Below are 288,358 nucleotides of genomic sequence, written 5' to 3' on the forward strand. Positions count from 1 at the left end.
TTGAGTATTAGGAATATTTTACAGCAATTTTATAAAGCTCTGGGGAGATTGCTCCTGGAACGTTGTGTACAGAACTACCAAAGGAAGTGTGATGGTGTGAAACAGCAAATGTTTTCCAGACTCATTACTGGGTTGCCTGGTTTGTGATTTACAGAGATATTATGTAAACTTGGCATACTCTCCCTGAAAATGCCAGATGACCTGATTTATAAACTCATGGCCACTTTATTTGGTACCTTCCCTACCTAATAAAGTGGCCACTAAGTGTGTGTTTGTGGTCATCTGCTGCTGTAGCACATCCACTTCAAGGTTCAATACGTTGTGCATTCAGAGAGGTACTTCTGCAAACCATTGTTGGAACGCGTGGTTATTTGACTTAACTCTAACCTAATCACAGGACAATTTACAATGATCAACGAACCTACCCGGTATGTCTTTGGACTGTGGGAGGAAATTGGAGTGCCTGGGGAGAAACCCACAGGGAGGGTGTATAGAGACTTCTTACAGAGTTGTCACAGAGTAGATACAGTGAAAAGCTTGCCTTACACACTGCTCACACAGATCAAAACATTCCACAGCGTATTGATAAAACAATAACAGAATGCAGAATGAGGTGTAGCAGTTGCAAAGTGCAGTGCAGGGAGACAATAGTCATAGTCTTAGTTATAGTCATACTTTATTAATCCCGGGGGAAATTGGTTTTCCTTACAGTTGCTCCATAAATAATAAATAGCAATAGAACCATAAATAGTTAAATAGTAATATGTAAATTATGCCAGAAAATAAGTCCAGGACCAGCCTATTAGCTCAGGATGTCTGACCCTCCAAGGGAGGAGTTGTAAAGTTTGATGGCCACAGGCAGGAATGACTTCTTATGACGCTCAGTGCTGCATCTCGGTGGAATGAGTCTCTGGCTGAATGTTCTCCTGTGCCCAGCCAGTACATTATGTAGTGGATGGGCGATATTGACCAAGATGGCATGCAACTTAGACAGCATCCTCTTTTCAGACACCACCGTGAGAGAATCCAGTTCCATCCCCACCACATCACTGGCCCTACGAATGAGTTTGTTGATTCTGTTGGTGTCTGCCACCCTCAGCCTGCTGCCCCAGCACACAACAGCAAACATGATAGCACGGGCCAGCACAGACTCGTAGAACATCCTCAGCATCGTCCGACAGATGTTAAAGGACCTCAGTCTCCTCAGGAAATAGAGACGGCTCTGACCCTTCTTGTAGACAGCCTCAGTGTTCTTCGACCAGTCCAGTTTATTGTCAATTCATATCCCCAGGTATTTGTAATCCTCCACCATGTCCACACTGACCCCCTGGATGGAAACAGGGGTCACCGGTGCCTTAGCTCTCCTCAGGTCTACCACCAGCTCCTTAGTCTTTTTCACATTAAGCTGCTGATAATTCTGCTCACACCATGTGACGAAGTTTCCTACCGTAGCCCTGTATGCAGCCTCATCTCCCTTGCTGATGCATCCAACTATGGCAGAGTCATCAGAAAACTTCTGAAGATGACAAGACCCTGTGCAGTAGTTGAAGTCCGAGGTGTAAATGGTGAAGAGAAAGGGAGACAAGACAGTCCCCTGTGGAGCCCCAGTGCTGCTGATCACTCTGTCGCACACACAGTGTTGCAAGCACGCGTACTGTGGTCTGCCAGTCAGGTAATCAAGAATCCATGACACCAGGAAAGCATCCACCTGCATCGCTGTCAGCTTCTCCTCCAGCAGAGCAGGGCGGATGGTGTTGAACGCACTGGAGAAGTCAAAAAACATGATCCTCACAGTGCTCGCTGGCTTGTCCAGGTGGGCGTAGACACGGTTCAGCAGGTAGACGATGGCATCCTCAACTCCTAGTCAGGGCTGGTATGCAAACTGGAGCCAACTTGCAATGCAATCAAAGCAAAAAGTACCAAATACTGGACTTAAGGTGTTAAACTTAAATGCACGCAGCATAAGGAATAAGGTGGAAGATTTGTCGTACAGCTACAGATTGGCAGGTATGATATTGTGGCCATCACTGAGACGTGGCTAAAGGATGCATGTCTCTGGGAGCTGAACATCCAAGGATACACGGTGTACCGGAAGGATAGGCAGTTAGGCAGAGGGGTTGGTGTGGCTTTATTGGTAAGAAATGATATTAAAGCATTAGCAAGAGGTGACATAGGATCAGAAGGTGCAGAATCTTTATGGGTTGAGCTAAGAAATCACAGGGATAAAAGGACCCTGATGGCAGTTATTTATAGGCCTCCAAACAGCTGCAGTGATGTGGACTACAAATTACAGCAGGGAATAGAAAAGGCAGTGTTATGATAATTGTGGGGGATTTTAACATGAGAGTGGATCGGGAAAATCAGGTCGGCACTGGATCTCAAGAGAGAGAATTTGTAGAAGTCTGCTAGATGGCTTTTTACAACAGCTTGTTGTTGAGCCCACTAGGGGATCGGCTGTACTGGATTGAGTATTGTGTAATGAACCAGAGGTGATTAGAGAGATTGAGGTGAAGGAACCCTTCGGAGGCAGTGATCATAACATGATTGAGTTTACTGCGAAATTTGAAAAAGAGAAGCCGAAATCCGATGTGTCGGTATTTCAGTGGAGTAAAGGAAATTATAGTGGCATGAGAGAGGAACTGGCAAAAGTTGACTGGAAAGGGACACTAGTGGGAAGAACGGCAGAGCAGCAGTGGCTGGAGTTTATGTGAGAAGTGAGGAAGGTGCAAGACAGATATTCCAAAAAAGAAGAAATTTTCAAATGGAAAAAGGATGCAACCGTGGCTGACAAGAGAAGTCAAAGTCAAAGTTAAAGCAAAGGAGAGGGCATACAGGGAAGCAAAAATTCGTGGGAAGACAGAGGATTGGGAAGTTTTTAAAGGCTTACAAAAGGAAACTAAGAAGGTCATTAAGAGGGAAAAGATGAACTATGAAAGGAAGCTAGCAAATAATATCAAAGAGGATACTAAAAGCTTTTTAAAGTATATAAAGAGTAAAAGACAGGTGAGAGTAGATATAGGACCGACAGAAAATGATGCTGGAGAAATTGTAATGGGAGATAAGGAGATGGTGGAGGAAATGAACGAGTATTTTGCATCAGTCTTCACTGAGGATGACATCAGCAGCATACCGGACACTCAAGGGTGTCGGGGAAGAGAAGTGTGTGCAGCCACAATTATGACAGAGAAAGTACTCAGGAAGCTGAATAGTCTAAAGGTAGATAAATCTCCTGGACCAGATGGAATGCACCCTCGTGTTCTGAAGGAAGTAGCTGTGGAGATTGCGGAGGCATCACCAATGATCTTTCAAAAGTCGATAGATTCTGGCATGGTTCCAGAGGACTGGAAGATTGCAAATGTCACTCCGCTATTTAAGAAGGGGGCAAGGAAGCAAAAAGGATATTATAGACCTCTTAGCTTGACATGGGTGGTTGGGAATTTGTTGGAGTCGATTGTCAAGGATGAGGTCGCAGAGTACCTGGAGGCATATGACAACGTAGGCAGAACTCGGCATGGATTCCTTAAAGGAAAATCCTGCCTGACAAACTTTTTGTAATTTTTTGAGGAAATTACAAGTAGGCTAGACAAGGGAGATGCAGTGGATGTTGTGTATTTGGGTTTTCAGAAGGCCTTTGACAAGGTGCCACACATGAGGCTGCTTAACAAGATAAGAGCCCATGGAACTACGGGAAAGTTACATATGTGGATAGAGTGTTGGCTGATTGGCAGGAAACAGAGAGTGGGAATTAAGGGATCCTATTCTGGTTGGCTGCCGGTTACCATTGGTGTTCCACAGGGGTCCATATTGGGGCTGCTTCTTTTTACATTGTACATCAATGATTTGGATTATGGAATAGATGGCTTGTGGATAAGTTTGCTGACAATACGAAGATAGGTGGAGGGGCCGGTAGTCCTGAGGAAACAGAGAGTCTGCGGAGGGACTTGGATGGATTGGCAGAATGGGCAAAGAAGCAGCAAATGAAATACAATGTTGGAAAGTGTATGGTTATGCACTTTGGTTGAAGAAATAAATGGGCAGACTATTATTTAAATGGGGAGAGAATTCAAAGTTCTGAGATGCAACAGGACTTGGGAGTCCTTGTGCAGGATACCCTTAAGGTTAACCCCCAGGTTGAGTCGGTGTTGAAGAAGGCGAATGCAATGTTGGCATTCATTTCTAGAGGAATAGAGTATAGGAGCAGGGATGTGATGTTGAGGCTCTATAAAGCACTGGTAAGACCTCAATTGGAGTACTGTGTGCAGTTTCGGGCTCCTTATTTAAGAAAGGATGTGCTGATGTTGGAGAAGGTTCAGAAAAGATTCACTAGAATGATTCCGGGAATGAGAGGGTTAACATATGAGGAACGTTTGACCACTCTTGGACTGACTTGATCCACTCTTGATCCACACTTGGAGTTTAGAAAAATGAGGGGGGACTTCATAGAAACATTTTGAATGTTGAAAGGCATGGACAGAGTGGATGTGGCAAACTTGTTTTCCATGGTGGGGGAGTCTAGTACGAGAGGGCATGACTTAAGGATTGAAGGGCACCCATTCAGAACAGAGATGCGAAGAAATTTGTTTTTGGCCAGAGGGTGGTGAATCTATGGAATTTGCTGCCACGGGCGGTAGTGGAGGCCAAGTCATTGGATGGATTTAAGGCAGAGATTGATAGGTATCTGAGTAGCCAGGGCATCAAAGGTTATGGTGAGAAGGCGGGGGAGTGGGACTAAATGGGAGAATGGATCAGCTCATGATAAAATGGCCGAGCAGGCTCGATGGACCGAATGGCTGACTTCTGCTCCTTTGTGTTATGGTCTTATGGATATGCCAGAAGCTCTCTTTATGACCCTAACTACTTGTGACACCACTTTTTGGGATTATGGGCCTGTATTCCCAGATCCTTCTGTTCCACTGCAATAAACTTTAAACTCTAATTGCTATAAGCTTTCTTCCCTTCAGATTAATTGTGAGCCTTTTGTGAATTTTACATTAATGTAACTGCTTTCCAGCTAGAGACTAATAGATCTCTGCATGAATTTATGAAGATACAGTATTTGATATTGTTAATGCAGCAAGGAAAATTAACTTGAAACAATACATCTTAGTGGGTTGAGAAAGCAGGAGTGAAGCCATGTGTCCATAGTGCATGAGAAAGTTAGCAGGAATATGGCTCTGCACGGGAGATAACCATAGAACCATAGAACCATAGAAACTACAGCACAGAAACAGGCCTTTTTGCCCTTCTTGGCTGCGCCGAACCATTTTCTGCCTAGTCCCGCTGACCTGCACACGGACCATATCCCTCCATACACCTCCCATCCATGTATCTGTCCAATTTATTCTTAAATGTTAAAAAAGAACCTGCATTTACTACCTCTTCTTGCAGCTCATTCCATACTCCCACCACTCTCTGTGTGAAGAAGCCCCCCCTAATGTTCCCTTTAAACTTTTCCCCCCTCACCCTTAACCCATGTCCTCTGGTTTTTTTCTCCCCTTGCCTCAGTGGAAAAAGCCTGCTTGCATTCACTCTATCTATACCCATCATAATTTTATATACCTCTATGAGATCTCCCCTCATTCTTCTACGCTCCAGGGAATAAAGTCCTAACCTATTCAACCTTTCTCTGTAACTGAGTTTCTCAAGTCCCGGCAACATCCTTGTAAACCTTCTCTGCACTCTTTCAACCTTATTTATATCCTTCCTGTAATTTGGTGACCAAAACTGAACACAATACTCCAGATTCGGCCTCACCAATGCCTTATACAACCTCATCATAACATTCCAGCTCTTATACTCAATACTTTGATTAATAAAGGCCAATGTACCAAAAGCTCTCTTTACGACCCTATCTACCTATGACGACACTTTTAGGGAATTTTGTATCTGTACTCCCAGATCCCCCTGTTCCACTGCACTCCTCAGTGCCTTACCATTAACCCTGTATGTTCTACGTTGGTTTGTCCTTCCAACGTGCAATACCTCACACTTGTCAGTATTAAACTCCATCTGCCATTTTTCAGCCCATTTTTCCAGCTGGTCCAAGTCCCTCTGCAGGCTCTGAAAACCTTCCTCACTGTCTACTACACCTCCAAACTTTGTATCATCAGCAAACTTGCTGATCCAGTTTACCACATTATCATCCAGATCATTGATATAGATGACAAATAACAATGGACCCAGCACTGATCCCTGTGGCACACCACTAGTCACAGGCCTCCACTCAGAGAAGCAATTCTCTACCACCACTCTCTGGCTTCTTCCATCGAGCCAATGTCTAATCCAATTTACCACCTCTCCATGTATACCTAGCGACTGAATTTTCCTAACTGACCTCCCATGCGGGACCTTGTCAAAGGCCTTACTGAAGTCCATGTAGACAATATCCACTGCCTTCCCTTCATCCACTTTCCTGGTAACCTCCTCGAAAAATTCCAATAGATTGGTCAAACATGACCTACCACGCACAAAGCCATGTTGACTCTCCCTAATAAGTCCCTGTCTATCCAAATGCTTGTAGATTCTGTCTCTTAGTACTCCCTCCGGTAACTTACTTACTACCGACGTTAAACTCACCGGCCTGTAATTTGCCGGATTACTTTTCGATTTCTTTTTTAAACAACAGAACAACATGAGCCACTCTCCAATCCTCCGGCACTTCACCCATAGACAGCGACATTTTAAATATTTCTGCCAGGGCCCCTGCAATTTCAACACTAGTCTCCTCTAAGGTCCGAGGGAACACTCTGTCAGGTCCCGGGGATTTATCCACTTTAATTTTCCTCAAGACCGCAAGTACCTTCTCCTTTTCAATCTGTACAGTTTCCATGGTCTCACTACTTGATTCCCTCAATTCCATAGATTTCATGCCAGCTTCCTTAGTAAATACAGATGCAAAAAACTTATTTAAGATCTCCCCCATTTCCTTTGGTTCCGCACAAAGCCGACCACTCTGATCTTCAAGAGGACCAATTTTATCCCTTACAATCCTTTTGCTCTTAATATACTTGTAAAAGCTCTTTGGATCATCCTTCACTTTGACTGCCAAGGCAATCTCATGTCTTCTTTTTGCCCTCCTGATTTCTTTCTTAAGTATTTTCTTACACTTCTTATACTCCTCAAGCACCTGATTTACCCCCTGTTTCCTATACATTTCATACAACTCCCTCTTCTTCTTTATCAGAGTTGCAATATCCCTTGAGAACCAGGGTTCCTTATTCCTATTCAATTTGCCTTTAATCCTGACAGGAACATACAAACTCTGCACTCTCAAAATTTCCCCTTTGAAGGCTTCCCACCTACCGATCACATCTTTGCCAGAGAACAACCTGTCCCAATCCACGCTTTTTAGATCCTTTCTCATTTCTTCAAATTTGGCCTTCTTCCAGTTCAGAACCTCAACCCTAGGACCAGATCTATCCTTGTCCATGATCAAATTGAAACTAATGGTGTTATGATCACTGGAGATTAACAGCTGCGAATGGTTTGCAGATCAAGTTGCTAACACACACACACACACACACACACACACACACACACACACACACACACACACGTGTTCAAGAAACACCCAAGAATTGTATAGGAGATGGTTCTCTCTGGAGCCTCAGAGAATGAAGGGTGACTTCACACAAACCTACAAAATTATGAGAGGCTTAAATCGGGTAGACTGCCACAATTTAGGACTCCACAACTCATGTTCTCATTATTATTTATTACTACTGTATCTTAATTCCAATCTGTGTTTGTTTGTTTTCAATTGTATTGACTTCATTACCTACATCCTTCGTATACATGGGCAGCCGCTCCGGTGAAATGATATCGTATTTGTTAAATAGGGGACCGTGCACAGTTCTGATTTGATGGAGACAGACATGAGAAGCACGGAGGAACATCTGGAGAAATTTCTGAAATGCCCGGTTCGCTGCCGCTGCTACTGTGCGATTGAGAATCTCCGGAGGGAAGGCCCCAAAGTCCCCGGCTTTGCCTGCTGCTGGCGGCCGGGGCTGGGGTCGAAGCGTTCGGCAGAGATGGAGCTCGGTGCTCGGTGTCGGAGGGCTGGTCAGAGGCTCAAAGTTTTTGGACGACTCAGAGTCAGACTGTGGTCAGGCATGGCAGGGAGAGTTTTCTTCCTTCTCCCGTCTGGTGAGATGTGGGACTTTCGAGAGACTTTGAACTTTTTTTTTACCATGCTCATGGCCTGTTCTTCATCAAGTTACGGTATTGCTTTGCACTGTTGTAACTATATGTCATAATTATGTGTTTTTTGTTAGTTTTTTCGGTCTTGGTCTGTCCTGTGTTTTGTGATATCACACCGGAGGAATATTGTATCATTTCTTAATGCATGCATTACTAAATGACAATAAAAGAGGACTGAGTGTCCTCACAATCTAATCTAATTTATTAATCATATTATTATTTGTATTTTTTGAATTTGGACTGTTTGTCTTCTTATGCACGTTGGTTATTTTTCTGTCTTTGTCGGTGTATATTTTATAGTCACACTGCCCAAAAAGCCCCAAACAACGACCAATTAACTAACCAACTGGTATGTCTTTGGACTGTGGGAAGAAACCAGATCACCCGGAGGAAACCCAAACATCCCACAGGGAAAACGTACAAACCCCATACAGGCAGCAGCTGGAATTGAACCCTGGTCACCTGTACTGTAAACCATTGTGCTAACCACTACGCTACTGTGTCACCCTGATTTTTCATTGATTCCGCAGGGCTTCTTTGTATCCACTGTGAATGCCCACAAGAAAATGAAACTTAGGGTAGCGTATGGTGACATATATGTAGTTTCATAATGAATTTACTTTGATCGTTGGATCTTTTTATCAGGGTAGAAATGCCAAGTACTAGTGATTATTTTATTCATTTCATTATGTATTTGCAGGGCAAGGGATAGGCAGTCAGAATCTTTGACTACAATATAAGATCTTGTATATTGTTTGTACAGGGATGTTGCCGAAACTTGAGGACTTGAGTTATCGGGATAAGTTGAATAGGTTAGGATTTTATTCCCCGGAGCATAGAAGAATGAGGGGAGATTTAATGGCAGTATACACAGTTATGAGAACTATAGATAGGGTAAGTACAAGCTGGAGTTTTCCACCAGGGTTGTGTGAGACTAGAACAAGTAGTCATTTTGATTTGAGGGCTCGGAGGAAGTTAATACAAAATAAAACATTCTTGGCATTGAAATTGATTTGTTGTTGGGAATTGACTGAACTGAGGTCATAGAGCTTGAGCAACAACTTCTTGGATAATTATTTGATATATTTGATGTTCCTAGATGTATGAGGATGAGAGGTGAGTTGATAGAGGAGTACAAGATGATAAGAGGCAAAGATTAAGTGGGCAGCCAGAGACATTTCCCCAGGGTGGAAATGGCTAGTACAAGGGGGCATAATTTTAAGGTGATTGGAGGGAAGTATAAGGGGAAGATAGTAGAAGAAGGTTTTTTTACGTAGAGGATGGTAGGCGAATGGAATGCATTGCCTAGACTGGTGGTACAGACAGATACCCCATCATACAGGCCACGCTCTCTTCTCTCTGCTTGCAGGAGCCTCAGGTCACATACCACCAGTTTCAGGAAAGGTTATAACCTTTCAGGCCTCTGAACCAGCACAGATAACTTTACTCACCTCAAGGTAACACACACAAAATGCTGAAGGAACTCAGCAGGCCAGGCAGCATCTATGGAAAAAAGTAAACAGTCAACACTTCGGGCCGAGACCCTTCACTCTTCTCAACACTGATAGTTGAACAGAGCCAGTGGACTCACTTTCAAGGACTCTACAACTCATTTCTCGGTATCATTTATTTATTATTATTTGTTTCATTTTTTATTTGCACAGTTTGTCATATTTTGCATATTGGTTGCTTGTCAGTCTTTGTGTGTCGCTTTTCATTGATTTGATTGTACTTCTTTGACTTACTCTGAATGCCTGCAAGAAAATAAATCTCAGGGTTGTATTTATTGACCTTACGTACTTTATAATACATTTGTTATGAACTTGGAACTTTGAGATACACTTAGGACATTTAAGAATATCTCAGATTGGGACATAGATGGTAGAAAGAATGGTTATGGAGGAGGGAAGGTTTAGATCTTAGAGTAGGTCAAAAAGTGGGCATAATATTGTGGCCTGAAGGGCCTGTGTTGTGCTGTAATGTTGTATGCTTCTTGTATTAGAAATACAGTGCTGTGCAAAAGTCTTAGGCACCCTAGAATTTTTTATATATAGTTTCAGATGGTATGGCCTCCACAGAGCTCTGATCATCAAGGCTGTCTGGGATTACCTGGAGAGACAGAAGCAAGCGAGACAGCCGAAGTCTCCAAGATGCTTGGAACAACCTACCAGCAGATTTCCTTATAAAACTACCACCACAGTGTACCTAAGGGAATTGATGCAGTTATAATTGCAAAGGGTGGTCACATCAATTATTGAATTGATTTAGTTTTTCACTGTTTACTGCTCTTTGAAGTACTTTTTTAATATTTAGAAAATTTGATTTCATTTTTTTGAAAGCACCTTCACTTTGCAGAATTTTACATGTGCCTAAGACTTCTGCACAGTGTTGTATTAGATATAGATTAATATAAGGCATCCATTAATCTTGCGAGACCATGGATCTGCACCTGGAAAGTCTTCACTCTCCAGGGCGCAGGACTGGACAAGGTTGTATGGAAGACCAGCAGTTGCCCATGCTGCACGTCTCCCCTCTCCACGACACCAATGTTGTCCAGTCTGCATTAGGACCCATACAGCTTGGCACCAGTGTCGTCGCAGAGCAATGTGTGATTAAGTGCCTCGCTCAAGGACACAACACGCTGCCTCGGCTGGGGATCGAACTCACAACCTTCAGATCGCTAGTTCAAAGCCTATATAGATTAATATCTATATTAAATTGTCAGAATCAGCTCGTAATTCCTTCTGTCAATTCTGATCACTAAATGAGATTTCCATTCTGCTGAGTGTCAGAGGTTAAGAATTGATATCATTGACATCTTCTAAATGATTGAAGGGTTGGATGAGTGAAAGAGGGTAGTTTTTCTAGATTTGAGATGGGAAGCGACTAAACGTCGTTTGAACTGATTCTAATTCAGACTTATTGATCACACATGCATCAAAACACACAGTGAACTGCGTCGTTTGTGTTAACAACCAACACAACCTAGTGATGTGCAGGGGGCAGCCTGCAAGTGCCACCACATGTTCCAGAGCCGACATAATATACCCCCAATGCTCAGCAGGACAATATAGGACACAATAAGCAACAAAACAACATCAGCTAAACAAGCTCCCATTCCTCCCTCCAACACCAGGCAGTTCCGCAACTCCGTGACAGGTCCCAGCCTCCAGGTTTCAGCCATCAGTTTTCGACGATCGTACTTCCGGTTTCGGTACCGACCCCTAGACTGTTAGATGATGGGACTGGCTGGTCCATTGGTGACAGGAAGAGCATCAATGTCAGAAAATTCTAGAAGCACTCAGCAGGTCTGAGGAGATAGAACTTGTATTTTGGGTCTGCAACTCATCAACAGAGCCAGGAAAGAGAGACATGAAAGTTTGAAAGTTTGGAGGGGGGGGGGGAATAGTGAAAAAGAGGGAATTATTGTGATAGGAGAAGTTGAAATTCTCATCAGAACAACACAGAATACAGCAAGCAACAAAATAACAACAGATAAACAAATGTAACGCTCAGGGCTATCGACTCATGTTTGTCAAGGGGAAAACCTGTCCACCCGCCAAACTGTGTCTCACGTTTGCGTAGATGCTGTGTAACGCACCCCAGTACAAGCTTACACGTAAAATATCAGACAGCACACAATGTACGATTAACTGATTACACTTTATAAATCTTATTGTGACTATGTGGTTAACAGAGATACAAATACAGAAGGAAAAGAAAAGGTGCCAAACTTATCAGAGTTCAACCAATTCGTGCACAACCGTTGGAGCTCAATTCACGGAGTCTTCTCTCCACCATTCGATCTCCTCCGAACTCCTCGACCCTCCAACTGGGACCAACCACGGAGGTCTACCAGAACGCGTCCAGCACGTCCTTCCTCTTCGTTCTTCCTTGCTGAAAAAAAACCCCAAGCCCACGCAAACTAACAGCTTTCACACTGACAGAAAGAATAACATGACTTCCATTGGTTAGCAAATGAATACAAGTCCGGTTATCACTAATTATAACCTAAACATGCTGCTACAGAGAATCTTACCTCATCAGTTAACATTACAGAGAAGCCATTTCAGTATTAGCAGTTAGCAGTTAACATTACTGAGAACCCTACACAAACCCTGTTCCTCCATCCCATCAACCCATGCACATACACAGACCTCTAACTCCAGACAGGCCATTTTGGCCTCCAGCCTCCAGTGGACTTGTAAATTCACAGACTTTGGACCTTCGACAGCAGACATGCAGAGATTTGCATCCCCTCCCCCACCCCTTTATCTTTCCCCTTACTGGTTTTTCACCTGGAACCTACCAGTCTTCTCCTTCCCACCCTCCCCCCACCTTCTTTATAGGTCCTCTGCCCCTTCCCTCTTCAGTCCTGACGAAGCGTTCCGGCCCGAAACATTGACTAATCGTTTCCACGGATGCTACCCGACCTGCTGAGTTCCTTCAGCGTGTTATGAGTGTTGATGTGCTAAGTGATAGTATCAGTCTGGTCTGCAAGCTTCCTTGAACTTGTAGCACTAACTTAGCCAATTGCTGCCTGGTTTGATGCAGGCCAATTAACATAAAACATTTGGCTGATGAATGAGAGCATTTCATTCTCACTTCATTTTGCAAACTGTATCTATTACCAGCCACGAGGAAATCTGCAGATGCTGGAATTTCAAGCAACACACATAAAAGTTGCTAGTGAACGCAGCAGGCCAGGCAGTATCTATAGGAAGAGGTCCAGTCGACGTTCCATCATAATATGGTGGAATTCTTTATTAAGATGGAGAGTGATATAGTTAATTCAGAAACAAAGGTTCTGAACTTAAAGAAGGGTAACTTTGAAGGTATGAGACATGAATTAGCCAAGATAGACTGGCAAATGACACTTAAAGGGTTGACGGTGGATATGTAATGGCAAGCATTTAAAGATCACATGGATGAACTACAACAATTGTTCATCCCAGTTTGGCAAAAGAATAAATCAAGGAAGGTAGTGCACCCATGGCTGACAAGGGAAATTAGGGATAGTATCAATTCCAAAGAAGAAACATACAAATTAGCCAAAAAAAGTGGCACACCTGAGGACTGGGAGAAATTCAGAGTCCAGCAGAGGAGGACAAAGGGCTTAATTAGGAAGGGGAAAAAAGATTATGAGAGAAAACTGGCAGGGAACATAAAAACTGACCATAAAAGCTTTTGTAGATATGTGAAAAGAAAAAGATTGGTTAAGACAAATGTAGGTCCCCTACAGACAGAAACAGATGAATTGGTTATGGGGAGCAAGGACATGGCAGACCAATTGAATAACTACTTTGGTTCTGTCTTCACTAAGGAGGACATAAATAATCTTCCAGAAATAGTAGGGTACAGAGGGTCCAGTGAGATGGAGGAACTGAGGGAAATACATGTTAGTAGGGAAGTGGTGTTAGGTAAATTGAAGGGATTAAACGTAGATAAATCCCCAGGGCCAGATGGTCTGCATCCCAGAGTGCTTAAGGAAGTAGCCCAAGAAATAGTGGATGCATTAGTGATAATTTTTCAAAACTCTTTAGATTCTGGACTAGTTCCTGAGGATTGGAGGGTGGCTAATGTAACCCCACTTTTTAAAAAAGGAGGGAGAGAGAAACTGGGGATTTACAGACCAGTAAGCCTAACATCGGTAGTGGGGAAACTGCTAGAGTCAGTTACCATAGAACCATAGAACCATAGAAACTACAGCACAGAAACAGGCATTTTGGCCCTTCTTGGCTGCGCCGAACCATTTTCTGCTTAGTCCCACTGACCTGCACACGGACCATATCCCTCCATACACCTCCCATCCATGTATCTGTCCAATTTATTCTTAAATGTTAAAAAAGAACCCGCATTTACCACCTCTTCTGGCAGCTCATTCCATACTCCCACCACTCTCTGTGTGAAGAAGCCCCCCCTAATGTTCCCTTTAAACTTTTTCCCCCTCACCCTTAACCCATGTCCTCTGGTTTTTTTCTCCCCTTGCCTCAGTAGAAAAAGCCTGCTTGCATTCACTCTATCTATACCCATCATAATTTTATATATCTCTATGAGATCTCCCCTCATTCTTCTACGCTCCAGGGAATAAAGTTCTAACCTATTCAACCTTTCTCTGTAACTGAGTTTCTCATGTCCCGGCAACATCCTTGTAAACCTTCTCTGCACCCTTTCAATCTTATTTATATCCTTCCTGTAATTTGGTGACCAAAACTGAACACAATACTCCAGATTCGGCCTCACCAATGCCTTATACAACCTCATCATAACATTCCAGCTCTTATACTCAATACTTTGATTAATAAAGGCCAATGTACCAAAAGCTCTCTTTACGACCCTATCTACCTGTGATGACACTTTTAGGGAATTTTATATCTGTACTCCCAGATCCCCCTGTTCCACTGCACTCCTCAGTGCCTTACCATTAACCCTGTATGTTCTACGTTGGTTTGTCCGTCCAACGTGCAATACCTCACACTTGTCAGTATTAAACTCCATCTGCCATTTTCAGCCCATTTTTCCAGCTGGTCCAAGTCCCTCTGCAGGCTCTGAAAACCTTCCTCACTGTCTACTACACCTCCAATCTTTGTATCATCAGCAAACTTGCTGATCCAATTTACCACATTATCATCCAGATCATTGATATAGATGACAAATAACAATGGACCCAGCACTGATCCCTGTGGCACACCACTAGTCACAGACCTCCACTCAGAGAAGCAATTCTCTACTACCACTCTTTGGCTTCTTCCATCGAGCCAATGTCTAATCCTATTTACCACCTCTCCACGTATACCTAGCGACTGAATTTTCCTAACTAATCTCCCATGCGGGACCTTGTCAAAGGCCTTACTGAAGTCCATGTAGACAATATCCACTGCCTTCCCTTCATCCACTTTCCTGGTAACCTCCTCGAAAAATTCCAATAGATTGGTCAAACATGACCTACCACGCACAAAGCCATGTTGACTCTCCCTAATAAGTCCCTGTCTATCCAAATGCTTGTAGATTCTGTCTCTTAGTACTCCCTCCAATAACTTACCTACTACCGACGTTAAACTCACCGGCCTATAATTTCCCGGATTACTTTTCGATCCTTTTTTAAACAACGGAACAACATGAGCCACTCTCCAATCCTCCGGCACTTCACCCGTAGACAGCGACATTTTAAATATTTCTGCCAGGGCCCCTGCAATTTCAACACTAGTCTCCTTCAAGGTCCGAGAGAACACCCTGTCAGGTCCCGGGGATTTATCCACTTTAATTTTCCTCAAGACAGCAAGCACCTCCTCCTTTTCAATCTGTACAGTATCAAAGATGTAATAACAGCACATTTGAAAAGCAGTGAAATCATCGGACAAAGTCAGCATGGATTTGTGAAAGGAAAATCATGTCTGATGGATCTCATAGAATTTTTTGAGGATGTAACTAGTAGAGTGGATAGATGATGAGAGGCATTGACCATGTGGATAGTCAGAGGCTTTTTCCCAGGGCTGAAATGGCTAACATGAGAGGGCACAGTTTTAAGGTGCTTGGAAGTAGGAACAGAGGGGATGTCAGGGGTAAGTTTTTTACGCAGAGAGTGCTGAGTGCGTGGAATGGGCTGCCGGCGATGGTGGTGGATGTGGATACAATAGGGTCTTTTAAGAGACTCTTGGACAGGTACATGGAGCTTAGAAAAATAGAGGGTTATGGGTAACCCAAGGTAATTTCTAAAGTAAGTACTGTTTGTACATGTTCAGCACAGCTTTGTGGGCCGAAGGTTTTCTATGTTTCTATGTTTCCAATTCTGAACAATGAGGAGTGCAGAAGTTTGAGTGGGAACTTTTTTAACATAGAAGGTCATATCAATGTGGAACAAAATGCTAAAGGAAGGAAGTTATTGAGGCAGGTACAGTAACAAGACAGTTGGGTAGGCTCATGGATTGGAAAGATTTACAAGGTTATAGGTCAAACGCAGGCAAATGGGACCTGTTGGATGGCATCTTGGTTGGGATGGGCCAATTGGGTAGAAGGGGCAGGCTGCCATGTTGTAAAACTCCACGACTACGGCTCCCAACTTCAGCCTTAACTCCAAAGTCATAGCTTCTGGGCTGGAAAGAACTTGTCAGTGAGAGGGAATCTGAGCTAGCGGACTCCCAGGGGATAGGATTGCTCCAGTATTGTATCCAAATTGGAAATCCAACAATGGCCATCACAAAAATTACCAAACCTTGCAGGGAATTTCAGCAGCAGGAATCGAATGCTAGTGCGAAATGAGCATCATTGGTAAATAAAGCAAGTGCCCTTTCACCCATTGGTCACCGTAATTACAGGGTTCACACATGAGCAAAGCATGCCAGAGGGAGATAGGTATATCGGTTAATGCTGATGGCTCGGTGATGGGAGGTGGGCAGACACATAGATCATGTGAGGAGAGAGCTCAGCCCCAGACAGAAAGATGCCCCTTTGGAACAGAGGTGAGGAGAAGATTCTGTGGAATTCATTGCCACACATAGCTGTGGAGGCCAAATCATTGTGTATATTCAAAACAGAGATTGATAGGTTCTTGATTAATAAGGGCATCAAAAGCTTCAGGGAGTAGGCAAGATAATGGGGTTGAGAAGGTTGAAAGTGCAGCACATCACAGAAACCAGTCTTCCATCCTTGGACTCACTTTACACCCCATGCTGTCGGAGCAGTGCTGCCAGGATAATCAAGGACACGACCCACTCAGCCAACACACTTTTCGTCTCTTTTCCCTCCAGGAGAAGGTTCAGGAGTTTGAAGACTCGTACGGCCAGATTTGGGAACAGCTTCTTTCCAACTGTGATAAGACTGCTGAATGGATCCTGACCTGGATCTGGGCCGTACCTCCGAATATCCGGACCTGCCTCTCGGATTTTTTTTGCACTATCTTACTTTCCACTTCTCTATTTTCTATTTATGATTTATAATTTAAATTTTTAATATTTACTAATTTTTACTATTTTTAATACTTAATATTTGTATTCCAGGGAGCAGGAAGCACAGAATCAAATATCGCTGTGAAGATTTACGTTCTAGTATGAATTGTTTGGCAACAATAAAGTATAAAGTAAAGTAATAAATCAGTTATGATCAAATGTGAGATCATGAAGAGAAAGAGGGAGGAGAGAGGGAGGTGGAGAGGAAAGGAGAGAGGAAGGGAGAGAGGGAGGAAGGATAGAGAAAGTGCAGAGAGATAGAGAGAGAGCGAGAGAGAGAAGGAGACACACACACATACATGCATGCAGTCATGCATATCCACAAACACACACACACACACACACACACACACACACAGATGCGCAGACCCACACTCACATCAATTCATAAATGCACGCATGCACGCACTTGCGTGGAGGAGCAAAAAGAAGAGTGAAGAATGATGTAAAGTGGAGGGTCGCACGGCTCCGCAAAGACCCCGTCTGATTTCCCCTCTTCAGCTCCCGTCACAGTGGCGTAGCAAGTAGAGCCGCTGCCTCACAGGTCAATGCTGACCACCAGCACTGCCTGCGTGGAGACTGCACACTCTCCCCGTGGCTGCTTGGCTCTCCCCCAGCCACTCGGGTTTCCTGCCGCGTCCCAAAGGAACGTGCGGGTTGTTGGTTTAGCTGTACCCATCATATTACCCCTTGTACACGGGTGAGCGTTAGAATCAGGGGTGGGGGGGGGGAGGTGATGTAAGCAGAGTGAAATAGAATTGGAGGATTTGTGTGAGTAGGTGATTCATGGTCCAGAAGACCCATTTCTGTGCTGTATGATGTTAGCACTCCATATGACCCTCTGACAGAGGGGCCTTGGTGAATAACTACAATATTTCTTCCTAATTTATTTTATAGCTGTGGGGACCAACCACTGCTCCGAGCAGGAAAGTTTGACACGGCCTGAACACTGCAGATGCGCTTTAATATTGACATTATATAAAGGAAAATCCTTGCTGCTGGCCACAAATGCTACTTGTGTGGGAGCATTTCCATTACCCCACGGCCACGCAGCTTCGGGGGAACAGTAACACACACAGAACGCTGGAGGAGCTCAGCAGGCCAGGCAGCATCTATGGAAAAGAGTACAGTTCAGTCCTGCCGAAGGGTTTCAGCCCAAAACGTCTACTGCTCTCTTCTCCATTGATGCTGCCTGGCCTGCAGGGTCACTCCACCATTTTGTGTGTGTTGCTTGGATTTCCAGCATCTGCAGATTTCCTCATGTTTTGGAGGGAACAGTGATTGGTATTGGTATTAGTACTGTCACATGTACAGAGGAACCTTTCTTGCATACTTTTCATGCAGACCAAATCACTACACAGTGTGTTGAGGTAGAACAAGGCAAGACGATAACAATGCAGAATAAAGTGTAACAGCTACAGAGAAAGTGCAGTGCAGGCAGACAATAAGGTGCAAGATTATAACGAGGTAGATTGTGAGGTCGGGAGTCCATCTTATTGTTCGTGAGATCTATTTAGGAGTCTGGCAGCAGTGGGATAGAGGATGTCCTTCAGCTTGGTGGTATGGGTACCCATAAAGGACAAGAAGGCGCTATAATGGCAGGTCAAAACTGCTCAATGCATCACCAGCACCAGCCTACCCACTGGAAAAGGGCCAGTAACGTCATGAAGGGTCCCACTCGCCCTGCTCATAAATGTTTGGCCCACTCCTGTCAGGAAGGAGGCTACATAACATCCACGCCAGGACCACCAGACTCAAAAACAGTTACTTTCCCCAAGCAGTAAAGCTGATCAACACCTCCACCCACTAATCCAATGCTACTTTATAATTATCTTTATTACTTATTAATTTATCTTTGTTGCTTATCACTATTATTATTGTTATTTTTTTTATTATCCTCCTGTCAGTCATCTTATGTACAGCCTAGTATCACTTTATGGACACAAAGCCAATCTATGTATATAAGTTATCTTATGTATTTATATTGATTGTTTTTTTTATTATTAATGTGTTCTTTATCTTTCATTTTTCTATGCTGTGTCAGAACTGGATTAACGATTATTTCATTCTCATTTACACTTGTGTACTGGAAATGACTTAAACAATCTTGAATACAGTACACTATTAGGTTGTTCAACCCAACTGATCCGTGTTGATCAAGATGCCACTCCCAAGCTGGTCCTACTTGTCTGCTTCTGGCCTATAACCATTCCAAGCCACGTACCCGTCCAACTGTCTTAAATGTTGTTAATGTACCTGCATCAAACTACTTTCTCTGTGGGTTCATGCCACACACATACCACCCTCCATGTAAAATATTTCCCCTTAGGCTCTCATCTCAAACCTCTGCCCTCTGGGTTTTGATTCCACAACCCTGTGGAAAAGTCTAAGTTCATTCAACCTATATTGACTGTCTGGTTCCTATGAAATCTCTTCCAACACACATTAAGTCCACACCCTCTCATTCTTGATTCAATCTGCCTATGTCCCCTGTGACTTTACACGTTTCTATAAGGTCACCTCTCAGCCTCCTATTCCTCAAGGAAAAATTCCTCGCTTGTCCTCCCACCTCCTTTAACTCAGACATCTCTCCTTGACAGCACCCCACCAAACCACCCATCTCTACCACCAAGAAAAGCAACCACCTGTCATCTGCAGGTTCTCTTCCACATTACCATCATCCTGATTTGTAAATCTGTCACAGAATTCCAAGCCCAGGAACCCCTTCCCCAACGGTAGCACATGGGACTGCTTTGTCGAACACTTCCATTCTGTCTGTCACGAAAGGCAGGATATTCCAGTGGCCACTCATTTCAATTTGACTTCCCATTCCCATCTTGATATGTCTATCTATGGCCTTCTCAACCACCACAATGAGGCCAAACTCGGGTTGGAGGAGAAGCACCTCATATTCCATCTGGGTAGCCTCCAATCTGATGGCATGAACATCGATCTCCCCCTCCTCCCCCATTCTCTACCCATTCTCTTTCCATTCCGGTTCCACTTTCACCCCTTCTCTTCTCCTCACCTGCCTATCACTTCCCGCTGGTGACCCTCCTCCTCCTCTTTTTCCCATGGTCTTCTCTCCTCTCCTATCAAATTCCTTCTTCTTCAGCCCTTTACCCTTTCCAACTATCACCTCCCAGTTCCTTACTTCATCCACGCTCCTCCACTCATCCACCCCCCCCTCACCTGGTATCAGCATCACCTGTTCATTTGTGTGCCTCCCCCTCTCCCCCAGCTTCCTTACTCTGGCTGCTGCCCCCTTCCTTTTTGGTCCTGATGAGCCGTCTCAGCCCGAAACATCAACTCTTCACTCTGTTCCATAGATGCTGCCTGGCCTGCTGAGTTCCTCCAGCATTTTGTGTGCGTTGCTCTGGATTTCCAGCATCTGCAGGTTGTCTCTTGTTTGTATTCACAGGAATATGATTGCTGACCCTTTTCAGCTGCCCGGCTGTGATGGTGCCCAGACTCGGTGCTTATGACAAAGTCGGTTTAAATGCATAGATTGATCGTATGTGCGTACGAGCCAGTAAGTACAGGTACTTATGCTCTCCCAACTCCCCCACCATCAGTACCTGCTCCCACACTAAGCACCCAATCAGACACATCACATTTGCACATCCAAAGCTTGTGTTTATTTGCACTTTTACAATGACAAATGGGATCTGCACAAAGGCAAATGCTTTCACTGAATCTGAAATACATCAGAAGGGAAACCACAACTAGCCGACGGAAGACACAGAAGACTGCAATAAATAAATATTTACAGGAGTAACCAGATTACCATCAGCAGATAGGAGGCAAGGGTGTGGAGGAAAGACGTAACGTGGGAAAAACACAACATCATATAAAAAAAATATAAATGCACTGTACTACACAGTAGTAATGTCTAAACTTAACAAAACATTCAGCTAACACAATGATTGTCAAATTAATATCTGCAACAAGACTAGTTTGCGAAATCAAAAATTTTTGGGCTGCTAAGTTCATGTATTTCCAACATAATTATTTTCTAAATAAATATGTTAGAGAATAGGGTCGAGAGGGATAATAAATCAGCCATGATGAAATGGCAGAGCAGCCTCAATGGGCCGAATGGCCTCATTCTGCTCCTGTGTCTTATGGTCTAAAAACAATCAAATTCACAGCACATATAAGAGAAAAATGTGTTTTTGTAGCATTAGAATGGAAAAGGGGGTAAAGTGAGGTATTGTAATTGCTTCTGCAAAGTACACTTGGCGCCTGTGACCGGGAACGGCAGTGGGTCTGCCTTGCCCCGTTCTTACAGAGGAGGTGCATTTAAGTGTCACATGTGCACTTGTAGGCATGTCAAAGCAAGTTTTATCAGTGAGCTGACATGAAGGAACAGGCTGGGAGATTTGTATTTGATATGCCATGTCACAGAAATCACCCCAGGGTGTTCCACTAGATGTCAGCTTTCGCAAATATGTCTCAATCAGCAGTCTTTCAGGCATGAACGGAAGGCAACACAGAAAGCCAGCGTTAACCGCGCTGTAATCTCGTGTCCAACCACGTCGGACAATGCTGCATCCCAATTTACTTCAAGTTCATTGTTATTACCCACGTAGTTTTGACTGACAATTATTTTGTGTTTTGACTCATAATGGTGTCTGACACACGTACCAGAGTGAGAACTAATACATTGGCCGTCTTTCTGTGCCAGACTGGAAGCTCAGCATTCCTGATCTCCTGGGTGTAACCTTCAGGTGGTATTCAGAGAGGACCTGCAATACCATCCTGCCTCCAAGAGGTGGCAGTAGTGAGTGTATGGCGAGTGGGGTGAGGAGGCACACCACCAGCTCCCAGTTCACCACTGGGTGGATGATGGCATTGCAGGTCAAAGAGAGCGGGTAACTCGGAACAAATGTGTTCGCAAGTTTTAGTCACAGTTTCAAGGTATTTTCTCTTTTTTAAACTGATGAGAGGGGTAATCACAGGAAAAGGGGTGACTGTAGCAACATGGGCCCACTGAGACAAAGGACTGCCTGTAGCATTCCGAAGTGCTTCACAGCCAAGGCACTGACTTTGTTGTCTAATTGTTTTATTTGGGTACAGTGGGCTCCAAGAAACAGTTAGTTACTAACAACCAGCTGCTCTCAATTTAATAATTGTTTATGAGCGGGGCTGTGGATCAATGTGCAAGCAGGCTTTTTCCACTGGTCTTGGGTGAGACGAGATCTAGAGGTCATGGGTTAAGGGTGAATGGTGAAATATTTAAGGGCAACTTCTCCATTCAGAGGGCGGTGAGAGTGTGGAATGAGCTGCCAGCAGACGTGGGGGTAAGAGTCTGATTTCAACACTTAACAAAAATTCGGATAGGTACATGAATGGGAGGGGTACAGAGGGCTACGGTCTGGGTGCAGGTCCAGATTAGTAGGCTAGTACAGACTAGATGGGCTGAAAGGTCTGATTCTGTGCTGTAGTGTTCTATGACTTTATGTGTAGTCTGAAAACGCTGAGAATGGCATGCTTTATAGTGACAGTGACTTGTGTTCAGTTTTCACAGGACATTGTATGTCCTTCCCTGTGACCACGTGAGCAGCTTCCTCCCACATTCCAAAGACCTACAGGTTATGTTAGTACTCTGGATGTGTGAGGCAGCAGGTCCACTCGTTACACTACTGAGCCCCCCCATGCTGTGTCACTCTTCCCAAGCAGCCACCTCTCCGCCGTCACGCACTAATCTTGTGAAAAGCCCTCGGCTTCTGCCTGTGGCTCCAGCACTTAACTGCCAGTGACTGGGGTTCGATTCTGTTGCGGCCAGCCAAAACAATCCATGCCTAGTGGTCTGCTGAAACCAGTCCCAGGCTGTCACTGATTGGTCGTCGTCGCAATCAAGGACACAATTCTCCTGCGGTAAGATAGTCGTACTGGGGAGTGTGAATCTGAGTTGAGTTCTGAGTCTGAACAAAGGGTTATTTTGAAAAAAAAAGTGCCATAAGCAACACTTGCGGACTGCTCCCAGCACATCTCAGACTGTGCTGTTTGTTGAAGAGATGACGCATTTCACTGCACGTTTCACAGTTTCAGTGCACAAGGGACAAATAGAGCTAATTATCATCTCCATAAAGAGCTGAAGATGGAGGAATCTGATAGGAGAGGAAGACTTATGTGAGGGACTATGTTGCAGCTTTACAAGGACCTAGCTAGGCCACATCTGGAGTATTGCGTTCAGTTCTGGTTGCCCCTCTATACAAAGGATGTTGGGGGTAAAGAGAGGTTGCAGAGGAGGTTTATCATGATGCTGCCTGGTTGAGAGGGCACGTGCTATCACAAGAGGCTGGGTAAATTTGGAATTTCATGGTAGGAAATTTGGATCGTTTTCTTTGGAACAGCAGAGACTGAGGGGAGATCTGATAGAGGTTTATAAGATTATGAGATGCAGAGATAGAGTAACCTGGGAGAACCTGTTTCCCAGGGTTGAAATGAGGGCACGCATTGAAGGTGAGAGAGGGTCGATTCAAGGGGGATGTGAGGGGTAAATTTTTACTCGGAGAGTGGTAGATGCCTGGAATGCGTTGGTAGAGGCAAATAAAATAGGCATCTGTTAGTCTCGTGAGACCATGGATTTGCGCCTTGGAAGGTTTCCAGGGCGCAGGCCTGGGCAAGGTTGTATGGAAGACCCGCAGCTGTCCATGCTGCAAGTCTCCCCTCTCCACGCCACCGATGTTGTCCAAGGGAAAGGCATTAGGGCCGATACAGCTTGGCACCAGTGTCGTCGCAGAGCAGTGTGTGGTTAAGTGCCTTGCTCAAGGACACAACACGCTGCCTCAGCTGAGGCTCGAACTAACGACCTTCAGATCACTAGACCAACACCTTAACCACTTGACCACGTGCCAACACTTAGGCAAATACATTAGAGGCTTTAAAGAGAGGTTTAGTTGGGCTCATGGATGTGAGGAAGATGGACAGATATGGACATGGTGTAGGTAGGAGGGATAAGTGTCTGTGTGCTTTTGACTTCCTTTTTAGCTGGTTTGGCGCAATATCGTAGGCCGAAGGCCCTGTTCCAGTGGTGTACAGTTCTCTGTTGTATGTTATATGAGGAAGTTGTGGAGGGCAGAGGGTAGGGACCCAGTAGGAGGAACGTATGGGTGATGGGCAGTGGTATTGGGTGGAACTGATGGGTGAGGGAGACACACAATTTGTTTTATTGAGATGCAGCATGGCATGGGCCCTGCTTGCCCTTCGAGCCCGGCTGCCAAACACCCTCCCCCGACTAACTGGTACATCATCGGACCGTGGGAGGAAACCAGAGCACCCGGAGGAAACCCGCGCAGTCATGGGGAAAACGTACAGGCAGCGGTGGGAGTTGAACACTCGTCGCCTGCACTGTAAAGCTTTGCGCTAGCCATTACGCTAACATGTTGGAGGAGCTCAGCAGGCAGCAACTAAGGAGGGGAATAAATATTAGAAGGGGACTGGGGTGGGTGTAGGAGGAACTGGGAAGATCAGGAGGAGAAAGAATGGGACCGGAAGTTAGATAATTCAGTGTAATTTTTCATTGATCTTGTTTACTGTACTGTATGTATCTAATGAAGACACATAATGTCATAGAGTCATAGAAAAGTACAGCACAGAAACAGGCCCTTCAGCCCATCTAGTCCATGCCAAATCATTTACGCTGGCTACTCCCATCAAATTGCACTGGGACCATAGCCCTCCATACACCCACCATCGATGTACCTGCCCAAACTTCTCAGACATTGCAATCGAGCTTGCATCACCACTTGTGTTGGCCTTTCACTCCACACTCTCACAACGCTCTGAGCGAAGAAGTGTCTCCTCATGTTCCCCTTCAACTTTTCACCTTTCACCCTTAACCCATGATCTCTAGTTGTAGTCCCATCCAACTTCAGTGGAAAAAGCCACAAGGGGGAATGTGAAGGAAAATAGTTCTGGCCAGACAGCAGCTGATCCGGGGCTGGCTGCCTGGAGGGTGGTGGGAAACAAGATAAATCAGGGCATTTGAGAGTGATTCAGGTGGAATTATGAGGGAAGATCATCTCCAGGCAAGGACTATGAGGCTGATGGAGCCAGTTTGGATTCAGTGGGCTGAAGGACTCAGTCTGAGTCAGAACCATTCCCTGATTTCCACAACCCATCCGTGACAAAGTCCTTTTTATACTTCTAGACGTGTCGAACAAAAACATGTTTAATAAATAGACTAGCGGGCACAGTCTCAGAGTACAGGGACGTCCCTTTAGAACAGAGATGAGGAGGAATTCCTTTAGCCAGAGGGTGGTGAATCTGTGGAATTTATTGCTACAGACAGCTGTGGAGGCCAAATCATTGGGTATATTTAAAGCGGAGGTTGATAGGTTCTTGATTAATATGGGCGTCAAGGGTTGCGGGAAGAAGGCAGAAGAGTGATGTTGAGAGGGATAATAAATCAGCCATGATGGAATGGTGGAGCAGACTTGATGCACCGAATGGCCTACTCCTGTCCTATGTCTTAAAGTCTTATGATGTTGCTAATGGAATGTACGCACTGGATGGGATGTACAAGCTAAAGGCCTCTGTGTGCTCTAGTTTAGTGGCCTGGCCCATCTTCCCTCCAATCCTGGGGCCTTTATTAGTGGATTCTGTCCCCACAGGGATGAGGCACCCCTCCCCCCATTCAGGGGACTCTCGTGCCTGTGTCGGGCAGGTACAGCGAGCAAAGGGGCAACCTCTCCCGCCGAGGGAGGTTCCCACGGCAAACGACTCCAAGACAACCCCAGTGTAACGTCATTGAAGCCCTCTCCATCCCATGCACTCCACAAGTGTCACTGGCCCAAAGCTTCCACCTTCTGTCAACTTCTCAAGGGTAGGAGGAAGTGGGTGGAGCTGGGCTGCATTCATGGGTGGGAGGAGGACTCATTCCACTGCTGGATCTGGCTGATTTGCACCCAGGTCAATCTCTTATCCCTGCCCTCTCTGAGGGCAGGAAATGGCCCACTGTAATGGGAATGTTGGTGAAAGAGAGTGGATAGAAGGTGATAATCTGCAGAGTTTAGCTGATGTCCATTAGCCAACTGACCAGGACAAAGTCACCTGAACTCTACGATTAAATCTCTGGTCTTTCATTCACTCCCTCCCCCAACCAGTGACCATTCCCCCAACCCACCACACCCTTCCTCTGTCCCATATCAGAATGGCCGGCACTTTCACAAGACTCCCCTCCGCCTCGTTCCAGAACGTCCCTACCAGCGGGCGTGAGGCGTCAGAACTTAGTGCTGTGGCTGAAATTATCAGACATCATGATGTTCTTGTAGAAGTTGTCAGAGTGGGTTGGGTAGAAACTGGTCACCTTGTCCAGGACATTGTGAACGGGAACAACAGGCTCCTGGCAGGCATCCAAGTGGCCGAATTTTGATGAGGTCACAGCTGCTAAGAGGCCACCGGCTGTGGAGAAAGGAACAGGTATGGTTAGTCCTGCAATTCAACTGGCAAGCGTCAAGAGTCATGCCAAGCACAGAAATCATCGAAGACCCCACCCTCCCCGGACGTCTCTCCTCTCCTCTCCCCTCTCCCATCAGGTAGAAGATATCAAAGCCCGAAAGCGTGTGTCACCAAGTTCAAGTGCAGCTTCTATCCCACTGTTATCAGACCCGTGAATGTACTTCTTGTACAAGATGGGCTCTTGGCCTCACAATTGACCTCATTATGATCTTGCACCTTATTGTCTGCCTGCACTGTACTTTCTCTGTAACTGTAACATCTTATTCTGCATTGTTATTGTTTCATTCTGTTCCAGCTCAGTGCGCTGGGTAATGATCTGATCCGTATGAGCAGTGTGTAAGGTAAGTTTTTCACTGTGTCTTGGTACATGTGACAATAGTAAACCTATTCAGACACAGGAAGATCTCACGAACAGCAGTAATTAAGCAAGGGATCTTTGTTTAGTTACATTGAGGGAGGTTTAAATATTTCCCTCTGGACACCACCAATGATTCTTGGGGGGGCTACTCCTGTTTTCATTTTAGCCTATTTCCTCTCAGTGGCTGTATCATGTACACCTCCTCATTAACATAAATATCTGATCAGCCAATCATGCGGCAGCAACTCAATGCATAAAAACATGCAGGAATGGTCTAGAGGTTCAGTTGTTATTCAGACCAAACGTCAGAATGGAGAAGAAATGTAGTCAAGGTGACTTTGAACATAGAATGACTGTTGGTGCCAGATGGGGTGGTTTGAGTATCTCAGAAACTGCCAATATCCTGGGATTTTCTTTTTTACACACAATAATCTCTAGAGTTTACAGATGTGGTGTGAAAAACAAAAAAAAAAATATCCAGTGAGCGGCAGTTCTGTGAGTGAAAATGCCTTGTTAGAGAAAGAGTTCAGAGGGGAATGGCCAGACAGGTTCAAGCTGACAGGAAGGTGACAGCAACTGAAATAGCCACACATTACAACAGTGGTGTGTAGAAGAGCATCTCTGAGTACACAACACATTGAACCTTGAAGTGGATGGTCGGCAGCAGAGGAGAAGATGAACACGCAGTCAGTGACCACTTTATTAGATACAGGAGGTAGAGTATATATGCAGCCATCCAGTCAGAAGGAGCCAAGGAGGGAGAGGATGTCCAAGTAAGCATGCTCCTAGAGCAGGCAAAGATAGTTATCCATGTGTCCTGGACATGGGCAGCAGAGGGTTCTGTCAGGGTGCACTGTCTGGTGATGTTCTGGGGGGATATCCATGCCTGGGTAACCTTGGAGAGGGAACATGCAGTGTCCACAGGTACCATGGGGGTGTTGTAGGGATGGTTCGGCACCGCAGGGGATAAACATCATCCCTGATAGAGATGGGAACATTTTAGTTCATGTTAGTGTTTGTATTAGTCACTGTTATTGAATGCAATCGGTAATAAAGGCGTTTTTGTTAAAAGAAGAAAAAAAGTGATCAAGTTGAGGAGTGTGACTTGATCCACCACGTGCTGATTTAGGCATGAGAGCCCACCCACAGGGAAAAAAACCCTGCGGATGCCAGAAACCTGAAACAAAATCAGACCATGCCAGAAATGCTCACGAGGTTGGGAAGCATCCAGAGGGAGTGAAGCAGAGTGAACATTTCAGACTGATAACCTTTCACCTGGACTGGACAGTGTCAGGAAACCAGCATTTTCTAAGCTGTGGAGAAGGAAGGGAGTGTATGAGGAGAGGTGGGACAATCCTACGTTTTTTTTATACATTGTTTTAGGCTGACCTGGTAGAGGGTTCAAAAGTTATGACAGACGTAGATAGGGTAGACAGTCAAAATCGTTTACCCAGTGCTGAGGTGCCAAATGCTAGAGGGCATATGCCTAAGGTGAGGAGGGGAAGTGTTTACAGGTGATTTACAGAGAACACACACAAAATGCTGGAGGAACTCAGCAGGTCAGACAGCATCTAAGGAGGGGAATAAACAGACAATATTTAGGGCCAAGACATGTTCTCAGTGTGGTAGCAGAGGGACTCACAGTCCAGATGAAGAATTTCAGCATGAAACATCGACTGTTTATTCCTTTCCATAGATGCTGCCTGACCTGCTGAGTTCCTCCAGTGTTTTGCCTGTGTTGCTCAGGGTTTCCAGCATCTGCAGAATTCCTGTGTTTGTGTCGGTGATGCTGGAGGGCAGGGTTTTTTATTGAAACAGTGGCGGGTGCCTGGAACACACTATCAGTGAGGAGGTGGAAGAAGACGTAACAGTAATATTTAAGAGGCTTTTAGACAGGGACGTGAATAAAGAGGGAACTGAGGGAGATTGACCATGTACAGCTAGATATGATTAGTTAGATTGGAATCATCAGCAGCACAAACTTAATGGGCAGGAAGTTGTAAACTCGGCCAGCTCCACCGTGGGCAATAGTCCCTCCAGCATTGAGGATGCTTTCAAAAGGCGTTGCCTCAGAAAGGCAGCATCCATCATTAAGGGCCCCCATCACCCAAGACATGCCCTCTTCTCTCTGCTACCGTTACGGGAGCCTGATTTGATGATTCAGCACAGCTTTTCCCCTCTGCCGTCAGATTTCTACACGGACATTGACCCCATGAACACTACCTCACTAGCTTCTTCTCTTTTTTAACTACTTCATTTTTTATATATTCCTGATTGTAGTTTACAGTGTTTGATTATCATGCACTGCTGCTGCCAAACAACAAATTTCATGACATACGCCAGCGATATTAAACCTGATTCTGATTCTACTCCTCTTCTCGCTTCATGGCCCATGTCCTCTGTTCCAAGTTATCTCAAGTGCCAAAGAGGAGTATTGATGGAGCATGTCAAGGCCGAATGGCCTCTTCCTGGCTCTATGTTCTATGGCTCCCTGCTTCCTGGAGTACGCGGCCTAGAAAGCTCACCAGTGCCTCTGTTTCCTCGGGAGAATGCAACATGTCCCTTTGACTCTCACCAATTTTTATCGGAGCACCATGGAAGGCATCCAGATCCCGATGCATCGTGGCTCGGCATGGCAACTGCTCTGCCCCTGACTGGAGGGAACTGCACAGAGTTGTGGGTTCAGCTCGGAAATTCATGGAAACCATTCTCCCGTTCCACGGACTCCATCTGCTCTTCTCACTGTCAACGTCATCAGGCTCCCCCCATCCCAGATGTTCTTTCTTCTCCCCACCGCGCGCCCCCCCCCCCCCCCGCCGCCATCCAACAGAAGATACAAAAACCTGTAAGCAGGTACCACCAGGCTCAGGGCCAGTTTCTAACCAGCCATTACAAGACCCTAGTACAATAAGATGGACACCTGGCTTCTCAGGCCACCTCAATTTGGCCCTTGCATCTTATTGTAAGACCGTAAGAAATTTATTTATTTAATCACTGAGACACAGCGCGGAATAGGCCCTTCTGGCACTTTGAGCCTTGCCGTCCAGGGGTTCCTGATTGAGTTCTAGCCTAATCATAGGACAACTTATAATGACCAATTAACCTACCAACCAATACGTCTTTGGACTGTGGGAGGAAACGAGAACACCCGGAGGAAACTCACACAGTCAGAGAGGAACATGAGTGTGAGGAAAATAGAACGATTGGAACATTGTGCAGGCAGAGGGGAATTCTAAGGTTGCCCATTTAATTGAATTGGCACAACACTGTGAGCTGAACAGCCTGACCCCTGTGCTATTCTGTTCTAGATGTTCTATTTGCGATAATGCTACTTCATGTATTGTGTGTGAGTTATACGTACTGTGCTGTGTACCTTGGTCCAGATGACCATTGTTTCGTTTGGCGGTACACACGTATACCGTTGAATGACAATGAGTTTGAACTTGGTGAGCAGAGACCTTTGGTGAATTGCTCTTTCCTGAACATGACTACATTACATCCAAGAGTATAATGCTTGAAGGAAGGCTTGCATTGTCCCAGTGCACAGCAGAGGAACAAAACCCTCTTTGCCATCCAACTCCATAAGCAATGACCCTAGTAAGACATCAGACCTCTCATATAATGCCACGATGCATGCAGTGACCAAGAGCACCCTGGCAAGAAAGGCCAAAAGCCAGTCAAGGTTCCAAGATATAGGAAAAGGGAGAGTGCGCAGAGGTGGGATAAAGGAAGGCACACTTTGAAAGAGAGCTGAACCATGCACGGCAACACACACAAAATGCTGGAGGAACTCAGCAGGTCAGGCAACATCTAAGAAAGAGAATATAGATTCGACTTTCAAGGCTGACACCCTTCAGCAGGACTGATCAAATCAATACACAGTGCATGTGAGACAGAACAACATTGATAATAACTTCTTCCCCCTTTTTTTCCAGTCCTGATGAAGGGTGTCAACCTGAAACACCAACTGTTTATTCCTCTCTGTAGATGCTGCCTGCCCTTCTGTGCTCCTCTAGCATCTCGTGTGTGCTGCTCTGGATTTCCAGCACCCGAAGAATTACTTGCATTTATGAGGCATGCACGGAAACCCGAACTCCTCGAACCCTCACTCCAACAAGCATGCACGCGTCCAATCAGCAGTGGCCAGCTTGGCGCAGAAATGGCATCGAGTGAAAGCTAGAAGTGCAGCATCTCCGCACCACCCTGCCAGGAGGGAAGTGGCCTCCCAGTTGTGGATGCACCAAGCCAAGCAAGAGCACAGAACCTCAACCAGCAGCGTAGGGGAATGTCTCCCACTAACACCCATCTACTGGTTGCGTGCAATGGTCATTTGCCGTGGGTCAGAGCAACTGGACACCCCGTCAACACAAGATGGCTGCTGCCATTGGTGACCAAGCAATGGTGGCTATGCAACATGTTTTACCTTTTAAGGGGAACTCATCTCTGCACAGGGACAAATTCTCAGAAGGCCTCATCCTGTTCCAGAAACACATCAATAGATGTTATTCAGAATAGCGTGACAGTATATAGAGCACCTGTGTCCTTCAAAAACAGACATACATTTACATAGCTGCAGTTGGATTTGCAGCGTAGTGAAGGCGCAGTCACTGTTGTACTGCGCGGAGAACAATAGTTTACTTACGCACCGCAAACTCCCACCTGCGGCAGCAACCAAATAATCTGGGAGCATTGAGAGACTGAACAGAATCAGGCTCTTTGGCCCATCAAATCCCTGCCCACTGTCTATCCTGCTCTGAAGTAATGCACACTGAATGCTGACAGTGTCGTCACCAATTACCTGGGCTCTGACAACCTGCATTTGTTCCATAACCACACTCTGTTTTACTTGTGCACATGGAGAACAGCATGGCCCCCTCATTCCACAATGTTCTGATGTCCGGACAGAGAAATGCCGTTTTTATAAAGAATTGATCAGCAGTTATGGATATTGCCCATTGATAACCTTGTGTATGTTCAAATTCCTCATTTGCAAGATCAATTGCCATTCACAATACAGATGCTAAAAGTCAATAGAAACTTTGTTGTTGTTCAGTCGGTAAGTCGAGTCCGATTATTCGTGACCTCATGGACCACAGGGTCACAGGGTTTTCATGGCAAGATACAGAAGTAGACTGCCAGGCCTTTCTTCCACACAGATACTGCTGTTGCCCAGGTCGGGACCTGGCTGGGTTTGAACTCAGGACCATCTGCTTTGGAGTCCAGTGCTTATGCCACTGCACCACCAGCTGACCCAATAGAAACTACAAGCTACCAATTAGTAAAACCATTGTCCCTCACTCGGTGTGTGTGCCCTTTGCATCTTTCTGTTACATTTTTATCTCGTCTTGGTAAGCCTAACAGCTCCAGTTTGCTGCTGTGCAAAGGGAAACTATGTTCTTCAAAGATCTTTCTTGCCTGGACTGTCTGCAATCTATGCTTGCCTAGACATTAATTAACACTTACCTTACCACACGTTCCACAGATGAATGCAGTAAGTCAGGCAGCTTCAATGGAGAGGAATAAACAGTTGACATTTTGGGCCAAGATCCTGCATCAGGACTGCCTGACCTGTAGGGTTCCTCTGGCACTTTGTGTTATTCTGCAGAACTCTTGTGTTAATCTTCTTTCTCTAACCCTGCTCCGGCCCCGTTTCACTTCCCCACATTTTCCAATCAGCTCCCTCCCAGGTTCCACTGCCCACCGACACGCCAAGAAGCAATTTGCAGTGATCGATGAACCTTCCAGTCCGCGTGCCTTTGGACAAAAGTGATGCAACCAGAGGTCAGAGAGAGAATCTGCAAAGTCCACACTGACAAAACTGGAGGGCAGAGGCCAGAATGAGAAGTTGTGGGGAGGGGGAGGAGTACAATCTGGTAGGTTCCTTCCCTGCTTCCTTTCCAGACCTGGTGAAGGGTCTCAGCCAATAAGTCGACTTGTATTCTCCTCCACAGATGCTGCCTGGCCTGCTGAGTTCTTCCAACAGTTTGTGTGTGTTGCTCTGGATTTCCAGCATCTGCCGAATCTCGTGTCTATCCTTTGTCTCGTCTTTTAATCTCAGCTGCTATCCACAAAGACCACAGGAAATCGCAGAGAGTTGTGGGCACAGCCCAGTCTGTCATGAAAACCAGACCACTCCTATATCGTAACACAAACAAAATGCTGGAAGAACTCAGCCAATCTCAACTCCCACTGAGTTCCTCCAACACTTTGAGCACATTGCTTAAAATTTCCAGTATCTGCAGAATCTCTTCTTTTCTTAAGATCTGCCTCCCCTTAGTTGATTCTGTCTACACTTCCTACTACCCTGGGAAAACAGCCAACATAATCAAGAACCCCTCCCAATCCACTCATTCTCTCTTCTCCCACCTCACATCAGGCAGGAGATACCAGTTCTTGAAAGTATATACTACCCAGCTCAAGGGACAGCATGTATCCTGAAGTTACTAAATGCTTAAATGGATCTGTTATATGATAAAGATGGACATTTAATCCTTCAGCCGACCTCATTGTGGCCCTCGCACCTTATTATCTAGTTGCACTGTACTTTCTCTGTAACTGTAACACTGTATCCTGCTTTCTGTTTTACCATTTGTACTACCTCGATGCATGTATATATATGGAATGATCTGTCTCAATGGTAGGCAAACAGAAAGTCTTCTCTTTATTCGGTACATGAGACCATAAGATACAGGATATTTTTTACAAAAGTGATTCCAGGATTGAACAGCTTGTCGTATGAAGAGTGTTTGATGGCTCTGCGCCTGTATGCAATAGAATTCAGAGGAATGAAGGGTGACTTCAGTGAAACCTATCGAATGGTGAAAGGCTTTGATAGAGTGGATGTGGAGAGGATGTTTCTTGTAGTGGGAGGGTCTAAGACCAGAGGACACAGCCCCAGAATAGAGGGGCGTCCTTTTAGAACAGACGTGATGATGAATTACTTTAACCAGACAGTGGTGAATCTGTGGAATTTGTTGCCACAGGAAGCTGCGGAGGCCAAGTCTTTATGTCTATTTAAGGCAGAAGCTGGTAGATTCATGATTGTTCAGGGCATGAGGGATACAGGGAGAAGGCAGGAGATTGGGACTGAGAGGAATATTGAATCACACATGATGACATGGTGGAGCAGATTCTGCTGCTAGATCTTATGGTCTTATTTGACCCATCGAGTCAGCTCCATCATTTCATCATGGCTGATCTATTTCACTCTCAGCTACATTCCCCTACAAGATCTCATCTGTGAGAATAATAAACCCATTACCCGTTAATCTGTACAGACCTCTACTCCTCTCCACATCTCCTCTCTCTTAAAATTCGTTGTGCCTGACTATGGTACGTCCCGCGCATTAAGGAGGGCTGTGTGTCCATAGAAAACCCTCCATATCACGATCTTCCCTAACACAAACCCTTGATAAGAATTGACAGATATAGTTGTTCCTTTTGCATTTTGTGTTTATTTTGTTTTTTTTTTCCACACATATATTCAGTCAGAGCAAATTTTTATTCTCTCTCAGTTCTTTTGGAACTGAAAGGTGAATTGTGTGCGAGTGAACTTCCATGACAAGGAGCACAGTACACTGCAGTCACAGTGCAGGTGAAGGAACTTTGACCAAATACAATGGCTCTATTTCTCCTTAAGCAGGTGCGGCTTGACTTACCGGGAGTTCCCGTTACATTCCAGAGCAAGGAGGGCCCTGTCCACGTTTTGGTCTGAGTTGAATAATCTTAAGTGGGGTCTGGGGTGGGGAATGTTGGGTGTGTTGTGGGGGGTACAAGCACCTATTGGAAGCACTGCCTCAAAGTGGCATGTATCATAAGGATCCCACCTGTCAGGCCACACTTTCCTCTTGTGGCTACCATCCGGCAGGAGGTATAAAAGCCTGAAGCCCTCCACCACTAGGTTCAGGGACACCTCATAATGTGGGTCCTTGAACCGACCTGCAAAACCCTAGCTGTACCTCAGTAACGGAAACCTACGGACCACCTCTTGCACTGTTATATCCCTGAACAATGAACAGAAAATACCGGAGGGACTCTGCAGGTCAGGCAGCATCTGCGGAAGGGAATAAAGTCGATGTCTGGGGCCGAAACCCTTCATCGGGACTGGTGATGTTTGTACTGAAGTCTTGTTTTATACAAGCCTTTTCTCTCTTCACTGTCTTGTGTAAATTGTGGGAGGTGTTGTACTTTGAGAGGACTGGTCAGGTTAGAACTTACACAGTGAACGGAAGGGTTCTGTGCAGGGCAGTAGAATGAAAGGATCTGGGAATACTGATCCATAATTCCTTCAGAGCAGCCACACTGGTAGATAGGGTCATGTGGAGCGCATTTGGCCCACTGACCTTCATAAATCAGAGCACTGAGTACAGGAGTTGGGATGTTGTGTTCAAGATGTATAAGACATTGGTGAGGCCAAAGATGGAGTATTGTGTGCAGTTTTGGTAACTTACCTAAAGGAAAGATATCCATCAGATTAAACGAATACAGAGAAAATTTACAACCTACTCAAAGATTAATCTAACCCTTCGTTCCCACTTGGTCCTCCACTGCCTTTCTTCAATATGCCCATCTAAGAGCCCATTAAATGCCCCTAATGTATCTGCATCTACCACCGCATCTTGGAGCATGTTCATTGCACCCACCACTCTCTGTGTAAAAAATCTGCCTCTGACATCCCCCTATGCTACATTTCAATTACCTTAAAACTATGACCTCTCATATCAGTTATTTTTGCCCTGAGAAAAAGTCTCTGGCTGTCCACTCAATCTGTGACTCTTACCATCGTGTACTTCTCTATCAGGTCACCTCTCATCCTTCCGAGCTCCAAAGAGAGAGGTCCTAGCTTATTCAACCTATCCTCATAAAACATGCTCTCTAATTCAGGCAGTATCCTGGTAAGTCTCTGCACTCTCTCTAAAGCTTCCACGTCCTCCCTGTAACGAGACATCCAGAACTGAACACCATATTCCTAGTGTGTTCTAACCAAGGTTTAATAGAGCTGCAACGCTACCTTGTGGCTCTTGAATTCAGTCCACCAGCTAATGAAAGCCAACACACCATTTGGCTTCTTAACGCCCTACATAAGATGGAAGGAGAAAGAAGACATGCCCTTTTCTCATTACTACCATCAGGGAGGAGGCACAGGAGCCTGAAGACACACACTCAGTGTGTTAGGAATTTCTTCTTCCCCTCCATCAACAGATTTCTGAATGGTCCATGAACCCATGAATATTTTCCCTCTTATTTTTCAGTAGTTATATACAGTGCACGTACATATACATACATGGTGGATTCCAGTTAATTGAGCTTCAGTTATTCAGGGCAGCTGCTAATTTGGGACAGCTCTTAAAGAACAAAAATTGAGAAAATAGCCGGGATTCCCTTTGTTTATTTGGGACACTATGCCTCTTAATTGGGACAGGAGACTGTTGACGAAACATTTCTAGCTCATGCCTGTTGCATATATTGTGTGGCCATTAGACACTCTACTGTGCTTAGAATGAACAGTTTTTAAATAGCGTCTTTTGCGTGTGTTTGTGTTAAGTTAGAAGGATGAGAGGGGATCTGATTGAAACATATAAGATTATTAAGGGATTGGACGCGCTAGAGGCAGGAAACATGTTCCCGATGTTGGGGGAGCCCAGGACCAGACGCCACAGTTTAAGAATAAGGGGCAGACAATTTAGAACGGAGTTGAGGAAAAACTTTTTCACACAGAGGGTTGTGGTTCTGTGGAATGCTCTGTCTCAGGAGGCAGTGGAGGCCAGTTCTCTGGATTCTTTCAAAAAAGAGTTAGATAGAGCTCTTAAAAATAGTGGAGTGAAGGGATATGGGGAGAAGGCAGGAAAAGGGTACTGATTGTGGATGATCAGCCATGATCACAGTGAATGGTGGTGCTGGCTCAAAGGACTGAATGGCCTACTCCTGCACCTACTGTCTATTGTCTATTGTTATCTATTTGGGCTGATGGATGTCAATTAAAAAAGCAGTGATTTTTGATGATTTGTTTTTAATTTGGACTTGAAAAAGTTTCAGACCCTTGCCAAGAAGCCACGAAAAGATTTGACACTGGCCAAAAAAATTACCCCACAGGTAAGAGCCATCCATCTAACAGTTTAAAAGCAGTTTAAAAGCTATCCATCAAATACCACTCATTGTCAGCTGCCAGAGATAACTGATGTGCTAATACACCAGCAAGATAAAATACAAAAAATCCCAAAAATGAGAATATGAAAACATCCAGATGTTGCAGAGGACCTCAATCAATGGTTTTCCATTGTAACTGGATGAGATGTGCAGGTCAGTGGACCAAGGTTAAACAAAAACAAGTCAGAGGAGCTAGCTAAGAAGCTGGGACATGAAGATTTTAAAGCAACGGATGGTTAGTTGTCTCTATGGAATTGCTGGCACCACATTAAACTCAAAAGAGCACACGGCGAGAAAGATGGCGCTTATGCTGTAAGTGCAGAAACATAGAAATCTACAAAACTCCCCGACTTACTTCAAAAAGTTTGTACATGCAGATGGTATCCACAATGCCGAGGAAACAGGGCTTTTTTCTATCACGCCACACTGGGTGGTTCCTTGGCCACAAAACGTGCAACAAAATTGGGTTCAAACAAAGCAATGGATCACATAATGGATCAATTTTCTGCACTGATTTTGTTCATTTCCAATTAATCAAAGGAACACAGCAGCATACACTGTATGAATTTGTCCACTGATAAATTTTAGGAACTAACACACAGTTTTATAGTACTATAGTAGTATTGCTTGTGTTCTATTTCATTTAAATACATAACTTGTTTTTTAACTATCTCCATGAAACTGACTACTAAGGGCAGTCGCTAAATTGCACCATAATGTACTGGTCCCAATGTGACCTAATTAACTGGAATCCACTGTATTTCTTATTGTGATTTACTGTCTATTTAATGTCGTGCTCTGTACTGCTGCCACGAAACGATAAATCTCACACATATGTCAGGGACAATAAACCTGATTCTTAATCTGGCTCTGAAACTAATGTGATGTACTGCACGCCAGACATTTGAATTTAATAATATTACAAGAGTTCATTCTTATGTGGGAGGGTCCATAAATTGGGCGTTCGTAACCCGGACAACCTGCATTTGGCAGAGGCAGTGTTACTGAGGAGTTGAAGGAAGAAATGAAGAAGCTGAATCTTTGATATAAAAGGAATGAACTAAGGTTCAAAGTTCAAGATTCAGATTTATTTATCACATTTACATCAAAACATACATTGAAATGCGTTGCAACACACATCAAAGTTGCTGGTGAACGCAGCAGGCCAGGAAGCATCTCTAGGAAGAGGTACAGTCGACGTTTCAGGCCGAGACCCTTCGTCAGGACTAACTGAAGGAAGAGTGAGTAAGAGATTTGAAAGTTGGAGGGGGAGGGGGAGATCCAAAATGATAGGAGAAGACAGGAGGGGGAGGGATGGAGCCAAGAGCTGGACAGGTGATTGGCAAAAGGGATACGAGAGGATCATGGGACAGGAGGCCCAGGGAGAAGGAAAGACAAGGGGGGGGGACCCAGAGGATGGGCAAGAGGTATATTCAGAGGGACAGAGGGAGAAAAAGGAGAGTGAGAGAAAGAATGTGTGCATAAAAATAAGTAACAGATGGGGTACGAGGGGGAGGTGGGGCCTTAGCGGAAGTTAGAGAAGTCGATGTTCATGCCATCAGGTTGGAGGCTACCCAGCCTCCGGGTCCAACATATTATTCTCCGTAACTTCCACCACCTCCAACGGGATCCCACCACTAAGCACATCTTTCCCTCCCCTCCTCTCTCTGCATTCCGCAGGGATTGCTCCCTACGCGACTCCCTTGTCCATTCTTCCCCCCCATCCCTCCCCACCGATCTCCCTCCTGGCACTTATCTGTGTAAGCGGAACAAGTGCTACACATGCCCTTACACTTCCTCCCTTACCACCATTCAGGGTTCCAAACAGTCCTTCCAGGTGAGGCAACACTTCACCTGTGAGTCGACTGGGGTGATATACTGTGTCCGGTGCTCCCGACGTGGCCTTTTATATATTGGCGAGACCCGACACAGACTGGGAGACCGCTTTGCTGAACATCAACGCTCTGTTCGCCAGAGAAAGCAGGATCTTCCAGTGGCCACACATTTTAATTCCACATCCCATTCCCATTCTGACATGTCTATCCACGGCCTCCTCTACTGTAAAGATGAATCCACACTCAGGTTGGAGGAACAACACCTTATATTCCGTCTGGGTAGCCTCCAACCTGATGGCATGAACATCGACTTCTCTAACTTCCGCTAAGGCCCCACCTCCCCCTCGTACCCCATCTTTTACTTATTTTTATGCACACATTCTTTCTCTCACTCTCCTTTTTCTCCCTCTGTCCCTCTGAATATACCCCTTGCCCATCCTCTGGGTCCCCCCCCACTTGTCTTTCTTCCCGGACCTCCTGTCCCATGATCCTTTCGTATCTCTTTTGCCAATCACCTGTCCAGCTCTTGGCTCTATCCCTCCCCCTCCTGTCTTCTCCTATCATTTTGGATCTCCCCCTCCCCCTCCAACTTTCAAATCCCTTACTCACTCTTCCTTCAGCTAGTCCTGACGAAGGGTCTCGGCCTGAAGCGTCGACTGCACCTCTTCCTAGAGATGCTGCCTGGCCTGCTGCGTTCACCAGCAACTTTGATGTGTGTTGCTTGAATTTCCAGCATCTGCAGAATTCCTGTTGTTTGCATTGAAATGCGTTGCTTGCTTTAACAATCAAGGTACCCGAGACTGTACCAGGGACAGCCCACAATGTCACCACACATTCTAGTGCCAACATAGCATCCCCACAATGTTCAGCAGAACATCACAGAATACAATAAAATAAAACACAACAAACAACAAAACAACAACAGCAAAACAAGCCCTGCTTTTCCCTTCCACCTGTGCATACGCACAACTTCAACCGTAGGGCAGGGTTCAGGCTGCGGCCTCTGGCCTCCAGCAGACTCGGTCTCACAGACATCGGACCCTCGACTTCCCCGTAGGGGTTCACAGATTCGGCTTCCCGCCAGTGGGCTTCAACTTCCGGACTTCTGATTCGACCTTCAGGCGTTGTCCTCAGCAGCCCTCATTGACGCTGGACTTCCAGCCCGACCTCTAACCCTCGATGTCCTACGTCCGCATCACTGGCTTTTGAATGTGGGCCAGAAGTTTACACTCTGGCCTGGCCTCTAATTCCACCCCCCTCCCCCCTCCTCCACATCCCTGGCCTCAAAGTTCAAAGTAAATTTATCATCAAAGTACATGTATGTCACCATATACAACCCTGAGATTCATTTCCTTGCGGGTATGCTCTAGCAGTCCACAAAAGAATATTAACCATAACAGAATCAATGAGAGACCACACCAACATGGACTTTCAACCTTTGTGCAAAAGGCAAAAAAAACTGTGCAAACACAAAAAGAAATAAAAATAAATAAAAAAGCAATAAATATCAAGAAATCGAGATGAAGAGTCCTTGAAAGGGGGTTCAGAGGTTGCGGGAACATTTCAATAATGGGGCAAGTGAGGTTGAGTGAAGTTATCCCTTCTGGTTCAAGACCCTGATAGCTGCGGGTTAATAACCGTTCCCAAACCTGGCGGTGTGAGTCCTGCGGCTCCTGTACCTTCTTCCTGATGGCAGCAGCGAGGGTCCCTGATGATGGATACCACTTTCCTGTGACAACGTTTCACGCAGACGTGCTCAATGGTGGGGAGGGATTTACCTGAGACGGACTGGGCTGTGTCCATTACTTTTTGTAGGATTTTCCGTTCAAGGCCATTGGTGTTTCCAAACCAGGCTGTGATGCAAGCAGACAATATTCTCTCCCTACACATCAGACCAGAAGACCATAGGAGCAGAATTAGCTCATTTAGCCCATCGAGTCTGCTCTGCCATTCCATCATGAGTGGGATCCAGGATCCCACTCAGTCCCATACACCGGCTGTCTCGCCACATCTCTAGAAGTTTATCAAAGTTTTAGAAATCATACCGGATCTTCGTTAAGTTCCTAAGGAAGTAGAGGTGCTGCTGTGCTTTCTTCATAACGCACACGCTAGACGCAGGATAGGTCCTCTAAGGTAATAGCATCAAGGAATTTCAGGTTGCTGACCCTCTCCACTTCTGATGAGGAGTACCTCATGGACCTCTGGTTTCCTTCTCCTGAAGAAAATGATCTCGCTGTCATAGACCTGTGTTAGTGCTCTGACACCACTCAGCCAGATTTCAGTCTCCCTCCGACATGCTGGTTCATCGCCACCTTTGACTTGGCCTACAACAGTGGTGTCGTCAGCAAACTTGAACATGGCATTCGAGCTGTGCTTACCCACACAGTCATAAGTATAAAGCAAGTAGAGCAGGGGGCTAAGTACACGGCCCTGTGATGATGGAGATGGTGGAGGAGATGTTTTTATCAATCCGAACTGACTGGAGTCTGCAAGTGAGAATCCGGTTGCTCGAGCAAGCGTCAAAGCCAAGGCCTTGGAGCTTATTGATTAGTTCTGAGGGGATGACAGCATTGAATGCTGGGCTGCAATCGACAAAGAGCAGCTTGATGTCTGCATCAGGTCTCCGTTGTATCAAGGACTTGGTTCCATGCTGCCGGCTTGCCTGCTGCAGTAGTCCAGGAGAGGAGACACTCATATAGCATGGTGTCCATGCTCGGTTGGGAGCAGGCCTCGCCCATCGGTGCTGCCCTCCAGTGTCTGATCAGTGGAATGACAGGCTGGAGACGTGCCTATGTTTGTGGGCTCGCTATTTTGAATCTGCTATTTATGTTTTGCACCTTCACCTCTAATACTGTTTCATTCAGTTGAATTCATATATGGTTGAATGATAATTAAGCTGAAACTTGATTTGATTTGATCATTGCTATCCAGATGATCCAGAGTTGTGAAGAGCCAATGAAAAGTGAAGGAACCTGCCCCTAACCCCCTCTCTCAGTCCCCAAAGCCATCCCTATAATCTTAAAAAAAGCAACTAAAATAATAATAATAATAAAAAACACAGATAATGTACAGAAATCAATAAGTGAAAAGCACCAGAAATATACTGAATTAAAAGAGGAAATTTTAAAGACTGTGGAACATGAACAGGGTAATTTCTGCAACTGGGTATTACCCCAAAGGCACTACACAATAGTATTAAATAATTAGGCTGACACAGCAATAAATCTTCAATAAATCAGCAAAAAATCTTCAGAAAGCCACAATTCTAAACACTACCAGAATAATTGAAAAGTTTTTGGCAATTGAGAAATGAGTCTGCTGGGCTATGTCAGCACCTCAGGTTTCACCAGTTTGGGCTGAGAAAAAAATAAAAATACAATAATAATAATAATAATATTTATAGAGCACTTTTCATACAGTTCGAAGTGCTTTACAATATCCAGATAAAGTGCAAATGTGAAAATAAAACAAAATAAACATGAAAATATAAGACAAAAAGTTGTTAGTTAGAGCAAGGTTAAATAAATAGGTATTGAGCTGGTTTCTAAACGTGTCAACAGAGTTTGCATCTCTTAAAGTTTTAGATATTGAACTCCACAGTTTTGGAGTGCGTTACAAAAAAAAGCTGACCTGCCAATAATCTTTTGAGGGAGACTGTTGAAATTTAAGACTGGTGAAAGAAGACCAGAGAGCTCGAGCAAGATTATGAAACGAAAATGGTTTTGTGACGTATTCCAATCGGGGAGCAACTAAATCTGAACAACGACCACAGCTCAGCACCATCTTGGAAAAGAGACAAAGGTTGGAGTAAGGATTAGTCAGTAAAATCCAGGTGTTAGGCAAGGAGCTTGTGTCCCTCACCCTTGGTGCTGCTTTTGAAGAGGCTGGAGCCGGGCTTGAACTTACTGGCCCAGCTGGCGGAGTTGGAGCCGATGGAGCTGCTGGAAAGGGACTTGCCCAGGTTGTCAGAGCTCACTTTCTTCGTGTTGTTGGTGATTGTTCGGCTCCATTCTGGAAGAGAGCATAGGAGAGAAAATGTAATCCAACGTTCCTCTCATGAAAGCAGGTCGTCCACGCTATTCCTCATATTTGCCACAAAGGGGGACATTCAGTCCATTAAATCAATGCCAGCTCATGGCATAATCCCATTAATTTTCCTGCTACCTGTTCTCTGTTATAATTCGTAAGAGTGATAAAGGCCCTTTGGCCCAACTCTGCCATGCTGACCAACATTCCCATTTACCCATGTTTGGCCTATATTCCTCTAAAACTGGTGTTCCCAGCCTTTTTTATGCTACGGACCTCCCGCTGGGAACCTTCGCTCCAAACCTTTCCTATCCATGTACCTGTCTAATTGTCTTGAATGTTGCAATTCTACCCACCTCTACCGCTTCCCCTGGCACTTCACTCTCTATATCCACAGATCCCTTGTGTGTAAAATTTTACTCTGGTGGTCCCCTGTAAACCCCCCCCCCCCCACCTCGCCTTCAACCTAGCCCATTCTGTCTTTGATTCCCTCTCCTGGGGTAAAAGACCGTGACCTATACCCTATACTCCTCGTGATTTTTACAAACCATTATGAGGGCACCCTTCAGCCTGCTGTACTCCGGGGAAAATCATCAGATTATAAGACATAGAAGCAGAATTAGGCCATTCGGCCCATCTAGTCTGAACTGACATTCAATCATGGTTGATTTATTATGCCTCTCAACCCCATTTTCTTGCCTTCTTCCCATAACCTTTGACATTCTTGCCATCTTCAGCCCTTACAACATTGCCAACCCATCCAATCTCTGAAGCCCTCCAGTCCTAAAGCCCCACGCCCAGTCCTGAAGATAATCCTAGACACTGGAATAACAAATTACAAATTAGTGGAGGTGGTCAAAGCACTTGCATCTTCCCTGACACAGGGGGCAAAAGTGGAAGGTGTCTTTGGCACATACCTGAGTTTTCTGGGAGTCTGAATCTACCACAGCAAAGGTATCTTCTCCATTGCTTCTGCACATTTTCCTTCAGAGCACAGTGGAAGACGAAGATGAAGAAGCCTGCGTTCAATAAGATGAGAGCATGAGTTTTAAACACTGAATCTGACTAGGTGTCTTGTCACCCTGGAGATAGAATTCCATGTTAATCCCATTGTCAAAATGTGGTAATCACATACCACCAGGCTCAGAGTGGCAGCATAGCACATTTGCACAATGCCATTACAGTGGGAGCAATCAGCAATTGGGGTTCAATTCCTGCCACTGTCTGTAAGAGCTTGCTACATTCTCCCGGAGACCACATGGGCTTCTTCCGTGTGGCCCTAAGAGCCGTGACGCCTAGCAACCCCTGATTTAATCCTAGCCTAACCATGAGACAATCTACAATGACCAATTAACCTACCGACCGGTATGGCTTTGGACTGAGGGAGGCAACTGGAGCATCTGGAGGAAAATGATGTGGTCACAGGGAGAACATATAAACAACCTCCTTATAGGCAGGAGCGAGAATTGAACCCATCAGGTACTGTGAAGCATTGTTCTAGCCACTACACTACTATGCCACCCCAAATAGCCTTATGGTCTTTCAAAAGCACTGGATGATCACCTCAAATGTTGCTCGAGATGATGACGCAGAGCTACAGAAAGACCATAAGACATTGGAGCAGAATTTGGCCCTTTGGCCCATCGAGTCTTCTCTGACATTCCATCATCCTGGCTCTCAACACCATTCTCCTGCCTTCTCCCCATAACCTTTGACACCCTCCCTAATCAAGAAACTATCAACTTCTGCTTTGAGTAAACCCAATAACTCGGCCTCCGCAACCTTCTGAGGCAATGAATTCCACAGGTTTACCACCCTCTAGCTAAAGAAATCCCTCCTCATCTCTGTTGTAAATGGACGTTCTTCTTCTCTGAGGCTGTGCCCTCTGGTCAATTTGTTAAATGTATATTTGTTCTACACATCAGGGAATTCTTCACAAATACCTTGCAAAGAGTTGAAGATTGCGAAGAGATACATGAAGATGAGATTCACCGGGCCCCAGGCGAAGAATGCAAAGCCCCACGTCATTCCCAAAAGGAAGGTCAGGCTGGTGACGCTCCGCAGATTACGCAGGATCTCCTCCCTCATGTTTCGGTTGCTCTTCTTCCCGTTCCTTCCACAAATCTGTATCAACACCACGATGAACATGGAGATGTTCATCAGAAAGAGGACCGCAAAGTAGCAGACGCAGGTCACGTAGAAGACGATGGCATTGTCCATCCAGCAGCTGTAAGAGAGGGAGAAATCGGGAGGCTAAAGAAATTTGCATATCCCTGTTGAATCTCACCAGTTTTTAATCAATGCACCAAAGTGTCCTAACCCAATGCATCACGGCAACTGCTCTGCATGTGACTGCAACAAACTGCAAAGAGTTGCAGAACCAGCTCCACACATCACAAAACCAGCCTCCCCCTCCTTTGACTCTGTATATTCTTGCTGGCTTGGTGAAGCGGCCAGCATAATCAAAGTCTCCGCCCACCTTGGATATTTTCTCCTCTCCCATCGGGCGGAAGGTACAAAAGCCTGAAAGCTGCCCTCTGCCACTAGGCTCAAGGACAGCTTCTATCCCACTGTTGCATGGATTTCTAGTGCAATCAGGTGAATTCAGAATCCGAATCCAAATCGGGTTCGTTATCACTGACATGCATTGTGAAAATTGTTGCAACAACAGTATAGTGCAATACATAAATATACTCTAAATAACAGTGAGAAATACTGTTCGTTCATTATGTGCCTTATCATATGCCATGGGCAATCATTACCGTGAATGTTCTTGGCAAATTTTTCTATAGAAGTGGTTTGCTGTTTCTTTCTTCTGGGCAGCATCCTTACAAGACGGGTGACCCCAGACATTGCCAACACCAATACTCTTCAGAGATTGTCTGCCTGGCGTCAGTGGTCACATAACCAGGACTTGTGATATGCACCAGATGCTCGGACGACCATCCACCTCCTGCTCCCGTGGCTTCACGTGACCCTGATCCGGGGGGGGGGGGGGTGCTAAGCAGGTGCTATACCCTCCCCAAGGTATTTAAATCAAATAGGTAATAAATAACACTACCAATACCGTATTATAAAACGGTATATTAGTTATTGACAGAGGAAATCATCTGTCCTGTTCTTTGATGACTGTTTATGAACAAACTTAACACAGGCATCTAGTGCAGATAATGGACAGCCTTCATACAAGGACCTCAATGATTGCATCTTTCAAATCTTCATTTTCATTAACAAATTCAAGATGAATGCTGGAATTTAGAAGATTGAGGGGGGATCTTATTGAAACGTATAAAATCCTAAAGGGATTGGACAGGCTAGATGCAGGAAGATTGTTCCCGATGTTGGGGAAGTCCAAAACGAGGGGTCACAGTTTGAGGATAAAGGGGAAGCCTTTTAGGAACGAGATGAGGAAAAACTTCTTCACACAGAGAGTGGTGAATCTGTGGAATTCTCTGCCACAGGAAACAGTTGGGGCCAGTTCATTGGCTATATTTAAGAGGGAGTTAAAGGGACCAGGGGGTATGGAGGGAAGGCTGGTACAGGGTTCTGAGTTGGATGATCAGCCATGATCGTACTGAATGGCGGTGCAGGCTCGAAGGGCTGAATGGCCTACTCCTGCACCTATTTTCTATGTTTCTATGTTTCTATAAATTTGAAGAAGTGAAACCTTCAGAAGTGAAATTTCTGGCATCTCCAAGCCCTGAATGTTTGGAACCGCAGTGAGCCAAACAATTTCAATTTGCCATTCTGCTTATTTCTCACCAACTATCAGTGACAAAAATCACTGCTTTTTGGACACACACAAACACACACACACACACACCTGAAACTATTTAAAAACTGATCTCTCTAAGCACAGCCAAGAGGAAATCTGCAAATGCTGGAAATCTGAGCAACACACACAAAATACTGGAGGAACTCACCAGGCCCGGCAGCACCCATGGAGAAAAGTACAGTCGACGTTTCGGTCTGAAACCCTTCGCCAGGACAGCATATCTAAGCACAGTGTAGTGTCTAGTGGCACACAACTGCACGCGACTGACGCTGGATTGAAACAGTTCCACAACAGTCTCCTGTCCCAATTAAGTGTCACAGTCGCCCAAATGAACAAAGTGAGTCCCGGCTATCTTCTCAACTTAATTTTTGTTCCTTAAGAGTTGTCCCAAATAAAGCCGCCCCGATTAACCAATGGCCTAATTAACTGGAATTTATATACTGCATATAAATTGAATAAGTATTGCAAAAAGAAATCAAATATAGAGAGGTAGTGTCTATTGTCTGATAGTGCATGTCGTCAGGCTCCTGTACGTTCACTGTCATGGTGACCCTGTTCTACCTCAGTGTAGTGTTATGATTTGATTTGTATCAACAGTATGCAGGACAAGTGTTGGGTACAGGAATTACTTTAAAAAAGTGCCCACAGAGTGTTAAGATGAAGGCTTGAGTAACCCTGTGTGAATCCAGTAATTAACATAAAACTATGTTTAGCTGAGGGGCGTATGGGGCGTATGAGGTGTCCGGGGAGGGGCAGCACCTCTGGTGAAGGGGCTTGCCGTGTCCATTCCGGGGAAGCTCACTCACCTTTGGTTCCCACCGGACTGTCTCGGCTCTCACCTGTGGCTCCGAGCTGCTGTTCACATGGGACAGCAGCCACACCCCAGTACACCGCTTTGACAGGCAGGCTCGACCAGTGAGGACAGCCAGCGGGCCTCATGCCCCGGTGAGTTGGAGACATGCCTGTACCAGCAAGTGAAGTCAATCCAGCGGACTGGGCGGATGAGATCTACAGTGAGATCCAACGGCAAGAAGACGGCACTGCAAAACTCCGGGGTGAGCAAAGCGCGTGGCAAGGCACAGAAGACGTCATGGTCGTCCACTGCAGCCAAGGAACTCCCCAGACTGTGGCTTGTTCGTACCACAGGGCCCAGATTTCTGAGGTCGAGGGAGAGAAACTGCCCTTCTCTCTCTCTCGCTCTTCTCCACTTTAAAAACTCTCCCACACAGGTCTCCAGTCGTTGTCGGACATAACGGGCAACGTCACCTTGTTCAGCTGAACTGTGTCCACAGTCTACAATAATGAAAGCAAGACCTTGCAAACAAGTATACAATGCGGGGCTTTAGGATAATCTGGGTGGCAGAATCACTTGGCTCCGACACTCAGTGTGGTGAGTTATGCAGTGTGCGATTTAACCCTTGCACCTCCTGCACATATTGCAGAAGCAACAGCCGGTTGTAACTCATCCGCTCTACCGGCTGTTCCCAGCAGAAATCCGAGCTCCCAGTCGCTTCTCCTTCCAACTGACAGCACCAACGCCTATCCCCGCATCTGTCACCAACCGAAACAGGGAGTGTGGGTGTTAGTTGAGGGGAGATGTGTGGGTGTGGGGGGGGGGGTGTTGGTTTGTAGATGATGCAGCAAGGCAGGGGTTAACATAATAACCAGGCATTAGATTGCAGATAGAGTGCAGACAGCCCATGGAAGGAATATCTTTGAAGAGCGTAGCTTCCCTTTGCACAGCAGGGGCGAGAGCCATTTGGCATGCAGAGATGCATGGGACAGCAGCCACACCCAAGTAGTTCACATGGATGTAACGGAGGGACGCGGGGGCACACACACACTAATTGGGGACAATTACTCGACTAACTTCAAAGTATCATCAATCATTGGCTTGAGTTTTCATTGATGTTTAATACCTGTATTGTGAATGGCGATTGATCTTACAAATAAGGAGTTTGAACATTACTCTGCAAAAGTCTTAGGTACACACATACAGTATATACAGCGAGGGTTTTGCACAGTACATAGTAATTTTATGTATTGCACTGTACTGCAGCAAAAAAAAATCAAATTTCATGACATCTGTGCTTGATGATAAACCTGATTCTGACATGGATCTCTAATGTGGACTGAGAGCTGGAAGGGGACAGGGGGAGGGGAATCATGGTTGGGAAAATGGAAGGAAGAGGAGGGGAGTGAACATGAAGAATGAGAGAGACATTCTGTAATGATCAATACACCAATTGTTTGGAATCAAGTGACCTTGACTGTTGCCTCAGGGCTGGGTGTGCTTGCACCAGCACCTCCCAACAACCTCCCCCCCCCCCCCCCCACCCCGTCCCGTCCCTGGCACTCCTCTGCAACCTGTCCCACACCCCTCCCGCGGTGCTGCACCATTCCCATTCTCAATATCCTTTACTCCCGCCAGATATACAAACTCTCTCTCCACTCCACGCTGACAAATACAGTACTGTGCAAAAGTCTTTGGCACGCTAGCTCTCTACAGTATATGCACCTAAGACTACTGTACACAGTTTACTAAATGGTCAACAACCGTAGCTGGTATTCAATTCCGTATAAAACGGACATTTCTCTGTTCAGACTACAGATCAGTGTGTGACAGGAGCCAGGCAGTTCTCCTTGTGCACAAGTAAATAAAATGTGTCTGAGGAACAAGCATGAGCTTTCAGATTCCAACGATAACAGGTGATAGACGTGTAAACCTGCTGCCTGGATTATAGCGTGTGATTTGATCAGAGAAGTTGAAAAGTCTGGGTTGTCTTCTCTGGAGTGTTGGAGACTGAAGGGAGACCCGACAGAAGTTCATGAAATTATGAGAGTCAAAGTTCGAAGTTCAAAACAACTCGAAGTACATTTTATTATCAAAGAACGTATATATCACCATATACTACCTTGGGATTCATTTTCTTGCAGGCATTCACAGTGAACAAGGAACTACAACAGAATCAATGAAAAACTACACACAAGCAACAACATTGGACAGTCCTTTTGTCAGGGTAGAAATGTCAAATAGGAGGAGACATCAATTTTGGGTACAGGTCCAGGTATCTGACGTGAGTTACAACCCAAACATTAAAATTCACCATCCCAGACATGCCCTCTTCATGTTACTACCATCAAGGAGGGGTTACAGGAACCCAAAGACCCCCACTGAACATTTGAAGAACAGCTTCTTTCCCTCACCATCAGATTTATGAACGGCCCATGAACCCACAAAAACTACCTCACTATTCGTCTTGTACATTACTCATTTATTCTTGTGACTTTATTTAGAGACACAACACGGTAACAGACCTCTCTAGTCCCAACGAGCCTGTACCGCACGATTACGCCATTCTAACCAATTAACCTGTCTTTGGAATGGGGGAACAGGAGTACCCAGAGGAAATTCACATGCTCAAGGGGAAGACGTGCATCCTCCGTACAGACAGGGGCAGGAATTGAACCCAGGTTGGTGGTTCATAGTAGCATTACACTAACCACTAGGTTACTGTGCTGCCCTCTAGTGTATAGTAATAGCATTACACTAATCACTAGGTGACTGTGCTGCCCCCTAGGGTATAGTAAAAGCATTACACTAACCACTACCTGACGAAGGGTCTCGGCCTGAAATGTCGACTGTACCTCTTCCTAGGGATGCTGCCTGGCCTGCTGCGTTCACCAGCAACTTTGATGTGCGTGTTGAGGTGACTGTGCTGCCCCCTAGTGTATAGTAAAAGCATTACACTAACCACTAGGTGACTGTGCTGCCCCCTACCATATAGTAAAAGCATTACACTAACCACTAGGTTACTGTGCTGCCCCCTAGTGTATAGTAATAGCATTACACCAACCACCAGGTGGCTGTGCTACCCCCTAGTGTATAGTAATAACATTACACTAACCACTAACTCCTGGGCCCTCAGAGGCTCCATCTTCCTCTCACCCCAACCCTCCCCTCTCCATTGACACCCCCAGCCTCCCCCCTCCCCCCTCTGATCCCAGCTCTCATCCGTGCCAGGTCTTTACCATCCCCTCCGACCTTCAACTGTCGGAGGCAGAACGCTCTGTCCTCAGTAAGGGCCTCACCTTTGTCCCCCTTCACCTACACCTCAGCAAGTTCCGTGTTCGCCACGATGTGGAACTTTTCTTCTGCCGTCTCCGTCTCCGAGCCTACTTCTTCGGCAAGGACTCTTCCACCCCCACCAATGACCCCTTCTCCCGTCTTCAACCCTCCTCTTCTTCATGGACACCCCGCTCTGGTCTTCTGCCTGCTCTGGATCTCTTTATCGCTAACTGCCGACGGGACATCAACCGTCTCGACTTCACTGCACCTTGTCCCCATTCCAACCTCACTCCTTCGGAACGCTCTGCTCTCCACTCCCTGCGCACTAATCCTAACCTTATTATTAAACCCGCCGATAAGGGGGGTGCTGTTGTAGTCTGGCGTACTGACCTCTACCTTGCCGAGGCACAGCGACAACTCGCGGATACCTCCTCTTATTTACCCCTCGATCGTGACCCCACTAAGGAGCACCAGGCCATTGTCTCCCACACCATCACCGACTTTATCCACTCAGGGGATCTCCCATCCATTGCTACCAACCTTATAGTTCCCACACCCCGCACTTCCCATTTCTACCTCCTACCCAAGATCCACAAACCTGCCTGTCCTGGCCGACCTATTGTCTCAGCTTGCTCCTGCCCCACCGAACTCATTTCTGCATACCTTGACACTGTTTTATCACCCCTTGTTCAATCCCTTCCGACCTATGTCCGTGACACTTCTCACGCTCTTAAACTTTTCGATGATTTTAAGTTCCCTGGCTCCCACCACTTTATTTTCACCATGGATGTCCAGTCCTTATATACTTCCATCTCCCATCAGGAAGGTCTCAAAGCTCTACGCTTCTTTTTGGATTCCAGACCTAATCAGTTCCCCTCTACCACCACTCTGCTCCGTCTAGCGGAATTAGTCCTTACTCTTAATAATTTCTCCTTTGGCTCCTCCCACTTCCTCCAAACTAAAGGTGTAGCTATGGGCACCCGTATGGGTCCCAGCTATGCCTGCCTTTTTGTTGGCTTTGTGGAACAATCTATATTCCGTGCCTATTCTGGTATCTGTCCCCCACTTTTCCTTCGCAACATCGACGACTGCATTGGCGCTGCTTCCTGCACGCATGCAGAACTCATTGACTTTATTAACTTTGCCTCCAACTTTCACCCTGCCCTCAAGTTTACCTGGTCCATTTCCGACACCTCCCTCCCCTTTCTAGATCTTTCTGTCTCTGTCTCTGGAGACAGCTTATCCACTGATGTCTACTATAAGCCTACTGACTCGCACAGCTATCTGGACTATTCCTCTTCTCACCCTGTCTCTTGCAAAAACGCCATCCCCTTCTCGCAATTCCTCCGTCTCCGCCGCATCTGCTCTCAGGATGAGGCTTTTCATTCTAGGACGAGGGAGATGCCTTCATTTTTTAAAGAAAGGGGCTTCCCTTCCTCCACTATCAACTCTGCTCTTAAACGCATCTCCCCCATTTCACGTACATCTGCTCTCACTCCATCCTCCCGCCACCCCACTAGGAATAGGGTTCCCCTGGTCCTCACCTACCACCCCACCAGCCTCCGGGTCCAACATATTATTCTCCGTAACTTCTGCCACCTCCAACGGGATCCCACCACTAAGCACATCTTTCCCTCCCCCCCTCTCTCTGCATTCCGCAGGGATCGCTCCCTACACAACTCCCTTGTCCATTCGTCCCCCCCATCCCTCCCCACTGATCTCCCTCCTGGCACTTATCCGTGTAAGTGGAACAAGTGCTACACATGCCCTTACACTTCCTCCCTTATCACCATTCAGGGTCCCAAACAGTCCTTCCAGGTGAGGCAACACTTCACCTGTGAGTCGACTGGGGTGATATACTGCGTCCGGTGCTCCCGACGTGGCCTTTTATATATTGGCGAGACCCGACGCAGACTGGGAGACCGCTTTGCTGAACATCTACGCTCTGTCCGCCAGAGAAAGCAGGATCTCCCAGTGGCCACACATTTTAATTCCACATCCCATTCCCATTCTGACATGTCTATCCACGGCCTCCTCTACTGTAAAGATGAAGCCACACTCAGGTTGGAGGAACAACACCTTATATTCTGTCTGGGTAGCCTCCAACCTGATGGCATGAACATCGACTTCTCTAACTTCCGCTAAGGCCCCACCTTCCCCTCGTACCCCATCTGTTACTTATTTTTATGCACACATTCTTTCTCTCACTCTCCTTTTTCTCCCTCTGTCCCTCGGAATATACCTCTTGCCCATCCTCTGGGTCCCCCCCCCCTTGTCTTTCTTCCTGGACCTCCTGTCCCATGATCCTCTCGTATCCCCTTTTGCCTATCACCTGTCCAGCTCTTGGCTCTATCCCTCCCCCTCCTGTCTTCTCCTATCATTTTGGATCTCCCCCTCCCCCTCCAACTTTCAAATCCCTTACTCACTCTTCCTTCAGTTAGTCCTGACGAAGGGTCTTGGCCTGAAACGTCGACTGCACCTCTTCCTAGAGATGCTGCCTGGCCTGCTGCGTTCACCAGCAACTTTGATGTGTGTTGCTTGAATTTCCAGCATCTGCAGAATTCCTGTTGTTGACACTAACCACTAGGTGACTGTGCTGCCCCCTAGTGTGTAGTAATAGCATTACACTAACCATCAGGTTACCAGTCATCGTCATGGTCATAGTCATACTTTATTGATCCCGGGGGAAATTGGTTTTCGTTACAGTTGCACCATAAATAATAAATAGTAATAGAACCATAAATAGTTAAATAGTAATATGTAAATTATGCCAGTAAATTATGAAATAAGTCCAGGACCAGCCTATTGGCTCAGGGTGTCTGACCCTCCAAGGGAGGAGTTGTAAAGTTTGATGGCCACAGGCAGGAATGACTTCCTATGACGCTCTGTGTTGCATCTCGGAGGAATGAGTCTCTGGCTGAATGTACTCCTGTGCCCAACCAGTACATTATGTAGTGGATGGGAGACATTGACCAAGATGGCATGCAACTTGGACAGCATCCTCTTTTCAGACACCACCGTCAGAGAGTCCAGTTCCATCCCCACAACATCACTGGCCTTACGAATGAGTTTGTTGATTCTGTTGGTGTCTGCTATCCTCAGCCTGCTGCTCCAGCACACAACTGTCCCCTAGTGTATAGTAATTTTTAAGTCTTTCACTGTAGAGTAAATTTCACCTCAGATGTGATAACAAGCCTGCTTCCGATGCTGCCTGACCCAGTACATTCTCCCAGCAGTGGTGTGTTATTCCCCCCGCCCCCATTGGATGCACCAGCCTCCCCACAAACCACCGAAGCAAATAAAGCCAACCGCGAGGAGAGACTCACAACTCTGAGGCGCCACTGCCTTCGTCATCCTTGCCGTACAGCAACATGCTGTAGAAGCTCCTTTTGATTGCCAGGACAATGACCACAACCAGTGCCGGCAGTCCTGCAAACACACAATGTGCAGGACATATGGAATCCCTGGGCAACACCACGATGTTTATGAGACATAGGTGTAGAATGAATAACCACATAAACAGCAGATAGAACATAGAACAGTCCCTTTGGCACACTACATTGTACTGACCTTTTAATGTACATTAAGATCAATCTAACCCTTCCCTCCCACAGTTTTGTTTCATCTATCTGCTTACCTATGAGAAGGTTCCTCTCTCACACTGATTTAGGTGTTGTTTATTATTCCCAGGATATCAGTGTTGCTGACGAGGCCAGCACTTAATACACATCCCCTCTTGCCCCTGAGAAGGTGGTGATGATCTGCTGTCTAGAACGACTGTCCTCCGCGAGGTGTACTCTGGAGATTCCATGGATGTAGAGATCAAATGAGGACAGCATGTGGTGGCATGCGATGCTGAGCAATGGTGTGTGGTGCTGTGTATTGGTGTGATAGTTTCTGACAGTATGATGGCGTATGAAAGGGTGATACTTTGACATGGTGTGTGACGGGTTGTGATGACGTGTGAAGGTTTGTGATGTATGTGGCAGATAGTCATGGTGCGAGATAGTTTGTGATGGCGTGTGATGGTTTATCATGGTGAATGATGGTTTGTGATGGCATGTGATGGTTTATCATGGTGAATGATGGTTTGTGATGGCGTGTGACGTCATTGTGTGTGACGGTTTATCATGGTGTGTGACAGTTTGTGATGTTGTGTGACAGATTGTGATGGTGTGTGATGGTTTGTCATGGTGTGTGTATTGTGTCATTTTCTGTGTGTAATGGTGTGATGCTGTATGAAGGTGTGATGGCTCCCAATAGTGCGTTGGTGTGACTGTTTCTTATGGTGTGATGGCATATGAAGGTGTGATAGTTTGTGATGATGGTGTGACAATTTACGAAGAATGGGTAGAACAAAGAAAGAAGCAAACATGGAACAATTGGATCAAAGGAACAGGTGAAACAAAAGAGACTGGCAAAACAGAACAAATTCTTCATCGGTCAAGGCATGAAGGGATACGAGGAGAAAGCAGGAGACTGGGGCTGAGAGGAAAATTGGATCAGCCATGATGAAATGTTGGAGCAGATTCAATGAGGCAAATGGCCTAATTCTGCTTTATATCTTATGGTCTCAACTACAGATGGAATAATGAAATAGGGGAACAGGTGAAACAGGTGAACCACAGGAAGAGGGAATCAAAGGAACAGGTGAAATGAGGGAAGAGGGAAATGAGGGAAGAGGGAAAAAAGGGACCAGGAAAACAAGAGAATAGGGAGATGAGAGAAAAGGGAAATGAGGAAAGGGAAAAATAAGGGAAGTGGAAATAACGGAAGAGGGAAGCAAGGGAACGAGGGAACAAGGGAACTGGGTATCAAGGGAAGAGGTGAAATAAGGGAACAGGAGAACAAGGGGACAGGGAAATAAGGAACGGGGAATCAAGGGGACAGATGAAGCAGACTGAAGAAAGAAACAGACAAAGCAGAGGAAAGTTGAGCAGAAAGAGGTGAAACAAAGGACGAGGTGAGACAGGGGAACTTCTCAAAGAACTGCTGAGCTTCACAAGTGTGGTGAGGAGACAGCACAGCAGATAGTTTCCCTTTCACTTCACAGTTTCCTTCCTGTCCGTCTGGTACAGGCAGAATAAAAGGAATACCCAGAACAATGAAACAAGGTGGAAATGAGCACCAATGAAGTGGGAGGAACAGGGAACCCAACGAGAGAGATGGCCTGACTTACCCCACCCAATGATGCAGAACTTGAGCATATACTTCCTGATGTAGGTGTTGAAGACTTTGACCAGGGCGATGTACATGTGGACGGCCTCCAGGCCCATCCAGGTGAAGGAGGCCAGCAGGAAGAAGTGGAGCAATGCGGCCACAGCGATGCACAGCCCAGTAATGTCGAACGAGGCCAGCCAGCCGTTGATCAAGAAGGTGAAGTTCAGGAAGAAGAGCGAGGCACTGAGATTCATCAGGATCTTCGAGGGATAGTCGCGACGCAGTTTCCTGAAGGAGAATACACTTGTTACTCCAGACGCTTCAAAGATAACATCAAAATCAATCTGAAGGAATTCAACATTATATCTAAAAACTGAGAAGACATTGCGTTCAGTGGGGCACCATAGGAGTGTAGCAGTTAGCGTGACGTTATTACAGCTCAGAGTGTCAGAGTTCAGAGTTCAATTCCAGCACTGTCTGTAAAGAGTTTGTGAGTTCCCCATGTGACTGTGTGTGTTTCCTCCCGCAGTCCAAAGGTGTACTGATTAGCAGGTTAGTTGGTCATTGTAAATTGTCCTGTGATAAGGCTAGTGATAAATAGATGGGTTGCTGGGCTGTGCGGCTTGCTAGGCCAGAAGGGTCTGTTCTGCACTTAATAAATAAACAAATAAATAGAACAACAGCACAAGTCCCTAAGTGGCCTGGCCCTGTAACCTGATGGTGCATGGAATGTTGTCCTGGAGCCATGTTTCTGTAAGATATGGCACACAGCAGTACCTCATCTTACATCAAGTAAATAAATAAATAAATAAAATATATATACCATGCTGAAATCTGTTCAAGTTACATATAAGAACATAAGAAATAGGAGCAGGAGTCGGCCATCTGGCCCGTCGAGCCTGCCCCACCATTCAATAAGATCGTGGCTGATCTGTCCGTAAACTCAGCTCCATCTACCCCCATTTTCCCCATAACCCTTAATTCCCTTACTATGCAAAAACCTATCTAACTGTATCTTAAATATATTTAGTGAAGAAGCCTCAACATCTTCCCTGGGCAGAGAATTCCACAGATTCACCACTCTCTGGGAAAAACAGTTTCTCCTCATCTCCATCCTAAATCTTCTCCCCTGAATCTTGAGGCAATGTCCCCTAGTTCTAGTCTCACCTACCAATGGAAACAACTTTCCTACTTCTATCTTATCTGTTCCTTTCAAAATTTTGTATGTTTCTATAAGATCCCCTCTCATTCTTCTGAACTCCAGAGAGTACAGTCCCAGGCGACTCAATCTCTCCTCATAGGTTAACCTCTTCATTCCTGGAATCAATCTGGTGAACCCCCTCTGCACTGCCTCCAAAGCCAGTATATCCTTCCTCAAGTATGGAGACCAGAACTGCACACAGACCTCCAGGTGCGGCCTCACCAGTACCCTGTATAGTTGCAGCATGACCTCCCTGCTCTTGAATTCAGTCCCTCTAGCAATGATGGCCAACATTCTGTTGGAGCTGTGCAGCATGAGAATGATCTGTACTATACCACAGAGAATTAAGTGAGGGGTCCTTGGACCCCAGGTTGGAAGTCTCTGCTCTAGAGCCACCAATAGAAACCCTTTAGGAGAACATCATACTCGACTCCAGTGATCACATTACAATTACTACAGATAACTCCCTTCTGCCAGACCTTCTGTTATCTAATGTTTCATCTCAATGTAAACACAGAAGATTCTCTTCCGGGGTGGCAAACCTTTTTATACAGCAAGTGCCCAGGTTGACAATAATATTCTGATAAATTCTAAAAGACCATAAGATATAGGAGCAGAATTAGGCCATTCCAATCGTGTTTTTTTGTGTTAATATTACAGCTTTATGGTTAAGCCATATCTGATGTATTGCATTCAGATCTGGTCACCCCATTACAGGAAGGATGTGAGGCTTTGCAGAGGATTCGGAAGAGATTTGGCAGGATGCTGCCTGGATTAGAGAGCAGCGGGTCGAGCAGTATCTGTGGGGATGAGGGAGAAAAAGGAATTGTTGACGTTTCAGGTTAAAACCCCCCACCAGGACCCCAAAACACCAACAATTCCTCCCCCAATAGACGCTGCTCTACCCACTGAGTTCTCTCAGCAGGTTGTTTGTAGATGCAGATCCCGGTGCCTGTCACCTCTGCCGCCTACACCACCTCCATTACTCACTCAAAGGCCACGTATGTAAGGAGTGTAGTCGCTGAGAAGATAGCAGAGATCCCACATCCGATGTGAGTGATGAAAGTCAGGATCTTGGTGTTAGTCGGATCGATCCGTTGGGCTGTTCCTGAGATGTCCTGTAAGCGGAGAAAACCCGTGATAAATGCAGATCGGTACCGGGGCGGCACGGTGGCATAGCAGTTGGCACAACGCTTCACAGTGCCAATGATCGGGGTACAATCCCCGCCACGCCTGTGACCGCATAGAGTTCCTCTGGGTACTACGATTTCCTCCAGGTACGACGGTTTCCTCCCACAGTTCAAAGATGCACTAACAGTTAGTGTCAGTAAGTTGTAGGGACAATGTGTTGTCAGTGGAGGCACGGTGACTCTTGCAAGCTGCTGCCGGCATACGCTCGGACGGTGTTGCTCACTATTGTAAAATATGCACTGCACTGTACACATGATAAATAACGGTAATCTCTCCATTTTCAGAACATCACACTGTCATTAATCCTATACTGTACCCAATTATTGGAATTGGTAAATTGGTTGAGTATCGTTGCATGTACCAAGGTACAGTGAAAAACTTTGCAAGCCATCTGACTGAACAGGCCGTTTGATTACAACAGAACATTTAGGGAAAACAATAGGAGAGTGCAGAATAAAGTGTTACAGTTACAGAGAAAGTGCAGCGCAGGTAGACAGTAAGGTACAAGGTCACAGGTGTGAGGCCAAGGGTCTTTTTTTCTTTATCACCCTGGGGGACTATTCAATAGTCTTATAACAGCAGGATCGATGCAGTCCTTGAGCCTGGTGGTACGTACTTTCAGTATGCTGAGCTTGTGTAGAATATTCATCATGATGTGGGTTACTAGAGGGCTGCTGGACTCTGATGTTTCAACCAAAGGTTCTTTCGGAAGTCAGGAAAGAGGCACAGAACTTGTTGCTTCACAGTGGTTTTATGATGTGTTGATAGAAGAAAGGAAAATTGAAACGGACAGTATCGGAAGAAGAAGCTGGTAGCAGAAGATTTAGTGAGTTGTGGGCATGCTATGTTGGTATCACATTTGGCAGCATTGCAAGCTGCCCCCAGCACATCCTCGGACTCTGTTGGTTTGTTGATGCAGAAGATGTACTTCACTGTATATCTCAATGTTTCGATGTACATGTGACAAATAAAGCTGATTTTTAATCTTTATCTAATCTTTAATCTTTTCACATTTTGGGCCGAGGCTCTTCATCAGGACTGGAAAGGAAGGGGGCAGAAGCCAAAATAAAAAGGTGGGGGCGGGGGATGAGCACATGTTGGCAGGTAGTAGGTGAGACCAGGTGAGAGGTGAAAGGAGAGTAGGTAGGGGAGCAGGGATAATGAGAGAAGCTGGGAGCTTCTTAGGCTATTTGCCCCATTCTGACTGTGCTAGCCTATTAATCTGCTCTTACAGACAACGCCCAAGCATCCGACATTTCCCCCACCCTGAGTAAAAAAAAAGGGTTCTTACCAGCAAGATTCCAAAGTGGGTCAGATGGTTGCACAGGCAGATGGTTTCGTTGGCCCTTGGATCAGTCGTACACCCTTCGGTGCTCCACCCACCGCTCTCATCTGCAAAGGAGGCGTTGTAGAGCGATGAATCAGCACTGAACCCCTAATCGACTTAACAGGTTGGGCACAGAGAGCTGTTTCCCTCAGCTAACATGTCTAGGGTTACTGTCACAGATAAAGGATAGGACTACAAGACCGCGAGATAAAGGAGCAGAATTAGGCCATTTGGCCCATTGACTCTGTTCCACCACTCCATCATGTTTGATCTTATATTCTTTCAACCTCATTCTCCCACCTTCTCCCCGTTACCAATCAACAATCTATTAACCTTAGTCTGAAGTATACTCGGTGATTTGGCCTCCACTGCCTGCTGTGGCAACGGATTCCACAGATTCGCCACCCGGTGGCTGATATATTTCTTCCTCATCTCAGTTTTAGCTGGACATCCCTTTACTCTGAGGCTGTGCTCTCAGATCTTAGACCCTCCTACTGATGGGCACATTCTCTCCTTGTCTACTCTATCCAGGCCTTCAGTATCTTGTAGGTTTCAATGAGATCCCTCCATCGTCCTTCAGAACTCCATTGAGTGTGGCCAGAGACATTAAACGCTCCTCATTTGCTAAGCTTTTCACCCCTGGGATCAACCTTGTGAACACCCTCTGGACCTCCTCCAGGGCCAGCACATTGCTCCTTAAAAATGAGGCTCAAGGCTGCTCCGGCTGCAGAGGTTCCAAATGGGACTGAGGCAAGGAGAAATTCCTTCACTCAGAGTAAGAGAGCCTCTGAAACTCCAGCCCTCCATCCCTGTCATGAGGGGTGGAAATGGGTAAGGCTGGCCAACAGGGCTCTGGTGAAGCTGGAGAAGACTATCCCCTGGACAGTGGATGCAATGGATTGCAGAAGCATCGATGAACTCCAACCATACCATCGACATCGATGGAACTGGCAGGTCATCGATGGATACGGCAGGTCATCGATGGATATGGCAGGCCATCGATGGATATGGCAGGTCATTGATGGAGCTGGCAGGTCATCGATGGCCTATGCTCCACTGGGAGCTAGGGGCCCAAGAAAACATAAGTAGGAGGACGTATACTCGAAGACTGTTCTATCCCTGGGGGACAGCAGCAATTAATGTATTGAAGAAGTACTGTAGGTGGGCAGATTTCCACACAGAAAAGGTGTTAAGATGCAGGGATGGGATGGTAGTATTGTGGTTAGTGTAACACTTTACGGCGCCAGGGATCCAGACTCAACTCCCTCCGCTGCGTGTTAGGAGTTTGCACGTTCCCTCCGTGGCCACGGGGGTTCCCTCCGGGTGCTCCAGTTTCCTCCCACCTTCCAAAGGCATACAGGTTAGGGTTAGTACGTTGTGGGCGTGCTATGTTAGTGCCCGAAGTGTGAGGATGTCTGCGGGCTGCCCCAGCACAACCCTCAGATCAACGCGAACGGTGCACTTCACTGTATGTCTGGATGTTTCGATGTACTTGTGACAAATAAATCTAACCTTTAAAAAGGTTTCAAGGACGAACCCAATCATCCTTCTGAAGAGGCCCAGAGACATTAAGACCACAAGAGATAGGAGCAGAATTAGGCCATTTGGCTCATTGAATCTGCTCTGCCATTTTATCATGGCCGATCCATTCTCTCTCTCAGCTCCAAACTCCTTCCTTCTCCCCCTATTCCTTCATTCCCCAACTAATCAAGAATCTATCAACCTTTGCCCTGAATATAAATGTTGGGATCATCGTTGTGAACCTTCTCTGTATCTTCTCCAGGGCCAGCACACTGCTCCTGAGAAACAAAGCCCACACTTGGTCCTCGGCTGCAGAGCGTAATGGGACTGAGGTGAGGAGAAATTCCTTCACTCAGAGGAAGGGAAAACTGTGGAATTCTCTATCCCAGGAGCAGAACATCAATGGAGATATTGAAGGAGAGGGTGGATAGATTTTTAGGCACAAAAGATGTTAAGGTGCATGGGGAAAGAGTGGGAGTATGGGATGGAAATGGAGGACCATCTATGATCATATTGTATGGTGGAGCAGCCTTGAAACAGCAATGATTAATGCCTGCCATCTACTATCACTCCAGAACTTCTACGGGCACATGCGACCTGACGGTTTGCTGTAGTTTTCATCTATTGTGAGAAGATGCTGCATGCATAAAACCAAACAGAAATGGCTGATGTGAGGATGGTCCCTATAATGGCAGTGTAAAATTGCACCGGTATGTTCTGGCGAGGATGAAATTTTACCGTCGCAAAAAGTACAGAATATAACATTACATCTATGATCCTATTGTTTGATTGATGGAACAGTCTCAAAGGGCTGAAGGGCCTCTCCATCACATCCATCAGATGCTCTTCATACATTAGGTTGGCAAATGACAAATACTTACTGTTCAGTGTCAAATCCCAGAAGGCGCAGAGCGGCTTAAAACTCCCCTGTTAAAGAGACAAGAAGCAAGCTCTCACTACATTACAACTTAGAATATAACATTCAACTCACATTAACTCGGTACCATCTGTGAACTTCAAGTGTGTTAGCAGCAAGTGACGTACATATTGCTGGATATAGAAGGCATGACAGATGATTTCAGAAGTAGGAGAGTCTCAGAGGTGGGACATAGTGACAAGATACTAACAGGACCAGAGATCACAGCCTCAGAATAAAAGAGCGTCCCTGTAGAACAGAGATAAGGAGAAATTCCTTCAGCTAGAGACTTGTGAACCTGCGGGACTGTTGTCACGGAAGTCCCTGGAGGTGAAGTACCTGGGATATTTAAGGCAGAGATTGATAGGTTCTTGATTGGGAATGAAGGCAGGAGAATGGTGTTGGCTACATTTCATTAGGAGTTTCAGGAGATTTGGTATGTCACCAAAGACTCCAGTAAATTTCTACAGATGCACATTGGGTTGCATTCTAACTGGTTGCATCGCTGTCTGGTATGGAGGCTCCAATGCACAGGAACAGAAAAATCTACAGGAGGCTGTAAACTCAGCCAGCTCCACCATGAACTCTAGCCTCCACACCGTTGAAGACATCTACGAAAGCCAATGTCTCATGATGATGACATCCAACATTAAGGGCCATCACCTTCCAGGAAATGCCTCTCCTCATCGCTACCATCAGGGGAAGGTACCAGATCCTCAAGACCCACACTGACGATGCTAGGAACAGCTTCTTTCACTCCACCATCAGATGAAACCATGAACACTACATCCTTATTTGGTTTTTGCACTATTGATTTATTAATGTAACTTTATTTAGAGATAGAGCACAGTAACAGGGCCATCGTAAATCAGCAAATTTCATGACATACTGAATGTCAGTGATGATAAACCTGATTCTGATTCAGCAGAAGCCAGCATGACGATTCCAAAATTAAGTGTCGCAGCACCATCACCAACCTGCAGAGGGCAGAGGTGAGCTGCGCCTCTTTACCTATGTCTGCAGTGCCACCCACTGGTATTTGCTGGTATTGAATACCAGTTGACCAGTGGAAAAAGCTGGGTGTTCAGTAACGAGACTCGTGAGAGCTGGTTACTGAATAACCAGGTCTGTGATAGCTGGTTTACTCAACAAGCTGCCTGGTGGAGACACAAGGGACTGCGGATGCCAGAATCTGAGCAAAAAGCAAACTGCTGGAGGCACTCAGTGGGTCGAACAGCGCCTGTGGAGGCTGAAGTGATGATTCAGGTCCTTATCCAATGTCTTGACCCAAGAGAGTGACCTTCCCTCTGTCTCCACAGATGCTGCCTGACCTGCTGAGTTCTTCCAGTACTTTGTGTTTAAACTGAAGGGGAATGAGAGGTGATTTAATAGAAATGTTTAAGATCACAAGAGGCATAAATCAAGTGGACAGCCAGAGCCTTTTATCAGGGAGGAAATGGCTAATACAAGAGGGCATAATTTAAAGGTACCGGTGAACGCAGCAGGCCAGGCAGCATCTCTGGGAAGAGGTACAGTCAACGTTTCGGACTGAGACCCTTCGTCTGCTGCGTTCATCAGCAACTTTGATGTGTGTTGCTTGAGTTTCCAGCATCTGCAGAATTCCTCGTGTTTGCATTTTTGAATAATTTAAGGGTGATTTGAGGAAAGTTTAGAGGCAGATGTCAGAGGGAGTGGTGGGTGCCCAGAATGTCCTGACAAGTCTAGTAGAGGCAGATACATTGGGGGCATTTAAGAAGCTCTTAGATAAGCACATGGCTGATAGAAAAATGAAGGGCTATGTAGCAGGGAAGGGTGAGATTGATATTGAAGTAGGTAAGGGTCAGCGCAACATTATGGAATTCATTGCTACAGACACCCGTGGAGGCCAAGGCTTTGGGTATATTTAAAGCAGAGGTTGATAGGTTCTTGATTCGTAAGGGTGTCAGAGGTTATGAGGAGAAGGCAAGAGAATGAGGTTGAGAGGGATAATAATGAGCCATGATGGAATAGGAGAGCCTACTCAATGGGCCGAATAGCCTAATTCTGCTCCTATGTCTTATAGCAAGAGTTAACAAACTTTCTTAAGCCATGGACCTCTACCATTAACCGAGGGGTATTAAAGAGTTTCTTCGGGTACGTAAAGTGTAAAAGAGAAGCAAGAGTGGATATTGGACTGCGGGAAATGATGCTGGAGATAGTAGTGGGGACAAGGAAATGGCAGATAAACTGAGTAAGTATTTTGCATTGGTCTTCATTGTGGAAGACACTAGTAGTGTGGTGGAAGTTCTCAGTGTCAGGGGTCATGAAATGTGTGGAGTTAACATTACTAGACAGAAGGTTCTTGCGAAACTGAAAGGTCTGAAGGTAGATAAGTCACCTGGACCAGACAGTATACACCCCAGGGTTCTGAAAGAAGAGGCTGAAGAGACCATGGAGGCATTAGTAATAATCTTTCAAGAATCACTAGATTCTGGAATGGTTCCGGAAGACTGTAAAATTACGAATGTCACTCCACTCTTCAGAAGGGGAGAGGGGCAGAAGAAAGGGACTTAGTCTAACCTCAGCGGTTGGGAAGATGTTGGAGTCAATTGTTAGGGATGTGGTTTCAGAGTACTTGGAGGCACGTGATAAAATAAGCCATTGTCAACATGGTTTCCCCAAGGGAAAATCTTGCCGAAGGAGTCTGTTGGAATTCTTTGAAGAAATAACAAACAGGATAGACAAAGAAGAATTGGTTGATGTTGTGTATTTGGATTCTCAGAAGGCCTTTGACAAGGTGCCACATATGAAGCTGCTTAACAAGCTACAAGCCCACGGTATTACAGGAAAGATTCTGGCATGGATAAAGCAGTGACTGACTGGCAGGAGGCAAAATGTACAAATAAAGGGAGCCCTTTCTGGTTGGCTGCCGGTGACTAGTAGTGTTCCATAGGGGTCTGTGTTGGGACCAATTCTTTTTATGTTATGTGTTAATGATTTGGATGATTGAATTGATGACTTTGTTGCAAAGTTTGCAGACAATACAAAGATAGGTGGAGGGGCAAGTAGTTTTGAGGAAGTAGAGGCTACAGAAGGGCTTACACAGATTAGGAAAATGGGCAAAGAAGTGGCAGATGAAATATAGTGTCAGGAAGTGTATAGTCATGCACTTTGGTACAAGAAATGAAACGGTTATTTTTTAAATGAAGAAAAAATAGAAAAATCTGAAGCGCAAAGTGATTTGGGAGTCCTTGTGCAGGATTCCCTAAAGGTTAATTTGCAGTTGAGTTCATGGTGAGGAAGGCAAATGAGATGTTAGCATTCATTTTGATAGTACTAGAATACAATGTAATGTTGAGAGTTCATGAAGCATTGGTGAGGCCTCACTTGGGATATTGTGAGCCGTTTGGCTCCCTTATCTTGGGAGGCATGTGCTGAAACTGGACAGGTTTCAAAGGAGGTTCACAAAAATAATTCCAGGTTTGAAAAGCTGGAATATGAGGAATATTTGATAGCTTTGGGCCTGTATTCACTGGAATTCAGAAGATTGAGGGGTGGCCTCATTGAAACCTATCGCATGGTGAAAGGGCAGGATAGAGTGGATGTGGAGAGATGTTTCCTATGGCGGGAGAGTCTAAGACCAGAGGACACAGCCTCAGAATAGAGGGGTGTCCTTTTAGAATGGAGATGAGGAGGAATTTCTTTAGCCAGAGAGTGGTGAATCTGTGGAATTCTTTTCCACAGGCAGCTGTGGTGGTCATGTCTCTATGTATATTTAAGGCAGATGTTGATAGATTCTTGGTTGGTCAGGAAATGAAAGGATATGGGGGAAAGGCTGGAAATTGGGGCTGATAGCCAAATGGATCAGCTTAATTCTGCTCCCATTTATTATGGCCTTATGGGTCTCTGGACCCCAGTTTGGGAGCCATGGGGTCTTATGTCTTATGGAAATTATCTGCCTCTACTACCTAGGTGTGATTCCCTCCAGCAGTATATTGTGCAGAGTGGCTTAGTGATTGGCTGATAAGTATTATTTTGTCTTGTCTACTGCTTTATTCATCATTTTTCTTCCTTTCTCTATTTTATTCTTTATATAACTCTAATAAAGTAATTTCTTATAACCTTTAACATGTGTACAGTCTCTCATTTGTTTGTGGATATACATCTTGCTGCCAAATCAGAAAAGAACAAGGAACGGATTTTAAAAGTATTTTCCGTACAATGAGTCTGTGACTCTGGGCAAAGGATACCAGCAGGTGATGGCAATGAGGAATGATGGTTACAATCAAATCAGCCGTAATCTGCTTCAGTTAAGGCCATGGATGTGATGCTGAGGCTTTAGAAGGCATTGCTCAGACCACACTTGGAGTATTATGAGTAGTTTTGGGCCCCTTAGCTAAGAAAAGATGGGCCGGCATTGGAGAGGGCCCAGAGGGGGTTCATGAGAATGATCCTGGGAATGAAAGGGTTAATATACGAGGCCTGTTTGATGACTCTGGGCCTGTACTCGCTGGAGTTTAGAAGAATGAGGGGGAACAATGCACCACATTGAATATTGAAAGGCCTGGACAGAGTCGAAATTGAAAAGATGTTTCCTATATTGGGGGAGTCTAGGACCAGAGGGCACAGGCTCACAAAAGAGGGACATCTGTTTAGAACGGGGGTGAGGAGGAATTTCCTTAGCAGGTGTGTGGTGAATCTGTGGAATTCGTTGCCACAGATGACCGCGGAGGCCAAGTCATTGGGTATATTTAGAGCGCAGGTTGATAGGTTCTTGATTAGCTTCAGGGTGTCACAGTTTACAGCGAGACAGCAGGAGAATGAGGTTGAGAGGGATAATAAGGCAACCATGATGGAATGGGAGAGCAGACCCAATGGGCTGAATGGCCTAACCCTACTCCTATGTCTTATGGTATAACGAAGAGGTCTGAGAGGCTGACTGGCTTATGCCTGCTTCTGGTACATATGTTGAAAAGGAATCTGTTCCAACACTGCTGAAGAAGCCTGGAGCGTGGGAGGGACAGGGGACATGTCCCAGTGTGCAAACTGTGGGGCTCAGTAACAGAAACAAAAGGCAAGGAGAACATTACATTGAAATCAGAAAGACTGGCGCCACTGATACCTAAGGAAGGAACAGCGAAGCCCTGTAACGAGCTGACTGCCACAGGCCGGCCGTACCTTAGGGTTCCTGTGCTTGATGCGGATGCTGACGGGTTCGGACAGGTTGCTGATGGTTATGTTCCCCACGCTGCTCGCCACCACGAAGCTTTGCAGGGAGAATTCACGCGGGTCCTGTCAAAGCATAGACATCCCTGTTAAATAGGCAGTGCGACGCAGGCGCCAAAGAAGCGTCGGTGTGGCTCCGGGCTAGAGACTCGTGCGTCCAGTGGGTGGGAAAAACACAAAGGCACTGAGAGATGCAGAGGAATAGAGGCAGACTCGGAAAGAGAGAAAGATGGAAACAGGCTTGGAGAGGGGGCAGAGAAGGAGAGAGGGAAGAGGGGTGAGAGACAGAGGGAAAAAGAGAGAGAGGGAGAGGGATAGAGGGAGAGGGGAGAGAGAGAAGGAAAGGGGAGAGAGAGAGAGAAAGAGAAAAAGAGAGATAATGAGAGAGATATAGGCGGAGGGAGAGAAAGGGAGAGGAGGAAAGAGGCAGGGAGTGATGAGGGGAGAGAGGAGAAAAAAGAGAGAGCAAGAAAGAAGAAAAAGAGAGGGAGAGACAGAGACAGAAAGAGGAAGAGGAGGGAGAGAGGGGAAGGCGACAGAGAAAGAGAGGAGGGAACTAGAGAGAGAGAGAGAGAGAGAGAGGAAGGGAGAGAGTGGGAGAGAGGGAGAAAGTGGAGGGGGAGGGGAAGATTATGAGAGAGAGGGTGATAAAAAGAAAGTGAGGGATGAAAAAGAAGGGCAGGGAGGGGGGAGGTAAGGAGAAAACTAGAGGCAGAAAGTGTGAGCGAACTAAGAGAAACTGAAAATAGGGAAAGAGGAAAGAGAACTAGAGAGAAGGAATGGGACAGGAAAACTGTTAGAAAGACAGTGAAAAAGAAAGAGAGAGAGTCATAGTCATACTTTATTGATCCCATGGGAATAGGAAAGCCATATTAAAGAGGACGCAAGAGCTTGTACTATCAGATCATCTTTGTCCCTTTTCAAACCTATCTCTATTCATTTCTTTCCCTCGCTTTCTCCTTTAACCCACTCTATTACTCTCTCCCTCCTGTGGCACCCAATTACACTCAAGTGACCAATTGACTTACCAATCAGTAAGTCTTTGGAATATGGAAGGACAGTGCAGTACCCTGAGGAAACCCACACAGTCACAGAGAGAACGTACAAATTCATTACAGACGGCTTCGGGAATTGAACCTGGGTCAGTTGCACTGCAATAATGTTACACTAACCGCAAGGCTACTGTGCATCCCTTGAGACAACTGGAGCAAGAGTCTATGAATGGTTACTTTTCCTATTTTTGAGCTCATATTACAAAGGAACACAAGACCCACAACTTCAGCCCCAGCCTCTTTGCTCGTTCCTTTGGGATCAGGTGAACCAAATCTTGGGAGGGTTCCCTACATTGTCGTTACTACACAGCATGTTCAGAACAATCGACTAGGATACATTTCAAAGCAAGTGTTTTTCTTACCCCATCTGCTGTATATTCCAGTGGCAACATGGAAAGAATGACAGACAGAATGCATGTAGAGAGGATGTTTCCTATAGTGGGGATGTTTCCTAGGACCACAGGGCACAGCCTCAGAGGAGAAAATGTCCATTTAGAACAGAGATGTGAAGGAATTAACTTAGCCAGACTGTGGTGGAATTCATTGCCACGGGTAGCTGTGGAGGCCAAGCCATTGTGTACGGCATATTTAAAGCAGACGCTGATAGGTTCATGATTGGTCAGAGTGTCAAAGGTTATGGAGAGAAAGCAGGAGCAATGGGATTGAGAAGGATAACAAAACTCAGCCATGATGGAATAGTACAGCAGACTCGATGGGCTGGATAGCCTAATTCTGCTCCTATGAATAAGGGCATGGGATTTGGGTAAACGTGCGGCTGATGGACAGCATGGATTCAGCGGGCTAAATGGCCTGTTTTTCTGGTCTCGGACTGGCAGGTGGGCTGCCATGGTGCAAAGGTTGTGCGACTGGGTTAATAGTAGAGAGGAGAATTAATTTCCACACCATCTGACAACCGGGGGTCTGTCCACACTTCTCGCTACCTCAGTAAAGCAAGGAGCATAATCGTAGCCCCCCCCCCCCCCCCATCGGGCAGAAAATACAAAAGCCTGAAAAATCAAGGAAAGCTGCTATAAGATATTGGACGGCCTCCCAACACAGCAAGACGTACTCTTGATCTCACAATCCACCTTGTTATGATCGTGCACTTTAATTTCTGCCTGCTCTGCACTTTGTTACTGTAACACTTTATCCTGCATTCTGTTATCGTTTTCCCTTCAACTACCTCAGTGCACCGTGACTGCGGAGAGCTGCGGACACAGCCCAGCACCTCACAGCAACCAGCCTCCCCCTCCATGGAGCCTGTCTACACTTCTCGCTGCCTCAGTGAAACAACCAGCCCAGGCATTCTGTCTTCTCCCCTCTCCCATTGTGCGGGAGCTACAAAACCCTTAAAGCACGTAGACAGCTTCTGCATGACCGCTTGCACCTCGCCCTTCTCGTTATACTAATTGTGCTCTGATGTTGTATAGGCTGTGGTGAATTTTGTTTTCTTTGTGAACGCTGCATCTCTGATGCCATTGTGCCTGTGCTGACACTACAAGTAAGATTTTAATTCCATCTGTTCATACATATATCTGTGCCTATGACAATGAACTTGACTTTGATCTTGGCTCTGGTGCCAACTACGGAGGAGGAAGTCATTCCCAGCTCTATCAAACCCAATCCTAATGAAGAGAAACATCAGCTGGCAGGAGGCGAGAGGATAAAAACTGGTCTGGGGAAGAGTGGGGATGAAACAACCCTTGAAGGTAGCGGATGTAGACGTTCAGATGTCTGATGCTTGCCTGGAACAGTCCTGTCCTACTGAAGAAGGCAAACTGAGCCCTGGACACCACACTGATCTCTTCTGCTGTCAACCGCTCAAAGATGCTGACAGGAAGCTTGATTTCAGCCAGGGCATCGCTCGGTGGTTTCCCGTCTAAAGTAACCTGTGGGCCAGAAAGAGAGAGACATCAATCATATCGTGACAACAGAGCACAGAGGCGATAACTCCAGAATACGCTTAGATCCAACAAACCCATTCATCTTCCAAGCCATTCCCCTCATCAATCAAGACTCACCTGCATTGTTTCATTAAGCAGGGAATTTTACCTTCAGGGTAAAAATTAATCCTTCTGAACTCTGGGTCTGTACTCAACAGAGTTGAAGAGGATGCAGGGGATCTCATTGAAACTTACCAATTACTGAAAGGTCTGTATAGAGTAGACGTGGAAAGGATATATCCATCAGTAGGAGACTCTGGGATCCGAGGACATAGGCTCCGAATAAAGGGACTTGAGTTTAGAACAGAGATGAGGAGGAATTTCTACTGCCAGACAGAGGTGTATCTGTTGAATTTATTGCCACAGATGGCTGTGGAGGCCAAGTCATTGAGTATATTTAAGGCAGAGTTTGATTCATTCTTGATTGGTAAGAGGATTAAGAGTTCCAGGAAATTACTTCTTCTCTGGCCCCTTACCTTTGCAACTCACCTGGCTTCAGCTATCAACTTCTAGCTATCCTTCTTCTCCTCCCCCCACCATTTTATTCTGGCATTTTCCCCTTTCCTTTCCAGTCCCAAAGAGGGGTTTCGGCCTGAAACAGTGATTGTTTATTAATTTCCATTGATGACGCCTGATCTGCTGAGTTCCTCCAGCATTTTGTGTGTGTTGCTTTGGATCTCCAGCATCTGCAGACCTTCTCCTGTTTACGAGGAAGAAATCAGCCATGGAACAGAGTCGATGGGCTGAATGGCCTAATTCTACTTCTGTGTCTTTTGGGCTTATGGGAGTATACTCCAGCTGCTGAAGACGTTTCAGCTTGCCAGTATTACCACTGCGTCTCTATTTAAGTAGGGAGATTGATAGGGGAAGATGCTTAGACAGGAGAATCACAATCAGGTTTAATATCACTTGCATATGTTGTGAAATTTGTTGTTTTGCAGCAGCAGTACAGTGCAATACATGATAATAAAAGCTAAATTACTGTAATACACACGAAATGCCTCAGGAGCTCAGAAGGCCAGGCAGCATCCGTGGAAGAGAGTAAACAGTCAATATTTTGGGCCGAGACCCTTCATCAGGACTAGAAAGAAAGGGGGAAGATGCTGGAATAAAAAGATAGCGGGAGGGGTAGGAATCTGAAAGAAGAGGATCATAGACAATAGGAGAAAGGGAAGGAGGAGGGGGCCCAGGGAAAGGTGATAAGAGGTAAAAGGCCAGAGAGGGGGAATAGAAGATGAAGGGAGGGGAAGAGGAAAAAAAATACCAGAAGAAGAAATCAATGTTCATGCCATCATATTGGAGGCTCCCCAGATGGAATACAAGGTGCTGCTCCTCCACCCTGAGGGTGGTCTCATTACTGCACAGGAGGAGGCCGTGAACTGACTTGTTGGAACAGGAATGGAAATCGGAATTAAAAAGTCTGGCCACAGCGAAGTTCCACTTTTGGTGGATGGAGTGGAGGTGCACAACCAGCAAATATACTTTTTCCTAAAGTCAAATTAAGTAGGTAGTGCAAAAACAGAAAAAAGAAGTAGTGAGGAGAAGTGAGCACTTAAAGTGAAACTGCTGATAATGGAGTTTTAAAATGAAAAAAAATTGAGCGGAGACTCTGAGCAGGTCAGGCACGATGGACGTGTCAAATGACTTTTTGGTGGCCAGTTCACTGGGTGTATTTAAAGCATAGGGTGATAGGTCCTTGATTGGTCAGAGCTTCAACGGTTACAGGGAGAAGGCAGGAGAATTGCATTGAGAGAGAGACAATAAATCAGCCATGACTGAATGGTGGAGCAGACTTGATGGGCTGAATGGCCTAAACCAGCTCCTGTGAATTATGGTCTTATAAATGCTTTTCCAAAGTCCATGCAGACAACCTCCACTGCCCTACCCTCTTCGATCTCCAAATTAATTCCAGAAAGGGCAATATTTCTGTTGCTGTCCTTGAATTCAGGGTTTGGCCTCGGGTGGCCCTGTGGATGCGATTCCTCGCCAGTGTCACCAACCGAAGCGTCGCGGGAAATCAGAACATCAACGCAACGGGTGCAGCTGTCGGAGGCCTCGACACTCAAGTAATTGTTCTCTCTCTCCCTCTACCCCTCCCTCCCTCTCTCTCTCTTTCTCTCTATGGGAGTGGGGGGTGAGAGTCTAGGGTTTCTCAAGTCAGCTGAGCTCGAGTAAACATCACCTTACGCTGTAACATCGAAACAGTGATCTGTTCCTCTCCCCTCTCGCAGTGGAAGGAGTGACACCTCTCTTTTCTTTGTTAGTGGGAGAGCGAGTCTGTGGTACATCGATCTGCTGGCTGAACGGTGGGTTTTGTTGGTCTGCAGATGATGGTCTCTCTCTGGGGGTTTGCTGTTGCTTGCTTGGTGGGCAGTGGGTGCTGATGCTTCCTGCTGGAACAAGTAGAGGGAGGGGTGGGGGAGGGTTGATGTTTGCTGCTGCTTGTGTGCATGGGGGAGGGAGAAGGGGGTTTTTGGGGCTCTAACATTTTTCTGTCATTCATTCTCTGGGTTTTTCTTCTGTTTTATGGATATCTGCAGAAAGTATACTGTACACGTTCTCTGATATTAACTGGAACCATTGAATCATTGATGACCAGGTAGATACTGTGCAAAAATCTTAGGCACACACACATATTATATATATATAGCTGGGGTGTCCAAAACTTTTGTATAGTATTGTAACTTCAATTTACAATTTACGTTAGAAACTGAAGAGTGGGTTTTGCTCGAATGCAAATCTGCTATATTCACATAACTCCAGAATACTCCCGAACAGCGAGCATAAAAGGCATCGAGCTCATCAGGGAGAGAATCTCATTGCCATATACAGTACTGGTCACCCTAACTATATGTGCCTAACACTTTTGCATGTAATAAGTGTCCATTGAACACCACTCCCCCATGGGAGGCAGGGATTGGCTTGTATAAGGAGAATTTCAGCCCCTCCCATCTAGCTGCTGTTTAGCTGATGATATCATGGCACCAGCAGAGTTTAAATCTCGCGGGCAGTAACTCTTTTCACTTGCAGGTCGCTCTGGACCGGGTAGACGAGGGTGCCACGGAAGCAGTAAACACAGGAGGTGTGCTGCAGTAAAGGGGGCCCGGGTGCACACGTTAGGTAAGTATTTGCCACTCTGTGAGTGTTTAGTGTCTGTTTTGTCCTGCCACGATGGGCGGTCAGTTTAGGTAAGTGCCTGTGACCAAGCTTAGATTGAAAGGTTTAGTGCCCGTCTTGTCTTGTAAATAACTAGTTAACCTATTTACTGGTAGTGAGTGCCTTCTGTCCCCATGGATTGAACCCGCCAATCTGATTTCTCACGACATTGTCCCACCCCAGACATCTCACCTCTAGCTCGGACTCCTCTCCAACCTGGGACCCAATGCTGAAGGAGGTCCCATTGTACGTCTGAGAGTCGATGGCGGAGATCCCAATGGCCAGGTTGGGGGTGGTGATGCTCACGGATGGGCCGCTGAAGATCATCTTGGCAGTCAATGCGTCCACAGTCCTCAGGGCCCTGAGGGCAAGGAGGAGCAAGAAGGGCGTCAGCAGGCACAGGTCATCGGTTCTTAACTCAGCAGAGGTTAGAAATGGAACGCATCTCTTTAGGAATGAGGGGTGAATATTCCAGGGGAATGGCAGGGCAGATGTCAACATGTTCCCACTCATGGGAGAGTCAGGGGCAAGAGGACATTTGGATAAGTACAGGGATAACAAGAGTTCATTTCATTTAGAGACACAGCACAGAACAGGCCCTTCTGGCACTGAGGGCCGTGCTGCCCAGCAACCCTCCTATTTAACACTAGCCTAATCACAGAATGGTTTACAGTGACCAATTAACCTACAAACCCTTACGTCTTTGGACTGTGAGAGGAAATCAGAGCACCCAGAAGGAACCCGTATGGTCACGGTGGGGGGGGGGGGGGGAATGTACAAACTCCTGACGGAAATGAACTCCGAACTCGAACGCCCCAACCTGTAATGGCGTCGCACTAACTGCTACAGGACCATGGGGCCCCACATAGACAGAAATGGGCCAAGCACAGGCAAATGGGGCTATTTATGCAGGCATCTTGGTCTGCAAGATGGGCTGAAGGGCCCATTTCTCCTTGGATAGGTGTATGGATGGGAGGGATATGGAGGACTATGGTCCAGTTGCAGGGTGATGGGAGTAGGGAGAATAATGGTTTGGCATGGACTAGATGGGAGGAAGGGCCAGTTTCTGTGCTGTAGTGCTCTGTGACTCCATGCCTCAGAATTGGACCCATCTGCTGAGGGCCACTCACACTTGGGAGGATGTGGTGAGTGCGTTGTCCGAACTGGAAAGGATATTGGACAGAACCGTCAGCACAGTGGATGCCAGGGACGAGTTGATCTTGGACATGATGACGATCTGACTCAGCTTCTCCACTAGCTGGTCCACCTCTTCCCGAGTCAGATTCTTGTCCGCAGAGAGGTCCAGGAGCTGGTTGGCCACTTCAGCTGCGTTGTCTGCAGTAAGCAATGAGAAAGGGTGAAGTGTTACACTTGGGAAGATCGAACTTGCCGGCTGAGTACAAGGCCAATGGCAGGACTCTCAGCAGTGTGGAGGGACAAGGGTATTCTGGAATCCACAGTTGATAGAATGGTTGAGAACGTGTTTAGGTGTACTGGCCTTCATTAGTCCTGAGTTCAAGAATCATGAGATAATATTGCAGCTCTATAAAACGCTGGTTGAACCACAGTGGAATATTCTGTCATTTCTGGTCACCTCACTATAGTTGAAAGCTTTAGAAAGGATGCAGAGATTTATCAGGATCCTGCCTGGATTAGACAGCATATCTTATGAGGATAGGTCGAGCGAGCTAAGGCTTTTCTCTTTGGGGTGAAGGTGGATGCGAGGTGAATTGATAGAGGTGTAAAGAAAGAAAGAAAAGGCATCTATTAGTCTTGCGAGACCATGGATCTGTGCCTGGAAAGTCTTCACTCTCCAGGGCTCAGGCCTGGGCAAGGTTGTATGGAAGACCAGCAGTTGCCCATGCTGCAAGTCTCCCCTCTCCACGACACCGATGTTGTCCAAGGAAGGGCATTAGGACCCATACAGCTTGGCACCGGTGTCGTCGCAGAGCAATGTGTGATTAAGTGCCTTGCTCAAGGACACAACACGTTGCCTCGGCTGGGGCTCGAACTCATGACCTTCAGGTCGCTAGTCCAATGCCTTAACCACTTGGCCACCTGCCACACGATAGAGGTGTACAAGCCAATAAAAGACACTGATTGCAACACACACAAAATGCTGGAGGAACTCAGCAGGCCAGGAAATGAGTAAACTGTCAATGTTTCAGGCCGAGACCCCTCTTCAGGTCCTGATGACGAGTCTCAGTCGACTGTACTTCTCTCTATAGGTGCTGCCTGGTCTGCTGAGTTCCTCCAGCGTTTTGCGTGTGTGTTGCTTGGATTTCCAGTATCTGCAGATTTTCTTGTGTTTGAGAGGCATTGATGGAGTTGACAGACAGAGACTTTTTCCCAGGGCAGAAATGGCTAATACTAAGGGGCATTGTTTTAAGGTGACTGGAGGAAAGTACAGGGGGATGTCAGAGGGCAATTTCTTTACACAGAGAATGGTGTGTGCCAGGGAGTGGGTGGTGGAGACAGATACATTGGGAACTTTTAACAAACTCTTAGATAGGCACATGGGTGATAGAAAAATGGAGGGCTATGCAGGAGAAAAGACTGATCTTGGAGAAGGTTAAATCGTCAGTACGACAGCATGGGTTGAAAGGCCAATACTGTTCTATATGTGCCATGTTCTAAATAGCTTACATAGACTCAGGCCATACAACATCACAGGAGAGCAGGATGGGGTCCTTAGATGGTTGGGGTGAGATCCTTGGGGGCGAGTTTATGGGATCACCACGGAATCATGAGTAATCAAAGGACCAATTAGTACAATCCTGTGCACTGTTCCGTGCAAACCATCGATATTGCGATTTGCAGTAATGCAAAAACAGACAAAATTTATTGTTTCGTTTGCACTGTGGATTTCCATAAGGCTGAACTGTTGCTGCTTTGTAATGCCAGCCTTCGTGGCCGAGGATCTGATCATAGTAAATCAGAGCAGATTCTTTAATTGATCACATGTACATGGAAACACACAGTGAAATGTGCCATTCATGTTAACAGCCAACACAGCCTAAGGATGTGATGGGGCAGCCCGTAAGTGTCACCACATATTCCAACGCCAACCTAGCATTCTCCAATCAGGCTTCTTACTTCTTCTCCTCACCTGCCTATCACCTCCCCCTGGTGGCCCTCCTCCTTCTTCCCTGCCTCTCATGGTCCTATCAGATTTCTTCTTCTTCAGCACTTTACCTTTTCCACCTATCACCTCCCAACTTCTTACTTCATCCATCGCCCCTGACTGGTTTCACCTATCACCTTCTAGCTCATATTCCTTCCCTTTCCCCCTTCTTATTCTGGCATCTTTCCACTTCCTTTCCAGTCCTAATGAAGGGACTCGAGCTGAAACATCAACTGTTTATTCATTTCCATAGATTCTGCCTGACATGTTGCGTTCCTCCAACATTTTGTGTGTGTTGCCAAATTAGCATGCACACAATGCTCAGCAAAACAATACGAGCAGCAACAAGATAAGAACACCAATGGAACAACACCAGCAAAACAAGCTCCTTTCCTCCCTAATGCACACAGACAGGTTCGATAGTCAGGAGAGTCTGGCTTCAGGCCTCCAACCTTCAGACACAGTACAGGCCTCCAACCTTCAAACCCAGTACAGGCCGCCTCCAGGCCTCTAGCCTCCAGCCCTAGGATAGGCCGTCTTTCAGCCTCCAACCTTCAAACCCAGTACAGGCCGCCTCCAGGCCTCTAGCCTCCAGCGCTAGGATAGGCCGTCTTTCAGTCTCCAACCTTCAAACCCAGTACAGGCCACCTCTGGGCTTCCAGTCTCCAGCATTAGTACAGGTCGCCTATGGGCCTCCATTCTCTATCCCTAGGACAGACTGCCTCTAGGCCTTCAGCTTCCAGACAACTTGATCATCTCTATTCAGCAGCATTGCTCCTTGAGTTAAATAAAAATTCATGGGAATTACCTGCAGTCACCACTGGGAGGTCACTGACGTTGAAGTTGGGGCTGATGGAACAGTTGCTCAGGTCAGGTGGTTCCCAGTAGGACGTGTAATTCTGCACGTTTAAAGTGCTGTTGAGGCAAGCAAAAGATTACAATTAGAGCTACATGTCAGCCACAGACCAAATGTCCAGTTTCACGTTGGAGGATCTGTATAGAGTTGCAATGTATTTTTCCGAAGGTCAGGCAGTTTGGGAATGGAATAATCGCAGCTGTTTCTGGGTCCAACATCTCGGGGTGGACATTGCTCTAGAAGGGTCTCAGGATTTTCTCACACTATTTTCTTCTATAACTATCTCTTAGAGTCATAGAGAAACAGGCCCTTCAGTCCATCTAGTCCATGCCGAACTGTTATTCTGCCTAGTCCCATCGAAATGCACCTGGACCACAGCCATCCATGTATGTATTCAAACTACTCTTAAAATCGAACCTTCATCCATCACTTCTACTGGCAGCTTGTTCCAGACTCTCACCACCCTCTGAGTGAAGTCCCTCTCATGTTCCACTTAAACACTTCACCTTTCACCCTTAACCCATGACCTCTAGTTCTAGTCTCATCCAACCTCAGTGGAAAAGGCCTGCTTGTATTTATCCTATCGATACCCCTCATAATTTTGTATACTTATAATTATTATCATATTAGCTGATCATTGTTATCTTATGTTTAAATTTTTCAAATGCATTTGGACAGGAACTAGAATCAAAGTTATTCAGCCCTGAACTAGGCCCATCAGCTTGTCCATACTGACCAAATTGTGTAACTGAGCCAGTCCCATTTGGCCCACATCGCACTATACGTGTGCTTTCTCTACACCTATCCATCTGTCTTGAGTAAATCCTGATCAAAGACCTTGGATAGCTCTCATATTCCATCCCATGCACCATCAGCCTACAGGCCATGCCATCCAGCAACTTGAGCTAATATTATTTTTGGCGACTATATGTGCTATCGTAACTATATGGACTGTGCGTGTCTGTGCTTTGCACTTACTCCCAGAGGAACAACACTTCGTTCAGCTGTATACATGGTTGAATTACAAATTAAGTTGAACTTGAACTTTAACTCTCCACGTAGATGCTGCTTGACTTGCTGAGTTCTTCCTGCATGTTGTCTGTGTGCTATTCTCAACATTGTACTGGTACACACCTCTACCATTTCCTCTGGCAGCATATTCCATATACTCTGCACGCTCTGGCTGAAAAGCTTGCTCCAAAAGGTTCCCTTTAAATCATTCCCCACTCACTTTTAACCTATGACCTCTAGTTTGGATACTCTGGGGAAAAGAGTGTGCCTTTCACAACTCAATAAACCCCTACAAAGTCGGGTCTCAGCCTCCTGTGATCCAGAGAAAAAAAATGCCACAACCTATCCAGCTCCTCCTTTTTGCTCAAGCCCAGCAGTCCGGGAAACATCCCTTTTCAGTTTAATGAAGTAATGGGGTTAAAATCATGCAGGGTTCTCCAGCAAAGACCAACTATCTCTTCTCTTGAGGGAAACATCTTTTGAGAGGAAGTATTACCCTTGCTCTACACTCAGTGGCACCTGCTCATTAACGCAAATATCTGATCAGCCAATCATGTGGCAGCAACTCAATGTATAAAAGCATGCAGGCATGGTCAAGAGGTTCAGGTAAATAGGCATACTATGCTTAATTATTCCTTATATCTTGTTGGAAAACATGTTGTGCAGATTTTGTCATCATTATGAAACAGCTGAGCACATTCTAATACAGTGTGAAGCGTATAAAGTTGAAAGAAATTAAATGCAGGCTTCACAACTCTCTTTGGAGGTTGATAGTTTTCTTTTAAATCTTTATTAACTTATTGGAGTGACTTTAATTCACAGTATTGTCTTTCACTACTTACAATCTATAGGGCTTGTTGGGGCAATTTAGTTTCCATTTGATAAAGAACTAGTAAGAGTTTTATTTCCCAATTCTCTACACCAGACTCCAGTCCAGTTGGTGGTGGTAATGCACCTTTAAGTTGAACTGCCAACTGCCATTAAAAGTTAGAAGAAGTTCTGTTGTTGTTCAGACCAAACATCAGAATGGGGAAGAAATGTGATCTAAATGATGAATAAACTCTTCTCAGGTTTCCAGCCAGGTACAGGTATCAATTATAACCAATGTTTCGATGACAAATTCTGTTTGGTCCAGTGGTATTTATACCCCATCATCCATTTCTCCTGATTGGTTAGTCCTTATCCAATAAGGTTGCCCTTGTTTACTATCGAATTCCAGTTCTTACTTGGAACAAGACTTCCATCTTTGTTAAAATTCTTTTCCTCTAGTTTTATTTCAATGGCTTCCTTTATCAGGCAGTCCCGAAACCCATTAGTTTTGTGCCATCAAAGTCAGTCCTATGGCCATTGCAAATGTAGTGTTCTGCTACCACCAATTTCTCCAAGTAACCCAAATGGTTACACGTCCTATGCCCCTCGATGCTTGTTTCCACTGTGCATCTTATCTGACCGATATACGCTGCTCCTTGTTCACAAGGAATCCTGTAAACGCCAACCCACCTGAGTCCCAGGTCATCTTTGGCTCACATAAGCTGTGATTTGGACTTCCTTATGGGTTTGTGAGTGGTATTAATCACTGGGAAAGCATTACATCCTTTCTTTACAGAGCATGTTGTGAAAAACAAAAACAAAATCCAGTGAGCAACAGTTCTGTGGCTGAAAAACCTTGTTACGAGAGAGGTGGGAGCAGAATGGTCAGACAGGTTCAAACTGACAATAACTTACATAGCCATGTATTACAACAGTAAAAGCATTCTCTGAACACACAATGCATCGAAACTTGGAAGTGGATAGGCTACAGCAGCAGAAGACCATAAATATACACTTAGTGGCTACTTAATTAGGTCCATGTGGTGTAAAGTGGCCGCAAGTGTATGATTCTATTGTAGGTAGGACATTGAAGGAGACTGTTCAGCCCATTGAGTCAATGCTGGCACACTGAGCAATCCCATTAATCCCATTTCCTTCCTTACTGGTTGCTCGATTCACCAAATGATACCGAGCATGAAGATCACAGGTAGATAGGGTTGCAGAGAGAACTTTAGGCACATTGACCTTCAGAGTACTGAGTATGGGAGTTGCTGAAGATTTTGCTAAGGCCTAATTTGGAGTATTGTTTGCAGTTCTTCTCACCTACCTAATGGAAAGAGATGAATAAGATTGAAAGAATACAGAAAAAATTTACGAGGATGTTACCGGGACTAGAGGACCTGAGTTGTAGAGAAAGATTGAATAAGTTAGGATTTTGTTCCCTGGAGCATAGGAAAATCAGGGATGATTTGATAGAGGTTTACAAAATTATGTGGGTATATGTAGAGTAAATGCAAGCAGGTTTTTTCCACTGAGGTTAGATGAGACTAGAACTAGATAACATTGGTTAAGGGTGAAAGATGAAATGTTTAAGGAGAATCTGGGAGGGAACTTCTTCACGCAAAGGATGGTGCAAGTACGGAACGAACGGCCAGCAGAAGTGGTAGAATTAGGTTCGATGGCAACATTTAAGAGAAGTTTCAATAAGCACATAGAGGGGAAGGGTATGGAGGGCAATGGTCCAGGTGGGGTCATTGCAACTAGACAGAATAATAGTTTGGCACGGTCTAGATGGGCTGAAGGGCCTGTTTCTGTTCTGTAGTGCTCTATGACTCTATGAAATGTTAGATTACCAAAACAGATGTCCATTGCCTGAATTCACTGAAGCGCAGGAATTCACAGGCATTCAACACTTCTTTTCCATGCCAGCCTCCAAAGAGGTTATTGAAGTCATTGGGCAGTACGAACAAGTATGTTCTAACTTCAGGGTTACCTTTTGTAGATGCATCTTGTTTACATGTGTAACATATGCACCATCAGTAATGTGGCTTGGCAGAATTAAATGTTTACATTTCAAACTTATTTATATTTTACAGAACTTTACTTGAAGCAATGAGATTGCAAAACAACTCAGTGCAATACTAATGAGATAAATATGGTAACACAACTTAAAACACAAGAGCAACACACACAAGATATGCAGCAGGCCAGGCAGCATCTATAGAAAGATGGATTTCCAGCATCTGTAGATTTGATCTTGTTTGTCAAAACTCAAGATATTCTGCAGATGTTGGAAATCCAGATTAACATAGAAACATAGAAACATAGAAAATAGGTGCAGGAGTAGGCCATTCGGCCCTTCGAGCCTGCACCGCCATTTATTATGATCATGGCTGATCATCCAACTCAGAACCCCGCCCCAGCCTTCCCTCCATACCCCCTGATCCCCGTAGCCACAAGGGCCATATCTAACTCCCTCTTAAATATAGCCAATGTACTGGCCTCAACTGCTTCCTGTGGCAGAGAATTCCACAGATTCACCACTCTCTGAGTGAAGAAGTTTTTCCTAATCTCGGTCCTAAAAGGTTTCCCCTTTATCCTCAAACTGTGACCCCTTGTTCTGGACTTCCCCAACATCGGGAACAATCTTCCTGCATCTAGCCTGTCCAATCCCTTTAGGATTTTATATGTTTCAATCAGATCCCCCCTCAATCTTCTAAATTCCAACGAGTACAAGCCCAGTTCATCCAGTCTTTCTTCATATGAAAGTCCTGCCATCCCAGGAATCAATCTGGTGAACCTTCTTTGTACTCCCTCTATGGCAAGGATGTCTTTCCTCAGATTAGGGGACCAAAACTGCACACAATACTCCAGGTGTGGTCTCACCAAGGCCTTGTACAACTGCAGTAGTACCTCCCTGCTCCTGTACTCAAATCCTCTCGCTATAAAAGCCAGCATACCATTCGCCTTTTTCACCGCCTGCTGTACCTGCATGCCCACTTTCAATGACTGGTGTATAATGACACCCAGGTCTCGTTGCACCTCTCCTTTTCCTAATCGGCCGCCATTCAGATAATAATCTGTTTTCCTATTTTTGCTACCAAAGCGGATAACTTCACATTTACCCACATTAAATTGCATCTGCCATGAATTTGCCCACTCACCCAACCTATCCAAGTCACTCTGCATCCTCTTAGCATCCTCCTCACAGCTAACACTGCCACCCAGCTTCGTGTCATCTGCAAACTTGGAGATGCTGCATTTAATTCCCTCATCCAAGTCATTAATATATATTGTAAACAACTGGGGTCCCAGCACTGAGCCTTGCGGTACCCTACTAGTCACCGCCTGCCATTCTGAAAAGGTCCCGTTTATTCCCACTCTTTGCTTCCTGTCTGCTAACCAATTCTCCATCCACATCAATACCTTACCCCCAATACCATGTGCTTTAAGTTTGCACACTAATCTCCTGCGTGGGACCTTGTCAAAAGCCTTTTGAAAATCCAAATATATCACATCCACTGGTTCTCCCCTATCCACTCTACTAGTTACATCCTCAAAAAATTCAATGAGATTCATCAGACATGATTTTCCCTTCACAAATCCATGCTGACCTTGTCCGATGATTTCACCGCTTTCCAAATGTGCTGTTATCACACCTTTGATAACTGACTCCAGCAGTTTTCCCACCACCGACGTTAGGCTAACCGGTCTATAATTCCCCGGTTCCTCTCTCCCTCCTTTTTTAAAAAGTGGGGTTACATTAGCCACCCTCCAATCCTCAGGAACTAGTCCAGAATCTAACGAGTTTTGAAAAATTATCACTAATGCATCCACTATTTCTTGGGCTACTTCCTTAAGCACTCTAGGATGCAGACCATCTGGCCCTGGGGATTTATCTGCCTTCAATCCCTTCAATTTACCTAACACCACTTCCCTACTAACAAGTATTTCGCTCAGTTCCTCCATCTCACTGGACCCTCTGTCCCCTACTATTTCTGGAAGATTATTTATGTCCTCCTTAGTGAAGACAGAACCAAAGTAATTATTCAATTGGTCTGCCATGTCCTTGCTCCCCATAACCAATTCACCTGTTTCTGTCTGTAGGGGACCTACATTTGTCTTTACCAGTCTTTTCCTTTTTACATACCTATAAAAGCTTTTACAGTCAGTTTTTATGTTCCTTGCCAGTTTTCTCTCATAATCTTTTTTCCCTTTCCTAACTAAGCCCTTTGTCCTCCTCTGCTGAACTCTGAATTTCTCCCAGTCCTCAGGTGAGCCACTTTCTCTGGCTAATTTGTATGCTGCTTCTTTGGAATTGATACTATCCCTAATTTCTCTTGTCAGCCATGGGTGCACTACCTTCCTTGATTTATTCTTTTGCCAAACTGGGATGAACAATTGTTGTAGTTCATCCATGCAACCTTTAAATGCTTGCCATTGCATATCCACCGTCAATCCTTTAAGTGTCATTTGCCAGTCTATCTTAGCTAATTCACGTCTCATACCTTCAAAGTTACCCCTCTTTAAGTTCAGAACCTTTGTTTCTGAATTAACTATGTCACTCTCCATCTTAATGAAGAATTCCACCATATTATGGTCACTCTTACCCAAAGGGCTTCTCACGACAAGATTGCTAATTAACCCTTCCTCATTGCTCAAAACCCAGTCCAGAATAGCCTGCTCTCTAGTTGGTTCCTCGACATGTTGGTTCAAAAAACCATCCCGCATACATTCCAAGAAATCCTCTTCCTCAGCACCTTTACCAATTTGGTTCACCCAATCTACATGTAGATTGAAGTCACCCATTATAACTGCTGTTCCTTTATTGCACACATTTCTAATTTCCTGTTTAATACCATCTCCGACCTCACTACTACTGTTAGGTGGCCTGTACACAACTCCCACCAGCGTCTTCTGCCCCTTAGTGTTACGCAGCTCTACCCATATCGATTCCACATCTTCCCGCATACATCAATTTAAAAAAGGAGGGAGAGAGAAACCAGGGAATTATAGACCGGTTCTCTCCCACGTACATCAATTTAAAAAAGGAGGGAGAGAGAAACCGGGGAATTATAAACCAGTTAGCCTATTCCAACCACATTGCTACACTTTGGGTTTGGAGACTATTGGAAGAACTGAAAGAGAAATTGTTGTGTGTGGACCAGTTCCACCCAAATAGCGGAGAGTTCTGATGGAGTTGAAGCTGTAACACAACTCATTTTTCAGTTACTTTCAATTCAAAGCTTATGAGGGAAAGGTTGAGCATATCTCACAATTAAAGAAGTTGCCTTATAATTGAAGACTTAAGAGAACTTTGGATGTATATGGAAGGGAATAGTCCAAGTGTGGGTCAATGGGACTTAACAGCACAATGGTTTCCTTCTTATACTGCTCAATGGCTCTATGACTCCAGTGCTCTAGAGCAGCAGTTCCCAACTATTTTTTATGCCATGGACTAATACCATTAAGCAGGAGGTCCGTGGACCCCAGATTGGAAACCCTTGCTCTACATAGTGTTGTAGAACTGAGAAACCGAGGGGTAGAGGTGCACAGACAGTTGTGGAGGCCAAATCATTGGGTATATTTAAACTGGAGGTTGATAGGTTCTTGATTAGTCAGGGCATCAAAGGTTATGGGAAGAAGGCAGGAGAATGGGTTAAGAGGGCCAGTAAATCAGCCATGACGGAATGGTGAAGTAGACCTGATGAGCCAGGTGGCCTAATCCTGCCCTTATGTCTTATGGTCTTATGGTCTACATATTTCCCTGAAAATGGCATCTGAAATGTATCCTTCACCATGATGATGTGACCACATGTAGAGTATTGTGCACTGGCACTGGAGAGGGTCCAAAGGAGGTTCACAAGAATCAAAGGGTTAACGTAAGTACTGTAGTTCTGGCTCCCAGGATGTCCTGGTAATGAAAAAGTTAACATGTGCATGTCATATGCATGTCTTTCATAAAGGCTAACAGAAATCAGGAATTCTACAAGCCATGTAGCTTGTAAGGCAGGTAGAGAACAGGCTATGTTAGATGGTCATACAGTGAGATTAGAGTGATTAGGTCACACAGCACAGAGAAGATGGATAAAGATTAAAGATTAGCTTTACTTGGCACATGCATATCGAAACATGCAGTGAAATGCATCACTTGCATCAAATCAAATCAGTGAGGATTCTGCTGGGCAAGTTTCGCCATGTTTCCAGCACCAACATAGCATGCCCACAGCTCACTAACACATGGGTGGGTGTTCTTGGACTGTGGGAGGAAACCAGAGCACCCGGAGAAAACCCACACAGTCACAGGGAGAACGTACAAACTCCTTACAGACAGTAGTGGGAATCGAACCCTGATCTTACAGCTGGTGCTTTATATCATTAATTGCAATGCTACCATGTCGCCTCAGTTAGAAAATAGATGCTTCAGCCCCACTAAACCATGCCGACCACGATTCCCAGCTCCCATTTACCCATGTTTAGCCCATAAACATTTCCTACCCATGTATGCTCATAGAATAATTGGCCATGAACAGGTTAAAAATGTTTGGAGGAGAGTTACCATTTCCTGCTTGCGTACAGGCCTCGATTTGACAGGCAGGACAGGACCTGAATGTTGCTTGGTCTGGTCTCCGTCCACTTGTATTGACTGGGGTTTTCATCAGCAGAACAGTTCACTGTGGATAAAGAACACGAAGTATGAGTGTCAGTTTTAAAATAAGAGAGTATGTTCAATGTAATATACATTTTAACGCAAGAGAGCCTAGGCCAGTGGTGGATACAGTCCAATCCATCACAGGCAAAACCCTCCCCACTTATATGAAGCACGTCTAACATGAAGTGCTGCTACAGAAATCAGCATCCATCACCAAGGAACCCCACCATGCTCTCAGCTCACCACTGCCATCGGGAAGGAGGTTTACGTCCCAGACTAACAGGTTCAAGAACAGCTATTACCCTTCAGCCAGCATGGATAATTTTACTCACAACCCTGAACTGATTCTACAAGCTACAGACTCACTTCAAAGATCTACATCTCATGCTCTCAGTGTCTGTTCATTCAATATTTGCTATGTCATATGACTTGGGTGATCATGGTCTTTCCAAGACCATGACTATTCTTGGCAAATTTTTCTTCAGAAGTGGTTTAGAAACATAGAAACATAGAAAATAGGTGCAGGAGTAGGCCATTCGGCCCTTCGAGCCTGCACCGCCATTCAGTATGGTCATGGCTGATCAAATAACTCAGAACCCTGTACCAGCCTTCCCTCCATACCCACTGATCCCTTTAGCCACAAGGGCCATATCTAACTCCCTCTTAAATATAGCCAATGAACTGGCCTCAACTGTTTCCTGTGGCAGAGAATTCCACAGATTCACCACTCTCTGTGTGAAGAAGTTTTTCCTAATCTCGGTCCTAAAAGGCTTCCCCTTTATCCTCAAACTGTGACCCCTCCTTCTGAACTTCCCCAACATCGGGAACAATCTTCCTGCATTGCTTTCTTCTGGGCAGTGGCTTTACAAGACGGATGACCCCTGTCATTATCAATACTCTTCAGAGATTGTCTACCTGGCATCAGTGGTCGCATAACCAGGACTTGTGATATGCACCAGCTGCTCATGTGACCATCCATCACCTGCTCCCATGGCTTCACATGACCCTGATTGAGGGGCGAAGCAGGTGCTATACCTTGCCCAAGGATGACCTGCAGGTGAGCAGGGGGAAGGACCACTTTACACTTTCCTTGGTGGAGGTGCATCTCCACACCATCACCCGATACACTCATTGGCCACTTTATTAGGTACACCTGTACACCCGCTTGTTAATGCAAATATCTAATCAGTCAATCACGTGTCAGCAACTCAACGCATAGAAGAATGCAGACATGGTTCAGTTGCTGTTCAGACTAAACATCAGAATGGGGAAGAAATGTGATCGAAATGACTTTGACCACGGAATGATTGTTGGTGCCAGACAGGGTGGTTTGAGTATCTCGGAAACTGCTGATCTCCTGGGATTTTCACGCATCATAGTTTCTAGAGTTTACAGAGAATTGTGAGAAAAATAAAAAAAAAAAAAATCCAGTGAACTGCAGTTCTGGGAGCGAAAAGACATTTTTTATGAGCAATGTCAGAGGAGAATGACCATACTAGTTCAGGCTGACAGGAAAGTGACAGTAATTCAACCAACCAAGTGTTACAACAGTGACGTGCAGAAAAGCATCTCTGAATGCACAACACATTCTACCTTGAAACAGGTGGGATACAGCAGCAGAAGATGACGAACATACTCTCAGTGACCACCTTACTAGGTACAGGAGGTAGCTAACAAAGTGGCCACCAAATGTAATGTCTCAACTCGTACTCAATGTCCTGACAGATGAGCACCAATGTGGTAAATGGCTTTTTCACCATAAATGTTGCACCATTTCCAACTTAAATACTCAAACATCAGGTTTCCCACAAGCAGTCCTACCTACCTTCCATGTTCCATCCTTGGACTCACTTTACACCGCACGCTGTTGGAGCAGTGCTGCCAGGATAATCAAGGACACGACCCACCCAGCCAACACACTTTTCGACCCTCTTCCCTCTGGGAGAAGGCTTAGGAGCTTGAAGACTCGTACGGCCAGATTTGGGAACGGCTTCTTTCCAACCGTGATAAGACCGCTGAACCAGATCCAGACCCGGATCTGGGCCGTACCCTCCAAATATCCAGACCTGCCTCTTGGTTTTCTTGCACTACCTTACTTTCCCTTTTCTATTTTCTATTTATGATTTATAATTTAAATTTTTAATAGTTACTATCGATTTGTATTCCAGGGAGCGCGAAGCGCAGAATCAAATATCGCTGTGATGATTGTACGCTCCAGTATCAATTGTTTGGAGACAATAAAGTATAAAGTATAAAATATCTCCCACAAATCTTCTCTCTCCTCAAGGAAGGATCCCAAAATTGTTGTGTTTTTGAAGGAACTCAACTCAGTCTGCGTGTGCTACAAAACCATTGCAAAAGACACAACCATAATAATTGACTCACCCATGGGTTGAACGATGATGTCGTCAATGGACAGGTTGTTTCCAATGAGAGAAGATCTGTCCATCAGTCTCTCCTGGACCACACTTCCCTCCAGGTAAATTTTGGTGAGGTTGTGATGAAGAATGGCCTCGCAGTGATAACTGAGGACAGAATATTATGTGAGAAATGATAATGTATTTCAGTTTGATTCAGTTCAGAACTGAAGTGTATGGAAAGAAATGCAGGAGGGTCAGCATGTCTCCTCCAGTAATTAGAAGAACGAGAAGTCACAAAGCTTATCCAAGAGGCTGGATGGAGGGAGGAGGTTTCCTTTGGCTGAGGACCCACTGTCTCAGAAAAATGGCAAGGAATTGAACTGGAATTGATTTATTATTGTCAAAGAACACAGGACATAGAATAGTAACAGCACAGCACAGGACCTTCAGCCCATGATGTTGTAATGAATGACCTCTTAACCTACTCCATGTCAGGGTTCCGTTTGGTTGTTCCCCTTTAACGCTCCTTTCTCCCTGATTATGCCCTAATTACAGCCATTAGAATTCCAATTGCTGCTAGTTTACTTAATGACGGTACACCTGATTTGCATCAGAGACTGTGAAATAAGTACGATGGCGTCACTACACAGGTCGCCAATTTGTTGGTCTATTCTTATGTGATACTTCGTTCTCTCATCTGCTTAGAACCGTTAGTTCTAAGTTCAGTTCCAAGTTCTGCTCTAGTTTCAAGATAGTCCCTGTAGATCCCGTCTCCTTGTCAAGATTCCTCCGGTTTGCTGTTCTACGTTCACGTCTACGCCAGCATCTCCAACTCAGTCAACGTGCTGGTGTCCTGCACTTGGGTTCTCCTCAGTCGCCCCGTGCAACACTCCAAGATCAATCTAATCCTTCATTCCCATATAGGTCTTTAGTTTTCTTTCATCCAAGTACCTATCTAAGTGTCTGTACCTGTCCCTTCGGCTTGCACAATTTCCAGAATCTTCCATTCTCTGCATATTCGCGTGTCTATCTAAGTGACTGTGTTGAGTATAGTATTGTTGCTGCTGCAAACAAGCTATTTTTCATACGTTTGTCCATGGCAATAAATTTGAATTTTAACTCAAGCCAATCTATTGTGCAACCTTTATTAACATAGTGTCATAGAAAATTACAGCACAGTAGCAGCCCATCTAGACAATGCTGAGCCATTGAAACTGCCTACTCCCATTGACCTGCACTGGGATCATAGCCCTCCCTACCCCTACCATCCATGTACCTATCCAAACTCCTCGTAAATGTTGAAATCAAGTTTGCAAGCTCCACTTGTGTTGGACGCTCATTCCACACCCTCATGGTTCTCTGAGTGAAGAATTTTCCCCCCATGTTCCCCTAAACTTTTCACCTTTCACCCTTAAGCCATGACCACTGGTTATCGTCCCATCCAACCAAACAGGGAAAAGCCAGCTTACAGTTACCCTATCTATACCCCTCTTAATTTTGTGTACCTCTATCAAATCTCCTCTCAATCTTCTGTGATCTAGGGAATAAAGTTCTAACCTATTCAATCTTTCCTTATTACTCCAGACCCGACAACATCCTTGTAAATTTTCTCTGTACTCCTTCAACCTTATTTACATCTTTCCTCTAGGTAGGTGACCAAAACTGCACACAATCTTCCATTTACCCAGAAAAGGAATGTAGCGTTGGAAAGTCTGGTCAAAAGTTAACTATTTCTTACCGCTTGTCATTGATTGATCTTGCTAATCTTGCTGATCTTTTTGTGATCGGGACTGATGAGGTTGTGTTGAGTTCAGATATGCTGATCAATGACAGGAAAGAAATTCATTTTAGCATAAGAACGCACCACAGCAGGAACGCATGCACCAGGCAACAAGATTTTCTAAGCACAACAGATTCTGCAGCTGTTGGAAATCCAGAGTAACACACACAAAATGATGAAGGAACGCAACAGATCAGGCAGCATCAATGATGAGGGATTAAACAACTGGTGTTTCATGCCAAGACCCTTCAAAAGTACACTAACACTGTTTATTCCTTTCCATAGATGCTGTCTGATCTGTTTGAGTTTGTACATCATTTTGTGTATTGCTCTAGATTTTCTAAATCAATTCAGAAACTGAGGGGAACACTTCTTAATGTTTACTGTCATTATTGGCCTAGAAAGTGCGATGGGTGTATAAGCAGGCACTGTTATAACAGAGCATCTGACAGCGGCTTTCAGAGTTGACACATAAACTTGAATCCGGTCCATCGTGGGTAAAACCTTCCCAACCATTGAGCACATCTACATGAAACCCGGTCGCAGGAAAGCAGCATCCATCATCAGGGACCCCCACCAACCAGGTCATGTTCTTTTCTCATTACTACTCTTAGAGAGAAGGTACAGGAGCCTCATGACCCACAGCACCAGGTTCAGGAACAGTTATTACCCCTCAATCATCAGGCTCTTGTACCAGAGGGGATAACTTATTCAATTTCACTTGCCCCATCACTGAACTGCTCCCATACCAATGGATTCACTTTGCAGGACCCTTTATCTCGGGTTCTTGATATTTATTATTTACTTAATTTTTATTATTATTATTCATTTATATTTGCACATTTCATTGTCATCTGCACTCTCGTCAAACACCCTAGTTAAGTGGTCTTTCATTAATTCTGTTATATTTATTATTCTATAGATTTATTGAGCATGCCCATGTAATGCGTAAGATTTCTATTGCTATGCTGTGAGATATTTTTATTTTAGTATTTTTCCACAAAGCAGTATGTCTTAGGAATGTTTGACAGGTTTGGGACTGTACTCACCGGAATTTAGAAGAATGCCATGGGTGGGAGTGGGGGTGGATCTCATTGAAACATACCAAATATTGAAAGGACTAGATAAGGTAGATGTGGAGAGGATATTTTCTATGATGGGGGCAGCCAGAACTACGGGGCACAACCTCTGAATTGAGGGGCGACCCTTTAGAACAGAAGTAAGGAGGATTTTTTGCCAGAGGGTAGTGAATCTGTGGAATGTTCTTCCACAGACTGCGGTGGAGGCCAAGTTCATGTGTATATTTAAAGTGGAAGTTGAGTTTCCTCATAGGATAGGGCATTACAGAAGGATATGGTGAGAAAGCAAATGTATGAGGTTGAGTAGGATCTGGGATCAGCCATGACGGAATGGCAGAGCAGACTTGATGGGCTGAATGGCCTGATTCTTCTCCTTTGCCCTATGGTCTTACGTAGCCCAATTAGGAATGCTGTGTCAGCTAATCGGGACTGTCTGGGTACATGTTGTAACCTTCTGCCCAGTGGGATATGAGAGAATGTTCTAGAGAGCTGGATAGGAAGAGATTTCTGAAGGTCACTGGTCTGGTTTGGGGTTTTTCTGGTGGGAGGTGCAGAAGGAAGAGCATCAGAGAAAATGCCTGCAGGACCCCACCCGAAGGGGAGACCCTATTGCAAGGAGTGCTTTACAAGACGAAGGGTTCTAAGAAGGGAAGTTCTACCTGTGGTTGACAATGTGGATTTAGCACTGTGAGTAAAATGAAACACCCAGCTACTACAGATATGAGCCCCAGTGAAAGGGTTACACCTGTCAGAAAATGAACCTCAGGGTTGTATATAGTGACGTATATGTACTTTGATAATAAATTTACTTTGAACACCAGAAATTCCTGCCAAGAGTTCATTATTCCCTACTCCAGCTGTAGACAACTTAAGCATTTGGTTTATCAAATCACCTCTCTGCCTTTGCAGCTCCAGAGGAAGAAAGCAAGTCTGTCCAACCTCTCCTCATAGCTCATACCCTCTAATCCAGAAAGCATTCTAGTAAACCCGAACACCGATCCCCAAAGGACAGTTCAGGATCAGGGCTTGGCAAAACACTTAGACCAGCAGCACCTCCTATTCAGTCAGGTTAGTCTCCAACCTGAGGCATGAACATTGATTTCTCTAACTTCTGATCATATCTCCCTCCTCCCACTCCTCCCTTTTACTATTCCCCATTCTGACTTCCCTCTTACCACTTCTTTTTTCTTCACCTTCTTATCTTCTGCTTCTAGTGCCTCTCCTCAGTACTTTCTCCCATTGTCCACTGTCCTCTCCAATCAGACTCTTTCTTCTTCAGCCCCTTACCTCTTTGACCTATCAACTTCCGGCTTCTTACTTCATAAACCCTCCCCACCGAACTACCATTCCATTCACCTGGTCTCACCTATCACCTGCCAGCTTGTATTAACTCCCCACCCCTCCACCTTCTTATTCGGGATTCTTCCCCCTTCCTTTCCAGTCCTGATGAAGGCTCTCGGTCCAAAACGTCGACTGCTTATTCCTCTCCGTGAATGCTGCCGGGCCTGCTAAGTTACTCCGGCATGTTGTGCATGTTAATTTCCAAAGCCTCCATACTATCCCATAATTGGGCAACCAGAATTGCACACAATACCCCAACTGCAGAACAATCAGCGTTTTATATTGTTGGAGCAACTCTCTGAACTTGGAAAATACACAATAGCCTCCCCACTCTCAGGATCAAGTTCTTCAAACAGCAGCATGACAAAACTACTGGAGGAGCAGCACCTCCTATTCTGTCTAGGTAGCCTCCAACCTCAAGACATGAACATGGATTTCTCTAACTTCTGGTAATTTCACCCCCTCCACCTTCTCTCTTCTTCCATTCCCTATTCTGGCTTCCCTCTTACCCCCTTGCTTCTCCTCACCTGCCCATCACCTCCCTCTAGTGCCCCTCCTCCTTCCCTTTCTTCCATGGTCTAAAGACATTTGATGCACCTCTACCAAAAGAGGTGTAAGGTACTTCTTCCCTCTGCTAGACTGCAGATCACTCTTGGGCAAGGTACTCACCCCCTGCCCTCGATCACGGTCACGTGAAGCCATGGGAGCAGGTGGTGGATGGTCGTATGAGCAGCTGGTGCATATCACAAGTTCTGGTTATGCGACCACTGACGCCAGGCAGACAGTTTCTGAACAGTATAGATAATGGCTGGGGTCACCTGTTTTGTAAAGTCACTGGCCAGGAGAATGCAATGGCAAACTACTTTTATAGATAAATTTGCCAAGAACAATCATGGCCATGGAGACCGTGATCAGCCGCATCGTACGACACAGCACATAATGATGGTCATAATGACCCTGGGAAAGAGAAGTCTGACCGCCTGTTCTGTCTACAGCTCTCATCATTTTACAAACTTCCATCATCTGCTCTCTCATCAGCTTTTGCGGATCTAGAGTAAACCATCCATGTCAGCCTACCCTCTCCCGATAGCTAGCAATCTCCAATCCAGGCCACATCCTGGTTGAGCATCTGCACTCGGTTAAGCCCCCACATCCTTCTGGTAATGTGGCAACCAGAACTGCACACAATAAGCAACAGATGCAGGACGAATATCGATAAAAAGAGGACAAAGTATGGAAATGGTTGTATCCGCAAGAGCCACTGTACTGTGGAACACCCTACCTTGCCTGTGAGGCAGCGAGTGTAGATTTGGTGAGAAACAACTGTAAGATTTCTTTGGAAAATCAGCTACCAATCCCCTATCCTGATCCATAATGAAAGGTTAATCTCTTGGATTCAGTTTATTGGAAATTCCCATGAGAAGTTACATTTATCTTCCAGTCTATCAAAGTCATGCCTGCTCTACTCAATCCCCTAACTTTTCTTTATGTCAGTTCCCCAAAGCCATGATTCCATGAATTTTTAGAGTCATAGAGTCATAGAACAACTCAGCATAGTAGAAACATAGTCATAGTCATACTCTATTAATCCCGGGGGAAATTGGTTTTCGTTACAGTTGCTCCATAAATAATAAATAGTAATAGAACCATAAATAGTTAAATAGTAATATGTAAGTTCTGCCAGTAAATTATGAAATAAGTCCAGGACTAGCCTATTGGCTCAGGGTGTCTGACCCTCCAAAGGAGGAGTTGTGAGGTTTGATGGCCACAGGCAGGAATGACTTCCTATGACGCTCTGTGTTGCATCTCGGTGGAATGAGTCTCTGGCTGAATGTACTCCTGTGCCCACCCAGTACATTATGTAGTGGATGGGAGACATTGACCAAGATGGCATACAACTTAGACAGCATCCTCTTTTCAGACACCACCATGAGAGAGTCCAGTTCCATCCCCACAACATCACTGGCCTTACGAATGAGTTTGTTGATTCTGTTGGTGTCTGCTACCCTCAGCCTGCTGCCCCAGCACACAACAGCAAGCATGATAGCACTGGCCACCACAGACTCATAGAACATCCTCAGCATTGTCTGGCAGATGTTAAAGGACCTCAGTCTCCTCAGGAAATAAAGACGGCTCTGACCCTTCTTGTAGACAGCCTCAGTGTTCTTTGACCCGGCGACTTGGCCCATGTGTAGACCATGCTGAAATAATATTCACTGTGGGTGGGAGGGATGAACAGGCCTTGTTTTCCTTTGCTTTGTCACTTCTTGTGTTCTGCCGAGTGTTGTGGGCACACTCTGTTGGTGCCAGATGAGTGGTCACACTTGCACGTCCCTCGGATGTGTTAGTTGTTAACGCAAACTCGCATTTCACTGTATACACCCAAGCTGGCGCGCACTTTCAGTGATTCTGTTGTGGCTATTTTCCTATTAGGGATTTATTGAATGTGCCCATGAGAAGATGAATCTTTGATTATAAATTTATTTTGAACTTTGAATCTGAATAAATTAATTAATCTAAATTCTAAGAATCCTGCCATTTACTGAATCATAATCAGTTTTATTATCACTGACATATATCAAAAAATTTAGTGTTCTGGGGCAGTACATAAAATATACTACAAATTATATCATATATTGCACTACATAAAATATACTCTCTACATATAATCCTCAATGAGATATCCCTCCTCACCTGACAGATACGACGTGCACAGTGTAATTCCAATCCTGAAGTGACCTGGTGAGCTGAAACACAATTGAAGACACTGGGATGAATGAGCGAACCATTAACATTGCAGGATAGAAGCGAGAGTCACTCAAAGGTAAATTTAATTAAATTACAACTTCTCTTCAGATTCCTTACACAGAGCATTCCTTCTCTCTTCTTCCATTCCCCACTCTGGTTCCCCTCTCACATCTTCTCTTCACCTGTTTATCACTTCCCCCCGGTACCCTTCCTCCTTCCCTTTCTCCCATGGTCCACACTCCTCTTCTATCAGATTGCTACTTGTTCAGCTCTCCTAACTCTCACTTCATCCTTCCTCCCACACTCATCCACCTTCCCCCTCACTTGGCTTCACCTATCACTTGCCAGCTTGTACTCCTTCCTCTTCACCATGGTATTATTCTAGCTTTTTAGCCCCTTCCTTTCCCATCCTGATGAAAGGTCCCGGCCCCAAAAGCTGACTCTATCCCTTTGCATAGATACTGCCTGACCTGCTGAGTTCCTCCAGCATTTTGTGTGTATCACTCCAGGATATCTACTTTCCAGGGAAGTTGAATGACAGGGAAGTAGGGAGGGTGACAAGAGAAATCAGAAGTTATGCAACATTTTCAACATAACAATAGGCTTTGTGACTTTTCTGAGGATGTGGAAAGATGGGTTACTAAGTTTGTGGATGGTACAAAGGCTGGAGGTTTATGAACGGTGTAAAATTTGTTGCAGGTTTCAACAGGACATGGATGGAACTCAGCGCTGGGCTGAGAAGTGGCAGATGGAGTTCAATCCTTGATAGGATTGAAAGGCCTCCAAGGAGTGGAGAGGATGTTTCCTATGGTGGGGAGTCTAAGACTAAAGGAACACATTCTCAGAATAGAAGGATGTCCATTTAGAATGAAGATGAGGAAGAATTTCTTCAGCTGGCTTTGGAAGCCGAGTCATTGAGTATATCTAAGGCACAGGTTGATAGATTCCTGATTAGTCAGGGCATGAAGGGATCCAGGCAGAAGGCAGGATATTGGGGCTGAGGGGGAAAATGGAACAGCCATGATGAAATGACGGAGCAGACTTGATGGGCCAAATGACCTAATTTTGCTCCTATATCTTATGGTCTCATGGTCTCAATCTGGAAAAGTATGAAGTGATGAAAAGATGGAAAGACCTTCAGGAGAGATAAAAATAAGAATGAAAGAGTAATGAGAACGTTTACGAGGATGTTACCAGGACTAGAGGACCTGAATTATAAGGAAAGGTTGAATAGTTTAGGGTTTTATTCTCTGCAGTATCGAGTGTAGAGTGAAGATTGAAGGGAGATTTGGTAGAGATATTCAAATTTATGAGGGGTACACATAGGGTAAATACAAGCAGGCTTTTCAACTGAGATTGGGTATGACTACATCTGGAGATAATGGGTTAAGGGTGAAATGTGAAACATTTAAGGGTAACATGAGGAGAAACCTTTTCACTCAGAGAGTGGTGAGAGTGTGGAACGAGCTCCCAGCACAAGTGTCAGGTGTGATTTCGATTTTAACTTTCAAGAGAAGTTTGGATAGGTACATGGATGCGAGGGGTATGGAGGGCTATGGTCCAGGTGCTGGTTGATGGGACAAGTCAGTTTAAATGCTACAGCATGGACTAGAAGGGCTGAAGGGCCTGTTTCTATGCCTTGTCACTAAATGAAGTAAAACAAATCGTGTTCAATGTTCTATGAAAGCCATTTTCTTTGTCCCCCCCCACTTCCCCGCCCCCAATTGTTGATCATGTTCTTTCTTCACTGTCTATTCTTTCCCAGCAGAATGCGGGAGACACAGGCTCCGGCTCTATTGACACTCTGTCTTAACCAAGCAGGCATTGCGAATGAGACTCTGAAGTGCAAGAGAAGGTTAGCTGGCAGGACAACAATGGAAACACTCTACTTACCCATATTAATACATAGTTCTTAAGGTTTTCTGGATCTCTAGTGATCTGAGAGTACAGTGTAAACTGTGTCCTGTAGAACACTCCACCTGTGAGGAGAGAGCAGTGTAGAGTTACACTGTGGATTATCTTCTCAGCCCACAAGAGGCCCTCCCGTCACACTCACACCAGAGTGATGAACGTGGGAACTCTTCTGAGACATATCGATGCAATCAAAAAGAAGGTACGCCAGCGGCTATATTTCGTATGGAGTTTGAGGAGTTTGTGTGTCACCAGAGACTCCAGTAAGCTTCTACCGGTGCACCGTGGAGAGCTTTCTGACCGGTTGCATCGCCATCTGGCATGGAGAGACCACCGTACAAGATCAGAAAAAGCAGCAGAGAGTTTTAAGCTAAGCCGGCTCCGTCATGGGATCCAGCCTCCCCAGCACTGAGGACATCTTCAAAATACTACGACCAGCCTTTCCCACCTATTCCTTATCCCCCTCTGAACTGAGCGTCTCCTTGGCGCAGCTAAGAGTCCGTGCTTCGCGGAACGTCCGGAGGCAACCATTCCCAAACCGGATCAGGATGCAGATTTCCGTTCCTGTGAAGGATGCTCAAGATCCAAGAAATGAGGAGTGAATACGGCTGCGTAACAATTAGCACAACACTATTACAGCTCAGGGCGTCGGAGTTCCGACTTCAATCTCCATGCAGCCTTCTACATCCCTCCCAAGAGTGCATGGGTTTCCTCCGGGTGCTCCAGTTTCTGCACACATTCCAAAGACACATGGGCGAGTAGGTTGTTTGGGAATTGTAAATCGTCCCATGATTAGGCTAGGGTTAAATTGGTGGACTGTTGGACAGGAAGGGCCCGGTCCACGCTATACCTCTAAATAAATAAGATAGCAAAAGACAAATGCTCGGCAGGAAAGTTAAAAAATTTTTCCTTTCTTAAGTCAAAGGATATAAAAAAATATTAACTGCCTTGATCTGCTTTGTTGTAATTTGTATTAGATCAAAGCCTGGAAGCACACTGTGTGTTCTGGCTCTCTCACAGGGTACAGTAATACACATAACTAATCACAATAGTAATGTTCTATTTAAGCGTTGAGCTTGCAGACTTTGAGTGTCCTCTCAGAGTTTGCAAGAAAGAATTGTGCTCTTCAGCATGACGTGCACGAAATCTACACTTTGGAATGACATTAATTAGACTTTCAGTGCCCCTCCTACTCAGGAAACATCTGGGCCCTTGTAGGAAGTCTGTGCCAGATGTGAGGAATAAATTGGTGGAAAAATGGCAGTCTGCACACTCGACACTAGATGGCAATATCTTCATAGCTACCGGGTGCTGGGTTAGTAATGATCAGAGGGATGTGTGTGTTAGTCGATGGTGTGACCGAAGAATATAGAACATAGAACATTACAGCACAGTACAGGCCTGTCGATCCACGATGCTTCGCCAACCTTTTAAACTACTCCAAGATCAATCTAACCCTTCCCTCCCTCATAACCCTCCATGTTTCTCTCATCCATGTGCCTATCTAAGAGTTTCTTAAATATCCCTAAAGTACCTGCCTCTATCACCACCCCTGGCGGTGCATTCACACATTCACCACTCTCTGTGTGGAAAAAATACTACCTCTGACATTTCCCCCTATATTTCCCCAAATCACCTTAAAACTATGTCCCTCGTACTAGAAGAGAGAACAAAGTCATTTTCAAAAATCAAATGCAGATGGGCCCAGATGTAGTCCTGAAGCAGACAGCAGCTGCCAAAGTTCATATCAGTCACGTACTGTAAAATTTCTCTGCAATATCCCCCTCACAATACAGTGGATTCTGGTTAATCAGAAAGAATAAAAACTATATCGATAACATTGCCAGGATTCCCTTCGTATATTTGGAATATGATGCCGTGACTGCTAGACACCATACTGTACTTAGAGTGATCGGTATTTAAATAGTGATAGCTGTGTGTGTTTATATTCACAAAGCCGTGATTTATGCCACTGATAGTTGGCAAGAAATAAGCAGTAAGACAATTCAAACTACTTTTCTCACTGCTGTTTCAAGCATTCAGGCTTGGAGACGCCAGAAATGGCTGCGAGTGAAAATGAAACCATTTCACTACTTCAACAAGATAGAAACTACAAAGAATCTGAACGTATCTTGAATGTTCAAATAAAAATGAAGATTTGGAGGATGCAGTCACTGAAAGCACTGTATGAAGGCTATCCATTCTCTGCACGAAGTGTCTACGTTTGATTTTGTTCATTTACAGTCAGTGAAAAGAATACAGCAGATGAATTCCTCCAGTGATAACTATTAGGAAGTAATACACAGTTTTATAGTACTATTGAGGTATTGGTAGTTATGTAATTTGTTCTGTATTTCATTTAAGTACATACATTGTTACTCAGTTAAACAATAGTTTGCCTTTTTTATATCTTCTAACTATTTCCATGGAACTTTGGCTAAATAGGACAGCTGATTAACTGAGCCAAAATGTGCTGATCCCGATTTATCCCAACTGACCAGAATCCACTGTATTTATTAAACAAATTTTCTCTATCACTCAACTCAAGTCAGAGTTGGTTTACATACCCAATATACTGGACAAACTCAGCAAGTCAGGCAGCATCTATGGAAAAGAGTCAACACTTCGGGACTAGATCCTTCATCAGGCTCTCTTCTCTTCACTTTGCTTTCTCCTAGGACCCTGATTAAGGGTCTTAGCCTGAAACAATGACTGTTTCTTCCTTTCCATAGCTGCTGCCTGACCTGCTGAATTCCTCCAGTAGTTTCAGTGTGTCTTTCCAAGATATCCATTTTCAGAGTTCGTTTGTGATATTTCTTGAATCAAACTACACCTGATGGACTCTGCTGGTTAATTATCGTGCTAAGTTGATTAATTTCGCACTTGTTTGCGAGCATGATCAAAAGCAAAGGCTCGTTGAAGCAATTGGTTCAAATTGCACGAAAGCGACACATTCAACACAACACTGACCCAACAGGAGGAGGCTTGGTGGGCTGAAAGGCTTCATTCTACTTCTGTGCCTTATGATCTTATAAACTAAACCTGTGCTTTTCTCTCTTCTGAGAAGGTCTGCTGATACGCTTTGATTCGGTTGGGCCACCGCACAGGATCGGAAAATGCCGCAGAGGTTTGTAAACTCAATCATCACCTTCATGGGCACTAGTCTCTTCACCAGCTAGGACATCACAGCACCATGGTAGCATAGTGGTTAGCATGATGCTATTACAGTCCACGTGTATTTTCTCTGGGTACTCCACACAGGCCAAAGACATTCCAGCTAGTAGGTTAATTGTTCATTGCAAATGGTCCCATGATTGGGCTAGGGTTAAGACAGGGGTTGTTACATGGTGCAACTCCAAGGACCGGAAGGGCCACGTTGTATCTCTAAAAAAAATTCTTCAAAAGGCAATACCTCAAAAAAGTGGCATCCATCATTAAGGACCCCCATCACCCAGGGCAGACCCTCTTTTCAATGCTACCATCAGGTAGAGGGTACAGGAGACTGAAGACCCTAACTCCACATCTTGGAACAGCTTCTTCCTCTCCACCATCAGGACATTGAACCAACTAACGAGTACGACTTCACTATTTTTGCTCTTTCTTTACACAATTAATTTTCTACTTATACAGCACTGAGAAAAAGTCTTAGCCACAGGTAAAAAAAAAACTCTGTAAAGATGCTTTCAAAAGTAATGAATTTACTATAACGAGCAGTAAACCGTAAAAAACTAAATCAAAGCAATACTTGGCGTGACCACCTTTTGCCTTTAAAACTGCATCAATTCTCTTAGGTACACTGTCATGCAGTTTTAGAAGAAAATATAACTCTCAGGTAATCTCAGACAGCCTCAGTGATGTTGAGGTCAGGGCTCTGTGGAGGACATACCATCTGAAACTATAAAAAAAATCTAGGGTGCCTAAGACTTTTGCACAGTATCGTACATTTCATATTATAATTTATAGCGTATTTTATGCATTATACTGTACTACTGCCTCCAAACAACAAATTTCACAACAGTGATAATAAACTTGATTCTGACTCTGATTCTGGTAAACTGGCTTTAGCTACAGTCAATGAAAACTATAAACAACTCATCTGTCTCTCGGGTCGAACCAGTCACACCCACCTGAGGTTCATTATTCAAAACAGCCACAGTTACAGCCACTGCACTTCCTCCTTCAACACAATCAGCTTGGTCTCCCTTTCTGCAAAACCACCTCCAACCCTGATGGACGGACATTAAATGAAGAATTTTGCTTAGAATGAGCATGTACCTGCTTCTATGACTTCTACTGACAGCTACTTCCATGTACCCTTCACTTACGCGTGGAAAACTTGACCCCCCTCATGTCCCCGTTAAATCTTTCCCTTCTCACTTTAAAATTATATCCTCCAGCTTTGGATTCCCCTACCCTGAGGAGCCATTATGTCATATAGCATTACAGTGCAGAAATAAGCCTTTTGGGCCATCTAGTCCATACTATCCTGGCTTTCTGCCTACTCCCATCGACCTGCACCTGGACCATAGCCCTCCATACCTCTCCCATCCTTGTATTTATCCAAACTTCTCTTAAACATTGCAACTGAGCCCTCATCAACCATTTTTGCTGGCAGCTCATTCTTCACTTTCACCAAACTCTAAGTGAAGAAAATCTTTCTTAGATTCTCCTTTCACCCTTAATCCTTGATCTTTAGTTCTAACCCAAGAGGGAAAGGCCTGTGTGTATTCACCAAATCGAAACCCCATCATAATTTTGTATGCCTCTATAAGATCTCCCCTCATTCTTCCGCTAGAGAGAGTAAAGTCCTAATCTATTCAACGTATTCCTGTAATTCAGGCCCTCAGGTCCTGTCAACATCCTCCTCTGATCCCTATTTCTTAAATGGAAATTAATTGTTGCATATTTTTCCATTAAAAAATAACAACAGAATTGTTCTTGTTATTTGTTTATGTAATAATATGCAGAATTATTTCTGCATGTCTTACAACGGCAGAACCCAAACTCACACGTGGTCGGGGCGGCACGGTAGCGTAGTGGTTAGCACAACGCTTTAGGTTGCCAGCGACTGGGTTGAATTCCCACCACCGCCTGTAAGGAGTTTGTACGTTCCCCCCCATCACCGCGTGTGTTTCCTCCGGGTGCTCCAGTTTCCTCTCACAGTCCGAAGACGTACTGGTCGGTAGGTTAATTGGTCATTGTAAATAGTGCGGTGATTAGGCTAGGACTAAATCAGGGGGTTGCTGGCCAGCACAGCTCGAGGGGCCTGCTCCGTGCTGTATCTCAATGAATGAATGAATTAATTAATCAACACTGCTAAAACTACTTGATGAGCTTTACAAGTGATGGTGTTTAACTAATTTCTAACCTTTAACCAAGCAATCAATTATATCATACACTCTAAATTCTCCTTAATTTACATGTTCAGTCTAACCACGACCAACACCAGTGGACTAGCTACTACAGTGATTTTTGGTGATTTTTTTTTTAACTAGCTAAGACTACAGACTTGGGCAGACATACGGTTAGCGATCAACATTCCCCACAAGCAACTCCTGCCAACCATGCCCTCATAGAGACAGAGCAGGGAGGAGGCTTGGTTGGGGGCAACTGCTGGTTCTGCACTGCTCAGGCCAGAGTCGAAGGTCTCGCTGAATCCTGGGACGTCATGGGGGCGAGCTGGAGGTGATGGAAGCATAGTTGATGAAGAGTTGAACTGAAGATTTGGCGAGGTCTGAGAGCCCTTCAGGAGCCATTCGTTTGTCACTATGCTCATCCTGAGTTCAAAGGCCAACTCACCCATGGAAGGAAGAGCAGGAAAACTCATCAGCAATATGGGCAACAATATTGGCTCTGAGGATCCAACATTCAGCTGGAATGATGTTGAAAACGCTATTTCTCTTATCTGTTCACCTCGCGGCAAAGATTGCAGTTCCAGATTATAAGTGGGTAGCTCTCTAGCATAAATTGTTGAGGTGTGGTCCTTCAGTGTCCTTATGTGCTGCTGATTTGTCGAAGCAGTGCTTAAGATTTGGCTGTCACTTGATGATTGCATCGATCTACTGACCAGTGTAAGTTCAGATTCTGACACTGTAAAAATGTCACTGTATTGCACATGTTTGGGATCTTTTGATAGCAATGGGGTAGAGGTATTGAGAGATGGCACCTGTGGTCCCAAGTGTACTGGTAACAAAGTCATTACCTGAGGACCTCCTGAGCTTTCAGGTAATGCAGGGCTCCTGGAGACTTCCTCCACTTTTCCATCTAGGGATAAAGCCGACCAGGTCATCTGAAGTTCCTTTTGAGCTTCCATTTCCGTTTGGGTAGCTGATATCATAAAGTTCTCTTGGGAGGAAGAACCAGCAATCACACCCAAGTGATTTGCTTGGAAAACACTCCAGTTTTCCTGGAATGGTCCTGGAACTGTCAGTGAAAAGCCTGGAAAGTCAGTTACGTTTATAGTTCCATGGGATGAATACATTCTCAAGATTGGAATGTGATCCAATTTGGAAAGATGGTCAGAGTGAAGCAAATTTGTATGTCCTCTTCTTATGTTTTCATTGACATCCAAAGACTGGAACAAGACTGTTGCCTCTGGTCTCTGGTCTAAGTGTGCAGTCCACGAGCTCCAAACACCTGCCACTGAAGCAAGCAGTGAAGGCTTGAGGCTACCAAACACTGCTGAGGAGTCATTCCTCGGTGGAAGACCATTAGAATCATTCTTAATTTGAAAAGTGTCAAAGGTTAAAGGGTTCTTCTCTGAATGAGGAGTGTCAGAGATGAAGGATTCGTTCCTTGGATTTCCAATGTCAGAAGTTAATGATTCATTTCCTGAAGAATAAATGTCAAAAGCTGAGATTTCATTTCCTGGATGTGGTGTGTCAGAGGTTATAGAATCATTCCCTTGATACAGAATGTTGGAAGTTAAGTATACATTCCCTGGATTTGGAGTGTTGGAAGTTAAAGATTCATTCTTTGGATGCGGATTATTGGAAGTGAAGGATTTGTTCTCTGGATATTGAATGTTGGAGGTGAAGACTTTGCTCGCTAAAGCTGGAGTGTTCAACATTAAGGACTCATTCCCAGGATCTGGACTCACAGAGGTTAAGGATTTAATCTCCACATCAGAAGTACCAGAGGGTAAGATGGACGAGCTGTGCAAGGAAATCCATGCATTTTTGGTCAACCATCCAGTATTTTTGTCCATCATCATCTCCCATATGTTTTCTGTCACAATAGGTTCAGTGAAAATACTTTGTGTGTTATGCAGTGTGATAGGAGTCAGCGAGACTTGGCTGAAGTCTTCATCTACAAACAGTTTGCTGAGAGGAAGGAGGGAAGGTCTGGCTTCAATCATAGACTGACTCCACTGACTGTCCTTAACTGGTGAAGCATTTTCCAGTTGCAATTCCAAGGCTCTTGTTGCTACTGATGCCTGACTCTGTTGGTCACTTGTTCTTAAATCTAGCTGTGTTACTGTGGTGCTGACCTCAACCGACTGCACTATCAGAGAATTGGAGAAATGGACACTGTACTCAGCAGATCCCAGTGACAATTTCTCTGAGTCGGACTGCAGTTGAGTGAGATCCACACGGAATTCAGAGTTGGTAAGACTCGGAGAAATATCCAAGGAACTATCTGGAATTGCAGAATGATTTACCATGTCCAACATTGTCAGGGGTGTAGAAACAAACATCAAAGTATTGGCATGGTTCATTTTGCTGTGCAGCCCACCTGATGTGGGGGAAAGGTCCTTGTCCACATTTTTGACCGAACCGGGAGTGCCATACATCTGGCTTCTTTCCAAAAACTGTCCTGAAAGCAGTGTGAACTCTTGAGATTTCCTTAATTGATTTGCTATCTGTTCAGTGTTAATAAGCAGCCTTTGTGTTGATGCCATAGGTTCTTGGTCCTTGGTTGTGAGGTGGAGAAAGTCGGCCACTTGAATTAGCGGAGTGTCATTGACACCATTCTGGCGCCTTTCCAAAGGAGGGCTAAAGATGATGGAAGGAAATTGCCCCGGATCAAGCAAAGAATTTGCCCAACCTGTCCAGGGACTATTCTCCTCTGGTGAGGCAGTGCTAGAAGACTTGGTACTAGAAGGCTCAATAGAGAACTTGGGTCCAAGGGAGTCTATTGAGGACTCAACATTGCCATGCAGAGATTGTGTTGAAGTTTCTTTGATGAACAGATCCCCTAGGGTATTCAATGGATTTATCAGCTGCATCATATTACTGGTGGGAGGCCAGAATGAGCCAAATAGGAAATGCCCAGGAGATGCAATGCTGTCTGCACTTACTTCTGGTAGAGACCTCGTTGGAGTGGGATTAATTGGATGGTATAGTACCAGGAAGGGTGCTTGTGTTTGTATCTCACATATGTTTAACTCATCAGATGACCTTTGGCCAGAATTGCGTTGGTTAGATGATAGTACAGAAGTATTAGTTGTCTTTAAACTCAACGTTTCCATCCTAGCAAGTCTGGTGATGGCCTCATGGGTTTCAGGAGCAGGAACCATTATCTCAACAGTGTTTTCTGTAACATTAACTGGTGAGTTCTTGCTGGCAAACTTCAAGTCCCAGAACTGCCTCCCCACTTGTGTTAACCTAGTGAGGAATTCAGAAGTCAGTGCAGATGTATTGGCACTCTGATTGGTTGTAATGTTACCTCCAGAAAAGTTGGGAAGGAAACTTGGAGGAAGATGTTTCATTGCAGTGACATTACTAGCTGCCTTCTTTGAAGCATTTGACTCCTTGGTTACACGTGAGTTCTTGGTGACGGTCTTGATGAAGACAATCGAGGCATCATGCACATGCGGGAATATTGGCTTCAAAGGGCTGGGTCTGGGTCTCAGGGGGATCCTCAGTGGAGTGGAGATGATCCCCAGCGGGTTTCTGATCCTCCGCGATCTCTGCTCCAACTGCCAATTTGACCCCTGACAGCACTCATTTGGCAGAACCTGGAACCTCTGCAAATCTAGTTTGTTAAAACTTCCAGCTGTTAGTGGAAAAACCGTTATTAATTCATCATGTTAACCTTCATTCTGAATTTTAGTACACATTGATGTATCTTGAGAACTACCTTCACTTCCTCCCAGACTATAAAGCGGGGACTGAAACCCAAAACCAACCAGATAAGAGGAGAGACAGGGTGGGTTTGACAGGAATTAATAAATTGGTTTATTATTGTCATATGTACGAAGGTGCAGGGAAAAATTTTGTTTTTCATGTCATCCATAGAGATCATTTCATCAGCTTGGCACTCTGAGTTGATACATGGGAAATCAAGAATAGAAGAACAAAGTTTAACAGCTACAGAGAGAGTGCAGTTCAGGTAGACAATAAGGTGTTAGGCCACAACAAAGTAGACTGTGGGGTCAAGGGTCATTCTCATTGTACAGGGAAACTGTTCAATGGTCTGATGACAATGGGATAGAAGCTGTCCTTGAGCCTGATAGTCCATGCTTTCAGGCTCTATTATCTTCTACACAATGGGAGAGAGGAAAAGAGGGAATGTCTGGGGTAGGTGGGGTATTTGATTACGTTGGCTGTTTTACTGAGCCAGTGAGAAGTGTAGACAGAGTCCATGGAGGGGAAGCTGATTTCCGTGATGTGCTGAGCTACGGCCACAACTCTCTGCAGTTTCTTGCGGTCGGGGTGGGGGGGGGTGGGGGGGCGGCAAAGCAGTCACATACTAAATCATGGTGCATCCAGATAGGATGCTTTCTGTGGTGATTTGATAAAAGTTGGTGAGGGTCAAAGGTGATATGTTGAATTTCTTTAGCCTCCTGAGGAAGTAAAGGTGTTTTCTTGGTCATGGTGGGAAGATGAATCAAATGAATAGGAAGGATCTATTCCCTTTAGATTAGATTATGAGGACACTCAGTCCTCGTTTATTGTCATTTAGCAGTTAATGATCTGTATTTAAATCAGAAGATTAGAAGGAAGGGAGTTCCAAAGAGCAGTAGGAGTCTGGAAGTCATAGGTCAAAAGTGTGGTGTAGGTAGAGACTGTTTCTCCATTAAAGATTGAGATCAGTGCTATGCCAAACCTGTGTATAGCCTGGCTTCCAGACAGGAATCCAGCCAAACCCGGGTAACCGTGTCCAGCAGTACAAGAGTCTATTAAACGCTTCCCAGGCATGTTGTTTAAGAAAGAAGTGTGAGTGGTATTGAACTGGAATTGGTGTTGGTTTGTTATTGAGACGTGTACCGAGATACAGTGAGAAACCGCAAGATCGTAACTAGGTACATGTTATCGTAGTAAGGGACTGTTCAGATGTCTTATGACAGTAGGGTAGTAAGCTGTCCTTGAGCGTGATAGTACGTGTGTTCAGGCTTTTGTATCTTCTACCCGATGGGAGAGCAAACAAGAGAGAACGTCCAGGGTAGGTGGGGTCTTTGACTATGATGGCTGCTTTACTGAGGCGTGCTGTATGTAATGGTATAATGAACATAGAGAAAAGAAAGTCCCATTTATACTGACTGTGCACACATTACCAATAAAGTATACTTTTGAACAAAAATATTATTTCTGGCTCAGGCGGTTTCATACATGGAATTGAGAGGTCAATTTGGGCTGTATTAAAGTCTTCTATTTACTTCATCCCAGTTTCTGGAGAAAGCTAACTTCATCCTCTCTCATATGCTGATGCAGCTTATCCTCAGACAGCCTGACAAGTCAACAGCGTGCCTCCTCCCCTGTGGTCTAAGGTTCAAGGCCAATACCACGAAACTGAAAACAAATGTTGATCCATCTCGCAGATCAAGCACATTCCCAATTGAAATTCCTATGTGAAAACTCTCCAAATCCACAAAAATGATAACCATTAAGGGGCAAGTAATTAACCTATAATTTCAGGGTTGAAAAGTTCCTTGATTAGAAATGTTTCTCTTTCCACAGAACCCTCCTGGGCTAAATATTTCCCTTTTATTTTTCTTATTCAAGGTTCCTCCAACTATGGATTCTAAAAAGCTGAGATCGAGTGGAGATGGAGACGATGTTTCCATTAGTAAGAGTATCTAAGATCCAACAACACTGCCTCAGAATAAAATCCCATCCCTTGAAAACTGAGGAATTTCTTTAGCCAGAGGGTAGTGAATCTGTGGAATTCATTGCCACAGACGGCTGTGAGGCCAAGTCATTGAGTATCACGGCTTGTCATATGAAGAGTGTCAGTTTGCTCTGGGCTGGCAGTCACTAGAATTCAGAAGAATGAAGGGTGACCTAATTAAAATCTATTGAATTGTGAAAGGCCTTGGTAGAGTGGATGTAGAGAGGATGCTTCCTATGGTGGGAGAGTGTAAGACGAGAGGACACAGCCTCACAACAGAGGGGCATCCTTTTAGAATGGAGATGAGGAGGATATTCTTTAGCCAGAGAGCGGAGAATCTGAGGAATTCCTTGCCACAGGCAGCTGCAGAGGCCAAGTCTGTATTTATATTTCAGGCAGAGGTTGATAGGTTCTTGGTTGATCAGGGCATGTTGGGATTGGGGTGGGGGGTGTAGGCAGGAGATTGGAGATTGGAGCAGAAAGAAAAAATGGATCAGCCATGATGAAATGGCAGAGCAGACTCAATGGACCAAATGGCCTAAACAACTCCTATATCTTATGGTCCTATATTTAAAGCAGAGGTTGATAGGATCTATACTATTCTGGTGGGGGGGATTAATGGTTGTGGAGAGAATGAGATGGAAAAATGGTCATGATTGAATGGCAGAGATACAGTAAATTGATGGGCCAGATGGCCTAATTGTGCACCTCTATTTTATGGTCTAATTAGAATCCACACCAGAACATGAGGATCAGCCAGCTGAGGTCCCATCAATAGATAACCCCTTAGGAGAACATCATGCTCAACTCAAGTGATTGATGGCTACTATGGAAATGTACTTTTTGATGTACTATTGGTCAGGCAGCAGAGAAGCAAAGAGTGGGAACTTAAACATGAACACTCTTGTTGTGGCCCATTGTATCTTGGACATCTGTAGATTGTCATCCCTCCTGATATTAGTAGGATGGCTCACTGGTTATCTCTCAAGCCCATATGCATGGTCACAATTACACATTGCTGGAAGATGAACAACAAGATGAGGAGGCTAAGGGATTGAGTGCAGCAATTATGTCACTGCTTGTGGTTGTCCTCTTTACGGGATCTGAGAAGTATCTCAAGGGAAATAGCCAGCCTGATGAAGATGACCTACCCAGTAAGACTAGCACAACGTAAGATGGTGCCTCCACCATCCGATCCACCACCATCGTCACCATCAGTCCCAACGCTCACCCTCACAAGCACCAGCACTTCTAGACATATAATGGATCACATCCCACCTGCTTAAAGGGAAACAATTCCTGGAAAATGGAGGTTATATCAAAAGTTTTGTTTTTGATTAGAATGGGAGATAAGGTGGACAGTTTCCAACCTGCTGACCAGAAGTAACAACACAATTTTTTTCCGATGAAACTCTACGTCATACCAGTTGCAGTACCTTCTAGTTAGGTGGTGCTGCCTGTCTCAATTTCCGTGCTTGCGCTCTTTACGGGGCTAAATGATGACCTAATGGCTCCCAGAGGCTACAATGTGTTGAGTTGTGTCGCTGACTTGGCGACATCAGCCACCCACCAACTGCGCCCAAGCTAATGGAGAGTATCACCATCACCTTCTCCCGACCTTCACTGTCAGCGCCATTGCACGATGTGCTTTGGGAGACTGTGCTGTTTGGCTGCCTTGGTTAACGCAAGAGAACTGAAATTACACTCTTGGCCCAGCAGGTTGTCTGTGCAGAAATGTGGTCCTTAATAGTAACTGAGACATCAGTACAAGTGGCCCGAGGTGGAGCCTATGTTGCACTCCAGAGCAAAAAGCAATAGAACTGCCAGTAAGTGCAGCTTTAATGCTAGTGAACAGGTAATCCATCTGTAATCTTTTCAATAATCTGTAACGCTCAGATATGCTGCTTATTTGTCTACTGAAAAGAAGGGGTATTCTCCACCAATCCAGCGGATCCCAATGATAAGGCAACAAACACAAAATGCTGGAGGAACTCAGCAGGTCAGGCAGCATCTATGGAGTGATATATACAGTCAATGCTTTAGGCCAAGACCCTTCATCAGAACTGGAAAGGAAAAGGGGCGGAAGGCAGTATGAGGAGGAGGGAGGGAGGGAGGGAGGGGAAGAGTACAAGCAGGTGGGTGATTGGTGAGACCAGGTGGAGGGCAAGCTGAGTGGGTGGGGGAAGGGGAGATTAATTAAGAAACCAGGAGGTGATAAGTGGAAGAGGTAAAGGGCTGAAGAAGAAGGAATCTGATAGAAGAAGATAGTGGCCCGTAGGAGAAAAGTAAAGAGGAGGACACTGAGAGGGCGGTGATGGGCAGGTGAGGAGAAGAGAAGGGGTGAGAGTAGAGCCAGAATGCTGAATACAGTATAAGAAAAGAGAAGAGAGAGGGAGGAGAAATGTTCATGCCTTTAGGTTGTCTGACCTCCTCAGCCCCCATCTTCTTCTTCTGGCCTCCTCCCCCTTCCTTTCCAACCATGGAGAAGGGTCTCGGCTCAAAACATCCAACAGTTTATTCCCATACAGAGATGATGCCTGACCTGCTCAGTTCCTCCAGCATTTTGTGTGTGTTGCTCTGGATTTTCGGCACCTGCAGAATCTCTCGTCACAAATAAGGCAGCCTTTTTGGTCAGTTCCCAACAGTAGGCTAAAGCACTCCAGGGCCAGGCTGGTATTCGCGGTCAGGAATGTTGCAGCCCCCCTCAGTGGCAGACATGTACCTCCCTGAATGTTTCAGAATTAATTTTAAATTTCTCTCATTTGTTCTTCGAGCTCTCAATGGTCTGGGACCAAAGTACATCAAAGAATCACTTTTGTTTTGTAATCCTGCTCAAGCTCTCACGTCTTCTTCCGCCGGCCCCTTAAGTTTAAACAGTCTCCGTCAAAAGATAATTGGCAGGTCAGCTTTTTCGAACTACGCTCCTAAACTATGGAATTCAATACCTAAAACAGTAAGGGATGCAGACTCAGTTGACACTCTTAAACGCCAAATCAAAACCTACTTATTTAACTTTGCTATTAACTAAAATGTTTTGTCTTTTATTTTCATGTTTGCACTTTATCCCATTGTAAAGCAATTTGAACTTCATCGGTATGAAAAGCGCTTTATAAATAAGTTCTTATTAATACTACATACCACCCCATCCACCCACCATCCTATCTATGAAGACATTATTGGACTGAGCATCCAGTGACTTACTTGACTCTGTGCTCTCCCGAGGTCCATGCGTGGTGACTTCAGTGCGTGGAGCACCTGTGCCTTTGTGACGTAATCAAATGCAAGATATTGATCACACAGCTGAATGAACTTCAAAGCGGTCTGAGTGCTACTCACTACTCCTCTGAAGGGGAGAACTTCCCTCGGTGAGCCACCTGGGAATTCTCAGAAAATCCACTCAAGGTGCCATAGTAAAGGATTTCCTAAACTGGAATCTTCTCCAGTCCCCCACTGGAAGAAAATGTGCTTGCTGCAACAGGGAGAGACCTTGAAGCCCTTGTGTTGGCTTCTTGGGAGACTTTAAGAAAGAGAGATCAATGGTCTTGTGGCACAGATTGTAGAGAGAGACAACTTCTCCTTAGTGCAAGATCTCATGGGTAGAATTATGGAGACTGCAGCCCTCCGTATTTCCTTCCTCTTGTGATCCGTGTATGACACCCTTCCTTCGTCATTACATCTGTACACATGGGGGATGAGGGAGGACCTGAACTATAAGCTCGTGGTCAAAAGGGGACACTGGCTCATATACTGGCCGGGTGTTAAACAGCTCTAACTCAAGGACGGCATAGATGGCGCCATGATAAGGTGCTTCTGGCTCTTGCTGACACACTGGAGCGAGAGAGATGCAAGAAGAGGACGGCTGGCACAGATTTGAGGAAGGCCATCACCTTCATCAAAGAGGGAGCCAGGACTTACAACCAAAGCCCAATCTGCAGCTAACGGCCAGGTCCTGGGAGATGAGAGTTGATATGGGAAGGAGGCTGCAGTTCCCGGATGTGGTGCACACAAACCTATGCCCGGACGTTGTACTGTGGTCAACTGAAGACAGGAAAATAATTCTGGTTGAGCTGACTGCGCCGTGGGAGGAGGGATGGGAAGAGGCCCACCAGAGAAAGGCCTTGAAGTACCAGCCCTTAGTGCAGGAGTGTAAAGACAAGGGATGGCAGGCGTGGTTGTTCCCTGTGGAGATCGGCTGCAGAGGTTTCCCAGCCAAATCAGCATGGCAGTTGTTGTCAGCTCTGGGCCTGGACAAAAGGAGCAAAAAAACAAGCAGCTCGTAGGATGGGGGAAGAGGCAAAACGAGCCTCTTATTGGATTTTGAGTGGGCCAGAGGAGGGGAGCTGGAAGCCAGGAGCAGACGGGCAGTGATTTGGCCACCACTGCCGGCCCACCAACTGGAGAGTGTCGTGGTTAAGGGTCGAAACACTCGGTGAAGGTTGGGAACCACCTGATGACATCTGCTTCTGGCTGAAGGCTACGGTTACCTTATAAGGTAACTGGAGAATGCACCCTAACAGGTGTATGTAACAAGTAACAAGTAATCAATCTTCTGAAATCCAGAAAATTCTGAGTTCTGAAGTGCAACTGGCCCCAAAGATTTCGGATAAGGGATTGTGGACGTGTATTCGAGGTCAGGAGTGTTGCAGCCCCCCTCAGTGGCAGACATGTACCTCCCTGAATGTTTCAGAATTAATTTTAAATTTCTCTCACTTGTTCTTCGAGCTCTCAATGGTCTGTGACCAAAGTACATCAAAGAATCACTTTTGTTTTATAATCCTGCTCAAGCTCTCACGTCTTCTTCCGCCGGCCCCTTAAGTTTAAACAGTCTCCGTCAAAAGATAATTGGCAGGTCAGCTTTTTTGAACTACGCTCCTAAACTATGGAATTCAATATCTAAAACAGTAAGGGATGCAGACTCAGTTGACACTCTTAAACGCCAAATCAAAACCTACTTATTTAACTTTGCTATTAACTAAAATGTTTTGTCTTTTATTTTCATGTTTGCACTTTATCCCATTGTAAAGCAATTTGAACTTCATCGGTATGAAAAGCGCTTTATAAATAAGTTCTTATTAATACTACATACCACCCCATCCACCCACCATCCTATCTATGAAGACATTATTGGACTGAGCATCCAGTGACTTACTCGACTCTGTGCTCTCCCGAGGTCCATGCGTGGTGACTTCAGTGCGTGGAGTACCTGTGCCTTTGTGACGTAATCAAATGCAAGATATTGATCACACAGCTGAATGAACTTCAAAGCGGTCTGAGTGCTACTCACTACTCCTCTGAAGGGGAGAACTTCCCTCGGTGAGCCACCTGGGAATTCTCAGAAAATCCACTCAAGGTGCCATAGTAAAGGATTTCCTAAACTGGAATCTTCTCCATTCCCCCACTGGAAGAAAATGTGCTTGCTGCAACAGGGAGAGACTCTGAAGCCCTTGTGTTGGCTTCTTGAGAGACTTTAAGAAAGAGAGATCAATGGTCTTGTGGCACAGATTGTAGAGAGAGACAACTTCTCCTTAGATAGGGCATAGATTAGCACATGGAATTATGACATTGTAGCCATTAGTGAAACGTGGTTGCAGGAGGAGCAGGACTGGCAGATCAATGTTTCAGAGTGCCATTGTTTTAGATGTGATAGAGCGGGATGGATTAAAGGAGGAGGGATGGATGACATTACTAGTCAGAACATAAGAACATAAGAAATGGGAGCAGGAGTAGGCCACCTGCCCCATCAAGCCTTCTCCGCCATTCAATAAGATCATGGCTGATCTGGCCATGAACTCATCTCCACCTACCTGCCTTTTCTCCATAACCCTTAATTTCCCTTCTATGCAAAAATCTATCCAACCTTGTCTTAGATATATTCACTGAGGTAGCCTTCGCTGCTTCATTGGGCAGAGAATTCCACAGATTCACCACTCTCCGGGAAAAGTTCCTCAAGGAAAATGTCACAGCAGTACTCAGTCAAGATAGACTGGAGAACTCGTCTAGTGAGTACACGGATGGAACTGAAGCACAAAGTGGGGATGACCACATTCAGGGGATGATATTATAGACCACCCAACAGTCAGCGGGATTCAGTGGAGCAAATTTTTAGAGAGATCGCAGATTGTTGCAAGAAACATAAGATAGTGACAATAGCTGATTTTATTCTCCACATACTGACTGAGAATCCCATAATGTAAAAGGACTAGACATTCAAATTCATTCTCTTGAAATCAATTAGCAACCTGAATCCAATCTACCTGCATGTTAAAATCTCCCATGACTATCATAACATTGCCCTTCTGACATGCCTTTTCCACTGGCCATTGTAATCTTTGGTCCACATCCTAGCTACTTGTTTGGAGGCCTGTATATAACTGCAACCAGGGTCTTTTAACCCTTGCAGCTTCTTAATTCAACTCACAAGGTTAAAATATCTTCCGGTCCTATGTCACATCTTTCTACTGATTTGATGCCACTCTTTACCAGCAGAGATCTGGATGATAATGTGGTAAACTGAATCAGTAACTTTGAATATGACACCAAGATTGGGAGTGTAGTGGACAGCAAGGAAGACTATCAAAGCAAGCTGTGGGATCTGGACCGGCTGAAAAAATGGGCTAAAAAATGGCAGATGGAATTTAATGCTGCCAACTATGAGGTGTTGTGCTTTGGAAGGACAAACCGGGATAGGACTTACAAAGTGAACAGTAGGCCACCGAGGAATGTGGTAGAACAAAGGGATCTGGGTACACAGATCCATAATTCCTTGAAAGTGGTCTCATAGATAGATAGGGTAAAGAAAGCTTTGGTACATTGGCCTTCATAAATCATAGTATTGAGTACAGGAATCGGGATGTTATGTTGAGGTTGTATAAGATGTTGGTGAGACCTAATTTAGAGTATTGTGTACAGTTTTGGTCACCTACCTACAGGAAAGATGTCAATAAGATTGACAGAGTGCAGAGAAAAGTTATGAGGATTTTGCCAGGACTGGAGGCAGAAGTTATTAGGAAATGGTGAATTGGTTTGGACATTATTTCCTGGAAAGTAGAATATTGAGGGGAGATTTAATAGAGTTAGAGAAAATTATGAGGGGTATAGATAGGGTAAATGTATGTAGGCTTTTTCCACTGAGGCTGGATGAGACAAACTAACGGGCATAGAGTACGGAAAAAGGTAAAATGTTTTAAGGCGAACGGAGGGGTGGGTGTGGAATTTCTTCACTCGGAGGAAGGTGAGAGGGTGAACGAGCTGCCAGCAGAAGTGGTAGATGTGGGTTTGACTTCAACATCTAAGAAAAACTTGGATAGGTACATGGATGGGAGGACTATGGAGAGCTATGGTCCTGATGCAGGTCACTGGGACAAGGCAGATTGATAGTTTAGCATGAACTAGGTAGGCTGAAGGGCCTGTTTTTGTGTTGAGGTGTTCTATGATTCTTTGACCCTATAGTGCCAAAAGAGTGATGATGATTTAGGCAGAGTGTTGGCAGATGGGATTTAACCTCAATTAGTGCAAGGGGATTAATTTTGGGAAGCTAATTGGGCAATTTTGTTATACAGTAAATAGGGCCACATATTTTGTGCCCCTTATCCAAAAAGGATGTTTTGGCATTGGAGATGGTCCAGGGAAGGTTCACAAGAATGATCCCAGGAATGCAAGAGCAAAGCATATGAGGGGCGATTGATGGCTCCGAGCCTGTACTCACTGCAGTTTCAAAGAATGATCGGGTATCTCATTGAAACCTACCAAATATTGTAGAGCACCACAGTAGCGTAGCAGTTAGTGCAACGCTATTGCAGCTCAGGGCATCAGAGTTCAAACCCAGCACCCTCTGCAAGGAGTCTGTACGTCCTCCCTGTGCAGTGCAGGGGTTTTCCACGGGGTGCTCCAGTTTCCTCCCACAGCCCAAAGACGTATAAGGTAGGTTAATCGGTCATTGTAAATTGTTCCATGATTGAGTTAGGGGTAATTGTGGCTGTGGCTGTATCCCTAAATAAATAAATAGATAGATAGATAGATAGATAGTTAGATAGTGAAAGGGCTAGACAGATAGACATAGAGACAATGTTTCCTAGAGTGGGGGAGTCTATGACCAGAGAGCACAGTCACAGAATGCAAGGACGTCCCTTTAGAACAGAGAGGAGGAGGATTTTCTTATGGTAGAGAGTGGTCAATCTGTGGAACGCATTGCCAGAGATGGCAGTGGAGGCCAAGTCATTGGGTATCTTTAAAGTTTTTTGATTAGTAAGGGTGTCTCAGGTTATGTGCAGAAGGTAGAAGAATGGGGTTGAAAAAGAAAATAAATCAGCCGTGATTGAATGATGGAGCAGACTCAATGGACCAAATAGCCTAATTCTGCTCCAGAGTCTTATGGTCTTATGAATAGAACTGTATGCAATGAGTGAATCATGTAATATATCGTTCATAATCTAGCATTCAGCACAGTGCACCATGCCACCATTACTTAATATAAAGTCGAGATGGTTGACTGTCCATTGCATCTTTAAAGCTGCTGAGTTTCACGGTTTTTAGTGTAGAGCAGCTCACAGCATACTCCAGCATCAATATGCTGTTTGTGAACAGATTACCCATTCCCATGTCATATGCTATAATGTGGATCCAGTGTATCGTGCACCAGGTCTTAAATTATAATGAATAGGTATAGAGCAACTTTACACAAAGCAGAAGCATAATTAAAATGTACACCATATGGGATAGTAATGCTCTGAACAGACACGGATGTTCTGCGGAGGAAGTTTGAAAGATGAAAATTGTGTGAATCGATGGGTGAATGATTGTTCTCAACCACGTTTTCTACACTGTGATTGGTCAGATGTTACACACACACTTCACGCTTGTAACTTTCTTTAAACTCCGTTATAATCCAGGTTTTACATCATGACATACTACCCCTAGGGTAGCAGGTTAAATCGGTGGTGAAGAGGGCAAATACAATCACAAACAAGACAAAATCTGCAGATGCTGGAAATCCAAGCAACACACACAAAATGCTGGAGGAACTCAGCAGGCCAGGCGGCATCTGTGGAAAAGAGTACAGTCCACGTTTCGGGCCGAAACTTTTCAACAGAACAAATGCAATGCTGGCATTCATTTAGAAAGGACTGGATTATAAAAGCAAGGATGTAACCCTGATCACAAACAAGAGAAAATCTGCAGATGCTGGGAATCCGAGCAACGCACACAAAATACTGGAGAAACCCAGCAGGACAGGCAGCATCAGTGGAAAAAAAGTACAGTCGACATTTTGGGCCAAAACCCTTCGCAGATGCTTCATAAGGCAGTGGTTGGAGTTCATGGAGTATTGTGAGCAGTTTTGGGCTCCTTATCTAAGAAAAGATGTGATGGCATTGGACAGGGTCCTGTACTCGCTGGAGCTTAGAGGAATGACAGGGTACCACAATGAAACCTGTTGGATATTGAAAGGCCTAGACTGAGTGGATGTAGAGGAGATGTTTCTTATAGTTGAGGAGTCTAGGACCAGAGGGAACAGCCTCAGAATAGAGGGGCATCCCCTTGCAACAGAGATGAGGAGGAATTTCTTTCGCCAGAGAGTGGTGAGTCTGTGAGATTCATGGTGACAGACCGCTGTGGAGGTGAAGTCATTGTGTATGTTTAAAGCAGAGGTTGATTGGCTCTTGGTTTTTAATAGTATCAGAGGTAATGTGGAGAAGGCGAATAATAAATCTCACTCAATGGGTTGAATGGTCTAATTCTGCTCCTATGTCTTATGTCTTACATGCTACAGTATTAAGTAAAAATGAATGTATTCTAACACGCTATAACAATCTATTGCAAAATATTTAACACTATATTTAGTTGCATTCATGTTCTGTATACAATACAAAATTCTAAAATGTATTATCACTAAACTAATACTTTTCTGAAATTTAAACTATAATAAGCCATCCTGGTAAAAAAAGTTACAAGGTTACAAAACATGAAAGTTACAAATCATACTTATATTTACACATATAATTCTTCTTTATCAGTAAAAGTGATTACCCCCTGAAACTATCTCACACTGTAATTGCAATAGGGGAGCTGGTGGGAGATTGCTGGCACACTGCCAAGCCTTCATACCCGCTGCCTCCGTTATAGCAAATTATATTAAAAATTAAAGGTACATTTGTCTTACCATTAGGCGAGGGGTCGACACTGTTAGTGGTGTGGATGTTAGTGGTGGGGGTGTTGTAGTTAGCTGGTGAGGTGGTTGCTAATAAGACAAGGAAAAGCAGGCAAGGTAACGTCATTACATTGTATACTGGTTAGTCATTACATACAGTTATCGAACACAGCATATAAACCATACGTTGTTACAATGAATAATTCCCTGAGTATTTTTCAATTTTGCTGTTTATCTATGACGGGAAAAGTGATAGGTACCTCATCTCTAGATAACTTTTCCCTCTTTTTGTACTACTTATTATTTCTTATTGTAATTTATAATGTTTTATGAATGTATTGCAATATAGTACTGCAGCACAACAACATATTTCACAACGTATTCTGCATCACGACCTGCTATAGAAACATTAATGCCTCTAAATGGAAAATCCTACAAAATCGAATGGATTCAGCTCAGTACATCACAGGTAAAGCCCTCCCAACCATTAAAATGGTGTTGTGGGATCCATCAGCAGATATCCCCACCACCCAGGTTATGCCCTTTTCTCGCTACTGCCATCAAGTAGAAGGTACAAGAGCCTCAGGACTTGCACCACCAGGTTTAAGAACAGTTATCGCCCCACAACCATCAAGGGAATAATTGCACTCACTTGCCCATACATTGAGATGTTCCCACAACGAATAACCTCACTTTGAGGAATCTTTATCTTGCTATCCTGTGTTCTCGTTATTTATTGCTATTTATATTTGCATTTGCACACTTTGTTGTCTTCTGCACACCGGCTGATCTTTCATTGATTCTGTTATAGTTATTATTCTATAGATTTGCTGGGTACCCCTGCAGGAAAATGAATGCCAGGATTGCATACAGTGACATATATGTACTTTGATAATGAAAGTTACTTTGAACTTTGAATATCAAACGTGGTTCTGATTCTGTGTTCCCCACCAGAGTGTAAGCATATGGTATAACCTCACACTCAGTCAGATAGTCAGGGGTAGACTGTTAGTCCCATCTCATTAACAACACATTAAACTGAGGCAGGGTATGTCAACAATCCTACTAAACTACACAAGGAGAGCATTGTACTGAAGATCGTCGTCGTCGTTAGGTCGCATCTGGAATTTCCAGTTGGCGGACGATTTGGACAGGTAGATAGATGGAAAAAGTTTAGAGGGGTACAGACCAAATGTGGGCAAAAGTTACTAGGTCAGATAGGACCCTTGACCAACATGGATGTGGGGCCAGAGGGCCTGTTTCTGTGGGGTATAACTGTATAACTTTATTTATTTACGGAGATACAGCACAGAGTAGGCCCTTCCGGCCCTTCGAGCCACACTGCCCAGCAACCCCCGATTTAACCCTCGCCTAATCACGGGACAACCTACAATGACCAATTCACCTACTAACTCATACATCTTTGGAATATGGGAGGAAACTGGAGCACCCGGAGGAAACCCGTATGGTCACGGGGAGGACTTACAGGCAGAGACGGGAATTGAACCTGGGTCACTGGTGCTGAAAAGCATTGTGCTGATCACTACACTGCTGTGCCGCCACCCAGTCATAACTGTCTGACTGAATATCATCTAACCTCATCACTCCTGCAACAGAACATCCGTCGCCTGAGGATGCTAACTCTGTTAGAAGAATGTGTTGTGAACTTATTCAAGCGTATCCCCACGGGGTAGATGCCGAGACATTTCCTCTGATGGATGGTCACAAACAAGACTAACTCTGAGGCTGGTCATTTAAAACTGAGATGCATGCAAACCTCTTTTCCCTGAAGTAGATCTACCCATTACTTCTATTCTCTTCTTTTAGATCTTTTATCACAATAACAGAACAAAGTGTCTTAGAGTTATAGAAATAAGACACTTTGTTCTGTTATTGTGATTCCTCTGGACCACCATGACGTGCAAATGTGATGAAATGATCTGTATGGGTGGTATGCAAAACAAAGGTTTTACGGTACCCCAGAACCCGTGACAATAATAATCTGGTTATCAACTAAGTGGGAGAGTGGGGCTGATGGGATTGCCCTGAGAGCTAGCATACTAATGAATATCGCCAGGTTCGAGCACTGCTTCTATTCTGCTGGTATAAGACTATTGAATCCCCCAAGAGGACCACACCCTTGTCATGGTCTGGAGGCTTGCATGCTTCAATGATCCAGAGAGCTACTGTATGTTGGCTGGAGCCAGTGCTTCACGCGTCGGCGCTTGGGAGGGTCACCCATGCCAAACAGGTCAAAGGGTGGAGGCCAGACTGAGAGTGGTCCACCAGTCCTCCAGGTTCGAGTGCTCAGCTCAGGGTTAACAACCTTGACTGGTAAAACAAAATTGTTATGGAAACAGCAGTGAAGAATCCTCCGAGATCGGAGTGCGACGGTATTCCTGAGTCTCCACCCGGGACTTGCATGACTGACAGTAGTGAAAACCGAGGGGAAGCTACTGACATGATGAAGGAAGACCTGAACACTGCCAGAGATGGAGGACCTTCATTGCTGTGCTAAAAGCCAGTGGCATAACGGGCAGTAAGTAAGTAAGACTCTTGAATCGTCCTCTTGTAAAACAAGATGGACATTTGGCCTCACAATTGACCTCATCATGACCCTCGCACTTTATTGTCCACCTGTACTGCACTCTGTCTCTTATTGTAGCACTATAGTCTGCATTCTGTTTTTAAAAATTTTTTATAGTACCTTAATGTACACATGTTTGAAGTTATCTGTACAGATGGCATGCAATGTATACTTGTTTTCTCTGTACAAATTAAGGCATCCGTTAGTCTTGCAAGACCATGGATCTGCACCTGGAAAGTCTTCACTCTCCAGGGTGCAGGCCTGGCAAGGTTGTATGGAAGACCAGCAGTTGCCCATTCTGCAAGTCTCCCCTCTCCATGACACCAATGTTGTCCAAGGGAAGGGCATTAGGGCCCATACAGCTTCGCACTAGTGTCGACGCAGAGCACTGTGTGATTACGTGCCTTGCTCAAGGACACAACACGCTCCCTCGGTTGGGGCTCGAACCCACGACCTTCATTCAGGTTGCTAGTCCAATGCCTTAACCACTTGGCCACATGCCCACACAAATCACTGTACATCATAGAGCACTACAGCTCAGAAAGAGGCCTTTTGGTCCATCTAGTCTGTGCTGAACTATTATTCTGCCTAGGCCCAGTATGATAACAATGAACCAAGTTGCGAATTTAGTGAATCGCTGGAGTGGAGGAGGATTGATCACTGGATATATTCAAATCGGAGACAAATAAAGATGTGAAAGATCAAGGATTTGAGGATTCTGACATAGGAGACCAGTAGAGGCCAGCACAGAATGAATATATTGAATAAACGGCATGTTTGAGGGGCCAAGTGGCTTTCTTCTGTTCCTATTTCCTTGCACTGCTGTCTCGTGTGACACCTCGGCCCAGCCAAGTTGTTGGGAGAAGCAAGGGTCTGGAGCTCATTGCCTGGTGATGCATGCCTGCAAGCCTTTGCTTAAAGAGGATCAAGCAAGGGAAACAGGAAGCAGGCAAATGGCTGCAGTAATATGTGCTTTGGAATTTAATTAACAAGCCAATTTCCTGGGAAGGATGCCCAGGCTGGCTGAAGATAGGGAGCGTCCGGGGGGTGGGGGGCACGGAAGGAGAGGGAGAAACCTAAACCTGCTGAGTTTGGAGTTTCCTGCCTGTGTGTGTCCTGCGGGAGGCCTCTTCCTCCAAGGGTGTCTCAATATGATGCCTGCTGCTCGTTCTTGTTGAATAAAATACTATTATATCCACTAGCTTCAATGTTTCTCCACTGATGTTGTTCACATTACAACACAGTCTGGTGGAGTTTAAGAGGCTTTTCGACAGACACATGAATATGAAGGGAATTTAAAAACATAAACACGAGAAAATCTGCAGATGCTGGAATTTCAAGCAACAGACATAAAAGTTGCTGGTGAACGCAGCAGGCCAGGCAGCATCTCTAGGAAGAATTTTAATTCCCATTCTGTTATGTCTATCCACGGTCTCCTCTACTGTAAAGATGAAGCCACACTCAGGTTGGAGGAACCACACCTTATATTTCGTCTGGGTAGCCTCCAACCTGATGGCATGAACACTGACTTCTCAAACTTCCGCTAATGCCCCACCTCCCCCTCGTACCCCATCCGTTATTTATTTATATACACACATTCTTTTTCTCACTCTGTCCCTCTCACTATACCCCTTGCCCATCCTCTGGGCTTTTTCCCACCCTCTCCCTTTTCTTTCTCCCTGGGCCTCCTGTCCCATGATCCTCTCATATCCCTTTTGCCTATCACCTGTCCAGCTCTTGGCTCCATCCCTCCCCCTCCTGTCTTCTCCTATCATTCTGGATCTCCCCCTCCCTCTCCCACCTTCAAATCTCTTACTAACTCTTCCTTCAGTTAGTCCTGACCAAGGGTCTTGGCTCGAAACGTCGACTGTACCTCTTCCTGGAGATGCTGCCTGGCCTGCTGCGTTCACCAGTAACTTGAATATGAAGGGAATAGAGGGATATGGTTGATAGGCAGGAGAAGGTAATTTAGTATAAATTACCATCGAGATTGGTACAACATTGTGGGCAGAATAGCCTATCCCGTGCTGTACCATGCTAGACTCAGTAGCTACTTTATTAGGTATACCTGAACACCTGCTCATTAATGCAAATATCTAACCAGCCAGTCATGTGGCAGACATGGTTTAGTTGTTTTTCATTCCAAACATCAGATTTCAAACATAAACCCAGTAGCCACTTTAAAAGGTACAGGAGGTATCAAATAAAGTGGCCACCGAGTGTATATTTTGTTTTAATCAAAGAACAAATAATGCTTTGGAGTCATATAGGAGCTAGCTAGCTAGCTCAGTTCCTGTAACAGGATGAGAAAACCAGTTGGATATTTTAATTAGCCACCTTTAAAGATGTTAACATTTCTAGATTTAACTTCATTGACCAAATTTAAAATCTGCTACGTGGTGGAATTTACACTCGCCTCTCACGCCATTAACCCAGGGTTGTCTGGCCAGTTACATAAATATGTATTTCCCTGGGTCTTGAGTCAGAGAAGAGAACATATTAGAGGCTGCAATGAAAAAGGTATGGATTGTTTGGAAAAACCCAACAGATGTAAAATGGGCCAAATGGCCTCTTTTTGTACTTCAGTGAAATTTTAATCCTGATTTTATGATTCTCATCCCAAAGTCTTTTTCCAATAAGGAAAGCTCTCTCTGAATAATCAAGAGTCCAAAAACAAAACATGATGTATATTTATTTTGCTATTTCCCCTGAGAGAGAGCCTGATTGGTATGTCTAAAACCTTCCAATGCTTTGTTGATACAGAAGTTCAAACTCGGCAACAAACACTCGGCATGAATGAAACATGGAAACAAAAGTCAACATCACACAAACTGTGGGAACAGAGCCAAGCTTTGAACGGGAAAGGTTTGGCATCATTTGTGAAAAACCAGAAATCATTGACTATGAATCAAGGAAAATTTACATCCTACACTTTGAAATTATATTTCTGCCTCTTTCTCTCTCTGTCTCTGTCTCTATCTCTCTCTTTCTATCTCTCTGTTTCTCTCTTTCTCTCTCTCTCTCTCTCTCAATTTCTGTCTCTCCTCTCTATCCTGTCTCTCTATCTCTGAAGCATTCACTCAAACTCTGTCCTTCTCTCTACCCTCTCTGTCTCTGTCTCTCTCAAATTCTCCTCTCTGTCTTTCTATCTCTACCTCTCTCTGTTCTCTATTTCTCTTTCTTTCTCTCTCTCTCTCTCCCCTCTTCACTGCTCTCTCCCTATCACTTTTTAACTCTCTCTCTCTCTAATTCTCACATTTTTTTGCTCCCCTCCCAAACTCTCAGGGAATCCTCTGAACAAAACATATCCTCACACTCCCAGAGCCAGGAAATAAATGAATCATCAAACCTGATAGAATCTATCTATGAAATAGCACAGTGGAACCATCCCCCTTCACCCAGTGAGAGTGCAGTGCAAAAGGAAACAAATCAGAAAACCTTTGGCTCATTTCCTGACCTTCTCCCAACGAGGGTTGCTGGAAACCATCCAGAAGTGACCAATACTTAATTGTCCCTTCTCGTGGCCTAGCTCAAGGCAGCAGGTGCTGCTTAAAGTAGACTCGTGGTTGGTAAAGTTGAGTTACTCTGGTAAAGAACTTGCACATGCAACAGAATTCTCCAGTCAAAGACTGATCCTGTTAAAGACCGTAACTTCAAAACTAACCATTGTGGTCATGCCTATGGCATTCTTGGCCCTACCTTGGCATGCCGATCCCAAGGATGAGCACATAGGTCCGATAGTTGGCGTAGCAGGCAGTTTGGAGGCTGGAAGGGAAGGAGAAACAAACATTAGTTAATTAGGTAGCCGTGTGGTGCTGTCGGACTGCGCCTGGTCTGTGTAACACAATTCTGTTGGGTGGGGTGTGTGTGTGTGTGTGTGTGTGTATCTGTGCGTAAAAGAAAGGCAGGTGGTGGTGAGGAAAGGGAAAGAGCAAGAGAAGGAGAGAGAGACAGAGAAACAGAGAGAGAGAGAAAGAGGGGAAGAGAGGAGAGAGGGAGGACAGGGAGAGGGATAGAGAGAGAGAAGCAGTGACACAGAGAGAGAGACAGGAAGGGAGAAAGAGAGAGGGGAGGGGGGGAGAGAGAGAGAGACAGAGATGAAGACGGGGGGAGAGGGAGGAAGAGAAAGACTGAGGAGGGAGAGAGACAGGTAGAGAGGGAGAGAGAGAGAGAAAGAGAGATAGAGAGGGGGGGAAAGGAGAGACAGACAGACAGAGAGGGGAAGAGAGAGTGGGAAGAGATGCTGATTTGTATGAAAACCTGTGAAAATATCCTCCCTGTGAGGTGGGTCTCACTCTCTGTATCTCCATCAACTGCATGGAGGCTTTAAAGATGTAAGACTCTCATCGAGCCCTGAGCACAAGGTCCTGGTTGTTTAATATGCAGCGATGCACAAGTGCTGCGTTGTTGAAGATGCAGCCCTTCCAATGAGAATTACGCAGCAGAGAATCAACACTATGCACAGAAACGAAGAGAGTCAGAATCAGGCTTCTTATTTTATATTTGATTTAGCATAGAGATCCAGCACGGAACAGGCATTTCCGGCCCACCAAGCTGCACTGCCCAGCTACCCACTGACTTAACCTTAGCCTAATCACAGGACAATATATTATGATCAATTAACCTACCTACTGGGATGTCTTTGGACTGTGGGAGGAAACAGGAGCGTCTGGAGAACCTGCTCACAATACGCCAAGTCAGGCCTCAACAGTGCTTTATAAGGTTTCAAAATTGCATCCTTGCCTTGATATTTTAGTCCTCGTGAAATGAATGGTAACATTGCATTTACCATCCTTGCCCCAGGCTCAATCTGCAAATTACCCTTTTGGGAACCCTGCAGAAGGACCCCCAAATTCCTTTGCACCTCAGCTTTCAGTATTTTCTCTCCATTTAGAAAATAGTCAGCCTTTTCATTTCATCTGCTAAAGTCGATGACCACACATTTAATGACACTGTATTCCATTTGCCAATTCTTTGCCCATTCTCCTAATCTGTCTAAGTCCTTCTATAGCTTAACTTCCTCAAAACTGCCTGCCCCTCCTATTTCCATATCATCTGCAAACAAAGCCATCAATTCCATCATTCAAATCATTGACATATAGCCTTGGAACACCAATAGTCACCGGCAGCCAGCTAGAAAATGCTTCCTTTATTCCCACACTTTGCATCCGGTCAATCAGCCACTGTTTTATCTATGCTACAATCTTTAATACCATGGGCTCATAGATTGTTAACAGGCTTATGTGTGGCACCTTGTCAAAAGCCTTTTGAAATCCAAGAACACAACATCAACTAATTCTCCTTTGTCTATCCTGGTTGTTATTTCTTCAAAGAATTCCAACAGATATGTCAGGCAAGATCTTCCCTTGAGGAAACCATGCTGACTAAGGACTATTTTATCACGTGCCTCCAAGTACCCTGAGACTCCAACGTTTTCCCAACCACCATGGTCAGACTCATTGGCCTGATAGTTTCCTTTCTTTTGCCTCTCTCCCTTCTTGAAGAGTGGAGTGACATTTTCAATTTTTCAGTCTTCCAGAACCATTCCAGAATCCAGTGAATCTTGAAAGGTCATTACTAATGCCTCCATAATCTCTTCAACCACCTTTTTCAGAACCCTAGGGTGTACACCAGCTGGTCCAGGTGGCTTTTTCATCTTTAGACCTTTCAGTTTCCCAAGAACCTTCTCTCTAGTAATGATAACTTCATACACTTCATGACTGCTGACACCTGGAACTTCCACCATACTGCTAGTGTCTTTCACAGTGAAGACTGATGCAATATACTTATTCAGTTCATCCGAATTCTGTTGTCCCCCCCCCCGCCTCCATTACTATCTGTCCAGCATTGTTTTCCAGCAGTCTGATATCCACACTCATCTCTCTTTGAAACTTTATGCTTCCGAAGAAACTTTTGGTATCCTCTTCAATATTATTGGCTAGCTTACTTTCATAGTCCAGTTTTACCTTCTTAATGACATTTTTAGTTGCCTTCATTTGGTATTTGAAAGCTTCCTAATCCTCTAACTTCCCACTAATTTTTGCTCTATTATATGCCCTCTCTTTGACTTTTTGTCGGCTTTGACTTCTCTTGTTAGCCATGGTTGTGTTAACTTTCCTTTGGAATACTTCTTCCTCTTTGAGATATGTATATCCTGTGCCTTCCAAATTACTTCCAGAAATTCCAGCCGTTGCTGCTCTGCCGTCATCCCTGCCAGTGCTCTTTTCCAATCAATTCTAGCCAACTCCTCTCTCATCCCTCTGTATTTCCCTTTACTCCACTGTGATACTGATACATCTGACTTTAGCTTCTCCTCAGATTTCAGGGCAAATTCAATCTTTTTATGATCACACTCCCCGAAGGGTTCATTTTACCTTAAGCTGTCTAATCATTTCTGGTTCATTGCACAACACCCAACCCTGAATAGCTGATCCCTCACTGGCCACAACCTACGAGTTGCTCTAAAAAGCCATCTCATAGGCACTCTAGAAATTTCTCCTTCTGTAATCCAGCACCAACTGATTTCCCTAATCTGCATGCATATTGAAGTCCCCTATGACTATTGTAACATTGCCCTTTTGGCATGTACTTTTTATTTCTCATTGTAATTTGCAGGCCACATCCTTACTACTGTTTGAGGGACTGTATGCAACTCCCATCAGTTCCCTTGTAGTTCCTTAGCTCCATCTACAATAATTCAACATCTCCTGACCCTCTATCACCTCTTTCTAATGATTTGATTTTATTTTTTACCAACAGCGCAATGCTGCCCCCCGCCTTCCTGCTTACCCTTCAATACAATGTGTATCCTTGAACATTAAGTTCCAAGCTATAATCTTTTAGCTATGATTCAGTGATGCCTACAACATTATACCTGCCAATCTGCAACTGTGCTGCAAGTTCATCTAACTTATTCCGTATACTGTGCATATTCAGATACAATTTAGTAGGCACCTGTTAGTCCAATGAGACCATGGATTTGCACCTTGGAAAGTTTCCAGGGCGCGGGCCTGGGCAAGGTTGTATGGAAGACCAGCAGTTGCCCATGCTGCAAGTCTCCCCTCTCCACGCCACCGATGTTGTCCAAGGGAAGGGCATTAGAACCAATACAGCTTGGCATTGGTGTTGTTGCAGAGCAACGTGTGGTTAAATGCCTTGCTGAAAGACACACACGCTGCCTCAGCCAAGGCTCAAACTAGCGACCTTCAAATCACTAGACAAACGCCTTAACCACTTGGCCACGCGCCAACAGATACAACACCTTCAGGTATTCACCCTTTTCGATTCTGTCTCCTTTCTCATTGCAACTCATCCTCCAAAACCGACTGCAATTTTGCCCAATCAACAACCTCTCCTCACTACATATTGCCTGTTTGTAAACCAGCTACATCTTCAGCTTTATCATCTGTCTTTCCTACGATATTTCTTGCATTGAAATATACTCATCTTAGGACACTAGTCGCACCATGCTCAATATTTTCATTCCTAACTTTGTCTGAGGTCTTACTAACATCTGCCTCCACAACCTCTCCACTAAGTGTTCTGGCACTCTGGTTCCCATCCCCCTGCAACTCTTGTTTAAACCCCACCATGCAATATTAACAATCTTCCTGCCAGGATATTAGTCTCCCTCTAGTTCAAATGCAAACTGTCTCTTCTGTACAGGTCCCCTCTTCTCTGCAGGAGAGTCCAATGATTTAAAAATTTTATGCTCTCCCTCCTATACCAACTCCTTAGCCATGTATTAAACTGTATAATCTTCCTAGTTCTGGCCTTACTAGCACATGGCATGGGTAGCAGTCCTGAGATCACAACCCTGGAGGTCCTGCCCTTTAACTTAGCACCTAACTCCGCAGAACCTCGTCACTCATCCTACCCATGTCATTGGTACCTACACGGACCACGGCTTCTGGCTGTTCACCCTCCCATTTGAGAATGCTGAGGACTCGATCCAAGATATCCCAGATCCTGGCACCCAGGAGGCAACGTACCATATCTCTCTCTCTCTATCTATCTATCTATCTGACTATCTGTCTATCTATCCACCGCCCCGCCCACCCCATCGCCTTTTTACAGTTTCCTTGAGGGAAGTTAGGCTAGTACCCATGATGGTGAAGCTTGCTAAGTTTACAACCCTCTGTAGCTTCTTCCGATCCTGTGCAGTGGCCCTTCCATACCAGACTGGTGATGCAACCAGTCAGAATGATCTCCATGGTACAGCTCTAGAAATGTGCTCGACTCCTTGGTGACATACCAAATCCCCTCAGACTTCTAATGGCATATAGCTGTGGGCATTCCTTATTCATAACTGCAGCAATATGGTTGTCCCAGAATAGATCTGCAGAGATGTTCACACCCAGGAACTTGAACCTGCTCACCCATTCTACTTCTGGCCCCTCGATATGGATTAGTGTGTGTTCCCTCAGCTTCCCCTTCCTGAAGTCCACAATCAATTCCTGCGTAAGGCCAAGGAGCTCGGTGCCCTGGCTCATCTACACTAGCTTTCATAAACTTGGGATACAGTACTCTGAAGCACCTCACAATTCAATAAATATTTGCCGAAGTCACCGTTGCAATAAAAGCAATCAGTTCACAGCTTCCTCTGATTAACAGCTTTGTAATGAGATGATTCGCATTTTCATGGGCTTCGTTTGGAGGATATTATTACCCAAGTCTCTGTGCTCTTTGGCACTATGGACATCTCATAATCTAATAAACCTCTATCAGATCTTCCTTAGTCTCTGCCACTCCAGAGAAAATAATTCAAGTCTGCCCAACCTCTCGTTATACTTAAGAGGAAAGATTGAGTGAGCTAGGGTTTTTCTCTTTGCAGTGAAGGAGGTTAAGAGTTAACCTGGAGTTAGATAACTGAAGAAATTGTGGAGGCTCTAGCAGTGAATAACTCGAGTCAGGAAAGGTTCCAGAGGGCAGGACAATCACTATCACTCATTCATTAAGGGGTGGGGGAGGCAAAAGACAGGAAATTATACATTGACTGGCCTGTTATCAGTGGTCGATAAGATTTTAGAGTCCATTATTAAGGCCAAAGTTTCTAAAAACAAAGTTTCTTGAAACTGTTTATCCTTTCCTCGGAATTTGGAAGCTCATAATAAAATAGGCATGGTTTCCTTAAGGGGGAGAGACCTTGCCTGACAAAACTGTTGGAATTCCTTAAGGAAGCAACAAGCAGAATAGACAAAGAAGAGGCAGTGGCTGTTGTTTGCTTGGATTTGCAGACGGTCTCTGACAAGGTGCTGCATATGATGCTGCCACCTACTGAACATTGAAAGGACTGGATAGAGTGGATGTGCAGAGAATGTTTTTCAATATTGGGAGAGTCTAGGACCAGAGGACACAGCCAGAGTGAAGGCTGTTAATGGTAAGGGTGCGTGGCATAAAAAGATTGGGTGTGCTGGGGCAGCAAGCTGAGGGTAACAGACACCAACAAAATCAACAAACTCATTCGTAAGGCCAGTGATGTTGTGGGGCTGGAACTGGACTCTCTGATGGTGTGTCTGAAAAGAGGATGTTGTCTAAGTTGCATGCCATCTTGGACAATGTCTCCATCCACTACATAATGTACTGGGTGGGCACAGGAGTACATTCAGCCAGAGACTCATTCCACCGAGATGCAACACAGAGCGTCATAGGAAGTCATTCCTGCCTGTGGCCATCAAACTTTACAACTCCTCCCCTGGAGGGTCAGACACCCTGAGCCAATAGGCTGGTCCTGGACTTATTTCCTGGCATAATTTACATATTACTATTTAATTATTTATGGTTTTATTACTATTTAATTACTTATGGTGCAACTGTAATGAAAACCAATTTCCCCCGGGATCAATAAAGTATGACTATGACTATGACTAAGAGGGTAGAATCGTAACAGTCGAGAGCCAGCCCCTTTTTCCCAGGGTGGCCATGCCAACACCAAGGGACATCTGTTTAATGGGAGTGGCGGAAAGTTTACGGGAGATACCAGAGGTAGGTTTTTTTATACAGAAAGCGATTGGTGTCTGGAACGCACTGCTGATGATCGTGGTAGAGGCAGATACACCAGGGTATAAGAGACTGTTAAATAGGCACATGCATGGAAGTAAAATGGAGAGTTACGGGCTATGTAGAAGGAAAAGGTTAGATTGGCCAATGAACTAGGTTTATAGGGGTCAACACATCATGTGCCCAAACTGTGCTGTATTATTGTATGTTAAAACTTCACAAAAAACACTGGTTGGGAATGCATATGAAGTAAAACATGCAGTTCTGGTATCCACTGAATAAAAAGATATGGTTACAATGGAGGGAGAGCAGAGGAGATTCACCATGATGTTGTCTGGTTCACAGAACTTTAGTTATCGAGACAGACTGGAGAGGCTGGGCTTGTATTCCCTGGGGCAAGAGAGGCTGAGGGGTGACCTTTTTGATACAAGAATTGGAGAGACCTTGATAAGGTAAACAGTCAGAACCTTCCTACCCGTCAGTCTAAAAAACTAGGACAGTTTTAATGTGAGAGGAAAACGTTTTAAACAAGATCTGAGGGGCAAGTTTTTGACACTAAGATTGATGCCAGAGAAGATATTTGGATCAAATGCATGCAGACCACCGATTAAATAAGTCGAACTAGTTTACAGGGAGGGCAGGACCCAGCCAGAAGGTGGCAGCTCATTGCTGCAGGACTCTTTCGAAAGCAAGGACTGGCGCATATCCCCATGAAGGTGGCTCCCTCCGATCATCATGCAAGCATTGACGAATATGCGGGGTCGGCGACTGGCTATGTAGTAAAGTGCACTGAGGACATTAACCATGATTAAGCACTGCACTGCCACGGCAAACCAGAAACCATAGCTGACTGCGGGGCTTTGTGCACTGCAGAGGGACGCTGCCTTCAGACTGGGGGATAAAAGGACTCTAAGGACAGCAAGAGCCAAGCTCTCCCATGCCATTAGGAATGAAAAGTGGGAGTACGCACAGAAAATTCACAAACATCTTTGTGACACCAGGGACATGTGGCAACGTATATAAATCATAACAAGTCTACAAGTCTACCCTGCAGGTCAATGACAGTGACACCTCCATTCTATGCATGATTTGATGCACTGAATAACTTCACTCAACTTCACTCGCCCATCATTGATATGCTCCCACAACCAATGATCTCACTTTCAAGGGCTCTTTATCTCATGTTGTCATTATTTATTGCTACTTATTTATACTTGCATTTGCACAGTTTGTTGTCTTCTGCACTCTCATTGATCTTTCATTAATCCTGTTATAGTTGCTATTCTATAGATTTGCTGAGTTTGCCCACAGGAAGATGAATCTCAGCATTGTATAGGGTGACGTATCTGTACTTTGAACTCTGACATTGGGGAAAATCCCCTCTCCCCCTAAGGGACAGGCATCCTGTCTGGCCGCAGCCGATGAGACGAGGATCCTAGCAAGGGTAAATCCATGCAAAGCTGTGGGGCTGGACAACGTACTTGGTCGTCTTCTGAGGAATTGTGCAAACCAGCCTGGTTAACCTGGTTAAGCCACACTTGGAGTACTGTGTCCAGTTCTGGTCGTCTCACTATAGGAAGGATGTGGAGGCATTGGAAAGGGTACAGAGGAGATTTACCAGGATGCCGCCCGGTTTAGAGAGTATGGATTATGATCAGAGATTAAGGGAGCTAGGGCTTTACTCTTTGGCGAGAAGGAGGATGAGAGGAGACATGATAGAGGTGTACAAGATAATAAGAGGAATAGATAGAGTGGATAGCCAGGGCCTCTTCCCCAGGGCACCACTGCTCAGTACAAGAGGACATGGCTTTAAGGTAAGGGGTGGGAAGTTCAAGGGGGATATTAGAGGAAGGTTTTTTACTCAGAGAGTGGTTGGTGCGTGGAATGCACTGCCTGAGTCAGTGATGGAGGCAGATACACTAGTGAAGTTTAAGAGACGACTAGACAGGTATATGGAGGAATTTAAGGTGGGGGGTTATATGGGAGGCAGGGTTTGAGGGTCGGCACAACATTGTGGGCCGAAGGGCCTGTAATGTGCTGTACTATTCTATGTACTATGTTCTATGTTCAGCCAACAGAGGGCTTAATGGACATCTTTAAGATTTCTTTGAAACAATCCATTGTCCCTGCAGGCTTCAGGACATCCACCATCATTATGGTGCCCAAGAGAGTGAGAGTAACTGGCTTAAATGAGGAGGAGCCTGAAGACTCACACTCAATTCCTTATGAACAGCTTCTTCCCTTCTGCCATTGGATTTCTGAACCAGTCCAGAAATCCATGAACGCTCTCTCACTATTCCTCCTTTGCACTACCTATTTTTGTAAAAAATAAATAAAATAAAATAAAAATAAATTATTAGTAATTTTTATGTCCTGCCTTGTACTGCTGCCCCAACAAATATCAGTGATAATAAACCTGATTCTGATTCTGTCTACACTTCTCACTGCCTTGGGAAAGCAGCCGAAATGAGGACCCCACCCATCTCCGACATCCTCCCATCTCCTCCATCTTCTCTCTCCATGGGCCAGATCAGGGAGGACGGAAGGTTTCTTCTCTGAGACTTCAGTGAATTGGATTTGTCTGTATAACAACCCAGCACTTTCGTCAGCATTTTTACTAATGGCTGGATGATTTTTTTTTTTGTTTTCACTGAGTTCCTCCACAGAATAGATCATTGGCAACACACTACGCAGGGCAAAGTGAATGTCCAACGGTCAGTCACACCAGGGAAAATCTTCCCAGGATGGCAACAAAATAAAGCGAGTACAATATATTTTCCTGCAAACTCGCTTGTGATAATGAAATGACTAATTCATTGAGCACTGAAGCCAGTCCATGTGTGGGCTGAACCAGTTACTGAATAACATAACTCTGGACAGCCACATTGCATTCTGTTCATACCACTAGACCTCCACCCAACACCGGCTTGATGCAGTCATTTTTTGCATTTACTTTTAAGATCATAAGATATAGGAGCAGAACTAGATCATTCAGGAGGACTTATTATCTATTTCAACCCCATTCCCCTGTAACCCTTTACACCCACGCTAATTGAGAACCTCCGCTTTAAATATACACAATGACTTGGCCTCCACTGTGTCCGTGGAAATGAATTCCACAGAGTCACCACACTCCAGCTAAAAACATGTCTCCTCATTTCTGTTCTAAATGGACGTCCTTGTATTCTGAGGCTGTGCCCTCTGGTCCTAGACTCTCTCACTGATGGAAACATCCTCTGAACATTCACTCCATCTAGGCCTTTCAATATTCGATAGGTTTCAATTCTTCATTCCTCTAAACTGCAGTGAGTGCAGGCCCAGAGGCATCAAACATTACGCTTTAACTGATACAGTATGTAATTGTAGTGGGTGGACGTTATTCATCGGCACTCGGCGAAGGTTCACAGTCCTTTTTCAGCTTTATTCCGCATTCCTGAGCAACAATACAACTTACATTGCAGCTTTGGTGAGGCAACTTGGAATACTGAGTAGCATTTTGGTCACCCTGTTGTAGGAAAGATGTGGCTGAACAGGAAAGAGGGCAGAGAAGATTTACAAGTATGCTGCCAGAATGGGAGGGCCTGAGTTATAGGGAGAGGTTGGTCAAGCTAGGTTTTTATTTCTTGGAACATTGGAGAAAGAGAGGTGACCTTACAGAAGTGATTACAGTTATGAGAGACAGAGATACAGAGGACAGTTATTCTGCTGTGTGAAGGGAGTCAAAAACTAGGGGAAATAGGTTTAATGCAAAAGGGGAAAGATTTAGAAGGAACTGGAGGGACACCTTTTCCATACAAAGGATGGTAAGTGTATGGAATGATCTGCCAGAGGAAATGGTTGGGGAAGGTACAATAGTAGCAATTGGATGGGTACATGAAAGGGAAAGGCTTGGAGGGATATGGGCCGAACACAGGAAATTGGGACAAGCTGGCTGGATAATGTGGTTGCTATGGACTGGTTGGACCAATAGGCCTGCATCTATAGGCCCTATGACTCGATAGCTGGGGCAGTAGTCGATCTATTTATCCTTACACCCATATTAATAGAGAACACGGTGGCAGGTATGCCAAAATGTTTCCAGAGTTGTAATTCTTGTTTCATATGGTGGTTGCTTTTCTCTTCACACTTCTAATTGTTTTTTTGTCAAGCCACTCCTCCAGCTCATGGCCGCGTCGATGGGCTGCGGCAAAGCCATCTCGGGTCTTGGTGAGAGGGCACGTTTGGACCAGGTGGGTTAGGGTACCTCAGGGCAAGCTGGGGTTTGTCGGGCACCCCACCGGTGTGGGGTTTGTGTTGTTTTGGCATGTCGACTTCTGAGTCTATTTTGCAGCTGTCCTGTTTTTTTCTGGTAGCTGTAGTAAAGCCCAGAAGGAGTGAGGTGGGGTCGTCCATCAGATCTCTGCCAGGAGGTGTGCTGGTGTGCCAGAATGGCTCCATTCAGTGTGCTCACCATAGGAGTCAGGGCTTTTCAAGTTGTAAAAAGGTTTTCGGGAATTGAGTTGGGAAGTTGAAGGACCATTTTTGATAAGTTTATGAACTGGAATATTGTTGGGCATATTTTGGATACACTTGTAGAAATTTACTGAAGCTGCTATTCTACGGATCTCTGGGGGTGCTATTCTGCTCATTGTTGGGAGCCAATGGACGAGTGTGGATTTTAGGACTCCTGAGATTATTCTCATAGAGGTATGGAGCTGTGTACTGTTGGTGTGAGCTCTCCTCTCCCAGGTGGGTGTGCAATATTCAGCAACTGAGAAACACAGTGCTATGCTAGACATTCATAGGACTGACTGGTTAGCACCCCATTTGGTTCCTGCTATCTTCCTGATCATGGCCATTCTGGATTTCAGTTTCTCTGCAACATTTTGAAGGTGGATCTTGTATGAGAGAGTTCAGTCTAGTGTGACTCCTAAGTACTTTGGGTGTGGATCATTGGGTAGCAGTTTGTCATTTAGTTTGATATTAAGTTTAAGTTTGGTTAGTCGGTTGTGCAGATGGAACATGGAAGTTACTGTTTTGTTGACATTCATATTTAGGTACCATTTTGAGAAAGTAGTTGGATAGGGAGTTGATATCTTGGGTAAAGTTTTTTTCAATACATTTGGCATTGTTCAATTGCAAGGCTATAGCCCAGTCATCAGCATATCCAAATTTAGCAGATTTGGTCTCAGGGAGGTCACTCAGGTACAGATTGAACAAGGTTTGGAGCCAGAACTGACTCCTGGTGAATGCCATTGTGGAATTTCATAATGCGACTGGTGCCATTTCCCAGGTAGGTGAAGAAAGAACGGGTGCCTGTTGTTCTATGGAGGAGATACAGGATCTTTTTACACCGGATGATTCAGGCTGTACTGTACTCTTCTACATTCTATGCTCTTTGTTCTAAAACAAAGATATTAATCATACCTTGGATCATGACAATAGTTTACCGATTAATTTACTTCCAAATCTTTGAGTGAAATTTAAATTGCATGCATTTGTGATTCTGCAGTGCGAGGTTTCAATCCAAAATGATCACAATCCCCAATGGATTCTGCTTGACACCCACTGAGTTCCTCCAGCAGATTGTCTGCTATCCTTCATGCTCCTGAATGATGCCTTCAGGTACTCTCAGCGGAGGGATGGTTACGCGTCTACTTTCGTAGAAATTTGCAAAGATTCAGTATGCCATCTAAAACTTTGACAAATTTCTATAGATGTGTGGTGGAGAGTGTATTAACTGGCTGCACCATGGCCTGGTATGGAAACACAAATGCCCTTGAACAGAAATATTTCCAAAAATTGGTCGATATGGCCGTCCATCATGGGCAAAGCCCTTCCCACATTGACTTGGAGCACTGTCACAGGAAAGCGACATCCATCATCAAAAACTCCCACCATCCAGGCGATGCTCTTTTCTCACTGCTGCCATCTGGAGTAAGGTACAGGAATGTCAGGACCCACAACATCAGGGTCAGAAACAGTTAGTACCCCTCAGCCATCAGGCTCTTGAACCAGTGGGGATAACTTCACTCACCCCATCACAGAACTGTTCCCACAACCTATGGATTCATTTTCAAGGACTCTTTGCATCATGATCTCAATACTTATTGCTTCTTGTTGTCTTTTGCACAGTGGTTGTTTGTCTTCTGTTGGGTGCGGTCATTCATTGATTCTATTGTGTTTCATGGATTTATTATGCATGCCCGCAAGAAAACAAATTTCTGAGTTGCATATACGTACGTGATAATAGATCTGCTTTGAACTTTGAGACACTGGATGACAGGGGTTTGGATCCCAACAGGCCAGGAGGGGAAGTTAAATAAGGCAATAATTTTTTTTTTAAATCAACCGTCAAGGATGTTTATGAAACTGGTTGCCTGTTCAAAAAACTAGTCTGAATCACTAATGTCTTCCAGGGCAAGACATTTGCCTTTTCTATCCAGTCAGTCATAAGTCCTATTAGGAGCTACCAACTGTTAACCACCGCCTTAGCTCAGGGACAATTAAGGATAGATGATAAATGTTGGTATTGTTAGTGACATCCACACCCTATGGATGAAAAGTAAAACAACATTTGAGATATTTGGCGATGATATACCTCCTGTACCTAATAAAGTGGCCAGTGAGTGTATGTGTGTGGTCTTCTGCTGCTGTACCCATCCACTTCAAGGTTCGATGTGTTGTGCGTTCAGAGATGCTCTTCCTCGTACCACTGTTGTAACACAGGGTTACTTGAGTTACTGTCACCTTCCTGTCAGCTTGAACCAGTTTGGCAATTCTTCTCATTAACAAGTCATTTACACCCACGGAACAGCCACATGCTGGATTTTATTTTTGTTTTTCACTCCATTCTCTGTAAACTCTAGAACAACTGTGTGTGAAAATCCCAGGAGATCAGTAATTTCAGAGATACTCAAACCACCCCATCTGGCACCAACAATCATTCCACGGGCAAAGTCCTATAGGTCACGTTTCTTCCCCATTCTGACGCTTCGTCTGAACAACAGCTGAAGCTCTTGACCATTTCTGCATGCTTTTATGCATTGAGTTGCTGCCACACAATTGGCTGATTTGATATTTGCAATAATGAGCAGGTGTACAGGTGAATCCAATAAAATGGCCACTGAGTATATATGCTAAAGGAAGGCTGGTGAGGAGCAGTTAGTACATCATTACAGGCTGGGGCGTTCCAGAGTTCAGAGTTCACTTCCAGCATGGTCTATAAGGAATTGGTATGCTCTGTCCATGAGCTAAGTCAGTTTATCTCCAGGTGCTCCAGTTTCTTCCCACAGTGCAAAGAATTACTGGTTAGTAGGTTAATTGGCCACAGCAAATTGTCCTCTGATTAGGCTGGGGTTAAATAGGTGGATTGCTGGGCGGTGCAGTTCGCTGGGCCAGAAGGGGCCATTCCACACTATATCTCTAAAGTTGACTTTAGAGTTAGTTAAAGTTGACTTTGAACCAGTTCTGGTGTTTATACAGGAATAATATGCAGGGTCAGGCTGTTACTGTGGTTTCATCTCGAAAGATGTCTATGTCAATTTTGTCCATAAGTAGAAAATGCACAAAATTTTTCGATACAATAAGTATCATGAGGAATGGTGTTGATTAAGTCCAATTAATATCAATATTTCAATGTTGTCTTCCCTTGGTAGAGAATCAGGATGTCCCACAGTCACAGGATGGGTCAATAAGCTTCAACTATTAGGGGATGTTACATTGTTTAATCAGTATTTCTTCTTGAGGTTATTGTAGCCGGAGTTGATAATGGAGATAAGCTCTCGTCACTTACTAAATGCTCCCAATGGTGTGTATCTCAAATAGCATCTGACAGCCAAGTCCAACTCCTGGTCTACATGTGTGGCTTAACTACTCAGCCCAGTGGAACCATTCCTAGTGACGGGAGAAGTGGCAATAGTGGGTTACTGGTGTCTCAAAACCAGTCAGAAGCAGCTCATCAACCATGGTTGGAAGCTCATCTAGGAGAAGGAAAGTCCGCTGCAGTTTGCTGCCTAGATCGTACTGCCCTGGCTTCTGTAGTAGCTTACATATTACATGGACAAATATCCATGATTGAACTCGACAAAAGGAGGTCTTCAATTGTTACACAAAAGAGCCTTCGAGTCAGATAAAAGTCCTTTGGCTTGACTGGTCCATGCTGACAATGATGCCATTTTAGCTAGTCCCATGTGCCTCGAATCTTTCCTATCCATGAGGCATCTATCGCCAGGACCACCAGACTCAATCACTTACTTTCCCCAAATAGTAAGGCTGATCAACACCTCCACCCACTAACCCATCTCTCCACAACCTTTCCCCTCCACCACTTCTTTATCATTTCCTGTCAGTGTCAGTTATGTACAGACACTCCTCTGCTTAGCGTCACTTTATGGACATACAATCACACTATGTATATAAGTTATCCTAGATATTTATTGTGTTTTAAGTTATTATTGTATTTATTATAAGACCATAAGATATAAGAGCAGAATTAGGCCACTTTGCCCACCGAGTCTGCTCCGCTATTTTATCACAGCTAATCCATTTACCGTCTCAGCCCCAGTCTCCTGTCTTCACTCCATATGCCTTCATGCCCTGACTAATCAAGAATCTATCAACCTCTGCCTTAAGTATACCCAATGACTGGCCTCCACAGCCACCTGTGGCAACAAATTCTGCAGATTCATCACTCTGTGGCTAAATAAGTTTCTCCTCATCTCCGTTCTAAAAAGACTCTCCTCTATTGAGGTTGTGTCCTCTGGTCTTAGATTCCCCCATCACATCTATCGAGGCCTTTTACTATTTGATAGGTTTCAATTAGGAACCTCATTCTTCTGAATTCCAGTGAGTAGAGTCCTAGAGCTAACAAACCCTCCTCATATGACAAGCCTTTCAAGCTTGGAGTCATTTTCATGAACTTCCGTTTAACCCTTGCCAATGTCACCATATCCTTTCTTAGATAAGGTGCCCAAATGGGGCCACAATACCTACAAATGAGTCCTCACCAGTGCCTTATAAAGCCTCAAATTACATTCTTGCTTTTATATTCTAGTCCTCTCGGAAAGAGTGCTAACATCGCACGTGCCTTCCTCAATACTGATTCAACCTGCAAATTACCTTTAGGGAATCGTGCACAAGGACTCCCAAGTCCCTTTGCACCTCAGATATTTGAATTTTCTTTCCATTTAAAAAAATATTTAGAAATACTGTAAATTTATCTTATTGTGCTTTTGTGCTGCATTGGATCCAGAGTAACAATGATTTTGTTCTCCTTTACACCTGTGTACTGGAAATGACATTAAACAACCTTGAATTCTGAATTTGTCCAAGTGTCTTTTAAATATCGTTAATGCTCCTGCCATATCTACTTTCCCTGGCAGCTCCTTCCATATGAGATCATACATCATTCTCCTACACTCCAAGCAATAAGTGCTAACCTGCCCAATACCTCTCTATAATTTGGTTCCTCAAGTCCTGTCAACATCTTTATAAGTAGTATCCATACAGCAATTATTTGTTAGTTTCCAAAGCAACTCTCATAAGTGTCCTCCTGCAGTGAAAAGGGCAGCCTATGTTCTTAAGAGACAATGGTCTCTGATAACTATGGGAATGTTACACATTCTTTTGAAATACTCAAATGGCAAAATAGTCCATTCGTGGCTTACAAGGGAAGTCAAAGAGAATGTAAAAACAAAAGAGAGAGCATACAACAAAGGAAAAATTAGTGGGAAGATAGAGGATTGGTAAATTTTTAAAAACCTACAGAGACCAACTAAATGAATCATTAAAAGGGAAAAGATTATGAAAGCAAATTAGCAAATAATATCAAAGTGGATATAAAAGTTTTTTCAAGTATGTTAAAAATAAAAGAGAAATGAGAGTGGATATAGAACTGCAAGAAAATGAGGCAGGAGAAATAATGGGGGACAAGAAGATGGCAGATGAACTAAATTAATATTTTGCATCAGTCTTCATCGTGTAAGACACTAACAGTGTGCCAGGTGTTGCAGTGTGTGAAGTAAGGGAAGTGGGAGCAGTTGCTATTACAACCCAAAAGTACCTAAGTCACCCGGACCAGAGGAACTGCACCCTAGGGTTCTGGAAGAGGTAGTGTTAGAGATTGTGGTAGCATTAAGAAATGATCTTTCAAAAATTATTGGACTCTGGCATAGTGCCAGAGGACTGGAAAACTGCAAATGTCACTCCACTCTTTATGAAAGGAGGAAGGTAGCAGAAAGGAAATCATAGACCAGTTAGCCTGACCTCAGTGGTTGGGAAGATCTTAGAATCAATTGTTGAGGATGAGGTGATGGAGTACATGGTGACATAGGAGAAGATAGGACAAAGTCAGCATGTTTTCCTTCAGGGAAAATCTTACCTGACAAACCTGTTGGAATTCTTTGAGAAGATTACAAGAAGGCCTTTGAAAAGGTGCCACACACAAGGCTGCTTAGCAAGTTAAGAGCCCATGGTATTACAGGAAAGTTACCAACATGGACAGAGCATTGACTGATTGGTAGGAGGCAGTGAGTGGGAATAAAAGGATCATTTCTGGCTGGCTGCCAGTGACTGGTGGTGTTCCGCAGGGGTCGGTGTTGGGACCACTTCTTTTTATGCTGTATATCAAGGATTTAGATGATGGAAAAGATGGCTTTGTTGCCAAGTTTTCAAATGATACAAAGATTGGTGACGGGGCAGGTAGTGTTGAAGAAACAAGTAGGATGCAGAAGGACTTAGACAGATTCGGAGAATGGACAAGAAAGTGGCAAATGTAATATAATGTTGGAAAGTGCATGGTCATGGAGAGTGCATGGAGAGTCTAAGACAAGAGGGCACAGCCTCAGTATAGAGGGTCGTCCATTCAAAACAAAGATGCAGAGAAATTTCTTTAGCCAGAGGGTGGTGAAATTGTGGAATTTGTTACCACAAGCAGCTGTGGAGGCTAAGTCGTTGGGTGTATTTAAGGCAGAGATTGATAGGTTCTTGATTGGACAAGGCATCAAAGGTTACAGGGAAAAGGGCGGGAAATGGGTTGAGGAGGAGTGAGAAAAAAGGATCAGCAATGATTGAATGGCAGAGCAGACTCGATGAGCCAAATGGCTTAATTCTGCTCCTATGTCTTATGGTCTTGTGGTCTTTTCTCATCATACACAAAATGCTAGAGGAACTCAGCAGTTCAGGCTGTACCTATGGAGGGAAATGAAAAGTCAATGTTTTGGACCGAGACCCTTCATCAAGACTTAGGCTTTTCTTCCATACTGGTTTTCCTTTGAATTTAATTATATTTATGTGTTTTCCTTCAGATGTACAGGAGTCCACAGGACAGGAATTTGTAACCCAGTGAGGACCTGTGTTACTTATGGATTCTTGGATGTGTTCAACCCAGATGTTAGAGAATTGATTAATGATCAAAATTCTGTTTATATTTTCACATACTTAACTACCCTGAGCAAAATTCCATGTGAATTCATCAGGTGATGCTTGATAATACTTAAACCATGTCCTGAAACACCTTTGTCTATCCAGCTGTGTAAGCAGAAGAACGTAGAAGAGTATAGAACAATATAGGCCTTTAGCCCACAATGTTGTGCTGAGCTTTTAACCAATTGCAAGATCAATGCAATGGGATAACTTCTGCAGGATTAACAACAGCTTTACCCCACTGACATAACAGCCTTGAATGTTCCCTAGTACAACAAGATAAACTTTTCATCTCACAATCTTTACACCTTATTATTTACCTGTCCTGCACTCTTCCATTAGCTTTTACACATTATTCTGCATTATTATTTTTCCTTACTCTAGCTCAATGCACTGCGTAATGATTTGATCTGTATGAACAGCATGAAAGACAAGTTTTTTACTGTTTCTTGGTACGTTACATGGTTATGTGCCATGTCATATGACAGAGGCAATCACGGTCTTTCCATGACCAAGATTGTTCTTGGCAAATTTTTCTACAGAGGTGGTTTGCCATTGCCTTTTTCTGGGCAGTGTCTTTACAAGACAGGTGACGCCAGCCATTAACAATACACTTCAGAGATTGTTTGCCTGGCGTCAGTGGTCACATAACTATATACATAACTTACGATATGTATCAGCTACTCATACGACCATCCACCATGGCTCCCATGGCTTCACGTGACCTTGATCTGGGGACTAAGCAGGTGCAACACCTTGCCCAAGGGTGACATTCAGTCTAGTGGATGGAAGGAGGGCCTTACACCTCCTTCGGAAGAGAGGTATCTCCACCTCACCTCCCAATATGTTGGTATGTGTGACAATAATAATCCATATTCAATACCAATATATTGACAATATTTAAAATCAATCTGAACAGGTACACGGATACGAAAGACTTAAGAGCGGTATGGGCCAAACACAAACAAACAGAATTCACTTTCACCTTGTCGGCATGGTCCAGATGGGCGAAAGGCCTGTTTCTGTGCTGTGTTATTCTATAATTCTTCAACTCAGCTAGTAACAGCAGTAAACCATGCTCCTATTTACAGTGAGGATATGATTGTCCACCAGCTGTGCCACTTCAGAACCATCAGTGTCGGGGACATCTTCAAAAGGTGGTGCCTCAGCGAGAAGCCATCTTTGCTCAAGGACCATCTGGGACATGACCTTTTCTCAATGCTACCATCAGAGAACCTGAAGACCCACACTCAACATTTTAGAAACGGCTTCTTCCCCTCCCCATTATCCACTGTATTATAAACTGATAATTTATAGGGGGGGCCAGTGTGGACGTGGTGGAGGATTACAAGTACCTGGGGATATGAATTGACAATAAACTGGACTGGTCAAAGAACACTGAGGCTGTCTACAAGAAGGGTCAGAGCCGTCTCTATTTCCTGAGGAGACTTGAGGTCCTTTAACATCTGCCGGACGATACTGAGGATGTTCTACGAGTCTGTGGTGGCCAGTGCTATCATGTTTGCTGTTGTGTGCTGGGGCAGCAGGCTGAGGGTAGCAGACACCAACAGAATCAACAAACTCATTCGTAAGGCCAGTGATGTTGTGGGGATGGAACTGGACTCTCTGACGGTGGTGTCTGAAAAGAGGATGCCATCCTGCTAAGTTGCATGCCATCTTGGACAATGTCTCCCATCCACTACATAATGTACTGGGTGGGCACAGGAGTACATTCAGCCAGAGACTCATTCCACCGAGATGCAACACAGAGCGTCATAGGAAGTCATTCCTGCCTGTGGCCATCAAACTTTACAACTCCTCCCTTGGAGGGTCAGGCACCCTGAGCCAATAGGCTGGTCCTGGACATTTCCTGGCATAATTTACTTTTTACTATTTAACTATTTATGGTTTATTACTATTCATTATTTATGGTGCAACTGTAACAAAAACCAATTTCCCCCGGGATCAATAAAGTATGACTATGACTATTTATACCAACACTTCTCAGTATTATTTATTTATTTCCTGCTTTCCCAGCATTATTTATTTATCTGTTTATTTATTTACTTATTTACACAATTTCTCTTATTTTGCACATTGATTCTTTCTAATATTTGATTATGAACAATTTTTGAGTTCAAGAAGTTATTTTGAAACTTTATAAAACCCTGGTTAGGCCACATCTGGAGAATTGCATACAGTTCTGTTCACTCCATTATGGAAAAGAAGTTGGGGTTTTGGAGAGAGGGCAGAAGAGGTTTACCAAGATACTGCCATGTTTAGAGGGCATGTGCTATCATGAGAGGCTAGAAAAACTAAGAGACTACTAGACAGGTATATGGAGGAATTTAAGGTGGGGGGTTATATGGGAGGCAGGGTTTGAGGCTCGGCACAACAATATGGGCCGAAGGGCCTGTACGGTGCTGTACTATTCTATGTATCTATGTATCTATGTAATGTTGAGACTTTATAAAGCACTAGTAAGGCTTTACTTGGAATATTGTGAGCAGGATTGGGCCCCTTATCTTAGAAAGGATGGTGTTGTAACTGGAGCGGGTTCAATGGAAGTTCAGGAAAATTATTCCAGGATTGAATGGCTTGTCATATGATGAATATTTGATAGCTCTGGGCCTGTATTCACTAGAATTCAGAAGAATGAGGGGTGACCTAATTGAAACCTATTGAATGGTGAAAGGCCTTGATAGAGTGGATGTGGAGAGGATGCTTCCTGTGGTGAGACCAGTAAACCCAGCCTCAGAATAGAGTGGCGTACTTCTACAATGAAGATGAGGAGGAATTTCTTTAGCCAGAAATATGTGGAATCTGTGGAATTCTTTGCAACTTTCTGGTGTGGAAACCAAGTCTTCATGTATATTTAAAGCATAGGTTGATAGATTCTTGATTGGTGAGCATGAAGGGATACAGGGGAAGACAGGAGATTGGGGCTGAGAGGAAGAATGGATCAGGAATGATGAAATGGTGGAGCAGACCCGATAGGACAAATGGCCTAATTCTGCTTCCATATCTTATGGTCTTATAAGGTTATGAGAGGCATAAATGGAGTAGACAGGGAGTATCCGGTTCCTCGCTTAAAATGTCTAATACCAGAGGGCATGCATTGAAGGTGAGAGGTAGTAAGTTCAAAAGGGATGTGAGAGGTAAGTTTTTACTCAAGAGAGTGCTGGATACCTGGAATATGCTGCCTGGTATGGTGGTAGAGGCAAATACATTAGAGGCTTTTAAGTGACATTCACATAGGCACATAAACGTGAGGAAGACTGGAGAGGTATGGACATTGCATAGGTAGGAGGGATTAGTTTTTGGAAGTTCTTGATTTGCTTTTTAGCTGGATCAACATAACATTGTGGGCCAAAGGGCCTGTTTCTATGTTCTGTGTATAGGTATTCATTGATTCTATTCTATTTCTTTATTTTCCTGTAAATGCCTGCAAGAAAAAGAATCTCAAGGTAGTACAAGGGGACAATATATGTATTTTGATAATAATTAATTTACTTTGACTTGGACCTCCTTACATACTTAACTAATCCTTCCTACCTACACCTGAATGGTCCATGAACACAACTTTGTCATTTCCAGTTACTTACTTTTTTTGTAATTTTTATGTCTTGCACTATACTGCTGTCACAAAACAACAAATTTCATGACATATATCAGTGATCATAAACCTGGTTCTGATCCTGAATTGTACATACCTGTGATAAAGCACGATGCTTTACAGTACAGGGAACTCGGGTTCAATTCCTGTGAGAAATTTGTGTGATCTCCCTGTAACCACATGGGTTTCTTCCAGTTGCTCCGGTTTCCTCCCACAGTCCAAAGATGTACTAGTCGGTAGGTTAATTAGTCATTATAAACTGTCCCGTTATTAGGCTAGGGTTAAAGTCGGGGGATTGCCTAGCAGCACAGAGTGAAGGGCCACAATGGCCTATTAAACACTGTATCTCAATGAATGAATTAATAAAATAAATTAATTAATACATCTGAATCATATTTTTATGACCATCAGAATGTTTCTCTTTCTTGTGAAATAATCACCTTTAGCAGTTCCCATCTTCATAGTCTGCTAACCCAGTTCCCATGGCCTTACGACATGCAGTTCAGAATGACTGTATCATGTTTTAGTTGATGAAACAGCCATTATTTAAAAGTCATCACACCTTGTGTCTTGCATTATACTGCTGCCACAGAGCAACACAATTCACGGCATATCTCAGCTGTGATAATAAACCTGATTCTGATTCCGAGAACCAGCGGACAATGGAGAAAGTTAACCCAATCTCACAAACAGCACACTCACCACAACTTAGGTCATTGTCTGCTTCCAACATTGAGGTAGGGATGTTCCAGTCGGAGTTCACCCAGTCCACCACGTTGCCCATTTCATCACACGGCAAGGTCAGCAGTGACTGTCCGGGCATGGTAAAATTCCAGAGGCGGAAGTTGTAGAGCTGGCCGGAGAAGGTTGTTCTGCCTTGCTTTGGTGCCAGTGAGAGGGAGCCCTTGCCTGCGATTTTTTTTCTCCTGGAACCTGGACAGTGGTTGAGCTGGTATCTGTTACTTGTTTGGGTGATAATGTCACCTGAGGCGCCATCCCACGAGATGCACAGTTGACGCCAACTGCCCACAAAAGCCTTGCCAGAGAAATTGTCCTCCCAGAGCTTGCTCACGTGGCACTCCACACCGGAGATCTCCAGGACAATGCCGCTCGCCGTGCTGCTGAAATTAATCAGCACCTGTTTACTGGTGCCCAGGTATGAGAAGAGAACCCATTTATTCTTCGCGGTTGTTGACTTGGCCTCTAGGCACACAGTGAACTGTTCCAGGTCTGGGACCGAGACCGAGGGAGAGACTGAAATATCCTGCTGTTTAGGTGACTTCTCCAACACCACCTTCTGATTGCGCAGTGAGACCGCCACTACACGTTAAAACAAAGAAAGAAAAGGAAAACAAGAGGCTTTAGTTTCCTAGTGACAAAAAGTGTGTGTGTAAGAGAGGCAAAAAGCAACAATTGTCAGGAGGAGACCATTCAGACCAAGGTGTCTATGCTAACTTTGAAACTACACTAATAAATGGTCCCTGCAAATTTCTGGGCACTGGACCTGCACTCACTGGAGTTTAGAAGAATGAGGGGAAGGGATCTCTTTGAAACCAACTGACTATTGAGAGGACTAAACAAAGCGGACGTGGAGATGATGTTTCCTATAGTGGAGGAGCTTAAGACCAGGGAACACAGACTCAGAATAGAAAGGGCATCCATTTAGAACAGAGAAGAGGAGGAATTTCTTGAGCCAGAGGGTGGTGAATCTATAGAATTCAGTACCACAGATGGCTGTGGAGGCCAAGTCATTTGGTATATTTAAAGCAGAGGTTGATAGGTTCTTGATTAGCCAGGTTACGGGGAGAAGGCAGGAGAATGGGTTTGAGACAGATGATGAATCAGCCATGATAGAATGAGATTGGACCGTAGGAGAATGAGAGGTAATCTTACAGAGGGACGTAGATAGGGCGAATGCACACTGTCTTTTTACTCGAGTTGAGGAAACAGGATCACAAAAGCCTTTTTCCCAGCATGAGGATATAATATTAACATAATAGTGGGGGGGGGGGAGTCAAAGTTAAGTTTTTTTTACACAGAGAGCGGTGGATGTGTGGAACACTTTGCCAGGATGGGAGTAGAGATAGACACATTGAAGAAATTTCTTAGGTAGGCACATGAATGATAGAAAATGGAGGGTTATGTAGGAGGGAGGGCTAGATTGTTCTTAGAGTAAGTTAAAATGTCGACACAACAGCGTGGGCCGAAGGGCCTGCACTGTGCTGTAATGCACTACGTCTATGTTCCAAATGACATAGGCTTAACGTGTGAGGGGAGAGATTCAGTGGAGTGATGGGCGACAATTTTTTCACCCAGAGGGTTGTCTGTACATAGAATGAGCTGCCAGAGGCAGTGGTTGAGGTAGGAACCTGAACAGGTAAGGGTAAGAAATACTTTGAGGGATACGGACAAATGCAGGCAAATGGGACGAGCTTAGATGAGAGCTTTGGTCAGCGTGGACCAGTTGGGCCAAAGTTCCAGTATCCGTGCTGTGTGACTCTATGAGGCATGATTTATTTCCCTGCTGGGACTCAGTCATTCAAGCCACTTCTTTGGAGGGTGTCCCAGATGTTGTAACTATATGTTATAATTATGTGGTTTTTGTCAGTTTTTCAGTCTTGGTCTGTCCTGAGTTTCTGTGATATCACACCGGAGGAATATTGTATCATTTCTTAATGCATGCATTACTAAATGACAATAAAAGAGGACCCTGTGCCCTCATAATCTAATCTAATCATGGGTAGCTCACTTTGGCCACATGACTGGCTGGCAAGGAACTCTGGGATAGGGGACCAGCTTGCCCAATGGGGCAGTGAGAAGATGGAGCAGTTTGCCCGGTCCTTCTTCTTGGAAACACTCCATGCTCTATATATTGTACATAAAGAAAGCAGTGCACCCAAATGTTGGGTGTTTAAGCCTTGCTTCATGAGCAATGAGCAATGAGGCCATTGTACCTGAGGTAACATGTTTCTCCAACCAAGTCCACTTCACACGCTTCCTCCCTCCATCCCTCAACAAGCGTGCAGGTAGAATTTATGAGAATGCTGCCAGGACACATATTAGGAGTACGTAGTTTAAACAGTTTTAGCACGGACTAGACAGGCCGAAGGGCCTGTTTCTGTGCTGTACTTTTCCATGACTCTGTGACTCTAAGACAGTATGAGACACTGGTGAGATCTAATTTGGTGTACTGTGTGCAGTCATCTACCTAAAGGAAAGGTACCAACAAGATTGAAAAAGCGCAGACAAAATTTACAAGGATGTTTCTGGGAATTGAGGACTTGAGCTATGGGGGAAGGTTGAATAGGCTAGGAATTTATTCATTCCCTGGAGAGTGGGGGAATGAGGGGAGATTTGATGTAGGTGTTCAAAATTATGAGGGGTATACAGCAGATAGATTAAATCCAAGCAGGCACTTTCGACTGAGGATGGATGAGACTAGAGCTAGAGGTCATGGGTTAAGGCTGTAAGGTCTAATGTTGAAGGGGAACTTGAGGGGGACCTCCTTCACTCAGAAGGTGGTGAAAGTGGGAAACAGGCTGACAGCAGAAGTGGTGGATACAGATTCAATTGGAACATTTAGGAGAAGATTGGATAAGTACATCGATGGCAGGGAATGGAGGACCGTGCTCCAGCAGCAGGTCATTGGGACTGGGCAGAATAACAGCTCGGACAAACTAGATGGGCCAAATGGCCGGTTTCTGTACTGCAGTGCTCTATGACTTGAGGGGCTCAGCTACAGGGAGAGGCTGGGCAGGCTAGGACTATATTCCTTGAAGGTGTAGGAAACTGAGAGGTGACCTTATTTATTTTTTATTTATTGTATTTATTTAGCTTTTCCAGCCCTTTGAGCTGCACCGCCCATATAGCCGCCAACAACCCTGGTCTAATTTACAATGACCAGTTAACCTACCTGGTGCATCTTTGGACTGTGGGAGGAAACCGGAGCCCCAGAGAAAACCCATGCACTCCACCTGGAGGACGTACAGAGGCTCCCTACAGAGGTCACTGGGATTGAACTTCAAACGCCAATGCCCCGAGCTGTAACAGCATTGTGCTAACGCTACACTACCATGTCATCTAGAAATGTATGGTCATTGATGTGTAGGTACTTGTCAGGCCTCAGTGTGGTACATGTACAGTACATGCCTATGACAATAACTCAACTTTTATTTTGAGAAAGTTGTTAGCTAAAAGTCAGTTCCACAGGAACCACACTTCAAAAGCACCCCTATTACTTGTCAGCACGCACAAAGTGCTGGAGGAACTCAACGGGTCAGGCAGCATCTATGCAGGAAAACTTCTTCAGGATAAAAATACCTTGAGAAAGCTTCCCATTAAGCCAGCAAAATGGAGACAAAAGAGGGATCCTGGTGAAGTTTTTCTTCCCAAGCCTGTGCTCACTGGATTCTGTCCCCTTCCTTCCCAGTCCTGATGAAGGGTCTTGACCTGACGGTTTATCCCCTCCATACATGCTGCCTGACCTTCTGAGTTCCTCCAGCATTTTGTGTGTGTTGTTCAAGATTTCCAGCATCTCTTGTGTCTCTGTTACTTGTGGAGTGGTTTTAGAAACCCAAAAAGTCCAGACATTTTTTGAAGCCAAGGTGGTAATATCCTACACAAAGTGCTGGAGGAACTCAGTAGGTCATGCAGTCTCATTGAACAGCTGGTGTTTTGAGCCCAGACCCTTCACCAGGTCTCAGTCAAGGAGCAACAGGGCAGCAGATGTCACTGAGGGAGGGTCTCGCCGGACTCCTGTCGGAGAGAGGAGGGGAAACTTCGTCAGGTTAGGCACACCTCAAAGAGACTGCACAGTGGGGCAGAGTCCTCATGAAGGGCCACGGCCTGAAACGTCGATGGTTCATTTCCCTCCACAGATGCTGCCTGACCTGCTGAGTTCCACCAACAGCAATACGCACAGAACTGCTGGAGGGACTCTGCAAGTCAAGCAGCATCTAACGTTCCGTGCCGAAACCCTTCAACGGGTCTCTTTGTGAAGGCTCCTGGAAGGGAGGTGGGCAGAAGCCAGAATAAGAATGTTGGGGTGGTGGTGGTAAGGGGAAGGAGTACAAGCTGGCAGTGATAGGTGAGACCAGGTCAGGTGGGTGGGGGAGGAAGAGGGATGAAGCAAAGATCTGGGAGGTAATAGGTGGCGAAGATTTTCATAGTTTGCCCCTCTTCCCTTCTCTCTCTTTCAGTTCCCCATTTGACTTCCCTCTTACCCCTTCCTTTCACTCCACCTGTCTATCATTTCCTTCGGATGGCCCTCCTCCCCTTTCTCCCATGGTCCACTCTCCTCTCATATCAAATTCCTTCTTCGCCAGCTCCTTACCTTCTCAACCTCTCACCTCCCAGCTTCTTACTTCATAAGCCCTTCCCACCCACCCAACTTAACCCTCACCTGGCTTAGTCATAGTCATAGTCATAGTCATACTTTATTGATCCTGGGGGAAATTGGTTTTCATTACTGTTGCACCATAAATAATTAAATAGTAATAAAACCATAAATAATTAAACAGTAATATGTAAATTATGCCAGGAAATAAGTCCAGGACCAGCCTATTGGCTCAGGGTGTCTGACCCTCCAAGGGAGGAGTTGTAAAGTTTGATGGCCACAGGCAGGAATGACTTCCTATGACGCTCTGTGCTGCATCTCGGTGGAATGAGTCTCTGGCTGAATGTACTCCTGTGCCCACCCAGTACATTATGTAGTGGATGGGAGACATTGACCAAGATGGCATGCAACTTGGACAGCATCCTCTTTTCAGACACCACCGTCAGAGATTCTAGTTCCATCCCCACAACATCACTGGCCTTACGAATGAGTTTGTAGATTCTGTTGGTGTCTGCTACTCTCAGCCTGCTGCCCCAGCACACAACAGCAAACATGATCGCACTGGCCACCACAGACTCATAGAACATCCTCAGCATCTAACACCTTCACCTATTACCTTCCAGCTTGTGCTCCTTCCCCCCCCCCCACCACCACCCCCCACTCCTCTTATTCTGGCTTCTTCCCACTTCCCTTCCAGTCCTGATGAAGGGTCTCTGCCCGAAATATTTACTGTTTATTCCCCTCCATAGATGCTGCCTGACCTACAGAGTTCTTTCAGCATTTTGTCTGTGTTAGGCTGGAGTTCCAGCACCTGCAGAGTCTCTTGTGTTTATGAGTTCCTCCAGCAATTTTTGTGTGTGTTGCTTAAGATTTCCAGCATCTACAGAATATCTTGTGTCATGGTAATTCCTCAGAAAGCAAGGGTGTGATTCAGTATCCTTCATCAGATACCTAGTGCACTTCATCGCATACCTTGTACACTTCATTACATACCTTGTACGCTTCATTACATACCTTGTGCACTTCATTACATACCTTGTACGCTTCATTACATACCTTGTGCACTTCATTACATAACTTGTGCGCTTCATTACATACCTCGTCTGTACGTCGCCAAGAAGCCACTCTTTTGGATGCTAAAGTCAGTCTTGAATTCGACAATCATTTCATTCTTTGTAGAGTTCAATGTGTGACCTTTAGCTGTGACTCCACAAAATTTTATCTTTTCTGCCCCGGTCTCGATCGCGACAAAATCATATGGGCATCCTTGGGCCTCCTCTAAGTTGAAGTCTTGGAAAGTCAGCTGTATGATAAATCCAGTGGGGGCGAGGATAGTCCACTTACAGTCTAAGTTTGGGTCATAGGTTTTGGGGTGACATGGGGATGAGAACTGACCCGAAAGGCCAGTTAGAGTTTCTGAGCAGTCTGAGCAGCCCGACACTGCCAAATGTCAAAAGAAAGAGAGAAACGGATCATGGCATTCAGGCTTATTAACTCGACCTTGTTAAACACTTTGTGACACACAGTATATGTCAGAGAGAATCCCAGCAGAGTGGGGAGACAGGAAGCTTTGCCAGGCTGCAGCACCATGCATTTCGTCAGTCCCCTCCAAAGCAGAGATTGTTCAGAGAGTCAGGTCACGTACGGCACAGTATTGGAACGTCAGCAGCTACAGTCTGGACCACACAGCTGCCTCTGAGAACCCCAGCACCCAAAACGTTCATGGCCCCCTTCCCCAATGCCATTGACTGGTGCTGGGATCATACCCCACTGAGTCCACATCAGACTGTGGGGTTAATTGCCACTCAACTGACTGACTTTATAAACCCATTGGACAGGAAGAAACGTCTCAGCCATAGTTCAGTTAGGTATGGTCAATTATGTTCTTCTCATCAAGACTTTAGAAACATTATCTGGTTAAAAATCCATAACATTCAATTCTTTTCACAAACTAACTCCATTTCTACCACAAGACTCAAAGACAGCTTCTATCCCACTGCTAGGAGACAGTCCCTTATGACGATAAGACAGACTCTTCATCTCAGTCTACCTCATTATGGCCTTAGACCATCATCTGCTTGCTCTGTACTTTCATTGTTACTGTAACCCTCTATTCCACATTCTGGGTATTTTTTTACCTCATTCTCTGTGGTAATGAAATGATCCGCATGGCCGGCAAGCAAAACAAAGTTTTCCACTGTACCTCATGACAATAATAAACCAATAACAATTATCAGTAAACAACAGGAATTCTGCAGATGCTGGAAATTCAAGCAACACACACAAAAGTTGCTGGTGAACGCAGCAGGCCAGGCAGCATCTCTAGGAAGAGGTGCAGTCGACGTTTCAGGCCGAGACCCTTCGTCAGGACAATTATCAGTCTTCTCCACCCTGGCAAAAAAGACTGTGTGCACTCACACACAGAAATGCTGGAGGAGCTCAGCTGGTCAGGCAGCACCTATGGAATAAATAAACAGTCAATGGCACTGGCCGACAATCCTGAAGAAGGGTCTCGGCCCGAAACGTTGACTGTTTATTGATTTCTATTTCCATAGCTGCTGTCTGACCTGCTGAGTTCCTCCAGCATTTTGTGTGTGTTTCTCTGGGTTTCCGGCATCTGCAGACTTTCTCGTTTTTGTGTGTGCGTTCACCCTGGTCTCTTGTCCTCAAAATCTACCTTGTCTGGCCTTGCAGCTATGGTCTAGTGGCACTGGAATTTCCCGGTAACTGTGACACCATATTCTTCATTCTGTTATTAATTAGCTCTGTACTACCACATTACGATCTAGCTCATTTACCTGCACCACATTTTTACACTTTACTCTGCATTGCTATTGTTTTACCTTATCTTACCTCAATATGGGACATGTCTGTCCTCACATGTGAAGTCATCTCCAGCGGGCTGGGCAGTTGAGATCTACAGTGAGATCCAACGGCTAGGAAGGCAATACTGCAACACTCCGTGGACAGAGAGGGACATGACAAGGTGCAGAAGACATCATGGTCATCCCTTACAACCAAGGAACACCCCAGTTTGTGGAGCTTGTGCATACCACTGGACCCGGACCCAGGTCGAGAGAGTGGAACTGCCCCAGTGCAGCGGCTTTTCTGCTTTAAAAACTCTCCCACACAGGTCTCCTGTCATCATCAGACACGGACAACCATGACCTCAATACACTGTAAAGCGATTTAAACTGTATAAACAGTATGCAAGACAAGTTTTTCACTGTAGGTCGGTTGATGGGACAATAATAAAACAATTACCAATTATCAATCTCCTCTGCCCTGGGAAAAAAAGGCTGCGTGAATCCACCCTGAAATCTTGACCCCAGAATCTACACCTTTACGGCCTCGCGCCTCATTGTCTATCTGCACTGCACTTCTCTGCAACTGTAACATTTTTTTCTGCATTCTGTTATTCTTTTCCCTTGTACTACCTCGATGCACTGAATTGATCAGTATGGACGACATGCAGGTTTTTCACTGGATCCCTATACACATAACAACATAAAACAATTTATCAACATTTCAATTATCCTTCTTTCCAAATTCCTCAATGACTACCTCTATCCTATTTCCTCAGGACCTATGAGCCTCTGAAATCTGCATTCCTGGAACGAGGCACTCCCTGTGTTTCCGAGTTATCTGCATTCCACCTCAAACTTCCTGACAGAATTCTTAATTGAGAGTAAACTGATCCAGTAGTCTCTCTGCAAGGTGACAAGTTTGAGCAAATGGGCGCTATTTGCAGGAAATGCCCTTAGGGAATTGCAAATGGCGGGATGGGTGTGTTTGGATTGGGATCCTTCCATTGCTTTGGGGACCCTGCCCCACAGTGAGGAGTGTAAAGGTGAATGGGCACCTGCCCTCCATTCAGAAGCATTTTCCAGTAGGCTTGAGGTCTTAGGTGGAACTGGAATCTTAGAAAATTCATTAACGAGCCTAACCAAAGGCACCCATGGCATCAATATGTTGGGCTCTGGGCGTCAACATCTACAAAGGTCTATCCTGGGCCTGACATATTGACGCAATTGCAAAAGAAGGCACGCAAGTGGATTCTATTTCATTAGCAGTTGATGGAGATTTGGAATGCCAACAAGAACGTCAGCAAATTTCCACAGAGGTACCATACAGTGGTTGCATCACTGTCTGGAATGGAGGGGCCACGACACAGGATTAAATAAAAGCTGCAAAAAAACTGTGAACTCCACAAGTTCCATCATTGGTGCTAGCCTCCCCACCATCAAGGACATCTTCAAAGATGATGCTTCAAAAACATAGCATCCATCATGAAAGGCCCCCACCATCCACTCCTCTTTCTCATGACTCCCATCGGGGAGGACTGCGGAAGCCTGAAGATGCACATTCAATGCTTCAGGAACAGTTTCTCTCCTTCCACCATCAGATTTCTGAATTGTTTATGAACACTACCTTACTATTTGGCTGTCCTTTTGCATAGAAACATAGAAAACCTACAGCACAATACAGGCCCTTCGGCCCACAACTACCTTAGAACTACCTAGGCTTAACCATAGCCCTCTATTTTTCTAAGCTCCATGTATCCATTCAGGAGTCTCTTAAAAGACCCCATAGTTTCCGCCTCTATCACCACTGCCGGAAGCCCATTCCACACACTCACCACTCTCTGCATAAAAAACTTACCCCTGACGTCTCCTCTGTACCTCCTCCCAGGCACCTTAAAACTGTGCCCTCTTGTGCTAGCCATTTCAGCCCTGGGAAAAAGCCTCTGACTATCCACACAATCAATGCCTCTCATTATCTTGTACACCTCTATCAAGTCAGCTCTCATCCTCCGTCCCTCCAAGGAGAAAAGGCCGAGTTCACTCAACCTATTCTCATAAGGCATGCTTCCCAATCCAGGCAACGTCCTTATAAATCTCCTCTGCACCGTTTCTATGGTTTCCACATTCTTCCTATAGTGAGGCGACCAGAACTGAACACAGTACTCCAAGTGGGGTCTGACCAGGGTCCAATATAGCTGCAACATTACCTCTCGGCTCCTAAGCTCATTCCCATGAATGATGAAGGCCAATGCACCATATGCTTTCTTAACCACAGAGTCACTTTATTATATAATCATATTGTAAATTATAGTAATTTTTATGAATTGCATTGCTCTGCTGCCGCAAAACCATAAATTTCATGACATATGTTAGTGATAATAAACCTGATTCTGATTCCAGAACTTCCTGGCCTCCGTCTGCAAGAACCACATAGCTGCTTTCAAACACTGTACTGTCGGCTCAGTCAGGTACAACTGAGTCTCAGTCCAGTTGTCGTAGTCGTAGAACGCCCAACGCTGTGACCAGGTGACCAGATCAGGTGAGACAAGGAAAGGAGGCAGCAGCTTTAGCAGTAGTCAGGCAAAGAAAGAAACACTTCAGAGAGACCCAGCACTGTACAGAACAGTTAGTTAGTTAGTTACTTTTCGCACATTTGCTGGTGATTAAAGCAGACCAGTGGCCAAAGCAGTTTACTAATTATTTTGTTGTTGTCTATCTTCATTTACAAGAAGCGCTGCCAGGAAGAAAAAGCAGCACCCATCATTAAGGACCCCCACCATCTAGGCCCTGCTCTTTTCTCACTGCTGCCATCAGGAGGTACAGGAGCCTTAAGTCCCACACCACCAAGTTCAGGAACAGTCATTGCCACTCAACCATCAGGCACCTACACACTCACCTCATCACTGAACTGAATCAACAGTTTATAGACTCACTTTCGAGGACTCTACAACTCAGTATTCTTTATTTACTTCTATTTATTTATTTTGTATGATTTTCCCTCTCTTCACAGTGGATGTTTGTCAGTCTTTGTCTAAGTATAATTTTTCATAAATTGAATTGTATTTCAAACTTCAAAATAAATTTTATCATCAAAGTATATACATGTTGCCATATACAACTCTGAGATTCATTTTCTTGCAGGCATATGCACAGCAAATCAATAGAATAATAACCATAGCAGAATCAATGAAAGACCACCCAACTATATTTAATTTTCCTGTAAATGCATGCAAGAAAATGAATCTCAAGTAGTAGTGTGATCACTGGAGTTGAGTATGATGTTCTCCTAAGGTGGTTTTCCCTTAATGGAGAACGCCTGTGCATGACTTTGATTAGCGTGGGGAGGCTGATGCACGGGCAGTCACCACAGGGTCCTTGACAGATCGAGGTCAGGGTCTCAAAAGCATGGAATGCAAGAGGACCAGGGACCCACCACTGCTGCAGCTTCCTGCATGAAATGCTGTTGTACAAAAGCAGCTTCCATCATCCAAGACCCTCTACACCCAGGCCAAGCTCTTTTCTCATGGCCACCATCGGGGAAGAAGTATAGGAGCTTGGAGACACATATTTCTTCCCCTCCACCATCAGATTTCTGAATGGACATTGAAACAATGTCATGAATATAAACTGGCTAGTTTTGTTCTCTATTCGCACTATATATTTAGCCACGTGGCCAAGTGGTTAAGGCATTGGACTAGCGACCTGAAGGTCATGAGTTCGAGCCCCAGCCGAGGCAACGTGTTGTGTCCTTGAGCAAGGCACTTAATCACACATTGCTCTGCGATGACACCCGGTACCAAGCTGTATGGGTCCTAATGCCCTTCCCTTGGACAACATTGGTGCCATGGAGAGGGGAGACTTGCAGCATGGGCAACTGCTGGTCTTCCATACAACCTTGCCCAGGCCTGCGCCCTGGAGAGTGAAGACTTTCCAGGCGCAGATCCATGGTCTAGCAAGACTAACGGATGCCTTTATATATATAAAACTTGTTGTAATTTATAGTCTTTGGTGTTTTGCTGGACAAAACAACAAATTTCATACCATATGTAGGAGATATTACATCTGATTCTGTCTACATGATATATTTGGTCTAGTACCTTTCAGCAGGCTGAAAGAAGAGTAGGATAAGGAACTCCTACCATACTGAGAGCACCAAGTGATAAAAAAGTGTGCAAGACTGAGATTAGAGTCACACCATGATATAAAATGTGTGCAAGAGCCATAAATGCAACCAGATTTGCTTTTCAGGGAGCCCATTTTAAAATATGCACATATGTTAGTTTGCTGATTAGTCATTATATTTAAGGAGCAGTTGCCAGCAAGAAAAGCAGTGGAATAAACTGGTAGCAACACAAGCAGAAAAGCAGAGAAGGTATTAACTGAAAATAAGACTGCGCGAGGTCAACACACATTGCAAATGATAACAGTACCACAATAATTTCTAATACTTTATGACCTGCTGTTGTTGGCAATGGTGATTTGCACAGTGTTTAGAAATTCCTCTGGCCAGTTGTTTTTCCACAGGCATTGATCCACAAATCAAATGGACAGCCAGAGACTTATTCCTAGGGTGGAAATGGCTAACACAAGAGGGCATAATTTTAAGGAGATTATAGGGAAGGATGTCAGAGGTTTTTTTTTACACAGAGACGTGGGTGCGTGAAAGCCCTGACTGGGGTCATGACGGATGCAGACATCTGAGGGACATTTCTTAAATAGGCACATGGATGACAGGAAAATGGAGGGCCTTGCAGGCGGGAAGTGTTGGATCAATTTTAGAGTAGGTAAAAGGTCAGCACAAGGACGTGTGCTGAAAGGCCTGCACTGTGCTTTAATATTCTATGTTGTAGGGGTTGTATGTTCTATGTTCTATGTTCTATCTGTAATCAATTTAAAATTTTATTTTATTTTATTTATTTATTGAGATGCAAAGTGGAACAAGTCCTTCCAGCCCCTCGACCTGTTCCGCCCAGCAATCCCCCAATTTCATCCTAGCCAAATCACAGAACAATTTACAATGACCAGTTACACTACCAACCAGTATGTCTTTGGACTGTGGGAGGACACCGGAGCACCCGGGGGAAACCCACTTGATCACAGGGAGGATGTACAAATTCTTACCACGCAGAGGGGGGTCGACTGTACTGTAAGGCATCGTGCTAAGCACTACACCAGCATGCCTGCCACCTTAAAGCGGTATGACCAATTAACCTACTGCAGCCGCACCACCCCCCACCCCTGGCACTCCTTCTCTGCCACCTGCCTCACACCCCTCCCAGGGCGCTCCACCCTCATCATTCCCAACATCCTTTGTTCCCACCAGGTTTATAAAAACTCGGTTTCTGCTCCACGTTGACAAACACAGTACTGTGTAAAAGTCTGAGGCACCATAGCTACATGTGCCTAAGTCTTTTGTACAGTACCGAACTTTAGCAAAGCTTTTGACATGGTCCCACAGGCGAGGACAGTCAGTATTATTCAGGTGTTATTACACTTTTTTTGGGCATCATCCTTGTAAACGTGAATGTAGAATTTTCTAATGAAGATAGCGGAAAATAATGTTACAATGTACAATATAACAAGACTGGTCTTTGTAGTATAATTGGTCTGTTCACCTCTTAGGAGATTCTAAGACAAGAGGGCGTGACTGAAGGATTGAAGGACATCCTTTTAGAACCATGATGTGGAGAAATTACTTTGGTCAAGAGGGTGGTAAATCTGTGGAATTTGTTGCCACGAGTGGCCGTGGAGGCCAAGTCATTGGGTGTATTTAAAGCAGAGATAGATAGGTTCTTGATTAGCCAGGGCATCAAAGGGTACGGGGTGAAAGCAGGTGAGTGGGGATGACTGGAAGAATTGGATCAGCCCTTGATTGAATGGCAGAGCAGACTCGATGGGCCAAATGGCCTATTCCTGCTTCTAAATCTTATGGTCTTATGGTCTAAGTTCCGTTTGTCTTGACTCTTTGTAGCCAACGCAGTGGAAGATCTGTCATTTTAATATAATCAGCTTAATCGGTGCAATAGATGTATCAAATAATCATGAGTATAGACAGTGTTAATGCAAATAGGCTTTCTCCACTGAGGTTGGGTAAGGGTCATGGGTTAAAGGTGAAAGGTGAAATATTTAAGGGGAACCTGAGAGGGAACTTCTTCACTCAGAAGTGGGTTGAGTGTGGGAAGGGCTGCCAGCAGAAGTGGTAGATGTAAGTTCGATGTCAACATTTCAGAGAAGCTTGGATAAGTACATGGATGGGAGAGGCATAGATGGAGTGTAGAGGAGTTGGTCCAAGGACTATTCAGAAGAATATTTCAGCATGTGCTGTTTTGCACTATGACTCTAGGACAGTGGAATGTCATCAAAACACTGGAAATAATCAGTCTGTAACATTACCAACCACAACAGGTCTTGGGCTATTGAGTTTAGCAGAAAAAAATAAAGATGTAAATTAAATAATACTTAAAAATCATAAAAGCATAAAAATTTGGCATAATAAAGTTGAGTAACATTAATGAAGGAATCAAAACTGATATTGTTTATTTTCTGTCTGTTTGGGTGAAGACATGTGCTTACCTGTGCGGCCAAGACAGCTCACGACAACGGTCAGACAGCAGAGAGATCTCCAGAAGCTCCCTCCTTGGCAGACGCGCCACAGCCTAGCTTGGCGGGACATCCTTACAGCACACAATTAAAACACAAGCGACACACAGAAACAATTTGTCAGTAGAATGACTTGTTGGCATTCCAAAGGGGAGGTGACGTTCACATTTGCAGTCAAATATTCCGCTCACCCACTCATTCTGAGCATAACTACATAGCTCAGCCAACAAGTTGCTAACGTTGCTAACTTTGGAGGAATTCTTTCTGTTATTTCAGCTGAGATCCTTGTTATGTTACCTTGCAACTACAAATCTAATTCAACCCGATATATGTACGCTTAATGGAAACATTATTAGCTACTTCCTGTACCCAATAAAGTAGCCGTTGAGAGCATGCTCATGGTATTCTGCTGCTGCAGCCCATCCCCTTCAAGGTTTAACATGTTGTGCATTCAGAGATTCTCTTCTGCACACCACTGTTGTAATGCATGGTTACTTGAGTTACTGTCGCCTTCCTGCCAGCTTGAACCAGTCTGACCATTCTCCTCTGACCTCTCTCATTAGCAAGGCACAGAACTGCCTCTCACCTCTCACTGGATACTATTTATTTCTCACACCATTCTCTGTAAACTCTGGAGGCTGCTATGTGCGAAAATCCCAGGAGATCAGCAGTTTCTGAATACTCAAACCACCCCGTCTGGCACCAACAATCACTTAAGACCACATTTCTTTCCCATTACAATGTTTGATCTAGACAATAACTGAACCTTTTGATCAAGTCTGCATGCTTTTATGCAGTGAGTTGCTGCCACATGATTGGCTGATTAGATATCTGCATTAATGAGCAGGTGTACAGGTGTACCTAATAAAGTGGCCACTGAGTGCATTTTGTGAAATTTGTTGTTTCACAGTGCAATACATAATATGCACTATAAATTACAGTAACAAATATATATTAATTAAATTAAATAATTAGTGCAAAAAATAGAAGTAGTGTTTGTGGGTTCATTGTCCATTCAGATATTTGATGGTAGATGGGAACAAACTGTTCATAAAATGCTGAGTGTATGTCTTCAGGCTCCTTCACCTCTTCTCTGATGGTAGTAATGAGAAGCAGCAATGCCCTGGTGATGGTGCGCAAAGTACGAAAGAACAAATTTTAGGGAAAAGTCTTCACGTTAGCCCATTTAGCTGGCAAGCTCTTGAACCAGAGGGGCTAACTTCACTCAACTTCACTTGCTCCATCACTGAAATTTTCCCAGAACAAATGGACTCGCTTTCAATGACTCTTCATCTCATGTACTTGATACATATTGCTTATCTTTTACTATTATTATTATTATTATTTGTCATTATTATTATTTCTTTGTGGATTTGCCCAGTCTGTTGACTTTTGTACACTATTTAAATGCCCAAGTTGGTGTGGTCTTTCATTGATTCTGTTATGGTTATTATTCTATGGTGTTGGCGTGTGGCCAAGTGGTTAAGGCATCGGTCTAGTGATCTGAAGGTCGCTAGTTCAAGTCTCAGCTGAGGCAGCGTGTTGTGTCCTTGAGCAAGGCACTTAACCACATATTGCTCTGCGACGACACTGGTGCTAAGCTGTATCGGCCCTAGTGCCCTTCCCTTGAACAACATCGGTGGCATGGAGGGGGGAGACTTGCAGCATGGGCAACTGCCAGTCTTCCATACAACCTTGCCCAGGCCTGCACCCTGGAAACCTTCCAAGTCGCAAATCTATGGTCTCACGAGACTAACGGATGCCTATTATTATTCTATGGATTTATTTAGTATTGAGAAAACGAATCTCAGGGCTGTATACGATGACAAATACATACTTTGATAATAAATTTACTTTGAACTTTGAATCTTGAAATGTGGGTAAGTGGGACCAACGTAGATGGGGATCTTGGTTGGCATGGCATAGATGGGCCAAAGGTCCAATTTCCAAGCTGTATGATGCTATGACTAACATTAGGGCAATTATTTGGGTCAACTGACCTGTTCTTGAAATGTAATATTGCTCCATATTTTTCAAAACACAAGACCTCTACTCTGAGCAGAGAGTTTCAATTATTCCACAGAATGAACAATTTTTTGAAGGTCCTTCCAGACTTTGCCTTTACCTCTATCTGGTTCCCCCTCAGCCTCTTCTGCTCCAAGGAAAACAAACCCAGCCTATCTAGTCTCTCCACATGCCAGAAACACTCCATCCTGGTGAATCTCATCTGCACACTCAACGCAATCAACCCATGCTGTCATCAGGCAGGGGGTACAGGAGACCTAGGTCCCACACCACCAGGTTCAGGAACAGTTACTACCCACAACCAGCAGACCTCTGACCCGGCATGAATAACCTCATTCACTTCTAAACCAATTCTATGACCTGTTGATCATTATCATGGACACTTTACAACTCCTGTTCTTAGTATCATATTTATTTGCATAGTTTGTCACTCCTTGTCTGTTTATGTATAGTTCTTCATAAAATTCAATTGTATTTCATATTTCATTTGAACGTCTGCAAGAAAATGAATCTCAACATAGAATATTGTAAAGTATATGTACAGTACTGTTCAAAAGACGGGCATACATTAGTAGCTAGGGGGCCTAAGAATTTTACACTGTACAGTAGTAATTTTATGCATCGAACTGTTGCACAACAAATCAAATTTCATGACATTTGTGGGAGATGGTAAACCTGATTCTGATATGGGTCTCTATTGTGGATTGAGAGTGGGAAGTGGGCAGGGAGAGGGGGATCATGGTTGGGAAAAGGGGGAAAGGAGCAGGAAGCACCAGAGAGACATTCTGTAATGATCAATAAACAAATTGCTTAGAATCAAATGACCCTGTCTGGTGTCTCAGTGCTGGGCGTGCCTGCACCCACGCTACCCCCTGCCTCTTGCATTCCTTCTCTGCTACCTGTTCTGCATCCCTCCCGTGGTGCTCCAGCCTCGCCATGTCCAACATCCTTTGTTCCCGCTAGATTTACAAACTCGCTCTCTGCTCCACGTTGACTAATACAAAGGTGTTCAAAGTTCAATATTCAAAGTAAATTTATTATCAAAGCAGAGTACTGTGCAAAAGTATTAGACCCCCTGGCTATATATATGTGCCTAATATTTTTGCACAGTACACTTTGATAAAAAATTTACTTTTGAATATTGAACTTTGAACACCTTTCCTACAATGGAGTGACCAGGTCTGTACACAATACTCCAGAGGTAGCCTAAATAATGGTTCATAAATCTAGATCTCAGTCTCCCTTCTCTTGTGTCTCATGCCCCAGCCGATGAGACAAATAGGGAGACACAAGAGAGTGCAGATGCTGGAATCTGGAGCAACACATGAAGCATCTGTGAAGTGAAACGGGCAGTCGATGTTTCAGGCTGAGAATCTTCATATGTATCTCCCAGATCAGGAGTTCATAACCTGGGGTCAACTCCTAAAAAATGTTGGGAACACCTGTCATAGAAGAATGAGCGGAGATCTTAGTGAAACATAATGAGTTTCAAAAGGCTCAGATAGAGTGAACATGGAGAGTCTAGCACCAGATGGACGTTCCTTCAGAACAGGGATGAGGAGGATCTCCTTTAGTCAGAGAGTGGTGAATCTGTAGGATTCATTGCCACAGACGGCTGTGGAAGCCAAGTCATTGGGTATATTTAAACTGAGGGTTGATTGGTTCTTGATTAGTAAGGGTGTCAAATGTGACAGGGAGAAGGCAGGGTAATGGGGTTGAAAGAGAAAATAAATCAGCCATAAGCAAATAATGAAACAGACTCGATGGTCTGAAGGACCTAAATTCTGTTCCTATAAGTCTTACAGGTTAAGCTCCAGTACCACAGTCTTCAGGGATGATTGGACAGATGTACTCTGTTCCTTAGGACCATTGTGGTGATCATGGAACACACAATACTAACATCAGCTCCTAGTACTATTACCCCGGCCGGCTGGTGGCGCAGTGAGATCAGCGCCGTACTCCGGAGCAAGGGTTCCCGAGTTCGAATCCAGGTCGGGCTTTCCATCCGTGCCGGGTTGAGTGTCGAGCTAGCTGACATATGTAAAAATACAAGGGTTGAGTGCGGAATGTTCATAGCGTGACTCGGTTAATCCTGATACCACGTGCCAGACAAGAATGGAATGGCTGAATGACTGGTACGACACGCTTAAAAAAAACAATTACCCCATTCCCCACAGAATTTTCTGACACGATCCCTCAAGTGATGCAGATCCCAAGAACTTGTTTCAGGTGTTATACAATGTATAAACAACGTTGACATTTAAAAGGAAATGACAGAAAATGATCACAAATATGCAAATATTATAAACTGCAAGCAAAACCAATGTTATGCAATTTCCATATTATTCTCCGATTGGATTGTCATCCGCCTCCTCAGAAAGTTGAGAGAAAGAAAACCAAAATTTAAATTAAAAAAAACCAAAATTTAAATAAAAAATAAATAAATAAGCAAAAACATATCAAGAACCTGAGGTGAAGAGTTCTTGAAATTGAGTCCATAGGTTGTGGAACAGTTTAGTGATGAGGTGAGTGAAGGTGAGCCAAGTTGTCCCCTCTGGTTCAAGAGCCTGATGATTGAGGGGCAAAGATGTGAATGGACACAAAAATCCCAGCACAGGACAAAAAAGTCTGAGGGAGTTTCCATTGGATGCTATTTCCTTAACAAGACTTTTCATTTAATTTCCTTAATTTAAACAAAACATTAATGCCACACCACTTTGCTGGAGGCTTCAGTCACTGTCTGTTCAGGTTTTACTTGATCACCTTTGCACGCTGGGGAACAAACCCGGGCAGAACTGCCCGACATAAAGTACACAAAGTTGGAGGAGGAGGAGGATGAAAGCCACTCAGCACCTCAAGCCTTCTTCCTCCCCCTATTCAATATAATCATGGCATCTCTGGTGGAGATACGTTTCTACCAAAGGAGATGTAAGACCATAAGATATAGGAACAGAATTAGGACACCTGGCCCATCAAGTCTGCTCCACCATTTCATTATGGTGCTCCTTCCCTCCACTAGCCTGCATGTCACCCTTAGGCAAGATGCAGCACCTGCTCAGTCCTCCTGATCAAGGTCACGTGGGATCTGGTGGTGGATGGTCATGTGAGCAGCTGGTGCACGTCAGAAGTCCTGGTTACGTGACCACTGACGCCAGGCTGACAATCTCTGAAGAGTACTGAAGATGGCTGGATTCACCCATTTTGTAAAAACACTGCCCAGGAGAAGGCAATGGCAAAACACTTCTGTAGAAAAATTTGCCAAGAACAATCACGGTCGTGGAAAGACCACGATCGCCATATCACATGACATGGCTCATAATGACAACAACAATGAGTCTGCCACAGCACTCATCTCCTGGTAGCTGGCATGTCATAGTGCAATGAAAATCTTGCATGCAGCTGCTGCACAGGCACGCATAATACTGTTTACACTTAAATACATATTGGTATTTATTTATGCCAATTTTATCCCATATTCGTCCTTCAGCCTCTAATTTATAATTGTTGGATTTTGTTGTTTTGTTGCATGTCAAAATTTTTAAAAATTTAAAAGTTTCAAAGTTTGGTGTTTCCTGCACTCTAGTTGATCTTACACTGATCCTGTTATAGTTACTATCCTATAGATTTGCTGAGTATTCCACCAGTAGAATTGTAACTATAACAGGATCACTGTAAAGATCAACTAGAGTGCAGGAAACACCAAATTGTGCAAATGTAAACAAATACATAGCAATAGGTAATGAGAACGTGAGATAATGAGATAGAGTCATTAAAGATTCAAAATTCAAAGATTCAAAAAACTTTATTGTCATTCTAACCGTACATCAGCTCTGCAGGGCAGAATGAGACAGCGTTTCTCAGGAGCAGTGCAATCATAACATAACAAACGCAACACTAAATAATAAACATAACAATAAATAGTAAAACACAACAGCCACATGTCAGATAAAATCAAGTTATAAGTGTCCAGTGCAAGTTAAAAGTGTCCAAAGCAGAGTCAGGTAGAGCAGCTATTTCGCAGTCTGACTGCCTGTGGGAGGAAGCTGTTTAGTAGCCTTGTGGTTTTAGTTTTGATGCTCCTGTAATGTTTTCCTGATGGCAGAAGAACAAGCAGTTCATGGAGAGGGTGTGGGGGGTCTTTAATGATGTACCGTGTCTTCTGGGGGCATCGACTCTGAAAGAGGTCTTGGACAGAAGGTAGGGAGACCCCAATAACCTTCTCTGCTCCCCTAACCACTCTCTGCAAGGCTTTTTTGTCAACAGCACTGCAGCTGGAGTACCAGATGGTGATGCAAAAGATCAACACCCTCTCAACCACGCCTCTGTAGAATGTAGTTAAGTGGAGAGTGATGCTCGTTTAAGCTTCCTCAGAAAGTGCAATCTCTGCTGGGCCTGTTTCACAATCCCAGTGGTGTTCCTGGACCAGTTGAGATCGTCCGAGATCTGCACCCCAAGGAACTTGATGTTTTCCACTCTCTCCACTGTGGAGCCGCTGATGCTGAGGAGTATGTGCTCAGGCTGAGACCGTCTGAAATCGACGATCATCTCCTTGGTTTTGGTGACATTAAGCATCAAGTTGTTATCCCTGCACCAGCTCTGTAGGTGTTTGACCTCCTCCCTGTACATAGTTTCATCATTTTTGCTGATGAGCCCCACCACTGTGGTATTGTCTGCAAATTTAATGATCAGGTTCTCCTTGAATCTGGCTGCACAGTCATGTGTTAGCAGTGTAAACAGCAATGGGCTAAGCACACAGCCTTGTGGGGATCCAGTGCTCAGTGTGATGGAGTCAGAGATGTTCCTGCCAACACGGACTGACTGTGGTCCCTCTGTCAAGAAATCCAGAATCCAGCGACACATGGCAGTGCTAAGGCCAAGCAGCGATAGTTTCTCCACTAGTCTCTGCGGGATGATGGTATTGAACGCTGAACTGAAATCCATGTACAGGATTCTGGCATAAGTGTCTTTGTTGTCCAAGTGAGAGAGAACTGTGTGCAGTGTGGTGGATATTGCCTCCTCCGTAGAGCGATTTGGACGATAAGCAAACTGTAGAGGATCCAGCGATGAGGGGAGGCTGGCTGTGATATGAGGCTTGACAAGCCGTTCAAAACATTTCATCACTGTGGGGGTCAGGGCAAAGGGACGGTAACCATTCAGACAGGCTACAACTGATTTCTTTGCTACAGGGATGATTGTGGAGGTTTTGAAGCATCTGGGGACAATAGCTTGACTAAGGGAGGTGTTGAAAATGTCTGTCAGGACATCTGCTAATACATCAACACATTCCTTGAGCACAGAGAGATCATTCAATATTTATTGCTTATTTATTTATAACTATTATTTTTTTTACTTTTTGTATTTGCATGGTTTGTTGTCTTTTGCATAGTGGTTGATCAGCAGGTTGGTGCACGATTAGGGGCACTTAATAGACTCTTGGATAGGCACATGGATGATAGAAAAATGGAGGGTTCTGTGGGAGGGAAGGGTTAGATTGATCTTGGAGTAGGTTAAAAATTGCCACAACATCACAGGCTGATGGACATGTACTCAGCCGTACTGTTGTACGCATATGTAAAATTCATGGCAAAGTATTTTAATTTAAAAATGTAGTCTGGTGGGTTTTCTGCAAGCCTCCTCCCAAAATAACATCATTAAGTTCTGCTACAGTGATGGCATAAAGCAGGAATGCAACCCGCTCAAGGCAGTGCTTAGTAATACCATTGCACTTGTTAAAAAGAGTTGTCGGGTTTTTTCCTTCTATTAGTAACTTCTCAGAGAAGCATCTGCTACAGCTAAAGTCTGCAGCAAGTATAGACAGCTCTCGTTTATAGTCTGACAGAAGAGCCATTGTTACTGAATTTACAAGTCCAGAATTTAATGGATTTTGGTTACGTAGATAAGATGGATCCCTGCACTCCAGGGAAACACAAGCCAATAGGGTGACAGACTTGGACTTTTATGAAAGAACTGCACTGTGTTGTCGTAGATAAATTAATACAGGAAGGAGTCACAGTCAAGGCCCTCTGTTGATCAGGGTCAACCAATGATGTTGTATTCCAGCTGTCTATGTGATACGTAAGCCAGAATGCAAGGCAGTACGATATGGAGAGGAAACTCTTACCCATGTAGCAGACTGCCCCTCTCCACGCAGCTGATGAATCCAAAGGGACGGCAGGAACCGATACAGCGGTGCCACATGATCTCCCAGTCAGCATTGAACCCTACGTTGACTGCCTTAGGGATTCCAGCTCCGGATTTTTCCTGAAGCCTTCCCCGTGAGTGGGTATAGCCACAAGGCAGCAGAGGTTTAAGGTCAGAGTTTTCCTTCTCCTTGATGAGCTGACAACCACAGCTGATGAGCCTCATCTGCCCGGAGCAACTGGTTTTAAGGCACCAGTAACACACCTTGACTGTTCTCCTGTTGATATTAGATTAGATTATGAGGACTCTCAGTCCTCGTTTATTGTCATTTAGAAATGCATACAATTTAAGAAATGATACAATGTTCCTCCAAAGTGATATCACAAAAGAAACAAGACAAACCAAAGACTAACACTGACAAGACCACATAATTATAATATATATTTACAGCAGTGCAAAGCAATACCATAATTTGATAAACAGCAGACCATGGGAACAGTAAGAAAAAGTCTCAAAGTTCCGATCGACTCCCGATAGTCCCCGATAGCGGGCGCCAGAAGGGAGAAACTCTCTCTGCAATAAACCTCCAGGCACCGACATGTATTGTCGATGTATTGGAAACACCCGACATGTACTGTCGATGTATTGGAAACACCCGACCACAGCCAACTCTGAGTCCGTCCGAAAACTTCGAGCCTGCGACCAGCCCTTCGACACCGAGCACCGAGCACCATCTCTGCCGAGTGCTTTGACCCCGTCCCGGCCGCCAAGCAACAAGCAAAGCTGAGGATTCGGGGCCTTCCCCGCCAGAGATTCTGGATCACACAGTAACAGTGGCAGCGAAAAAGGCATTTCAGAAGTTTCTCCAGATGTTCCTCCGTTCTCTCATGTCTGTCTCCATCAGATCAGGATTGTGCACGGCACCCTACTTGACAGATTACAGATGTCATTCACCGGAGTGGCTGTGCAAGCTGCGTCGCGCCACCATCTTCTCCTCCTCCTCCTCCTCCTCTGTTATAAACAGGTCCACGAAGCTTAGTAGCTAATCCACACCCGAAGGCCGGGAACTGGACTTGGTTGACAGAGGCTATTTGAGATGAACGCCACTGGGAGTATTTAATATATAATGGGAGCTTATGCCCACCCCTCCCCGGACTATGGCAACTTTTAATATTCTTTAGGTGTCAATGAGATACCCCTCTCATTCTTCTCAACTCTAACGAGTACAGGCCCAGAGCTATCAAGCAAGTATAGATTTGTATTCCCAGATCCGTTGTCAGTCCCTGTTGTGTGCTACATTAACCAGATCTGCCATGCTTCACTTAATCTGTTCCTTAACTCTTGATCCCTTATACGTGGGCCCAGCTAAACTGCTCTTATGTAGAACCAGGACGGAGTCAACGAGACTAATGGTCTACTGAAGTCCTGATGAAGAGTCTTGGCCTAAAATGTCAACTGTTCATTTCCCTCCATTGAAGAACTTGCCAAGTTCCTCCAGCACATTGTGGGTATTGACCAAATGGCTCTTTCTATGTTGTCAGTATCTGTAATTCTGATGTGAAGCCATTATCAGTCTGTTTCTGCTGTTCTTTAAATGTAATTACCTATCTCCACACATCTAGAATACTGCATAGACCTTTGGTTACAAGTTCTGGGGCTAATCACTTCGATCTGAGGTCCACAGTGAGTGCTGAGTCTCTGGGCTTCAAGTTCTAAAAGACTGTGAACTCTCGATCACTGGTGATATTTAAAGAGGCGTTCAGGCATTTGAGGACAATCGAGAACTGACACAGAAGAGGAGATGAGACCAGGGGCAGAGAACCACACACACACACACACACACACACACACACAGAGGCAGACACAAAGAGATAGGCAGACAGATACACACATGGGGATACAGACACATACATGCACCAATACCCACACATAAACACACACATTGACTGAAAAAAATGATTCCAACCCCGACAATGATCTGCAGTGCGCCATCGCTCAGGAAGCTGATGACAGATCAGTAACACAAGATGAACAAGCATGGACTTGGGGCAAAGTTGCAACCTTGTGGTTAAGTTGCTAAATTAGCTTCCACAAGCCCAATGCAGCAGCGATTTAAAGAGCTGATTTTTAGTGGCAGTGGCCCTGACAGCATAATATAGTTATAAAAACCCATGGTCCTTCATCGAAAGGTATCTGTCCTGGGGTTGGAGTCCTGTCTGTGTGGGTGGGAGGGAGAAAAGGGTCTTGTTTCGCTGCAATTGTTTTATTTTGTGGCAGCTGTGTTGTGATTAAACAGTTGTCCCTCAGGTCCCTTTGAAATCTTTCCTTTCTCACCCTAAATATCTACCCCATGGTTTTGGACTCCACTGCCCTGGGGAAAAGACTCACAATTTGAAATATTTCTAAAAGCTTGACCCTCATTCTCCTACGCTTCAAGGAACAGAGACCCAGCCTGTCCAACATCTCCCTGTAACTTGGTCCAATAAGGCCTTGCATGTCATAAGGAAACATGATATATAGAAATCAGTGAAAACATACCGTAGGCGGCACGCTAGTATAGTGCTTAGCACATCATTTTATTTCACCAGCTGGTAGTCAATAATAGGGGTTCGATTCCCACACTGGTTTAAGGTGTTTGTTCTCCAGTCCAAAGGCGTACAGGTTAGGGTTAGTGAATTGTAGGGGTGCTGCATTGGCATCAGAAATGCGTGCTGCCCCCAGCACAATCCTTGCCTACTTGACTTGATGCAAACAATACATTTCACTGTGGGTTTCGAGGTACATACAACAAACAAATCTAATCTTTCATCTTTAAAATGGGCACTCTGCACCAGTACTAGTAATAACCTGGCTAAACACAAGCACACTATAACGTTATACCCCAAAGTATCAAATTACACCAACAAGCCACAAAAACATGAAATCCCGCCAAAGAAAATAGAACGATTTCCTAAGCATATCATAAATCCACCAAGATTCAATATTAACTCACCGAACTTCGCACTAGAGTCTGTAATCTACAGAGTAGAACAGCAATTCTACCAATCCATCAACATCCCATCACCAGAAAATGCCTCCGGGTCTTGGTGACATGAAATACGCCAAGAGACATGTTCAATTAAATGTACAAAATAGCAAACAGTACGTCTTTCTTATATGTGGCCCAAACAACTCAGGCCCTCAAGCCTGGCAACATTCTTGTAAATCTTCTTTGTACCTTGCCTCGCTTAACGACATGAGACCTTTACCCTGACAGGGTGCCAAAGCCATAAATGATACCCAAGGTGTGGTCAACAGACACAAAATGCCAGAGGAACTCAGCAGGTCAGACAGCATGTGTGGAGGAAAGTGGACAGCTCATGATTCAGTCCGAGACCCTTCATCAGGCCTCAGCCTGAAGGGACTCGGCCCAAGATGGTGACTGTTTATTCCTCTCCGTAGATGCTGCCTGTTCCTCCAACATTCTGTGAGTGCTTTTCAAGATTGTTCAGAATGTGGCTGCATCTCATACACGTGCAGCAGGTGACAGTCACCTCCCTGTCACAAGAGTTTACAGACCTAGGACTGGTTTCTCTTTCCACATGCACTTCTTGAAACGATACCATAGCAGTTACCACAATCGCTTTACACTGCCTGCGATCACCGATCGGGGTTTGATTACCTCCACTGTTTGCAAGGAAAGGGCTAGTGAGCTGTGGGCATGCTATGGTGATACCAGAATTGTGGCAACACCTACAGACAGACCCCAGCAGAACCCTTGATTTGATTTAATGCAAACAACGCAGACACTAGATGTTTTGACATGTCGGTGCACGTAGGGCCAATAATCTTTAATCTTTAATCCTGTTGCACGTCCTCCGACTACGTTGGTCGTTGACATTAATGAAGCATTTCACTGTTCAATGTTTCGATTCACAGTAGATGTGATAATTCAAGTTACCCTCTTATCTCCCTCTCTTTGACAGACTGAGTTCTTACAGCATTTCTGCTTTCACATCAGAGTGCCACATTGTCAGAGATACAATCGCTCATATATTCTGACAACATAGAATGAGGCCATTTGGCCCATTGAGCCTATGCTCATTCTCAAAGCATTCTCGTCACCACTGTTCCACAACTTATTTCCTTTATGTTCCCATCATCCCCCCCCCCAGTTCTTCAAATTTCACGACATATGCTGGTGACATTAAAACTGATTCTAATTCTGAAAAACGATCTTGGACCCGATTGCTTTCCTTCACCTTGCAGCCATTCTGTAGGAATGTCATGCATAATCATCTTATTTCCTCGTGGACACTCCTCAGGTCCAAAATAGTTTTTGCACAGTTAATAAAAGTACATTGGGAGGCATGATGGTGACTGTTATTGTTGAGGTATAAGGGCCTTATAAGGGCCAAAGGAAAAACCAGGACACCTAACAACGAGGAGGAACCCGTCGCTTCCATGTTTTCTGGCAGGGTCGGTAGGATCCTGAAGAAATACTGGATGAATATCATCCACAGACCCGTAAGGAAGCTCAATTCATAGCTTATGTGGGTCAAAGGTGACCTGGAACTCTGGTCAGCTGGTGATTACATGATTCCCTATGAATGTGGAGCAGCATATATCAACCAGACAGGACGCACGGTGGAAACCCACATCAAAGAGCGTAGGAGGTGCATCCATTTTGGTTACCTGGATAAGTTGGTAGTAGCAGAACATTGCTTTTGCAATGGTCATAGGATTGACTTTGACGGCATGAAACTGCTGTGACATGCCAACGGCTTTTGGGATCACCTGGTGAAGGAAGCCATTGAATTAAAACTAGAAGGAAAGAATTTTAACAAAGATGAAGGTCTCACTCTAAGTAAGAACTGGAATTTGATAGTAAACAAGATAGGGACAGCAGAAACCTGATTGGGTGAGGACTAACCAATCAGGAGGGACAGACTATGGGGGTATAAATACCACCGGACTAGACATGCCCAGGCATCATCCTCGATGAAGGTGGCAGAGTTTGTCATTGAAACGTATGTTAAGATCCTGTACCTGGCTGGAAGCCAGAGAAGAGTTAATATGATTCTAATTCTGATACTAACTCTACATCTTTGGAACATTGGAAGAAATTGGAGCACCCAGAGGTGACCCACACATTCACATGGAGAATGTACAAACTCTTTACAGACTGTGGCAGAAATGTAATGCAAGGTAATAAGGTGATGCTAACTGCAACACTACTGTAATGTACTGCAGCTAATGGTATGTGCTGTGGCTAAATTAGGTGCCAAAATTCTCAAGTTAGAGCAATGACTTTGCACCAAAAGCAATCACACTAGTGGTTTAGTGCTTTGAAGCAACTGTGGTTCTTCAAATGCACTGGTATCCTTGGCACTTATTACCCTGTGTGACATTCTGCAGGAAACAATTGCTTCTAACATTCGGAAATGAAAACCATTCTCCATCTCTGATGTCAGTCATGGTTCAGCAGGCAGAGCTCTCTCTTCTAAGATGGAAGGTCGAGAGTTCAGGCAATGCTGCACAGAGGGCTTTTTGCACAAAGTTTAAAAAGAACGTGGGCGCACATATTGATGCTGAGCGTGACTGATGGGGTGGAAGAGGAAAGACTTTTACCTCTGGAACTGGGGGCAACCAACTAAGCTTGAAATGGTGAGAAATTTCTTGACTCAGAGACATCTGTTTCTCCCCACCCCCCCCCATAAACACTTTTGAATCACAATTGGATCTGAAGTTAGCATATGGTGGCATATACATACTTTGATAATAAATTTACTTTGAAAATTGAACTTTGACGTGTTTTTATGTTCTTCCCCCATTCTGGTGACTGTTTCACCCCTTCTCTTCTCCCTCATTGCCCTCACAACCTGCCCAGCACCTCCCTCTGAATACCCGCCCGACCCCTTCCCTTTCTTCTATGGACCAATGTCCTCTCCTATCAGATTCCTTCTTCTTGAGCCTTTATCTTTTCCACCTATCACCAACCAGCTTCTCACTTCAACCTCCCCCACACACCGTCCTTCCCCCTCACCTATCACCTTCCAGCTTGCTATCACTAGGGAAAAGGTGCTTATGAAGCTGAAAGCTCTGTAGGTAGAAAAGTCACCTGGACCATATTGATTACTTCCCCTCATGCCACCTTCAGATTCTGCCTTCAGCCCCTTTCCTTTCCAGTCCTGATGATGGGACTCAGCCCGAAACATCAACTGCTCATTCCCCTCCATAGATGCCACCTGACTTGTTAAGTTCCTCCAGCATTTTGTGTGTGTTTCTCTTCACTTGGGGGGCTGTAGATCTGTGAAATGTTGTATCACAGAACAACACAGAACATAGAAACTTACAGCACATTACAGGCCCTTCAGCCCACAATGTTGTGCTGACCATGTAACCCACTCTAGGGACTGCCGAGAATTTCCCTAGTCCATAGCCCTCTGTTTTTCTAAGCTCCATGTACCTATCAAAGAGTCTCTTAAAAGACCCTATTGTATTTGCTTCCACTACCGCCGCCAGCAGGTCATTCCACGCACCAACCATTCTTTGTGTGAAAAACTTACCCCTGACATCCCCTCAGTACCTATTTCCAAGCACCTTAAAATGATGCCCCCTCACGTTAACCATTTCAGCCCAGGGGAAAAAGCCACACGATCACACGACCCACACGATCAATGCCTCTCATCATCTATATACTTCTGTCAGGTCAGCTGTAATCCTCCATTGCTCCAAGGAGAATCCTCCGTTCACTCAACCTATTCTCATAAGGTATGCCCTCCAAACCAGGCAACGTCCTTATAAATCTTCTCTGCACTTTCTCTATAGCATCCACGTCCTTCCTGGAAAGAGGTGACCAGAACTGAACTCAGTACTCCAACTGGGGTCTGACCAAGGTCTTATATAACTGTAACATTACCTCACGGATCTTGAACGCAATCCCATGGTTGATGAATGCCAACACACCATATGCCTTCTTAATAACACTGTCAACCTACACGGCAGCTTTGAGTGGCCTATCGACACGGACACCAAGATCTCTCAGAACCCCCACACTGCCGAGGATCTTACCATTTATATTATATTCTGTCTTCAAATTCAATCTACCAAAATGAACCGCTTCACACTTATCTGGGTTGAAGCCCATCTGCCACTTCTCAGCCCAGTTCTACATCCTATTGATGTCCTGCTGTAACCTCTGACAACTATCCAGATATCCAAAACACCTATAACCTTTGTGTCATCAGCAAATTTACAAACCCACTCTTGTACTTCCTCATCCAGGTCACTTATAAAAATCACAAAGAGGAGGGGTTCCAGAACAGATCCCTGTGGAACACCACCGGTCACCGATCTCCATGTAGAACATGAGCCATCTACATCCATCCTTTGCCTTCTGTGGACAAGCTAATTCTGGATCCACAAAGCAAGGTCTCCTTGGATTCCATACCTCCTTACTTTCTGAAGGAGCCTTGCATCGGGAATCTTATCAAATGCCTTACTGAAGTCCATGTACAGTACATCCACTGTTCTACGTTCATCAATGTGTTTTGTTACATCCTCAAAGAGTTCACTTAGGCTTGTGAGGCAGAACCTGCCTTTGACAAAGCCATGCTGACTATCCTTAATCAAATGATGTCTCTCCAAATGTTCATAAATCCTGCCTCTCAGGATCTTCTCCAACAACTTGCCCACCACTGAAGTCAGACTCAATGGTCTATAATTTCCTGGGTTATCTATATTCCCTTTCTTGAACAAGGGAACAACATTTGCAACCCTCCAACCCTCTGGTACTTCTCCCATCCCTATTGATGACACAAAGATCTTGCAAGAGGCTCAGCAATCTCCTCCCTCACTTCCCAAAGTAGCCTGGGGTAAATCTCATCCGGTCTCGGTGACTTATCTAACTTAATGCTTTTCAAAAGCTCCAGCGCATCCTCTTATATAGTGAAGGAGATAAGAGTTGTGGTCACTAACTCAAAAATACTCTCCCACCGACACCCGACCAGGTTCATTTCCCAGTCCCAGATCAAGAACAGCCTCTCCTCTAGTTGGCTTATCTACATATCAGGAAATGTTAGGAAAACTTCCTGAACACACCTAACAAACTTCACCCCATCTAATCCCCTTGCATTAAGGAGATGCCAATCAATATTAGGAAGGTTAAAATCTCCCATCACAATAACCCTATCATTATTGTACTATAACAGAATCTACCTCCTTATCCACTCCTCGATATCCCTGTTACTACTGGGGGGGGGTGGGTCTATAAAAATCACCCAGTAGCGTTATTGTCCCCTTCCTGTTTCTGACTTCCACTCACACTGATTCAGTAGACCATCCCTCCATGACTTCCTCCTTTCCTGCAGCCATGACACTATCCCTAATTATCAATGCCCTGTACCCAACTCTTTTGCCTCCCTCTCTGTTCTTTTTGAAACATCTAAAGCCTGACACACTCAGCAGCCATTCCTGCTCCTGAGACAACCAAGGCTCTGTAATGGCCACAATGTCACAGTTCCATGCATTCATCCACGCTCTAAGTTCGTCCACCTTGTTTGTGATACGCCTTGCATTAAAATAGACACATCTCAAACCATCAGGCTTAGTGCATCTTTGCTCTAACATCTGCCTATCCTTCCTCACAAACTCCTTACAAGCTGTCTCTAATTGTGCGCCAACCTCTTCACTGCCTCTTCACTTCCGTTCCCACCCCACCTAATCTAGTTTAAACCCTCCCCAATAGCACTAACAAACCTCCTCGCCAGGATATTGGTCACCCTCAGATTCAAGTGCAACCCGTCCTTTTTGTACAGGTCACACCAGCCCCAGAAGAGGTCCCAATGATCCAGAAATCTGAATCCCTACCACAAGTACATACACTGTTGCAATGAATAACTTACATGTACCATGCAGTGAAAATCCTGCATGTAGCTTCATCACTGGCACATTAATGATTAAAGATTACTTGTCTCACTTACATTGAAACACACAGTGAAAAATGCATTGTTTGTGCCTAGTCAAATCAGCAAGGGTTGTTCAAGCGTTGCCATGCCTACGACACCAACATATTAGCATCATGCACAAGACAAACGTAAACATACAGTAAATTAAACACAAATTCTACAAGAAAACATAATTAGAACAAAAAAAAACAATGTCCATTTTTTGTGCACAGTGATCAAAGGGGTGCCAGTGTTGATAAACTGTACTGGTTAGCATTGTGCCATTTGGTTCAAAACCTGATTGGTTGAAGGGAATTAGCTGTTCTTGAACATGGAGGTGTGGGACTTCAGGCTTCTAAACCTCCAGCCTGATGAAAACTGTGAGAAGATGGCATGGTAGATGTGAGAAGATAGCAGGGGCTAGATGGTGGGGGTCCTTGAAGATGGATCTTGCCTTCTTGATACTGCGACTCCTGTAGATACTACCGATGGAGGGAGGGTTATGCCCGTGATGTATTGAGCCAAGTCTACCAGTCTACAGCCCCTTACGTTCATGATGCTGAGTAACTACCCTGTCTAAGCCTCTCATAATCTTATAAACTCTATTTTCCCAAGTCAACACTAGATGCATCAGAAAGTTATAAACACAAGTGAGTCACAGATGATGGAAATTCAGAAACATGCCAATGCATCGGAAATTCCCTGTCTTGGAACTGTGTTTTCATCTCTCTCCAAAGACCCCCATATCACTCGGAGGATGCCTACATTCTGTTGCACACTCTCTTATGAGGGATACACACAGAAAAGGCAGAGATTTCCCAAATAGAAAAATCACGCAGCCCATGCCAAGTTCTGTTGACAGACAGAAGCAGATGGCAACATCAGTGTTCAAAATTATAAACAGCCTGAGGGCAGACCAGTGCACCTCAAACCATGGCATTGTGTTCCATTTGTCTTCAGACCATGAGACAAAACTAAGTACAGCGAGGTGGTTCAAAAGGGAAAAAAATCTTTCTTGTCATCTGATTTTTGCAAATCTCTTTATATTTTTCAAGATGGATCAAGGTGTTCCCCCACCTCCATTACCTTCCTTTCCCAGGAAGGCCAACGGGGAGCAAGCATTTGCAATCGCAACCAACGCACAGAGCCTCTCTGAACGCCATGCAAATAACGTGAACACTTGCAACGTCTTACGGAAGTGCTGTGGAGAACATTCTAACAGGCTGCATCACATCTGGTATTGGGTGGGGTGGGGGTGGGCTGGGCATTACCCAGAATCCAAATTAGCTGCAGAAAGTTGTAATCTCAGCCTGTTCCGTCAAGGGCACTGGCCTCCCCAGCATTTAGGACATCTTCAAGGACTGATGCGTCAAAAAGCCGGTATCCATCATTTAGGATCCCATCACCCAGGACATGCTCTCTTCTCATTGCTACCATCAGGAAGGAGGCCCAGGAGCCTGAAAGCACACACTCAACGATTCAGGAACAGCTTCTTCCCCTCTGCCATCAGATTTCTGAATGGACATTGAAGCCATGAACACTACCTTACCACTTTTTTTTTGTCTTTTTGTACTACCTATTTAATTTAACTTTTTAAATTAAGAACTTAGAGCGTGGATCAATACGTAGGTGTATAAAATGATCAGAGGCACTGATCGTGCGGAGAGCCGGAAGTTTTTTCCCAGGACTGAAATGGCTAACACGAGGGGGCATAGTTTTAAGGTGCTTGGAAGTAGGTACCGAGGGGATGTCAGGGGTATGTTTTTCACTCAGAGAGTAGTGGGTGTGTGGAATGCACTGCTGGCAGCGGTGGTGGAAGCAGACACAATAGGGTCTTTTAAGATTCTCTTTGATAGGTACATGAAGCTTAGAAAAAATAGAGGGCTATGCTCTAGGGAATTCTAGGCTCTCTAGAGTCGGTTACATGGTTGGCACAACATTGTGGGCCGAAGGGCCTGTAATGTGCTGTAAATATCGACGTTTTAGGTTCTAATATATATGCTTCATACTACAATTTACAGTTTTTATGATTATGTATCACAACGTATCGCTGCTGCAAAACAACAAATTTCACAACATATGCCAGTGATATTAAACTTGATTCTGATTCCTTAAAACATGCCCAGTGCACCCCAGTTCCCGCAGAATCTGCAGCAGTTTACAATTATGCAAAAACTCATTTGGATCCTGGACCCTTGAACATGTTTTTTTTCAGATGGGAACCTGTTAAAATGATTAAGCGTGCATTAGAACTCATGGGTTGCACTAGATCACATCCATTAGATTCATAAATGGGGTTACATCATGCAAGGATCTTATTTATAAAATGTAACTGGTCCAGTTGTTAGAAGAACCACCTGAAGCCATTTCAAAGCTTAATACTGTGCAAAAGGAAGGCCATTTGGTCCATCATGGTGTGTTATTTGGGCAGCATGGAAGCAAAACGGAGAGTGCAATGCATTACTGCTACTGTAAGATTAGGGTTCGATCCCTGTCACTGTTTGTTTGTACGTTCTCTCTGTGATTGCATGGTTTTCTGTGGGTGCTCCAGCTTCTTCCCCCATTCCAAAGGTGTACAGGTTAGGGTTGGTAAATTGTGGGCACTCTATGTTGGTGTTGGTAGCAAGGCGATACTTGCAGACTGCTCCCAGCACTTCCTCAGACTGAGCTGGTTGTTTTGACAGTTTGATATACAAGTGACTAATAAACCTTATTTCTTTAATCTGAGGTGGCCAGTGCGATCATGTTTGCTGTTGTGTGCTGGGGCAGCAGGCTGAGGGCAGCAGACACCAACAGAATCAACAAACTCATTCGTAAGGCCAGTGAGGTTGTGGGGATGGAACTGGACTCTCTCACGGTGGTGTCTGAAAAGAGGATGCTGTCTAAGTTGCATGCCATCTTGGACAATGTCTCCCATCCACTACATAATGTACTGGGTGGGCACAGGAGTACATTCAGCCAGAGACTCATTCCACTGAGAAGCAACACAGAGCGTCATAGGAAGTCATTCCTGCCTGTGGCCATCAAACTTTACAACTCCTCCCGGGTCAGACACCCTGAGCCAATAGGCTGGTCCTGGACTTATTTCATAATTTACTGGCATAATTTACATATTACTATTTAACTGTTTATGGTTCTATTACTATTTATTATTTATGGTGCAACTGTAACGAAAACCAATTTCCCCCGGGATCAATAAAGTATGACTACTACTATAAAGATAATTCCGCACGTGGACCTCTTAACCCAGAGTAAACCAGGTAACCATACTAGGTGCAGTCCAGTCAAGTATAGTTAACACCTCCTATGGAGAATGTTCTTTATCTGGAATGTATGTTCTATCATAAATTGGCACGTCATCCTCCGTCAGATCCTCCATCTGTATAGCGCACTGCCACAGGAGGGCTAACGACATTGCCATGGTGCCTGCCACCCTGGCCATTTCCCTTTTCTATCTTCTACCTTTTGGGGAAAGATACAGGAGTTTGAAAGGGCAAATGATCAGACTTAGGAATGGCTTCTCCCCCACTGCTACAAAAACTTCTGAACTGGTCACTCTTTTCCCATTCCCTTCCCAGTGGTACTGTCATTATCTTAATTCTATCTCTTACATTATTGCCACTTTAGAATTTGTTTTTGCTCTGTTTCACATTGCAGTACAATCTTTGCATCATTCAGCTGTATTTGCTTAGAACATAGAACACAGAATATAGAATACAGGACACAGGACACAGGACACAGGACACAGGACATAGAACACAGAACAGGACAGAAGAGTACAGTACAGTCCCTTCAGCCCATGATGTTGTGCCGACCTTTTAACCTACTCTAAGAACAATCTAACCCTTCCCTCCCACATAGTCCTCCATTTTCCTGTCCTCCAACTGCCAGTCAAAGAGCTTCTATTGTAAATGCTGAATTAAACATAATAGTTGTATTTACCATGTATTACTGTGAGCGCTACATGAGCAAAGAATCTCGTTGCATCCTGCTGCACCAATCTATCAATCTATCTACATGTTATCCTAAACCTTCAACTGCTCAACTGCTGTTTCTAGTATTTGGAGAGGAATCCCATCCACTAACTGGGGAGTCTCAGAGTAGAGGGAAGGACTTATAAAATGGGAAAAGTCAAATTAATTAAAAAACACAAGATATTCTACAGATGCTGGAAATCTTGAGGAACACACATAAAATACCAAAAGACCTCAGGTGGTCAGGCAGTATCTGTGGAGGGGAATAAACAGTCGATGTTCTGGACTGAAACCCTTCATCAGGACTGGAAAGGAAGGGGGCAGAGCCAGAGTGAGATGGTGGAGGGACAAAACGTCAGAAGTCCTTTCCCCACAGATGCTGCTCACTGAGTTCCTCCAGTAGGTTCAGATTCCAGCATCAGCGATGTCTCTAGAACAAGAGATTCTGCCGATGTTGGATATTAGAGTAACAAACACAAAATGCTGGAGGAACAAGCAGGTCAGGCAACATCCACGAAGTGGAAAGGAATAAACAGTTGACGTTTTGGGCTGAAACCCTTCAGCAGGACTGGAAAGGAAGGCGGAAGAAGCCGGGATAGAAGAGGGTCGAGAAGGAGGAGTATAATCTGGTAGGTGATTGGAGAGACAAGGTGAGGGGGAAGGGTGAAGGATGAAGAGAGAAGCTCTGAGGTGATAGAATGAAATGTTAAGGGGCTGAAGAAGAAAGAATCTGATAGGAGACAGCAGTGGACCATGGGAGAAAAAGCAGGAGGAGGGGAATCTTCTTCAGAAGGTCAAGCCCCTTCATCAGGACATTAACTGTTTATATTCCACTCCATAGGTTCCCCTCTAGCAACTTACTAGAAACTCATCCGCACACAGTGTGGTGGAAATTTGGAGCTCTTTTCAGCCGGAGTAGGGCCAAAGGAGAAGAAGGAGAACTTAATAAGCCCATTTCCAGCATGTGGAACACATTAACCAGACACACTAGCCAACGTTTGGTCAAGTGTTAATTCTGAATCTGTGAACTCAGGATATTTTGGGATATGGAGAAAGGGAGGTATAGGAGCATTGTTCAGAGATTAACCACGATGCTAAAGACCCCCTTCCGATCTTATCTCCATTGCACTGTGGTTTCTCTCATAGAAACATAGAAAATAGGTGCAGGAGTAGGCCATTCGGCCCTTCGAGCCTGCACCACCATTTATTATGATCATGGCTGATCATCCAACTCAGAACCCTGCACCAGCCTTCCCTCCATACCCTCTGATCCCCCTAGCCACAAGGGCCATATCTAACTCCCTCTTAAATATAGCCAATGAACTGGCCTCAACTGTTTCTTGTGGCAGAGAATTCCACAGATTCACCACTCTCTGTGTGAAGAAGTTTTTCCTAATCTCAGTCCTAAAAGGCTTCGCCTTTATCCTCAAACCGTGACCCCTCGTTCTGGACTTCCCCAACATCGGGAACAATCTTCCTGCATCTAGCCTGTCCAATCCCTTTAGGATTTTATACGTTTTAATCAGATCCCCCCTCAATCTTCTAAATTCCAACGAGTACAAGCCTAGTTCATCCAGTCTTTCTTCATATGAAAGTCCTGCCATCCCAGGAATCAATCTGGTGAACCTTCTTTGTACTCCCTCTATGGCAAGGATGTCTTTCCTCAGATTAGGGGACCAAAACTGCACACAATACTCCAGGTGTAGTCTCACCAAGGCCTTGTACAACTGCAATAGTACCTCCCTGCTCCTGTACTCGAATCCTCTCGCTATAAATGCCAGCATACCATTCGCCTTTTTCACCGCCTGCTGTACCTGCGTGCCCACTTTCAATGACACCCAGGTCTCGTTGCACCTCCCCTTTTCCTAATTGGCCACCATTCAGATAACAATCTGTTCTCCTACTTTTGCCACCAAAGTGGATAACTTCACATTTATCCACATTAAATTGCATCTGCCATGAATTTGCCCACTCACCCAACCTGTCCAAGTCACTCTGCATCTTCTTAGCATCCTCCTCACAGCTAACACTGCCGCCCAGCTTCGTATCATCCGCAAACTAGGAGATGCTGCATTTAATTCCCTCATCCAAGTCATTAATATATATTGTAAACAACTGGGGTCCCAGCACTGAGCCTTGCGGTACCCCACTAGTCATTGCCTGCCATTCTGAAAAGGTCCCGTTTATTCCCACTCTTTGCTTCCTGTCTGCTAACCAATTCTCTATCCACATCAATACCTTACCCCCAATACCGTGTGCTTTAAGTTTGCACACCAATCTCCTGTGTGGGACCTTGTCAAAAGCCTTTTGAAAATCCAAATATACCACATCCACTGGTTCTCCCCTATCCACTCTACTAGTTACATCCTCAAAAAATTCTATGAGATTCGTCAGACATAATTTTCCTTTCACAAATCCATGCTGACTTTGTCCGATGATTTTACTGCTTTCCAAATGTGCTGTTATCACATCTTTGATAACTGACTCCAGCAGTTTCCCCACCACTGACGTTAGGCTAACTGGTCTATAGTTCCCCGGTTTCTCTCTCCCTATAGAGGTGAACACAATGGACAGCTGAATTTAAGAAAACATAAGCCAAAGGAGCAGAATCAGGCCATTTGGCCCATCAAGTCTGCTCTGCTACACCACCATGACCAATTTATTATTCCTCTCAACCCCTTTCTCCTGTCTTCTTCCTGTAACCTTTCACGCCCTGACTGATCAAGAGCTGAACAGCTTCAACTTTAAACATACCCACTAACTTGGTTTCCACAGCCATCTGCGGCAATAAATTCCACAGATTCACTACTCTCTGGCTAAAGAAATTCCTCCTCATCCCTGTTGTACAGGAATATCTCTCTATTCTGGGGCTGTGCCCTCTGTTCTTACACTCTCCCACTATAGGGAACAACTTATCCACATCCACTCTATCTGAGCATTTCAATATTTGATAGGTTTCAATGAGGTACCCCCTCATTCATCTAAACCAGTGAATATAGGACCAAAGCCATCAAATGATCCTCATACATTAACTCTTTCATTCGTGGGATCACTCTCATGAACCTCCTCTGGACTCTCTCCAATGCCAGCCCATCCTTTCTTAGATCAGGGGCCCAAAACTGCTCACAGTACTCCAAGAGCAGCCTGGCTAATGCCTTATAAATTCTCAGTATAAGACAGAGCGATGATGAAGAGGGTGGAAGGTTCTATTAGTGCCAGTGATCACCAACACCCAAATTGGTAACCATCTTTGACTGAAAAAGTCCAACTTGCCTTGGATGCTCTCAGCCCCAGAACATATAAGGCAAAGACCCACTAATGGGCAATTTTTTTCTGGAGTCCAACAAACATTTTCTTTTCATGTCCTGGAATTATTTCCAGCACATAAATATGTCGTCGATTTAAATTTATAATCTTGGCTATTAACTCCACCTAACGTGTCCCACATGCTGTAAATTTCAATGCATGTCTGCTAATTAAAGTCCACTTCTCCGGAAAATTCTACACAAAATGTTGGATGCAGCCCAGTCCATCACAGGCGAAGCCTTCTACACCACTGAGCACATCTGCATGGAGTGCTGCCACAAGAAAGCATCAAGGGCTCCCAGCATTCAGGCCTTGCTCTCTTCTCGCTACTACCACCAAGCAGGGAATACAGAAGCCTCAGGTCCCACACCACCAGGTTCAGGAACAGTTATTACCCTACAACCATCAGGCTCCTGAACCGACGTAGACAACTTCACTCACCTCAGCTTTGAACCGATTCCACAACCTACAGACTCACTTTCAAGGACTCTACAACTCATGTTCTCTGTATCATTTGTTATATTTGCACAACTTGTCGCCTTTTGCAAATTGGGTGGTCGTCAGACTTTGTGTGTATATTTTAATTGACTCTAATTTATTGCTTTCTGCTTGTAAGGGAATACACTACCGAACTCGAGTGCAGGAGTCACAGAGGCTTTGGCAATCCGAACAAAACAAAAGATTTATTACAGAAATTAACGAGAAAAACTAACTCAGGTTAGCTCAGGCAAGCTACGGAGAATCTCGAGGAACTGAAATCACTCATGATGCACAGAAGAATCCCAGATTGAATGAAGGTGATAAATACACAGAGAGCGTAACAGTGCCCAGGATCCAAAATGAGACACCTGCACCACAAAGTGAAGAACCAGGGCTAGCTCAAAGACAAACAATTAGACATGAAATGAACATGGCAACACTGAGAAAATACAGTCCACATACTAACTATATGTCTTCTTCTTTAAAAACAACCTCTGGTTGTGACAGTTCTACTGTGAATGTCTGCAAGAAAATATATTTCAAGGTAGTAAATGGTGTCATATACAGCACATGCTTTGATAATAAATCTACTTTGACTTTGACCTTCAGCTTGAGTCTTACTCCACCCTCTATTCCCCAGTACTCCATTACCCCATACCATCCATGCCTTATTCCCTAACCACTACCAAAAGGCAATGACCCAACTCAGTAACAGTCCACATATGTGTTGGAAATATTCTAACCAGATTCCAGGCATGCTGACAGAGGAAATCCATTGATAAAACGACACCACGCAGACCCGCAGACGGGGTCCAGACGGCAGAGGGGCTTGGTTCACTCCACTTCTCCTCAGCCCTGTCTTGTCACCTGCACCGTACTCACATCAGCTGAGAGCTCATGATTACAATTGTAGTTATAGAGTGCTACTGCATGGTAAAAGGCACTTTGCCTTACCTAGTCCATAATAAATTATTAGTCTGCCTAGTCCCATCATCCCACGCTTGGACCCCTCCCATCCATGTACTTATCCGAACTTCTCTTCAGTGTTGAAATCCAACACATCTATCACTTCTGAACGCAACTTGTTCCACACACTGATCACCCTCTGAGTGAAGAAGTTTCCCTTAAACATTTCACCTTTCATTCTTGACCTATGACCTCTAGTTCTAGTCTCACCCAAGCCTATTTGCTTCCACCCTATCTATACTCCTCAAATTTGTGCATCTCAATCAAATTTCCCCTCATTCTCCTGTACTCCAGGGAATAAAATCCTCACCTCTTCAAACTTTCCTGCTGCCTCAATAGTCATAGTCATAGTCATACTTTATTGATCCCGTTTGCACCATAGTTGCACCATAAATAATAAATAGTAATACAACCATAAATAGTTTCAGTTTCAGCAACAACCATGTAAGTCTTCTCTGTACTCTTTCAACCCTCTTGGTATCTTTCCTGCAAGTAGGTGACCAAAACTGTACACAATACTCTAGGTTTAGCCTCGACAACGTCGTACACAACTTCAATGGATCATCCCAATATTTTGACTTATGAAGGTCAATGTGACAGAAACTCTCTTTACAACCCTAACTACCTCTGATGCCACCTTCAATAAATTACGAATCTGTAATCTTAGATGATCCTTCCGTTCTACCACACCCTGTAGTGTCCTACTGTTCACCGTGTGTGTCCCACGCTGATTTGTCCTCCCAAAGCCCTCATACATGTCAGTATTAAATTCCATCTGCCATTTTTCCAGCTGGTCGAGACCCCACTGCGAGATTTCATAGCCTTCCTTTGACAGCGACCCACTGCACCCCCAGTCTGGGAGTTACCCGCATATTTGCTCACCCAACTTACCACATTATCCACCAGATCATTCATATAGTTGACAAACAAGTACAAATTCAATGAAAAACGTGCCTGCAAAATAGCGAGTTAGTGTTCATGGAGCTTTCAGAAAGTAGCCGAATGTCTATAAATTCATGAACACTACCTCCCTCTCTTTTTGCAAAGCATTATTTTGTATTTCTTATTGTAACTTACAATAGCTTTTCTATGTGTTGCACTCTACTGCAAATGTCGTGAAATACAGTGCTGCGCAGAGCTCTTAGGCACACATCTATAGCTAGGGCGCCTAAGCCTTTGCACAGTACTGTTTGTCAACGTGGAGCGGAGAGCCAGTTATTAAAACCGGCTGGACCAAAGGATGTTGGGAATGGCGAACGTGGAGCGCCTTGGGGTGCGGGATAGGTGACAGAGAAGGAATGCTGGAGCGGGGGGTGGCGCAGGTGTAGACACACCCAGCCCAGAAGCATCAGGCAAGGTCATTTGATTCCACACAATTAGCTTGTTGATCATTATAGAATGTCTCTCTGGTGCTTCCTGCTCTCTCCCCTCTCTCTCTTCCCCTTTTCCGAACCATGATTCTCCTCTCCCTCCCCCTTTCCTACTCTCAGTCCACAATAGAGACCCATATCAGAATCAGGTTTCCCATTTACAGACCCTAGCTGTATACTGCATATCTGCCTAAGACTTTTGCACAGTGCTGTACGTCAGTGATAATGAAATTTATTTTATTCTGATTCTGAATGGGATATGGATTCAGCCTCTGCCATCCTATAGACAATGAGATCCTCAACCCCAACTAACATTTAGCTGAAGATACCTTTTTCTCCCCTTTAAATTGTTTCTCCGCTCATAGGACTATACAGCTGAGAAACAGCCCTTCAGCCACCTCATTCACGCTGACAGGCTGAGCAAAATCATTGTGATCAATCTCCCTGCTGTGGAATATTGGTCCTCTCTGATCTAGACTCCTCAGACTTTACTCAGCTGAGTTAATCAACCTCTCAGCTTCTTCAGTTCCAAGGAAACTCACCCCAGCCTAGGCAGCTCCCCTAGCCTGTTAACAACCTTGTAATTTTTTTCTACATACCCTGAGTACTGTCAGCTCCTTCCCCGGAATACAGAGTATAATGGAGATACCAGAGGTAGGCGTCTTCACACAGAGAACAGTGGGTGTGTGAAATGCTCTGTCAGGGGTGGTACAATACTGACTTTTGAGATGGATGAAAAATGGGGGGCTGTGGGGGTGGGAAGGGTTACATCAATCCTAGAGTACATTATAAGCTCTGTTATAGTAGGTTAAGAGTTCCAAGTTCAAAGTAAATTTATTATCAAAGTACATATACGTCACCATATACAACACTGAGATTCATTTTCTTGCTGTTATACTCAATAAATCCCATAACCACGATAGAATTAATGAAAGACCACACCAACTTAGATGTCATACTAGTGTGTGACAGACAACAAGTTGTGCAAATACAAAAGGCGATAAATAATAATAGTCAATAAATCAGCAGTAGATATCGAGAGCATGAGATGAAGAGTCCTTGAAAGTGAATCCATAGGTTGTGGGGACATTTCGGTGATAGGGCAAGTGATGTTGAAGTTATCCCCTCCTTTTTGAGATCCTGCTTCCTGACGGGTCGAAACTGCTCCTGAACCCGGTGGTGTGAGTCCTGAGGCTCCTGTACCTTCTTCCTGATGGCAGCAGCAAGAAGAGACCATGGTGTTGGGTCTCTGATGATGGACGCTGCTTTCCAGTGACAGCACTCCATGTAGATGTGCTCAATGGTGGGGAGGGCTTTACCCGTGATGGACTGGGCTGTACTCACTACTTTCTGTTGGGTTTTCTGTGAAGTATACAGTGTTAGCAGCATAGGGTCCTATACTGTGCTGGACCTCTCTACGCTCTCTGCTCTATATGACATGTCATAACAGTACATGCATTTGAGATGAATGGGGAAAACTTAACAGAGATGTGCGTGGGAAGTTTTTTTTTTACACAGAGAGTAGTAGTTTCCTGGAACAGTCTGCCAGGATGGGTGGAGGGGATAGTGGTGTTTAACAGGCTTTTACAGAGACACATCAATATGGAGGAGTATAGATTAGGTGTGGACAGAAGGGATCTAGCTAAATCCAGCACAGACATCACACATCAAAGGGCCTGTTCCTGTGCTGTACTGTTCTAACACTCTACGAGTGTGCCTTTACCAACTTCCACTTATGTACAGCTTTTCCCACCACCGAAACAGGGCATTCTGCCAAACTGTTCTGTTCCTGTACTTTATCCGTATATGTCCCTTATCCTCCTCCACCATTCACTGGCGGGATAAGCTCCCCATTGCTCTACAAGTAGTTTCTCCTGAACACTTCCATGAATTTATTAGAGATTATCTCATGGTGATGTCACTCAATTCTGACCTCATCCTCAAAATGGAAGTGCTTTCTCTGAGCAACTCACGGGGAAAAAAAAAATGCTGGAGGAAATCAGAGCAAGTGAGGGGGGGTGGCGTAAGAAGCTGGGAGGGGATAGGGGGGAGAGGTCACGGGCTGAAGAAGAAGAAATCTGATAGGAGAGAGCCGTCAGCTGTCTATGACAGAGAAGGAGGTGGGCACAAGAGGGAGGTGATGGGCAGATGAGGGGAAGAGGGAGCCAGAATGGGGAACACATAAAGAGAGCAGGGGGAAGCTGGGGAGGGGAGATATTACCAGAAGTTAGAGAAATCAATCAGGTTGGAAGCTACCCAGATGGAATATGAGGTGTTGCTCCTCCACCCTGAGAGTGGCCCTCATCATGGCAGTAATGCTTCCTCAGAACCTCCCCCCACCCCCATCACCATTAAAAATCTTCATAATCATAAAACTGATCACCTCTGACCTTTCCTGTTCCAAAGTAAACAGATCCAGCTGAATGTTCTCTCCCAAAAAGGAATATCTGTCAGAAGGGGCGTCATCTTTGCAATTCCCAGTGTCTCTATTTTCCTTTGGAGGCATTGAAATCAGAATTGTACAAAATTTGTATGGAATCATGTCAGCTCTTATAGAAGTTTATTTACTGCCGAAGACACTCAGTACTGCACTCTCTGATGTTCTCCACAGCACACAGAACCATCTCTGGTAAGAACTATTTCTGTCTCCTCCCTCCCCCCCACCCCAATCAACTCCCTCACCAACCTCTCTGCTTTCGGGGCTGAGGAGGAACACGACAGAGTTATGAGTTGCACAGAAGCGGGGAACTCTTCCCTAAAGCAGCTGGATCGGAAGCTGGAGGCTACAGGATCAGAATAAAAGGCGTAACGGACAATCTTCTGGAGGAAGCAGTATCCGTGGGAGGAAAGGAATTGTTGGCCTGAGATGTCGGCTATTTTCATCCTCCCACAGGTGCTGATCAACCCGTTGGTTCCTCCGGCAGATTGTTCTGATTCAAACTTATTTATCACAGGTACATCGAAACATCCTCCGAGAGGACCACGACCTCGGCGTAGGGTTTGGAGGCTTGCAACCCGGAGGGCTACGTTGGCTGGAGTCAGGGCCTTGTCCCTTAGCTCTTGGTAGAGTCACCCATGTCACACAGGTCAGAGGGTAGAGGCCAGACAAAGAGTGGTCCACCAGTCCTCCAGGTTCGGGGGTTCAGCTCGGGGCTAAAACCCTGAATGCTCAGAAACCAATTGTTACAGAAACAGCAATGAAGAATCCTTCTGTACAGACAGAGATGGAGGACCTTCATTGACGCCCTTAATGCCAGTGGCATAACAGGCAGTAAGTACATCGAAACACAGAGTGAAATGAGTCATTTTGTGTTAACAGCCAGCACAACCTAAGGATGTGCTGGGGGCAGTCCGTGAGTGCCACCACACGTTCTGGCACCAACATAACATATCAACAGTGTTCAGAAGAATAACGCAAGCAACAATAATAACAAAACAGAACAAAGCAAAACAAGTCCCTCCCCCTCCCTCCCACACACCCACCTACTCACCCACCCACACACCCACCCACTCACTCACCCCTCAACATGCACAGACAAGCCTCCAGCCCCAGGACAGGCACAAAACTATCCCTATGAGCCGGAAAAAAACCTAAATCTGAGCCACGACGTCGATAGGCATCCAGCTCAGCACCATCTTGACTGGAAGAGATGCCAGCACCTGTGTTCTCTCACGTCTCCTAGGGTAACGGGGTAAGAACTTCAGAGGGAGCTCTGGTGAACAAGTATTTTTCACACAGAGGACAGTTATACGCTGGGACGCACTGCCTGAGGGTGTAGTGAAGGCAGAGATCTCATGGCCCTAAGATAAGCACAGATTCACAGCGGACTTTGGACCAAATGTTGGTAAATGGGATGAGTATGGATGGGTACTGGATGTTAGCAAGGAGAACGATGGACAAGAAGGCAGTACAGTAACCTAACAGTGCTTTACAGCACCAGCGATCACCAGTTGAGGTTCAATTCCCACCACTGTCTGTAAGGAGTTTGTATATTCAATATGAAACCCTGTGGGTTTTCTCCAGCACCCTCACACATTCTAGAGATGTACAGGTTAGGGTTAGCAAATTGCGGGAATGCTACTTTGGCACCGGAGGTGTTGCTACACTTACGTGTGTCCCCATCACATCCTCAGACAGCCTTGGTCATTGACACAGACAGCACATTTCACTGTATGTTTCAATAGTTCAATACACGTGTCACAAATAAAGCTGATCTTCAGATCTTTAAAAATCTTCTGCGTCTGGTACAACTCTATGTCCGTGAGATAGTGGACATCAAACCTGGGCTCACGGTAACATTGTTAACACGTTTGGTCTTCAGTCTTGTTGAGGTCCTCATCTATTAGTGTTTACTGATCTATAAACTGTCTCATGCAGCCGAAGTGATTTTGTGTCAACTTCTCAGCAAATCATGATCTCAGCTCCAAGAGGGTGCAGAGAGTAGTGGGCAGTGGGCACAGCCCAGTCCATCAAAGGTACAGCCGTTCCCATCACTGACAGAACCTACAGGAGGCACTGGCTCAAGAAAGCAGCATCTATCAATAAGAATCTCCACCATCCAGGCCATGCTGTCTTCTCACTGTGCTACCAGAGCGCTGGAGATCCACAAACCTGATCACCAGGTTTAGAAATTTCTACTTCCCTTCAACTGTCAGGTTCCTGAACCAACCAGTACAATCCTAATCACTACTTCAATGGAACACTACAGTCTACAGATATTCGTTTGCACTAAGGACTTGTTTGGCAGTCTTCTTATTCATTATCTTGCATAAATTATGATAACTGGTTAATATATAATTATTTATTGCCATATTATATATAAATGATAATTATATAATTATGTATTATCATATTATATTATATGTAAATGATAATAATAAAAAGCCATTGAGCATATCTACATGAAACGTTATTGCAGGAAAGCAACATTCATCTTCAGGGACCCCTGTTACCCAGGACATGCTCTCTTCTCACTGCTGCCATCAGGAAGAAGGTACGGAAGCCTCGGGACTCACACCACTAGGTTCAGGAAGTTATTTCCCTCAACCATCAGGCACTTAAAAAGGAGGGGATAACTTCACTCACCCCAACATTGAAATGTTCCCACAACTTAAGGACTCACTTTCGAGGGCTCTTCATCTGATGTTCTTGATATTTATTGCTTATTTATTTTATTATTATTATTATTCCTTCTTTTCTTTTTGTATTTACACTTTGTTGTCTTTTACACACCAATTGTGCGTCCTGTTGGTGCAGTCTTTCATTAATTCTATTATGGTTAGTGGATTTATTAAGTATATTCGCAAGAAAATGAATCTCAGGGCTATATATGGTGACATATAAGTACTTAGATAAATAATTTGCTTTGAGTTTTGAATTTTAATTTATATTCTGTGTGTAGTTTGAATCGACGTGTCTATGTTGCTACTACAAGCAAGATTGTCATTATACCTGTGTTTGACAATAAACTTGACTTCGCTTGGCTTGACTTGACACCACTTGGGACTCAGCTGGGTACGGTAAATCTCTGACAGATTTATGGATTCAGTCAGTGAGTACAATATTGACACGTTTCCAGGGACGTCAAGGAGGAAGTTCAAAGCTCAAAGTAAATTTATTATCTAAGTGCATATGCATAAGAGGACGAATTGCAAAAACCGATATGCAAAAGAGGACGAATTGTGCTAATGATAAATGACAAAGTAAATAAATAATACTGAGAACATGAGTGTTAGAGACCGTAAAAGTGAGTCTATAGGTTGTGGAATCAATTTAGAGTTGAGATGAGTGAAGTTATCCGTGCCAGTTCAGAAGCATGATAGCCGTAACTCTTCCTGAACCTGGTGATGTGGGTCCTAAGGCTTCTCTACTTCTTGCCCAATGGTAGAAGCAAGAAGAGAACATGGCCTAGTTGGTGGAGGTCTGTGGTGGTGGATGCTGCTTTCTTGTGGCAGTATTTTTGTAAATGTGCTCAGTGATGGGGAGGGTTTTGCCTATGATGGACTGAGCTGTAGCCAACATTTCCTACAGACCTTTCTGCAATGCAAACCCACTGCAATAATTCAAGCACTTTATCTCAGTAGGTATTACCAATGCTGATCCTGCACATTTCATGGTGCTGCCTTCCAAATGAGACCTCCTGTCCATCCAGGACATGTGCCCCTTCTCCTTACTTACCAGTGGGGAGGAGATACAGGAGACCGAAGACCCACATGCAATGATTCAGAAACACCTTCCTTCCCTCCGCCATCAGACCGCTGAACAGTCCATAAAAATAAATATTATAAATCTCAAAGATTAGCTCTATTTGCCACATGCCCGTTGGAATATCAAAACAGACAGTGAAATGCATCATTTGCATCAATGTCTAACATGGCCTAGGATGTGCTGCTGGCAGCCCTGAAGTGTTGCCACGCTTCCCTCGACAATATAGTGTGCCACAACTTACCGACCCTAACCCACACGTCTTTGGAATGTGGGAGAAACCCAGAGCACCCAGGCGAATCCCACACAGTCACAAAGAGAACCTGTAGACTCCTTACAGACAGAGGCGGGAATTGAACCCTAATCGCCGGTACTGTAACACATGATGCTGACCGCTATGCTACCACCCCATCCACGAACACATGAACACAACCTCACAATTCATCTTTCGCACGACTTTAGTTAGTTTTGTAATTATAGTCATTTGGTGTCTTCACACTATACCGCTACCACAAAACAACTTGAAATCATCATCATCATCATGTGATGTGTCCTATGACGTGGGCAAGCAAGGTCTTCCCATGACCGTGATTGTTCTTGGCAGATTTTTCTACAGAAGTGGTTTGCCATGCCTTTTTGCCATGCCAGGTCCTTTAACATCTGCCGGACAATGCTGAGGATGTTCTACGAGTCTGTGGTGGCCACTGCTATCATGTTTGCTGTTGTGTGCTGGGGCAGCAGGCTGAGGGTAGCAGACACCAACAAAATCAACAAACTCATTCGTAAGGCCAGTGATGTTCTGGGGATGGAACTGGACTCTCTCACGGTGGTGTCTGAAAAGAGGATGCTGTCTAAGTTGCATGCCATCTTGGTCAATGTCTCCCATCCACTACATAACGTACTGGTTGGGCACAGGAGTACATTCAGCCAGAGACTCATTCCACCGAGATGCAGCACTGAGCGTCATAGGAAGTCATTCCTGCCTGTGGCCATCAAACTTTACAACTCCTCCCTTGGAGGGTCAGACACCCTGAGCCAATAGGCTGGTCCTGGACTTATTTCATAATTTACTGGCATAATTTACATATTACTATTGAACTATTTATGGTTCTATTACTATATATTATTTATGGAGCAACTGTAACGAAAACCAATTTCCCCCGGGATTAATAATGACTATGACTATGACTATGACTATTTTTCTGAGCAATACCTTTACAGGACGGGTGACCCCAGCCATTATCAAAACTCTTCAGGGATTGTCTGCCTGGCATCAGTGGTCACATAACCAGGACTTGTGATATGCACCAGCTGCTCCTATGGCTTCACATGAGCTCGACTGGGGAAGCTGAGCAGGTGCTGCACCTTGCCCAAGGGTGACCTGCAGGCTAGAGGGAAGGCATGCCGTTACACCTCCTTTGATAGAGACGTACTGTATCTCCACCCCACCACCTACACATCAGCTAAGGCATTGATACATAAATCTGAGTCTGATCCTATCTCCTGCTGCAGGTAGATACAACAGATCCCAATCCCTATCTGTGAAGAGCAGCAAAGTTCAAGGCAAATTTATTAAGCAAGTACGTATGTGTCACCAGATACTACGCCGAGATTCATTTCCTTTCAGGAATGCGCAGTAGAACAAACAAATACAATACAATGAGTGAAAAACTACGCACAAAGACAGGCAATTTGGTGTGTCACCAAAGGCACTTGCAAATTTCTACAGGTGTACCGTGGACAGCATTCGAACTGGCTGCATCAAGCTGAAGGCACAGTCTCAACGATTCAGGAACAGCTTCTTCCTCTCTGATCAGACTTCTACCTCACTATCTCACTACCTCACCTCTTCTTTGTTTCTGTTTTTGCACTACTTATTTAATTTAACTATATATACTTACTGTCATTAGCAGGTTTTTATTTGATTATTGTGTTGCATTGTGCTGCTGCCACCAGGTCAACAGTTGCCAGAGATATTGGGCCTGATTCTGACTCTGATCTTGTTAAGTGCAGGAGAGTTCTCCTCCGATGCAGGCTGACAAATGGCCTTCCATCTTTAGCACCAAACTGTAACTTTTGATCATTAGAGTAACGAGTGTTTGGACAACATTGTAACGGGTAACCAGACTGCCCTTTCACTCGTATCTCAACAGTGGCTGTGCTTCAAAAACAACTTCGGAACACTCTGAGTTTGTGAATGGCGGGATATAAGGTATAAAACAGGCATTTCTTTAACACTGCAAACTGACCTCGGGCTAATTGGCAGTGCAGTTCTGCAGTGAAATACCGGGCTTGCTCTTTCAATACTGGATATTGTTCAAAATTCTGGATTCGGGAAAGTGGGCGTTGCTAGAAAGACCACTGCTTATTCTTCATATTCACTGCCCTTGAGAAGGGTGAGGGTCTCCCTCGGGGATCATTGCTGCCTTCCCCTGTCACCAACAGTGCCAGGGTTCCGGGGCTTTGACCCAACGGAGATGAAGGTACAATGAACTGTGCCAAAGTCTGGACATGTCTGTAAATTGCGGAGGGAAGGGCTGGAGGGGATGCTGGTCGGTGACCTTCTCAGTGGGAAAGGTCAAATGGTAGGGGAAGGAAGAATTTAAAGAACCATCCAGGTTAGGTACTGTGAGATGTACTTACCAGACTGTAACACAGACAAGGAAGAGGCTATTTATCCTACCCACTCTCAAACACCAAGGATCAACTTTATTTGCCATATACATTAATAAGCATTAGGAATTTGCTGTGGTGTGTTGGTTGGGGCACAACGTGAAACAGAAATCAACATTTAACAATATTAAAGAGAATTGCATTAAAAATAAAGTTCGAGTTTGAAGTACTTATATGAAATAAAATGGCATAAATATATTATAAAAAGTGGTTTAAAGTGTTTACTGTGCAGTGACTGAGGTAATAGATATAAGGGGTGGGGAGAGGGTGATAATTAGAATGGTTGATCAGATTAACTACCTAGGGGAAGAAAGTTTATTATTCCATTCAACTGATCTACCCATTCCTTCTTCGATCTACCCATTTTCCTTTTAGACTACAGGTTCCTAACCTTCTTTATGCCACGATGAGTTTACACAAGGAAGGCTCCAACATCCCGGGATATCCAAGTGAGGCAGGTCCTAAAAAGCCAGCTGAATTGGTAGAACAAGATCAGAGCCATCAATGTATTTTCCCCACCAGTCAACGGATACCCAGCTGCAAAAGTGTGCTGGCCTAGGAATGATCCGGAAGCCACTGACATCCAGGCCTGGAAACTATTAACAACACATAGAGGATTCCACCCAAAGTCCGATGTCAAGTGACTGTACACCCTCTGGAATAAAGGAAGATGGGGATTTGGAAGTGTCAAGGCCACAGTTCTGGAAGAAATGTGAAACATCCATGAGTCTGTCAGGAAGGTGGCCCCTAAGGACGACCTGCCAGGAGAATACCTCAGACAGCAGGCAGGGGATATGGAAATGGAAGTGGGTGAAGCAGAGCCAGAGGACCAGAGGCCATGGCAGGACAAGCCTCTGCATGGGATGTACCATCGCCAGATATCACAGGTGGCTGACATAAGAAAGTCCTACCAATGGCTGGAAATGGCAGGGCTGAGGGACAGCACAGAGGTGCTGCTCATGACTGCACAGGAACAGGCGCTGAGCACAAGAGCAATGGAAACAGGGGTCTGTCACACCAGACAAGACCCAAGATGCAGACTGTGCAAGGAATCAGCTGCAAACCATCCAGCACACAGCAGCAGGGTGCAGGATGCAGGCAGGGACAGCATTCACTGAACAGCACAACCAATTTGCAGGAATTATGTACAGGAACATCTGCACTGAGTATGGATTGGACTCTCCCCAGTCCAAATGGGAAACATCCGAGAAGGCAGTGGAGAACGACAGAACTGAGATCCTGTGGGACGCAAATACAGACTGATGAGCAGATACTGGCCAACTGACCACACATTGTAATACTGGACAAAGAACAGAAGAAAGCAATAGTAATAGATTTGGCAATCCCAAATGACAGTAGCATCAGGAAGAAAGAATATGAGAAACTGGAGAAATAGCAGGGCTTGAAGGAGCAGAGAGAAAATTTAAGCCTGAGTAACATTCCAGTGGTGATAAGAGCACTTGGAGCTGTGACACCTGGACTGGGAGAGTGGTTCCGACAAATCCCAGGAACAATATCTGAAATCTCGGTCCAGAAAAGCACACAACTAACAGCAGCAAGGATACTGCGTCAAACCCTCAAGCTCGCAGGCCTCTTGTAGAGGACCCAAGGTTCAGGGAAAATACACAAGCACATCACCCATAAAGGGTGAGATTGATATATATATTGATGGATAGATAGATATTTCTCATTATAATTTATTGTACTTTTTTATGTATTGCATTGCACTGCTGCTGCAAAACAACAAATTTTGCGACATATACCAGTGATATTAAACCTGTTTCTGATTCTGATTCTAATACATGGGAAAACAATAACAGAATGCAGAATATAGTGTCCACCAGCATAAACAATGACAGCTTCACTCACGCTGGGCGCTCTCTCTTCCCCCCTCTCACACAGAGCAGAGGCTACAGTAGCTCGAGAGCATACACAGCCAGGCTAAAGGACAGCTCTATCCACCACAAAAGGCAGGATCTCCCAGTGGCCACCCATTCCCATTCTGACATGTCCTCCCCCACAGCTACGATGGGGCAACACTCAGGTTGGAGGAGCAACACCTCAAATTCTGCCTGTAGCCTCCAATCTGATGGCATGACTCCAGCAAACTTCTACATATGTAGAGTGGAGAACATTCTGACTGGTTGCCTCACTGTCAAGTATGGAGTCACCGATGTTCAGGAAGAGAAAAAGATGCAGAAGGTTGCAAATTCAGCCAGTTCCATCATGGCACGAGCCTCCCCACCATCGAGTACATCTTCAAAAGGTGAGGCCTCTAGAAGGTGGCATTTGTCTTTAAACCACCCCCCTCCACCTCACCATCAGGAAGTTACTTTCTTCTCATTACTACCATCAGGGAGGAGGTACAGGAGCCTGAAATCGTGTTTTAGGGGCAGTTTCTTCTGTACCGCCGTCAGATTTCTGAATTGATAATGAACCTGTGAACCCTCCCTCACTAGTTACACTACTTCTTCATTATAGATAGTTCTCATTGAAACTGATAGTCCTTTTTATGGCTTAAAACTGCGCTGCTGCTGCACCACAACAAATTTCACGACATGCCAGTGATAATAAACCCGATTCTACACACATACACACACACACACACACACACTTATATATGTAGAACAACAAACGATCTGCTAGGGGAGTTCAGCAGACCCAGTAGTAACTGTGAGGAGGGGAGAAGGATTCCTTTCCTTCCCACAGTCGCTGCTGGATCCGCCGAGTTCCTCCAGCAGATTATCTGCAGCTCCAGATTCCAGCGCTTGCAGCCCATTGTGTCTGCATACAGATATAAGGGAGGAGGATGAATATAGCCACGCGTGATCGGAATAAGATTCAACCAGCGTCGGACCTTTTTGAATATCCCAAATCCCATTTAAAGATTCCATCCGACCCGCACCCGTTCAAAGCAAAAAGGTTTATCATCTCGCTGCCGACAGGGACAACTTTTGAAGGCGCCAGAGGAAATAGGACCAATTTAGAATGCAAGTATAATTTCAACCAGAGCATTTAGAAAGACACCCGAGAGATTACGGCGCGGGTGTCTGAACAATTGACATACACACTAATCTTGTACAGTCCTGACATCTAACTTCCTAGCAGCGTAAACTCGCGCTCAGTGGGATGAATAGGGAATCAGGCAGCGCCTCAGAAATCACTTGAAAGCCTGCAGTACTTTTGTTTCGCAAGTTGCCACCAGGATAAAACGGAGAGGATAATCCTTTAAAGAAGGCTCCGAATTTTCGCGGCAGCGCTCGGGAAAAAGTGAGGCGGGAGAGGACGATTCTTTTGTTTGACCGAACCTGCGTTTTGTGAGGAAGTTTCGGGGTTGAAATTTGACGCGGAGTAGAGTGTCGAGCAAGGCGTGTCTGCTTGTACACAGACGCGTCCGAAAACTTGTTACGAGAGTGTCAAAGAGCCTGCGTCCAAACGAACGAAAACCCGTGCCCGTCCACAACCCGCTGTCGTCCCCAACCACCAGCAGTTGTCTCCTCTCGAACTGGGGACTGGTGCGAAATTCGATCCAATCTTTGTGACATTCGCGCTTTGCTGTACGGCGCTGCCTTTTAGCCAGTAACCCGGCGGATGCGGGAGGTTCTGGGGGTTAGGGGTGGATTTCAAAGAGGTCCCCGGCGGTCTGAACTTCGACGTTGTTATACGTCCCTGCCGTTATATATAATGAATTAAGAAACAAAGAATTTCGCACGCCACAGCATGGGCGACCGAGGAGATGAATAATCTTCCTAACATTAGGCGCCGAAAATTCCCAATTTCTTTCAAAGCGAACAGACAACATTAAAACTCCTGAGACCTTGCCCTGGTCTCGGTCTGTCCCTGGTAATTTAAAGAACAAGTTCCCCACAGTGGGAGGAATTCCGCGGGTCAGGTAGCATCTGAGGAGAGAAAGTAGCCCAGAATAGGATCACGACCCAAAATACAGACCACCACAGATGCTGCTCGGCCCTGATGAGCTCCTACAGCAGATTACCAGCGTCTGTCTTCGAGAATCGAGAACGCAGCATTAAATGCGATCTTACAGTTGACCCTCATAAAACCCGCGTTAAACCGGTGTCTCTTACCTGGATTTAGACGAAATTCACTCAGCTAGGCAGATTCCTGAACTGCATGCTTCAAAGAACTGTCACCTCTCGGCAAGACCCGGCTTCTGTACCGGGACAGAGAGAGGGAGGGAGAGAGAAAGAGACAGAGAGAGGGAGGGAGAAAGAAAGAGACAGAGAGAGAGAGGGAGAGAAAGAGAAAGAGAAAGAGAGAGACGGAGTCAAATTAATTTTTCACAACACAATCCTACGTTGTAAGTTGTACTGACACACTCACAATTGATATCAAATTTAAAAAGAGGGTGGGGGACTAAATGTAAAATGTGTTAATGGTGGGACTTACAGTCTGGCTGTTCTCTCCCGGGCAGTATACAGGCAGTGAACTGCTCTACTGGCGTTTGAGTAATGGAGAGAGAGGCGAGCCCGACCGGCTCTGTCGGCGCACCCCTGCGCGGAATGAACTAAGACCTTCTCGGTTGCCGGCTGACGGTTCAGCGCCCCAGGCCAGGAGTGATTTCCCTGGGCGGCGGGTTCTCCACTGCGCGGGCAGCCGTTTCTGCCCCCGAGAGGCACAGGCGGCTGTGCGCGTTTAAGACTCAGCCTCCCGTTTGGTTTCCCCAGCCCCTCCCTGTGACAACATCGACGAGAAAGTCTGATCAAGTCCTCCCCCCACCCCTCTACTTTCACGGGGAGTCCTGAAACGATGCTCTCCGTATTCCTGCTCTTGTCAGTAACTTCTGTAAGTCAGTGCAGTGTTCCCCAACTCCTGGACGTGACAGCCCGTGGTGAACAGACAGCCGTGACACTTAACCCCCCAATGCCTACTGTCACCTCCCTTCGACTTGTCGCCGCGGGAGCGTGAAATTACGGCTATCTCCCCAACCTATCTTTTGATTCCGTTTTTCAGCAGTTGCGCCACTTAAACTTTCTCATCTCCGTGAAAGCTCCTCTCCGCGGACGCCGACCGGCCCACTGCGGTTTTTCCTGAGTCGCTGCCAAGCGAATTCTGCGTTTTCAAATTTGCGCACAGTAGTTAGGCAGAGCAACAAAACATGGAACGGGACAGCACAGGAACATCCTCAGTACTACAATGTCTGTGCCGAGCACAGTAACACATTAAACTACAGCTGCAAGAAAAAGTTTGTGAACCCTTTGCAATTACCTGGTTTGCTGCTTTAATTACTCCTAAAGTGTGGTCTGATCTTCATCAAAGTCACGATAATAGACAAACACAATCCGCCCCAAATATTAACACAAACAATCGTACTTCTCGTCATTTACACCATTTAAACAGTCACAGTCTAGGTTCAAAAAAAGTATGTGAACCTTCGAGCAAGTGCCTTCTGCAAAAGCTATTTGGAATCAAGTGTTCCAATCGATGAATGTTGAATGAAGCGGAAAAGAACTCAAGGGTAGCAGCAAAGGACCCGCATCTCTAGAACTTGCTAAAGTCCCTGTTCATGCGTCCGCTAGAAGAAAAACACTGAACATGGAAGCTCTCCAAAAAACATGGCTGCACTTCTCAAGTTTGCAAAAGACCACCTGGATCTTCCATAACACTTCCGGGATAATGCTCTGCGGACAGACGAGACAAAAGTTGAACTTTTTTTGGCAGAAGTGCACACCACTATGTCTGGAGGGGAAAAAAAAGGCACTGCATACCAGCACCAAAACCTCATCCTAACTGTGAAGCATGGTGGAAGGGGCATCCTGGTTTGGGGCATTAGGGCCCGGACAGCTTCCAATCGTTGAGGGAGCAATGAATTCAAACTTGTACCAAGACTTTTTATAGGAGAATGTCAGGGTTGCAGTCCATTACCTTAAGCTTAATAGAAGTTGGATGATGCCACAAAACAGTGATCTGAAACACAAGTAAATCATCAACAGAATGGTTTAAAAAGAAGAAAATTTGTGTTTTGGAATGGCTAATTCAGAGTTCAGACCTTCAGACCTTCAGACTGAAATGATGTGGCATGTCCTGAAGAGACGTTCATGCAAGGTATCCCAGAAATACTGATGAACTGAAACAGCATTGAATGGAGGACTGGTCTAATATTCCTCCTGGCCACTGTGCAAGTCTGATCAGCAGCTACAGGAAATGTTTGGCACAGGTTATTGCTGCTAAAGGAGGTTCAACCAGTTATTAAATACAAAGATTCACATACTTTTTTCCCAGACCTGGAATGTAAATGATTAAATAGTGTGTCCAATAAAGACATGAAAAGTACAATTGCTTGTGTTTTATTAGTTTAGGCAGATTGAGTTTGTCTATTAATGTGACTTAGATGAAGATCAGATCACATTTTGTAACCATATAACCATATAACAATTACAGCACGGAAACAGGCCACCTCGGCCCTTCTAGTCCATGTCGATCGCTTACTCTCACCTAGTCCCACCGACCTGCACTCAGTCCATAACCCTCCATTCCTTTCCTGTCCATATAGCTATCCAAGTTAACTTTAAATGACAACATCGAACCTGCCTCAACCACTTCTGCTGGAAGCTCGTTCCACACAGCTACCACTCTCTAAGTAAAGAAGTTCCCTTTCATGTTACCCCTAAAATTTTGCCCTTTAACTCCCAACTTATGTCCTCTTGTTTGAATCTCCCTACTCTCAATGGAAAAAGCCTATCCACATCAACTCTATCTATCCCCTCATAATTTTAAATACCTCTATCAAGTTCCCCCCTCAGCCTTCTACGTTCCAAAGAACAAAGACCCAACTTGTTCAACCTTTCTCTGTAACTTAGGTGATGAAACCCAGGTAACATTCTAGTAAATCTTCTCTGTACTCTCTCTATTTTGTTGACATCTTTCCTATAATTCAGTGACCAGAACTGTACACAATACTCCAAATTTGGCCTTACCAATGCCTTGTACAATTTCAACATTATATCCCAACTCCTATACTCAATGCTCTGATTTATAAAGGCCAGCATACCAAAAGCTTTCTTCACCACCCTATCCACATGAGATTCCACCTTCAGGGAACTATGCACCATTATTCCTAGATCCCTCTGTTCTACTGCATTCTTCAATGCCCTACCATTTACCATGTATGTCCTATTTTGATTAGTCCTACCAAAATGTAGCACCTCACATTTATCAGCATTAAATTCCATCTGCCATCTTTCAGCCCACTCTTCTAACTGGCCTATATCTCTCTGCAAGCTTTGAAAACCTACTTCATTACCCACAACTCCACCTATCTTAGTATCATCTGCATACCTACTAATCCAATTTACCACCCCATCATCCAGATCATTAACGTATATGATAAACAATATTGGACCCAGTACAGGTCCCTGAGGCACACCAGTAGTCATCGGCCTCCAACCTGACAAACAGTTATCCACCACTACTCTATGGTGTCTCCCATCCAGCCACTGCTGAATCCATTTTACTACTTCAATATTAATACCTAACAATTGAACCTTCCTAACCAACCTTCCATGTGGATCCTTGTCAAAGGCCTTAGTGAAGTCTATATAGACAACATCCACTGCTTTACCCTCATCAACTTTCGTAGTAACCTCTTCAAAAATTCAATAAGATTTGTCAAACATGACCTTCCACGCACAAATCCATGTTGACTGTTCCTAATCAGACCCTGTCTATTCAGATAATTATATATACCATCTCTAAGAATACTTTCCATCAATTTACCCACCACTGACGTCAAACTCACAGGCCGATAATTGCTAGGTTTACACTTAGAACCCTTTTTAAACAATGGAACAACATAAGCAATACGCCAGTTCTCCAGCACCATCCCCGTTTCTAATGACATTTGAAATATTACTTTCAGAGCCCCTGCTATTTCCTCACTAACTTTCCTCAAGGTCCTAGGGAATATCCTGTCAGGACCTGGAGACTTATCCACTTTTATATTCCTTAAAAGCACCAGTATTTCCTCTTCTTTAATCATTATAGTTTCATTAACTTCCCTACCTGTTTCCCTTACCTTACACAATTCAATATCCTTCTCCCTAGTGAATATCAAAGAAAAATTGTTCAGAATTTCCCCCATCTCTTTTGGCTCCGCACGTAGCTGTCCACTCTGATTCTCTAAGGGACCAATTTTGTCCCTCACTATCTTTTTGCTATTAATATAACTGTATAAACCCTTTGGATTTATTTTCACCTTTGTCATGGTCTGGACCATAAAATCCACATTTCGGTTCACGGTCCGGTCCAGGTTCCATATTCCAGGTTTTCCGGTTTTCCCCAGTTTCTGTTGAGGCAGCTGATTCTCATTTGGCTGGCCTCATAAATAGCTTCAGGATTCAGCCTCTGGCTGATGGATTGTTCCTGTCCAAATCCCCCTGTCTGAATCCCTTCCCTTCCTTCTGTTACCTTGCCTGCACTGCTATCTAGTTCAATTACTGGAGCAAGATAAGGAACTGTCTATTGATGTTTTGAACTGTTTGTGTCCACACCTTTGCTAGGTAGGTCTGGCTGTCTGCTGCTGCCTTGTGTTGGAAACCATCTTGTTGTATTCTGCATTCTGTGTAATGAGTCCTGCCCCTACATCCTGTACCCAAGGAGGAGTCCTGGCTCTGTGTTCTGTGTATGAGTCCTGGCCCTACGTCCTGTTCCAAAGAGGGGTCCTGGCTCTGTGCCCCATATTCCTGTCTCTCTTTTGATCAAGGCTCTGGTTTCCTGTCTCTCCCTTGACCAAGTCTAGGCTTCGGGGTCTCATCCAGACCCACCCACGTCCAATAACCTTGTCCTATCCTAGCCACGGTTTTGTGTTCTTGTCTTGCCCATGTGTCTTGCCCAGCCCAGGAGTATTTTGCCCAGCACAGTGTTGGGGTTCCCTCGTCCTGTGCTGGAGTTCCCTTGTCCTGTCCAGGAGTCTCACATCCTGTCCTGTTGCCTCTCCTCATCCTGGAGCCATGTCTTGCCCTCGCCTTTTTCTGGAGTCCGAGCCCGAGTCAAGTCCCAGATTCTGGGTCCTTGCCCAGTCTTTGGCTCGGAATCCATACCCGAGCCTCGAAGCACCCAGGCTCCTAGTTCCCAGTTCCATGTCCTGGTTTCCTGGTTCCGCTATCCTAGTCAAGTCCTAGCCCAGGCCCTGAATCCTTGTCTCGTCCAGGGCCTGTGTCAATGTCCAGTGTCATTTCTTCCCCTCTTCCCTTGCTTCCTTGTCACACCTAGTCCTGTTCCTAGTGCTTCAGTGTCTGTGTCTTGCATTTGGGTCTGCTCTCAGCACGCCCCCATTATGACAACCTTACTTGCCAAAGCAACCTCATATCATCTTTTAGCTTTTCTAATTTCTTTAAGATTCTTTTTACGTTCTTTATATTCCTCAAGCACCTCATTTACTCCATGCTGCCTATATTTATTGTAGATATCTCTCTTTTTCCGAACCAAGTTTCCAATATCCCTTGAAAACTATGGCTCTCTCAAACTTTTAACCTTTTCTTTCAACCTAACAGGAACATAAAGATTCTGTACCCTCAAAATTTCACCTTTAAATGACCTCCATCTCTCTATTACATCCTTCCCATAAAACAAATTTTCCCAATCCACTCCTTCTAAATACTTTCGCATCTCCTCAAAGTTAACCTTTCTCCAATCAAAAATCTCAACCTTGGGTCCAGACCTATCCTTCTCCATAATTATATTGAAACTAATGGCATTGTGATCACTGGACCGAAGTGCTCCCCAACACTTGCCTCTGTCACCTGACCTATCACTTTCCCTAAAAGGAGATCCAACACTGCCCATTCTCTAGTTGGTACCTCTATGTATTGCTGCAAAAAACTATCCTGCACACATTTTACAAACTCCAAACCATCCAGCCCTTTTACAGAATGGGCTTCCCAGTCTGTGTGGAAAACTAAAATCTCCCACAATCACAACCCTGTGCTTACTACAAATATTTGCTACCTCCTTACAAATTTGCTCCTCCAATTCTCACTCCCCATTTGGTGGTCTATAATACACCCCTAGAAGTGTTACTACTCCTTTCCCATTCCTCAATTCCACCCAAATAGCCTCCCTAGACAAACCTTCTAATCTATCCTGCCAGAGCACCGCTCGAATACATTTGTATTTTCTCTGACAAGCAATGAAACACCTCCTGCTCTTGTCCCTCTGATTCTATCACACCTGAAGCAATGAAATCTAGGAATATTTAGTTGCCAATCACACCCCTCCTGTAACCATGTTTCACTAATAGCTACCATAACATACTTCCAGGTACCAATCCATGCTTTAAGCTCATCTACCTTTCTTATAATGCTCCTAGCATTAAAATAAATGCATTTAAGAAATTTTCCACCTCTTACTCTCTGTTTATCACTAACGGTGCAAACAACTTTACAATTTTCTTTTTCTTCCTTCTCCCCTACATCGGTTCCTACACTCTGGTTCCCCTCCCCCCTTGTATTTAGTTTAAATCAACTGGGGCCTCTCTAGCAAACCTACCCACAAGAATATTTGTCCCCCTCCAGTTCAAATGTAGACCGTCCCGCCGGAACAGGTCCCACCTTCCCTGGAAATCTGCCCAATTATCTATAAATCTGAAGTCCTCCCTCCTGCACCATGTCTTCAGCCATGTGTTGATCTGCGCTATTTTACTATTTCTAAACCCACCTAAACGTGGCACTGGTAGCAATCCTGAGATTGCTATCCTGGAGGTCCTGTCCTTTAACTTGGTGCCTAACTCCCTGAACTCACCTTTCAGGACCTCCTCATTCTTCCTACCTACGTCATTGGTCCCTACATGGACCACAACATCCGGCTGCTCACCCTCCCTCTTGAGAATACTGAGAACTCGATCCGAGATATCGCGGAGAATCTTATGAGTAGTTAATGCAGAAAACCAGGTAATTACACAGGGTTCACAAACTTTTTCTTGCAACAGTAGATATATGTTGCCTCCATTCCTTACATATTCACATATCTGTCTAACAGTCTCTGAAATGCCGTCATCGTATCTGCTTCCACCACCGCCTCCCCTCCCCCACCAACAGCCCATTCCAGCCACCCATCTTCATTAAAGAACCTTTTCATCTCCCCAGGATTTTTAATGATGGATTTTTATCCTCCAGGTGGGTGGCGGGGTAGAGATACATCTTTACCATAGGAGGAGTATGGCGCTCCTTCCCTCCACTAGCCTGCAGGACACCCTTGGGCACCTGCTTAGCCCTGTGATCAAGGCTGACGTGAAGTCATTGGAGCAGGAGGTGGATGGTTGTATGAGCAGTTGGTGCATATCATAGTTCCTGGTTGTGCGACCACTGACACCAGGCAGGCAAACTCTGAAGTTTATTGATAATGGCTGGAGACGCCACACACCAGTCTTATAAAGACACTGCCCAGAAAAAAGATGATGGTAAACCACTTCTGCAGAAAAAGTTATCAAGAACAATCATGGTCGCCAATGTCATTATGGCATGGCACATAACGAACAAATGATAGAGATAAAACATAAAACATAGAGCATTACAACACTGTACAGGCCCTTAGGTCCACAATCTTGTGTCAACCTTTTAATGTATTCTAAGATCAATCTAACCATTTCCTCCTACATAATCTTCCATTTCCCTATCATTCGTCTCCTGCCTAAGCGTTTCTTAAATGCCCCTAATGTTTCTGTCTCTACCATTACCCCTGGCACAGTGTTCCATGCACTCACCACCCTCTGTATTAAGAACTTACCATTGACATCTCCCTATGCTTTCCTCCAATCACCTTAAAATTATGCTCCTTGTATTAGACACTCCCACGATGGGGTGAAAAAATTCTCTGGCTATCCACTCTATCTGTCTCGCTTATTACCTTGTATACCTCTATCAAGTCACCTCTCATCTTCCTTCACGCCCAAGAGAAAAACCCTAGTTCATTCAACCTGTCTTCATAAGACATGCTCTCTAGACCAGACAGCATCCTGGTGATTCTCCTCTGCACCCTCTCTAAAGCTTCCACACCCTTTGTATAATGAGGTGACAAAAACTGAACACAATACTCCAAGTGTGGTCTTACCAGGGTTTTATAGAGCTGCAACAGTACCCCATGGTTTTTGAACTCAGTCCGCTAACCAATGAAGGCAAAATCACCATGTGCCTTCTTAACAACCCTACCAACTTGTAAGGATAGGGGTTTATCAATCCCAAAACTGGGTTCAGATCCTCATGGCTGTTATTAAGAAATATAAGGATTTTGTGAAATATAAGGAGTTTACAACTTGCTGGAATGGATATTGAACTAGTGATAGAGCAATATCAACGATTAAATTATCTCTATGTCACCGGGTATATGGATGATGCCATCAGGGAGGATGAAGATAGGACTCAGATACAGGTAAATAGGAACACTTGGAGGGATATAAAGTCTGACCGGTGGAGCAGGTTAGGGCATCAAGAAATTGGATGCATTGATGTTAAAAAAGGCAAATGCAATGTTAGCATTCATTTCGAGAAGACTAGAATGTAAGAGCAAGGATGTAATTCTGAGGCTTTATAAGGCATTGGTCTGACTGCACTTGGAGGATTGTGAGCAGTTTTGGGGACACCTTTTCTAACAAAGGGTATGCTAGCATTAGAGAGGGTCTAGAGGAGGTCCATGTGAATGATTCCGAGAATGAAAGGGTTAATGTACGAGGAGTGTGCCTGAAGAATGAGGGTGGATCTCATTGAAATCTATCAGATATTGAAATGCCTAGATAGAGTGGATGTGGAGAAGATGTTTCCTATAGTGGGGGAGTCTCAGACCAAAGGGCACAGACTTAGAATAATAGGAAACCCCTTTAGAACAGAGATGAGAAGGCATTTTTTTTTAGCCAGAGTGGGGTGAGTCATTGGGTATATTAAAGCAGAGGTTGATAGGATTTTTATGAATATAGACACAAGAGGTGCTGCAGATACTGGAAATCTAGAGAAATACACATCATGTACTGGATGAGCTCAGCAGGTCTGACAGCATCTATAACTGGGAATAAACAGTTGACATTTCGGGCTGAGACCTATCATCAGGACTGTAAAGAAAGGGGACAAGTCAGAATAAGAAGATGGGGAAGGGTAGAAAGAAGTACAAGGTGGCAGGTGATAGGTGAAACCGGGAGAAGGGGAGGGGTGAAGCAAAGAGCTGGGAAGTCGATTGGTGGAAGAGATGAAGAACTGGAAAAGGGGGAATCCGATAGGAGAGGACAGAAGACCATGGAAGAAGGGGAAGGGGGAAGAGCACCAGAGGGAGGTGATGGGCAGGCAAGAAGAGAAGGTGAGAGAGGGAAATGGGAATGGTGAATGGTGAAGGGGAGGGGTTGGTTATTACCAAAAGTTCAAGAAATCAATTTGTCCAAACTCTGCATACAGTTCATACTCTCTAATCTGGCTACCGTCACATTCTGGTAAGACTCTTCTTCAAACTCTCCAAAGCCTCTGCATTCTTCCGGAAACAACAAACACAAAATGCTGGAAGAATTCAGCAGGTCAGGCAGCATCTATGGATAGGAATAAACAGCTAATGATGTGAGCCAAGACCATTCATCAGGACTTTCGGGATGGTACACTGGCACTGTTAGCAAAGCAAAGAGAGCCCGGTTCAACTCTGACCGTGGCTGCTGTCTGTGATTACTGGGTTTTCCTGCATGCTCCAGTTTTCTCCCACATCCCGAAGATGAGCACTGGATTGAAATAAGCTGCAGAAAGTTGTGAACTCAGTCTATTCCCTCATGGGCGTTAGCCTACCCAGCTCCCAGGACATTTTGTTACTTCTTACTGTAGTTTACATTTTTTTTTATTATTAAGTATTGCAATGTACTGCTGCCACAAAACAGCAAATTTCATGACGTACTCGATGCCAGTGATATTAAACCTGATTCTGAGGTTAATTTGCTCACTGGCCACTGCAGATTGTCCCTGGTACATACAATCGGTGACTTGTGATGTCTGGGTGAAACCAATAGGAATGTGAGGAGAATGTCAGGGTTAATGCTGGATTAATGCAAGTGGATGCCTGATGGGTAGCATTGACTCGATGGGCGAAGTACACATTTCCATCCATTTTTTCTTAATGGTTCTCTATTTCCATGAAAACGCCACTCTTCGATGTGAGAGGAAAGGGGTTAACTTTTCTGTGGTTATCCACAATGGCAGTATTTCAAGCATATTACAGGAAATGAATTCCTTCAGACACCTTTCTCTTTTTAAAATCTCGCACTAAATTTATCTTCGTGATACAAGATTGAATCAAACGTTTAAAACTACAATGGACATCTTTAACCAATTACATTTATGGTTCCTTCTTACCCAAGAAAAACTTGATGTGGGAGTCAATGATCTGAGCAAAGCTAGCTCTCAGTCTAGAATAACAGAAAACATAAGACAATAAGGAAATAGGAGCAGGAGTAGACCACTCGGCCCTTTAAACCTACCCTACCATTCAATATTTTCATGGTTGATCTGTTCCAAGCCTCAGTCACAGAGCAATACAGCATGGATACTGACTGGCCCTTTGGTCCATCCAGTCCATGATGACCATGGTGCTCACCGACCTGGCCCCAACTTCCTGCGTTCGGCCTATATCCCTCCAAGAGCCACCCCTCCATGTATCCCAAACACTTTTCCACCAGCTCGTTCCAAATACCCACCACCCTCTGTGTGAAGACGTTGCTCCCTACTCTGGGAAAAAGACTGTTGCCATCTACATTTTCTATGTCCCCCTTAATTTTAAACATTTCTATAAGCTTGAGAATTTGGTTGAGAGGGATAATAAATCAGCCATGATGGAATATGGAACAGATCCAATGACCTAATTATGGTCTTATGGTCTATTTTCCTACATTTGAAGGAATAAAGACCTAGACTGGATGACATTTCTCTGTAGTTCAGGCCCGCCTGTCCTGGCAATAGCCTTGTAAATATTTACAGACACACCTCAATTACATCTCCTGGCAGTCACCTCTGTAGAGACCAAACCAGACCAGCTGTGCAGCCCTGGCAATGTCAAGATAAATCACCCCACATCTTTCCAGACATCTCACATTTTCCTGCAGTGACAAGAAGTCTTAAGAATCATAAGACATAAAAGCAGAATTAGGCCATTCAGTCCATCATGTCTGCTCTGTCATTCCATCATGGCTGATTTATTATCCCTCTCAACTCCATTCCCCTGCCTTCTCCCTGTAACCCTTGATGCCCTAACTAATCAAGAACCTATCAACCTCGACTATATACACACCAAATGACTTGGTCTCCACAGACGCCTGTGGCAATGAATCCCACAGATTCATCACCCTCTGGCTAAAGAAATTCCTCCACAGCTCTGTTCTAAATTTCCTACTAGCCCTCAATGCTCGACCAATGAAGGACAGTATGCTAAGCACCTTCATCAGCACCCTATATACTACTCTATTTCTCTGTTGCTCCCCCTATCAGCACAACACGTGGGTGTAATTACAAAGAAAGCACGGCAGCCCTTTTACTTCCTTAGGAGTTTGTGAAGACTTACCATGACATCAAAAGCTTGACAAACTTCTACAGATGTGTGGTAGAGAGTATATTGACAGGTTGCACCACACCTGGTATGGAAGCACCAATGCTCTTGAATGGAAAGTCTGACAAAAAGTCATGGATCTGGCCCAGTCCATCATGGGAAAAGCCCTCCCCACCATTGAGCACATCTACATGGAATGATATTGCTGGAAAGCAGCATCCTTATCAGGGACCCCCACTACCTAGGACATGCTCTCTTCTCTCTGCTGCTATAGGAAGAAAGTACAGGAGCCTTTACAGTTATTACCCCTCAACCATCACGCTCTTGAACCCAAGGGGATAACTTCATTCAGCTTCACTTGCCTCATCACTGAAATGTTCCAACAACCTAATGACTCTTCGTTTCATGGACTCAATATTTATTGCTTGTTTATTACTTTATAACCTTTCTTTCTATATTGTATTTGCACTTTTTGTTGTCTTCTGCACTCTGATTGAACACCCAACTTGGTGCAGTCTTGCATTGATTCTATTATGATTATTATTTTATGATCAATTTGTTGAGGATGCCCACAGGAAAATGAATCTCAGGGCTGTATATGGTGACATATATGTACCTTAATAATAAATTTACTTTTAAATTTGAACTTTGGACTTTATCTCTCTCTATCTATTGCTCTATTTCTTTTACTCCATCTCTCTCTGTCTCAAGCCATCTTTCACCGTCCATTTTTCTCTTTCTCTATCTCTTCATTTCTCTCCCTCTTTCTCTTTCTCTTTTTATCACTCTAGGTTCCTATTGGCTATCACAGACCACCATGCAGACGTACTATTTAAGATCCTGGAAATTGTGGCAGTGTATTTCTTTACAAGCCTTCAATAAACGTGATAGCTTTGACACAAGCTTTACTCAGTGAAACCGCATATAACTTGTGGTTTCATTTAGACTATTAGTTATTTATTCCAGAAAGGATTGATTAAAACTTAAACCCGCTCAGCTGTTTGAAATTATGGCTCCTGATGAATAACTTCTGCAGAACTCAACTCTTGTCCCTTCAGCAGTAGTTTTATTGCGCTGGAACTCAATTCAACTCAGGAGGATGAGGCTTACCGACCCTGAGAAACCAAGTATGTAAGACTCCAATAGTAAGAGAGGAAGAAAGAACCTTGCCAATTAAACATGTAGCCAATAGTCTTGGAAGCACAGAAAATTTGCTATTTTTCTTTGGATATTTATGTTTGAAAGTTGTACCTGATCAATATGAGGCCGGTAGCTTTCTTGAGGCCTGATTGAGTTATGATGGCATTCAGATGTCTTGAAGGACAATTGATAGCGGCGTTGGAGTGATCTCTCCAGGGCAGAAGCCTGGGTGGAAGATATGGAGATCCTGAGATGCCCAACTGTCAAGATCCCTCTCTAGCTTCACCAGTGTAGTCCAAAGGAAAGCGAGGCAATATGTTTGGCACAAGCTTGGCTGCAGGAGCTGCCGAAAGGATGTTCAGTGACGTCCAACTGCCTTAGGGGCTCCACTCTGGATTTTCTGTCTACATTTACTCCCATAGCCTTCGTCTTTCCCAAGACTGCCCACAAAGCAGTGGGGCTATTTACTCACAGCTGGGTATCTGGTTCACAAGCACCAGGTCATGTCCATACCACCTCCCCGTCCCCTGTACTTTAGCCTGAGTCCGAAAGGCCTCAGTTTATGTGTGTTGCCAGTGAAGAGGCATTACATACGGCTTCCTGCGGGAGAGGCTATGTACTGGTAAGGAGAGACTTGTGCATTCAACCCTCTGAGGCTGTGTCCTTTGATCTTAGACTCCCCCACCATAGGAAACATCCTCTCCACATCCAATGTATCAAGGCCTTTCACCATTCAATAGGTTTTAGTGAGGTCACCCCCTCATTCTTCTGAATTCCAGTGAATCCAGGCCCCGAGACACAAAATGCTCTTCATATGACAAGCCATTCAATCCTGGAATCAGTGTCAAATACTTATTCGGTCCTTCCAACATTTCTGCCTATCCAGCATCATTTTCTAGCGGTCTGATATCCACTCTTGCCTCCTTTTTACACGTTATGTATCTGCAAAGAAACCTTTGGTATCCTCTGTAGTATTATTGGCTAGCTTACTTTCATATTCCAGTTTTAATTTCTTAATGACTTTTTAGTTGCCTTCTGTTGGTTTTTAAATTTTCCCAATCCTCACTAATTTTTGCTCAATTATATGCCATCTCATTGGCTTTTATGTTGGCTTTGACTTCTCTTGTTAGCCACAGTTGTGTCATCTTGTCTTTAGAATACTTCTTCCTCTTTGGTAAGCATATATCCAGTGCCTTCCAAATTGCTTCCAGAAATTCCACCCATTGCTGCTCTGCCGTCATCCCTGCCAGTGTTTCTTTCCAATCAATTCTGGTCAACTCCTCTCTCATGCCTCTTCAATTCCCCTTACTCCACTGTAATACTGATACATCTGAATTTTAGCTTCCCCTTCTCAAATCTCAGGGTGAATTCTATCCAGACACAACTGCCCACCAACGACGCACACGGCTTATGGCAAGGTCTGCACACCATCACAGACTTCAAAGCTAAATGCACTTGGTGTTTCCAACATCGCTGCTTCTCTCCCAGAAGAGCTAAATACTTTTTATGCTCGATTCGATCTTGCTGATACTGAGCCTCAATTGGCAGCACAACTGTACAGCACAACTGGCAGGTGTGTTTACAGACATTTTTAATCTCTCCCTCTCCCAGTGTAGAGTGCCCTCCTGCTTCAAAACATCCACCATTGTTCCTGTACCCAAAAAGACCAAGGTAACATGTCTGAACAACTGGCATTCTGTCGCACTCACCTCAATAATAAGCAAATGCTTTGAGAGGCTGGTCAAGGACTACATCTGCAGCTTGCTACCACCCACACTGGACCCCCTACAATCCGTCTACCGATACAACCAATCAACAGATGATGCAGTAGCCACAGCTCTTCACACCATCCTTACACAGCCGGAGAGGAGGGATGCTTATGTGAGAAAGCTGCTCTTGGGCTACAGTTCAGCATTCAACACCATAATTCCCTCCAGGCTCGACAAGAAGCTCAGAGACCTCGGCCTTCACACTGCCTTGTGCAGCTGGATCCTGGACTTCCTGTCAGATCGCCGGCAGGTAGTAGGAGTGGGCTCCCGCACCTCTGCCCCTCTGACCCTCTCAGGGCTGTGTCCTAAGCCATACCTCCTTTATTCTCTGCATACTTATGACTGTGTTGCCACCCATAGCTCCAATCTGCTAACTAAATTTGCTGACAACGCTGCACTGATGGGCCTAATCTCAAATAATAATGAGGCAGCCTACAGAAAAGAAGTCATCACCCTGACACAATGGTGTCAAGAAAACAACCTCTCTCTCAATGTCGCAAAAACAAAGGAGCTGGTTGTGGACTACAGAAGGAATGGAGACAGGCTCACCCCTGGACAGCAATGGATCTGGAGTTGAGAGAGTGAACAGCTTTAACTTCCTCGGCATAAACATCACTGAGGATCTCACGTGGTCTGTACACACCAGCTCTGTGGTGAAAAAGGCACAACAGCGCCTCTTTCACTTCAGGTGGTTGAAGAAGTTTGGTATGGTCCCCCAAATCCTAAGAACCTTCTACAAGGACACAGTTGAGAGCATCCTGACTGGCTGCATTACTGCCTGGTATGGGAACTGTACTTCCCTCAATCGCAGGACTCTGCAGACAGTGGTGGAGACAGCCCAGTGCATCTGTAGATATGAACTTCCCACTACTCAGGACATTTACAAAGACAGGTGTGTAAAAAGGGCCCAAAGGATCACTGGGGACCCGAGTCACCCCAACCCCAAACGGTTCCAGCTGCTACCATCCGGAAAGCTGTACCACAGCATAAAAACCAGGACCGACAGGCTCCGGGACAGCTTCTTCCACCAGGCCATCAGACTGATTAATTCATGCTGACACAACTGTATTTCTATGCTATATTGACTGTCCTGTTGTACATACCATTTATTATAAATTACTATAAATTGCACATTGCACTTTTAAATGGAGACATCATGTAAAGATTTTTTCTCCTCATGTATTATATGAAGGATGTAAGTAATAAAGGCAATTCAATTCAAATTCAAATTCAATACTGTTTGGGGGTCTGTATACAACTCCTGTCAGGGCCCTTTTACCCTTGCAATTCTATAGCTCTATCCATGATGATTCAACACCTTCTGACCCTATGTCACCTCTTTCTAATGACTTGATTTCATTTTTTACTAATGGAACAACACTGCCCCCTCTGCCTTCCTGCCTGTCCTTTTGATACAATGCGTATCCTTGGACATTAAGCTCCTATCTGTAATCTTCTTTCAGCCATGATTCAGTGATGCCTACAACATCATACATGCCAATCTGCAACTGTGCTGCAAGTTCATCCATCTTATTCCGTATACTGCACACATTCAAAAGGCAGTAAGTCAGACGGGGTCTATGGATAAACAGTTGACATTCATCAGGACTCAGAAATTGAGGAATCCTGACCAATGTGTATCTTCAGAGTAAGTTCAGAAAATACTCTCTGTGATGAGAGACCTAGGCAAAGATGATTACGACCCAAGTGCTTGAGTATCTGAGACTTGAATCGAGACATGATACGAGATGGACGTGAGGAAAGGTTTCTAAACTAGACACTAGATGAGAATCCAAAGGGCTGATGATTAAGCACCGAAGCTCAGTTCAGGAGCTCTTTAACTATTGAAATCCTGGTGCCAAAACATGGCCGCCAATTAGTTGGGTAGGCCTGAGTTTTCAAGGGGACCCCACCAGCTGTCCGTGTTCCGGGGAGTCGGACCGTCTCAACCTCGGAAGCTGGCATGGTCTGGTGTGTATCGTAACACTTTCAATGGGCCAGATGTGTCTGGAGCGGACGAGTTGGATATTGCTATCCCAATGTACTTGATGCATTTTGTTGATACACTGCTCTGATCATTCCAGGAAAGGCTTTGCAATTCTGGCTGGAGATCAAATGACTTCCCAATGGAATTTCTGGAGCATGATGACCAAGGAGAGCACAGGGGATCTCTGCCTAACTTGACTTCAAAGTTCAAAGTCAATTTATTATCAAAGTCCATACATGTCACCTTATACAGCCCTGAGATTCATTTTGTTGTGGGCATTGACAAAGAAACACAATAGAATCAATGAAAGCTACCCACTAGCAAAGACAGACAAACAGCCAATGTTCAAAAGATAACAAATTGTGCAAATTCAAAAAGTGAAACCAAATAATAATAATGATAGATAAGTAAGTAATAAATGATATTGAAAACAGGAGTTGTAGAGTCCTTGAAAACCAGTCCATAGGTAGTGGAATCAGTACACTTGTTGGGGTGAGTGAAGTTATCCACACTGGTTCTGTTGATTGAAGGGTAATAATTGTTCCTGAACCTAGTGGTGTGGGTCCTGAAGCTCTTGATATCAGCAGCAGGAAGTGATCATGGATGGCCTGGATGTGGGAATACTTGATAACGGTTGCTACTTTCCTGCATCAGCGCTCCTTATAGATGTGCTCAATGGTGGGGAGGGCTGCGCTGGGCTGGGCTAGGCTACACCCACTACTTTTTGTTGGCCTTTTCGTCGAAAGGCATTAGTGTTTCCAAACCCGGCTGTGATTCAACAGTCAGTATACTCTCCGTTGTGCTTCTATAGAAGTTTGTCAAAGTTTTAGATGACACGCCCAATCTGTGCAGACATCTAAGAAAGTAGAGGTGCTGCCATGCCTTCTTTGTAATGGCACTTGCATGCTGGACATAGGACAGACCCTTTGAAATGATAACAGGGAGGAATTTAAAGTGACTGACTCTCTCCACCTCTGACCTTCCGATGAGAACTGACACGTGGACCTCCGGTTTCCTCTTGACATGTGACTGTTCATCCCACTGGATTGATAAATATCACAGTACAGAGGGAAGACACAATCAATTGGTAAATTGGTTAGTTCTCTGCTGCAGTGCTGTGTGGACCCTATGACTTTATGACTGATCTTGGATTGTTTTCTCTGGAGCACTTGAGGCTGAAGGGAGACCTAAATAGAGGTACATAAGATTATGAGAGGCATACATAGCGTAGACAGTCGAAGTCTTCTTCCCAGGTTAGAAATGTCAAATACAAGAGGACATGCAACATATGGAGGATGTGGAAGCTATAGAAAAGGTGCAGAGGAGATTTACCAGGATGTTGTATGGATTAGATATTAGATATAGGAGCAGAATTAGGCCATTTGGACCATCACATCTGCTCCACCATTTCATCATGGCTGATCTAATTTTCCTCACAGCCCCATCTCCTGTCTTCTCCTTATATCCCTTCATGCTCTGACCAATTAAGAAACTATCAACTTCTGCCTTAAATATACATAAGGACTTGGCCTCCACAGCTGCCTGTGGCAAAGAGTTCCACAAATCCACCATTCACTAGATAGGAAATTCCTCCTCATCTCTGTTCTAAAAGGACGCCCCTCTGTTCTGAGGCTGTGTCCTAGACTGTCCCTTAGACTTAGGCTTTGCATGTCTCCTGAAGATAGTTTGTGTGAGCTAGGGCTTTGCTCTTTAGAGTGAAGGAGGATGAGAGACAAGTTGATAAGAGGCATAGCTTGAGTGGGCAGCCAGTGCTTTTGTCCCAAGATGGCTATTTTTAATACTGAAGGTCATCCTCTGGGCAGGGGTTCCCAACCTGGGGTCCACAGACCCTTTGGTTAATAATCGGGGTCCTCGGCATAAATAAGGTTGGGAACCTGTGATTTGGGCTGAGTGGAGGAAAGTTTACAAGAGATATCAGAGGTATTTTTTCTACACACACCATGGTAAGAGCCTGGAACAAACTCTAGAGCATTGTAGTCGAGGCAAATGCATTAGGTCCATTCAAGAGTCTCTTAGGTATGCACATGGATGAAAGGAAAATGGAGGGTTATAAGCTGTGTAGGAGGGGAGGGTTAGGTAGTTCATGGAGTACATAGATCGGCACAACCTTGCGGGCTGAAGGGCCAGTACTTCTATGTTCCATGTCCTATGCATTTAAGATGAAATAAGGAAAGCTTAAAGGAGATGTCCAGGACAGGACACTTTTGATGCAGAATGGCTCGAATGGGCTGCAGAAAGTAGTGGTGGAAACATCAGATTTGAGTCGGGGCCTCTGCTCTGCTATGTTCAAATTCCAGTGATGTGGACATGGGACAAAGGATATCTAAAGTCCAGACCACCACTAGGTGTTCAAATTCCAGTGATGTTGGCATGGGACAGAAGATATCCAGAGCCCCTACCACCGCAGAGTGTACGAATTCCAGTGATGTGGGCATGGGATGAAGGATATCCAGTGTTCAGACTACCGCTGAGTGTTCGAATTTCAGTGATGTGGACATGGGACAAAGGATATCTGGAGTCCAGACCACCATTAAGTGTTCAAATTCCAGTGATGTGGACATGGGACCGAAGATATTTGGAATCCAGACCACCACTAGGTGTTCAAATTCCAGTGACGTGGACATGGGACAAAGGATATCTGGAGTCCAGACCACCACTAAGTGTTCAAATTCCAGTGATGTGGACATAGGACCAAAGATATCTGGAATCCAGACCGTGCTTCATGTTCGAGTTCCAGTGATGCGGACGTGGGGATGAAGGACATCCGTGGTTGTAAGGCTGTGCCAGATTGGTGCATGTCCATGTGAGCAGGAGGCTTAGGTTGTGTTGATCGTTAGCACAAAATGACACATCTCACAGGATGTTTTGATGTCCATGCGCTAAATAAATCTGATTCTGAATCTGAATCTGTTTAAGGGGTTGTCATGAATGTGTAAGGAATGGAGAGATACCATTGTGTGCAGATGGAAGACGTTGAGGTTGAGTTTGGGATTGTAGGATTGGCATATAAACTGTGGGCTGAATGGCCTGTTCCTGTGCTGTATTATTTCATATTCTACTGATGGAATGCTGGACCAATACAGGGGTCTTCGTTCCAAATCCCACCAAGCTACTGTATACAAAATTATGAGGTGTATAGATAGGGTAAATGCAAACAGGTCTTTTTTTTCCAGAGCTAGAGTTCATAGGTTGAGGTTGAAAGGGAGAATGTTTAAGGGCAACATCAATGGAAATTTCTTCACTCAGAGGGTGGTGTGGGTGTCGAACACGCTGCCCGGCGGTGGTGGATGCAGCTTCGATTGCAATGTAGGGTAATGCAACTGGTGGAAACATACATAACTCGCAACCACGAACACTGAGTTGGCGGCTCGCTTCAAGAGGCTGGTCTGACATGATGACTTAATTGCACAAAGTTCTGTTACCGTGCTTTTGTCTTCAGTGTTTGGAGTACAATAAATTAATCATTATGGTTTATCTTGAATATAAAACACCTCACACCATTTTATTTGCGAAAACCTACTTTGGTGACCCCAATGCTCTGGGACGGTTCCAGAGTTACTCAACATGTTAGTCAATGCAGTCTTTTTGAAAATGCCAGAGTTTTGAGAACAAAATGCTGTTGTCTGGTTTATACAAGCCAAGGCCTAATTGGTGCTGTGAGAAACCACGAACAATGACACCAAATTTTACTGCCTGATAGCGTCACTCAGCAGTTCCGCAACATCAAGAGTTGTGCATCTACTAGAACACCCGTCTGAACACCATATACCAGACACTCAAGGGTGGCAGGGAAGAGAAGTGTGCGCAGTCACAATTACGACAGAGAAAGTACTCAGGAAGCTGAATAGGCTAAAGGTCGATAAATTTCCCGGACCAGATGGAATGCACCCTCATGTTCTGAAGGAAGTAGCTGTGGAGATTGCGGAGGCATTAGCGATGATCTTTCAAAAGTCGATAGATTCTGGCATGGTTCCGGAGGACTGGAAGATTGCAAATGTCACTCCACTAATTAAGAAGGGGTCGGGGAAGCAAAGAGGAAATTATAGACCTGTTAGCTTGACATTGGTGGTTGGGAAGTTGTTGGAGTCGATTGTCAAGGATGAGGTTACGGAGTACCTGGAGGCATATGACAAGATAGGCAGAACTCAGCATGGTTTCCTTAAAGGAAAATCCTGCCTGACAAACCTATTGCAATTTTTTGAGGAAATTACCAGTAGGCTAGACAAGGGAGATGCAGTGGATGTTGTATATTTGGATTTTCAGAAGGCCTTTGACAAGGTGCCACACATGAGGCTACTTAACAAGATAAGAGCCCATGGAATTACAGGCAAGTTACATATGTGGATAGAGCGTTGGCTGATTGCCAGGAAAGAGAGAGTGGGAATAAAGGGATCCTATTCTGGTTGGCTGCCGGTTACCAGTGGTGTTCCACAGAGGTCCATGTTGGGGCCGCTTCTTTTTACGTTGTACATCAGCGATTTGGTTTATGGAATAGGTGGCTTTGTGGCTAAGTTTGCTGATGATACGAAGATAGTTGGAGGGGCCAGTAGTGCTGAGGAAACAGAGAGTCTGTGGAGAGACAAGCAACACACATCAAAGTTGTTGGTGAACAGAGCAGGCCAGGCAGCATCTCTAGGAAGAGGTACAGTCAACGTTTTAGGAAGGGTCTTGGCCTGAAACGTCGACTGTACCTCTTCCTAGAGATGCTGCCTGGCCTGCTGCGTTCACCAGCAACTTTGATGTGTGTTGCTTGAATTTCCAGCATCTGCTGAATTCCTGTTGTCTGCAGAGAGACTTGGATAGATTGGAAGAATGGGCAAAGAAGTGGCAAATGAAATACAATGTTGGAAAGTGTATGGTTATGCACTTTGGCAGAAGAAATAAACTGGCAGACTATTATTTAAATGGGGAGAGAATTCAAAGTTCTGAGATGCAACGGGACTTGATAGTCCTCGTGCAGAATACTCTTAAGGTTAACCTCCAGGTTGAGTCGGTAGTGAAGAAGGCGAATGCAATGTTGGCATTCATTTCTAGAGGAATAGAGTATAGGAGCAGGGATGTGATGTTGAGGCTCTATAAGGCACTGGTGAGACCTCACTTGGAGTACTGTGGGCAGTTTTGGTCTCCTTATTTAAGAAAGGATGTGCTGACGTTGGAGAGGGTACAGAGAAGATTCACTAGAATGATTCTGGGAATGAGAGGGTTAATATATGAGGAACGTTTGTCCGCTCTTGGATTGTATTCCTTGGAGTTTCGAAGAACGAGGGGGGACCTCATAGAAACATTTCGAATGTTTAAAGACATGGACAGAGTGGATGTGGCAAAGTTGTTTCCCATGATGGGGGAGTCTAGTACGAGAGGGCATGACTTAAGGATTGAATGGCGCCCATTCAGAACAGAGATGCGAAGAAATTTTTTTAGCCAGAGGGTGGTGAATCTATGGAATTTGTTGTCACAGGCGGCAGTGGAGGTCAGGTCATTGGGTGTGTTTAAGGCAGAGATTGATAGGTATCTGAGTAGCCAGGGCATCAAAGGTTATGGTGAGAAGGCAGGGGAGTGGGACTAAATGGGAGAATGGATCAGTTCATGGTAAAATGGCAGAGCAGACTTGATGGACCGAATGGCCGACTTCTGCTCCTTTGTCTTATGGTCTTATGGTCTATATATACCGATCGCTGGAAAATCGCCTTTTACAGACTTTTGGACTATCGGAGTGTGAGCATGCAAAACAGTTGCTTTCCTTGCCCTGCCTCGGTGATGCTAAGTTGTCAGTGCTAATGGACCACGTGCTATCCCTCCTGGGAAATCACCATCCCTGTTTTATTCTTAAAGAACACTTCATGTCACAAAAACAAAGGAGCTGATTGTAGACTGCAGGAGGAATGGAGACAGGCTAGCCCCTATTGACACCACTGGATCTGGGTTTGAGAGGGTGAACAGCTTTAAGTTCCTCGGCATAAACATCACTGAGGATCTCACGTGGTCTGTACATACTGGCTGTGTGGTGAAAAAGGCACAACAGCGCCTCTTTCACATCAGACGGTTGAAGAAGTTTGGTATGGGCCCCCAAATCCTAAGAACTTTCTACAGGAGCATAACTGAGAGCATCCTGACTGGCTGCATCACTGTTTGGTATGGGAACTGTATTTCCTTCAATCGCAGGACTCTGCAGAGAGTGGTGCTGACAGACCAGCGCATCTGTAAATGTGAACTTCACACTATTCAGAACATTTACAAAGACAGGTGTGTAAAAAGGGCCCAAAGGATCATTGGGGACCCAAGTCACCCCAACCACAAACTGTTCCATCTGCTACCATCTGGGAAATGGTACCGCAGGATAAAAGCCAGGACCAACAGGCCCTGGGATAGTTTCTTCCACCAGGCCATCAGACTGCTTAATTCATGCTGACGCAACTGTATTTCTATGTTATATTGACTATCCTGTTGTACATAATATTTATTATAAGTTACTATAAATTGCACATTACACATTTAGACAGAGATGTAACGTAAAGATTTTTACTCCTCGTGTATATGAAGGATGTAAGTAATAAAGTCAATTCAATTCAATGCAGCAAATGTCTGATCAAGTTTGCTTAGCCCTCACTAATGCACCCGTGAAGGACCACAGGGAGCTTGCTAAAATGGCTGATAGTCTACACTCAGTCAGGCAGTTGTGCCTCATTCCTCCTCTTTTCCCTGCCTCAGTAAGCCTGGTCAGCAAGGCTGGCCGAGACTGTGAATCAGACGCCAGGTCTGTGTTTTCACCACGCTCACTTTGGTATAAACACTAGGAAGTACCAACCGTCTTGCAGCTTTGACTGTGTCAGCGTATCGGGACATCAGAGGTCTGGGAACGCTGTGGATTCCAGCTGCCACTGACGTCTACTATTCATTACAGACACCCTTTCAAGGCGACACTTCCTGTGAGTGTGCTGTCAACATCACCTTTTGATCAGAAGGCAAAGCGATGAAACCTCTCTGGAGGCTGCCAATGGCAGCAGGATCTAGACTTGCGGGACGGGATGGGTGATGCTCTGCTTCAGGGGGTGACGTTACACATGGGACTTCATCCTGGCTAAAGAGGCTAGACCACTGCTTGGTGCAGATTTCCTGTGTGCCCAAGGACTATTAGTCAATCTGAAGAACTGCCGGCTTGTGGATGTCAAGGATTTTGGGTTGTCATACTGCTCTCCCAGTAAGTTCCTCACAATGACACTGTCAAGCACTGCACAACCGCATGACTGCTGGGCAAAGTCCCAAACTTCACTAACCCCACGTTCTCCACTACAGTTGTAGAATATGGGGTCAAGCTCCACATCTCCACAACTGGCCCTCCAGTCCATGCCTGTGCACGTAGACTGGACCCAGAAAAGCTGGCAACCGTGAAGGCTGAATTTGCCAGCACGGAAAGGCTTGGGTTTGTATGCCAGTTGAATAGTGAAGCACCTTCAATTACTCCAAAAGACTGAGGTTTGGTAAAATACTGAAAGGCTTTTATTCGCTGTACAATACGACCTCCACAGTGAGTGTCTGCCCCCAGACTGAGGGGCAGGGGCAAGACGAACACCTTTATACAGGACTCTGTGGGAGGAGCCACAGGGGCAGTCAGCAGAGGGGTGTGTCCAGACAGGTAACCGAATAGCACCTAGATTTCATCCCTCCATATGGTCACCAAGTCCACTGGTGGATGCTGTCCATGTGGCGATTGCCAACACCTTAACGAGGTCACCACTCCCGATCGTAATCTGGTGCCACATATCCAAGACTTATCAGCAGGTTTAGCTGGAATGTTAATTTTTTTCCAAAGTTGATCTAGTTAATGGCTACAATCAGTTGCCTGTGTGCTCTGAGGACATTCCCAAAACAGCTGTGATAACCCCGTTTGGCCTTTTTAAGTTTCTGCACATGCCATTAGGGCTGAATAATGTAGCACAGACTTTCTAATGGCCGATGGACTCCGCATTAAAACTCTTAGATTTTCCTTTTGCTTACCTGGATGACATATTTGCTGCCAGTGCATCCCAATTCAAACACATATCTCATTCCGCACACTTTTCAAGTGCTTAAGCCAACATAGATTCATTATTAACCCTGCTAAGCGCCAGTTTGGGTTATCAACCATTTATTTTCTCAGCCATCCCATTTCCGCAGAAGGCTTGAAACCCCTCCCATCGAAAGTAGTTGCTATTATGGATTTCCCACTGCCCCACACTCAAAAAAATGACAGGAGTTTTTAGGTATGGCTAGTTTCTATCACTGCTTCATTCCGCAAGCTGCTGAACTTATGTTCCCCCTGTATAGTGTGCTGAAAGGCAATAACCCCTCATCAAGTGCTTGACTGGTCAGTGGATATGACTAGGGCATTTGATGATACCAAACAAGCTCTTTCCAATACAACCCTACTGGCGCACTCGCTCCCCATCGTACCTATAGCCATTACTACTGAAACTTCAGACTCTGCTGTGGGTGCTGCGTATGAACAGTTGGCCTGAGATGCGTGGCAGCCACTCGCCTTCTTCATTCGGCAGTTCTGTCTCCCCAAAAGGAGGCTTCTTGGTCTCTCTCTGGTTATTAGCCATTTTCTTTGTCTTCTAGAGGCTCAGCATTTCACAGTGTTTGTTGAGTTCAGAGTTCACTGCTGATGTACAACATATCGAGGGAAAAAATAATTCTGTGGCTGATTGCCTCTCACAACGAATCATGGAGACCATACACATAAGGTTAACTGTGCCGACGTGGCAACTGACCGAGCTACTGAGCCAAAGGTCCAGGCTTACAGGACAGCAGTCACGGGCCAGTGGTTGGCTGGCTTTAAGCTCAGGGAAGCTGGGATTTCTCTCCTGTGTAATGTCTCAACCGGCCGCCCTTGCCCCATCATGCCCACAAACTGGAGACGCACTGTTTTCAACTCCATACATGGCCATTGGCAACTTTTGAGATCCCTGAGCAACAGTTCGACCATGTCAATGTGGGCCTTGGTGGTCTGTTTCCCCCCTGAGATTTTTTGCACCTTCTTACTGTGGTGGACCGGACCACCAGATAGACAGAGGTGTCTCTCTCGCGTCGAAGACGGCCACAGACATGGCTCGGATGTCCATCAGCATCTGGGTTGCTCTTTTTGACACCCCATCTGATAGTTTCTCTGGCTGCAGGCCCCAATTCATATCAGACCTCAGGGCTGTGATGGCCCAGATCCTCAGCGTTCGGCTACATCACACCACGACTTATCACCCACAGTCCAATGGCCTAGGCAAGTGGTTTCACAGCTCCTTAAGGGCTGCTCTGAGGGCTTCCCTGACCGATAAATATTGGCATGATCGTCTCCCATAGGTACTGCTGGGGCTCAGAACAGCTCTACAAGAGGACCTGCAGTCGTCCACAGCTGAGTTGGTATATGGGCAGTCGTTACAAGTGCCCGGTGATTTTATTCCTGACTCCACAACACTGTGGTTGGTCTCCCAACAGCCTCTCCACCCTCGTCAGTAAATCCGATTCCTTTACAGCTATTCCTACGTCCCAGCATGGCATACAGCACTCCTGGGTTCCTGCTGGCCTACATTCTGCCTCATTTGTTTTCAACTGCCATGGTGCACAGCAACATCCCCTTGGGCCCCCTCATGAAGGCCCATTCCACATTTTGGAATGGAGATAAATTACTTTTATCACAGTTAAGAGGGCTAAACCTTATTGTGTTTTGGTAGATCACCTTAAACCAGCCCAGCAAGATTTGAAGGATTCTGCTACCATGCATCTGTCATCACGGCGAGACCATTAGCATGTCAACACACCCCTGAACAAGCCAGAGGCACCTGCCATTTCTCCACCCATGGAACGTAAGACCTGAGAAGGGTGGCTCATCGCACTTCAGGCAGGCTCACACTGCAGGTTTTAGTGAGTTCTGGGCTGTGTAGGGTAACTTAGAAAACCTACAGCACAGTACAGGCCCTTCAGCCCACTATGGTGTGCTGAACATGTCCCTACTTTAGAAATTACTCGGCTTACCTATAGCCCTCTATTTTTCTGAGCTCCATGTACCTATCCAGGAGTCTCTTAAAAGACCCTATCGTATCCGCTTCCACCACTGTCGCTGGCAGCCCATTCCACGCACTCACCACTCTCTGTGTAAAAAAACATACCCCTGACATCTCCTCTGTACCTGTTTCCAAGCACCTTAAAACTGTGCCCTTGTGTGAGCTATTTCAGTCCTGGGGAAAAGCCTCTGACTATCCACACGATCAATGCCTCTCATTATCTTCTACACCCCTATCAGGTCACCTCTCATTCTCCACCGCTCCAAGGAAAAAAGGAAAAGTTCATTCAACCTATTCTCATAAGGCATGCTCCACAATCCAGGCAACATCCTTGTAAATCTCCTGTGCACCCTTTCGATAGTTTCCACATCCTTCCTGTAGTGAGGTGACCAGAGCTGAGCACTGTACTTCAAATGGGGTCTGACCAGGGTCCTATATAGCTGTAACACTACCTTTCGACTCTTAAACTCAATCCCACGGTTGATGAAGGCCAATGCACTGTGTGCCTTCTTAACCACACAGTCAACCTGCACAGCAGCTTTGAGTGTCCTATGGACTTGGGCCCCAAGATCCCTCTGATCCTCTACACTGACAAGAGTTTGATCATTAATACTATATTCTGCCATCATATTTGACCTACCAAAATGAACCACCTCACACTTATCTGACTTGAACTCGATCTGCCTCTTCTCAGCCCAGTTTTGCATCCTATCAACATCCCGCTGTAACCTCTGACAGCCCTCCACACTATCCACAACACCCCCAACCTTTGTGTTGTCAGCAAATTTGCTAACCCATCCTTCCACTTCCTCATCCAGGTCATTTATAAAAATCACGAAGAAAAGGGGTCCCTGAACAGATCTCTGAGGCACACCACTGGTCACCGGCCTCCATGCAGAATATGACCCATCTACAACCACTCTTTGCCTTCAGTGGCCAAGCAAACTCTCGATCCACAAAGCAAGTTCCCTTTAGATCTCACGCCTCCCTACTTTCTCAATGAGCTTTGTATGAGGTACCTTATCAAATGCCTTGCTGAAATCCATATACACTACATCTACTGCTCTTCCTTCATCAATGTGTTTCGTCACATCCTCAAAAAATTCAATCAGGCTCGTAAAGCATGACCTGCCTTTCACAAAGCCATGCTGACTATTCCTAATCATAGTATGCTTCTCCAAATGTTAATAAATCCTGCCTCTCAGGATCTTCTCCATCAACTTACCAACCACTGAAGTAAGACTCACTGGTCTATAATTTCCTGGACTATCTCTACTCCCTTTCTTGAATAAGGGAACTATATCTGCAACCTTCCAATCCTCTGGAACCTCTCCCGTCCCCATTGGTGATGCAAAGATCATTGCCAGAGGCACAGCAATCTCCTCCCTCCCTCCCAGAGTAGCCAAGGGTACATCTCATCTGGTCCCGGAGACCTATCCAGCTTGATGCTTTCAAAAAGCTCCAGCACAATGTCTATCTGCTCTAGCTTTTCAATTCACTGTAAATAATCCCTACAATTGCCAAGATCTTTTTCCTTAGTGAATACTGAAGCAAGGTATTCATTAAGTACCTCCTCTATTTCCTCTGGTTCCATACACTCTTTTCCACTGTCACACTATTCTCTCACGTCATATCCTCTTGCTCTTCACATACTTGTAGAATGCCTTGAGTGTTCTTTAGTCCTGCTAATCCTGGTCGAGAGTACACAGAAATTATCAGTAGAAAGCTTTAATCCTTAACCAGAATAAAGCTAATGTTTAATATTTAAAACTTTAAAACATAGTTGGTGGAAGCATACATAATTCACAACCACTGACATTGAGTTGGGGTTCACTTTAACAGGCTGGTCTGACGTGATGATATTATTACATGAAGTTCTGGTACCATGTTTTAACTGAGTTGTTACGGCTTTTCTTAGACATAAAACAACATATTTATGAAAGCTTATAGCAACATTTAAGAGATGTTTGGATAGGTACCTGGATGGAAGGGGTATGGATTGCTGGGGTCTGGATGCAGGTCGATGGGAGTAGGCAGAAAAATAGCTTGGCATGGAATAGATGGGCTGAAGGGCCTGTTTATGTGCTGTAATGCTCTATGACTCTATGGATCCATAAGATTGCAGATCAGAGTCCCTCCTTCCATCAACAATACTTGCTTTATAGGAATCACATGACCACAGGAGCATTGTGATTAAGTCCCATGATCGGTTCTGCCGTGCCTTAAGCTAAAACTCTATTCTGGCAGCTTGTGAATTTGATTTCGCACAGTTAAATACCACTGCTGTCTGTAAGGAGTTTGTACGATCACGTACATGTGCACATGTGACAAATGGGGTTAATCTTAATCTTAATCCTTATTTTTAACAAAAATGGTCCGAAGTTATGGATGAAAGAAAGATCAGTGAGTTTTCCCCTGACTTTGGTTGGGATTACACAGACATTATTAGTAGATTAGCTTTAATCCTTAGCCAGAATAAAGCTAATGTTTAATATTTAAACCTTTAAATCATAGATATTTACAGGCAAGATTGAGACCATGCCAGCAGAAGATGAGCTGATAAAACATGTGCCACTTTCCACAGCTGTGGAGGTTATAACACATGTTACATTACTTTACAGTCTTGATCTGTAATGAACCTGGTCAGGTTGAACTCCTTAAATCTTCCTACACTCAGTGTTCACTTTATTAGGGTCACTTGTACACCTGCTTGTTAATGCAAATATTTAATCAGCTGGGCATGTGGCAGCAACTTAATACATAAAAGCATGCTGACATGGCCAAGAGGTTCAGCTGTTGAGACCAAACATCAGAATGGGGAAGGAATGTGATCTAAGTGACTTTGGCCATGGTATAGTAGTTGATGCCAGAAGGGATGGTTTGAATCTCTCAGAAACTGTTGATCTCCTGGGGTTTTCATGTCTCTAGAGTTTGCAGAAAAACAAAAAAAAAAAAAATGAGCAGCAGTTCTGTGGGCAAAAATACCTTGTTATGAGAGAAGTAAGAGGAGAATGGTCTATCTGGTTCAAGCTGACAGGAAGGTGACAGTAACTCAAAAAACCACATGTTACGATAGCGGAGTGCCAAAGAGCATTTCTGAATGCACGACAGATCAAACTTGAGGTGAATGGGTTACAGCTGCAAGAGACCACAAACAAAATGTACATTCAGTGGCCACTTCATTAGGTACAGGGCTTAATTCAGTAATGACCATCAGGGGTGGAGTTTTGATAGCCCCGTCTTTATGTGACTCCGATCCACCCTCGTGCTGACTCTTAAATATCTCTTCAAGGGGCAATTGAATTGTGCAATAAATCCTGAAATCAGTTGTTCGTATGCCTCATTCTGCAATCAAGTCCACACTGATCATTAACCATCCATTTACACACAAGATATAGATAGACTGTGCCTCTTTCCCAGAGATCAACATCCATAGATCCCTCAAGGTTGCCACACAAGTTGATAGAGTGGTTAAGAACCCATATGATGTGTAGGTCTTCGTTAGTCATGGATTGAGTTCAAGAGCCATGAGGTATGTTACTTACACCTGCTGGAGCATAGACTGTCAGCAGTAGGTCACCAGAGTCCTTTGTCCTGGGCTAGTCTTTCATGTTGTCCCCAGGTGTAGCCCATCTTCGAAGATCTTTCCTCTCCCAGGAGCGAGGTCATTGGAACTTCTGTCGGCATTCCTGTAGCTCTGTTTCTTTTACAGGATGGGGTTGCTTGCCCCATGCCCAACCCTCCTCCTTTTGCAGCCGGGCTTGGGACTGTCCATGGCAACGTAGCTCCATAAAGCTCTGGGTGAACAACACTGGGAGTGTTGTGTTCAGTTCTGGATACAGGAAGGATGTGGAAACTTTAGAGAGGATGCAGAGATTTACCAGGATGCTACCTGGATTAGAGGGCATGTTTTAGGAGGATAGTCTGAGCAAGCTAGGGCTTTACTCTTTGGCGCAAGGTGACTTGAAATAAGTGTATAAGATGATAAGGGGCATAGATAGAGTGGATGGCCAGGTGGCCAGAGAATTTCTCCCAGGACAAAATCTACTAATATGAATGGGCACACACACACACACATGTCTCCCAAACCCCAGGACAGGCTGCCTCTGGGCCTCTAGCCTCCATCGGACTGGTGGGCTCACAGGCGTCTGACCTCTGACTTCCCCATTAGGACTCGCCAAGCCAAGCGTTGGCTTTGGATTGGTTCAACAGCCTCATGGTTGAAGGGAAGTAGCTGTTCTTGTTCACAGGGAAGGTCAGTCTAAAAATAAAAGGCATGGATTTAACTGAGAAGAGAGATATATTTTTCACACAGAGGGTCGTTAGTGTATGGAATGAGCTTATTGGGGGAGTCATAAAGTTAGAGACAACGACGTTTGTAGATTGGAAAAAGAAGAGGGCTACAGGCAAGTGAGATCAGCATTGGTAAGCATTTGTGTCAGCATAGAGTAGTTGGCGCAAAGTGGCCTGTTTCTACAATGTATGACTACGTGATTACGCAGCAAAGCGTCACCTGTGGAGAGAGAAGCCAGTCAACAGTTCAGGTCGGTAACCTCTTTTCAGAACTTTGGAGAGTGGAATTAGAGCAGAGCTGGAGTTAAGATATAAGAACATAGAGAATCATAGTGTCATTAAACCACAGTAAACTAAAACACAGAAACAAGCCCTTCAGCCCATCTAGTCTATGCTGAACTGTTATTCTGTCTCATCCCATCGACCTGTACCCAGACCATAGTCCTCCAATCTCCTCACATCCATGTACCTATCCAAATTCCTCTAAAATGTTGTTGAAATCAAACCCACAACCATCACTTCTGCTGGCAGCTTGTTCCACACTTGCACCAGACTGTGAGTGAAGAAATTTCTCCGCATATACACTTAAACATTTCCCCTTTCACCTTTAACCCATGACCTCTAGTTGTAGTCCCACCCATCCTCAGTGCAAAAAGCCTGCTTGTGCTTACGTATCCTATTTATTCCCCTCATAATTTTGTATACCTCTATCAAAGTTTTCCCACAACCAATGGATTCACTTTCAAGGACTTTTCATCACATGTTCCTGATATTTAGTGCCTATTTATTTATTATTCTTTCTTTCTTTCTAGAAATGCACAGTTTGTTGTCTTCCACATTCCGGTTGAAGCCCAAGTTAGGCAGTCTTTCATTAATTCTGTTATGGTTATCATTCTATTGATTTATTGGGTATGCCCACAAGAAAATGAAGGCTTGTACATGATGACATGTATGTACTTTGATAATAAGTTTACTTTGAACTTTGAAATCTCCCCACATTTTTCTATGCTCTAGGGAATAAAGTCCTACCCTATTCGATCTTTCCCACTCCCTCAACTCATCAAATCCTGCGAAAGTCCTTGTAAATTTTCCCCAAAGACACATCAGGTGATAAGGGGCTGCTTCACTGGATGAATTATTCCAGCATTTCTGCTTTCTGTTTCAGACGCCGGCATCTGAAGTTTTATTTATTTTCCAAAATAAAGGTAGATTATACCACCGCAGCATGGCAACACATCACTTTACAGCGCCAGCAATTAGGGTTCAATTCCCACTGCGTCTGTAAGGAGGTTTTGTATATTCTTCCGTGATCGCGTGGGTTTCCTCCAGGTGCTCCGGTTTCCTCCCACGTTCCAAAGGTGTATAAGTTAGTGTTGGTACCGGAAGAATGGCGGCACTTGCAGGCTGCCCCAGCACATCCTTGGACTGTGTTGGTCATTGATACTAATGATGCATTTCGCTGATTTGATGATTCAATGTAACATGTGACAATTAAAGCTAATCTTTCTTCTTGCTTTCTTTCGAGCTTGTTAGACACCACAGTATAGCAGTTGCAGGAAACCAGTGATGAGGAAGTGGAAAGTAGCCATCAGGTACGATCTACAAATACAGGAAACTGGGGTTAGCATTGCAGGCAGGCAATCTTATCTCAGAATGGCTAGTCCCTATCACGAATTGGAAAGACTGGTTATCTGAAATTGCTAAGCAGAAGATGAGATGCTGGCCCTAAAGTTAACAATGGACTTGGATGGAACAGAGTGAGAGGATAAAGACAGAGACATCAGAGTGGCAGAGGTAAAGAGAATGAAAATAGCAGATTAAGTGGAAATTTGAACAGATTAACATTTTAATTGAAATACCAGGCACTACAAAGTGAATAATGGACTGAATCAAAGAAACTAAAGACTATCTTATTGTCACATGTGCGTTGAAACATCCAGTGAAATGCACCCTTTGAATCAGCGACCAAAACAGTCCAAATTTGTGCTGTGGGCAGCTCAGAAGTGTCACTGTGCTTCAGATGCCAATGTAGCAAGCCCACAATCACTGATCCCAACTTGAGTGTCCTTAGAATGTGGGAAGAAAGCGGAAGACCTGGGAAAGTCCACGTTGACTCAGGAAGAATGTACAAGCTCCTTACAGTCATGGTGGGAATTGAAACCTAATTGCTGTCACTGTTAAGAGCTATGTTAACCGTTGCACTACTATGCCACAAATGCGTTATCACATGTTACAAATGTCAAATCCAAAGTAGATTACAAACAAGAGAAAATCTGCAGATGCTGGAAATCCGAGCAACACGCACAAAATGCTGGAGGAACTCAGCCGGCCAGGCAACATCCAGGAAAAAACTACAGTCGATGTTTCGGGCCGAAACCCTTCAGTAGTACTCCAAAGTAGATTGCGTGGACTTCCCTCCAAATGGGTCAGGATGGGTTTGCTGGTTAATGTCATAGTTTACAGGTGAAAATTGCATGTTTTAGATTAGATTAGATTATGAGGACACACGGTCCTCTTTTATTGTCATTTAGTAATGCATGCATTAAGAAATGATACAATGTTCCTCTGGTGTGATATCACAGAAACACAAGGCAGACCAAGACTGAAAAACTGACAAAAACCACATAATTATGACATATAGTTAGAACAGAGCAAGCAATACCGTAACTTGATGAAGAACAGGCCATGGGTACGGTAAAAAAAAGTTCAAAGTCTCTCGAAAGTCCCTTCATCTCATGGGAGAAGGAGGAAAACTGTCCTCTTGCCATGAGCTTGCAGCGCCGCAAACTTGCCGATGCATCATCCTGGAAACACCCGACCACAGTCCAACTCTGAGTTGACCGAAAACTTCGAGCCTCCGACCAGAGCCCTCCAACACCGAGCACCATCTCTGTTGAGCGCTTCGACCCCAGCCCTGGCCGCCAGCAACAGGAAAAGCCGAGGATTTGAGACTTTCCTTCCAGAGATTCTCGATCGCTCAGCAGCAGCGGCAGCGAAGCGGCAGAAGTTTCTCCAGATGTTCCTCCATGCTTCTCACGTCTGTCTCCATCAAATCAGAATTGTGCACGGCCCCTATTTAACAAATATGATATCATTTCATCGGAGAGGCCACGCGCGCTGCGTCGCGCCACCAAGTTCTCCTCCCCTCCGTTTTAGAAGGTAGAACAAGAAGATGAAAGGTGCAGAGGTTTTGGAGAGGGTGCACAAAAGGTTCACCAGAATGCTGCCTACATCGGAGACCAGCAGCCATAAGGAGAGCTGGACAAGCTTGGCCTGTTTTCTCTACAGTGACAGAGGAGGCTGCAGACAGCCCAGAGGAGGGTCACAAGAATGATTCTGGGAATGAAAGTGTTAACGTATGAGGAGCATTTGATGGCTCTGGGTGTGTACTCACTGGAGTTTAGAAGAATGAGGGGGATCTCACTAAACGCTATCGAATATTGAAAGGCTTCATCAGAGTGGATGTGAAGAAGGTGTTTCCTATAGTAGGAAAGTCTAGCACCAGATGGCACAGCCTCAGGATAGAGGGATGTCCATTTAGAAGAGATATGAGGAGGAATTTTGTTAGCCAGAGGGTGATGAATCTGTGGAATTCATTGCCACAGATGGCTGTGGAGGGAAAGTCATTGGGTATAGTTAAAGCAGAGGTTGATAGGCTCTTGATTAGCCAGGCCGCCAAGGCAGGAAAATAGGGTTGAGAGGGGTAGCAAATCAGCCATGATGGAATGGCAGAGCAGACTCAAGGGGCCGAATGGCCCAATTCTGCTCCTATGTCTTATGATCATAGATTTGGTAAATTGCCTTTTTCCCAGCATAGAAATGTTAAATGCACAACAGTGCAGCTAGACAAATAAAGTGCAAGGACTGTTTTTTCCCTCTCCATAGATGCTGCCTGGCTTACTGAGCTCCTCCAGCATTTTCTGTGTGTTGCTTATGGTTTAACTACAGTCCCCACCCTGGACATTCTCTTGCCTCTTTCTCTTCCATTGAGCAGAAGGTACAAAAGATTGAAAACATGCACCACCAGGGTCAAGCACAACTTCTATCCCATTCTTATAAAACTTGAATAACCTCTAAAGGTGAACTCTTGATGTCACAATCTACCTCACTGTGTCCATTGCACTTTATTTCTTCCCTGGTCCACTGTCCTATCCTATTGGACACCTTCTTCTTCCCCTTACCTCTTCCACCTATTCTTGTCTAGCTTCTTACTTCATACCCTCTCTCCATTCCACCCACCTTCCCTCTTACCTGGTCACATCTATCTACTCCCAGCTTGAATTCCTTCCCTCCACCTTCTTATTCCAGCTTCTTGCTTCTTCCTTTCCATTCCATTCCATAGATGCTGCCTGGCCTCCTGAGTTCTTTCAGTGTTTTGTGTGTGTGATGCTGGATTTCCAGCATCTGCAGAATCTCTTGCAAGTCTTTTTAATTGTTTGTTTCGTATATTGGGAGCGCCAGCCTCTTTCACATCACACTGCACTCCTGGTTTGCCAAGACTCTTCTCACATTGTGAAGTCCATGGTTACAAGAACGGTGTGCAAGACACATTTTTCACTTTCACCCACTCAGAATTCTGGAGGAACTCAGCAGTTCAGGATAGGAAAGGTTCAGAGCAGGGGTTCCCATCCTATTGTCCACAGGCCTCTCGGTTAATGGTAAGGCTCCATGGCAGAAAAAAGGTTGGGAACCCCTGGTTTAGTGGGATGCAAGTCAAACGCAAGTACAAGGAATGAATGAGCTGAATTGTAAGGTTCAAAGTCAAAATAAATTTTATTAACTGAGTACACATATGTCACCACATCCAACCCTGAGATTCATTTTCCTGTAGGCATACTCAGCAAATCTATAGAACAGTAACTATAACAGGATCAGTGAAAGATCAACTAGAGTTCAGAAGACAACAGGCTGTGCAAATGCCAATATAAATAAATTGCAATAAATAATGAGAACATGACTAACAAGATAAAGAGTCCTTAAAGTGAGGCCATTTGTTGTGGGGCACAACTCAATGGATAGACAAGTAAGTGTAGATATCCTCTTTTGTACAAGAGCCTAATGAATGAGGGGTAGCAATTGTTCTTGAACGTGATGGTGTGAGTCCTGAGGCTCTTGTACCTTCTACCTGATGGCAACAGTGAGAAAAGAGCATGGTCTGGGTGGTGAGGATCTCTGATGATGGAAGATGCTTTCCTACTGCCATGTTTTATGTAGATGTGCTCAATGGTTGGGAGGGCTTTATCTGCAATATACTGGGCTGAATCCACTAGCTTTAGTAGGATTTTCCATTCAAAGGCATTGGTGTTTCCAAAACAGGCCATGATACAGCCAGTCAATACACTCTCCACTACACATCTATAGAAGTTTGTCAAAGTTTTTGAGATCATGCCAAATCTCCGCAGACTCCAAAGGAAGTAGAGGCACTGCCATGCTTTCTTCACCATTGCATTCACATGCTGGGTCCAGGACAATTCCTCAGAAATAGTAAAAACCAGGAATTTAAAGCTACTAACCCTCTCCAATACTGATCCTGCAATGAGGACTGACTCATGCACCTCTGGTTTCTCTCTCCTAAAGTCTGTAATCAGTTCCTTGGTCTTGCTGACATTGAGTGAGAGGTTGTTATTAAGCCACTCAGACAAATCTTCAATCTCCCTTCTGAATGCTGATTTGTCACCACCTTTGATTTGGCCCACAGCAGTGGTATCATCCACGATCTTGAATATGGTGTAGGAGCTGCATTTAGTTGCACAGTCACAGGTGTAAGGAGAGTAGAGCAGGGGGTTATGTGCACAGCCCTGTGGTGTGCCTGTGCTGATGGAGATCGTGGAGGAGATGGTTTTGCCAATCCGAATTGACTGGGGTCTACAAGTGAGGAAATCCAGCATGCAATTGAACAAGGAGGTGTTGAGGCCAGGGTCTTGGAGCTTATTGATTAGTTTTGAGGGGATGCTGGTATTGAATGCTGAGCTGTAATCCATAAAAACCATCCTGATGTATCTCTGCTGTTCAGATGTTCCAGAGTTTGTGAAGAGCCGATGAGATGTTGTCTGCTGTGGACCTATTGCCCCAGTAGGCAAATTGGAGTGGATCTAAGACACCTCTCAATCAGGAGCTAGTATGTTTCATCACCAGCCTCTCAAAACACTTCATCACTGTGGTTGTAATTGCAGCAGGGTGATAGTCATTGAAGCAGGTCACCTCGCTCTTCTTGGGCACTGGTATCATTGAAGCCTACTTAAAGCAGGTGGGTACCACACACTGCCAAAGTGAGAGGTTGAAGATCTCAGTGAACACACCAGCCAGTTGGTCAGCACAGGTCTTTAGTACATGGCCAGGTACCCCGTCTGGTCCCGACGCCTTCCTTGGATTCACCCCTCCTGAAGATAGCCCGCATGTCCTCCATGTACTAAGTTCAAAGGATCGTCGGGAAACGTGGGGGTTTGTGATGGTCCCTCCATGTTCTGATGGTCAAAGTGAGTACAGAAGTCGTTAAGCTCATCTGGAAGCAAAGCCCTGCTGTCGCCCATGTCACTTGATTTAACTTCGTAGGTGGTTATTGCACTTAAACCCTGCCACATCCGTCAAACAACCTTCATTGTTTCCGTGCTGTATATTTCTGTGAATTCATTGAATCATACCAATTGTACACTTAACTACACAGTAGGGGCTATTTGTGCTGTAGATGAGCGACAGAACTGTGGGGGGGGGGGGTGATGGGAATGTGAATTAGAAAATGGGAAAATGGGATTAGTGCAAGAACAAATTAAATAAGAGGTTGCTGGTTGGTGCTGACTTGACGGGCCGGATGGTTAGCTTCCAGGCTATATCTCTCTATGATCTGCAGTACATAGGGTAAATACAAGCAGGCCATTTCCCCTGAGCCTGGGTCGGACTGAAACTAGAGATTATGGGTTAATGGTGACAGGTGAAATGTTTAAGGAAACTCTAAGGGGGAACTTCTCTCAGATGGTGGAGTGTGTGGAACGGGCTACCATTAGAAATAGAGGATGTGGTTTCAATTGCAACATTTAAGAAAGTTTTGATAAGTACAAAGGAGGATTATGGTGGGCTATGGTCCAGGTACAGGTCCATGGGACTAGGCAAGGATAACAGTTCAGCATGGACTAGATGGGCTGAAATGCCTGTTTCTGTGCTTTTATGTTCTATAGTTCAACTCCATAAGCTCTACAAGTACCACTGCACAACCCCCAAACTTCTTCACCTCACCACCCTGAGCACTCCTTCACAGCCACTCATGTACTTTGTCACCTGCCTTAACATCTCCATGCCTGGCTCAATGTTGGTCCTGTGGGGTATTTACCTGGAGAGCCAAACCTCGATCAGAAGCGTCTTCCCCAGTGAGCAAAATTTTCATGCTGTCCCCTTCAAAGAGAAGAAAGGACAAAGACAGGGGAAAGCAGGAAGCCAATTCACCATTGCTGAGTTCCCATCTACCGACCACCTCAGCACAGCCATGAAAACCAAGAGTATCCATCCCGAGGAGCCAAGTCACTAGTTTCTTTCATTGGTATTTTCTTATGTTTGGTATCACTGGTATCTTAGTGCTGAGGTCGAGGGAGCTGAGAACTTCAAGTTTCTTGGAGTGCGCATCTCCAACAGCTTGTCTTGGTTCAGCCACATAGAAAGGCACACCAAGAGGTGTCCTGTCCTTCCTCAGGGGACTAAAGAAATTCAGCATGTTCCTGTCGACTCTCACTAATTTTTACTGATGCACCACAGAAAGCATCCAATCAGGATGCATCACAGCCTGGCATGGCAGACGCTCTGCCCGCAACCACAAGAAACAGCAGAGTTGCAGACAGCTCAGCACATCATGAAAACCAGCTTCTCCTCTGTCTGCACTTCTCACTGCCTCAGTAAAGCAGCCAACATAATCAAGGACCCCACTGACCCCGGATATTCCCTCTTCTCCCCTCTCCCATTGGGTTGAAAGTAATAAAGCCTGAAAGCACGGACTATCAGGCTCAAGGACAGCTTCTATCAAGCCGTTATCAGACCACTGAACAGTTCCCTTGTACAACAAGGTGCATTCTTGACCTCATTAATCGACCTTCTTTGCACTTTATTGTCCATCTACAAAGCACTTTCTCTGTAGCTGTAACACTTAATTCTGCATTCCATTTTTGATTTTCCCTTGTGCTGTCTCAGCGCACAGAAATGATGATACGATCTGTGTGAATGGCGCACAGAACTATTTTCTTTGTACCTCAGTCCATGTGACAATAATAGACCGATCTCACTATTTCTGCGGTAGACTGAGTGGAACAGGAAACTGAGCAACAGTGAGGTGCTGATACTAAGCTCCACTTCCAAGGAAAAGTGACTACAGGCTGTGGTCCTACAAGGAGGAGGTATTCCATAAACACAAGAGATTCTGCGCATACTGTTATTCCAGAGCAACACACAAAAACTGCTGGAAGAACTCAGCAGTTCAGGCCTCAGCTGTGGAAATGAATAAACAGTCAGTGTTTCTGGATGAAACCCTCTGCCAGGACTGGAAAGGAAGGGGAAAGATGCCTGAAGACTATATTCCATGCCCATTCATAACAGACTTGACAATACATGTCTTCAAGTCCACAGCTGTCCAAACTCTGGTTTCTGTAATAGGTTTTGCTTGGTGAACAACTGAATTAATAATCAGCCGAATGGTCCTGAACTTGGGGGTGGAAAAATGACACAGCTGGTAGGGCTGCTGTCCCAGAGTTCCAGAGACTGGGGTTCGATTCTGGCCTCCAGTGCTGTACATGTGGTGTCTGCACGTTCACCCCGTGACTTCAAGCTATATAATTTTAAGCAACACACACAGAATGCTGGAAAAATTCAGCAAGTCAAGCAGCATCTTTGGGGACATGGATAAAAGGGGAAGAATGATCCTGGTTTCTTCCCCCTCCCTTTCCAGTACTGATGAAGGGTGTCGACTGTTCATTCCTTTCCATAGACTGTGTCTGACCTGCTGAGTTCCTTCTGCATTTTGTGTGTGTTGGTCTGCATTTCCAGCATCTGCAGAATCTCTTGTATATATAATTTTAAGATTGTTTGACTGGTTTACAACATCCCCCCTTGAGTAAAGAATTTCAATGCGTTATTTTAAGGTTCATATTAACTCGCATTGTATATTTTAAAAGTTCCTGGTCAGCGTTATTATTCTTGTTGTTTATAAGATTCTTGAGGAAGAATGGACATTTTTGTAAACTTCTATCCGGTGTCCAATCAGCATCCAACACTTCCAAAGAAAACAACCCAAGTTTGTCCGAACTCTCATTATAGCACATGCCCTCTAATCCAGGCAGCATCCTGGTGAATCTCTCCTGCACCCTCTCCAAAGACTTGACATCTTTCCTGTAATGGAGTGACTAGAAATGAATGCAATACTCCAGATGTGGTCTAACCAGTGTTCTATAAACACAGAACAGCCAGCACAGTACAGGCCTTTGGGCTTACGATGTTGTGCCAACCATTTAACCTACTAAGGTCAATCTAGCCCTTCCCTCCCACGTAGCCCTCCACTTTTCCTTCATCCCTGTATTATTTAAGAGTCTCTTAAATGTCCCTAATGTATCTGCCTCTATCACCACCATTAGTGCATCCACCACTCTGTCGAGAAAACCTATCTCTAACATCGTCCTTATATTTTCCGCCAATCACCACAAAATAATGCCCTCTCTTATTAGTTATATCTGCCCTGGGAAAAAGTCCCTGGTTGTCAAATCTATCTATGTCTCTTATCATCTTATACACCTCTTGAACTCGAAGTCCCCGACTAAGGACAGCAACTTTGAGGGATCTATGGACGTGGATTGATCGGTTGCTGCATATTGTCCCTAGTGTACAGGTGAATAGTAGAGACCATGGTGAGGGTGGCATTGATGGGAATGCTGGGAGAAAAAGATTGATTTGGTGTTGCCTTAGTGATGATGGTCAGTACAGATTCAATGGGCTGAAGGGCTTGATTCTGAGCTGTAGTCTTTTAACTCTATAAGCTGCATGAGGAACATAGAACATAGAACATAGAAATCTACAGCACTCTACAGGCCTTTCGGCCCACAATGTTGTGCTGACCATGTAACCTCCTCTAGAAACTGCCTAGAATTTCCCTACCGCATAGCCCTCTATTTTTCTAAGCTCCATGTACCTATCTAAGAGTCTCTTAAAAGACCCTATTGCATCTACCTCCACCACCATTGCCAGCAGTGCAGTCCATGTACCCTCTACTCACTGTGTGAAAAACTCACCCTGACATCTCCTCTGTATGTACTTGCAAGCACCTTAGAACTATGCCCCCTCACGTTAGCCATTTCAGCCCTGGGTAAAAGCCTCTGGCTATCCACACTATCAATGCCTCTCATCATCTGTCAGGTCATCTCATTTTCCAAGGAGAAAAGGCCAAGTTCACTCAACCTATTCTCATAAGGCACGCTCTCCAATCCAGGTAACATACTTGTAAATCTCCTCTGCACTCTCTCTATAGTATCCACATCCTTCCTGCAGTGAGGTGACCAGAGCTGAACACAGTACTCCAAGTGGGATCTGACCAAGGCCTTATATAGCTGTAACATTACCTCATGACTCCAGAATTCAATCCCACGGTTGATGAAACACACCGTATGCCTTCTTAACAACACTGTCAACCTGCACAGCAGTTTTGTGTGTCTTATGGACACGGACCACAAGATCTTTCAAAAGCTCCAGCACATCCTCTTTCTTAATGTTTATATGCTCAAAAGCATTTCATTCAGCTGTAAGTCAACCCCACAATTGCCAAGGTCCTTTTCCCTGTTGAACACCGAAGCAAAATATTCATTTAGTACCTTCGCTACCTCCTCCGATTCCATGAGCACATTTCCACTATCACACCATGTTTCTCACAGCTCATCCTCTTGCTTTTCATATTCCTGTAGAATGCCTCAAGATTTTCCTTAATTCTACTCACCAGTGCCTTCTCATGGCCCCTTCATTCTCAAGCTCTTCCCGGGCAACCTTGTAATTTTCTAGAGCTCTATCGGTACTTAGTTTCTTGAATCTTTCGTAAGCTTTTCTTTTCTTCTTTAGATTTTCCACATCCTTTGTTCACCATGGTTCTTTTACCCTACCATCCTTTCCCTGCCTCAATGGAATATACCTATGCAAAATGCCATGCAAATGTTCCTGAACATTTACCACATTTCTGCTGTGCATTTCCCTGAGAGCATCTGCTCCCAATTTAGGTTCCCAAGTTCCTGCCTAATAACGTCATAATTCCCCCTATGCCAATTAAATGCTTTCCCAAATTGTCTGCTCCTATCGCTCTCCAGCATTATGGTGAAGGAAATAGAGTTGTGGTCACTACCGTGAAAATGCTCTCCTACTGAGAGATCTGACACCTGACCAGGTTCATTTCCCAATACCAGATCAAGTACAGCCTCATCTTCCAGTTAATATCTACACATTGCATCAGGAAACCTTCCTGAACACACATAACCAACTCCACCCCATCTGAACGCCTTGCTCTAAGGAGATGTCAGTCTGTATTAGGAAAGTATAATCCATCACAACAACCCTATTATTATTGCACCATTCCAAAATCTGCCTCCCTGTCTGTTCCTCGATGTTTCTGTTACTATGTAGAGTTTTTGCCCCCTTCCGGTATCGGACTTCCACCCACATGGACTCCATAGATAATCCCTCCATAACTTCCTCTTTTTCTGCAGCCATGACACTATCACTGATTAACAATGCCACACCCCCACCTCTTTTGCCTCCCTTCCCGTCGTTTTGAAACATCTAAAGCCTGGCACACTCAGCAGCCGTTCCTGCTGCTGAGACATCTCCATCTCTGTAATGGCCACAACGTCATAGTTCACATATTGATCCACGCTCTAAGTTCGTCCACTTTATGATACTCCTTGCATTAAAATAGACACATCTCAAACCATCAGGCTGAGTGCATCTTTGCTCTAACATCTGCCTATCCTTCCTCACAGCTCCCAACAAGCTGTCTCTACTTGTGCACCAACTGCCCCATCCTCTGCCTCTTCACTTCAGTTCCTAGCCCCCTGCAAATCTAATTTAAACCCTCCCCAATGGCATTAGCAAACCTCCCCATCAGGATATTGGTCCCCTTCGGATTCAAGTCCAATCCACCCTTTTTGTACAGGTCACACCTGCTCCTGAAGAGGTCCCAATGATCCAGAAATCTGAATCCCTGCCCCCTGTGCCAATCCTTCTGCCATGCATTTATTGGCCACTTCACTCTATTCCTATACTCGCTGCCGCGTGGCACAGGCAACGATCTCGAGGTTACTACCCTTGAGGTCCTGCTTCTCAGCTTCCTTCCTAATTCCCTGTATATTTGCTTTCAGGACCTCCTCCCTTTTTTTAACCTATGTCATTGGTACCAATATGTACCACAACCTCTGGCTGCTCACCCTCCCATTTCAGGATGTTATGGACGCGATCAGAAACATACCGGACCCTGTCACCTGGGAGACAAACTACCATCTGTGTTTCTTTTTTGTGCCCACAGAATCACCTATCTGTCCCACTAACTATAGAGTCCCCTATTACTGTTGCCATCCTCTTGTATTCCCTACCCGTCTGAGCCACAGGGCCAGACTCAGTGCCATAGGCACGGCTGCTGTTGCTTCCCCCAGGTACGATACTCAAAATGGAGTACATATTGTTAAAGGGGATGGCCACAGGAGTGCTCTCCACTGCCTGGAGAGCTCTCCCTTCCCTCTCCTGACAGTCACCCACTTATCTGTCTCCTTTGACCGCAGTGTAACTACCTGCCTGTAGCTCCTATCGATCATCTCCTCACTTCCACTAACAAACCAAAGGTCATCGAGCTGCAGCTCCAGTTCCCTAACTCAGTTTCTGAGGAGCTGTAGCTTGAAGCACCTTGCACAGATGTGGCCATTAGGGAGGCTGGAAGTCACCCTGGTATCACACACCTGACACCCAGAGCAGAAAACTGACCTTGCAGTCATACCCACTAATCTTAAGTTAGAGGAAAAAAGAGATATGGAAGCAGAAGTAGGCCATTCAGCCCATCGAGTCTGCTCTGCCATTCAATCATGGGCTGATCCAATTCTTCCAGTCATCCCCACTCCCCTGCCTTCTCCCCATACCCTTTGATGCCCTGACTAATCAAGAACCTATCTATCTCTGCTTTAAATACACCCAATGACTTGACCTCCACAACCGCTCATGGCAACAAATTCCACAGATTTACCACCCTCTGACTAAAGTAATTTCTCCACACCTCTGTCCTAAATGGACATCCTTCAATCCTGAAGTCGTGCTCTCTTGCCCTAGACTCCCCTACCATGGGAAATAACTTTGCCATATCTAATCTGTTCAGGCCTTTTAACATTTGGAATGTTTCTATGAGATCCCCCCTCATTCTCCTGAACTCCAGGGAATACAGCCCAAGAGCTGCCAGACGTTCCTCATACGGTAACCCTTTCATTCCCGGAATCATTCTTGTGAATCTTCTCTGAACCCTCTCCAATGTCAGTATATCCTTTCTAAAATAAGGAGCTCAAAACCGCACACAATATTCCAAGCGTGGTCTCATGAGTGTCTTACAGAGCCTCAACATCACATCCCTGCTTTTATGTTCTATACCTCTAGAAATGAATGCCAACATTGCATTAGCCTTCATCACGACTGACTCAACCTTGAGGTTAACCTTCCGGGTACCCTGCACAAGGACTCCCAAGTCCCTTTGCATCTCTGCATTTTGAATTCTCTCCCCATCTAAACAATAGTCTGCCCATTTATTTCTTCCACCAAAGTGTATGACCATACACTTTCCAACATTGTATTTCATTTGCCACTTCTTTGCCCATTCCCCTAAACTACCTAAGTCTCGCTGCAGGCTCTCTGTTTCCTCAACACTACCCGCTCCTTCACCAATCTTTGTATCATCGGCAAATTTAGCCAGAAATCCATTAATCTCATTGTCCAAATCATTGACATACATCGTAAAAAGCAACGGTCCCAACACCAACCCCTGTGGAACTCCACTGGCAACCGGCAGTCAGCCAGAATAGGATCCCTTTATTCCTACTCTCTGTTTTCTGCCGACCTGCCAATCAGCCAATGCTCCACCCACGCTAGTAACTTCCCTGTAATTTCATATGCTCTTATCTTGCTACTCAGCCTCCTGTGCGGCACCTTGTCAAAGGCCTTCTGAAAATCTAAGTATACCTCACCTACTGCATCTCCTTTGTCAATCCTGCTTGTAATTTCCTTAAAAAATTGCAATAGGTTAGTCAGGCAGGATTTTCCTTTCAGGAAACCATACTGGCATGTCTTGTCATGTGTCTCCAGGTATTCTGTAATCTCATCCCTAATAATCAATTCCAACAACTTCCCAACCACTGATTTCAGGCTAACAGGTCTATAGTTTCTTTTCTGCTGCCTCCCACCCTTCTTAAATAGCGGAGTAACATTTGCAATGTTCCGGTCACACAATACAATGCCAGAATCTATTGGGTCTTGAAAGATCAGTGTTAATGTCTCTGCAGTCTCTCCAGCTACTTCCTTCAGAACCCGAGGGTGCATTCCATCAGGTCCAGGAGATTTATCCACCCTCAGACTATTAAGTTTCCTGAATACCTTCTCAGTCATAAATTTCACTGCACAGATTTTATTTCCCTGACACTCTTGAATGTCCGGTATACTGCAGATATCTTCCACTGTGAAGACTGATGCAAAATATACATTCAGTTCCTCTGCTGTCTCTGCATCTCTCATTACAATATCTCCAGTATCATTTTCTATTGGTCCTATATCTACCCTCAACTCTCTTTTACCCTTTATATACTTAAAAAAGCTTTTATTATCTTCTTTGATATTGGTCACAAGCTTCCTTTCATAATTTATCTTTTCCTACCTAATGACCTTCTTAGTTTCCTTCTTCAAGTTTTTAAAAGCTTCCCAATCTTCTAACTTCCCACTAACTTTGGCTTCCTTGTATGCTCTCATTTGTGTTTACTTTGGCTCTGACTTCACTTGTCAGCCACGGTAGTGTCCTTCTTCAATTCAAAATTTTCTTCTTATTTGGAATATATTGGTCTTGAATTTCCCTCATTTTTCGCAGAAACTCCAGCCATTGCTGTTCTGCTGTTCTTCCTGCTAGTGTCCCTCTCCAGTCAACCTTGGCCAGTTCCCTTCTCATGCCATTGTAATTCCTGTCTGTCTGTCTGTATCTTGTTTTACAGCGGTTGGCATCCAGCTTAATGGTGCATTACCGCCACCCTCCGCTCCAGAATGTGCACTAGACATACATTCTAAACCCCTTCACCCAATCGCGCGCACGCGCGCACACACACACACACACACACAAACCTACACTACACCCTCCCATCTTTGACCATCCTAGCATCCTATTCCTGTTTATTCGTCATATCCTATAAAAAACCCCTGTACCCCTTAAAAACGCTAAAAATACCCGGACTTGTGCTCTCTCACCCATGCCCAGCAACCCTTTTAATGTAAATTCCTGCATCCCCAACCCCCTTAATTTATTTCTCATCATCTCTCTCTGTATCCCATACTTCTTGCAATGTAATTTCCTTTATTCCACTGAAATACCGACACAATGGAATTTAGTTTCTCCTTCTCAAATTGCAAAGTGAGCTTGATCATATTGCGATCACTGTTCCCTAAGGGTTCCTTAACTTTAAGCTCTCTTATGACTTCTGGATCATTACACAACACCCAATCCAGCACAGCTGATCCCTAGTGGGTTCAACAGCAAGCTGTTCTAAAAAGCCATCCCTTAGACTTCTATAAATTCTCTCTGTTCTGGTCCAATACTGGTCTGGCTTTCCCAATCCACTTTCATGTTAAAACCCCAACGATCATCACGTGAAAGTAACTTACCTCCTTTTCTCAGTTAGGCCTGTCCTCTCCGAAGCCCTGATGAACAAAGCCCGACTACCCTAACTCACATTACTCCAATGACCGCTCCTTCGACAACTGCTCCACCAGGCAGGGTTTCCTTTTTATCCTGGAGCCTTCTCAGTGGCCTTGCACGATGATGAGCTACTGTATCTGCGCACATCTCCCAATCAAATCTCCCACGGAAAGAAACTCCTCGCTTTTTAAATCTTCTCGGGGGCCTTGCACAATGACAAGCAACTGCGTCGGTGCACTTCATCCAAACGAATCTCCCACTGATTTGAACAAGTTGTTATGGAAACTGGTGTTAAGTTAGCCAAGGAGATGGGGATGGAGGGAGATCACAAGGAGGTTTGGGATTTGACAGGAGTTCAAAGTTCAAAGTAAGTTTATTTTCAAAGTACGTATTTTCACCATATACAACCCTGAGATTCATTTTCTTGCAGGCGTACTCAATATATCCGTAGAATAATAACCATAACATCCAGGTTCTCCACTTTCCTCCCACAGTCCAAAGATGTACTGGCTGGAAGGTTAATTAGTCATTGTAAATTGCACGCGCGGCCACTTTGGTGATGATGTCTGTTATCTGTCAAGTAAGGGACCGTGCACAATCCTGATTTGATGGAGACAGACGTGAGAGCACAGCGGAACATCTGGAAAACTTCTGAAATGTCCGCTTCGCTGCCGCTGCTACTGTGTGGAAACCGGAATCTCCGGAGCTGAAGGTCCCGAAATCCTCGGCTTTGTGTGTTTCAGCGGCCGGGGAGAGGTCGAAGGCGCTCGGCAGAGGATGGCACTCGGGAGGCTGTATCGGAGAGGCTGCCCGGAAGCTCGGAGTTTTCAGACGGATGGACTCAGGGTCGGCTGGGGTCGGCTGCTTCCAAGGTATCGGCAAGTTGACGGTGCCTGGAGGTTTAAGGCAGGAAGTTTCTCCCTTTTGCCGCCACTATTGGGGACTCGGGAGTCGATCGTGAAGCTCCTTCAATAACTCCAAAAGACTGAGGTTAGGTAAAATACTGAAAGGCTTTTATTCGCTGTACAATACGACCTCTATGGTGAGTGTCTGCCCCCGGACTGAGGAGGAGGGGCAAGGCGAAATACCTTTATACAGGACTCTGTGGGAGGAGCCACAGGGGCAGTCAGCAGAGGGGCGTGTCCAGACAGTTAACCCAGTTACAACACATATATGGTTTACCACAGATCGACTTGGGACTTTGAGACTATTTTTGTTACTGTGCCTATGGACTGTTCTTCATCAAATTACGGTATTGCTTTGCACTGCTGTAACTATATGTTATAATTATGTGGTTCTGTCAGTGTTAGTCTTTGGTCTGTCTTGTTTTCTGTGATATCACTCCAGAGAAACATTGTATCATTTCTTAATGCATGTATGCATTTCTAAATGACAATAAAAGAGGACTGAGCATTCTCACAATCTAATCTAAATTGTCCCACGATTAAATCAGAGGTTACTGAGCAGCACAGCTCAAAGGGCCGGAAGGGCCTATTCCGCACTATATCTCAATAAATAAATAAATAAAATCATAAGCAACGGGAGCCTGAGGACTCAAACCTCAAGTTTCAACGGCAGTTTTTTTCCTCACTGGCATCAGGTTCTTGAACCAACCTGAAAGATCTTAACACTACCTCAGACTATATTTCCCTCAAATTACATTAGTGTCACTATGTTACTTATGTTTATTGTGTTATGTAAATTATGCATAGTTTAAGTTAATCTAAGTTGTAGCTGACATTAGCAGTGAGAAGAGAGCATGGCTTGGATGGTGGAGGTCCTCAAGGAAAGATAATGGCATTTCATTCAGACGCATATTGTTTAACATGCACTAAATGATGGAATCTCGGCCCCAAATGTCGACCGTTCATTCCCCTCCAAAGGTGCTGCCTGGCATGATGAGCTCCTCCAGCACTCTAGATTCCCCACGTCTGCAGAACCTCGAGTGTTTATGTGTATTCTTTACTTTGTCAACTTCCAATGAATCAGAATTGGAATGGGTTTATTGTCACCACATTTACCAAGATACAATGAAAATCTTGTCTAGCATACTGTTCATACAGATTAGATCATTGCACAATGCATAGAGGTTGTCCAGGGTCAAAGAACAACAAAGCAGAGTAAAATGTAACAGCTACAGAGAAAATACAATGCAGTTGAAAACTAAAGTGCAAAGTCATAATGATATAGATTGTGAAGTCAAAAGTCCAAGTTATCTAATAGTCTTAAAACAGCGGTGTAGAAGCGGTCCTAGAGCCTGGTGGTACGTGCCTTCAGGCCTTTGTATCTTCTGCCTGATGGGAGAGGGGAGACGATAGAATGTCCTGGGTAGGTGGGGCCTTTGATTATGCCGGCTGCTTTACTGAGACAGTGAGAAGTGTAGAGAGAGTCCATGGAGGGGCAGCTGGTTCCTGTGATGTGCAAGAAACGTCTGGGTGCCCAGTTTCCTCCCATATTCCGAAGACATACGGGTAGGGTTAGTAAGTTATGGCCATGCTATATTAGTGCTGGGAACTGTGGTGACCCGAGTGGGCCGCCCAGTGTTGATTTGATTTGATGTAAATGATGCATCTCAATGTATGTTTCCATGTACAATAAATTTTATTTCTAGTTTTATTTAGAGATACAGCCCGGTAACAGGACCTTCCGGCCCAGTGAGACCCTGCCACCCAGTTACACCGTGTGACCAATTAGCCTACTAACCCGTGCAGCTTCGGAATGTGGGAGGAATGCGGAGCCCTTGGAGGAACTCAAAGTCCAAAGTTCAAAGTAAATTTACTATCAAAGTACATATATGTCACCAGATTCAGCCATGAGAATCACTTTCTTGTGGGCATACTCAACCAATCTACAATAGAATAATACTATAACAGAATCAGTGAAAGACCGCACCAACTTTGGCATTTAACCAGCATGAAAAATACAACAAACTGCAAATAAAAAAGAACAAAATAATAACAACAGTAATAAGTAAAATAAGCACTAAGTGTAAAAACATGCGATGAAAAGCCCTTGAAAGTGAGTTCATTTGTTCTGGGAACATTTCAGTGAAGGTTCAAGAGCCTGATAGTTGAGGGGTAATAACTGTTCCTGACCTGGTGGAGTGAGTCCTGAGGCTCCTGTACTTTCTTCCTGATGGCAGCAGCCAGAAGAGAGCATGCCCTGGGTGGTGGCGATCACTGGATGTTGCTTTCTTGTGAGAGCATTTCATGTTATGTGCTCACTGGTGGGAAGGGCTTTACTTGTGATGAACTGGGCCGTGCACTACCTTTTGTTGGATTTTCCTTCCAAGGGCATTGGTGGTTCCGTACCAGGCTATGATGCAGCTAGTCAATGTACTCTCCACCACACATCTCTAGAAGTTTGACCAAGTTTTAGATGTCAGGCCAACTCTTGACAATCTCCTAAGGAAGTAGAAGCACTGTCGTGCTTTCTTCATAATTGTACATACATGTTGGGCCTAGGACAGGTCTCTGAAATGATGACACCAAGGAATTTAACATTGCTGACCCTCTCCACATCTGGTCCCCTGATGAGGACTAGCTCCCTTTTACTCCTTCTGAAGTCAGCTTCTTGGACTTACTGATACTGAGCGAGAGAATGTTGTTATGCCATCACTCAGCCAGATTTTCAATCTCCCTCCTATATACTGACTCATCAGCACCTTTAATTATGGCTATGTCAATGGTGTCATCAGCAAATTTAAATATGGCATCGGAGCTGTGTTTAGCCACACAGTCATATGTGTAAAATGAGTAGAAAGGGGGCCAAGCACACAGACTTATGGAGCACCTGTTGTTGCCAGTCCAAACTGACTGCGGTCTGCAAGTGAGCAAATTGAGGATTTGCAGATCTAAGTCCACATGGTCACGGGGAGAACATTCAAACGCTTTACAAACAGCAGCAGGCACCGATCTTGGGTCGCTGGTGCTGTATTAGCGTCAGCAAACCACCGTGCTCTTGCGCACCCGGTTAAATCTAATCTTAATCTTTATCTTGTTTTTCATTCTACCCTGGTGTACGTGACAGTGAATTAATCTGTAATCTCTAAATTTTGATGTGGAATTGGCGGGCATTATATAAGGAGTCCACTTGGGTCAAGCAATCTCCTGGTAATTGCAGTTGATTGAGGGTTGGTATTGGTCAAGCCAATGGAAGGACAGTCCTGACGAAGGGTCTCGGCCTGAAACGCCGACTGTACCTCTTCCTAGAGATGCTGCCTGGCCTGCTGCGTTCACCAGCAACTTTGATGTGTGACAGTCCTGTTGTTGGGATACCGCTGAGGTCCTACTGCCCTGGTACAGGGTAATGTCATACATCTGCATCTCAACACAACGTGGCACTCGCTCAGCCATAAGACCATAAGACAGAGGAGAAGAATTAAGCCATTCGACCTATCATATCCGCTCCACAGCCTATGATTCTGACCAGGATTATTAAACCAAGTTGCCGGACTTCTGCATGAAGACACAAATCTCGTGCTTAGAAAGGAAGGGGTTACAAACTGAGTGACACAGCCTAGGTAACAGGAAAGGGAGTGTCACACACTTGCTCATTAAGTTAAGAACTAATACAGATGCAATGCATGATTTGGCAGTTTCAGTCATTAGTCAGGCATAATTCCACATGGATTGTTTGGAATACATGCGAGGTTTGAACTTGCAGTCACCCGTAGAATGCAAATACACGTTACCTCAACACACACAGAGTGCCGGTGGAACTCAGCTGGTCACACAGCATCTATGGAAGGGAATAAAGTGTTGTCGTTTCAGGCCAAGACCTTTCATCAAGGGTGGGGAAAAAAGAGGGAAGAAGCCAGAATAAGGAGGCGAGGGTGAGGGGAGGAGAAGGAGTACAAGCTGGCAGGTGATGGGTCAGACCAGGTGACAGGGAAGGTGGGTGAGGGATGAAGTATTCTCTGGGAGGAGATGGGTGGAAAAGGTAAAGGGCTGGAAAAGAAGGAATTTGACAGGAGTGGAGAGTGGGCGATGGAAGAAAGGGAAGAAGGAGGAGCACCAGAAGGAGGTGTGGAGAAGAGAAGGAGTAAGAGGGGAGCCAGATTGGGGAATGTAAAAAGACAGAAGGGGAGGTGGGAGAAATTACCAGAAGCTAGAGAAGTTGATGTTCATGCCCTCCAACCTGAGAGTGTTTAGAAGGTTAATTGGTCACATGGGTGTAATTGGGCTGAGTGGGCTGACTGGGCCAGAATAGTTTATTGTAATGATGTGATCTGAGTGAAAAGTATGGAAAACAAGCTTTTCACTGCATCTCAGTATATGCGACAATAATAAACCAATTCCATTCCAATTCAAAGATTATCGCCAAACTCTTTCTCATTACGCAAAATAAGATCCAAAGTAACCTTCCCCTCAGTGAGTTCCTCAAGGTACTAATCTCTAAAAGCACCTCGAATTGATTCCATGAAGTCTTCTTCTATACTAGTCATCTTGAAATGTACTCCACTAAGCCTGCTACGGGTATCTTCAATTTCCTGACAAATGCCACACCCAATACCACAGCTGGCTTCAGCTGAGCTATACTAATGCTTTTTTAAAATCTGGCTCAATCCAGATTGATTCAGATTCTGTGATCTATTAATTATTCATTATTACACCTGCTTTCTCAATAGTGCCCCAGCAATGGGTATTGGAGTGGAGATATGTCTCTACCGCTAGCCTGCAGGTCACCCTTAAGCAAGGTGTAACATCTGATTAGCACCCTTCCCCTCCGATCAGGGTCACCTTAAGGCATGGGAGCAGGTGGTGGATGGCTGTATGAGCGGCTGGGGAAGATCACAAGTCCTGGTTATGTGTCCACTGACACCAGGCAGACAATCTCTGAAGAGAGTTGATAATGGCTGGGGTCACCCACTTTGCAAAGACACTGCCCAGAAGGCAGCAATGGCAAACCACCTCCTTAGAAAAATTTGCCGAGAACAATCACGGCATTGGATCATGTTTGCCTACACATACGACACGATACATAATGATGACGACACGGTGCCTTCGCACATTGCCATATTTTCCTTCCTTTCATTACCATCATTGTGTAACAGGAAAGAGTTCTATCTAATTGGAACAACACATCTGCAGTCTTGCACTCAGACCTTGCAATAGGCCATGTGAAAACGTGGAATTAATCACGGTCGGCACAGGCATTGTGGCTGAAAGACCTGTTCCTGTGCTGTGCGCTTCTGTTCTTAAAATCCATTGAAGCATTTGCTAATTTGGTGTATCTGGGCCTTTCAAAGGGCATAAGACCATATGCTGTACACTTAGTGGCCACTTTATTAGGTACACCTGTACACCTGCTCATTAATGCAGATATCTAATCAGCCAATCATGTGGCAGCAACCTAATACATAAAAGCATGCAGACATGGTCAAGAGGTTCAGTTGTTGTTCAGACCAAATACCAGAATGGGGAAGAAATGTGATCTAAGTGACTTTAACCGTGGAATGATTGCTGGTGCCAGACAGGGTTGTTTGAGTAACTCTGAAACTCCTGGGACTTTCTTGCATAACACTCTCTAGAGTTTAAAGAGAATAGTGTGAAAAACAAAAAAAGAAACATCCAGTGAGCAACAGTTCTGTGGGTGAAAACACCTTGTTATTGAGAGAGGGCAAAACGGCGGGAGAAGAAGATGGCGGCGTGACGCAGCGCGCGCAGCTCTCTGGTGAAATGATATCGTATTTGTTAAGTAGGGGCCATGCACAATTCTGATCTGATGGAGACAGGTGAGAAGCATGGAGAAACATCTGGAGTAACTTCTGGAATGCCCGGTTCGCTGCCGCTGCTACTGTGCAATCGAGAATCTCCAGAGGGAAGGCCCCAAGATCCTCGGCTTTGCCTGCTACTGGCGGCCGGGGATGGGGTCGAAGCGCTCAGCAGAGATAGTGCTCGGTACTCGGTGTCGGAGGGCTGATCAGAGCTCGAAGTTTTCGTACGACTCAGAGTCGGACTGTGGTCGGGCATGGCAGGGAGAGTTTTCTTCCTTCTCCCGTCTGCGTGAGATGTGGGACTTTCGAGAGACTTTGAACTTTTTTTACTGTGCCCATGGCCTGTTCTTCATCAAGTTATGGTATTGTTGCACTGTTGTAACTATATGTTATAATTATGTGGTTTTTGTCAGTTTTTCAGTCTTGGTCTGTCCTGTGTTTCTGTGATATCACACCGGAGGAATATTGTATCATTTCTTAATACATGCATTACTAAATGACAATAAATGAGGACTGCGTGTCTTCATACTCTAATCTAAAAAAAAGAGAATGGCCAGACTGGTTCAAGCTGACAGGAAGGTGACAGTAACTCAAATAACCACACATTACAACAGTGGTGTACAGAATAGCTTCTCTGAATGCACAGCCATCGAACCCTTGAGGTGGATGGGCTAAAGCAGCAGAAGACCAAGCCAGGTTTTACTCCTGTACCTAATAAAGTGGCCACTGAGTGTTGGAGTAGAATTCATCCATTTGGCCCATTGAGTCTGCTCGCCTATTCGTTCATGGCTGACTTTTTAAACCACACTTTCTCTCCCTTCTCCCCATAATCTTTAACACCCTTACCAATCAAGAACCTATCAAACGCTGCCTTAAATGACTTGTTCTCCAGTACCCTCCATGGTAATGAATTCCATAGATTCACCATCCTCCATGACCATGATTGTTCTTCACAAACTTTTCTATAGAAGTCGTTTGCCATCAGAATCAAAATCAGGTTTAATATCACCGGCATGTGTCGTGAAATTTGTTAACTTAGCTGCAGCAGTACAATGCTATACATGATCAGTACAGAAAAAATAATAAATGAATTACAGTATGTGTATATATATGTATATTAAATATTTAAATTAAAAATAGTGCAAAAGCAGAACTAATAAAAAAAATGAGGTGGTGTTCATGGGTTCATTTTCCATTCAAAAATCAGATGGCAGAAGGGAAGAAGCTGTTCCTGACTCGTTAATTGTGTCTCTTCAGGCTTCTGATGGTAACAATGAGAAGAGGGCATGTCCTGGGTGATTGGGATTCTTAATAATGGACGCCACTGCTTGAAGCTGTCTTGTCTTGTCTTGTCCTGTCCATACTGCACCAACCGCCGCCGCTAGGCTATAAACGTGCAGGAGCAGTGTGTGGTTAAGTGCCTTGCTCACGGACACAACACGCTGCCTCAGCTGAGGCTCGAACTCGCGACCTTCAGATCACTAGACTGACGCCTTAGCCACTTGGCCACGCGCTAGGACCTATGATGGAGACAACTAACCTTACAACTTTCTGTAGATTCTTTCAATCCTGCCCAGTAGCCACCCCCCCCACTCCATACCAGCCCACGATGCAGCCTGTCAGAATGCTGTCCACAGTACATCTGTAGAAGTTTTCAAGTGTTTTAAGTGACAAACCAAATCTCCTCAAACTCCTAATGAAATATAGCTGCTGTCTTGTCTTCTTTATAGCTATGTTGGGACCAAGTTAGATCCTCAGAGATACTGACCCCAGGAACTTAAAATTGCCTTCTTCTGGACTGTGTCTTTATAAGGTGGGTGACCCCAGCCATTATCAGTACTCTTCAGAGATTTTCTGCCTGGCGTTAGTGGTCACACAACCAGGACTTGTGATATGACTCAGATGAAGGTTATTCTGCCATTAGATTTATGTCAGCTCTCAGCCTAGCAACCCCATTGGTCCATTCCCCTTCCCCTTACTCTCTCTTGCACATGCTCAGTAATGCCATTTACCTTCATGAAGGAGTTACAACGGCAAATGAACATAGCAATACGTGTGATTTTGTGACCTGCAACAAAACCTGAGGGCCCAGGGTGAAACCCACAGTGGCACGGGGAAGAAGATGATTAAGAAGTTAGCTTTGTTTGTCACATGTACATCGAAAATTAGAAACATACGGTGAAACAAGTTGCTTGTGTCAATGAGCAACATAGTCTGAGTATGAGCTGGGGGCGGCTTGCAAGTGTCGCCATGCTTCAGGTGCCAATATAACATGCCCACAACTTACTAACCCTAAACCATGTGACCAGTTACCCTACAAACCTGTACTTCTGTGTAGTGTGGGAGGAAACCCACGTGGTTACGGGGAGAACGTACAAACTCCTTACGGTCAGCGGCAGGAATTGAACCTGGGTCGTCTGTACTGTAGAGTGTTGTGCTGACTGCTACACTACTGTGCCACCCCAATACAATATTCCAAGCATTGTGCTTGTCCTTCATTATTTCCCATGGAAACCCACGTGTTCACGGGGAGAAGGTACAAGCTCCTTACGGAATTGAGCCCTGGAGGCTGGTGTGGTAAAGCATTTTGCTAATCTCTACACTGCTCTTTCAGGCTGAGGACTCTGTAAGAGCTGTAGAATCCCAAATTTACATAAATTTTAGGTGAAATGATCATGGTGACATACCTGGTGATTTAAGTAAATCAGTGTTCATCACACTTCCAAAGAAGAGGGAGCAACAGAATGTGAGTTACATCGTACAATAACCCTGATGAGCCACGTGGCAAAAATTATTCTCAGAGTAATCATGATGAGAGCAAGACGCTATATAAAACCAGAAATCAGTAAAGAACAATGCGGCTTTGTGGGAAACAGTGGAACCAGAAATGTAATTTTCATTCAACGGATGATCTGTGAACGAGCCATCCAGGTACAAAAAGACATCTACCTATGTTTCATTGACTATACAAAAGCTTTTGACACTGTCAGACACAAAGATCTTCTGGAAATGCTTCAAGATCTTGACATAGATGGGAAAGATATATGTTTCTTAAGAAACTTTTACTGGGACCAGACAGCATCCATCAGACTAGAAGGAGAAGTGAGTGAGTATGTGAATATCATGAGAGGAGTCAGGCAAGGTTGTGTCTTTTCGTCAGACTCATTCAACCTGTATAGTGAAAATATTTTGAGAATTATCAAAGGCATTAAAGAATTCATAATTGGAGGCCAAAATATAAATAACATCTGATATGCTGATGACATCGTACTAATAGCTGACTCAGAAACAAAACTTCAAGAACTACTCACTATAGTGGCAGCAGAAAGTAATCGCAGAGGCCTCTCAATCAACACCAAGAAGACAGAAAGCATGGTCATCTCCAGAAAGACAATGTGTGATCAAGATCAGAAATACAAACATCAAACAAGTCAACAAATCCAGATATCTTGGCAGCTTAATAACACTTGATGGCAGGTGCGATACAGATATCAAATACAAAATAGCAACAGCAAAAGAAGCTTTCCAAAAAATGAAGACCATATTAACAGACAGAAAGATGAGCACGTACACTAAAAACAGAATACTGCAGTGCTACATTTATTCTATCCTGACTTATGGAAGTGAATGCTGGACCATTTCCCCAGCAATGGAAAAGAGACTAGAAGCAGCTGAATTATGGTTCTATAGGAGAATGTTAAAAATACCATGGACCACACACACATCAAATGAAGAAGTTCTCAGAAGAGCCCAAGCAGTTCGATCACTCATACCAACAATAAGAGAAAGACAACTCCGATTCCTGGGACACATCATACGGAAAGATGAACTAGAAAAACTCATACTCTGGAAAGATCGAGGGGAGCAAACCTACAGGAAGATCTCAGCTTATGTACATCAAAAGCCTAGCCAGGTGGCTGGACATCGAGGAAATGGAAGTTATCCAAAGAACAAGGGATAGATCTATATGGAAAACCACGGTCACCAACGTCCGCATCGGATATGGTACCGAGACAGACAGACATTAGGTGAAAGGTTGTAAATCCTGCTTAAATCCAGTGGTTTAGTCACATCCATCAGAGCAGAGGAATATGTCCTGACTTGTTATTGTCTCTTTTCAGTCAGACTCCACCCACACTTCCCAAATAATCACCACTCCTCAATATTTCACCCTAGGCAAGGTTTTAAAAAATTCCTATCCCAGGATCGCTAGAGAGCGAGGATCGATAGGGGCGGCACGATAGCATAGCGGTTAGCTCGTTGGTTTACGGCAACCAGCAACTGGGGTTCGATTCCTACCACAGTCTGTAAGGAGCTTGTATGTTCTCCCTGTGACTACGTGGGTTTCCTCTGGGTGCTCCTGTTTCCTCCTTGCACATTCCAAAGATGTATGGGTTTGGTTAGTAAGTTGTGGGCATGCTACATTAGCAGCGAACATGGGCTATCCCCAGCACATACTCCTGATATTGCTGGTCATTGGAGCAAACAAAGCATTTCAATATACACTATATGTGACTAATAAAGCTCATTTTAAATCTTTAAAATGTACTCTTTCTGCAGACTGGCTCTGTGTTTGCAGCCATTTCTGTTTTTGTTATTGAATGCTGTCGTGTTTAACCATGAGTTGTGGGCATGCTTTGTTGGTGGCAGAAGCGTGGCCCCAGCACAATCCTCTCTCATTTGATTTGATGCCAACGACGTACATTTCAATGTTTTGATGTACATGTGATAAATAAAGCTAATCTTTTTGTTAATATTGTTTTGCATTTCTCCAGTGGAAAGGTATAAACCTGCACACTGGAATGGAGAATTCATCTGGTTTCTGACAGCCCTGAAGAAAAATATATATGGGGGATTGGCACTTGGGCTGTAAAGTTGGGATGGGTAATTGTAAACACAAGAGATTCTGCAAATGCTGGAAATCTTGAGCAACAAATACCGGACCATCGACCACCTGCTCCCGTGGCTTCATGTGACCCTGATCAGGGGGCTAAGTTGGTGCTACACCTTGCCCAAGGGCGACCTGCCGACTGGTGGAGGGTCTCTCCTGTGGTAGAGACGTATCTCCATTCCACCACCCATGTTCGGTGTTTAGGTGAGCATTAAATTGATGGATTGCTGCTAGGCGCAGCTCGTTGGGCTAGAAAGGCCTGTTCCACGTGGTATCCTTAGTTAAAATAAATAAAGTGAACTCAGCAAGTCAGAAACTGGCTAGAGTGTTTTCGGATATCTGGAAACCTTGGAATGAGGCAGTAAGTTTATTCCGGCAAAACACCTTTGGAGTCATTTGCTAATTGCCACTACTGAGAGAGCAAGGCTTTACCTCACAGCATCATAGAAGCTTCCATGATGACTGTTTTTCCCGTGTTTGGCGGGGGGAGGGGAGATACATTTCTACCAAAGGAGGTGTAAGGTGCTTCACCCCTCTGCTAGCCTACACCCTTGGGCGAGGTGTGGCATCTGGTTAGACCCCTCCCCCCCAACCCGATCAGGGTCATGTAAAGCCATGGGAGCTGATGGGCCCAAGGGAAGCCATTGGTTGTCTGAGCAGCTGGTGCATATCACGAGTCCTGGTTATGTGACCACTGACGCCAGGCAGTCAATCCTCGGAAGAGTTTTGATGATGGCTGGGATCACCCATCTTGTAAAGACACGGCTCAGAAGAAGGCAATGGTGAACCACTTCTGAGAAAAATTTGCCAAGAACAATCATGGTCATGGAAAGTCCATGATCGCCCATGTCATACAACACAACACATAACGAACGAGCTACACTAATCTCATCAGGATAGTATCCTTTAAGGATCATGGATTAAAAATCAAGGATCAACTTTATTCTCCATTTACATTTCTATGCATTAGGAATTTGCTGGGGTGGGTTGGCATGACATGCAACAAAAACCACCATCCAACAGTTATAAAGAATAAGAAGTACCATATACTATACAAAAGAATAAACTTCGAGTTTATATCTGGATATGGAATCGAATGAGCAGAAATACATAAATACCAGCATTTAACCAATGATAATGGGAATCAAACAACTTGCCCAAGACATTCCAGACTATTCCCTTCTCTCTCTTCCACCTTCCGGGAGAAGAAACAGGAGCTTGAAGGCATTTATGACTAGACTCAAGAACTGCTTCTTGCACACCGCTATTAGACTGCCAAACCAGTCACTTCTTTCACGTCCCCTTTCCTGCGGTTCTGACACATTCTTGGTCTCTTAACTCTTCCTCTTTCAGTTATTCTGCTTCAGTCATTCAGCAGTTCATTTTGCAACTACCCCAGACCGACAACGACACTTTGCACTTTTTGACCACCTTATGACTCAGACTCGCTCCATCCCTCCCCCTCCTGTCTTCTCCTATCATTTTGGATCTCCCCCTCCCCCTCCCCCTCCAACTTTCAAATCTCTTACTAGCTCTTCCTTCAGTTAGTCCTGACGAAGGGTCTTGGCCTGAAACGTCGACTGTACCTCTTCCTACAGATGCTGCCTGGCCTGCTGCGTTCACCAGCAACTTTGATGTGTGTTGCTTTGTACCTTTCTGCTGCTTTACACTCGTTGCATTCCTCTACATTGGTGAGACCCCTCATAAATTAGGGGAACCACTTCATCAAGCATCAGGTCAAGCGGGACTTCCCAGCGGCCAAACATTTTAATTCCCATTCCTATTCCTGTTCCAACGACCCTGTCCATGGCCTCCTCTTGTGTCAAAATGAGACCACCCTCAGGGTGGAGGAGCAACACATTATATTCTGTCTGGGTAGCCTCCAGCCTGATGGCATGAATATTGATTTCTTCTTCTGGTAAACAATTCCAACCCCCCCTTCCTCTTTTCCCCACTCATACCTTTTACCTCTTGTTACCTGCATATTACTTCCCCATGGGTCCCCTCCTCCTTCCCTTTCTCCTGTGGTCCACCGTCCTCTCCTATCAGATTCCTTCCTCTCCAGCCTTTGACCTTTCCCACCCACCTGACTTCACCTATCACCTTCCAGTTAGCCTCCTTCCCCTTCCCCCACCTTTTTATTCTGGCATCTTCCCCTTCCTTCTCAGTCCTGATGAAGGGTCTCAGCCTGAAACGTCGACAGTTTAACTCACAACACGCTGGAGGAACTCAGCAGGTCGGGCAACATCCGTGGAAACGATGAGTCGACATTTCGGGCCGGAACCCTTCGTCAGGACTGAAGAGGGAAGGGGCAGAGGCCCTATAAAGAAGGTGGGGAGAGGGTAGGAAGGAGAAGGCTGGTAGGTTCCGGGTGAAAAACCAGTAAGGGGAAAGATAAAGGGGTGGGGGAGGGAAGCAGGGAGGTGATAGGCAGGAAAGGTGAAGAAGGAATAGGGGAAAGCACAATGGGTAGGAGAAGGAGGCGGAACCATGAGGGAGGTGATAGGCTGCTGGAGGAGGGGGGAGAGTGAAATAGGGATAGAGGAAGGGAGGGGGAGGGAATTACTGGAAGTTGGAGAATTCTATGTTCACACCAAGGGGCTGGAGACTACCTAGACGGTATATGAGGTGTTGCTCCTCCAACCTGAGTTTAGCCTCATCATGGCAGTACAGGAGGCCATGGATGGACATATCTGAATGAGAGTGGGAAGCAGAGTTGAAGTGGGTGGCAACCGGGAGATCCTGTCTGTTGTGGTGGACGGAGCGGAGGTGCTCGACGAAGTGGTTGTCGACAGTTTACTGTTTTCCAAAGATGCTGCCTGACCAGCTGATTTCCTCCAGTATTTTCAGTGTGTGTGTGTGTTGCTTTGACTCATTGCTGTATTCATTAAACACAGAACATCAAACAGTATGGGTCTGGCAGCCTATGAGGTTGTGCCAACCTACATAATCCTGCTCTGAGATCTATTTCATCCTTTTCTCCCACATATCCTCCATTTTTCTCACACCCTTGTGTTTACATGTTTTGATAATAAATGAACCTTTGAACCTTTCTGAACCTTTATTGAAGAGTCTCTTAAATATCCCTAATGTATCAGCCCCTACCAGAGTGTTCCTGGCACTTAGCACTCTTTGTGTAAATAAACCTGCCCCGAACATCTCCTTTAAACTTTCCTCCACTTACCTTAGGCAATATCCTCTGGTATTAGCCATTTTCAGTCTGGGAGAAAGATGCTGGTCGTCTACTCTATCAATGCACCTCATAATCTCAGACACCTCTAGCGAGTCACCCCTCATCGTCCTTCACTCCAAAGAGCAAAGCCCTAGGTCACTCGACCTATCCTCATAAAATGTGCTCTCTAACTTAGGCAGCTTCCTGGTATGCCACCTCTGCACCCTCTCTAAAGCTTCCACATCCTTCCTATAATGAGGTGATCAAAACTGAACACAACACTCCAAGAGCGTTATAACGAGAATTTTAAAGAGCTTTAACATAACAGCATGCAGGTGGTGGCATTGCAGTTAGCATAACACTATTACAGTATAGGCGACTTGGGTTCAATCCTACTGCTGTCTGCAAGGCTTTTGTACATTCTCCCCGTGACTGTGTGCATTTACTCCAGCTGCTCTGGTTTCCTCACATTTTCCAAAGATGTATGGGTTAGTACAAAAATTATTCCCAAGATGTGCCATAGTCTTTTAGATTTAGATTATGAGAGCACTCAGTCCTCTCTTATTGTCATTTAGAAATGCAAACATGCATTAAGAAATGATACAATGTTCTTCCAGAGTGATATCACAGAAAACAAGATAAACCAAAGACTAACACTGACAGAACCACATAATTATAACATATAGTTACAGCAGTGCAAAGCAATACCATAATTTGATGAAGAACAGACCATGGGCACAGTAAAAAAAAGTCTCAAAGTCCGGAGTTGATCGACTCCCGAGTCCCCGATAGCGGCAGCAAAAGGGAGAAACTCCCTGCCATAAACCTCCAGGCACCGTCAACTTGCCGATACCTTGGGAGCAGCCGACCACAGCCGACACTGAGTCCATCCGTTCGAAAACTTTGAGCTTCTGACCAGCCTCCCCGATACAGCCTCCCGAGCGCCATCCTCTGCCGAGCGCCTTCGACCTCTCCCCGGCCGCTGAAACAAGCAAAGCTGAGGATTCGGGGCCTTCAGCTCCAGAGATTCCGGTTACCACACAGTAGCAGCGAAGCGGGCATTTCAGAAGTTTTCCAGATGTTCCTCCATACTCTCACGTCTGTCTCCATGAAATCAGAATTGTGCACGGTCCCCTACTTGACAGATAACAGATATCATCACTGAAGTGGCACGCCGCCATTTTCTCCCCCCTCCCTTGGGGTCTTGGGTCTTGGACAATGTTTAATCGACACAGTTTGTGTATTAAACTCTACAGTTCAGGTTATATGTGTTTCTGGTTTCTGGTTTTTTTACTGCCATTTTCTGTGATTTTGATTGGGGCAGACTGGCTTTCCAGCCTGCATTCAATGAACAACACAGCGCTAAACTGAACTGAACTGAACTGAACATTAAAGGACTTATATTCTGTGTGTTTTTTGCTCATTTTTTTGCTGTGTATTCCTTTTTTTGTGTGTTGGGTGTTTGATGTTTTCTTTGAATGGGTTCCATGGTGTTTCTTTGTTCCATGGCTGTCTGTGGGAAGGCGAATCTCAGGGTTGTATTCTGCACTCATATTTTGATAACAAGTGTACTTTGAGTCTTTGAATATTTAGTTGGTTAATTAGTCACTTGGAGATAATTGCGTGCTGCGGACTCACTAGTTCAGAAGGACCTGTATCTCTAAATAAAGCAAAGCAAAATAAAATTAAATAACCTTATTATTCCCATATCTACTAATTACTTTATGAGCTTCACACAAGGAAGGAACTTCATGAACCTTGGTGTATAAAGTCATCTGAATCTAAATCTGACTTGTTGAGTTTTAAAAGACAGTTGGTCAGGTACTTGCATTGGAAAGGTTCAGAAGATTAGGGGCCAAGTGTTCAGTCAGCCCTGGGAAATGGTGGCCGAGGGAAAGATGGAAAATAATGAGTAAAGAGTTAAAATACTAGGAAATAATTAAGTTACAACCTGAACTGGACTGTATTTATCAATTTTGATTTATCTATGTCTTATTTTTTTATTTACTTATTGAGATATAGCGCGGACAGGCCTCTTGGCACTTCGAGCTACGCTGCCCAATTACAGGATTTAAGCAGCAGCTCTCTCAGGCAAATATTGAGGTCAAAGAGAGGCAGCAGCCGGCTTGTGACAGAGACCAGTGGAGAATGCTGATCTACAGAGCAGCCAAAGATTTTAAGGAATCTAGAAGAGCGACTGCTGAAGAGAAGAGGGGACGCAGGAAGCATCCTATTGCCCAAGCGTTCACATCCCAACTGTCCCGTGTCCCTACTGCTGCAGAGTCTGCAGGTTCAGAATTGGCCTCTACAGTTACCTGCGATCATGCTGTTGTTTCTGAGGACTCTTCTTCCCTCCTGGTCTTCGCAAGTGAAGAACCAGTCACCATCATCAATCATGGTTCAATTTACAATGACCAGTGGGTTTTGGCTCTACTCTGGGATTTGGATCTGAGGAGTCATTTTGGTTTGGAACGACATTGCTCACTTCTGTTGTTTGCGTGATCTGTGCTTCTTTCTCCTTTTCTCTGCACATCAGGAGTTGCTCGTTAGTTTGTTTTAATTGGGTTTGCTCCAGGTGAGTACTCTGAGTCCTTTAGTTAGAGACTCTCCAGAACCAGAGGGCAGAGTCTCACAAGAATCTAGAACTGGAGGACGCAATGTGTAGGTAAATGTCAGTGAGGATTGAAACCGGGATGTTGTTAGGCTTAATATACAGTATATATATCTAATACATCATAGAAACATGACGTCGTATCTGTTAAATAGGGGCCGTGGACAATTCTGATTTGATGGAGAATGGACGTGAAAGCACAGAGGAACATCTGGAGAAATTTCTGAAACGCCCGTCCGCTGCTGTCGTTACCGTGTGGTCAGGAATCTTTCGGAGGGTAGGCCTCAAAATCCCTGGCCTTGCCTGCTTTTGGCGACTGAGAAGGAGGTTGAATCGTTCAGACAGAGATGCCGCTCGGTACTCGGTGTCGGAGAGCTGATCAGAGCTCGAAGTTTCCGGATGACTCAGAGTCGGATTGTGGTCGGCGTGGCAGGGAGAGTTTTTCTTCCTTCTCCTGTCTGTGTGAGATGTGGGATATTTGAGGAACTTTGAACTTTACTGTGCACACGGACTTCCTTCATCAAGTTATGGTATTGTGCACTGTTGTAACCATATGTATAATTATGTGGTTTTGTCAGTTTTTTCAGTCTTGGTTTGTCCTGTGTTTTGTGATATCACACCGGAGGAAATAATGTATCATTTCTTAATGCATGCATTACTAAATGACAATAAAAGGGGACTATGTGTCTTCATAATCTAACATAGAAACATAGAAAATAGGTGCAGGAGTAGGCCATTCAGCCTTTCGAGCCTGCACCGCCATTCAGTATGATCATGGCTGATCATCCAGCTCGGGACCCTGTACCAGCCTTCCCTCCATACCCCCTGATCCCTTTAGCCACAAGGGCCATATCTAACTCCCTCTTAAATATAGCCAATGAACTGGCCTCAACTGTTTCCTGTGGCAGAGAATTCCACAGATTCACCACTCTCTGTGTGAAGAAGTTTTTCCTAATCTCGGTCCTAAAAGGCTTCCCCTTTATCCTCAAACTGTGACCCCTCCTTCTGAACTTCCCCAACATCGGGAACAATCTTCCTGCATCTAGCCTGTCCAATCCCTTTAGGATTTTATACGTTTTGGTAAGATCCCCTATATCTGCCCCTATTACGTCGTTCCAGATAAACACTGGTGATTGTACAAAAAAATGCTTTCAACTTCTCTCCTCTCACCTTACACCTGAGTTCTCTCATTCTGGATCCCCGTTCCCTGGGAAAAAAATTATCCACCCATCCTTACTCCTCATCACTGTATAAATTTCATCGCAGCCTCCTGCATTCCAGGCATATTTCTGCTGCCTCTCTCATTACAACTACACCCTTTTATTTTGAGCAACACTCAGAGAATCTTTATTGCAGCACCTCAATTATTACCTAATACTTCTTGTAGTGGAGTAACTGGAACTGTGCGGTCCAACCAATCTTTTGCACACTGCAACATAATATACCAACCATTATATTTAATGCCATGGCCTATGAAGGCAAGTATTTAAATGCCTTCTTCATTACCCGGCCCATCTGTTGCCACTTTCAATGAGTTATGGACTTACATCCTAAAGTTACTCTGTCCCGATTAAACTGGCGTCCTTCTCAGTGTTGGCAGTTAATCCACGGAGATTTGTCAAGACTAGAATATGCTCCAGGGGAAATTTCTGGGTGTGACAGAGGTGCAGAGTGGCCTCAACGCAGGCATAACGCCCATGCAGGCAGAAGAAATCCTCACACCTGGGCTGTACACAGTAAACAATGGGCAAAGAAATGACAGGAAAATTTGTGGAAAAGCACAATCATTCCTGCCAAGAGAGCCGACTAATGCTAGAAATAAGGAGCAACGCACATACAAAACTCTGGAGGAACTCAGCAGGCCAGGTAGCATCAGTCTTGATGAAGATGTCGAGTAGCACATTAACATGCAACGTGTCATAATGGGGGCGTTGGGAGCGGACCCAAATGCAAGACACAGACACTGAACTACCAGGAACAGGACTAGGCATGAGAAGGAAGCAAGGGGAGAGGGGAAAAAAGGACGCTGCACATGACACAGGCCCTGGACGAAACAAGGATACAGGGCCTGGGCTAGGACTTGACTAGGGTAGCGGAACCAGGACATGGAACTTGGAACTAGGAGCCTGGGCTTGGACTCCGAGCCAGAGACTGGACAAGGACCCGAAACCTGGGTCTTGACTCGGGCTCGGACCCCAGATCTAGGTGAGGACCTGATGAGGCTTGGATTCTATGAGGCTAGGGTACTTCGAGGCTCGGGTATGGACTCCGAGCCAGAGACTGGGCAAGGACCCAGAACCTGGGACTTGACTCGGGCTCGGACTCCAGAACTAGACGAGGACAAGACGTGGTTCCAGGATGAGGAGTGGCAACAGGACTGGATGTGAGACTCCTGGACAGGACAAGGGAACCTCAGCACAGGACAATGGAACCCCAGCACAGGACGAAGGAATCCCAGCACCGGGCTGGGCGAGACACATGGAGAAGACGAGAACACAAAGCCATGGCTTGGACAGGACAAGGTTCTTGGATCGTGACTAGGACTGGATGAGACCCTGAAGCCTTGACTAGGTCGAGGGAGAGACAGGAATGCAGCACCTTGGTCGAGGGAGAGACATGAACAAGGGCTATTGCCCATCCTCTGGGCTTCCCCCCTCCCCCTTTTCTTTCTCCCCAGGCCTCCTGTCCCATGATCCTCTCATGTCCCTTTTGCCAATCAACTGTCCAGCTCTTGGCTCCATCCCTCCCCCTCCTGTCTTCTCCTATCATTTCGGATCTCCCCCTCCCCTTCCCACATTCAAATCTCTTACTAGCTCTTCCTTCAGTTAGTCCTGACGAAGGGTCTCGGCCCGAAACTTCGACTGTACCTCTTCCTAGAGATGCTGCCTGGCCTGCTGTGTCCACCAGCAACTTTTATGTGTGTTTCTTGAAACTCCAGCATCTGCAGATTTCCTCGTGTTTGTGTTGGTGCAAAATCATATTGAGGTAGATTGAGAGGTCAAGATTTCATCTTACTGTACATGGGGTAGAGGGTGTCCTTGAGCCTGGTAGTATGCACTTTCAGGCTTTTGTACCTCCTGCCCGGTGGGAGGAGGAAGAGGAGAGAATGTCTAAGGTGGGGTTGGGTCTTTGATTATGCGGGCTGCTTTACCTAGCCAATGAGAAGATTTAGACTGAGTCTATGGAGGGGAGTCTGGTTTCTGTGATGTGCTGAGCTGCGTCCCGAACTCTCTGTGGTTTCTTTCGCTCCCAAGCAGAGCAGATTCCGTACCAAGCTGATGCAACTTCTGCAGCTCTGCAGTACTACCAGTAGCAGATACCAACTGACCAGTTAGAAATCAGAACTCTCTTTTAACCCAGAGGAGAGAAAGTTACTAACTGATACACTGATTTCATGGTTTTAACCTCTGAATTCTGGAACTATCTTTGTGAGTCTTTTACACAGTTTGAGCTCTGCTTTAATTTCCTGCTAACATTAGGCAGACTAGAATTATGTTCCGAACTCCAAGGGTGGACTGAACAAAATTCAAGGTACATAATGTTAAGACTACTTGTACGAAATGCTGGAGGAAATCAGCAGGTCGGGCAACATCTACTGAGGGGAATCTAAAGAGTCAACTTTTCGAGCCGAGGCCCTTCACCAGGCCCTGATGAAGTGTGTGTTTAGTGTGTTGTCCTGAATTTCCAGCACCCCTTAAGACGAGAACACAGATCAGTACAGCACAGGAACAGCCTCTTCAGCCCACAATATTGTGTCAAACCAAATACATTAACAATCACACATGGGCACGTGACCAAGTGGTTAAGGTATTGGACTAGCGATCTGAAGGTTGTGAGTTCGAGCCCCAGCCGAGGCAGCGTCTTGTGTCTTTGAGCAAGGCACTTAACTACACAGTGCTCCGCAACAACACCAGTGCCAAGCCGTATGGGTCCTAATGCCCTTCCCTTGGACAACATCAGTGTCGTGGAGAGGGGAGACTTGCAGCATGGGCAACTGCTGGTCTTCCATACGGCCTTGCCCAGGCCTGCGCCCTGGAGAGTGAAGACTTTCCAGGCGCAGATCCACTGTCTTGCAAGACTAACGGATGCCTTAAACAATCACATGGCCAACTAGACTAATCCCTTATGCCATGTTCATATCCTTCCATCTGCCACACATTCATGTGCTTATCTAAACATCTCTTAAAAGTCCCTAATGTATCTGCCTCTACCAGCACCCCAGGCCTTCCCACCTCTCTGAGTGAAAAACTTGGCCCTCACATCTCCTTTGTAATTATCTCCTTTCACCTTAATTGCATGCCCTCTGATATTAGACATTTCAACCCTGGGAAAAATATATTGTCTGTCTACTCTGTGTGTGCCTGGTTTCCAGTTTTCCCCATTGAGTAATAAATTCCAGTGCATTCTTTTAAGGCTCATATCAACTTGTATTGTGCATTTTATTAACTCTTGGACAGCATTCTTGTTCTTGTTGTTAGTAAGACTCCTGAGGCAGGCAGGACACTTTATGAACTTCTGTCACGAGATACGTCAGTGATAATAAACCCGATTCGGACTCTGATTCCATGAGTGCCTGCAGGCAATGCAGGTCGGAACTTCCACTGAATTCTGGATAACGGACTACCTGACTAGCGGCACACAGTTTGTGTGATTTCAGAGCTGGACCATAAGACATAGGAACAGAATCAGGCCATTCGGCCCAACGAGTCCGCTCTGCCATTTCATCATGGCTGATCCCAGATCCCATTCAAACCTATACACCTGCCCTCTCCCCATATCCCTTGATGCCCCGACCAATCAGGAATCCATCAACTTCTGTTTTGAATATACCCATGGGCTTGGCCTCCACCGCAGTCTGTGGCAGAGCATTCCACAGATTCACCACTCTCTGGCTGAAAAAATTCCTCCTGACTTCTATTCTAAAAGGTTGCCCCTCAACTTTGAGGTTGTGCCCTCTAATTCTGGATACCCCACCAGAGGAAACATCCTCTCCACATCCACCTTATCTAGTCCTTTCAACATTTGATAGGTTTCAATGAGATCCCTATGCATTCTTCAAAAATGTGCTGCGTGTCAGACATAGCTATAAGCAGCACAGGGGCTCCCTCCTGTTTACCCTGTATACCTTGGACTTTAGATACAACACTGAGTTATGTCTTCTGCAGAAATTCTCTGATGACTCAGCAATAGTTGGCTGTACAAAGGGAGAACGGGAGGATGAATTCAGGGCCCTGGTGGAGGACTTTGTTGAACGGTGCAAGCTGAATCATCTGCAGCTCAACATCATTAAGACAAAGAAGGTGATGGACTTCAGGAAGACCAAGCCTGCTCTGCTCCCTGTTACTATTGATGGTAATGATGTGAAAGTGGTGAGGACCCACAAGTACCTGACGGACTTGAGTGGAGCACCAAAAGAGGCTGTATACAACAAGGACTGAAGTCGCCCCTACTTCCTGACGTCCTTTGGAGTGTGCAGGCCTCTCCTTCACATGTTCTACTAGTCTGTTGTCGCCACTACAATCTTCGATGCAGTGGTGTGCTGGGGCAATGACATCAACACGGGTGATGCCAACAGGCTCAATAAACTGATTAGAAAGGCTGGCTCTGTTATAGGGGTCAAACTGGACACACTGGAGGCTGTGGTAGAATAAAGGACCCTACTGAAAATCCTGGCAATTCTGGACAATGTTTCTCACCCTCTGCATGCCATCTTGGCTGGACAGAGGAGCACTTTTAGCATTAGACTAATGCAACTGTGCTGCTCCAAAGAGGGCTATGCGAGGTCATTTTTACCCTCAGCCATTAGGTTCTATAATGAGTCAACCTATAGCCGGGGAAGTGATGACCCCCTCCTGTTAGACTGGTTAAGGTAACTTCCTTATTTCTCTTCTAATATTTGTATATCTGTATATCTGTGAACTTGTAAAGCTACTGTGACACAGTAACTTACTTTGGGATCAATAAAGTATCTACCTATCTATCTATCCAAAAAGAAACCCCAGCAGCTGAAATAGGTAATAGATGACAATTTGTAACCATCTATTAGTTCAAAGTAATTCAAAGTTTGAAGTAGATTTATGTCAGTGTATACTACCTGGAGATTTACTTCCTTGTGGGCATTCACAGTAAGTACAGATGAACAATAAATGAATAAAAAAAAAGCAAAAAATATTGAGAACATGAGAGGAAGCCCACATCAGCCCAAAGAGAGAATTGGTTTATTTACTACTTTTATTTTCATACTTTACTGATCCCAGAGGAAGTCAAAGTGGTCACAGGGAGAACATGCAAACTGCAGGCAAGCAGCATTCGAGGTCAGAACTGAACGTGGATCACTGGAGCGCTCGGGCAGTCACTCTACCAGCTCCGCCGCTGTGAATTACTGTCACTGGGTGCTTACTTCCTCTAATTTGCCTTGCATTTGTACACTTTCAAGGTCCAAGTGTTTTCACTATGACTAAGCAGCCTGCTGCAGCTCCCCTGACGTAGATGAACTCAGAAGTTTCACTTCTCCACCTTTGAAAACTTCTTTTCCCATGAAACACAGACAGCATCCTTATCCTGAGGCTAGGCTCTGGATCCTTCACTCCTCAGATCAGTTCAACTCTTTATAGATTGACCTGAGACTGCCTCAGTTCTAGACTTCCTTACAATCACAGTCTAGATTCTAGACGAATCCCCACCCACTCCACAGTTAGAAACATAGAAAACCCACAGCACAATACAGGCCCTTTGGTGAGAAGGCAGGGGAGTGGGACTAAATGGGAGAATGGATCAGCTCATGATAAAGTGGCGGAGCAGACTCGATGGGCCGAATGGCCAACTTCTGCTCCTTTGTCTTATGGTGTTATGGTCTTTGGCCCTCAAAGCTGTGCCAAACATGTACTTTCTTTAGAAATTACTAGGGTTATTCATAGCCTCTATTTTTCTAAACTCCGTGTACCTGTCCAGGAATCTCTTAAGAGACCCTATCGTATCCGCCTCCACCACCATTGCCGGCAGCCCATTCCACACACTCACCACTCTCTGCATAAAAAAACTTACCCCTTGACAAACAAGAGAAAATCTGCAGATGCTGGAAATGTGCGCAACACACACAAAATGCTGGAGGAACTCAGCAGGCCAGGGAAGATCTATGGAAGAGAGTACAGTCAATGTTTTAGGCCAAAACCCTTCATCAAGACTGGAGAGAAACAGATGAAGAGTCAGAGTAAGAAGGTGGGGGCTGGGGAGGAAGAAACGCAAGGTGATAGGTGAAACTTGGAGGGGGAGGGGTGAAGTAAATAGCTCGGAAGTTGATTGGTGGAAGAAATATAGGACTGGAGAAGGGGGAATCTGATAGGGGAGGACAGAAGGCGATGGAAAAAAGGGAAGCACCAGAGACAGGCGAGGGACAGGTAAATTGCACACAATTTTTACAAGAAAGAAACCCCATCACCTCCCTCTGGTGAGTCCATTGCAGTGCAAAAATAGTGATAGTATTGCAATACTTGGGTGGCAGGGTGGAGATACGTCCCCACCAAAGGAGGTGTAAGGTGCACCTTCCCTCTGCTAATCCGCAGGTCACCCTTGGGCATGGTGTGGCACCTGCTTAGCCACCACTCCCCTCGCTGCTCCCCCCCCACCAGACTGATCAGGGTCATGTGAAGCCATGGGAGCAGGTGGTGGATGGTCGTGTGAGCAGACGGTGCATATCATAAGTCCTGGCTATGTGACCACCTACACCAAGCAGACAACCTCTGAACAGTATTGATAATGTCTGGGATCACCCATCTTGTAAAGACACTGCCCAGGAGAAGACGATGGCAAACCACCTTTGTAGAAAAATTTGCCATGAACAATCATGGTCATGGTTGTCGATACCACTGTAGATATGTCTACTGATGGTGGGGAGGGATGTGTCTGAGCTGCAGTGGGCTGATTCCACTGCTTTTTGCAGGTTCTTATGTTCCACTGCATTCAAATTGCTGTACCAGTGACCTGACCAATCAGAATACAGCTGTAGAAGGTAAGTGGAGTGTTCGATGGCAAGCAGGACCTCCTTAATCTCGTAAGAAAGTGTAGACACTGGCTCCTTTCCTATGCATAGAATACCCTCATAATAATGGCAAGTGGCTCCAAAGATCAATCGTAGAAAAAGATGAAAGTAAATCACTGTTTTCAGCATAATTTAACATCAGATAGAAAAATATAAAATTATATAGCGAGTTGGAACAGTAAGCACAGTGGCAGGGGAGTTAGATTTACAGAAAATCAGGAAACGCTTGTGTAGCGGTGAGCAAATCACTTTATGGTAGCCAGCTGTACGATCAGGGTTCAATTCCCACTGCTGTCTGTGCGTTCTCCCCGTCACCACGTGGATTTCCTTCAGGTGCTCTGGTGTACTCCCATGTTAACAAAATGTACAGCAAGTTGTGGGCATGCAATATTGGCTCCAGAAGCGTGTGACACTTGCAGGCTGCCCAGCACAAAACTCACTGATTTGATCTGTCACAAATGACGTATTTCACTGCATGTTTCAATGTTTCAATATACACTCCTGTACCTAATAAAGTTTACATTGAGTGTATATTCCTGGTCAGAGATGCTCTTCTGCACACGACTGTTGGAATGCGTAGTTATTGGAGTTACTGTCATCTTCCTGTCAGCTTGAACAAGTCTGGTTAGTCTCCTCTGACCTTTCCCATTAACGAAGCATTTTCACCCACAGAATTGTCACTCACTGGATGTTTTTTGTTTATCGCACCATCCTCTGTAAACTCTAGAGACTGTCGTGTGTGAAAATCCCAGAAGATCAACAATTTCTGCGATACTCAAACCACCCCATCTGGCACCAACAATCATTCCATGGTCAAAGTCACTTGGATCACATTTCCTCCCCATTCTGATGTTTGGTCTGAACAACAACTGAACCTCTTGATCATGTCTGCATACTTTTACACAGTGAGTTGCTGCCACATGATTGGTTGATTAGATATTTGTATTAATGAGAAAGTGTACAATTGTACCTAATAAAGTGGCCAATGAGCGTACATGTAACAAATAAGGCTAATCATTCATCTTTGGTTGCAACATATACTAGTACAGCAAATTGAATGCACAGGTATGAAAGAAACTGCAGAGAGAAGTGGACTCTGCCCAGTGTATCATGGGCACATCTCTGCCCACCATCAGTAGTATCCGCAGGAAGCTCTGCTTCAAGAAGACAAAATCCATCATCAAAAATGGCAATGTCATCTTCTCACAGCTACCAATGGGCAGGAATAGGATTCATGTCCCTCCACTCCCTGCATATCCATGTGTCTGTCCAAATGCCTCTTAAGTGCCACTATTATGACTGCTTCCTCCATTGCCCCTGCCAGTGCATTCCAGGCACCCACCACTCTTTGTGTTTAAAAGTCTTGCCCCATACATCCCCTTTAAAATTTCCCCCCTCTCTGCTTAAACTTATGCTCTCTAGTACTTGACGTTTCAATGCTGGGAGAAAAGTTCTGACTGTTTACTATGTCCCTCATAATTATATAAACCTGCCAGGTTTCCCTTCGGCCTCTGATCCAAAAAAAAAACTATCTAAGTCTCTCCAGCCTCTCATTGTAGAACATGCCCTGTAACGCAGGCAGCATCCCGACAAGCCTCTTCTCCACCCTCTTCAAAAAGCTCCATATCCTTCCTATACTCCAGATGTAGCCTCCCCAGAGGTTTGTACAGTTGCAACATGACATGACTTGCTGACTTTTAGAGCATAGAACATTGCACAGTACAGGAACTTTGTCCCACATTATTTGCTGACCTTTTAACCTACTCAAAGATCAATCTAACCTTTCTCTCTTATATTGCCCTTCACACATCTAAGAATCTCTTAAATGTCTCTGAAGTATCTGCCACTACCACCACTCCTAGCAGTGCATTCCACACACTCACCATTCTTCATACAAAACTCTTACCCCTGACATCCCCTCTATACTTTCCTTCAAAAACAGATTTATGCCTCCTTGTATTTGTCATTTACACCCTTGGAAAAATTCCCTGCTATCCACTCTGTCTATTCTTCCTATCACCTTGTACGCCTCTATCAAGTCACTTCTCACTCTCCTCTTCAGAGAAAAGCCCTAGCTCCCTTGTCTTATCCTTGTGTCAAGCTCTCTAATTCAGGCAGCATTGTGGTAAATCTCCTCTTAACCCTCTCTAAAGCTTCCACAACCTTCCTATAATGAGGAGGCTAGAACTGAACACAGTACTCCAAGTATGGTCGAACCAGAGTTTTATAGAGTTGCTCATTACCTCATGGCTCTTGAGCTCAGTCTCCTGACTAACCAAGGCCAACACACCATACACCCTTTTAACTACCCTAACAACTTAGGGAACCTATGGACCTCAAGATTCCTCTGATTCTCCACAGTGTTAAAAATCTGCCATTAAATGTTCAAAGGTTCATTTCAACGTCAAAGTATGCATGTACAATGCAATTCTGGTATTAGCGAGAAACAAACTGATGTTTGGATGATCTAAGTGGCAAGCCATATTAAAAGATTAAGGCGTCAAGGATGAGGGTGGAGGATGAACTGGTGGGCTCCTGGACAGGCTTCACTCTCCTCAGAACTGAACGGACTCTACCCTACTTACAAAAAGCAATGTGGCGTACAGGATCACATGTGGAGACTGCAACAAGAATTACATCAACCAGACAGGACATGAACCCTGATCTCATTTACGGGAACACAAACTGGTGGTACGGAGACATGATCTACTGTCCCTGATCTCGCAACATGCTGACCGAGAAGGACACCACTTTAACTGGGACACTGCAGAGGTTCTGGTGCAGGAAAACATGAAGCAGGCGTGAGAATTTTTAGAAGCATGGTTCTCTTCTGATAACTCCATAAACAAACATAGTGAAATAGACACCATCTATGAACCCCTAAGAGCCAAATTAATGTGAGCCAATAGAATTCAAAGTTCAACTGAAGGGGTAGTCAATCAGAGGTAAGAAAACAGAGGCCTATATAAACCTGAGCACCCCCAGGGAGAAACACCAACAAATGCATGCTGAGGATATCACCTTGACTGGTGATGAAACATCTGCAAGCTAATTGCCAAGCTCGGTGAACATTGCAACATCAGGCAGACTCTAATCTATTTACTTGTATCTTACATTGTGCTACCTATTACCAGCCTTTAATAATTGGTCATCAAAATGTTGGAGGGTCTCATGATCTAGTGCAGTTTAAGAGGTACAAGAACTCCGTCACCTCTTTCAGCAGACTGATTTACTTGAAATCTGACCCAGTAAGAGGCACGATATCAAATTCAGCTCAGTACACTCGAAGCTACGCACAGCTCTGTGTTACAGCGAGCACTGAAAGCAAAAAGAGAAGGGACGATTACAAAATAACTTTGACTAAAGTGCATAAGTGTAACATGATTATGGTATGCATGTTCTTTTCAAATATTTTGAAGCTCAGTTGCCGAAGTATCTACTTTATCTTTGTTATTATGCTGTGATCGCATGCAACAGTTGTGCTAAAACTCACTTTATCTGTGCGTCATTGCAGGATAATGCCACCCCTCTCTTTGTTGTGCTGCCTGAACTCTCAATATGGAGAGGAGATGTATTAAGTGTAAACTGAGCCTTGATATGGACACGACTGACGGGTTTGTGTGTACAATGCCCTTATAGAAAGTTGCCAGTCTCTGCGGAGGATCAGGTCATGTATTTTTTCAATGTTTTAGGCTGTGACTGTTTCGCAAACAATTGCAGGAATCATCGTCTCACTTTCTGCACATTTTAACCTTTGAAGACCTGACTCGCTTTTACTTCACTTCATGGGAACCGGCAGTGGAGGCGAGGGCGGTATTGACTGCTCATTCATAATGGCCTGTTCGGTCGGTAGCGTAGCAGTTTGGCGAAGCACTATTACAGTGCCAGCAACCCACGTTCAATCAATTCCTGCGGCTATCTGTAAGGAGCTTGTATGTTCTCCCCATGACTGTGTGGGTTTCCTCCAGGTGCTCCAGTACCCTCCCACGGTCCAAAGACTTACGGTTAGTAGATCATTGTAAATTGTCCTATGATTAGGCTTGTGTTAAATCATTGGGTTGTTGGGTGACACAGCTTGGTGGGCTGGAAGGCCCTAATTCCACATGGTATCACCAAATAAATAAATAAATAAATACATAAATGCTTCCTCAGATATGTTGGTTGTTAAAAAAAATGATGCATTTCCCTGCATATTTCGATGTATACTTGATAAACCGACTTGAATCTTGTTTCTGTGTATTATGACTCTCTGTCTCTGTCTGTTGCTATAAAAGCAGGCCATTGACAGGGTAACCTGCTGTCGTGACTCACCTCCTGAAACAGATGCTGTTTGGGCAGGTTTGATGAATTGCCTTTCTGATCTTGTGTAAGAATTTGGCACCAGCATGTATCAATACAAAACGGCTGCATCTTTCACAATTTAGCACTGGTCCAATTTAGAAAAGGAAAACTCTATAATTATTCTCACGGGCACTGGGCTCTTTGAACTTTTTACTTCTAACACTAAGCCAGGGAAGACACAGTGGTTGCATCGTGGCCTGGAACGGAAACTCCAACACATTACAAAAGGTTGTGCACCCAGCCAGTTCCATGGTGGGTACATCAACGATCGAGAGGTGATGTCTCAGGAAGGTGATATCCATCATCTGGGACTCTGACAATCTACACCATGCTGTCTTCTCCATGCTGCCATCAGGCGGGAGTTTCAGATATGAGGAACCACACTTCAAGGTTCAACAGCTTTTTTCCTACTGCCATCAGGTTCTTGAACCAATGTGTAAAACCTTAACACTACCTCAGACTGTACGTCCCTCCAACTTGCACTAATTGTGCTTAATTTAGTTTTGTTTATTGCATCATGTAACTTATGTTAGATTACATTTATGTAATTTATGTTAGGCCATTTTAACATCTATATTTGGCAAGGTGCTTGAGTCAACAGTAAAGACGAAAGAGTGAATCATTTAGGGAAGGTGAATATAATCAGAACTAGTCTATAGTTCTATGTTCGCTAAATTTGCTTGAATTCTTTAAGTTTGTGAAAAGGCAGCATCCATCATTAAGGGCCCCCGTCACACAAGATATACCCTCTTCCCATTACTACCATCAGAGAGGAGGTACAGAAACCTGAAGACACACACTGAACATTTCAGGAACAGCCTCTTCCCCTTAGCCGTCAGATTTCTGAACACAGAACACTGCCTATTTTTTCTCCCTTTTTACACTACTTAACTAATTTAATTTTTAAAACATATTTCTTGTTGCAATTTATAGTTTTTGTATGTATTGTTCCGTACTACTGTCACAAAACAACAATTTTCACAACATATGTCAGTGATATTAAACCTGATTTTGATTCAAATTCTAAAATCTCCTGTACTATTTGCCTCTTCCACCATCCCTGGCAGCAGGGTCCAGGCACCCATCGCTCTGTGTTTAAAAAAAAAAATAGCCCTGCACATCTCCTCTGTACTTTTCCATCCTCACCTTTAATACATACCCTTAGTACTAGACATTTCAGGTTTAATATCACCGGCATATGTTGTGAAATTTGTTATCCAGAACAGCGTAACAGAGAGATGAAGGCAGAATGGGATTGAGTGAGAGGGAAAATACAGGATGGAATGCGGTTCCTTTGGTAGCAGAATCAGAAGTTTCTCTGTAGCTGTTACATTTTAGTCTGCATTGTTATTGTTTTACTTTGTTCTACCTCAATGCTCTGTGTAATGATTTGATCTGCATGAACAGCATGTAAGACAAGCTTTTCACTGTATCTTGGTAAAATGAACCTCACTACTCACTACCTCACTACTTTTTTTCTCTTTTTGCATTACTTTTTAAATTTAATATACTGTATATATAGTTACTGTATTTTTAGTTTTTATTATGTATTGTAATGGACCGCCACATAACAAATTTCACAACATATGCTCGTGATATTAAATCTGATTCTGACATATGACAATAATAAACAAATTGCTCTAAGTTATAGGAATAGTCTCACAATGTCCAGATGAAGGGTCTCGACCTGAAACACTGACTGTTCATTTCCCTTTACAAATGCTGCCCGACCCATTGAGTTCCTCCATCATTTTGCCTTTTGCTCCTGATTCCAGCATCTACAGCTTAAAAGAGTGGATGTGGAGGGAATAATGCTGGCAGAGTCTTGGACCAGAGGGCACTGCCTCTGAATAGAAGGACTTCCATTTAGAACAGAGATGAGGAGGAATTCAGTATCACAGGCAGCTGTGGAAGCCAATTCGTCGGGTATATTTGAAGCAGAGGTTGATAGGCTCTTGATTAGTAAAGGCATCAAATGTGACAGGGGGAAGGCAGGAGAATGGGGTTGAGAAGGAAAATAAATCAACCATAACTGAATGGCAGAGCTGACTCCATGGGCTGAATGGCCTAGCTCCGCTCCTGTATCTGACAGTTTCTTGTATCTACTGGCGCTGATTAAAAATGCTCCCCCTCACCAACTGGTGAATCTATCAGCTCAATGTTGACTTCATCTGAGTTCCCCAATGCAAGTGAGCACAGGACAATGACGGATCATAGACACATATTTTATTTCTCTTATAGATTGATCAGTACAAGTAACCAAAAGTGCCATGTGGGAGTACTTCACATCAATTGCAAATCAGGCCTAGGGGATCTTGTTGACCATGGGGGAGGGGAGGATGGATTCATTAACAATGAAATTTAGTTCTCTAGTGACCTTCCAAAATAAAAAAACAATGCTTTAATCAGTACTGTTATGTTATACAAGGCCAATTAAGAACTATTATGCTGTGTTAAAGTTGCTGCACTTGATGTTTCAGTGGGTTTATGAAAATCTGTAAATAACTAAAGAGCAGTAATTTTAGACGTTTGATTTAGCCACACATGCACACACATCCAGTGCAATACACATCATCTCATCCCCGAGAAGAAACAGACAAACACGGTATTTATCACAAGACATTATGTCACCAATACTCATCCATGCATACTGAACATTTCTGGGAACTGGTTATATTACGAGTGAAGCTAGATTATTCCTCTGAATGGATATTTTAGATTGGATGTTCAATGCCGTTTTGGGAGACATTGGGCACATCAAACTTGTGATTCCAGGTAGTTTGGTTGCAAGCTGGAGATCTGTCTTTGTGGCCATTGCATTCCATTTTTGGCCCCTTGCAACCAGGTGGCCAGACCCACTCAGCAATGTGGGCACTTTGTACGGCTTATGGAGGTGGTCATTTGGTGTGCTTGTATCTGTGGAAGACAAAAGTCCTCTTCAGCCTGATGAGTGGGAATCTGAGCATGCTTGCTAAGGGGTGGATAGGCTTGATTTCCATGCTGCTGTACAAGAATATTGAGTCTGCCACACATCTGACTATCTGGGTACAGGGGTACTGAGTCTGCTGCTCGTCTGATTATCTGGGTACAAGGATATGGAGACTGTCAATATCTGACTACCTGGGTCTAAGGATATGGAACACACACAAAATGTTGGAGGAACTCAGCAAGCCGTGCAGCATCAATGGAAAAGAGGAAAAGGTTTACTCTTCTCTATAGATGCTGCCTGACCTGCTGAGTTCCTCCAGCATTTTGTGTGCGTTGCTTAGACTTCGAGCATCTGCAGATTTTCTCATGTTTGTCCAAGGATATGGAGACTGTCGCACATGGTCTTATCTCACTACCTGGGTGCCACTTAGTGGAACACACTTGTTAAAATATCCATTTACAGGGCAATTACCTCACTGATAAAGCAGAAGAATTGAAGAACTCAATGCAGGCTCCATTAGCATTATTACTAAGTGTGCTCTTTCCTTTCAGACAATATTAAAACCAAGCTTGTAATAGTCACACCCAGTGCCCAAAGCCCTTTCCTTCGAGATCAGAAACACCAACATAGTTCTTTAGATCAGAGTGAGAGGGGAGTTGCTGAAGAGGTTACAACAGGCTCCTTTGTTATGGAACACAGACCGGAGTCAGGCACTGGTCAGCTACTCGGGTGGACATGGTTACAGGTAGGCGCTGCAATGCAGAGGACTCATTCTCTCCCTGTGGTAAGCAACTTGAGGGCCTTCTGAAGATTCTGCACGGCCGTCCCTATGTCTTCATACTGCAGGGCACTGCCAGCATACTTGCAGTACTTCTGAGCTCTGGCGTAGTCTTCTGGGGTCAGGCGTACCTCCCCTGCGGGCAAAACAGATAATTCCAGTCAGTAGGTCAAGAGATTTCTAATTATCATTAATACTGTCAACATATATATGGGAACACAACTGATCACGATGGGTATTGGTATTGGTTTATTATTGTCTCATATACTTGGATACAGTGAAAAGCTTGTCTTACATATTCTATGCAAATCACATCAAATTATACAGAGCATTCAGCAAGAATAAGGTCAAACAATAACAATGCAGAATAAAGTATAAAAGCTACCAAAAAAGTGCATGATCATAAAGAGATCAATTATGAGGCCAAGAGTCTATCCTATCACTCAAGAGGTCCATTCAAAGTCTGATAACAGCACAGTGGGGTAGAAGCTGTCCTTGAGCCTGGTGGTATGTGCTTTCAGGCTTTTGTATCTTCTGTCCGATGGGAGAGGTGAGAAGAGAGAATGTGCAGGGTGGGTAGGGTCTTTGATTCTGCTGGCTGCTTTACTGAGGCAGCGAGAAATGTAGACAGAGTCCATGGAGGGCAGGCTGGTTGCTTGAGGTGCTGTCTAGAAACAAAAGCAGAAGTACTGGAAATACGCAGCAGGTGCAGCATCTATGAAGTTCAAGTGCCAATGAGTTTAGCTCAAGCATTCTTCTCACACTGAGTCATTTGTTAAGGATGAGGTGATGGAGTACTTGGTGACACAGGACAAGATAGTACAAAGTCAGCACGATTTCCTTCAGGGAAAATCCTACCTGATGAACCTGTTGTAATTCTTTGAGGAGATTACAAGTAGGATACATAAAGGGGATGCAGTGGTTGTTGTATATCTGGACTTTCAGAAGGTCTTTGACAAGGGCTGCTTACCAAGTTAAGAACCCATGATGTTACAGGCATGGTTAGTGCATTGGCTGATTGGTAGGAGGCAGCAAGTGGGAATAAAAGGATCCTTTTCTGGTTGGCTGCCAGTGACTAGTGGTGCTCTGCAGGGGTTGGTGTTCGGACCACTTCTTGTTATGCTGTATATAAATGGTTTAAATGATGGAATAGATGTTGCCAAGTTTGCAGATGATACAAAGATTAATGGAGGGGCAGGTAGTGTTGAGAAAACAGGTAGGATGCAGAAGGACTTAGATTAGGAGAACGGGCAAGAAAGTGGCAAATGAAATACAATGTTGAAAAATGCATGGTCATACACTCTGGTAGAAGAAATAAATGTGCGGACTATTTTCTAAATGGGGAGAAAATCCAGAAACCTGAGTGCAGAGGGACTTGGGAGTCTTTATGCAGAACACCCTGAGGTTAACTTGCAGGTTGACTTGGTGAGGAAGGCAAATGCCATGTTAGCATTCATTTCAAGAGATTTAGAATACAAGAGCAAAGATGTAATGCTGAGGCTTTATAAGGCACTGGTGAGGCTCACCTTGAGTACTGTGAACAGTTTTGGGTCCCTCATCTTAGAAAATATGTGCTGGCTTTGGAGAAGGTCCAGAGGAGGTTCAAAAATGATTCCATTAATGAAAGGGTTATCATACGAGGAATGTTTGATGGCTCTGGGTCTATATTCACTGGAATTCAGAAGTATGAGGGGTAATCTCATTGAAACCTTCCGAATGTTGAAAGGCCTAGACAGAGTAGATGTGTAAAGGATGTTTCCTAGGGTGGGAGAGTCTAGGACAAGAGGGCACAGCCTCAGGATAGAGGGGCACTCTTTCAAAACAGAGATTCGCAGAGATTTCTTTAGCCAAAGGCTGGTGAATTTGTCGAATTTGTTGCCACACGCAGCTGTGGAGGCCAGGTCATTGGGTGTACTTAAGGCAGAGATTGATAGCTTCTTGTTTAGACATAGCATCAAAGGTTACAGAGAGAAGGCTGGGAACTGGAGTTAAGGAGATAAAAAAAAGGATCAGCCATGATTGAATGGCAGAGCAGACTTGATGGGCCATGGCCTAATTCTGCTCCTATGTCTTATGGTCTAAAATCATGGAGTGCAATATGTCACTAAAGATTCATTTTCTACATTCCCGTCTAGACTTCTTCCCTGTAAATCTTGGCACTGTCAGTGGCGAGCACGGTGAAAGATTTCAGCAGGACATTGTGTTCATGGAGAAACAGTATCAGCGCAAATGGAATCCATCAATACAGGTTGTTTATTGTTGGACACTTCAGCGAGAAGCCTCAGACACTGAGTACAAGCGCAAATCATCAACAAAACATTTTTAGTTCGGTTGTTTCTCCAAATTCCAGTGTGATACAAGTAGTCTGAAATTGTATTTGTGTTCAGCTTCAAGCCGTTTATCATGAACAAAAAAAAAATGCTGAGGAAGCAATACTTCTGAAAAATTTGTTGACCAGTGATATCAGAGATCTAAAGGCATGGATATGAAGTATTACGTTAACCCTAGTGTTTTGTTCAACTCTCAACTTTTGTTACGTTTTGGTCATTTTCACATTGCTGTTTATAGAAGCTTATGAACAGGCTGTAAAACACATTGAAATGTCTTGAAATGGGTAGCTCAGTTGGAAAGTTATTGAAAGCGGTAATCAACACAAAAGTTAAACCAAAGAATAGTTTTGATAAGGCACCTGGGGAATCGGGAGGGCAGTTTTATGCCCCTTATCTGAGAAAGGATGTTGCTGGCTGGCGGCGTGGTGGCATCAGCACCGGACTTTGGAGTGAAGGCTCCCGAGCTCAAACCAGCCAGCTCCCCAGGCATACTTTCCATCCATGCTGGAGTGTCGATCTAGTAACTCGCCCTCGTAAAGAAGAAATTGCCTGCTACAGAAACATCAACAGCATAAAAGTTGATGGCCTATGCTCTCTCGAGAGTTTAAAAGGCAATTTCCTTTTTTTTTTAAAGAAAGGATGTGCTGGCATTGGAGAGGGTTCAGAGGAGGTTGCAAGATAGATCCTGGGAAATGAAGGGTTAACGTATGAGGTGGGTGGCGGGGTGGAGATAAGTTTCTACCAAAGTGGGTATGATGCGTTCCTTCCCTCTGCTAGCTTGTAGGTCACCCTTGGGCAAGGTGTAGCACCTGCTTAGCACCCTGGATCAGGTCACGTAAAGCCATGGGAGCAGGTGGATGGTTGTATGAGCAGCTGGTGTATATCACAAGTCCTGGTTATGTGACCACTGATGCCAGGCAGATAATCCTTGAAGAGTATTGATAATGGCTGGGTTCCCCCATCTTGTAAAGACACTGCCCAGAAGAAGGCAATAGCAAACTACTTCTGTAGAAAAATTTTCCAAGAACAATTATGGTGAAAGAAAGACCATGATCGCCCACATCATACAACGTGGCACATCATGATGATGATGAACATATGAGGAGAATTTGATGGCCCTGGACCTGTTCTCCCTTGAGTTTAAAAGAATGGAGGGGAGAGTCTCTTTAAAGCTATTGATTAATGAAAGGCTTAGATTGAGTGGATCTGGAGAGGATGTTTCCTATCAAAGGGGAGTCTAGGACCAGAGAGCACACTCTCAGAATACAAAAAAGCAATGAATAGGGATTTCTTAAGCATCAGGGTGGTGAATTTCTGGAATTCATTGCCACAGACAGCCGTGGAGGTCATGTCATTGGGTATATTTGAAGTGGAGGTTGACAGGTTCTTAATGACACTGGGCATCAAAGGTTATGGGGAGAAAGCAGGAAAATGGGGTTGAGAGGGATAATAAATCAGCCATGGTGGAATGTTGATACAGACTTGATGGGCCAAATAGCCAAATTCTGCACCTATTCCTTGTGGTTTTATGGAAAGGGACTCGATAACGTGGCTGAGGAACAAAAAATTGTGAAGGACACAACCCCACCCAACACTTCCTTTTAATCTTGCTATCGCAGCTGGTCATTTCTTTACCTCATCATCACTTCTTTACTGGATGACAATGAGTGTTGTACTGTAACTTCATTCACCAGAATGCCTCAGAGCAATTACATTTCATTAACTCGACACACCTTGTATTTCATGCATTAACTTTGATGAGACATTACAAAAGACACAGGTAGATTTACGCCTGAAGTTATCGTTACAAAATCACTTTGGTTCCAATACTTATACCAGATTACTAAAGAACTTGTTACATGGGTGCTCCTAAGGTTATTGAACTCAACATTCCACCATGGCTGATTTATTATCCCTCTCAACCCCATTTTCCTGTTTTCACCCCATAACCTTTGAGTCAGCTTTGGCTGTGGTTGTGAAACTATTAGTAACTTGCTACTTCTAGTCACAGAGCAACACAGCACAGAAATAGGACCTCAGCCCATCTACTCTGTGCCAAAGTACTAGTTCCATTGACCAGGACCTGGACTAGAGCCCTCCTGTTCATGTACTTATCCAACTTCTCTTCAATGTTGAAACTGAACCCACATCCAACACTTCCACTGGCAGCTCAATCTACACTCGCACCATCCTCTGAGCTTTCATCTGGACCTCTTTTTCCACCTTGTAACTAATTTTCAGAATTATCAAGCTAAGTCACAGAACAACACACTCAAACTGCAAGTGGAACTCAGCAGGTCAGGTAGTATCTATGGACAGCAGCAAATAGTTAATGTTTCAGGCCAAGGCCCTTCACCAGTTCTGCTGAAGGGGTTTGATCCAAAATGTTGACTGTATTCCCCTCTGTAGATGCTGCCTGACCTGCTGAGTTCCTCCAGCATTTTGTGTGTGTTGCTCTAGATTTCCAGTATCTGCAGAATCTCCTGTGTTTGTGATATGTCACAGAAACTTGGCACTGAGTTCATGCAGGCTTCCAACAGAAAAATCCAGTCAGTAGTGTTCCCCTGCAGCCCCAAAAATTATTTTCTTTCCAGGGCATTTCCAATTCCTTTCAGAAAACAGCAATCTGCTAAGGAACTCAGAAGGTCCAGTGGCATCTGTGGGAGGAAAACAATTGGATATGCCCTGGAGAGAAAATAATTTTCTAGTCAGGTCAAAACTCTCCATCTATCCCACTGAGTTCCTCCAGCAGATAACTTGTTGCTGCATATTCCAGCATCTTCTTGTATCTTCTGTCTCCTTTTAGAAAGCCCCGAATGGCTCAACTTCTACTAACCCCACCAGCAGTGAGACTCAGATGATCACCAAAGATTTTGCTCATATTCCCCATATCTTGCCCTGGACATTGAACCATCTGCTGCTGAACAAAAATTATTCTATTTATCCTTCCTAAAGAGTATCAAGTTTATTATCACTATGATACATCACAAAAATTGTTGTTTTGTGACACCAATACAGTGCAGTACATAAAATATACTATAAATTACAGTAAGACATATATATTAAAAATATTAAATGTAGTGCAAAAAAAAGAGTAGAAAGGAGGTAGTGTTCATGGGTTTATGGACCAATCAGAAATCTGATGGCAGAGGGGAAAGAGTTGTTCCTGAAACATTGAGTGTGTGTCTTCAGGCTCCTATACCTTCTCCTTGATGGTAGCAATGAGAAGAGGACCTTGATGATGGAATGGTGGAAGTCCTCAAGGATGGATGCTGCCTTTTGATGCATCACCATTTGAAAGTGTCCTGGATGGTGGGGTGGCTGATGTCCATGATGGAACTGGAAGAGTTTGCAACTTTCTGCAGCTTTCTCTGAATCTGGCCCCTCCGTACCAGATGGTGATGCAACCAGTTAGAATGCTCTCCACAGTATACCTGTAGAAATTTATGAGTGCCTTGCATGACATATCAATTCTCCTTAAACTCTTAATGAAAGAGCCACTGTTGTGTCTTCTTCCTAATTGAATTAATATGTTGAGTCCAGGATAGATCTTTAGAGATGTTGACACCCAGGAACTTGGAATTGCTCACCCTTTCCATTTCTGATTCCTCGATCAGGATTGGTGTGTGTTCCCTTGACTTACCCTTCCTAAAGAGCACAATCACTTACTTCCCTGGTCTGACTGACAGCACTCAACCAGCTGATCTACCTCACTTCTGTCAACAACAGTTTTGTCGTTGGCAAATGTAGAGATGATGTTTGAGCAATGCCTAGCCACACTGTAAACTTAAATTCACCGGACCAAATAACCACAGCACAAAAAGATTGTTACTTATATTTTCACCAGTTTATTTCTTCGAGCTCAGCCGGTGAGGGAACTTGGTCCCAACATCAGGGGGGAAGCGTTCTCATCCCTCTGGCGGTTCAAACAAGTTCACTGCTCGACCTTCAGAATTGTTACAATTCATAAGGCCACCGATACAAAAGAACAATCACTTCGATAGACATTCGAGCTGCTCAAATAGAGCAAATCTTAATAACTTAGATGAGAGACTCCACCAAATTTAAACTTTAATTAAGAAAGGAATGTCCTGTCTTATCTCCATCAGCAACCGCCTTTTGTCGAAACCAAAAGGTGTGAAACATCAGGAGACATCTTTTGATGGATCTGTGTGAGCTTTTACCCTTATCTCGCTCCAAAGAAGCAGCTGTGAGACATCATCTTAAACATGCTGTAGCCGTTCACAAACCAGAATACACAGACACAGTCAGTACTCAACCTTAACCCATTATTTACAGGAATCTGAGAATCCCCTAATTCCCTTAAAACTTTATCAACACGATCGTGGTCGTAGAGAGAAGAGCAGTGAGTTCAGCACACATCCTTGAGATGCACTCATATTGAATGTCAGTGAGGAGATGGTATTTCTGATCCAGACAGACTGTGGTCTCCCAGTGAGGAAGTCAAAGAACCAGATGCAGAGGGAGGTACAGAGGCCCAGGACTGATGGCATGATTGTATTGAACACTAAGTTGTAGTCAATAAACAGCAGCCTAATGTAGGTATTTCTACATTAAAGGTGAGCCAGGGCTGAGTGGAGAGCTTGTAAGATTGCATTCACTGTAAACCTATTGTAATGATTGGAAAATTAGGCAGAAGTTGATTCTAGCCATGAACAACCTCTCAAAGCATTTCATCACAGTAAATATGAGTGCCATTTGACAGTAGCCGTTTTGAGGCAGCTTATCCTGTTCTTCTCGGACACTGGTATGATTGTCAACCTCGTGAAGCAGGTGGGAGCTTCTGAGTGCAACAGTGAGAGATTGAAGATGTCTTTGAATACTCCCGACAGTTATGACAAGGGGATGGGAACCAGTACGATAGAGGTCAGGATAAGCCAGCAGGCAAGGACTAAATTGTACCACAGAGGCAAGATTCAAAAGGGTAAAGAATGCAGGACTGAAGGTGTTGTATTTAAATGCATGTACCATTCAGAATAAGGTGGACAAACTCATGGCACGATTAGAAATTGGTCGGTATGAGGTTGTGGGCATCACTGAGTTGTGGCTGAAGGAAATTGGGAGTTTAACAT

General features: G+C 44.7%; 2 protein-coding genes across 7 annotated transcripts in view; both read right to left on the minus strand.

Annotated features, from left to right (window-relative positions):
• Positions 1-20,768: 20,768 nt before the first annotated feature.
• adgrg6 (adhesion G protein-coupled receptor G6) lies at positions 20,769-201,821 on the minus strand. 6 transcript variants are annotated; one of them, XM_072264789.1, is made up of 29 exons: positions 201,180-201,820; positions 200,858-200,943; positions 160,679-160,779; positions 152,400-152,741; positions 146,669-147,286; positions 124,648-124,713; positions 118,374-118,451; positions 113,367-113,426; positions 111,419-111,478; positions 97,148-97,233; positions 95,201-95,253; positions 90,045-90,125; positions 88,332-88,471; positions 85,854-85,968; positions 77,426-77,532; positions 74,624-74,828; positions 73,686-73,854; positions 70,140-70,283; positions 67,295-67,408; positions 62,103-62,148; positions 59,665-59,765; positions 58,173-58,300; positions 56,001-56,269; positions 54,148-54,250; positions 44,921-45,204; positions 43,895-43,996; positions 42,813-42,962; positions 31,394-31,446; positions 26,531-26,555 (listed from the first exon to the last, which is right to left on the minus strand). In XM_072264789.1, the coding sequence occupies exons 3-28, from the start codon at positions 160,776-160,778 to the stop codon at positions 31,442-31,444; spliced, it is 3,726 nt and encodes a 1,241-aa protein (XP_072120890.1). In that variant the 5' UTR covers position 160,779; positions 200,858-200,943; positions 201,180-201,820; the 3' UTR covers positions 26,531-26,555; positions 31,394-31,441. The 6 variants fall into 6 exon arrangements, with proteins under 6 accessions (XP_072120886.1, XP_072120888.1, XP_072120887.1 ...); XM_072264785.1 differs by lacking the exon at positions 31,394-31,446 and having other exon boundaries at positions 20,769-26,555; positions 201,180-201,821; XM_072264787.1 differs by lacking the exons at positions 31,394-31,446; positions 118,374-118,451 and having other exon boundaries at positions 20,769-26,555; positions 201,180-201,821.
• Positions 201,822-279,432: 77,611 nt separating this feature from the next.
• Positions 279,433-288,358, minus strand: part of vta1 (vesicle (multivesicular body) trafficking 1) — a 334,690-nt gene continuing 325,764 nt past the window's right edge. Inside the window, exon 8 of the mRNA XM_072264791.1 lies at positions 279,433-281,071. Coding sequence (XP_072120892.1) covers positions 280,926-281,071 — 146 coding nt within the window. The 3' untranslated portion in view covers positions 279,433-280,925. The remainder of the gene's footprint in view (positions 281,072-288,358) is intronic.

The sequence above is a fragment of the Mobula birostris genome, chromosome 8 (genome assembly GCF_030028105.1).
Source record: "Mobula birostris isolate sMobBir1 chromosome 8, sMobBir1.hap1, whole genome shotgun sequence".
Classification (NCBI taxonomy): Eukaryota; Metazoa; Chordata; class Chondrichthyes; order Myliobatiformes; family Myliobatidae; genus Mobula; species Mobula birostris.

Bases quoted from the DNA above. Each gene is read 5' to 3' on its own strand.
- adgrg6 (XM_072264785.1), bottom strand. From the start codon at position 160,778: ATGTCCCGCCAAGCTAGGCTGTGGCGCGTCTGCCAAGGAGGGAGCTTC. The intron at 113,427-118,373 runs GTAAGACAAATG...TACGTCACAAAG, and splicing joins TGTCGACCCCTCGCCTAATG to GCACAGGTACTCCACGCACT. The intron at 54,251-56,000 runs GTAAGTCAGGCC...GTGTGTTTGCAG, and splicing joins GTTCTGCATCATTGGGTGGG to GACTGCCGGCACTGGTTGTG.